This window comes from Pipistrellus kuhlii, unplaced genomic scaffold, assembly GCF_014108245.1.
Source record: "Pipistrellus kuhlii isolate mPipKuh1 unplaced genomic scaffold, mPipKuh1.p scaffold_m20_p_3, whole genome shotgun sequence".
NCBI classification, from domain to species: domain Eukaryota; kingdom Metazoa; phylum Chordata; class Mammalia; order Chiroptera; family Vespertilionidae; genus Pipistrellus; species Pipistrellus kuhlii.
The window spans coordinates 162,287,542-162,575,899 of NW_023425529.1; the positions used below are offsets into that span (position 1 = coordinate 162,287,542).

The window sequence follows — 288,358 nt, forward strand, 5'->3', positions numbered from 1 at the left end:
GCACTTACTGAACTTTTCACAGTGAGCATGTATTACTATAACTAGTAGAGTTTACAAATACCAACGAAGCCCTCTGGGGGTGAGCATTCACTTTTGCATAAAGAGAAACTTTTATAGAAACTTAGAGGCTTTTGAAACTCCTAGGGATTCCCTGAGTCTTGTTTTTTAAGACTGTCCATGATTTTATTTATTAATAGATAAACATTAAATGACAAAGCAGACATAAGGGCTGGCTGGGCATGCTAACTCTTCCACCATTCTCCCCAGTTTCAACCCATCAAAGGCCCAGGGTGGGCCATGGCCCCTCCAAGGCAGGGGGCAGAGCAGGCGCCCCACTTTCCCTGAGAGACCCTAACCATCACCTGCTCCTTTATGCCGCCAGGCTTGGGCTCAGCAGGACCACTCAGTGCCTTCTCCAGAAAAACTGGAATCACCTCCTAATTCTTGTTGTCAAAATTAAGGGAGCCGCCTCTGTGACAGAGGCACACGATATGTGAGGCCTGGGACTTTCCACCCAGACAAGACCCACGCTCAGCTGGAAGCGTCTTTCCTGAGTTGTCTCTCTGACGTTCCGAGGCCAGCTGTGAGGCCAGCTGTGTGCACGACGTGCATGCGACATGCCGACATGCGAGGTGGCTCAGGCTAAAGCAACCTAATTGCAGGGTCATTAGGATTGCTTGGTTTGTTGGGGTGAATTACCTGATTACTCACTTGACAGCTGCCTCCTCTTATCTGTAACAGTCATCAAGGATCTTTGAAAAGTCATATAACTTAGTTTGTTCACTTGGAAAATTACACCGATAACCATCTTCCCTGGCAAATGGTCTCTGAAGACAGAGGCAGCTCGCTTTGTTTTGACAACAAGAATTAGGAGGTGATTCCAGTTTTTCTGGAGAAGACGCTGATTGGTCCTGCTGAGCCCAAGCCTGGCAGCATAAAGGAGCAGGTGATGGTTAGGGTCTCTCAGGGGAAGTGGGGCGCCTGTTCTGCCCCCTGCCTTGGAGGGGCCATGGCCCACCCTGGACCCTTGATGGGTTGAAACTGGGGAGAATGGTGAAAGAGTTAGCATGCCCAGCCAGCCCTTATGTCTGCTTTGTCATTTAATGTTTATCTAAATGAAATCATAGACAGTCTTAAAAACAAGACTTAGGGAATCCCTAGGAGTTTCAAAAGACTCCCCTCTTCAAGGGGGGAATGGGGAAGAGTTTTTAGGGAAACCAAGTAAAGGCGTAGAAAAGAAGTTTAGTACTCATCTCTCCCTTTGAGTCTAGGAAGGAAGTGTGGTTGCATGATCTGGTAAAATCAAAACTGGGCTTCAGCATGGATGTCAGCTCCCCACTTTTTCTCTCATAGGTGTGTCCCAGATGCCCCTTTCTCCAGGAGAGGAAGGATTTAAATGCAGCTCAGTACCGTCAGCCATCAGCCGTGGGGATGGCAGAGGAGTATTTTGGTCGGATCCGCCTTCAGGGCTGGCTGGAAGCCGAGGAAAACGTGATGGAAGGAGGTCTTGGGAGGAACGGAGTCATGCTGTGAGCTCAGTGGGAACACACCCACCAGTGCCGACAGAAACGGAATCCTGGACATGAATGCTGGTGACACGTAAACAAAGTTATTAAAAAAACAACAACACACAAACCTGTGGCACACATCTCCTCACGGGTGCTAATGTTTGCTGAGCCCTGCAAGTTTCAAACAAAATGATGAGCTCTGCCTTAATTAATCTAAAAAGAGGAACTGTTTTCACGTGGAGCTTGAAGAGGTCTAGAAATGTTTGGAGAGTATCCAAAATATTTATAGCAGCTTTCCGAGCCTTTAGGATTGACTCAGCTATTTGAACACATGAAGAGTCAGTTTTTAACCTTCACGCTCAAGGCACAGTGGTGGAGCTGCCACGCCCCTCTCAGCACAGCCAGCCGTACTCAGTCCTCAGGAAGGCTGTGCATGTTGGGTGTCAGTGTCCTGGCCACCAAACAAGGACCACGATCGTGGTGTTAGAGGCCCCACGCCCCTGGAGGCTTCAGGGGAGGATCCTTCCCGCCTCTCCCAGCGCCTGGAGTTTGCCAGCAGACCTTGGCTGGTGGACGTGTAACTTTAATCTCTGCCCTTACACAATCTTCTCTCCGTGTCTCTTCTCTTCTTACAAAGACGCCAATCATATTGGACAAGGACCTCATCTTAACTAGTTACATCTGTAAGGACCCTATTTCCAAAGACGGTCCCATTCTGAAGTACTGTGGAGTTGGGACTTTAGCACATGCATTTGGGGTGACACCTTTCACCCATTACATTAGGTGATGATGGCAATGCCGGGAGAGCTTCGCAGGGACTTGTCTGCCCCCCTGCATGCTTCAAAGGGGAGATCGTGGCTCTTCGTTTCCCTAGCACAGCAGAGCCACATGGACCCATCTTCTGGGTACTCCTGCCTGAGCTGCTTTCAGGCAGTGGTTTGTTCTTCTGGCTTATGGGTATGGCATCATTTCAAAGCCTGACTCTTACTCAAATATAGAATGAAGAAGTGTCAAAGAGTTAGTAACTTGTCCTAGCCTGTGCTGCTTAGTGGTTAGAGTGTTGGCCCACACAGAAAGGGTCAAGGGTTCGATTCCCAGTCAAGGGTACATACCTGGATTGCAGGTTCAGTCTCTAGTTCCAGTCAGGGCTTGTGCTGGAGGCAACCAATCAATGTGTCTCTCTCGCATTGATGTTTCTCTCTCTCTCTTTGTCCCTTCTATTCTCTCTAAAAAATCAATGGAAAAATATTCTTGGGTGAGGGTTAATAGAAAAAAAAAAAGAGATTAATTAACTTATTAACAAGGGAACCAGGAGGTTGATAAAGCTTGTTCAAAGAGTATTTAAGGAGCAGGGCATTCACAGATGTTAAAGGAGGAAGGTGAGAGCAAGCAGACAGGGTCAGATACAAAACTGGTAAATATCTTTCAAGGCCATTTATATATAGTGAATGTATCTTTTCCTGTGGGCAGAAATTATTGGCCTCTTTACCAGAAAAGATCAGAGTCCTCATGTAACTGACAGAGTCTGAATCTGTAATTCATAGTAAACAGCCATGTGAGGCCAAGCGTTTTGCTGCGATGATGAAACAGCCTGGTGGGGCCTGGGAAAGAACATCCCAGTGTGACAGTGGAGAGACTCAGCACCTGCTCTCTGACCTTATTTCCAAGCCTGGAGATAAGCACTTACCACAGATGATGGTATGGCCTCTGTGGAGAGGCCATCGTGTGCATCAGAAAGTATCTCGGAAAACTCTTCACCACGTAGGGCAGTGGTTCTCAACCTTTCTAATGCCGCGACTCTTTGATACAGTTCCTCATGCTGTGGTGACCCCCAACCATAAAATTATTATAACTGTAATTTTGCTACTGTTAATGAATCATAATGTAAATATTTGTGTTTTCTGATGGTCTTAGGCTCTACAGCCCACAGGTTGAGAACCGCTAGCAGGGTCACCTTACACCATAGGAAAACACAGATATTTACATTATGATTCATTAACAGTAGCAACATTACAGTTATGAAGTAGCAACAAAAATAATTTTATGGTTGGAGACACTACAACATGGGGAACTGCATGAAAGGGTCATGGCATTAGAAAGGTGGAGAACCACTACTGTAGGGTGTTATCAATCAGCCTTTCATCCGCTCTGTACTCATGCTACGGCCATGATTCTAGATAATCAGAAAGACTGCACTTGGGCTAAATTCCTTTACAAAGAAATGCTCAGTGGATACATGCCAGCACTCGGTTGGTAGACCACTGAGTGGATTTGGGCAATGTGAGCCTGGAGATGACTCCCCTGGGACCACTCATGTTCACAAAAGGTCAGTTTGTTGGGCAATTCGCATTTTGGTATTTATCGGAGGAGGGAATTCTTATTGAAATTTCTTTTGGGGAGCCAAGAATAGGCATTTGGACTGTGGCATTTATGAAACAAATTCTAGGTACAACCAATAAATTTGGTCAAGTTCTTAGAATTTATAGTGAGAATCAACCCGCCTCTGTTATGCTGCCCTTTGGGATGTGCTGATGGGACGTGGTTATATTTCATACACTGGGCACCCCAGGCCTCAAGGTGGGGCTTTCCCTGAGTCAGGCAAATAGATGCAGGTCATGGAGGTGGGATGTGAATGCAGGCCCCCTTCCTTCTAGTTCCTACAGGCTAATCCTTTGAGTCTGCCAACACACCACATGATCTGTCTAAAGGTGGAAGGTAAAGCACAAGCTCTCTCGGGATCTGTTCCCTGCTGGAAATCTGTTACTAGAGTTTTGGGGCTCAAAAGTGGAACCAGCTTCATAGCAATTAGTGTGCGGGCTCCTGATAAAGTCCACCTGTCCTCTCATCCCTGGTACTTTCCTTTGTTGAAGATCCTCTGGTATTTAGTCACTCCTCATCCTCCTGCAACTCACAAAACCCAAGGTTAGAATTGCCTGTCTGCATGACATTGGACATCTCCAAGGAACTGGGCAGAGAGTAAACCTGGTCAGTACTTGACATTGCTTCAAGCAGTATTGGTTTACTGGCCTTTACACAACCAGTGTCCAGTTAACCGTCCCAGGAGGAGCGAGAAGCAGCTCTTGGAACTTTGCGACGATCTGTGTGTGTTCGCGGTGTGGCAAATGGTGTGCACGTACTGAAGATGGACACGTAAGGAGAAGGCCTGTGTCAGAATGCTGAAGCCTTCCTCCCATTCCAGGTTTGTAGGGTTTGGAACAGGCATGATTTACACATCACACAAAAATGGATTTTCTTTTACTGGCTTTTTATTCCAAGAGGCAAGGGGAACACAACCAATTAGTTATGGTCGGTCAGAGTTGCCAAATCCTATATGATCACAGAGGAGAGAGAGCTAAGTAGGGCTTAGGAAAGCACATTTCATTGGCCCCAAAGGCAAGGAGATCAGTATATTCTGGTGCCGAGAATGAGCTAATGATGTCCAGGGATTTAACAAAATAAATGGCTTGTTGAAGTTATACCCGCTAAAGTCACGGTTTGCCAAGTGTGATGCAGGCAGCCCTGGAAGCTGCTACATTTTGGAGGGAGGATGCAGAGGCCGGAGCCAAGGAGACAGAAATGCCTGCCTGCTCCTCTCCAGGCTGCAGAGGAGTCCGGCCTCCCCTCCCACCGCCTGAGAGGGTTCATGTCAGGGGGCTGACACCCCTATTTACTGCGTGCTTGTTAAGGATCATAGACATGTAAAGGGATTTAGATTTGATTTCATGCACCTGCATGTGAGTCGATTCATGTTGGAAATGCAGAAGGAAAGCGGTAGCACTACCCTCCTTGTGTGTATTTGTAAACTAGAACTCCTGGTTGAGCAGAAAGCTTTAATTTTTATGAAACTCAGGAGGAAAACACTGTCCAGTGTTACTGTCACTGTCATTTACATGTAAGATCCCTGTCTTGATGCATTTCTGAGTGTGTAGGTTCAGAGAAAAAGAAGTTATTTTACAGAAGAAACATGTTGAGTGCTTACTAAGGGCCAAGCATTGTGCTAAGTGCTGGGAACCCAAGATCTGTGGGCATCTGAGAATCATGAGGTGCTGTTGGCTGAGGGAGGGCCTGGTACACAGCTACCTTTTGAATGTCGGTTGCATTGTTTAAATTACTTCGCTTTGTTGCATTATGCAAGTGAGGGATGCCAGGCTCAGTGAAGGTATTTTGCCTAGTGTTCGAAGCAGAAGTGGTTGAATTGAGTTTGGATCCAGTTCCATGGGCTCCAGAGTCTCTCCAGTCCTCTTGCAACGACCCTTCCTGTGACCCATGGGGTGATGGGGAGGTGCTCTCATCTTTTACATGAAGAGAAACCTCCATGTCATGTCACTGCTAGGTCATGTTACTGACTGGTCCATATCGTTGGGACCACCTTCAGAGGGCCCAGCATTCATCACGCAGCAGAACCAGGCCTAGGCCAAGAGTGTGCAGAGGGCACCCCCAACCTCAGCTGCTCTGAGGACATAGTCACATAGCCAGGAAATCATGGAGCAGCAGGAGTGGAGGGGCCTGGGTCCACGTGCTGCCTCATGAAGCTGTTACCCCAACAACTTTGATCTACCATGAACAAGAAATGGACTTCCTAGTTCACTGATAGTCATTGTGACTTTGGGGCTCTTTGCTGGAGCAGCTTAGCCTTGACCCCCAACCTGGTACAGGGTGGAGGTGGTGTGTGAGTCCAGGTATCTTTGACATAGCAGTTGCTTTTTTTTCTTTTTCTTTTTTCTTTTTAAAAAAAAATATATTTTATTGATTGTTTACAGAGAGGAAGGGAGAGGAGAGAGATAGAGAGCTAGAAACATTGATGAGAGAGAGACATCGACAAGCTGCCTCCTGAAACACATCCCACACTAAGGATATGCCCGCAACCAATGTACATGCCCTTGACCGGAATCGAACCTGGGACCTTTCAGTCCGCAGACCGACGCTCTACCACTGAGCCAAACCGGTTTCGGCTACACACACAGCAGTTGCTTTCAGGATGCTGCAGGGACTTCCCTTGCAGGTGCTCGGGGTCGCGGGGACCACCAAACTGCTCCAGCAAAGAGCCCCTCACAGGCATGTGGCCTCTGCCAGTGTCAGCAGGCCCAGTCCCTGTCTGCCACATCTCCCGCAACCGTGGCACTTTTGTGGGTCCCTCCTCCGTTCCCCTGTGCTCTGGGCTTCCCGCCAGCATCACCCCGGTACTGACATCACAGCTGAGAGACTCTCTCTGGGAGGCTGCTGTGGGAGAGTTTATTTCAGGTCGTGCCTGTCTCCCAGGGCTACAGAAATCAGGGTCATGTCCTGATCCAAGGCTCTATTTGACACTTCTGGTTTCTGTTTCTAAGCGATGGATAAAATGCAATCGAGTGAGAGTAAATAAAGGGACATTTGACCTTTGCCAACACTTGGGAGGGAGGGAGGCGGGAGAGGAAGAGCCGCAATAGTGTGTAAAGTGAGAACAAGGGCTGTAAAGACTTTACAGCTTGTTTGACATTGTGGGCTTGGCCTTTACAACTCCCGGGGCCGGCCTCAGGCACAGCTGTGTTTCCTCTGAGGGTGACTCCGAAGAATGCAGTCCACCGAGTCACAGAGCACAGAGTCCCCGGTCAGTGTAGCACCCTGGAAACATCGAGAAGGTCACCTAGGTTCTCTTAAGATTTCCAAAAGGAGACCAGACTCTCAGGCCAAGCAAAAAAAAATAGGGAGTGCAGGCCAAAGAAACGTTTTGTCCAACTCCATTTATCTGATTTTACCAGCATGTAGCGCTGTCTTATCAAAACAAGTCGTTTCCGCCCTGTGAAACGAGGCACAAGTCTTGATAAATGTGGTGGGTGCTGGATTTAGCAAAAGACTGGTGTTGCTTTCCCTTGCCTTGGGTTGGTCAGTCTGCGGAAGGTGACCTTTTCTGTCCTTGGTTGGGGTGGGTGGGTGGGATGTGTGGCTTGGGGTTTGGACTGTGAAGATGGAGGTGACACAGGCAAGCACAGACTTCCATGATCACTGGGACTTTCGCTTTTGTCCACCCTTTCTGTGCTTAAGGTCTTTTGAAGCATTGTGTATTTTATACGTTTGCTCCTAGACTCCTCTAAAAAAAATGGAAGGTGTGCCTGAAAAAAGTTGATGACTTTTATTTTATAGAAGAGGAAAATGAAGGCAAACATTATACAGGTAGACATGGAGATGGTCCTTTAAAAAACATGTCCCGCTATGGCCTGAGGTTTAGACAGACAGCAATTTAGACAAATTGTTGAAGGTGAAGTCTTTTCTGTGAGCTCCTCCTTTTCACTATGAAGAATGGGCACCGAACACTGTGCGGTCACCTCCTGAAGTTAAGAGCTGGGATCAGAGATGTCCCACCTCTTGGCTCAGGCAGTTAGCTGTTAAAAGACAATACAGGGGAAATGAATTCACAAAACCTTTTGGAATTCACACATTTGTGATGTTTATTATTCAAACTTTCAAGCATACACAAAGCAGGCTACCAATGTCCGGAGCCCTATGAGCTAGTACCATGGCCATAATGCCAGCCCATGACCTGCCTTGTTTAGTCTGCACCACACCCACTTCCTCCCTGGGTTATTTTAAGCCAGTCCTGGATGCCGTGTTATTTTATCTATAAACATATCAGAAAGTATTTCTAATAGATAAGAACTTAAAAACCCACACACAGCCACAAATCCATATTGGCAACTAAGATAATTGGAAGACTCCTTAAAGTAATCAGACAACAGTGATCAGAAGTCCCTGCTTGTTTCACAATATTTTTAAGTTGCTAGTTTGTTCCTCTTCCCCTTATTAGGATCTTGTAATCGTTTCATCTCTGGGCCAGGCCATGGGCTGGACACAGCGAGGGGATATCAGGAAAGAAGGACAGATGGTACCTAGTAGCTGGTCAGTGCTGTGGGAGTCACATCTATGAACAGGGGCATGCTGTGACCAAACACAGACCCTTAGGGAATGTGGTCACCCTCCAAGTGTGGTGGCGTTTGACAAAGAAAAATGCAGTCCACCTGGAGGCATCCATGCACAGAAACGCAAAGTCGACCATGTGTGCTGGAAACTAAAAGGCTCATCGGCCTGAGAGGAGGATGTGGAGGCTGGAAGGGTGGGCTGGGACCCCCTCATTGGGTCCTAAAAGTCCTGCTAGAATTTATACTGGAGACTGTGGGGATGTTGAAGTGTTCCAATAGGAAACTTGCTAGATGGAAGCATTTCTTCCCAAGGGTCTGCATGTTTCTGGTTTTGTGAGCCTCAACACCTGCCCTCCCCCACCCCCCCCACCCCACCGAGACACACACACACACACACACACACCACCACCACCACCACTACCACCACCACCACCACCATCAGTGTGGTACCTCTGCCCAGTCTTCTGTCTACACCCACCCAGCCCCATAACTGAACTTGCCCTCTGTTTGGCCTTGGGTTAGCCCAGGGACTGAATCCCATAGTGTAGTGTCTTATTTGAATAGAAAGGAGACACATGGAAAATTCTAAATATCTATGTGCAACTATGATCTGTATTCTGGCTTGTAGGGATCTCTGGTTTATAGCCCCATCCCTAGCATTGTCCTGGAACATCATTGACATCCAATAAGTATGGAATGAAAAAATTAATTTTGGGGTGTGGGTGGGGTCTTAAAACAACACAAATTCATTATCTTACCGTTCTGGAGATCAGAGTCTGAAATGAAAGTGTCACAAGACTGCTTTCTTCTGGGGGCTTCAGGGAGAATCCACTTCTTGCCTTTTCCAGCTTTTGGAGGTGCCCATGTCCCTGGGCAAGTGGTGCCTTCTCCATCTTCAAACCAGTAGTACATTTCGCAGTCTCTCTCTTGCCTCCTGGCTCCTTCTTTCTCTTATAAGGACCCTTGAGAGTTCATTTGACCACCATAATAATCAGGATCATCTCCCATCTCCAAATCCTCAACTTAATCTCACCTGAAGAGTCCCTTTTGCATGCAGGGTAACATAGTCACCAGTTCTGGGTATTTGGATGTGGATGCCTTAGGAGAGTATTATGCTGTGATCACACAAAATACATAGTAAAACTTGGTACTATGTGGATCAGAAACACATTCCCAGGGTAGGTCCAGGTACTTCAAGCCACACTCTTTCTTCAGATGGTTTGTTAGAATTCTGTTTTAGTGTTGTAATATACATTTCAAAGTAAAGTTCAGATAAACCATTCAATGTCAACAATTATAGAGGGTGTAAAGTAACAACACCTATATGTTTACATAGGAAGTGGCTTTTTAGAACATAAACATCGGAGGCTGAGGATTGCTCTGCTGGCTGTGGTCTGTCTCTGCTCAGGGCTGCACCAGCCAGAAATAGATCTTCGTGTTAGCTCCAAAGTTCTGAGCCTGAGAATCTGCCCATGCCTCCAAAGTGGGGTGGGAGAGGGATTTGGGGGCTCAGGGTCACAAATATGGCTGCCATCACTTCCCCCTGAGCACAGATTTTAGAAACCTGAGGCTGCCAGCTATGCAGACAGCCACCAGTGCTCATCTCTGGATGACAGTTCACTAGGCCCCTCCATGACCTGGGCTTAGAGCTGCCTAATTGGAGACATTGTTTTTATAGGAATGTGTGGCACTAAGATAGCTAAACTCCTTTGGGTGATCCAAGACATCTTAATCTACAGCAACAGAGGCTTCATGTCGCATTCACAGGTCCTGTTGTTAACTCCAGAATCATATATTCCTATTGGAGATGCACTGATTAGATCGGGGGGGGGGGGGGGGGAGGTGGGGAAGAGGGAGGAGAGAATGGGGGGGAGGGGAGTTGGAAGAAATAAGACTTCTGCATCAGAAAAAGGAGAGAGGGAGTTGGTTGGTGGCTGGTGCATTTTCCCCCTTACACCTCACTCTGTGGTAGGAAAAAGGATGCTTTGCTGAGAGGTGAGAAGGAGGAAAAGGAGTGGTTCTTCACCATGGAGACCTGTAGGGAAGGCCTGCTCCTCTCATTACCCATCACATTCCGCAGTAGGAAGGCATGACATCATGTCAGTTCTATGAGTAGCTGGACAATTCTGTGGTTCCTGACCCAGGCGAAAAGCATGATCGCCAAATGGGAAAGTACAGTTGTTACAATGCAAGATCCCTGAAATCCAGGCTCCTCTTCGCACTGCTTCTTCTTACAACAACTCAGGGAAGCACATACTCGAACACTTACTAAGTACCAGAGGCTATGATGGGCCTCTGGACTCAGGAGTCTACAGTTAGTAGGATTAATGGTAGGAGCACATGTGGGTTAAGTAGAATGCAGTGTGGGATTAGAGGCAGAGACTAAAAATGATGAGAAAGTGGCAAAGCATTCACTGGAGTTTTTGGGACTTCTAAGGTCTTAGAGGTTGGATCTGGCCCAACCTCATGTCCGGTAGCAGAGGGAGCCACGGAAGGTCTCAGAATTTGGACATAAAGGATAAACATATACGCATCCCAGTGCAGGATGAGTTAGGACAGGTTGGAGTGGTTGAGGCAGCTGAGCTGAGAGGTGGTTGAAAAAGGCTACCCTGAAACTAACAACCATCCATTCTGTGATGGTGACATGGCAAATGTAAGAGAATTGAGAAAGAAGATGAATGAGACTTGCTGACACAGAATGATAAGCCTTGGTAAACCATTCAATGGCTCCCCATTACCCTTGGGATAATAAGACTAGCTCCTCAATGTTGCTTGCAGGTATGTTCCCTGTTCTTCTCTCCTGTCTCACCTCTCTCTACCTCTTCTCATGTGTGTGCCTAATGCCTGAGAAGTTGGATGACTCACCGTTTTCTCATGTGCCTCATAATACCTGGACCCAAGTTCTTAGACATATGATTGCCTTGGCCTGGACAGTTGCATTCCCCCTCAGCCCTGACTGTCTGTCCCCCATTCCATCATTCTTACCTCAGCGTAGAGTTCCACCCACTGGGACCCTCTCTTGAACCCAAACCTACGGCTGATGCATGGGGCCCTTCCCTGGGCTGTGATCACTTTTTGTGTAGATTTTGATAGGCCACACTCCTGAAGGTATATCCCTGGCATTGTGGGTACTCAGCAAAAGAGTCTGAATGTCTAAAGGATGGAATGAATGTGAAAAGTGGGGGGCAGGGAGTTAATACAGACCAAGATTTAAGCCTGGGCCACTGGAGAAGTCATCAAAATAGGTAAGTATTCAAAGTTCTGTTCTGCAAAGACCCCATTAGGAGAATGAAAGGCCTTGCTATAGGCTGAGATAGGATACTGCTAATCACACCCCTAACAAAGGACTTGCATCCAAAAATATAACAAATGTTCTAAATTCAGCTGCTGAAAAATACTACTCAAATAGAAAATGAATAAGAGATTGAACAATAGTTCACCACATCAGAAGTCACGAGGGAAATGCAAAGTAAAACCATAAGGAGCTATCACTCCACGCCCATCAAAATAGCTAAAATAAAAACAGTGACAACACCCAGTGCTGGTGAGGTTGCTGAGAAACGACCTCTCACAGACGCCTGGTGAGAGTGTGAGATGGCACAGCCACCCTGGAGACATCTGGGCAGTTTCCTATGAAGTTGAACATGCTCACCATGCCACTCAGCAATCACACTCCTTGGGATTTATTCTAGAAAAATTAAGACCGATGTTGACACAAAAGTTTGGAGCAGCTTTATTTGTGACAGCCAAAGACTAGAAAACAGCTCAGATGTCCTGCAGCCACAGATATTTGTGAGGTGGGAGGTGCCGACACTGCCCTCTTATATGAGTCTCAGGAACATTGGGCTGAGGGAGAAAACTGGTCTCGAGGCACATACCCAACATCCCACTTGTGTAACATTCAAATGGAGAGAGGCCAGCTGTCAGGGTGGGGCGGTGACCATTCAGGGGTGGCAGTTAATTCATTATGACTTCACCAGGTGGCAGGTACAGAAGTCTGAGAGGAGGCTGCTTCTAGGCAAAGTGAGTTCCTTTGTTGGCTTGTGTAGCTCAAAGCCCAGAGGCAGCGTGAGCTGATGCCTGGCCCCAGCTCCTGTCCCTTTCTGTGGATCCTCAGGGACAGCTCCACTCTCAGGCAGGCTCTGTTGGGTAGCCAGACAGGAGCTCCAAGACTTGGGAGGGGCAGCCTCGGTCCTGGAGGCTCCCGGATGCCTGGGGGCCTCTGGATCCCTATTCAGACCACTCAGACCAGGTGGACTCCCAAAAGAAAGCCTTGTCAAGGGTACAGGTGAACCAACTTTGAGTATCATTCACTAATGTCTCACTCGCTGCTGGCCAGTATAGGGAGCAGTGCTCAGAACAGCACCCCACCCATGGTCAACTCAGGAATGGCAGAGTCGTTATGCAAAATGAATCTCTGACCAATTAGCGAAGAACCGACAAAGATAACACATGGGGGTTGTGCTGTTTTGGAAGGTGAGCCTCCCGTTCGGTGGAGATGAGGCCTGACGATGGAGGAGGCTGCTGCTGCGGCCTCAGCACTGACACACTCCGTTAGGATGGCAACAGCCGTGGCTAACGAAGAGCCAAATCACCGCAGAACACACACGTCGCTCCAGCTCCCCTCCGGCCTCTGTGCCGTTGAGAGGTGTTTGTTTCAAACAATCAAACAAAATCAATGGAAGGTGTAGAGACTGACTCACTTGGAAAGTTATTTGGGAGGTGATTGTATAGCAGGGGTTCAATGGAAGTGGAGAAAATGAGGAAGAAAGTGGTGTGCAAGGCAATTGTTTCCAAAGAATAATTCTGGCAGCGTAGAGCTTTTAGTAGAATTTAGTTTTGAATGAGAAAAGCCAACTAAGAGAAGAGAATCCTGGCATTTCAAAGCAGGACCTGCTTTTGGACATTTCGGTCAAGCCCAGTCATGATCCCCACCCCTGGAGCGCCTGTCCTCACTGATATGGGGGTTTGGGGAGGTAAAGTTACGTTTAACGAGTTGTACAGCTTGATAAATTGATCATCCTGTGTAATTCTCACCCCTGATAAAATACAGGCTATCTCCTTCATTTCACTCCCAGCCTGCTAGAAGCAGCCAGTCTCCTGATGTTCTCATCATCATCATACGTAAATCCGATCTAGTTTTTGTTGTTGTTAATTCTCACCTGAGGATATTTTTTCCATTGATTATTATTATTATTATTATTATTTTAAGAGAAAAGGAAGGGAAGGGGAAAGATACACAGAGAGAAACATCAACATGAGAGAGACACACCCATTGGTTGCCTCCTGCACGTCCAGGTACGTTTCCGAAATCGAACCCACAACCCTTCAGTCCACAGGCTGTCTAACCACTGAACCAACTGGCCAAGGCTGATCTGGTTTTGAACTTAGACACGGAGGCCCGCAGTTTGCATTCTGTGCTGCTGTCCCTCAACATAATACCAGTGAGATGTATTCTCATTGCTCTCGGAAAGTTTTGGGTCGTAGGAGGAAGTGTGGCGGTGCCAGGATCTTGTGTCATTTTCCTCCCACGACAGGGCGAGGGGAAGGAGATGCTGCCTCCGTGTAGACGAATCCCCAATTCCCTGGGGAGAGGGAAGCTCATGTCGTGGGTGAGGGGCCCCAATTTTGTGACCACTTTCAAGACCTCTAGTAACTGTGTCCGAAACCCCAGCAGTGCCTGCACGAAAGGCCTCACCCGGGAGGTTTAGAATAAATGTAACGTGAAGAATGAATGAAATGCAGGAAGCTGACGTTTGAGGCTTCTGGGGGCCATTACTGCTAGCTCACGTGGTCCTCCAGCAGCTGGAGTGAGAAAGTGGTCAGTTATCTTAATAGGAAGGCTGGCCCTCAGATGAAGGACTGGTGGTGAAACACAAAATCAAAGAGTAGAATATGCAGAATTCTCTCGCTCGTCCGTCTAGAACTTGTTTCTTGTTGCCGAGATTCTGTTTTTCCTTACAACAAAGCAGGAATTTAGATGCTCTGAAATGTCAACACACCAAAGGTTGTAGGCTCACGGGGGGCCTTGGGGTTCTTATTTCCAACTTGAAAGGGCCTGGAATAAGAATATATCATCACTAATTAGACCTCGGGCTCCAACAAGGCAAAAAGAAGCTTTATCATAACCACCCACAGGCTGGAGGGAGATAAAAGCCGATCCTCTGAGACCGGGGACCACAGGCAGAGCCGCACCTCGCCTCCAGACAGGGGGTTCCAGCCAGCTGGAGGCCAGCCCTGAACATCACAGGCTCTCAAACTGGATGGGAGCAGAAGGGTCATCTCATCATCTGTGTGTGCAAGGAAGCCTCCACCAGCCCCGTTACACCCTCCCATCCTCATCTGGGCTCCAACAACTCCCTCCCCTCTCCTTTCTCCTACTCTGTGGAAACTGGGTGTTTCAGGAAACAATGTACATTAATCTGTACAACCTGAATGTAATGAATAACCAAAACTTAGAATCAAGCTTCCAGGAAAAAAAAAATGCAAAACACCCAAAACACCATCAGGCCCCTTGCAAGTCCTTTGTTTTCTGGGGTGGAGTTCGAACTCTCTATTGTTCCGCTGCAGTGGAGGTAAGCATGCTCTGAGCTGTTCTTGCACTGGGACTTCTGGTTTACAAAGTCCCTCTCTCCTCCCCACCTCACTGAGTGATGTCTGACTAGGCAGGTGCCTCAGTAACTTTAAGATGCTCTTCCGGAATGTACTGTCTACCTCACCCTCACTCACAGGGCCAGAACTTTTTGCCCACTGAGAATTTGGATCCCCACTTTATATCCTTCCTAACACCCAGTACATTGGGTGCAAATAGTAGGTGCTCCATAAATACAGGAAAAAATTATAACCCTCTTAGTAGACTCTTCTTGAATACCAACCTATGCAATATTTATCGGTCCCCCCCGCCCCCCAACAACTCTTTGAAGCAAAAGACCAAACTCCTTCCCAAAGCACTCCAACAAAATACAAATGATTCAATATTTGAATGTACTTTCTTTAACAGCACTGACTTGGTGTAAGGTCAGCCAAGTAATATGCATCGAGTCTTAAAGACATTCATATCCTGTGTTCTAATATTCTACTTCTGGGAATTCATCCAAAGGAAAGAGTTCAAAATATTGGAGGTGGGGGGGAAATCCTTATGTCCCAAAATATTCATTATAGGATAGCATTATTTGTAATAGTGAAAAGTATCAATGCACCAAATGTCCCATAGGGAGATTATTAAACGAACTGTAGTAAATTCTATTAATGGATGATGAAAAAGCTGTAACACTTATCAAGAGTTAACAACACTTATTCATCCATCTATGAGTCATGGCAGTGTTCTGTGAGATAGCCCTGTTCCAAAGAAAGAAGATTAGGTGCATGATAGATGAGAACAACTTTTCTGCTCTTCAACTACATATAAAACTCCTCAAAGAAAGTGTGGCCAAAATGCTCACCATGGTTTTCTCTGGGTGATGGAACTTTAAGTGATTTCTTCTTTTTAAAATTTTTTCCAAATGTCCTATAATGAGCATTTTATCATAGAAACCTCTCAATAAGATGTTGGCTTCCCTTTGTATGCGTTTCCTACTCGTGTATATGCTGATTTCCGTTGTTCTGACACCACCCCCTGTGTGTGTCACCTTCTTCAACGCACTGGAAATTCCTTGAGCAAACCAATGACACCCTGGAGACCTGGAATCCATGTGCAGTGCAGGGATCTGCATGCAATGGGTCCCATACATGCCTACAGAGCAGTACGAATGCCTCCCCTGCGTATTTCCCCTGCTGTGCGAATGAGGAAACAGAGAGGGGGACCTCAGCCTGCCAGAAGACACAGCGCTGGCAGTGCTGGATCCTCACTACACACAGCCAATACACTTCAGTGAGGGAATTAATATTTTTAGTCTATTAATGTTATTCCGGAAACCGTGTGAATCATTTCCAAACACCTCCATTGTTTCAGTGCATACTTTCCTTATGAGGCTGCCTTCGGTGGCCAAGGAATTTGCATGCTATAGCGAAGTCCTCATAAATCTCCAAACAATAGCCCCCCATTGTCTGCTTCTCTGGCAGGAGGACAGACATTGCAGCTTTGGACTTGCTTTCTTTCAAATATGCACACTGCCAAAGACAGAGGACCCGGCGGTGACTTCAGTAATCAAGGTCTTATTGGAGCACCCACTGTTGTAGCAGTGAAGGAAGAAACAGGCTTCCAGGAAGATGGTCAAAAGGATAGCTTTCCCCGGGCTAAATATTCTTCAAAGTGAGAGTCGTACCCAAAATAAAGGACAGCTAACAAAAGCTCAGCAAGGAAATCTCTAAAAATAATGAGGAAATTTAGAGAAAAGGCCATGCCTGGTCCAGTTAGCAATAACTCAGTTGCTCCATGGGATGGGGGAAGGGAAGTAGGAAACAATAGAGGGGACAGACCCATTGGGCTGAGGTAGAAACACCCTTTTAAAAGCTGTTACTCTAGCACACCTGAATTTACACTATTTTTGAAAGTGAAAAATGTAAATATCTGTAAAGGTGAAATAGGTTAGAGGTATTTCAATACTAAACTTGTAATCATAATAGATATTTTGAAAGACCAGCCAAAGATGCAATGTTGATCAGACTCCAAAAGCATTGGCCAAGTCCGTAAAGATGACAACACAAAGGACCTGGTAGAATGAAAAAAAATCAACAATGAATCACAGAGGTTTTACTTGCAAATATTAGGGATGATAGTGGAGGTGGCAGTAGTAACAAAGAGAATTATCGTGATAATAGTAACAACCCCATTTATTGGGTGCGTGATGCATTGCCTTGTTTAATCTCACAGCAACCCAATAGGGCAGGCAGTCTTGTATCAAGTGTACAAATAAAGAAACTGGGAAGATGACATAATTAATAAGCAAGCAGGACCAGGTTGCAGCTCAGATATAACTTTCAGTCTTATACCCTCAATGTGGAAATGAATAATTCAAAGATTAGTTCTAGGCCCCGCAGGTGCCGCTCAGGGGCTAAGCATCCAGCCATGAAGCAGATCATGGGTCGATTCCCGACCAGGGCACATGCCCGGGTTAAGGGCTGGATCTCCAGTGGGGAGTGTGCAGGAGGCATTCGATCAATGATGCTCATCATTGGTGTTTCTATCCCTTTCTCTCTCTTTCTTCCTCTCTCTGAAATCAATTAAAAAAATTAATTCCAGAAACTTTCCTGACTGAAAGTGCATCTTGGCATTGACATTACAGGCAGCAAAACTTGCACCAAAGCAAGTTTAAAAGTAAAACTCCATCCCAATCTCCAACCCCAGGCACCTACTTGCCAAGGTTTTAAATTAAGAAAAAGAAGAAAAGATCATATAAACACCCATGAAGAAAAGAGAGATAGTAGCTGAATATTTGGGAATGCATCCCTTAGACTTAAAAAAAAATTATATATATATATCTTCATTGTTCAGATTACAGTTGTTACTCTTTTTCCCCCCATAGCTCTCCTCCACCCGGTTCCCACCCCATCCTTTGCCCTCCTTCTGCCCCTCCCCACTGTCCTCATCAATAGGTGTATAATTTTAGACTTTTGAAATGAGAAAAGTTTGGATGAAATGTCACATAAATAAAATTTCAGTATATCACCTCTTTACTACGCATCCCCAATAGGAGCTTCAAATTAGGCGTATCTAACACATCACTCTTGGTTTTCACCTGGAAACCTGCCCTGGCCCCTTATTTGTGTTAAACAGAGGCCCTACGCCCAGGTTTCTACCACATCTTCTCCAAGTCTTCTGTAAGGGAGGAGAACTAGGCGCCCAGTTTCTCCAATCTCTCTGAATAGTTAGTGAAATGTATACCGACTCATCAGGAACTTCTGGAATGGTTGCCGATATCCTGGAAGTCCAAGGGTCATCCCCAACCATACGCAGCCAACATGAAGCATCTCCAGCAGGTGGCATCAAATTTCAGGAGGATCTGGACAGGTGTGGCCCGCGAATTATCCAAGCTTGCCTGGGTCACTGACCTCGCAGTAATGTAATCCTACAGCCTACCCATTTGGATTTTTTTGGACCCCACTTGAGGTGGGGTTTTATTCTATTTCCAAATTGTAATAATTAGAAGAAGGTGATTATAATTGAATCTAAGAAGCAAAGATGCATTTAACAAATTCCACAAAACTTAAGTATGTCATATTGCAAAAATGTGTAAACCAACTAAGAAAAAGAAACTTGAACATACTTAAGCAGAGGGAAATTAAGACTATCTTCTTAAATAAAACAGAAATGGTGTATATGTAGAAAGCACAGTGAAAGGTATTTAAAGGCAATCAAAACATGGATAAGACATAATGTATTTATAACATGGAGAACAAACATTATTTCATATGGCAATGTTTCCCAAATTTTAGGCCTCTGCATGCTAATTTTAAAGTTTTGCCTTTTCCCCTCCACACTTTGGGATTTAGTCACTTCCATCTTCCCCCATGAAAACACAGCACAATAAATAAAGAATATAAATAGATGGACAATGGCAGTCAAAACAGAGAAAACAGCACAACTTTCAACCCTCCCCCACCACCAAAAGGGCGCTTGATATATGTAAAAACAACAACAAAACATTCTGAAATATCACCAGGTCGGTATGTGTGGCTTCTCATTTTATTAGGGAAATCCTAAAAAATATTATATATAGGCAAGCCCCACTTAAAATCTAGGGTAATTTCCTTCCCCAAGTAAATTCTTACTATACTGGTAATAGGACTTTTTCTCACAGAGCAGATCTAATTTATCTTATGGAAAGGTGGCACCAGAATGTGTATTAAGACAGAAAAATGTAAGAATAGCATAAATATCTGAACAGTTACCAAGATGGCACTCTAAAAATCAAATTTTTTTTTACAATTAATTTTTTCTAATTATAAAAGGAATCTATGTATATGACAGATCACTTGAAAAATACAAGAAAACAGAAATAAGGAATAAAATTTATCCAGAGATAACCATTGTGAAGATGTTTACACATTTTCTTGATATCTGAATACATAGGTAAATGTATAAAAGTGTTTTATCAGTATAGATATACTATATTTTCACATAAATGTGTTCCTGTGGTATCTATGGTTCTGTAACATACCTTTTCTTCTTACCAATACTATTAGCACTTTTCAAGTATACTAAAAATGCTTCTCAAGTGCCATTTTAGAGTCTCCATGGTATTTCATAATTGGAAATTATTATAATTTATCTGACTATACTTTGACATAACACCTAGACACAGGCACCCTTACACATTAGCTCTAAAGGGCATTCAGTTAAAATAAGACAATTGAAATATATTAGCACTATTACAATTCCCTCCTTTAACCAATTTTTTCACTTATCTGACCAAATATTTCAACAAGTAAAAGGACTCCTCAGAGGGCAGTGTGTTTCTCCATTTGGTTACACCCTTTTTTATGACCGTAGGTGGAAGCTTGTGTTTTTCTCTGTTTTACAAATGTGTGCATGGTGCGTTTTATAGTTTTCATATGTTTTATATTTTTTATGCATTCAGATCTATCAGTCCTCTCATCTCCTGTTTCTGCTCTTGATATTAAGTTTATGTCTCTCAATTTAGTAAAGTTTTCCTTATAATCCCTTACAAAATTTCTACACATTTCTTAACCTAACTAATGCTAGATCTTTAACAGATTGGGTTACTATTTTGAATAGGTTCTCTGACCTCACTACTATTTGGCAATTGGTTATTGCCAGCATCTGGAAATACTCCTGGATTTGTCTATTAATTTTATTATCCATCATTGTCATGTCCTTTCTTAGTTTTACTAATTTTAAGTTCATTTTTTTTTTAAGTGTTTGAGGAAGTTTAGCGGCTTAAAGCTTTGATTCTGGAATCAACCAGACATGTTTGCCTTCTAGATATGCCATTTGCTAGATCTAGGCCTTGGGCATGTCATGACGTTGGTTGGGATGAAGCCAGGGCTATCTCTAGGCTTTTTCATAATAGCTCTTCTAAAAGCTTTGAGGCAACATCTTGTGGTTTTGCTTAGCATTTCCCTGGTAATTAGTGATGTTGAGCATCTTTTCATGTACCTGTTGGCCATCTATAAGTCTTACTTGGGAAAGTGGTTTCTAGGGCCAACTGGACTCAGGGTCTGGAACACCTGTCAGGTTCCTATGTACCAGTGGCCACTGCTGGTGCTCTCTGCCTGAGGGTCGACTCCAGCAGGAGAATTAGATATGGAGAATTGGCCCAATACACAATAAAAGCTACCTCCTCCTCTCCAACCTTTCCCCCCACCCCCCTTGCTTATCTCTAACTCTAAAGGGATGTTGAAATGTGTTGGACAAAAGCATCTGGGTAGCTTCCAGGTAGCAGCAGGCTTGCCTTCATGGAGAGGATTTATGACTTTAGATGTACAACTATGAAAGCAGTACAAAAGCTGGGATGTAGAACTATTCAGGAGAGTTTCTACCAAGTAAAAAAAGTAAAAACATTTTTAGGATGTTTCCTTTTATTTCTAGTTATCAACATTTTTTAAATCAGATAATGTTGCAAAAATATATCAATGTCTTATCAGCCTAGGTGGGGGGAAAAAACAATTTTTTTTGTTGATCTATTTCCTTTTTGTTGCCTTAATTTTGTCTTTCCAAAAGGAAAAGTTTTGAATTTTTATAAAGTCAACTTTATCAAGTTTTTCATTTATGGTTCATGCCTTTTGTATCCTATCCAACAAATCGTTGCCTATCCAAAGAGTGCAAAGATTTTTCTCCAAGAAGTTATGTAATTTTTTATTTTACATTTAGGGCTCTGATACATTTTGAAGTTACTTTTTTGGGGTATAATGTGTGTTAAGGGTCAATGTTGATTTTTTTTTCTAGATGATTATCTAGTTGTCTTAGCACCATTTGTGAAAAGACATTTCTTCATTCATTGAATTATTTTGACATTATTATTAAAAATTACTTAACCATGTACACAAACATGTAGGTATATTTTTATTAATGTGTAAAGATACAATTGAGTTTTTACAATTCACTTAAATCTTACAATACTACCAAATTCATGTAATGTTTCTGGTAGTTGTCTTATGCATGAATAGGTATTGATTTTGGTTAATGTTTTTATCTACTCAATCAAAATAATTGTGTATATATTTTTTTCTTTGGTCCATTAATATGGTGTATTACACTGATTTTCAAATGTTGAATCAGCTTGCATTCCTGGAATAAACTCTACTAGGGGCCTGGTGCATGAAATTTGTGCATGGGTGGGGGGTGTCCTTCAGCCTGGCCTGCACCCTTTCCAATCTGGGACTCCTCAGGGGATGTTTGACTGCCAGTTTAGGCCTGAACCCATACTGCTGGCTCCTAACCACTTACTTGCCTACCTACCTGATCACCCTTAACCACTCTTCCTGTCTGCCTGATCACCCCTAACTGCCTCTGCCTGTTGGCTTGATCACCCTAACCACTCTCCCCTGCCGGCCTGATTGCCCCTAACCACTCTGCTTGCCTGACCACCCCTAATTGCTTCTGCCTCAGTTCCTGCCACTGTGGCTTGTCCTGAAGGACGTCAGGTCTATCAGGTCTAATGAGCATATTACCCTTTTATAGATAATTTTCTTTTTGTTGTTCAGATCGGGTGATTTTCATTGTTTTAGCTTTTAGTTTATTCTGTTCTCTCCACTTTTCATTAAGGTTTATATTTTAGTTCCTCCTGCCAGAAGGGCCACCTGCTGGCTGGTCCGAATGGCCTGCTGGGTGTCACAGGTCTGATAACAACCTAGAGCTCCTGGAGATTGTCTTGTATGGTCACAGGAATCAAGGAACATAGTTAGTTTACAGGAGGGCAGGATTGGAATCCAGTGCAGCTCAGTGCAGGCCAGTCTGGCCAACAGATCCAAGTGGACATTCAGATAGAAATGGAGAAATGCAAACTTGAAGAAGGTTCTGGACACCCCTTCTGTGGTCTGGCCCTTGGTTACCAATGAGGACCTCAGATCTGTTGCAAAGCTCTAGGAGTCCGCCCACAAACTCATCCCCTCCTCCATTTGGGCCACTTCCCAAAGTGCATACAGGCCATCCATCGGGGCCAGCATTGGGGGTTGCTGTTAGGCTGACTGGTGATAAATATTTCATAGGGTCACGGTGACAGTTTATATTGTACTGTCATTTTTTTAAAAAAATTATTTTTATTGATTTTTCACAGAGAGGAAGAGAGAGGGATAGAGAGTTAGAAACATCGATGAGAGAGAATCATCGATCAGCTGCCTCTTGCACACCCCCTACTGGGGATGCGCCCGCAACCAAGGTACATGCCCTTGACCGGAATCGAACCCGGGACCTTTCAGTCCCCAGGCCGACGCTCTATCCACTGAGCCAAACCGGTCCCGGCTGTACTGTAATTTTTTAATTAGCAAAAGATATCCCTGGGGGTGGCAATGGAGGGATGAGGACAATTATGTGATTCCATAATCAATAATAATAATAATAATAATAATTAATAATAATAATAAAAGATCTTCCTGCAATGGTCATAACACGCACAGTGGCACAGATAACAATTTTGCATCATGCTAACAGGGGATGTTTGACTGCCATGGACAATCCATCTCATCATTCCACCCAAGTACACAGTGAGTTATTTCCTTTTTCTATGGACACAGAGATGTTGGGTGCTTTCCTGGAGGGGACCGGTCAGCAATGCGGGTGTGGGGACCTGCACAGGACACCCACCTCCGCAGGCGGCTGAGCCTCGCGGTGAAGAAGGCCTTCCGGCTGCTGTTTACCCACCAGCCGCTTGCAAGTGGTGTGGCCCGTTTATCCTTTTTACCTGCCAGCCATCTTGGCACATCAAAGAGTTAACGGTGTCCGCAAAGCAAACACAGCATAGTTTCTTAATTCCTCCGCCACGTTTTCAGTGCTAATTGTGTTTAATGGAAGAAGAATTCATGCTTGGTTCAAACAAAGCCCTAAGTTGGAAAGAATGTTCTCTCCTGTGGTGGGAGAAGAATGCAGAGTGAGCTGGGAGCGCAGAGGGTCGGGGATGGAGCGGACAGTGGACGGCGCACCCGCTGGTGGAGACCGAGGACCGACCTGCGGTCCTGGCGCCCGGCAGTGCTAGCAGCATCTGGTCTGCATTAGACAGAAGCATTAAGGGCATTGACTTCTTGGCTGATCACAAAGCAGTTACTTCACTGTGGTTGCATTTAAAGAGCTGCCCACGTTTCCCTCTTGGTCGGAGTCCCTGCTCCCTTGAAAGCACAGCGCAGACAATCTCTAGCTCAAAGGGCATCCAGCGAGGGCCCTAATTACCCGTTCAGTCAGGATGCCTTTCCTTAGCCTTGGAACACCCAAGCTGCTGGTGGCTCCAGGCGACAGGGAATGAAGTCCTCGCCAGCGCTGTCTCTTCCAGACTGTCTGGATGGCTGAAGATTCTTTGGCCCGTGCTTCGGTTGTAGAAAACTACAAGAAGATTTTAGAAGAGCAGCGTGTCCTTGGCAAGCACATTAGATAATCCTCCTGTATTCTGTGACTTTCCTCTTTGCAATTGTGGTTTCCTAGGAAGTAAATATCAATAGCAAGGAGATGGAAGAACACGGGCTGGCCAGTGGGGTGGCAGGGGGTGGACAGGCACCATCTGAGAGGTGCCCCATACATCTCTCGATGTCCATGCCAATGTCACCGAGCCAAACGCATTGATGTGTGCTTACTGGAGCCCCTACAGCAACCACAAGCCTTTGGAAAATAATGCCAATTCTTTCAACATCTTATTTACCGTATGGAGAGAGTGCTTGTAAAATCTGGAAACTTCACAGTAGAGCTTACAAAAGTCTTGGTAATACTCAGCAAAATTTCTAGTGAACAAGGGCCAGGCTAACAGCAGGATTCAATTACCCAATGGAGGACTTAAGGACAGTTTCACCAGCCGGGGTCAGCTGAGCTAGGGTAGATTATACAAATGGAGTTTCCATATTCGGCCTTCATTTTTCTGCTCCTCCTGCATCCAGTAGTCAAAACTCATCTCAGCTAGCACTTCATATTTACACAGTGGGCTGAGGACCTGCCATTTCTGACGGGGAATACCAAAAAAGGCTACTCTCCTCCGACTTTAGGGAAAGGGAGAGAACTCCTTAATTTTGCTGCCAGTGAAATCAACCAGAAGTGTAGGAATGAAAAAGAAAAGCAGGCAGCATGGAGACTAGTGACAGGAGGGACATGATCCGGGGCCAGGACTCCGGGCCTGGTTGGGTGTTATCCTGCCACCTAGACAGAGGGTGAGCAGTATCTACAGGAGGGTGTGTGGGTCACACCTGAGATCACCGCACCCAAACCCTGCCGGGGGAGGGAAATTCTCACACAGGAAGCACCTCAACCCACTGACAGAGCTGCTCATGATCTTTGCACAACCCACCTGAAAGGACACTCGGAATGTATTATTTTATTTTATTTTGTTATCACTTTTTAAAATCATTCCTCTTTAAAATATATATATTATTGATTTTTTACAGAGAGGAAGAGAGGGATAGAGTTAGAAACGTAGATGAGAGAGAATCATCAATCAGCTGCTTCTTGCACACCTCCTACTGGGGATGTGCCCGCAACCAAGGTACATGCCCTTGACCGGAATCGAACCCGGGACCCTTCAGTCCTCAGGCTGACGCTCTATCCACTGAGCCAAACCGGTTTCAGCAGGACACTCGGAATTTAATGACCTGGACAACCCTGCAGGACGGGGGTTGGACTGCAGGCCCTTTTGACAGCTTACTATGTGGGATTCAAGCACAAAATGGGCTCTGTGAAAGCAGAAGGGTTCTGAGACCACAGGGATAATAAACATGTAGCTTGGGATGAGCTGTTGGAGTGAGAGGCAATGCTGGGAGAGGCCCTGCAGTGGCAGCCAGCGTCCAGGCAGGCCCTTTAGCAAATGCTGGCTCACAAACACCTCAACAGTTCTGCAAGGTGAGCCCTTTTCAGCTGGGGAAACCAACTTGGGAATATTGCTGAAACAGGTCCCATTAAACAATAGGATGGTTGGTTTATAGTTCAAAGGACTCAGTACCTCTTCGTTTGACTGCATGTCTTGCTTTAGCCCATGAAATGTGAGTTATGTCTGAGCAGAAGCTTTGTGGACCATGGCGTGGCCCCATCAGGCCCCCTTCTTCTGGGCAAGGAGATTTCCATTTCCCAGAGGTGCTCTTTCAGTCCGGGTCCCACATGGAGCTGAGCCCTCGCTGACCCTCCACATGCAGATAGCATGAGCAAGAAACTCTTGTTTATTGTTGGAGGCCCATGAGATGTTGTGGTTGTTTGCTACTGAGCTTAACTTAGCTTAAGCTGACTGATTATCAAACCAGGATTGGTGTGACCAGCTCCAGAGCTGACCTCTGTGTGGCAGGAAATATGACTACCTACTAGGAAGCTGTGCCTTGGGGATACCAGGCCTAGAAGTTCTCAGTAACAAGATGGGACTCGCTCTGGTTCTCTGACTCTTAATGTCACAACTTCACCCCAGAGAAACCCCAGGGCTGCTGTGCTGAACAGCTCCAGGACACAATTCTCTTGCAGTTGCAAAGCGCCCCAGCCTCTGGGGACATACTCTTTGGAAGACTTCATGTAGTGGGCATATTTGTCATGCATTCTACTTTTATTTCCTTCCCCCTCTCCCCTCCTTTTTTTTTCTGGTTTCAGAAGTCCCTTTTTAGGTGAGAAGCCTTTCTTTATGGTTCAAGCGAAATTAACCCCTCCTTTCCATCTTTTGCCATAGAAGTGGACACATGACCTAGGGTTAGCCATTCAGAGAGCCCCACTCATCTGTCCACAGTGGTTGGTTGAGGGGTGTGCATATGAGTGAGCTGGGCCAATCAGAACCTACTCTGGGACTTCTGCACGAATTCTGAGAAAGAAGCTCTCTGCTTAGATGGACATTGCTTGCTTTCAATATAAGCCATGTTCCCATCACATGAGAAGTTTCCCTGAGAATAAAACCAATTCAGAAAAAGGCACAGACCCAAGATGAGTAGATTGAACAAGAGATAGTCAAAATGATTTTGATATAGCCATGCTTGAAGCAAGTAAAATCTACTTTTATATTTTATTTGACAAATGACTTCTTTTTGTCATTGGTGTTCAAGGTAGCTTGATCAGGGTCTCTGTCAGTTGCACCCCAGAAAGACCTAACATCATATGAAATGGCACTGCTGAAACATTTGATGTACTTGTAGACATGATGGGTACCTTTCACCATTCATTCATTTTCATTACAGGTAGAACCTAACCAGGCAACAATTTAAGCTCCATTTTACTGCAAATCTGGAGGACACTTATGAGACACCATTTCCACGCATACTTTGAAGATAGAATGTATTTACTGGTATTGAACATGGTCCTGCATGGTAAAGCTATCACAGCATAATTCATGCATGCACCCACAGACACACAAACATACACACACACACACGTGTATACAACTACATAATGAAACTATTGGACAGCAAGAGGCAGAGGGACGGCGCCCTGGGAATAGTCACAGACGACCCTGACAGTGACCATCAGACACAGCTATTTTGGCCCAAGCTTCTCTGTGGAGAGAAACTGAGCCACTCCCAAGGCCTGGCTCGAGGGGAGGACAAGCAGGTTCAGTAGCTGTGGAAATAAGAACTACTGGTAGTGAGAACTAGCTCACGAGAACAGTAGATTGACAGAACTGTCCTGCTTGATAGAAGCTCTGCAGAAATCTACCCTGGCAAAAATGCCCAGATGTCTAGTTCTTGGCAGAGGAGGTGGAACAAGTGTGGATGCTAACTTAGCTTTCGAGGTACAGCTGCCCGCTGGGGCCTCAGCATGTAGCAGGCCAGGGGTGTGGCATCTGGCCTCATCATCAGTCAGTGGGACAGGCACTTTCCCCAAAGTGTGTACCTGGGCACCCAGATGCCCAAAGGCTCCAGTTAGTGGTCACTGACTTTATGCAGTGTGTGTCCTCACTTAAACCGTGAGAGCCCCTTTGAGGAACGAGTGCCTTGTTCACCTCTCTGTCTGGGCTGATCTCCCCCTCACCCCTTGGTGGGTAACCTAAGAATGTTAAGAGATGATGTCCAGAAAGCCACCTTGGCCAGCATCCCCATGTCCCCCAGGTATCATGGCCATCTGACCAACACTGCTCCCTCCTGCAGCCCTGCCCCAGGGCCACTCAGCAGTGCCTTAGGGAGTGGGGCCCTGGGAGAGGCTGCTGGGCTCTTAGCTTACTCTTTCATGATCTGGGTGGATTGGGGGGAAATGAATGAACTTCTGAGTGTTCAATGGTGGTAGCTCAGCAAGGATATAGAGGGGCCTAATGGAGTGAACATGCATGCAAAAGTGCTTATTTAGTTCCTGGCACATAGCTAGTGCTCAATAAATTTCTAAGAACTTCCCAAATATTTCCATCCCTGTTGAGACTAAACATTTAAAAATGCAGCTGGCTCATCTTAGGGCATCTTCCACAAAACTTTTGGTTTTAAACTCCATCCTAGGAGCCGGCCCACTGCGGGTTCTCCTGCAGGGTAAAGTGTGAATCGGTTCTCCAGTCCGGTAATAGGTGGAGGCCTCAGCGTCTTCTGGCAGGAGCTACGGGGCCTGGCCAGGAGCTCCAGTGCTAACTCAGAGGGCCCCCCGAGGCCGGCAGCCCAAAGTTGGTGGGTTACTGCCTAGACTGAAGCCACTAGTGAGCACTGCCATCCAAGACTCTTGATTAAGGCGATCCCTGTGCCAGAAAAGCAAGCATGACTGTGTTCTCTTGCCAGGAAAATCATTTTAAATACTCTATGTCGCAATATGCCTCACTTCTTCTTTGCCCTCCAGTCTCCCCCCCCCCTCCCCCCAATTAGCTTCAAGTAGATCGTTATGAGGCTGGTTAGGGGCTTGTGCTTTCGTTCATTATGAAAGTTGACGCTCCTGGCAAGGCCCTAATCTCTGAGCTCCCTCTCATCAGAATTCCCAATTCTCCTAACTTAACCCAACAGATAGTTACTGACTGCTAGGTCCTAGGAAGGTGCTGGGAATTCCCTGCATTCCTGACTGCCCCTGAGTTCATAAAGGGCTAAGTTATCCAGCAAGGCAGCTTAGGAAAAGGCAATGTCTGCTTCAACTTTAAAATGAGGATGCAGCTAAAACCGGTTTGGCTCAGTGGATAGAGCGTCGGTATGCGGACTGAAAGGTCCCAGGTTAGATTCTGGTCAAGTGCTGATGTTTCTCTCTCATTGATGTTTCTAGCTCTCTATCCCTCTCCCTTCCTCTCTGTGGAAAATCAATAAAATATATATTTTAAAAAATATATAAAATAAATAAATAAATAAATAAATAAAATGAGGATGCAAGCGATTTCCTCCTTTAGGCTTTTATTTATTTTAAAAATTGATTTCAGAGAGAGTAAGGGGGCGGGGTGGGGGGCAAAGAGAAAGAGAAACATCACTCATGAGAGAGAATCATCCATTGGCTGCACGCCCCCTGCTGGGGATTGAGCCTGCAACCCAGGCATGCGCCCTGACTGGGAATCGAACCGTGACTTCGTGGTTCATGGGTTGATGTTCAACCACTGAACCGCCACTGGCCAGGCAGGTTTTCTTCTTTTTGAAAACACACATTATATTCCAAATGGAATGTGTGCCCCTCTCCTCTCACCTCACCGAGGGAGCCTGGCCAGCCCCTCCTGCAGCATCAGCACCGAATCCTCTGCGGCCCCACTGTGGACAGCCTGCCACTCAGGTTCTGATTTGGCTATGTTTGTGTGATGGTCACTGCTCGGGCCGGTGGTCGGCTGGCCTGCAGATGGAGTTTACCGAGAGAAGACATGCTTGGATGGAAAATCCACTAGAAATTTTGTTGTTGTCTTTATTCTTGGGTGGATGTGGCACTTAACCCAACAGATATTTACTGACTGCTAGATCCTAGGAAGGTGCTGCATTTATCTCCACTGCGAGGGAGCCATGGGTGATGCAGGGGTCCCGAGGAGACAGAAGAAGGAGCAGTGACAGATGGCTGGAGGTGGCTGCCCCCATCCATGCCCTGTCCGTCCCCTGCCCACCTCCCTGTTCTCGGGGTGTGACCCCACATGCAGAAGGAGCAGGTCTCCACCACACGCCAGGTTTTTTATTCTTTCCTTCTCTTCCCTGGAGGATGGCTCAGAAGGTCGGTCTTTGCTGCAGATGCAACATTTTATGACAATCCTTAGGGGTGAGGCTTTAATGAACAGACATCAGGCTCCAGAGGCAGAGGCCAGGTCTCATTGGAGGAGTCTGGAGATGATTGTGCTTTTCTGAGCTTGGCAGGCGTTGAGTTACAACTTGGGATTCTTACTCTGGCTTATTCACTTGTGGTCTGAGCCACAAGTTTCCTTTTCTAAAAAAGGAGGTATTGGCTAGATCATATGAAATGTCAGCTGTCACATCGTTGAATCCAATAAACAGGATAATTTCATTTATTATTAAAATATTGAAGACACAAAAGTTGCTCATTTAAAAAAATATTTAAAAAAATATTTTTATTGATTTTTTTACAAAGAGGAAGGGAGAGGGATAGAGAGTTAGAAACATCGATGAGAGAAAAACATCCACCAGCTGCCTCCTGCACACCCCCTACCAGGGGTGTGTCCGCAACCAAGGTACAGGAGTTAAACTTGGGACCTTTCAGTCCACAGGCTGACACTCTATCCACTGAGCAAACCAGTTTTGGCTCACTTTTTAAAAAATCCATCTCACATATTTTGAGTTTTCCTTTTACCATTAGGTCAGGTAGCCCACTAATCCTCCCCTGCTCCCCGACCCAACGATCAGTCCTTCCGATTCCAGCTATCATTCTGGTCCAATCAGAACTATTTGCTTTCTAGACCTGATGCACAGTTGTCATTTTAGGACTAACCCTCATAATTTTTCTGAGTTTGATACAGGAAGGAAGGGCTGGCTGGGCATCCTAGTATTTTATGGATCCTGGATCTTCCTCTTTTTTATTTTCTCCATTTTGTTGAACAGCATACTCAAGTAATTTTCCCAAAAAAGTATGGGAGAGATAAATTGAACATAGAAAATATCTTTATTATATCTTCATAATTTTGGGGAACCAATTTCAAAGTTGAAAGTAATTTTTCAGGAGCTAGAAGTAGAACCTAATCTCCCTGGTTCAAAAACCAAGGTTCTTTTCACTTGATATAGTCTCTGTCTGAGAAAGCAAGTCCACTGTCATTATTGTCATCAGCAAGTAAATTGAAAGAAATTCTGTGAAATGTAGTCTTAGATTCACAACCAGAACAGAGGTTTTCTTCTCCTTCTTCTGAGCAAATTGCTTCCTCTTATGATGTTGTAAATTTTCCATCTGTCAAATGAAGATCCTCTCTCCATTGTTTGTTTTCTCTTTGGCACTTTTGGAAAGCTGCAAGTGAATTTTGGCTGTGAACTGTGTGTGTGATGGATCATTTTACCAAGAACCCTTTATCCAGAGGTGAAGCACTGGTCCTGTCTTAGGGTTTTCTCAATGCATTTGGCTTAGTCTGATTCCATTTGTGTTGGGAAAGGAAATTACCATAATCCTCTGAGAGCAATGACACCACAAATATTGACTCTGGGGGTCAACAAATATCTCAGCCAGCCCCAGATGTCATAATAAAATTCCATACACTGGGCAGCTTAAACAATAGCAATTTATTTCTCACAGTCTGGAGGCTGGGGAGTCTGAGATCAAGGTGTTGGCAGATTTGGTTCCCTGGTGAGGGCCTTCTTGCTGGCTAACAGGTGGCCGCCATCTTCCTGTGTCCTCACACGATAAAGACAGAGGGAGCTCTGGTGTCCTTTTCTTAGGACACTCCTCCCACCATGGGGTCTCCATCCTCATGATCTCCTCTAATGATCTCCCAAAGGCCCCACCTCCTAATAACATCATATTGTGGGCTAGGGCTTCAATAAATGAATTTGGGAGTGGAGGGGAGAGGGCACAATTCAGACCACAGCAGCAAGCTTTCAAAAGTGGTTGTTGTGCTTTCCTTTATTTATTCCTGTTAAGGTACTAGGTCCTTAACTCACAACTGGTCTGAGTACGAGTGTCACCCTGAGTCTTTCATTCATATAAGCATTCATTGCTCATGTACTGTGCGCCAGCACAGTTCTGGCCCTGGGGACAAATCAGTGAGAAGAACAGACACAGATCCTTACACTCATGATGCATGTACCCAAGCTCTGCGGGCCCCAGACCCTATGGGGAAGCGTCCCATGCCTGTTTGAGTTGAGTTACTTGTTACCCCACTTGGCCTTTGTATATAGTGGTAGGTCCAATAAATTCCCTTCTTCAAAATAGGTTTAGAGATATTTTCTGAAAGTTTTTCACAAAATAAGTATGTAATTCTTATGGTCACATTCTCTGGTCAAGTTCAGAACAAGTTCTAACTTGCCCTGATGATCATTAACTAGAGTCTCCAAAGGCAAGGTATTAATCTTTGGAAAACAAATTCTTTCTTGGTGTCACTCCATGCACTGATTTCCTAAGTGGATTCTGGCAGGATTAGCTCACCTAATTCCTCCATGAATACTGAGCCCCTTGTTTAAGGGGACTCCGTCCTGCTGTCATTAGTCACACACCCCTGTCTCTAAGTAACTCTGCAGTTTAATCTTTCATTTGTCAGAGTGCACACTACCATTCATACATTAGAGTAGGTACTCTAATGATGAGTCATGCCCAGGGTCGGGACTTGGAGACACGTGACTTTCTGCTCTTTTCTTTTCTGGGAGCCAGTTAGAAAGCTCCCCAAAGCTGGTGGTGCCGCCCCATAGACCCAGTTCTGAAACAAGGAAATCTGGGGAGCAAAGGAAGCAGAAAGTAGGTAGTACATCAAGGGATGATGGAAAGGGACTAAGAATTAGTTGATAATTTATCAGATGCTACCAGTGCCAGTTTGACTTGTACTCAGGATACTGTCTGACTATAGCAGTCCTGCTTCACATTGATGCACCCACCTTCGCCTCCCCATTGCCTGAGTGGACAGCAGAGGGCTGTGCTACCAGAGAAGCTGCTGTCATCAGGAAGCCTGCAGCACCGTCTTCTTAAAATGTTTCTGGGGTCTTCTTTTCCTCCTGCCCCAGGACAGATCTAATGCATGTGCACTGACTAATTAGCCGAGGGCAAATGAGAGCAGTGAAGGGCTTTGGCCAAGCTTTTTGTCCTCATCTCTGCATTCCTTCAATTGTGCAGCTAGCCAGAAAGGTTTTCCTTTCACATCTCACAGGCTGGTCTCCCAGCACCGGTGTTAAACTGTCCTCGGAAGTCAATACAGACCCCTTCATCCTAAGCGCCAGGGCATTTCTCAGCCTGTTACTGGTCCCCACTGAAAAATGCTCCCCCTGTTCCATTTGAAATGTTTCATCCCCTTGTTCACCTGCTCTGCCTGCTCTGCTCTGCCTCCCTCCTACCACTCTGAGGTCTCCTCCTCTCACTCCTCTTTCTACACCCTGGTGAAGCTATCTCCCAGGCTGTTTTTGTTTGTTTGTTTGTGTTTGTTTTTGCCTTGGTCTCTTCTTCTCCAATGACAAACCCATCTACTTGGACAAATTCACAAGACTTGGTCGAGGGCAACTATCTCATCATTGGTCTCACTTCTCTAGGCTTTCTTGAGTGATTCCAAATAAGCAATTGTTCTCTCAATAAGTCATATGCTCACCATGGCCCTTTACTGAAAAACACTTGCCAGGGCCTCCATTCCAGAATAAATGACATGACCCAGCCATCAAATCTCTCCACTCTGCTTCCCTTAAGCTTGACCTCGGGTCTCTCACTCCCCCTTCTCCTCCCTTTTTGATTCAACACAGGCCAAAACTAGTCAAGTGTCATTTATTGGGCTTTGGCCTTTGTTTCTGTTCCTTCTGCCTGGAATTTAAGGTCAACTTTTTGTATGAAGTTCAGAAAATTTATTCAACACAAGTTATCTGTGCCTCTCTTATAACTCTTAGGTTCCTGTGCTTTGTTGTATCGTTACTGGTAGACAGGTCTTCTTTCCCCTACTAACTTGTGCAATAGATCACTTATTTTTATATTTTACTAGTGGCCAGTGCACAAATTTGTGCACATTGAAAAGAAATTAATTAGAAGAAATATTTTAATATCACTATTTGCCCTTTCTCAATAATAGAAGTGTCAACCAAATTCACGATGCACAATGACAGATCAAAACACATGTGTGCAATTGGCGCCAGAGAGATTTATATGTATCATGCATGTGCAAGCCAACTTAGCCTTTTATACATAGAGAATAAATTTCTTAATTAGACCTGTTTCTGATTTATTTAAACTTTTTCCAGTCCAGTGAAGCACCCCAACTTCTCTTTTAGGTAATTGTTAGCAACACAGCAGTAAATGTCAACATGAAGCAGATTATTATTGTAGATCATGCAGGAAGAACAAAAGGTAAAATATTTAATTGCAGGAGTGTTTGAGTATATTCTGTGCAGTCAGAAAACCTGAAGTCATTTTTAAGGTTCACTATTTCTTATTTTTTTCAGTCAGGTCAAGTTTCTAAACTTTCTAACACTCTGTTTTCCTGCTAATGAAAAGAAAATAGGATTCCACTGAGTTTCCTATCTATCTACTCCCAGGACTTGTGAGGATCAAGTCTGATGAGGCACAGGAAAATGCTTCATAGACATTTGGTTAAAGTGTGAAATGTTTCCATCTGTCTATAAAGCAAATTGTGTTCCTGGGCTAAAGAAACTGCAAGGAGGCTAGTTGCTAGGTAGAGGAAGCTGGGTGTTGCTATGTGATGTCATTCCTGGTGCCCACAGGGACCATTTCCGGGTGGGACTGGGCTATGGGCTACATTTTGTGCCATGGGGTCTCTGCAGCATTGGCTGCAATTTGGTGGGCTGTCACTCCAGGGTGGTGGCAGGGCCTGTGTCCCACTTGGGGTAGGCTGAGCATTGCTTTGTGGGTGCCAGGACTACGGTGCTGTTTCTCTGTAAATGGCCAGTACATATTACAGCAGTTTTTGCATTGAGCATCTGCTCCCTGGTGGTCAGTGCACATTATAGCGACTGGTTGGATGGTTGGACACTTAACATATTTTATATATATATATATATATATATATATATATATATATATATATATATATATATATAATACATTGTGGGTAGAACAGATGTTATTACATAAATAAATAAATAATTGGTCCTGGCCTGTGTGGCTCAGCAGTTGGAACATCGGCCTGCACACCTAAGAGTTCGGGTGGGGTTCATTGCTGGTCAAGGGCATGTACCTCAGTTGTGGGTTTATCCCTGGCCCCAGTTGGGATGCTTGTGGGAAGCAACCAATCAATGTGTCTCTCTCACACTGATATCTCCCTCTCCTTCTGCACCCTGGCTCTGTTCCACTCTCTCTCTCTCTCTAAGACACACACACACACACACAAAAAAAAAAAAAAAAAAAAAATTCCTAGCTGGTTTGGCTCAGTGGATAGAGCATCAGATTGCGGACTGAAGGGTCCTAGGTTTGAATCCAGTCAAGGTCACATGCCTGGGTTGCAGGCTCGATCCCCAGTTGGGGCATGCAGGAGGCAGCTGATCAATGATTCTCTCATCATTGATGTTTCTATCTCTCACCCTCTCCCTTCCTCTGAAGTCAATAAAAATATATATATTTTAAAAATCAATGGAAAAATATCCTTGGGTAAGGATTAACAAACAATAGCAGCAATAACAAAAAATAAATAATTGGTCTCTGGATATCCAGCATTGACCATACATGTAACTCTTGAATTAATTCATTGGGCAGTTAAATGTATGATAAGCAACATTTGTTAGATGAAAAAGAGTATTATTCCTTCACATTCAATAACAGACTGAACACCTATAAAAGACCAAGAAGGAAATAAAGAACTTGAACAACACTGTAACCAATTACATCAGACATATAAAGAATAGTCTAACCAACAGTAGCAGAGTACACATTCCTCTCAAGTGCACATTAACTATTCTCCACAGTAGGCCACACATTAGGCTAAACAATATTCTCAGTAATTTTTTAAAAATTGGTATCATACACACTATTTTCTCTGATCACAATGGAATAAAGCTAGATATCAATAACAAGGAAAATAGGAGTATTTGTAAATATGTAGAAGTTAAATAATATACTCTTAAACAACCAATGGAACAAAAAAATAAATCACTACAGAAATTAGAAATTACTTAGAAAAGACTAAAAATGAAAACACAAGGTAGGAAAACTTATATGATGCAGTAAAATCAGTGCTCAGAGGGAAATTTCTATATATACAAAAGCCCAAAAATTGGGATGGCAGAATGACTGAAACGATCGGTAGTTATGACGTGCACTGTGGCAGCCAACCGCCTGATCACTCCCCCCCCCCCCCCCCCCCGCCTGCACCCTGTTCAGCCCAGCCCCTAACTCTAATACCCCGATCAGGGGTGGGCAGCCCCTAACTTTAATACCCCGATCAGGGGTGGGGATGGCTGGCCAACCATCAGCAGCCCCTCCCCGTGGCTGCCCCCCCCCCCCATTGGCTTTTCCCACCCCATTTGGGGTGGCCAGCTAATCTCCCATGGATCCTCCCTCCCGCTGGCTTGGCCTAATGGGCCCCCACTGGGGCAGGCCAGATGGACCCACAGATTCGTGCATCAGGCCTATAGTATAATTATAAACACCTACATTTAAAAAATCTCAGATCAACAACCTAACACTATACCTTAAGGAACAAGAAAAAAGACAACAAGCTAAATCCAAAGCACCAGATAGAAAATAATAATAAAGATTTGAGCAGAGATAAATGAAATAGAGAATACAAATAATAGAGAGAATCAATAAAACCAAAAGTTGGTTCTTTGAAAAGATCAACAAAATTGACAATCCTTAACAAAGATCAGAAATTAACTGTACTGAGATAAAGGAGAGAAGGCATAACTAAAAACATAAATGAGAGTGGAGACATTACTACTACCAACCTTATACAAAGTAAAAGGATTAAAGGAGAATACTATGAACAATAGTATGCCAACAAATTTGATAATCTGGATGAAATAGACAAATTCCTAGAAACACACAAATTGCCAAAATTGACTAAAGAAGAAATAGAGAACCTCAGCAGACATATTTGAAGTAGATTGAATCAGTAATCTAAAACCTCCCAACAAAGAAAAGCTCAGGATCTGATGACTCCATGACAAATTCTATCAAATAATTTTTAAAGAGTCAACACCAGCTCTTCTAAACTCTTACAAAAAAATACAAGAGAAAACACTTTCTAACACATTCTATGAGGCTTTTATTACCCTGACAACAAAGTCAGACAAAGATACGACAAGGAAACCACAGACCAACATCGCTTATGAATACAAAGGCAAAAACCCTTGACAAGATATTATCAAACCTTGACAAAATATTATCCAATAGTACATAAAAAAGATTATATCTTAAGACCATTTAGAATTTATTTTAGGAATTCAGGGTGTTTCAACATAAGAAAACCAATCAATGTCATACACCATATTAGTATAATGAAGGGAATAAATAACACAGCCATCTCAATGCAGAAAAGGAATCTGACAAAATTTTAAGATAAAAGCACTCAATCATGAACAGAAGGCATCTTTAAAAAAGTAGAGTATTTACAAGAAAGCCTCAGCCAAATTCATACTCAATGGTGAAAGACTGAACGTTTTCTTCCTTAGAGCAGAAACAAGATGGCCATAGATAAATAACCAATAAGCACATGAAAAGATTTTCAATATCATTAGTCATTAAGGAAATGTAAATAGAAACTACAGAGATACCACTTCACACCCATGAGAATGGCTATAGTTTTGTTGTTGTTGTTGTTTTTTTCAAGATAGAAATGTGGAGAAATAAGAACCCTCATACATTACAGGTAAGAAAGTAAAATATGCAGCTCCTGTGGGAAATAGTTTGGTGATTCCTCATAAAAGTTACACATAGCATTATCACATGAGCTGAAAAATTCAACTCCCAGGTGTATATACAGGAGAAACAAATACATATATCCACACAAACACTTGTACATGAATGTTCATGGCAACATTATGCATAATAGCCAAAAGGTGGAGACAACCCAAATGTCCATCAACAGAAAAAGGGACATCCAATTGTGATATAACCATACAGTGGAATATTATTTATCTCTAAAAAGGAACCAAGGCCCACATTGGTTTGACTCAGTGGCTAGAGCATCAGCCTTCAGAATGAATTGTCCAGGGTTCGATTCCAGTCAGGGGCTCATGCCCAGGAGGCAGCCAATCAATGATTCTCTCTCATCATTGATGTTTATGTCTCTCTCTCCCTCTCCCCTCCTCTCTAAAATCAATTAAAAATATATATATATATTTTTAAAAGGAATGAAGTACTGACATATGCTAAAACCCGCATGAACCTCAAAAACATTATGCTCAGTGAAAGAAGTTAGACACAGAAGTTCACATGTTGCATGCTTCCTTTTTACGAATTGTCCAGAATAGGCAAATCCATAGAGACAGAATACAGATTGGTCATTGCCAGTGGCTGGGGGGAGGGAAGTGAGAAATTATTGCTTAATGGTTATTGGGTGTTTTTCTGGGATGCGTGTTTTGAAAATGTTTTAAAACTGGAGAGAGTTGGTGGTTGCACAATATTGTGAATGCACCAAATGCCCCTGCATTGTATACTTTAAAACAGTTATTTATTAGTGAATTCTACCTCAATAAAATATATGAAAAAAGAAATGAGTTATGAGTGAACCTTTACATTTGCAATGGCAAGTTATTGAGATCATTTTTGTTTATAGAGCAAACCATTTACGCTCATTCTGGTCAAGGTTTAGCTTCCACATCAGGGCCTTCAGGGACCAGATCAGCCCTAGGGGCTGAGGGCTGTTGAAAACCCCACCCCACCTTTTGATCTGTCGCAGGAACTCTGAAGAGCTCCTGACCATCCCTACCGTGCCTTCAACCTCCAGGTGCGGTGAGAGCTTGGATCTTGAGGTCACAGTGAACACTGGCTCTTTGAGGTCTGCAAAGTCCTGTCTGACAAATACCATCCCATTTACTAGTACCTATGGAGGAAATCATTGCCCCTATGGTCCTTGTTCAATGAGGAGGACATCAGTTCCTTGGCTGAAGCCCACAGAGGCTGCCTGCTGTGGAGGCTGGAGCTCTGGAGGGGCTCTGGCCAGCAAAACCCCTTACCAAGGGCTCATGGGATGGGCACCACTGGGTGTGGGGTAAACGGCTGCTGGTGCTTCTCTTCCCTGGCTCCCGTCGCCAGAGTAGACCTGCGAGGCCTCTGGGGCGGGGAAGGGAGGCCTCTGAAGTTATGCTTGCTCGACTGTGCGTTATCTCCAGACCATCCGTCCCTCGGCCCCACCCTGTCTTCCCCCTCCTTCCCTTCCCCAGTTCTGGATTCTTTAAATCTGGACTTAACCTTCAAAGGGCAAGTACTGGGCCTTCTCTCTCTTTTCCTCCCTTTTTTCTCCTGTCCCTTGAGGGCCGTGAGATGTTTGCTTGCAAGGGAGACCTCCACCCCATCCCTCACCTTCTGCAGGCCACCCTTCCGTGCATGGTCGTCCACCCTATGGCAGGGAGCAGAGCTCCGGGCAGGGCATGCATGCCCAGCCATCATTCTTGCTTCAGTAAGACCAAACAAAAGTAATAAGCAGTGATGACTAAGTTCGAAGATTTGATCATGTCTGAGTTTGCCAGAGTTTCCAGTTCCCGAGGCCAAGGGCAGCATCACACACACAGACACCAGCCAAACAGCCCGCGTGGGCGCCCTGGGTCTAGGTGGTTATTCCATGGCAGGCAGTTGCTTAGCCAGCCTTGGATGGTCCAACCGCTTTCTATGTCCAACTCTGTCAATATCCCAGGACAATTCCCCAGCAAGTCTCCTGGAAATGTGCACGGCCCAGGACTTCGTGAGAAGAGAGGTCCATGGTCATGCTCATCTCAGGCCCACTTTCCCGATGAAAGTATGTGCACCGACACCGTGCGGTAACCCACAAACCTCTGCAGAGGTTCTTGGAAGAAAAACCGCCGTGTTCCTCCAGAGGTTTTGAAACATTAACTCTAAGCATGGCCCCGAGTAGTTAAAAGGGAATGGAATTTCTGTTTATCCCTGTAACTGGCGACTGTTTATCCTGTCTTCCCAGCCAGGAGCCACGCTCAGCACTATTCCAGGGGTCCTGGCCTTGACCACAGCCGAGTCGGAGAATGTACCATCGGAGAAGGTGCCCGCATTCCTGACCTGTGAGGCTGGGGATATTTGTTTTCAGGCGCTCGTTATGGGCACTGAACCAGGGAAGGACGTTGGTGCAGATAGAGTGGGCGGTGGAGGATGTTTCTCCATCTGCAGGGGAGGATGGGGATGAGCGGGCCTGAATGTAGGATGGGGAGCCCAGGCATAGCAGGGAGACTCTGGCCCCCACATTCCTCTCCCACATTCCTGTCCTTGCAGACGGGAGCCAGAGCTTCCCGGCAAACTGACGCAGTGGGGCCAGACGGACAGAGGTGAGGACGTGTCACTTGAGAGGTGAAGAAGGAAGCAGAGCCGAACCAGTTTGGCTCAGTGGATAGAGTGTCGGCCTGCGGACTGAAGGGTCTCAGGTTCTATTCCGGTCAAGGGCATGTACCTTGTTTGTGGGCATATACCCAGTAGGGGGTGTGCAAGAGGCAGCCGATCGATGATTCTCTCTCATCGATGTTTCTAACTTTCTATCCCTCTCTCTTTCTCTCAGTAAAAAATCAATAAAATACATTAAAAAAGAAAGAAAGAAAAAGAAAAGAAGTAAACAGAAACAGAAGATGGGTGCGAGCCTCCAAGGGGTCAGCTCCAAGGAGGCTGAGCTCACTGGGTGGTTTATCTGCCCGCAGCAGGAGGCAGGCCATTGGACTGCTCTCGACCTCAGTTTCCTCATCTATAAAATGGAAACAAGAAGCCTACCCACTCCATCCGTGGTCGCAATCACGTGGCACACAGAAAGGTTTCCAGCCTCATTATCTGTGTTATCTTGCCTGTGGGTAGAAGGCTGCGCCCTACAAGAGCCCTAATGCCCCCAGCTTCCCGCAAAGGCCTGTTTCTCATCTTGCTCTGGGGGCATTTCTCTCAGTGGCCTCGGATGCTGACCCTGAATGTCATATTCCCTGGGTCACCATGCCCCACTGTTCGGTCCAGGTTGGGAAAGGGCAGGACGCCAAAGAGAGTCTCTGTTTGGGCAGGGAGGCTGGGATGTAGGCCAAGGTCAGAGGAAGCTAAGCCCTGGCCGTCTTGGCCAGAATCGATGGGCTGCAACAGCCTGATGCAAGATAAAGTCACGCCACAGCCCAGGAAAAAGGCTCGGGGAAGAGTCCCCCGGGCCCAAGGACTCCTCTCCTCCCTTCCAACCTCTGGCTCTCTGCCACCACTCTCTGCCCTTGGTCCCTTCCCTCCACTCCGGGACTCTCCCCCACAGATCCGGAGATTCCAGCAGCCGCGTTAAGAAGACAGAAGGCAGAAGCGGCGCTCTAGGACTATCCGTGCCCTCTGCCTGCAGACGGTTCAGGAGAGAGGGTATCCGTGTCCTCAGTCTGCAGCCTGCCCTTCTTCTCGGCTTCCTGCCTGGGGCCAGCACAGCTCCCAACCGAGGGCAGGCCTCCAGCTGACAGCACGCACCTCTCTCTCCAGAGTTTGAAGGATGACAGACATGTTCACCTGTCCCCTCCCTGTCCCCTCCTCTGTCTGCACACAGCTCGCGCCCCTCCAGTGGGAAGCCAGGCTCAGTCCTGCCTGACTGTCCCCCTGAGGCACGGTGGAGGTAGGCTCTTCCGGCCAGGCTGGGTGGCAGTGTCAGCCAAGTGGACTTACGTAACAGATTATCAGCCAAAAAGAAATCTAGTGGTCTCACATCACATTCATCCATACAGCCATCCCACCCAGCTGCCCCGTGCTGGGCTGTGTGCCTCCCGCCCCACCACGGCATTGGATTGACTCCTCTCACCCAGGAAAAGCTGGAGTTACCTAGAAAGAACCTCACTCTACCTGGCCTGGGGCCCACATGATTGATCCATCATTGATCAGTTTGCCTCTATATACAGTAGTAAATTTCTCTCTGCTCCTCGCCACAAAGGGAGCCTGAAAATAAGACTATAGACCAGGACCTGTGCACCTGAACTGTGCCCCTAAGACGGAGGCGATGAAGGTGACCGCTGGGCCCCACCTGGGATCATCCCAGGGAGGTGATGCCCAGGTGGGCCTTGAGAACTGGCCAGTGGCCTGGAAGAGCTGATGCCCAGATGGGCTGACCAGGCCCAGGGGGAGATGGTTAAGGGGAAGGGAATGGGTGGTCATAGCCAGCCTCCCAGGCCAGGCTGGGGACTGTGACCACCCCTGAAAATCATTAAAGGGATTATTCAAAGCTGATGGGTACGTTGAGAGGTCACCCAGTAAGAGGGGTAGAACATAGAGGGAGACCAGTGAGGCAGCTTATACATGTTTGTTGTGTATTTATTGGCCAAACATTTATGTTGAAATGTACGGCATGCCCAACTGATTGAGACTCAGGACCCCCCAGCACTTCCAAGGTTCCCTCTCACTCCACCAAAAGGTGACCAGGACCCCAAGTTTGTCAGGCAAGACTCCTTTCACCTGTCCTAGCCTTCATACAGGAATGGAACTGTGCCTGTTTAGAGTTGAGCTCCTTCCCCTCAATGCGACATCTGTGAGGTTGCTTTGGCAGTTACTGTGTCTTTGTTGGACAGAATTTCGCTGTGCACGTGTCACACAGTTTGTGCCTCCTTTCTCCAGTCCGTACCCTCTGCAACTGTCCAGGCCAGAGAGGGTGAGGATGAATTAAAGGGCAATGAGGGTGCGGAGAAACAGCACGCAGGAGGGAAACACCCTCCCTGCTGTGGGGAGTCCCTCAGCTGATGGGTATGAACAGGCTCTTTGAGTGCAGGGTGTCCCAAAATCAGGAGCTGTGACTGTTCCATTATTATTTCAATGTCAATGCCCCATAGTGATGTGGAAGTGACTATGGGTCACTAGCATAATTAGTGTCCACTCCTTGTCCTTAAATGTCATCTTCACCCATGCAGCGCTGAACTTGTCAGTCTTTTCCCAACAGACCCCTTTCCTCTGCTAAAGCATTTTTCATCCTACTTACCTAAATCCTTTTCATTACAATTGGATGTCATTCGTTGTGGGTTTTTGTGTCAAACTGTCAGCTTTATGGAGTTATATTTAAAATACAATAAAATGCATGTATTTGAGATGTACAGTTTGGTAAGTTTTGATAGTTACACAATAAAGTCATGACCATAATCAAAGCTTTCACCTGTCCTCTCCCTGCTCTTCATATCCACAGAACGTATGGATGCTTTTTAAAAATATATGTATTTTATTGATTTTTTTATAGAGAGGAAGGGAGAGGGATAGCGAGTTAGAAACATTGATGAGGGAGAAACATCTACCAGCTGCCTCTTGTACACCCCCTTACTGGGGATGTGCCTGTAACCAAGGTACATGCCCTTGACCGGAATTAAACCTGAGACTTTTCAGTCTGCAGACCGATGCATCTATACGGTTTCGGCACAGTATAGATGCTTTTATTGCCTGACCTTGTTCACACTTTTCAGGTTCATCCAATAATTCATTCTTTTTAAATGCTGAGTAGTATTCCATTATGTGGATATATATAAAAATCTTTGGTTTGCCCTTCACCTGCTGGTGGATATTTGGGTTGCTTCCAGGTTTTTGGCTGTTAATGGTAAAGCTGTTAAGAAGAATAAAGTTGGAGACATTTCGCTACCTTGCATCAAACTATACTACGAAGACAGAGTAATCAAAACAGCATGATACTGGCATATAGATAAATGAAACAGAATAGAGAGGGCAGAAATAAATCCATGCATTTATGGTAAATTAATATTTGACAAAGGAGGCAATAACATACAATGGGATAAAGATAGTCTATTCAATAAATGGTGCTGGGAAATTGGACAAATAATAGTACATGTGAAAAAGTGAAACTAGACCACTCTCTTACACTACACACAAGAATAAACTCAAAATGAATTAAGGACTTAAATATTAGACTTGAAACCATAAAATTCCTAGAAGAAAACATAGGCAGTAAAATCTCAGACATTTCTTGTAGCAATATTTTCTCTGATACACCTCCTCAGGCAAGGAAAACAAAATGAAAAGATAAACTAATGGGACTACATCAAACTAAAAAGGTTTTGCATAGTAAAGAAAACCATCAACAAAATGAAAAGACAACCCACTAAATGGGAGAACATATTTGCCAATGATATATCTGATGTGGGATTGATATCCAAAATTTGTAAACAATTTATACAACTCAACACCAAACACCCTCCCCCCCCCAAAAAAAAAAATCCAATTAATAAATGGGCAAAGGAGAAGATGGCAGCATAGGTAAACACCTGTACTGGTCACCTCCCACAACCACATCAAAATTACAACTAAAATACATAACAACCATCATCCAGAACCACCAGAAAGCTGACTGAATGGAAGTCCTACAACTAGAGAAGTAAAGAAGAAAGCACACTGAGTGTGGTAGGAGGTGTGGAGGCACGGAATGGGCTGGGCCAGCACCCCTGTGTGCTTCTTTTTTAATCAGGAGGGAGATGGTCTCTACCAAGGGGTCCCAGCCCCACACCAGACCCCCACCTGGAGGAGCAAGGGGTCCCAGCCCCACACCAGACCCCCATCCCAGGGTACCAGAGCTGGGAAAAGAAGTCCCTATGGGCAATAAGATTCACTAGCTATAAAAACCAGTGTGGATTGGAGCTCAGTGATACAGAGGTTGCTGGAGATCCAGCTGTTTCTCTTAAAAGGCCAGCACCATGAACTGAACTTACAAGGTACTGCTTCCTCTAAGCTCCAGCATCAGGGTGAGGCTCTGGGGGACACATTTGTCCTGGCATTGGGGCAGGAACTTGGGAGCAGCTTTCTCCCAGATGGAGGTACCTGCATGGATCATTGTTCTCATGCTGGGACCTCCCCTGTTGCAGAGCTTTCTGGCAGCCATTTCTGTTTGCTCCACTCTGCCCTGGAGATTCCCTAAGACAGTGGTCGGTAAACTGCGGTTTGCCGCTCTGTTGACTAATGAGTTTACTGACCACTGCCCTTCATCCAATTTACAACCTGCCTGCAGCAACTTTTGCAAATGAATGGCCTGTCCTTAAAAATCTCAAATAATCTACAGCTGGGTTAGGGAGCCCCAAAACTATCAATAAAAGGCCTACGACCTGACACCAGCACCAGCTGGGCCTCATCTAGATACTTCCAAACCTGATACAAAGAGGAGAAATCTGCAGCTCTGTAGCTCCTGCTGGGTAGCCTCAGCCAGTGGCTGACTTTGCACCTTCCTGTAGACCCAAGAGCCAGTGTACCCAGTGGTCAGTGTCAGATCATACCAGATTACAACTCTACACATCCATGCCAACACTAGGCTGGTCAGACTCAGTGAGCACCAAAGCCCCAGTGAAGCAAGTGCTGCTCTATAGGGGTGTTCCTACATAACTGCTCTCCCTCTGTAGACTCAGCTGGTCCTCACAGCCAATTGGCCTTGAGGTCAATTCCTCCTAATGACACCAACAGCAATCAAGACTCAACCATAATACTGTGCTCACAGCCCACAAAGGGATGCACCTAGAGTTCCCAGCTCAGGTGACTGGGGAGGCTGAGCCACTGGGTCCTATAGGACATCTACTACACAAGGCCACTCTACCAACTCAAGGAGACATAGCAGTTCTACTTAATACATAGAAACAAACAAGGAAGCAGCCAAAATGTGGAGACAAAGAAACATGTCACAAATTAGAGAAATAGAAAAAAATTAATGAATATATAGTTCAAACTCATAGTTATAAGGTTACTCAAGAATCTTCTAGAAACCTGCAAGGGACTTAGTGAGACTCAAGGATTTTAGTGAAAATGACAAAAAAGAAAAAAGAAAAAAAGAAAAGGACCAGCCAGAAATTAAGCATTCACTGACTAAAATAAAGAATAATATACAGGGATTCAACGGTAGAGGATTATGAGAATCAAATCAACAATTTGAAATATAAGGAAGCAAAAAACACCCAACCAGAGAGCAAAAAGAAATAAGAATCCAAAACTATGAAAATAGTGTAAGGAGTCTCTGGGACAACATCAAGCATACCAACATTTGCATTGTAGGGGTGACAAAAGGAGAGACAGAGCAAGATATTGAAAACCTTTTGAAGAAATAATGACAGAAAACTTCCCCTACCTGTGGAAAGAAATAGACTTACAAGTCCAGGAAACACAGAGAGTCTCAAACAAGAGGAACCAAAGAGGACCACACCAAGATACATCATAATTAAAATGCCAAGGGCAAAAGACAAAGAGAGAATATTAAAAGCAGCAAGAGAAAAACATCTCAATAGAAATGATGCAGGCAGGAGGAGAGTGGCAAGAAATATTCAAAGTGATGAATAGCAGGGACCTACAACCAAGATTACCCTATCCAGCAAAGCTATCATTTAGAATTGAAGATCAGTTAAAAAGCTTCACAGACAAGAAAAAGCTAAAGGAGTTCATCACCACCAAACCAGTATTATATGAAATTTTGAGGGTATTCTTTAAGAAGAGGAAGAAGAAAAAGATAAAAAATATGAACATCAAAATGACAACAAATACATACCTATCAACAATTGAATCTGAGAATCAAAATAAACAAATAAGAAATCTAATGAACAGAATAAACTGAATAAAATAAAATCAGAGGCATGGAAATGGAACAGACTGATGATTCTCAGAGAGAAGGGGTGGGATGTGGGAAGAGATTAAACATGTATGACTTACATGCATGTATGCATTACCTATGGACACAGACAATAGGGAGGCGAAGGCCTGGGGTGGGGTGGGAACCAGGTGAAGGAGGAATGGGAGGGGGGGAAAGAGGGACATCTGTAATAATCTCAGCAATAAAGAATTTTTTTAAATGGACAAAGGACCTGAATATATACTTCTTCAAAGAGGACATATAGTTGGCCAATAGACCTATGAAAAGATTCTCAATGTCACTAATCATCAGAGAAATGCAAATTAAATCACCATAAGATATCACCTTGCATTTGTTAGAATAGCTGTCATCAATAAATTAACAAACAGCAAGTGCTGGAGAGGATGTGGAGAAAAAGGAAACATTGTGCACTGTTGGTGGGAATGAAGATTGGTGCAGCCATTATGAAAAGCAGTATGGAGTTTCCTCAAAAAATTAAAAGTAGAACTGCCTTATGACCCAATGATTCCACTTCTGGGAATATATCCAAAGAAACCCAAAACATTAATTAGAAAGAATATATGCAACCTTATGTTCATTGCAGCATTATTTATAATAGCCAAGATTTGGAAGCAGCCCAAGAGCCCATCAATAGACGAGTGGGTAAAAAGGCTGTGATACATGTACATGATGGAATACTACTTGGCTGTAAAAAAATAATAATAATAAAATAAAAACCTTACCCTTGAAACAGCATTGATGGGCCTGAAAAGCATTATGCTAAATGAAATAAACCAGTCAGAGAAAAGCAAGTACCATACCATTTCACTCATATGTGGAATCTAAAGAGCAAAATCAACTAACAAAGTAGAAACAGACTCTTTGATACAAAGAATAGACTGATAGCTGTCAGAGGGGGAGGAGGGTTGGGAAGCTGAGTGAAAAAGATGAAGGGATTAAACAAACAAGCAAACAAACAAACAAACAAAAACCAACACAAGAAATAGATAGACATAGACAACATTGTGGTTATTATCAGAGGGAAGAGGGTGGAGGGAGGTAGAAGAGGACAAAGGGGGGGATAAGTGATGATGGAAGATTTGACTTGGGGTGGTGAAGACACAATATAATATACAGATGATGTATTATAGAATTATACACCTGAAACCTATATAATTTTATTAACCAATGTCACCCCAATAAATTAAATTTTACAAAAAATGATATAAAAACAGTAAAGCTGTAAGAAATGTTCATGTAGCAGTCCTTGTGAGGACATACCTATAAATGGAATGTCTGAGTTATATGGTCATATGTTTAATATTTTAGGAAACTGCCAAAGTATTTTCCAAGGTGGTTTTGTTATTTTACAGTACTGCTAGTGGCCTATAAGAGTTCCTTTGGCTCCACATTCTCGCCAACATGAGGCTGGCCAGTCTTTTTAATTTTAGTCATTCTAGTGGGTTTGTGGTAGTATCTCCTTCTGGTTTTAATTTGTATTTTCCCGATGACTAATGATGTTCAGGATCCTTTTGTGTGCTCCTTGGCTATCCATATGTCTTCTTTGGTGACATGGCCTTTCAAATCTTTTGCCTATTTTTAGGTCTGTCTTGTTATTGTTGAATCTTAAGACTTCTTTATATATTCTAGATAAAGTCTCTTGTTGGATACATGTTTTGCAAATATTTCCTCCCACTCTGTTGCTTGCCTTTTCCTTTCCTTTTGTGTCTTTTGAAGGGCTCAAGTTTAAGATTATGGAACTTAATTTATTGATCTTTCCCAATCTAACGGTCACCAGGATTTTATCTTATATTTCTTCTGGAAGTTTTAGATTTATGATTTTTTTCAAGTTAATATTTGTATGTGGTGTGAGGTGAGGGTTTTGAGCACCTTTCCTTTTTTGTTTTGTTGTACATGAATGTCCAAATGTCCTTGTTGAAAGATTATTCTTTCCCATTGAACGGTCTTGGCCATCTGTCTAAAACCAATTGGCCATATCTGAGTAGGTCTGTTTCTGGGACCTCTGTTCTGTCCCATTGATCTGTCTGTCTATTGTAATGGTGATATCACAGTGACTAGATGGTCCAGGGTCAGATCCTCCTGGCCATGCTCCAGTGCTCCATGGTCAGTCCAGGAAGACCCCCCCCCCTCCGCCCTGGAGCTGTCCAGTGTAGAGTCCTTGAAGTTCAACAGGCTTTGCCTTCAGATTTCCTCATGGCATCCTCCTCCTCCATAACTCTCCCTGGCTCCCATCTTGGTCAGAGTTCCTCCTTCTTATCTGTCATTCAAGGCCCTCAGTAGGCTGTGCCTATCTCGACATTTCAATCTGATCTCAGTCTGCTCCCAGGTGGCCCCCCAACATCTGGGGTGTCCTCCCTGTGGGCCTCTGGCTGCAGTGCCTGTGTCTGGATCCACTTCCTGCACATCACCCCTGGCCCAGCCTTCCCTGGAACCCCACTGGAGTCTCCCCTGTTTAGCACCCCAGACTCGGATGACCAGCCAGGCTCATGGGTCCTGATGGATTCATGCACAAACTAACTCAGAACTAACTCGTTGGTAGTGCCACTTGCTAGGTGCCTTACCTGAAGGTTTCTAGAAACCAGCTTGGAGGTAACGTAATAGGAAGGAAAATCCACATCCTAAAATTGAACCCAGACCACCACAGCCCTGGAAAGGTCATTCCTGCCCCCAGAGTGAGGACACGGTATGGCCCTTTGGGGATCTGACCAGGCGGCAGGGACTCATTTTTGAGGCAAGTCTGGCTTTCAGCTTTTCCTGCCACCAACTCAAAGGAGCCTGTGCACTCTTCCCTCCAATAATCAAACTATCTCCTTTGATGCTGATGGCATAAGTGATCTCAAAAAGCCTCCCCTCAGCCCTGCCCCATGTGCTGGCACTGAGAGAGGGCCTGATCTCCTGCTTCCCTGGGGTCTTGCCTCCTGGGTCGGCCCTGGTCCCTCCTGCGTCAGGCTTCCCGCAAAGTCTCGGCCCTGAGGACCTTCAGCTGCTTGGAGGAAAAGGGGAAAACAGCTCCGAAAAGCCTTCTTCGGCCCTGGGCCATTGTTTTTTCTCCTAGCAAACTTGGCCCCCATGTGCTATTTAACCAATAAAAGCTTGGCCTCCGTCCTCCTGCTGTGAAATAGGGCCTGGCTGAGGCCAGGACAAACAGCGCCTTGGGGTGGCTAGCCTTTGGGACTGAACGGCCCTCCTGATTCCACCAGCCCTTGCTTTTATTGGATTTCAAAGTGTCCTCTCAAATCTCCCTCAGAAAATCAAGCTTTCCCTTCTCTAATGAGGAACAGAATCGGTAGAATGGGTCCCCTGACATCAGGCTCTCAACAGCCAAACTGGTGGCTGCTGGCAATCTGACCTTCAAACATGCTTGTTCCCATGGCAACCACTGTTTGGGGATAAACTGTCTCCATGCCCTCCAGAGTTCCTGGTGAAGCTGCTGGCCTCTGGGAATGTGTGTTCATTTTCCTGTCTTCTTCCTTCTCCCTGCTCAGCGCACCGGCCCCTGGCAAAGCGCCCACATAGATAAGGCTGCAGCAGCGCTTTCTGGAGGAGCAGCAAGGAGTTCGTGCCTCCCCCTTGTCACACTCTGTGCCAAGGGCAGGTGGCTGAAAACCAACACCCTCATAAATCGTGATCACAGCAAAAATAGCCTTGTGCCTTTAAAAATACACACAATTGACTATTGTCTTAGCATCCAGATGAGTTGTGCAGGGCTGAACTGGTGAAAGAATGCAGGCGTCCTTAGTACTGGGCAGAAACACCATTCACACACATTGGGTTTTCATCAAGCCCAAAGGTCCTTTCAAAGTTCCAGTTTAGAAGAGACAGACACAACTAGAGAACCAAATAAACGCCAAGTTCGCCAGGGAACAGCCCAGAAACCGTGCCTGGTTTCTAAGCAGAAAGAGCCACCCTAGGGCTCCTGGGCTCACTGGTCCTGGGCTCCAAGGCCCCCTGCTAACTCCTGAGCAGCGGCCCAGTGGGGTTCCAGGTACATCTCAAGGTCACGGCTGAAATCCAGTCCACTTCAGGGCCAGCCTGCAGACAGGTTGTGGTTTCCGAGTCAGCACCTTCGGAGGTCCCCAATTCTAGACTGGCCCAACCTCCTCTCACCAACAGGAGTGACTGAGATAACTGCACCTCAATAGTGAGTGTGCGTGTCCCGTGGCTGCTGTAACAAATGACCACGGACTCAGCAGATTGAGACATTACTGCGTTATCATCTTACAGTTCTGGAGTTTGGAGGTCAGACCTGGGTCTCGCCAGGTTCTAGGCGGCGTGCTGCAGGGCTGGTTCCTTCTGGAGGCCCCACGAGAGAGCGTGTGCCTCACCTTTCTCAGCCCAGAGAGGCACCTGCATTCCTTGGCTCACGGCCCCATTCTTGGTCCTCAAATCCAGCAGAGCAGCCCCTTCCAATCTCTCTCTGCAGCTCCCCCTCCTATCTCCATTTTACAAGGACCCTGTGTTCACAGTGGACCCACCAGGACCATCTAGGACGATCTCTATATCACTACTTAATCCCACCTGCAAAGTCCTGGTTAGCAGTGAGGGGACATAGCTGCAGGTACTGGTGATTCAGACATGGAGGTCTTGGGGTGAGAGCTGTCATCCTTCTACAGGCCACCACTGTGAGTCGGCCTTCCATTCCTTGAACTTGATATTCCAGGAAACACAAAGTGCTCTCCTGCCTCTGAGTCTTGGCTCAGTGGTTCCCACTGCCCAGCACCCCTTCCAATAGCCTTCACCGGGCTCATCCCTATTCTCCTTGGAAATTGAGCTCTCATTGTAGCTGAGTCCCAGGCCTGTGATGCCCAGGAGAGATGACCTCCCAGAATAGGTGTGTGTGTGTGTGTGTGTGTGTGTGTGTGTGTGTGTGTAATCTCCCAAAATAGGGTTCAGGAGACAGGCCTGATGGACACTGGGCTAGTGTCTCCCTAGACTCTGGTTGTGAGGCCTGAGGCTGTCTCAGTTTCTTTAGCTGTGAAACAGGTACAAACATAAGTCCTATCCTCAACAGGGAGACAGTGATCAGCTTCTTATTGACTTCCTTATGTGCTGTGTGTCCTGGGCTACTGGAATGACCTCTCTGTGCTCCAGGCTGTCATCTGCAAAATAGACCTCATGACAATACTTATTGCAAAGTTTTACATGAGGACCAAATGAGTCATAGTCTGAAGAGCTTGTGAATGTTAAACGTGATTCGTTGTGAAAGGAATTAGCCTCAGTCACAAAGATGCCAGGTGTTGAGCAGGAGAGGATGGAAGAAAAGGCAGACGCCGCTGTGAGCAATAACCAGTAGTGGATCTGAAGCACGTGATGAGGATGGGGCCAGCGAGGGCGGTCGAGCAGGCTCAGACACCCCAAAATGTGCCTGCCACGGCTGGTCTTACCCATACCCCACCCCCAAAACCACCTCAGGGGCTGAGCGGGAGCCAGAGCCTCAGAGGCACTGCAACTTTCCACAAGTCAGCACCTCCTGGTTGCAGTTATGACTATAAAAGGTTGTAAAGTGTGTGAGATGGGGAAGGGGCGGTGTTAACCAAGGAGGCACCGAGGAAGCAAGTTGAGCAGGGAGGGAGGGAGAGAATGGGAGGGAAAGTCTAGCCAGTCCAGGACCAGCAGCACGGTTGCCACGGAGACAAAAACGCAGACCTAGCAGCCAGGGCCTGTCTCCGGCCTCTCCAGCTTGCACCTCACAGGGAGACCTTGAGAACCGTCCACAGGTGGGCTTGCTGGTGTCTGTGATTAAGAAGTTTGACTCAATGGATAGAGCATCAGCCTGCGGACTGAGGGGTCCCAGATTGGATTCCGGTCAAGGGCATGTACCTTGGTTGCGGGCACATCCCCGGTGGGGGGCGTAGCAGGAGGCAACTGATAGATGTTTCTCTCTCATTGATGTTTCTAACTCTCTATCTCTCTCCCTTCTTCTCTGTAAAAAATCAACAAAATATATTAAAAACAAACAAAAAAAGAAGTTTGACTACCTCCTCTTCCCACCTTCAGCTGCAGTGCCTAAAACCTCCCCCGCAGACCTCTGCGTGGGCCCTGCCCCAGGCCCCCAGGCCCTCAAGGTCTCCCGCCCTGGCCCAGCAGCTGCAGGGCCCCTGGCCTGGTGAACTCGCAGAAGCTCTCAGGAGAGAGGTGTGCCCTTTGGCTCTAACTACCCAGTCGATGTTCCACCGAGAGTGTTCTTTTGGCATTTTCTCTTCCGCTTTTGAATCTCCTCTTTGTCTTTGGGTTTTGAACGGGCTCCAGGTCCTTGGGGAAGCGGTGGACTCACCACTCCACTGGGGCAGGGGAGGTACACGATGAGCCTGGAGCATCCTGTGGGGCCAGACAGCCTGGAAATGCTTCCAGATTTAATGAACCAGAAAGGTTAAGAGCTTTCAGAGCACCCGGGCGCAGCCTGAAGGCGCTGCCAGTGGCCACAGAGGGGTCGCGTGATCAGCAAAATGCGGGAAGGCGGCCCTGGGTTCTAACCCAAGAAGAACACACATGGGCACGAGTTTGTGCCGATGGAAACCCCTGACTGGACAAGCCCCTGGAAACGAGGGCCGGAGCTCTGTGCTTGGAGAAAGGCACGTGCGAGCCCCTGTCACTTTGTGCCACGGATGGCTTCCATCCTCAGCTCCGGGCGGGCGCAGGCAGGACTGCTGGTAGAGCTGTGGCCGGAGGGCCGGGAGCACCCACCTGGACTTAAATGCGGGCTCCCTCCTGGGCCCGTCAGGGGAGCAGCCACACGGGGACCCGCCCATCCCAGAACCCCAGCCGGAGAGGACTGGGGCTGCTGCTGCCCTTGGTGGCTGGAGGACTGGCGACAGCAATTTTATCCCTGCTTCCCCTACAACAGTGTTTCCCAAACTTTTGACATATGTGTACCCCTTCTATAATTTTCCGTAACGCTGAGTACCCCTCGTACTCATGAGGATGTAGAATTAGGCGCAGCTAAGCACGGTGCAGTGCATATCCCCACCAAACTCCGGTGCAACGCGTACCCCCACCAAGCTCTTCCCGTACCCCTGGGGGTACACGTACCACACTTTGGGAAATACTGCCCTGCAACAAGTGTCCAGCAGATGGCTCCTCAGAAGCCTGGAGCTCAGGGTCTGAAGGGCTTGTATATTCACCTACTATGATGGCATCCAGCATGAGTAAGAGCCTGGACAGATTCAAGGAGTGGCTGACTTGGAGGTGGGGGGAGGGTGGGACAGAGGCCAGGACTCCGGAAGGGCTTGCTGAGAGGACCAGGCGTTCTCCTGGCCCGCGCACCAGCACGTGTGGGCCAGAGGACGTTCTGTGCTCCACTGCGGGCTGCGGCCCCCAGGGACCATGTCTGATTCTCAACTCCCACCTGCATGAGCTCCCAGAGGATGGTTTTGGCCAACACGGGTAGGTCCCTGGACACAGTCAAGCAGATGAGCAGGCAGTGAGAGTGTGGGAGACCCAGAGGCCTGGCTGCTTTAACTATCTCCTCTGTCACCGTGGGGCGATCCCAGTCCCTCTCCTTCCCCCGCAGACTGCCTCTCAGGGATCAGCCCGCCACATGCCCTCTGCCTGGCGAGGGCTGATGGGATACCCGGGGGCTGGGATGATGTGTGCTTTTCTGGCTCCCTTCCTGCTTCCCTCCCCTTAACCCTGGACTGTCAGCACGGTGTGCTCAGCCTGCCCTTTGTAAGAACCCACATGCAGCCTTGCCTAGGACACCAGAAGCCCCAGAGGGCGGGGCCCAGGCTGTCCTCCCAACTTCCTCAGCTTGGAACCTGGGGGCCTCTCTCATCTCGTCCAAGGCGGGTGTGACATTCCCAAACACCTGCCCACACACAGCTCCGCAGCTTGAAAGCCACCCGGCAATGTTAATCACAGTCCGACCATTGGGTGGATCACACACAGGGTGTTGCTGGGAGGACCCACCATTAAAAATGTTAAACACTGGGCTCTGATAGGTGTGGCTCAGTGGATAGAGCTTCAGCCTGCGCACTGAAAGGTCCCAGGTTCGATTCCGGTCAAGGACATGTACTTTGGTTGCGGGCACATCCCCAGTGGGGAGTGTGCAGGAGGCAGCTGATTGATGTTTCTCTTTCATCGATGTTTCTAACTCTCTGTCCCTCTCCCTTCCTCTCTGTATAAAAATCAATAAAATATATTTTAAAAAATGTTAAACACTGAAGGATAGGCTTGACAAAAGGAGTGTGAGGCCAGTGGATAGAGCGTCAGCCTATCCAGAGAAGCATCTGCAGGGTGACACTTTATCCATTTGGGTTTGGGTGCTGGGAGGTGGCACAGCAGAGGAGGGCATGGGAGCTCGGCCAGGAGAGTGTGGATGCCCTGGGCACTCCATGCAGGTGGCTTCCGCTGCGGGGGCAGCTCTCTGGGCTGAGCCCCTAACCTGTGGGGTCTGCACTGATCCTTGGGGCAGTTGGTGTCAGAGTGGGGTTGCTGGACACCCAGCTGGTGTCGAGGAGTCGGGAGGTGGCATTGGACCTGCCTTCCTCTGGTTCCCACAGGAAAGACAAGGGGCATGTGAGAGAGGGAGTTCTTAGCACAGGAAAGGGACCTGTACAGCCCCCCAGCCCAGTCCTTCACATAAAGGACCAAGGCAAGCAAAGGGCTGAGTCAGCACCAGCCTTCTTCCCCTGGGACATCCCCTTCTCTGGAAGTGAGAGGACTGGTGCCCGCAGGCTTTGGACCTGAGGGTGTAATCCATCTTAACCCCCAAGTCACATGTTGGCTCTGCTCATCATGCACCTCTCCTCCCAACTTGCCCCCCCCTCCCCCACCGCAGCACTCCCACCCCAGGTGACAGCCACCATGTCAGTGGCTTCCCTTCTACCCTCCACCCCTCTCCCCGGTACACCTCTCCTTAATTGCCCACTAACCAACTCTTGCCCAGGGTGGGAGTGGGGCTGAGGGGCCTCTGACGGGGGCATTTATGGAGGGCACAGGGGGAACTTGGCCTCAGAAAGCCTAAGTGGCCCAAAGGCGGTCACGTGTCTGAACTGAATATTGGTTTGCATTTGGCAAACAAAAGCAGCTGCTGAAACAGACATGTGGGCATCTAACAAACCAGAGAAATCACATCTATTTCCCAATTATTTATTTAGAAAAACCGTGCCAAGCAGAGCCCGGAGCCCCGACTGTAACAGGATCATCTGGGCGCCAAGGGGCAGGTCTGGCTGCTGGAAGGCTGTGTCCCGCAGCCCATAATGGGACAGAGGGTGAGGAAAACAGAGTGTTATGAAATGTCACGACCCTGCCTGGCGGCGGACAGGCCTCTTGGTGCCCGCGTCCTCCCTCCCCTGCCTCCCTGGGACTTCGGGGTCGGCATTCCCAGGACGGCCGTGGAGAGTAAACAGCACCAGGACACATCGCGCAGACTTCCCCGGGTCAGTCCTCGGAGGCCCCAGCAGGGGAGGCGGCCCACAACCAAGCGGAGGAGCCAGGCATTCTTGGCGGGCGGACGGGCACACGTGGTGTGTTCTGACTCGCCGCTGGGGTTTGTGGTCTGGCCTGGGGGTGTTCCAGTGGCTCCTCCTCTGGGCACTGTGTGTGGCTGGCCTGACCAAGCCAGTTCCTTCCTGGGCCACTGAGAGTTGCAGGGTTGGGGGGTCTTCCCAGCAGGAATTCTGCTCTCAGCTTGCCCAGACTCTCGGGGTGTCGACGGAGGAGCCCCCTTCATGAGGTGGCAGAGGCTGGGGTTTGAGGACATCAAGGCAAGAGCACACACCCCTCCTTCTCTCCCCCTCCCTCCCACAGGTCAGCGTGGACGGTCCCCCACACGCAGGGCTGCTGGCATCCTGGTCCTTCACAACAGGAGAACCGCAGGACAGAGACCCATCTCCTGACGGCCGGCCAGCTGTGACGTTGCTTCGCAGTAAATAAGACGGTGACCTGACAGGGTCCAGGGGGCCGTCTTAGATGGGGGTTTTCTGCAGCTGGAATGGGAGGGCAGCTGGCATCCTGGAGGACAGAATGGTTCCTGTGGGAGGGGTGGAGGACTGTGACCAGCCACCCTTGACACCTGGCGTGTGCTGAGATGACCGGGAAGGCACTCGGAATGACAGCTGGTTTCCCAGAGGTCCATGGGGTGGCTTCGGGGCGGAGGGAGCACTGAAGATGAAGAAAAGGGAATAGGGTATTTTTTATGGATGGCAGGTGGGGACAGAGTCCTACAGGAGCCTGCCTAGGTCAGGTCCCCACTGGCAAGGATGGGGGATTGGAGGCCAGCGGGGGAAGGTCCTGCAATGTGGGCCGGGAATCCCAGCACCCTGGGAGCAGAGTAGAGGCTGTGACCAGGCACCCTCGGTACCTGGACTCTCTGCCTCTGTGCACCTTAGTTTTCTCGTCTGTAGAATGGGTCCATCCATTCTCTGCCTAAGTCTCAAGGCTTTGTCAGCTACATCCTGCTCTACAGAGTGCCAGGCCCTGATCCTGGAGGAGGGCCCTGATCTACACAGTCAGGTTTGTCAGGAAGGAAATAACTTTGCCCTCAGACCGCACAACCTGGCTGGCTCCTGGGCATGACTGAATCCTGCATGACCCAAAAGGGGTTGACAGGAGGCAACCGTCCAGCTTTAGTGTCTGTCACACTTGCCTGAAAACCTGTCACAAGTCAATGAAGTCAGATGGCAGGTCCTGGGTGAGTCTAGCCCCGGGGCCAACAAACTGCGGCCCTTGAGCCACATGCGGCTCTTTGGCCCCTTGAGTGTGGCTTTTCCACAAAATACCACGGCCTGGGCGAGTCTTCTTTAAAGAAGTGGTGTTAGAAGAAGTTTAAGTTTAAAAAATTTGGCTCTGAAAAGAAATTTCAATGGTTGTACTGTTGATATTTGGCTCTGTTGACTAATAAGTTTGCCAACCACTGGGCTAGCCAGTCCTAATTAAGGTTCCTGCAGCCCAGCCCACATACCTGTCTTATTGGCTTTCAAATACTGGAGAAGTCAAGACCTGGAAGAACTCCCCAATTAGCACAGGGGTTTCCCCTCTCTCCTGCCCCCTGGTTGCCCTCCTCGTCCCTTCTCCCAGGGCAGCTGGGTGGAATACTCAGGCAGGCTGCATCTGGGAAGGGACAATGGGTCTCCCAGGGTAGGGGGAGAAAAGGCAAGACAAAGGAGTACCTTCCTTCCTGCCCAGGCCTGGGCTGGTCCCAGACACTCTCAGTGTGAACCGCTATTGGAGGCCCATCAGCTCTGACCACAGCGGCCCCAGAATGGAATCCACTTCGTGCCCTGGGCAGGCCATCCTTACTCAGCCACTCGGTCCTTCTCCAGGGCATGCCCTCTGTGCCCCATCGTCACTGGGGGCCGGGACCATCTGTGACACCAGGCACACAGCGGCCTTAGGATGCCAGCAGTTCAAGGGAGTGTTTGTCTTGTGGAGTGAAATGTCTCAGGTCCTAGTGGGAGGGATCTATTTGGAGAGTGAGTTCACACCCAAGCCAAGCTCCATCCAGCCTCAGGAGGTACCCAGGACTCTCTGGATAGAGATGCCAGGGAGATGCCTGCTCTACAGAGTTCCTGGGGTCACAAGGTCATGGTTCAGGGAAAGCCATCTTCCGGGGTACTTGACCTCTAGGCTGCAAGTGTAAGTTCTGAATCCTGAACTGGTCGGGCTGGGGCACCGGGTGCACCCAGAACCTGGGTCAAGTCCCCCAACCCTGCCCACCAACTAGTCTAGCCTCATAGTTAGGTGAGAGTTAAAATTCTGTCAGAGGGATGAAGCCTCGTGCTGCCTCCTCTTGGTTAAAGATTTCAGATGGTCAATTCCAGAAGAGATCGTGAGGGTGCTGCCCTGCACCCACCACCAGGGGGCGCAGGTGGGCAAGTGCTGCTGTCTGTCTCTGCAGGGTTTCCAGAAAGAGGCTTGCTGCTTTCCCTTTTATAATACATCGCTTTCCTTGGAAGCTGCAGGAAGACTAGAACTAAGCAGCAGTAGCAGCAGTAGCAGCAACAGCATGTGTAGGTCGGCGCTCTGGGACAGCGGCCTCTGAAGACAGCGGCCAGTGAGGTGCCCTGCTATTGAGCAGCGTCCCCTAGAGCCCCTCACGCCACTCTCTCAACACTCAGAAGCCCTGTCCACTTGCTACGCACCCCCACTCTCTGCACCACAAAATAGGTATGATAGTAGGACCCACCTTAGTAGGCTGTAGAATGAATGACTTAACACACACAAAACGCTCTACGCATTTGCCATGGGCACAGTTCTCCTGGCTGCTGGTGTTTCATTCTTCCTGCACGGCCCCCACATCACCTGGGCCCACGGTGCAACATGTTCTTTTCCTTTTTTGTGAAAATTGTTGACACTGTCACAGGTGTCTATCACCCCACTTCCCCCCCGTTTTCCCTCCTCCACTCAGCCCCGCCCACTGTGCAACACTTCCACATCTCTCGGATCCGCCTGCTGTGGTGCTCTGGACCCTGAGGTGGGGCAGCCACTGAGCGTCACTTTTCAAAGCGATGTCGTTAACTCTGAGGGCACTGCGTGTAGATGAATTCAGAGGCGCTGGGTGTCCAGGACCTGTCTTTCCCCGGAGAATGGCAGTTCCAAGAGGCCAGGCGTTTGCTTCCATCTCTGCGGTGTGCCCAGAGTTTAGAACAGCGCCTGGCCCATGGTTGGCGTTCAGTCGACATTCATGGGTGACAGTGGGGAATATGCTTGTGACATAGTTTTAAAAAAAAGTGTGGTACTATAGGATGCCAATTTTGTAAAAAAAAAAAAAAAAAAAAAGGCCATATTTCCTTATATAGCTCTCTCCATATGTATCTAGAGAGAGAGAACACTGCAGTGAAATATATGAAAATTCTTACTGATAAACTGAAGGTCATGCGATGATAAATAACGTTTGTTATTTCCCACGTGATGCACAATGAAAATGCATATTGGATTTTGGGGAGAAGGTTAACTTTGGGAAGAATAAGATGGAGGCATGGCCATGGGTGTTTGGGCCCCTGGGAAGGGACACACCCAGGTGTCACTGGTGTTGCTCCATCAGGTATGTCCAGGCTGAAGTGGCTGAGGGCTGCCTGGGGCCTGCCCTGCCCCTGCCCCTGCCCCTGGAGGACTATGTTGCCCTCCCTCGTTTACTGGTATTTGAGTAGGTGTGGGGACAACAGGGACAGAGGAGACTGGGTCAGGCCTGGGTCTACAGGGAGCCACCACCGGGTACCACCGGCCATTTCTATCACAAATGTCACTTTTATGATAGAAAATGTCACTGAGTGAGCCACTTGCATCAGCCACACATCCCCTCTCCATCCCCGAAGGTGATTCTCTGGGGGGCCCCAATGAGCAGGAAGTCCAGGAGAATGACTTTCAGGCAGCCTGGGCAATTTGGCTTCACCCCTCCCTAAATTTCAGTGGCCATCTGGCTGGCCGACCTGGCCAAGCAGGAGGCGTGGGTTCCACCCTCGCCCCCTGCCTGGGCCACTCTGCTGGCCGAGCCTCCGGCTGAGACAGGGCAGAAGCAGCTCGATGGCCACCGGGGGCCTGCAGGTGGCATGGACGAGGCCCAGTGAACAGTGAGACCTGCTTCTGATTGGGGAGGATTTATATGTGAAGTAGCAACAATTAACTGCCAAACCAGCCACGCTGTGCAAGCATAAGCTGCACGTGGCTCAGAATGAGGCCAGCCATGCACAACAGCAAGGGATGGATGATGGACCAACGAAAAAGGCTGGCCCGGCACGGTGCCAGGGGCAGAGGAACCAGAGAAAGGCCTCGGCCAGTGCTGCTCGGTGGTGAGAGCTCACAGAGCCCTGCTTAGCGCCCACCCCTCCTTCCCGCCCGAATCTCCTCCTCCCACCCCAGCCAGGGGGCAAACAATGTGATGAGCACTCAGCACAGTGGCCCTTTCTGTCATCTGCGCATTTGACAGGGCACCCCCTCTCCCCCTCCACTGCCCAGGAAAGCTCATTTCCTGGGCAGCTTCTCAGCTCCCTGATTCAGGCCATCTCCGAGCACCCAGGTAACCTGGGGCTGACTTTGCGGGCCATCCCAAATAGCAGGGCCCACCCCAGGTCTGAGGGTCTGACTTTGTTTATGAGGTTTCCGAGGATCTGAAGGGGTGTGTGTCCGTGGCCTGGGAAGCCCAGGCTTCATGCCATCTCCCTGGGCCCAGCCTCAGGCAAGCTCCCCGGGCCCGCCTCCCTCCCCCATTTCCATTTCATGGGACAAGATGCACAGAAGGAAGGGGGGTCCGCTGAGGGCAGTGGAAGAAGGAGAGCGTCTTTGTTCATTCTTTATTGCGTCTTTCTAAAAGATGGCGTCATGGCTCACCCAGTGGGTCAGTGATTCATTCTCGGGTCACTGGTGCCCTTTGAACAGGTCCCTGTGGTGGTTTTCAGGGCGGCTTGGCTGCATCCCTCTGCATCTCCTGGCCGACCCCAGGAGATAGAAGTGGAGACCCTCGGTTACGGGCCAGAAAGGAGGAGAGGGTGCTGAGGGGAACCGAGGAAGCTGGGGGGAGGTCAGGCAGGCAAATGGCCCCCTCTGTTCTACTTCCTGTCACCCCAGGATCCACGCCCCCCGCCCCGTTCACCTCTGTCACCATGTGCAAATTACCTTCTCCAGGGCTGGGTGCTACACGTTCTCCCTCACCTTCTTCCTGGTGGAGTATGGAATGCAGCACACCCAGCTGGTCCTGGTCCTGGCGGCCAAGAGGAGGGGAGGGGCTGAGAGAGAGGCAGGCCCCGGGCCACAGGTGCCTGGAGTGTGGAGCCCAGGCCCCAGGCAACACCCCTTCAATCCCACATGCACGCCTCAGGGTCTCCACTCCGACCTCTGCTGCACCCCACTACTCATGTCCCGGGGAGCCAAGGTCTTGTCTCTGTGGCTTCTGAGCCCCTGTGCATGAAAGCGGATTCCAATGTAGAGCCAGGCCTTCCTTTCCTCCATATGCCTGAGGGTTACCCCTGTCTGCTGTCCTCTGTCCTGGAAAGCCTGGGCCAGAAGGAACCCATGGACATGAGAGATCCTTCGAGACTAGCTGAGTCAGGTGCCACAGGGTGCCAGGTGTGGAGCCAGCCCAGCACGCTTCAAGAGCACCTCAGCCTGTGCTTGCCTCCCTGTGGGGTGGCTGCTGGGCTTTTCCACTTCCAGCCAAGGCTGCCTCAGTATGAGATGGCAGCCCCCCTCCTTGGCAGGGACCACCATGGTTTGGTGCCCATATGTCCCACTGGTTGCTATGGGCTACTGGCCTATGGGTGCCTGGCCCCACCCTCTGAGTGGGTTTGGAGGCAAGCTGGGCAGAGAAGCCTTTGCTCTGAGGGAAACTGAGCTGGCAGGTGAGGAGGGCAGCAGAACAAACAGGCGACTCCCCAAGAGAATGTCCAAACCTAGCCCTCCACTGCGGACCCCCTTCCCGCTGGCCTGGAGGCCTCCAGTGGCCACCTCTTGCTTTTTGAGTGCCGGCCTGTCTCACAGGTTTCCTGGGGCAGCTGGGTCCTGGGAGTGATAGGCCGAGACCCAGAGACCAGGAGGATGGACCTGGGATTGTCCGACCGTTGGGGCAGAAAATAAAGCTGCCAGGCTGCACTGAATGTGGCTGAACCCAGCACTGTGTCCATGAAGTAGCGGAGAGAAGAACAAAGGCCTGCTTAGGTAAAGACTGCTTATTTCAGGCCTAGATTTGAGAGCGTGAAAAGACCATCCCAAAACCTCTCAGATTGCCCTAACTGGTTTGGCTCAGTGGGTAGAGTGTCGGCCTGCGGACTCAAGGGTCCCAGGTTCGATTCTGGTCAAAGACATGTACCTTGGTTGCGGGCACATACCCAGTAGGGAGTGTGCATGAGGCAGCTGACCAATGTTTCTAACTCTCTATCCCTCTCCCCTCCTCTCTGTAAAAAAGAAAAAAAAATGTATTTCTTAAAAAACTCAAAATCTTTCACGTCATAAAAACTAACGTGACCAGCTGTGTAAGCTGAGATCAGAAGAGAGGTGGGTCTTCTGAGTGAAGATGGAACAAAAATTCTCTCCTGGGCCGAAACCGGTTTGGCTCAGTGGATAAAGCGTCAGTTTGCGGACTGCAAGGTCCCAGATTTGATTCTGATCAAGGGCATGTACTTTGGTTGCGGGCACATCCCCAGTGGAGGGTTTGCAAGAGGTAGCTGATCCATGATTCTCTCTCATTGATGTTTCTAACTCTCTATCCCTCTCTCTTCCTCTCTGTAAAAAATCAATGAAATACATTTTTTAAAAAATCTCTCTCCTGGAATACACACACATCGGGGTGGAAAGAAGCAATAATGACAACAGCCAATTAAGTGAAGGGCCCTAATGCTATAAAGCTTCAGAGCTGGCGATCCTGCTGGCACTGATGGAGGAGCCTGCCTGTGCGTCCGAATCTACACCTCAAAACCATGTGCTCCTGTGTGGTCCTCACCGCTCCTGAGAGGAACTTGGGTAATTTCCAGCTTCTCCTCTTTGTTGTGCTATTCCACCTTATTTAAGTTATTTTAAATGCCTGTGTTCAGTTTTATAAAGCTAATGGAAAAAATTTTTAAGTATGCAAGCAATTAAACCAAGATAATTAATATAGGTGGCCATTCTGAGTGGTAGAAGTTGAATAAATTGCTCTTTTCTTCCTTGTGTTTTTCTCTGTATTGTTTAAAATAAAATAGGTCCCTGGGCCCTTGGGTGGCCTAGAAGTAAGTACCCCGTCTTCTCCCAGCACCCTTTACGGCCCAGGAAGTGGTGGGGCTTTAATGGCCCTACATAATCTTCACCCCCAATAAAGTGTGGGTGGTCAGGACACATGTGAGGGATCATAGCAGGACCAAGGTGTGTGACCTTTTCAGCCCATGAGATGATACCCTACTCTCATCTTCCCTTCTTCCCTTTTTTCTCCTTCCCCTGGGGTTCTCTGCCCATGTTGTTTGCTGGATGGGATGGGAAGAGAGAGTCTGACTATGCAGTCAGGTGGGACTCACAGCAAAGGCTGTGCCAGACCCCTTAGGAGGTTAGATGCCCTGTCGCCTACTCTTAGCCCCTCCAGCCTCCGTAAATGCTTAGGTCACTGCATTCATCTAGACCACATGTGTCAAACACAAGGCCCATGGGCCAAATCCGTCCCGCCAGGCCTTGCAATGTGGCCCGCACCTCGCTGTCATCACTGCACTCCGCTGTGTTTCCATCACAATGACAGTTTATGACTGTTCAGTAAACCATTCGGCCCGCGATTTAGGCTGGATTTTAGATTTTGGCCCCTTCTCTGATTGAGTTCCACACCCCTAATCTAGACTCTAGATTCTGAAGAAAGAGGGAAGGCACAGTGGACCCACTAGAAACGGGGGTGGAGGAACAGTCTCCCCCCCTCCCCAGGCATGAATCCTTTACTCACTCATCTTCTGACAAATCCCCCATGTCCATTTGGGACCGCTTCTCTTCTCTCATGGCACATGTGACCACCTGCGAGAAGCAGCAAAAGCATTTTAGGGAGTGGGGTAGGGGAGGGAGCCAACCACAGGCACCAGGCCGGACATGCTGGGACTGCCCCAGGATCATATGGAGACGTGAAGACTGCGCTGGCCCTGAGCACGAGACTGGGACCCATCAAGTGGGAATTTCTAATTAGGGGACCCTGACCAAGGAACTGTGGCCTGGACACGGGCCACCATGACCTCTATGATTGTAGATCAGGAGACGTGGGCCCTTAGTCTCAACTCTGCCTCCTTGAGTCCTTAGAACATGTGGTGCCCCATGGTAGCCTTGTCAGGAACCAATAATCAGCTCTCTTCACTGGACAGAATGTTCTGAAGGAAGAGAGATAAAAGGTGCAATTTTGGGGGGGAAAATAACCCTCAGCCTGGAGCCTAAATTGGGCAAGACAAAAAATGCCTACAAATGTGACTGCTCACTACAGCAGAAAAATGGAAAAGACATCCCAGAGAGACCTTTGAGTCAAACACTTCTCTTTACAGAAAATGATGATGATAATGGTGATGACGGTGATGATGGGATGATGATGGTGATGCTGCTGCTGAACATGATGGTGATATTGGTGATAGTATAATGATGGTGATGATAATGGTGGTGATGATGGTGATGGTGCCAATGATGGTGATGATGATGGTGATGGTAATGGTGATGATGATGGTGGTGGAATAAGGTGGGACTCAAAACAAAGGTTGTGCCAGATTCCTTAGGTGGTTAGATAATGATACCTAATACTGAGGCTTTCTGGGTACTAGACACTGTTTGAGAGCTTTATAGAACAAACCTGGGGTGTGGGTACTACTAAGATACCCATTTTACATAAGAGACAACTGAGGTCCGGAGAGGTATAGTGACTTGTTTGAGCATTTACTGGTAGAGCTGTAGGTAGAGGCCAGGTCTCCTAATTCCTAAGCTTGTGCCCTTTCTAATACCCCAGCATGACCCCACACGAGGTTCTCAGGGCCCCTGGACACCCTAATGGTTGACCCAGGCCCTAGAGTGTTGGAATGCATGCAAGTTAGACTGAGGGAGGATGCCGTTTTCCCTATCTTTGCCTAAGCCTCCAACACCCATGTGCACGGGGCAAGTTCCCCAGAAAAGCTTTGCGGGCCTGAGCACAGGCATTTCCTGGTGGGTGGATTGGCTTTGCTGTGTGAAGGGTTTTTACCTCTTCAGCATGGTCTCCCAAGTCAATCTCCACAAACATAGATGGTTTCTGTGAACGAAAACCAAAGAGACGTGGATGAAAGATTTGCGTGAGCGAGGGAGGTAAGTAGACTTTCTGGGCGGTAGAGTGGACTCTTGACCCCCAGTCAGGGTCTGGGCAGTTACCACCGGGACCACCAGAACTGGCAGTGCTTGGGGGGGAGCCTCCTGAGAAGATGGGGAGAGAGCTGCTGGCAGTGTGGATGGCAAGGTGTCCATCTCTGGCAGAGGAGGGAGAGGGAGGGAAATGGTCTTCCCACATCTCCCTACTCACCTCCCATTGGGGCCCTGAGCTCCAGAGGGCTTCTCCCACCTTCACCCTCTGAGAACCAGGGCCTCCAGGAGACAGGCGATGTCCAGGTCTGGAGCAGCTCCTCCAAGCCCACTTCAGACCTGCTCACCTGGGAAGCACCTTTCATTCTGCCTCCAGAAACCTACCTGGGGCCCCACGTTACCAGGTCGTAAAGGCTCGCACTGAGGTGTGAGAAGCCCAGGCAGCTCAGGTGTTGCTGCCCCTTATTAGCACCTTGGCTCAGTCCAGAATGTGCCTACAACGGTATCACTTCAATCAACACCAAGGGAAGTATTTGGGGTGGGGGAAGGACTCCCCAGAGCCCCTGGAATCGCACCAAGGACCATCTGTTGTAAATCCTGGTAAAACACATCCAACTACCTCTCCATTCCCTGCCACACAGATTAGGAAGGAGAATGACAACCATCTTCCCTCAGAAAGTGCCCCATGCCAATTGCTACTGTAGCACTGACATGTCTCTGGCCAAGGCATCAGGGCCTGGGACTCGGGGATGTTTCCCTGGGCCAAGGTCAAGATGAGTGCTGTCTCCTGTCAAGGACCCACATGCCTTTAGCCACTGCACTCTTTGGAATTGGGATGCCCCAGCATAAGGCCAAGAGCACAGAGCTTGGCTTGGAAGGCTCTTGGGGGTCAGGACAAGGCTTGGTCCAGCCTGTGCCATGGTCCTATCTGGATGACTTGGGACCACACATCCCCAGTGTGCTCTTGGTCCAGCAGGACTATGCTGGATAGACCTCTCCATCGGATGTCTGTCACCAAATTAAAAAGCTCTTGCCTCTTTTTCCAGAAGGTCTTCCAGCTTTATGGACTCCAACTCCTGTTTCTGTAAGAAGACATCAGACAGGTGACTAAGGGCAGGACGCCGACCCGAGGGGACAGCAGCACATGGATGTTCAGGGACCACGGCCTGACCTTGGCCTCCTGGGAGCGTTTGTGGTCTTCTTCGTGCTCCTCTTGGTCGCTGGCCTCTGAGTCACTCTTCTCAGCCTCTGGCTCCGGCTTTCCACGCTCATGGTCCAATTTTTCAAAGGCGTCCTGCTCCTTCTCCTGCTGGTCTTCCTCGAGGTTTGCCTGACTGTAGGAGTGGAAATAAGGTTTGGGATCAGTGTCATGGAGACAGCTTCCCGGTGACACCTTTCTCCCTCTTGGGTGTCGGCAGCTCTTGGAGCAGCTCCAGCCTGGGTACGGAGGCAGAGAGGGGCCTGAGTGTGCAGGGCCTGCCTCCTTCCTGGGGTCAGAGGGGGCAGAGAGGGCAGAGGGTGGGTGGGCAGACACGTCAGAGCAGGAGGGGAGGGGCCGTGTGCAGAGGATGAGCAGTGATGCTCAAGTTGCGCCTGTCCACTCTCCTGCACACCCAGGTCTTCCCCAGCGTGAGCCTCCACAGGCCCCATCATGTGGGATGACACCACCCCTTTTGGGGGACAGGTGCCAGCTCCAGGACTCTGGGGCCACCACACAGCTGTCTTTGGAAGGCCAAGTGGGGTGGAGGGGGGCGGAGGGACTTTCAGCCCTGAGAACCACCCTGGTTCCCCCGGCCTCAGACCCTCCCATCTGAACCCCCGGGGTCCTCTCAGAGTACCCAGGGCTCCTTCAGGTCCCCCAAGTCTTCACCTAGGTGCTGGCCCCACTTCCCGCCCCGTGGTGAAAACCACCCCTGCCGGACAAAGCCCACCTACCAGACGGTGTCTTCGGCGTTGCTCTTTAGGTCCTTTCCCTGATCTTCAGACTCTGAGGAGGAAGGAGAAGGTGGTCAGAACGCTTCCCCGAGGCCTGCAGCTCAGCCCTGCGAGGACGGGTGGGGCCAGCCCACAGGGTGCCGGGCTCCCCGCAGCCCCAGGCACACTGCGTGCTCCGTGTCGGCCTGATCACTAATGGTTATGCCTAAAGCCAGCCTCGGTTTTTATCCTGACAGGTTGTCTCCTGCCCTGAGACTCCCACTCTGCACAAGGCCCCACCCCACACCACCTCTGCCTCTCTAGGCACTGACTTTACAGGGGCAGCCCAGACACCCGCCTGGAGCCACAGAAGGGGAGGGCCGGGGCGGGGACCCACTGGGCCAGCCTGTCCGACAGGGGAGGGCGATGCAGTCCCAGGAGGTGGCACTTGAGACACATACGGCTTGTCCAGGAACCTCCTGGCCTTGTTCCTCCTCAGAAGGGCGTGGCCAGGGGCCTTTACTAAGGGAAGCGCTGCCCGAGTTCCAGCGAGTCGGGATCTTTGTCCAGTGCACTCAGTAGTCTGAGAACCTGCCTGGCATCCAGGGAGCTGTTCCTCCAGCCACAGCCTTCCATACCCAGCGAGGGTCAGGAAATAATTGAGGTAAAGCTGCATTTTGGTGACTTTGGCAGGATCAGAGCATGAGCTGCGTGAGCTATTTTCACCAGGACACTGACCTCTCACTTCCAGGCTTGTCAGCGGGGAGAGCTTCGGAGGAGTTGTGCAGGGGGGGTTCCCTAACCCTCTTTAGGAGCTGAGGGGCCTCCAAGGGCACGCAAGGTCATGACATTGAAAGTTCTGTTTCTGTGCAGTCCACCTGAGCCGGGAAGGATGGAGATGTTCGGCTCCCTGCAGGAGTGGCTCCTCCCACAATTAGCTTGGTCCCCCACACCGAGGGCCCGATGCAAGCACAGCCTGGGGCGGGGGGGTGAAGGGGGTTCCCCAAAGCTTTAAGTGCTGCCTTTGATGGAAGACATAGCCAGGACACCTCCGAGCAGCTCCCATCTTGGAGAATCGCTTTATGGAAGCTGGTTGTCGGATCCGCTGCTCCAGGCCTTGGGTTCAGGGTTGTTAGTCATCAGTTGTCACAGGCCTCAGGGCTGGGACGACTGCCCGAGAGAGGAGGTGACGGCCTGGTTCCCAGTGGGTGCCCTGCACCCCGCTCCTGCCGTTCTAAGGAGTCTGACTGTCTGGTTGGTCCTCGCCTTCTCTCATGCTGGTTGCCCCCTGACACCTCTCTCCGACCCCTGCCATCTTCCAAGGCCATCCTTCACGGGACCTGGGAGCCCCTGCCCAGCGCTCAGCGATCCGCTTTACAGGGAGCTTTTCATCACGGCCTGACCTTCCTCGTGCTCAGCGCAGGTGGCTTCGGGCTGTGCCATCTGGGCATTGTGTCCCACTGCTCCTGAGTTCCCTGTGGATGCTAACCAGGTGTTCCTCCTCCTCCTGGTTCTTCATGCCCGCACAGGCTCGGGGGGGGGGGGGGGGGGAGGGAGGTCCTGATCTGTGGCCATGCTGCTCACAGGCAGACACTGGCCATGCCGGGGACAGACAGCCATGAAGGCCAAGGGCAGGGATTTGAGAGGGGGCACAGTTGTGTCCTCAGAGAATATTTTAGGGCTTGGGACAGTCGTCCCACTTACACGCAGTTTCTGAGGTCGCCTGCAGTCTGAAAATTTTAAATGGGAAATGCCAGAAAAAAACAATTGACACGTGTTCGTTGTGTGCCATTCTGAGTTGCATGAGGAAACCCCTCACTGACCCGCCCCATCCTGCCCGGGATGGGAATCGGCCTTTTGTCCAGCGCACCCACGCTGTGCACGCTCTCCGCCCGTTAGTCACGGGGCAGCCACCTGGTTGTCAGATCCACTGTGTGGTATCCCCATGCTTGTGTTCGAGTAACTCTTATCTTATTCATAATAGCCCCAAAGCACAAGAGAGGTGGTCCTGGCCATTCTGCTAGGCCAGTGGTCGGCAAACTACGGCTCGCGAGCCACATGCAGCTCTTCCACAGAATACCACATGTGGGCGCACACATACAGTGCGACTGAAACTTCGTGGCCCATGCGCAGAAGTCGGTTTTCAGCTCTCAAATTCCAGTCATTGTACTGTTGATATTTGGCTCTGTTGACTAACGAGTTTGCTGACCACAGTGCTAGGCCAAAGAGGAGCTGCCGAGTGCTTCCTTTCAGGGACAAGGTATGTGTATGTAGGAGAAAACACAGCACATATAGTGTCCATTACTACCCGTGGTTTCAGGCGTCCTCTGGGGGTCTTGACACGTATCTCCATGGATAAGGGGAACCAGGGTAGCTCTCGAGACGTCCCTCGGGGAGAAAAGGAGCAGTGCGGCCTCCGCCTCAGATAAGAGGGCTGACTCATGGTCAGTAGCCTTGAAGCAGGGATTTAAAAACTGACTTCTTTTGGAAAATCATTAGCAGCCCATGGGCCTGTGCACGAGCATGTGTGCGCTTGTGCATGTGCTTTGTATGTGCTTGTGTTAGAAGACATGGGGCTGCCCTACCAGTGTGGCCTAATGGTTGAGAATTAACCCATGAACCAGGAGGTCACGGTTCAATTCCCAGTCAGGGCACATGCCTAGGTTACAGGTTTGATCCCTGTTAGGGGGCATGCAGGAGATAGCGCTCAATGATGTTTTTCTCTGGTTGATGTTTCTAATTCTCCATCCCTCTACCTTCCTCTCTTCCTCTCAAAAAAAAAAAAAAAAAAATCAGTAGAAGACATGGGGCTATCCCAGACAGATTGAATATTTTTTCTTCCTATTATGTATCCAGCAAAAAGAGTAATGCCCTAGACAGTTTGGCTCAATGGATAGAAGGGTCCCGGGTTTGATTCCAGTGAAGGGCACTTGCCCAGGTTACAGGTTCGGTCCCCAGTGGGGGATTGCCAGTGGCTGCCAATCAATCATTCTCTTTCATTATTGATATTTCTGTCTCTCTCTGCCTCTCCCGTCCTCTCTGAAATAAATAAAAATATATTAAAAAAATAAAAGAATCAGTAGAGACATGATTTCTCTTTCCCCATGTTGAGATATGGACAAGGCCTGGGGCAGCCTGGTTGGTGTGTGGCTGGTGAGGCTCCTGCTCTGCACCCTCAGGCTCGGGCTCCGGGAAGCTGAGACCCAGTGCAGCCTGGGACCCTGGGGCCTGGGTGGTGGGACCACAAGCCCCGCAGAAGCCTTTTTACTGCCTCTCCATGGCCGGCGTTATTGGCACACGCCCTCTGTGTCCACTTGCAACATTTCCCACGCAGACCCAGATTGATCTCCTCTTCTGGGAACTTTGATCTTTGTGAGCAAAGTGTGGCCGTGCTCAGAGCCCGAGCGGGAGGGAGACGGAGGACCAGCAGCTCCTCTCTCCTCAAACAACACACCTTCGGACTTTGACACTAGAGAGGAAGAGACATGCTCATAACCTCTGAGAGTCGCCCCTAGAGCGTGAACAAACACGCTGTATTTCCCTTTTACAGTTCCATTTCTTCGGCCTCATCAAAGGCCACCTGCTGGCGACAGGTTCCCAGAACCAGCAGGACTCTCAGTCACTGCCATCCTCCCGCCAGCTCAGGTCCTGTTGCTCTGGGGAAAGTGCCATGAGGAGCCAGCGGGTGAGGGTGGGGGGGAAAGGAGGGGTAGGGGGACGAGTCTGGGTGAGCTAACGTTCAGGATGCAGGTCCACATAAGAACCATTATGGGACCCAGCCCACTTCCACCACACCATGGCATGTTTAAAAATGTCCTGGCGTGGCAAACACAGCTAGCATAAGGTATAAACCTACAGACTTTATCATTTAAGGGCCACCTTAGTGCCAAGCCTGACGGGCAGTACCCTCCCCCACAGGGTCATGGCCAATCCCAGGCCCCAGGAGGCACTGTGGTTCCCTGAATGAGGTGGAGGCTAGACTCAGATACCAGAGCACAACCCGAGACACTGCCTCTGCCGGCCCTCCCGAGGCCGTGGTATTCTCCACGTGTGGACAGCTTTGCAGGCCCACAGTCCGCTCAGTCCTCACCCACTTCATCCAGTTGGCCACCCACCCTGGGGGCCAACATTCCAGCAGGCCTGACCCAAGCCCCAGTGGGTCGTGTCGCCTGAAAGCCTCAGTGTGCCTCGGCCCTCAGGGCTGGGGCAGGGGCAGTGGGGGCGGGTGGGAGGTGCCCTGCACTGGCTGTGGCCCCTACCTAGCTCCTTGGACGGCTTCTGGATGCCGATCGGGGGGTCACCTTTCTGGTGTAAGCTGCCCATGCTCTGGCTCCTCTGCAGTTCAGCCCCCTCGCTGGTCCCCTTGGGGTGCCCAGTGGCCACCCCCAGAGGAGGAGCCCCAGCGCCTGGCCGATGCCTCCTGTACATGGTGGTGGCCTCCTTCTCCATCCTTCTCCTCCCTTCAGGTCTCAGGAAAGAAAAGGGACCCGGCCTCAGGCGGAGGGCATGGCCTCCAACCTCTTCCGAGGCGAGCAGCCCAAGTGTGCCCAGTGGGCCCCTGTTGCTAAGTGTCCCCTGTGACATCACGCAAGGTCAGAGGTCAGAGGTCATCCAGAGCAGCCCTTCCCTCAGAATGCTGGGTTCCCTTCCTTCCAGGCCTTCCTGGCTTGTCCTCCAGAAAAGCAGAGGAAGAGGGGCCAGGGGGCCTGAGGGGGCAGAGGGGACAGAGGGGGCACAGAACAAAGCTGGGCAGGACGAAGGACTCAGAAGTGGTGGGACTGCGGGCATCTCAGGGGCGGGGCAGAGGTGTTTTCTCCACATCCTGCGTGACGAGAGGTGCCCAGGGCTGTCAGGCTTGAGCTGCACTGACCAAGAAACCCCACCTAACTCCACGTCTCAGCTGGAGGCTGCTGGCACTGGCATCACAAAGCACCACGGCCTGCGCGCCTTAACCATTTTCCTTCTGGATTGGAGGCCTCTCTCCTTGGCGTGCGGATGGCTGTCCCGTCCTCCCATGGTCGTCCCTCTGAGCACGTCTGCGTGTCTGTGTCCTGATCTCCTCTTCTCACAAGGACCCCAGTTGCACGGGATTAGGGCCACACTAATGATTTCACATAACCCTAACGCCTCTCATTCATTCATTCATTCATTCATTAATTCATTCAAAAACCAATTTTATTTATTTTTAAATGTACTTTTTTTTATTGATTTCACAGAGGAAGGGAAAGGGGAGAGATAGAAACATTAATGATGAGAGGGAATTATTGATCGGTTGTCTCTGGCACACACCACACAAGGGATGGAGCCCATAACGTGGGCATGTGCCCTGGCTGGAAATCACACCATGACCTCCTGGTTTTTAGGATGACACTCAACCACTGAGCCATGCCAGCCAGACTTTAACTGCCTCTTTAAAGACCCAACCTCCAAATATAGTCACAAGTCTGAGGCACTAGGGGTCAGGGCTTGGCCACTTGATTTTGGGGGGACACAATGAGCCCATAACAGAGCCTAACAGAACATTTCTGATACCCCAACCCCGTGGTCAGCAAACTGTGGCTCTAGTGCCACATGCGGCTCTTTTGCCCCTTGAGTGTGGCTCTTCCACAAAAAAACACGGCATGGTCGAGTCTATTTTGAAGAAGTGGCGTTAGAAGAAGTTTAAGTTTAAAAAAATTTGGCTCCCAAAAAAATTTCAATCGTTGTACTGTTGATATTTGGCTCTGTTGACTAATGAGTTTGCCGACCACTGCCCTAACCGAGCACACGGTTTTCCTTCCTCCAATCATCCAAGATCTTGGGGACAACCAGACGATTGCACTTGGGGTGCCATGACTATTCAGAATGAAGCGGAAGTGGCTCCCTAATTCCACCTGCTCGCTGTCTTCTCCAACAAATTGTAGTATCTTAGCTCACGGGGGCCCTTGGTCACCAAGCCAAGCACCGGTGCAGGGGCAGACGTGGTGCCCACCTTCCCGAGACCTTCCTCAGCGGCACCTGACCTTGGAGGCCACTGATGAGTCACGGCGGTGGGCGCTGAGGGACAGCTCTTGCCTTCAGGCAAACAGGTTTTCTGGAGAAAGAACAGGTGAAAACAGAGCCAACTGTGACCTGCCACTGGGGTCCAGGGAGAGGGCCATCTGTTCCCGTCCCCCAGCCTCCCATGGGGCAGAACTTAGCCCTCCTGGCTCCCTCTGCTGTAGGCCTGTAGGGAACTGAAGTCACTCTGGCCCCTGAATACTCCCCTGTGGTCCTGCTGGATGCTCACGTCTGGGCAGGCGCTTCCCCTCTCCCCCGTGGCAGCCCTGCAGCCCCCACCAGCCCTTGCCCATAGCAGACGGGAGGGGGGCTGGAAAAAAGCAGCAACAGCCGGGCCCTCCTCAAGTCCCTGCCCCCACTGTCACCCTAAGTCCCGCGGCTGCAGCACCCCCAGAAACAGCTGATTCTTCTCAGAACAGCCGACCCAGGCTGGAATTTTAAAAACTATCGAATGAAAACCAAATGGAGAAAAGAAAGGAGTCAGGACATGAGAATGTGCATTCTTCTCCCCAGAGGTGGGTGGCATCCGAGAGGCCCGGTCATGCATCCAGCTCCTCCCTCGCCCCCTCCAGGAGGGACACCACCTCTGCTCGGTGGCATGGGAGGCCTGGAGCCTCTTGCTGCTCCTCTCCCGGGAGGCGGGTTGGCTGGTCCTGGAGCTGGCAGCCACTAGGTGTCAGAGAGAAACACCTCCTCCATCCACACTGAAGAGTCCTAGCGGGACGCCTTCCGACGGCCCTCAGAGTGCCAGCCCCATGCCTTCCCATCCCAGAGCATCATGGCTCCCAGCTCATCCGAAGCCCCACCCTGGACCTCACCTGTGATCACAGGTGCGCCATCTATTTCCCCACCTGCCCACTCCTCCCCGCCTCTCCCACGTGTGCAGTTACCGGGGGCACTCCTGGGAAACCAAGCCAGTCCTCAGCAAGAATAAAAGGTCTGTTTTAATTGGAAGGTAAAATACTTCACAAATCATTAGTATCTTATAAACGGAAACATTCAGTTACAAATCCATGTTAAAAATCGCAGTTCGGTGCAGCCAAAGTTTGCTTTTTTGCAAGGTTGTTCTCCCCCCCCCCCCTTTTTTTTTTTGCGACAAGTTGTGTTCTTATCTGTCATCAGATGGAGCTTGAAGGACAGAACTTGCAAACGGAACGGAGATGGCACGAGGGCACGTGGTCCTGTGTGTTTGAACAGTGCTTTCCAAAGCCGCCACTGTCTGGGAAAAGTCAGCAAGCAGCTCCCTGGCTTCCAACCCTACACCCGCCAATGGAAAGCTGACCCCACTGCTGTTTCTACTGGCTTCTCAGAAACACCCTGCAATACCACCCCCGGGGCCCAGGGGGCGTCTGCACAGACCAGTGCCTCCCATCTCAAGTTCAGGATTTCTCCCCTTGCTGGGTTTCTTGTGGAGGACCTGTAACTAGCTTCCCTTCCCTTCTTGGCTTTGCTGTGGCACCCTCCCCTCCAATGAGTCCAGGTTTGGATGATCCGGGTTATTTCATATCAAAGAGCGAATTAAAAACGTTAAGAAAATCAGTTTGAAAATAACGCACGTTTCTATTTTTTTAAAATATTCCCCAAACTTCTACGTTTAAGCCCCACGGACAGCACAACAACACAACTGGTGCTTGAGGTGGGGCCTGGCGGACACAGCTCCGCTGCTCAGCAGCCCGGGGGCGTCTGCAGGCTGTGGGCTGTGGGCTGTCTCGGCTGTCTCAGCGGACAGCAGAGAGGGACTCTGACCTCCAGGAGAGAAGTCTGGAGCCCCTCCCCCCAGGAACTCTCTGCAGAAGAACCCTGTATCCCCAAAATATCAAGAGCATCCTCAAATTGGGATCTCCGTGCAGTTCTGCACATCCTGGCCACAAAACTGACCCTCTAGCCGGGGGCATCGCCAACATCGAAAGCTGAAACCAGGAGCTGCCTGCCGCGGCGCTGGGACAGCAGGCTCACAGGAGAGGAATAATGCTTGAACCTCCGGCTGCGGGAGGCGGGCTCGGGGCAGGCACCGCAGAGGCCGGCCAGGCAGCAGTGCAGGGGAGTGGCAGCGCTCCCGCAGGCACAAGGCATCCCGCACCCGGTCCAGAAAGGCCAGCTCAGGGCACCTGCCCAGCAGCGTGAATGAAGTGGGTGGCGAGCACGGCAACAGCCCCGGAGAGGCTCGGGGGTCCCGTGAGCTTGGGGCTTGTCCTCTACGCGAGCAAGGAGTGTGTGGATCCCTTGACTTCCTCCCTCTTCCTTCTCGTCTGTGGCCTCCCTCCTTCGCAAAGACGGTGGGGTTCCTGGTGCAGCTCACAGCGCCCTCCTGGGGCAGGACGTTCTCCAGGCTTTAAATGGAATGGGTGGAGACCTCGGACTGCTGCCGGATGTAGCTTTGAAAACTCTTATCTCCGATGGGGTGTTCCCTGCGAAGGGGAGATGGGGGAGAGGAGAACATGAGGCACAGCCCTCCGTTGCCCGTGCTCATCTGCACTGTTTAAGAATCTCTTTTCTTGCCAGGACCGGTTTGGCTCAGTGGATGAAAGGTCCCAGGTTCGATTCCGGTCAAGGACATGTGCCTTGGTTGAGGGCACATCCCCAGTAAAGAGGTTGTGCAAGAGGCAGCTGATTGATGTTTCTCTCTCATCGATGTTTCTAACTCTCTATCCCTTTCTCTTCCTCTCTCTCTGAAAAATCAATAAAATATAGTGTGTTTTTGTTTTTTTTTAAAGTCTCTTTTCTAGCCCTAGCTGGTTTGGCTCATTGGATAGAGCGTCGGCCTGCAGACCGAAGGGTCTCAGGTTCAATTCCGGTCAAAAGCAGGTAGGTACCTCAGTTGCAGGCTCCTCCCCATCCTGGGCCCTGGTCGGGGCACGTGCAGGAGGCAACCAATTGATGTGTTTCTCTCACACCCATATTTCTTTCTGTCTTTCCCTCTCTCTTCCAACTCTCTAAAAATCAATGGAAAAATATTCTCGGATGAGGATTAAAAAAATAAAATAAATAAGACTTTCCCCCCTCTATTTATATATGTAATGTGTATTCTTTGTAATTAATATGAAAAATATAGACAAGCAAAAGAAGACTTAGCCCAAAGCCGCCTGTGGAGGCACCCACTGTGACCCGTCAGTGTGTAGGTCTAGTGCGCACACATGATCATGTGCACAGAGCGTGTGCCGTGCGCCCACACGTGTGTGGGAACCCTGTGCTCCACGGGGGCACGGTGCTGTCTGCTGAATGCCTGGCCCCGGGTCGCAGGCGGCTCGGGCCTGAGCTGCCCGAGCACTGGCACAGCTGCTGCCACAGGGCACAGGGCGTAGGGTGCGCTCCAGGCTTAACCGCGTGGTCCGCGCAGCTGTCTGACAGAGGGCGTAAAGGGAAGCTGGGGTATGCTCTGAATGTCCATGGGGCCAGGATGACTCCTCTGGGAGCAAAGCAGAATCAGCCACCCTGGGAGGTGCTCGCTGGTGCTGGGCTCTTGTGAGCAACTGGTCCAAGGAGGCTTGCCCCTTGCAGTACCCTTTACTCCCCTCCCCAGAGCAAATCCGCCCCCCCACCACCACCACCAGGAAAGGAGGAAGGAAGGGAAGTAGGAAGAGAGGGGGGAGTGGTGGGAGAGAGGAAGAGAGAGAGGGACAAGACAAGATGGGGGCTAGTCCACCAGAACTTGGCTTCAAGAGAGAGGGGGAAAAGGCCGGTTTGCTGGCCCAGGAAAGCCTAATGGTGAAAGTGAATGAGTTGGGAAGGCAGGAGGGAAGATGGGAGGGAGCACTGCTCCCAGGACGCTGCCCAGAGGGCCCGGAGGAGAGGTGAGCCCTGCCCTGAAAGAGCTGGGAAGCCTGCACACGGGTGGCTCTGGGCAGGCAGCACCCCCACCTCCGCTGGAGCTCCCTGCTGTCCCTCCTCCGGGCCCCCACACCATTGCTGGGACTTCCCATACTCACTGGCTCCCATACTTGGTCTTCTTGAACTTGTCCCTTTTATACTGCGCGTGCTCCTGCTCCAGGGCCCCGACCCTGGCGATGACCTGCTTCAGGGTCTTGTAGGTCTCCTGGGGGTCGTCGATGACGAAGGTCAGGTACTCCTCTTGCTCCGGGCCGTCGTACACAGATCTGCTCCCACAGGCCTCTGCAGCGTTGGGGACAGGCTGGAGGTCAGTGCTTGGGGAAGCACCCGGGCTCCTCAGGCAAAGGCTGACCGTTCACAGGCAAATGCCCCAGGAGTCCTCGAGCTCATCACCCAGCCTGGCCGATGCTGGGTGCTGGGCCAGAAAGCCAGGGCCCGGGAACCGAGGCCTCTGATGGTCCAATGCCCCCACGCCAGGGCCCCAGCCCCTCTGACAGCCCTGATCCTGGGTGACCTGTGTCCATCCATGCCCCAAGGCTCATCTAGCCAGGATCAGCAGACATCTGTCTGCTCCGGGACACCAGACCAGGCTGGCTGGAGGGCCTGTGGGATCGGACACGATCAGGCTGGGAGATGAGCTCGAGGACGCCCCCTCTCCGCCCGTCTGTGTGGACGGCTTCCTCAGACCTCCCCACCTGCTCAGCAGGCAGCTTTCTCCTTGGACACCTCACTCCCGCTGAAGACCATGCTGCCCGCAGCCTTCAGAGATCCACAGGAGGCATCCAGATACCTGACCTGGAGCAGCCCCACTCCTGTGCCCTCGCACCAGGTCCCAGCCCCTCCATCTGTCCCACAGCTACGCTGGGCCCCGCGCTCCAGGGCCACAGAGAGACCGGGTGGGGCGACGTGTGCTCCGCAGGGCGCCTGGCCCGGGAGCCAGCGTCGGGAGGGCCCCGCGCCTCTTCGTACTCTGTCCATTATCACAGAAAGCTCTGGGGCCCAGACAGTGAAGTCTGCTTCTGCTCGGGGGAAACCTCTAGATTCTAATTGAAAAATCACGAGTCTGCGCAAAGGAAAATGGAAAAGGCGTAAAGTTTCAAGAAAAAGGGGGTGTGACACAAGAAAGATAAGGGGCTCTACACGGGAGGGACAACAGAGGGGAGAGGAGGAGCCCCAGGCCCCCAAGCTCCAGTGTGAGCTCAGCGCCTTCCTTGTAAGTGAAGCAGGTCAGGTCTGCAGTCACACGGCCTGTGTGTCCTCCCCCGACCCAGCCACTGCTTGTCTCCGCGTGGCTTTGGGCAAGTTACGTAAGCGCCAGAGCCTCAGTTTTGCCCGAGTCTCCTGAGCCCGGGGCAGTGGGAGTGTGAGCTGTGGTGGCCGCAGAGGGAGGGATAGGTGCAAAGGACCCACTGCCGCATGGACAGGTCAAGAGAGCTAAGACCTGAATTAGCAAACGTCTGTGAAGCGTGTTAAAGAGCAGAAACAAAAGGCAGTCCTCACTGCCAGGACAGGGGTCTGCGGCTTAGATGCGGAGGAGAGTCACCGAAGGCCAGCAGGACGGGCGATGGGGACAGGGAGAAGGGCGCAGGCACCGAGCCTCAGCCCTCTGCAGCCCCAGGTGCTGTGCTCACTGCTCCTCGGAATTCGTTCCACTCAGTCCTCGAATTAAGACAACAGGCTGGTGGCGGTGCTGCCCCATTTCCCAGGAGAGGAAGCCAGGGCCTGCCCGGTGAGCCATTTGCCCGGTGAGTGGCTGCCCACTGTGTCTCAGAGCAGATGCCAAAGCTGGCTCTGAATCGAGGCCTCTAAGTCCGGGGAGAACTCCGTCCCTGGCACCACGGAGCGAGGTCTGTGGAGTGCTGGGAGGAACCTGAGAGAGGCCAGGCCCCGAGGACATCCAGCACTAAGAGGGGTGGAGGGGTTTAACTGCCAAAACCACAAAGAAAGAGGAGCCGTAAGCCACACACCTATCAGATGCAACATTCTTGAATGGATTAGTAAATAGATTATGAGCTAAGCTCAGGAAGGGGGAAATAAAACCAACATCAACTAGAACAGATCATGGTAAGCACACTACTTCCTCTTTAAGAGGGTTAGGGAAACGCCTAGCGTGGGAGCATGTTGGTTTCAGTGAAGCAACTGACACACTTTCAGCAAGTAGCCGGGAACGGGGCACAGCGCCCGACGACACGGGACAGGTGCTGGCCACCCTCGGCCCCGGGCCCGAACCTGTCTCCCTAGATGCCTAACCTGTAGACCACATGTGTCAAGCACAAGGCCTGCGGGCCAAATCCGTCCCGCCAGGCCTTGCAATGTGGCCCGCACCGCGCTGTCATCACTGCACTCCGCTGTGTTTCCATCACAATGACAGTTTATGACTGTTCAGTAAACCATTCGGCCCGCGATTTAGGCTGGATTTTAGATTTTGGCCCCTTCTCTGATTGAGTTCGACACCCCTTACTGTAGACGGTGCCAACGACGGCACCGGGGAGGCTCAGAGGGGTTCACAGGCACACCTGGGAGAGACTGCGGCTCCGGCTCCAGACCACCCCCATAAAGCGAATATTGCAATGAAGTCACGCTAATTTCCTGGTTTCCCAGTGCATACAAAGGTGGTTTCACTGCACTGTGGCCTACTGCGTGCGCAATAGCGTATGTCTAGAAACACCAATGTATAAGCCTTAATTGAAATTATTTCATAACTAAAACACGCTGTCACGTGTGCCTTCAGCAAGGGGTGATTTTTCTGCTGCTGGTGGAGGGCCTTCCCTGCTGTTGATGAAAACACAGTCCCTGGGAATCACAATACAGTGAAGCACAACAAGACGAGGTCTGCCTGCACCTCCCCGTGTCACTCTGCAGAACGGTCCACGTGTCGCCCGGGCCAGGCTCCCCCCCCCCCCCCCGCCCCCCCCGTGCTGCTGCACTCGGGGTGAGAGGCTGGCCCCGTCCTCACCTTGCATCTTCTCCAGTTTGCTCATGTACAAGTTGAACAGGGAGTAGATGCGCTCCGTCTCTCGGTCCCCGTCGATGTCCAGCTGGATGTTTGCGGGGAGGCCGCTGCTCGGACACAGTGAGGACGGAAAGCACAGTGCTTTAATCATGGTACTAACTTTTTAAAAAATATATTTTATTGATTTTTTTTACAGAGAGGAAGAGAGAGGGATAGAGAGTTAGAAACATCGATGAGAGAGAATCATCGATCAGCTGCCTCTTGCACACCCCGTTCTGGGGATGTGCCCACAACCAAGGTACATGCCCTTGACCGGAATCGAACCCGGGACCTTTTAGTCCACAGGCCGACGCTCTATCCATTGAGCCAAACCGGTTTCGGCCATGGTATTGACTTTTTAAAAGACCACTGAAGACGACAGAGTGACCCAACTCTGAACTTATTCCCGATGGGCATCTGTGTGTGGTTTGTGAAATAATTCACCGGCACTGAGCAGTGACCCTCTGCCAGGACAGCAAGCAAACAAGGCAGACTTCTTTTGCTGTGAAATGACCCAGGATGAAAACATGCACTTGGGCCGCGTGCCCTGAAGGGTCGGTGGGCTGCCCCAGGTAGGGACAAGTGGGTCCCTCCCCTTCCCAAGGCTCCATGTGCTCCTGCTCCTGCTCCTGCCTGAGGGTACAACAGCGGCCCCTCCCAGACACAGCACCCAGCCTCTCTGGGGAGACAGGGTGCGGGCCGGGGCGCAGACTCCTGGGCAGCAGGGACTTATCCCTTATCCTGAGCCTCAGCACCTTTGCCTGGGAAGCCGCATTTCCTGTTTCTGCCTCTGAGAGCTTTGGGGCATGCACCACATCCACAACCACAGCAAACAGCAGTTGTCACTTTCCTCACAAGTCACATGGGGCATTGGGACTGGCCGTGTGTGAGCCACCAGGCCTCCCTCCCGGACCGCAGAGAGGAGCCTCATGACCGTCAGGGGGCCCAGCTAATGGAGGGGCCGGAAACGAGGAGCTGTCTCGGTTCCCAAAGGTGGGGAGGGTCGACTGGAGAAATCGAACGGGGTGCATCTATAGGGCAGAACGCTTGCAGTGTCTTAGAAGAAACAGGCAGAAAAGGGGTCTTCTCTCTGCCTGGAGCCCCCTCCTCACTGCCACCCGCTCTGCAAGGAGGGCACGCACCCCCGGGGGGGCAAGAGAACCCAGGCGGGCCCGGAGCTCCTGCCAGTCTACATAGTCTGCAAGGGCTCCCTCGGTGGAGGCTCTGGATGACTAGAGAGCAGCCTGGGAGGCTCAGCCTGCGGGTGTGCAGTTGGCTGAGTGGGTGGGGCCTGCATCTTAGCCCCGACTTGACTCCTTGAGGAAACTTCCGTGTAGGGTGCATAACCCGGGTAACCATGCTGGAACCCCGCAGACCTACCCGGTGCACGGGGAGCAGCCGGGGGCCGTGTCCGAGGAGGCCCTGCAGCACAGCCAGTGGCCGTTGAGGTAGGCGGAGGGGTGGTAGACGGTGAGGCGCTTCTGGTTGCACTGGCTCACTTTGGTGAGGATGTCGATCCAGGCCTTGGCCTCCACGCAGTTGTTGGCCTGGATGTACAGCGCCCGCTCTGGCTGGATGACCTGGAACATCTGGAGAGATGGAGAGTGGGCTCGGGGGCCGCCCAGCAAGGACCAGGGGTCATCATCGTCGATGCCTACACACCCAGGGGCTGCAGTGAGAGGATCTGAAGCCGACCCAGAGGCAGACAAGTGCAGTGGCTGCAGTGGGTGCAAAGGGCTTTCTGCTGCCTTTGAACTTGAAAACAGAGCTGGAGCTGCCGCCTGGAGGAGGCAGGTGCAGCAGGGGTCACAGTCAGCCTGGCCAAGGCACTTCCTTCCTGGGGCGTCGGGGTCTCCATTCGAAAGACGGGAGTAGCACCACGTGCCTCGCCCACGGGGCCTCCTGGGGCTGACGGGGGCCTTTACACAGAAGGACTGGTTTCCTTAGGTCCCCTTAGTTTGTAAGCTGGGGGGGGGGTTCCCTGCAAGGCACCTCAGAGCGCATGCTGCCCACCCTCCCGTCCTCACCCCAGCTCTGCCTCCATCCGAAAGGCCTCTCGCTCGCCCACTGGCCACCCTGGGGACTCCTCTTCCTCATTCAGGCAGGTGCTGCCTCCTCCCGGAGGCTTCTCAGAGCCTCCCCTCCTTTCCTATTCATTATTCACTCAACAAACTGTCCTCGGTCCTGGGGACACAGTGAGGGCAGAGAGCGTCCGCCCTCGTGAGCTTCCAGCCAGCAGGATAAAATGAACACAAAGTGCGGGGCAGAGTGAGGGCAGCCCAATGGGCATGTAAGTGTAAATGCTCAGAATAAACACTCCTCCAGAGGAGAGCAGCGCGGTTAGGAGTTAGTTAAACTGAGTGGGGAAGGCAGGGACGGACAGTGTCTGGGGCGGCAGGGACAGCAGGTGCACAGGTCCTGGGGCAGCAGAGACAATAGGTGCAAGGTCCTGAGCATCAGGCAGGGCCGGGCGCTCCCGCAGGAGCAGGCCAGCTGCACAGGAGGGGGACATGGGGAGGTGAGCAGGCTGAGCCCTGGAGGCTCTCACACTGACTTGTCAGAGGGCGTGAGGGAAGGCCGGGAGTCAGGATGCCACAGAAGGGGACAGTGACCTTTCCCAAGGGCTGGCGATGAGCGCCGGGAGGAGGAAGGAACAGGAGTCGGTGGATCTGGGAAAGGGCTTTGTGAGTCCACGTTCCTGAGTGAATAGTCAGGCTCCCTGCCAGAGACCAGGTCCCCCGTCCTGCCTGGCACACGGGCACCGCTGCCCAGGCCTCAGACGCCCGCATTTGTGTACGGCTCCAGTCCCCAGTGGAAGGACGGCCACTAGAAGGAGTGATTTTGTCCTGACTGTCCTCAAAGACTGGCCCCTGCAACAGGGCTCGGAACATGGCAAACCTTCAAAAACATCTCTCCCATGGAACAGGACGTGAGCCTAGGAGTCCGCACCCTGGGAAGCTGGCCGTGAGGAAGGCAACAGGAAAAAGCAGGCTGGTGAGTAAACAGTGCTAAAGTGAGGGAGTTATTCTAAACCTAAATGCAGGGCCTGACGAAAGAAACAGCTCCCAGTTGCTCCGGGATGTTTCCACACCCGTGTCTGCTGTGGATGTCTGGGAATGCCTCTGGCTGAGGGCGGTGCTCCCAGCCCCCATTTCGGAGAGGGTGAGGCACAGACAGGGAGCTGCCTGCAGAGGAGGCAGCCCTTCTAGCTCCCGGAGCAGGCGCACTAGTGTGAGCATCCTGCAGGTCCAGAGAAAACCCATGTCTGCCCCGGGGCCATCTGCTCGCCAATTGAGTGGCTTCAAATAGTCTGGGGAAGCACCAGGAACAGGGCAGGCCCTGACCGGTGCAGTTCAGTTGGTTGGAGCATTTTCCTAACACCGAGAGGTCATGGGTTCGATTCCCAGTCGGCGTACATACCCAGGTTTCGGGTTCGATCCCTGGTTGGGAGGCTACCGATCTATGTTTCTCTCTCAGATCGATGCTTCTCTCTCTCTCTCCCCCTCTCCCTTCTTCCTCTATAAAATCAATAAAACATATCCTCTGGTGAGGATTCTTAAAAATAAAATAAAGAAAACAGAGCAGGGCGAGCAGGAGTTGCTGTCTGAGCATCCAGAGTATGCAGGGTGTAACTACTCAGCCCCGGCCCAGGCAAAACAGACCCAGTGCGGCCTCAGGCACCTACTGAATGCCGGAGCATTGAGCTCTGCCAGTGAGCGAGGCAGGCAGACATAGGAGAGGGATGAGGAGGGTCAGCTCCTTGGCAGCTCCGGGAGCAGGGCCTGGCGGTGCCCGTGAGCCTGGCATCTGTTGCAGAGTTGGCTGAGTGAAGAAATGCTGCTGGATGCAGAGGCAGCGAGCAATGGGCTGAGCTGCTGAGCAAGGAGCCCCCCCCTTCCAGGGCAACGGGACCCCAGCCTCTGATTAAAATGGGGCCCTGGGAGTCCTCACAGTCCCAACTAACAAAAGCCAGCCTCCTTGGGGGAGAAGGAAGAGCTATGCACGGTAGAGAGCCAATGAGAAGTAGCGAGGGAATGACAGAGAGCCATCGCGGAGGGCGAGGACTTGAGGAGAAACAGGACGCTGACAGCCCAGTGTGTCTCCCACGAGCTGGGCCTCCTGAGAGGATGCACCAGCGACCAGAGCCTCCAGGATTCCTGACAGAACCCATGGCCCGACCGTGTCCGGCGACCACCTGACACACCCAAACCGAGGGATGTCCACAAAAATGGTCTGCATGCTTCAAAAATGCCAAGGCCACGGAACAGGGTAAGGACTGAGGGATGTTCCAGAGACACCAGAGAAATAACAGATCCTGTGGCTCTGCCCTGTGTGCCAGCCTGGGGGGAAAACAGCTATAAAAAACATTACTGGGACAACTGGCGGAATTTAAATATGGACTGTGGGTTAGTGGTGCTAGTACATCAGCTTGGGCATCCTGGCTTGGCTACTGTATGAAATGATAGAAATGGCCTCGTGTTTAGAAAATAACATGGACGTATTTCCATGGTGCAGGGGGGAAAAAAATGTACATCCTACATGGAGAGAGGAGGAGGGAGAATGAAGGAATATGCTCAGCAAACGGGACAAACCCAGTAACTCTGGGTGAGGGGACATGGAAAGTCTTTTTGTTCTAGTCTTACTTTTCTGGAAGTTCAAACTAGATCAAAATAAGACATTTCAAAGAAATTCCTCAGGGTCCCAGAGCCTGCCCCTGCGTGTCCTTTGACAGAGGGCCCCTGGGCCCCTGGGGACACCAGGGAGGCCATCGTCCTGCAGGTTCTCCTGCCCCAGCCGACAGGCAGGGCCGGCCAGGCTGCTGGGCTGCAAGGTCAGGCGCAAAGTCACGGCGCCTTGTAAACACTCAGGCAGGGCCTCGCGAGGAAAGGCAGGGGCGGCGGGTGTGAGTGGGAGAGGAGAGCGTGCCTGGAAGAGCATCTACAAAGGCTGCACTCACGTTCTTCATCTTGAAGGACTCCTCCTCCAGCTTCTCCACGGCCAGGATGTTCTCGATGGGAATGCTGTAGAGGGGCTGGTCTCCTGCAGCGGGAGGGGCTCATGAGCGGCAGGCCCAGAGGGGGTGCTGGGTGAGGAGGGGGCGGCCTCCCTCGTTAGGGGAGCAGGCTGAGAAACGGACAGGCCATAGGCACAGGGGGCCGGGGGCCGGGGGCCGGGGGCAGAGGAGGCCTGGAACTGGGTCCTCCGCGTCCACAGAACAACAGAGCCTCGTGCGCTCGCTCCCAGCAACACCCAGGACCGTCTCCAGGGGCCACGTTCCCACATTTTTATGGGGAAAGATGACTCTCTCACCCATTCCCTGACCTAAATCAGAGCCATTTCAGATGCAGAGAACACAGCCCAAAGTGGGTAAGACCCGTGAGACCCTGACTCTTAAACCTGGTGGCATGGTGCCTGCCTGTGCCCTCCCGCTCCCCACCGGGCCACCCCCCTGAGCATCGCCTCTCTCTCCTCTTTAAAGAAACGCCTCACTATGGGGAACACACTCTCTCTGCTTTCAGTTTCACCCCAGAAAAGCAGAGGGGAACCCCAAGTGGGACTTACACAAGGCCTGGTCCCTCTGAATAAAGGCAAGTGAAAAGAAGGAAAAGGCGAGTTTTTCTCGTTACCTTTGCTTTTCTGGTAGGTAAATTCGTGATTTGTCAAGCGGAACCACCTTTTCTTAAAATTCTTCATCCCGAAGCGTTTCCGTCCCTGCGCCCTCTTAATCATGAACCTGTTGTGAACAGGACGGTGGGTGGGGGCAAGTCCCGGGGTCGGGGTCAGGTTCCAAGGGCCCTCCCCATCCTGCAGCCCAGCGTCATGTCTGCAACATCAACATAACTCGCCGCCTTCGTATCTGAGATACCCAATGCAGACTTTGGATTTTCAGTATTTCCAAGTGATAGAATTAAAAAATCAAAAGGCCAGGGTCTCTACTTTAGAGAAGTTTAGCGCCCCCTGCTGGCGATAACTGTAAATTCCAAGTTGGTGAGGGCTCTGGGCTCCTCGGCCCTCCAGCAAAGCAGCCACCCCTCCCCACCTCGCACACTGAAATATTGGCAGAAGCTTCCAGAGAGCGGGGGCTGGTGGCAGCCTCGGAGGCAGGAAGGTGTGCTCTGGGGAGCAAAGCCGCAGGAGTGGAGGTGGGGGGAGCAGCACCTGCTTAGGTGCGATACTTTCATCTTCCCACAGACGCTTCAGGAATGAGGGGCTTGGGAGGGGCGAGTAAGGCCTGGAACTCGGGTGTGCATGAGCCAGGTGTGCATGAACCCCTGACTAGTTCGGGGTCATTCTGCCTCTCATTCCCCTCTCCTCCCAGGACGGGCATTTCTCCGCTGCACATTCCGTGGAGAACAGGCAAAATGAAAGTAAACGCCACGTTTAGACCTGCCCTGGGCTGGGGAGTTTCAAAGGGGGGGGACAATGGCCCCAAAGGAACCTCCAGCGCCGAGAGCAGATTTGCCCCACTTCACGGCTGAGGCAGAGGGGGAGCGCCTGCCCCCAGCATCCCTCCCTCCGCCAGCCTTACCCTTCCTTGAGCAGGATGGGCTGCTCCACGCTCTTGGGGTCCCTTCTCCCGGAGGAGGAGATCAAATCTAAGAACTGAAGTGGGAAAGAAACCGGGTTATGCACAGGGGAAACGGCGTGCCTGAACACATTCATTCTCACGTGTAAGTGATGTCACGGAGGCTTTGTGTCCCCTTCTGACAGCAGGAGAGGGAGCAGAACCTGGGGGGCAGGTGCAAGGGCAGCGGGCCCTTCATGGAGAATCGTGGGCACACCGTGCTTGTCTCCACTGTGGCTAAGAAGCTCTCAGCCCCCACCTGGACTTCCCACCGGCCCCTCCCAGGAAGGTCTCACTGGACTTCAAGTAACACCTGGAGGTCTACCTGCCTTGTCATCTCTCCTGGAGTCTGAAGCATTGCAGGCCCTCCTCCCTGGCCATCGTCATCCCCTTGTGGTTTGGCTCGGGCTGGGGCTCCCTGATCACTTCCACCGTCCCATGGCCTGTCTGGAGTCCTCCCATCCATGGGGCTCCTCTCCCTCCCTTTCCTTCTGGGTGATGGTTCTTATGATTTCTGAGCAGTAAATGTGTCTAACTGCTTAGGATCTGGAAGGAAAGGACCGTGCCCTGCCCGGTCCCCCAAGCATGCTACCCGTAACTCTGGGCCTGGGGTCCCGGGCCTCCATGACTGGCAGGCACCAGGAGCAGGTGGTGGGGACCGGGCAGGGCATGGGAGTCCGTGGACCAAGAGGAGGAGAGAGTCTAGGAAGGTGTAAAGCTCAGTCTCTTAGAGATAGAATGTAGACGTAAAGATGATGAGGGCCCCACACATCAGGTCCCAAAGGAGAGCAGTGGGGGTCGGAGTTGTTTACGGCAGCCCTGCGCTGAGGATGGATGGGCACACGAGACCGCGAATGGACCAAACCGTCCGAAACGTTTCAAACGGCGAATGGTCGCTTCTAGGTTATGCAAATTTAAACTCAATTTTTTAAAAAAGAGCAATATGTTGTTTAATTAGAAACAACGTAGAATCGGGGTGGGGTAAGTCTATGTTAATGGACGTTGGTACTTACGTTTTTTACAGCATCAGCATATTTCTGCTCATTGAAGAATTCGTAAAAGGCAGCCATGTAGGATTCCTTAAAGCTGGCCTGAAAGGAAGCAAGTCACTTAACAAAGGCCTGCAGGTCTCCTGGCTCATGGCCCAGCTCTGAAGACTCTAGAGCACATGTGTCAAACACACGGCCCGCGGGCCAAATCCGTCCCGCCAGGCCTTGCAATGTGGCCCGCACCGCGCTGTCATCACTGCACTCCGCTGTGTTTCCATCACAATGACAGTTTATGACTGTTCAGTAAACCATTCGGCCCGCGATTTAGGCTGGATTTTAGATTTTGGCCCCTTCTCTGATTGAGTTCGACACCCCTACTCTAGAGGCACAGACTGCAGCAAGCCTGTTGCGGTAACTAAACGGAGGGAAGATGCTAGGACCGCTGGGGTGGGGGTCGGGGGAGGTAGGTGCTGCCCTGGAAGTTTAGCCCAGGTACTTAAATCAGACCTTAAGTCACAGATGCATGTTAAAACGTTCCCAAGAGACAAATTCCAGTTAAGTGGAGTTTTAAGAGCTAACTCTACGGCTCAACCCCCTGTGACGTGTGGCCACTGGCATCTGGGTTCCAGGTCTGGGAGGTGCACCCAGGCATGGTCGCTGGGATGGAGCCTCGCCTGTGACCGAGGGGCACAAACGGGAGTCGGGGCAAAGCATAGTCGCTCAGAAGGGGCCTGCAGACACCCGTTCCCGTGCCCCGCCCCACTTAGCACTGCTCTCAGAGGTAGGTCGCATGGCTATTTCTGGTTGTGAAAAGAAGGTGGGTTATATACAGACCCTGACCGGCAGGCGCCTATTTATCTGCACTTCCAGCCAACAGCAGCTGGGGCTGGGGATGGAGGGGAGCGATCGGTGCACCTTTTACTTTGCTCTGATTCAGAGAGAGCTGAGCCTTGGCCCCAAAGCTGAGGAGACTCGGTCTCGGAACCCGTACACAGGAGCGGGCCTGCTGGCCGTCCCGCAGGTGAAAGTAACGTACCGCCTGCCGTCCCGATTTCCCCTCAGAAAGCCACGTTTCACAGCCCCGCAGTGCGAAGGCGCTTGGCCGGGGCTGGAATTCTACCTCCTGAGCTGGGGTGGGGGAGGATGCCTGGCTGGTTCTGTTGTTCTTTATCCTTATAAATGCATTAAACACACACACTTTTGTGTTTATAAAAAAAAAAAAAAAAAAGATGATCAAAAGACATCACTTACAGACTTCGACTTGGATAAGCTGCCAAGAGTCTGAATAGTCTTTGAGATAAGAGTCAGCGTCCTAGACGTCTGTGGGTCCTGCCAGACGGGGGAGAGAAGTGCGAGTTTCGCTTCAGTGTTACAGAAATGTTTGTGGCTGAGCCCAGAATTGCACAATGAGTGACATCCCTATAAGCTACACGTTGTCTGTGAGTGAACAGTAAACACACCAACACTGGATACGGGGAAGTTCACCTGGACCCTTCTGCTCTGTGTGTGGTCTGGGAGCTGCTAAAAATGCAGGCTCCCCAGACCCAGACCCCGGCACTTCCACAAAGCATGACGGCTCTCCCTACGGCACACTGAGCCGGGAGCATCTTGAACTCAGCGGCGTCCCTGTCCGGTTACCGTGCCCAGTTCTGTGGTTCCCAGGTCACTCTCTTACCTTCCCGTGGTTTGTACGTTTAACTTAGAACCAACGAAACCAGGAAGGGGCCCATCACCCTGGACTTTCCACCAAAGACCGCCCACGCCTGGCACTTCCTTTGCTGATGCAACACTAACACCAGCTCCGTGAGAGCCCAGAGCCTGGCACATACGGGTGCTCAATTAATGTCTGGTGCTGGATTGAATAAATGGCTGCATGGACACAAGATGACAAATACTCAGTTTTTCCCATGGGGAGAGGAGAGCGTAACAGCAGTCAGCAGCTAAAACCTGGTCACAGCATCCATGTTTTAACCAATGCAACTTAGGACACAACTAAAGTCCTTGTAGATGAAGGAGGCAAGGGCATGTGGCAAGTTCACAACCCCACTGCCATGGGACCGTGGTCTCTCCCACCTCCCCATGCTTGGCCAAGCGTCTGGCCTGGGCCCACGGCACCTGCTGGTGCGGGAGGGCTGGGTCCCAGCTCGCAGGGCTGCTGCTCACTTACTGTGTGGTGAGGCGTGAGCTGGAAGAGGTTGGGGGACAGGATGGCAGGCGCAAAGAACCTCAGGAAAATGAAGCTGCTCACCGCCGTGTACCTCACGTCCAGGTCATCTGTAGCCGGGACACAGAGAGCCAGCTCAGAGGGCTTTCTGCAGATCACAGCAGTGGACCGGGGCCAGGGCTGCACCGAGCCCCTGCTCCACCCAGGTGCTGGCCCGCAGCTCTCCTGGACCCACCGCCTCTCTCCTTCCCTGTCTCTCTCCCTCTCTATCTCTGCCTCTCCCTCTCTTTCTCTCCCCCTACTCACTGTTATTAATAACACCGTCTGGCAGTTGGCCTGTAAGACAGGACCCGTCACCAGGCCCTAGTGGCCTTACAGGGAGATGGCTCATTATTGGGCAGGTTACTCACATCGGGGATGGGAGGATATGGTCTATTCATTATTCATTTACTTCCTTCCATCTTGTCTCAGAGAGGACCAGATACTTGGTGTGCCTGGTACAGGATGCGTTTTGGCCCTAGAAGGAGCCCGAGCTCTGAGAGCAGGAGGTGCTGGCCGGCTATGGAAGCTGAGCTGCCCCAGCAGGTGGAGGGAAGGGACTGGGTTCACCGAGGGACCTTCTCTCTGGGCACAGGGACTGCTCTGGGGGCGTGGAGGCTGAGGTTTCAGCGGTCCCCAAGGCAACAGGTCATGCCTGAGCTGACTCACGGATTCTCAGGGATGGATGAAGTGAGTTAGGGATGGTGCTCATGGGACCAGGCCGGGGCCAGGTACCACCCTCAGCCTCCTAAGACTGGTCTGGCTGGCGAGTGCCCTGCACCCAGGTCCTCGGTTAACGTGACCCCTCCCACAGGGCTGGATGCCATGGTACCCCTGGGTGCCTCCTCCAGGAATCAGCATGATTAAAAAGAGGGGGCTCACCCCTGGGGTCCTTCCAGGCCCAATTCCCCAAAGGGCTCATCCTGTCTTTCCTAGAGTTAGGTGGCGACACGGTGGACTGAATTAAGAAACTGCCCGAGGACCCGGACGGGCGGCTTTCTGGCTGCATAAACCAGACCCAGGCAAGTAGACACTGTCCCACTGGGCGAAATAAACCACTGGACGAAACTCGGCCTACTGCCTAGGGTGGGGCCGGAGCCCAGCTCACCCAGGGACAGGCGCGGGGGGGACCAGGAGCTCTGCCCGCACACATACTGGGAAGGGATGCGTGCTGACATCTGAGCTGGCCCAGCGGCTCTGATAGAGCCCTCTTTATGGGGCTCCGCAGCGCCCCTCCTGTGCTTTGAGGTGTCTGGCACAGAGGAAGGGAGCCCCCTAGGGAGGGCTGTAGATGTTTCCTGCTGGCTTAGCGGCTCCAGAGCACTCACCCTGGAAGCGCTTGGCGGCCGCCTCTCGGAGGGAAAAGAAAATGTCACACATGACGGTCGGGCAGCTCACCCCCGACTTGGTGATGACGTTGAAGATGCGGTCGACGTACTGCCGCAGGTTCTCCTGCAATGAGAGGTGGGGGGGACACCCCAAGTTCACACAAGTGCTCATGTGAACCCAGCTCTTTCCCAGGCTGCATGGAGCCCCTCAACCACATGGGGAGGGAGCGTGTCCAGAGGTCGGGGACCAGCCCAGAGCAGCCTCGGGGAGCTGCGGCAGCAAAAGATGCAATTCTCATCATGGTTGTTTTTTTGTTTGTTTGTTTTTTTAAAAAAACCTCTTAAACTACTTACTGACTAGTTATAATAATTCATATAGTGCAAATAATAGGGGTTCTGGGGTGCAGGGAAAGCCACACTGCGTCCCATCCTCCGCGCCTGACCTCATTAACTAAACACGGAGTCAAATTCACTGAAGTGCAGTTCCCGAAGGCGAGTACCCTGTCTCTCATTTTTTAAAGGCACAACAAAGACATGGCCTGATCTGGATGAAGAAATCATAAAAGACTAAAGCATTTAGGGTGAAATGTCAAAATTAGGGAGTTTTGCTGTTTTAAGAAACAGCTCTGGGAACAGCCTGGGGTGGTAGGTTTGGGACCTGTGTTTGTTAAGGGCTGGGGAGACTGAGGCTGGTGAGGCCACCCCATGCGGGGGTGCAGGGGGCGGGGCAGGGGGAGGGCTTCTGGCTATCCCAGGAAGAGGAGGAGCAGGAGCTGAGTGGAAGGCCACAGAGTGGTGCTCCTCGGCAGGAAGGAACTCAAGAGCAAAGACAGTGGCCAACAGTGTCGCCCAGGACTGGTCACCTCACAGCAGGTGAAGTCAGCATCTGCCCTCAGGCTCCAGTGTGTGTGCCCTTGCAAAGCACGCCCTGCCCCACCCGACAGGGAGTGTCCGAGGTGGCCACACGCCCAACATCCTCAAGAAAGACGACTGGCTCCGGGAAGTGTTGGTGAACAAGCCAGAGCCCCTTACCATGTTGTTTTCAAGGTTTTCACCATCTTTCAGCTTCACGGGGTCGATTTCGCAGGGCTTGTGGCTCTGGCATATCTGGAAAGAGCATGTGCAACCAGGAGTGAGCGAGACAGACCCCAGGAGCTCAGGGAGGTGGGGGTCAGCAGTATCAGCTCAGAGACGGATGCCATGAGCCTTGTGCAGAGCACAGATGCCCACAGCGAGCCTCACACCGGCCCCGGGAGGGGAACAGTGGCCGAAGACTGGACAGCGTGCGAGGCCGGAGTCCCAGGGGGATGGGACTTCCTTGAAGATGGTTCTGCATTATCTCCCATGGAATCTGGCGCCATAAAGCTTCACAACGTTTCACTTCAAAGTGCTGCCGGGAAACCACACAGAGGCTCAGCCAGAGTGTGATCTTAATGTGTCTCGCACGGCCCAGGGCCTGCTTTTTAGGAGCCTGCCCAGGTGCCCGTGAAGGGCTCAGGTAGGAAACGCCAAGTCATCCGGAAAGGAAGCCTGTGGCTCCTTTAAGGTGTTGGACAGCTATCAATACAAAGCCGGGGCAGGGCCGCCCCCGCTGCAGAGGGCTCCAGAGAAAACCCTGGCCCTGCGAGTTCCGGGAGCCAGCACCTGTGGGGAGAGGTGCCCTCCTCTGCAGGGCCTTCTGTCTTCAGAATCATGGGTTTTCTTAAGTAGTTTTTGAATTTGAGAAAATGAGGACGATTCTGAAATACATGTGGTGAGGCTGGGAGCGGAGCTGACATGAAAGTGACAGCTGTTTGTTCACATTGCATCCCCTGTGTGTCTGTCTGTCTTTCACACAGACATGTGGGTTCCTGGGGAAATCTTTCACATGCACACACACCCCACCCCACCCCCGCCCCGGCAGAGCACTGGGCCCTTGGGGGCCCCGACCCACCTCCTCGATGGTGGGCTTCAGGGTGACGTGCAGGTAGTGCATCCCGGCCAGCTTCATCGTCTCGTCAATGCACTTGGATGTCAACGAGTTTCCTCGGAAAATGGTGTTGGGGTCCCTGGAAAACAGCATGAGGGTGACTTTGCCTCCTCAGTGAGCGCGGTGGAGGAGAAGGAGAACTATTCTGGAGTGCCCGTCCGCAGAGGCAGGCACATGCTTGCCCTGCTGGGGAGTCTGCTATGGGGGTTTTAGAAGGAGCCCGAGACCAGACGGGATATTTCACAGCAGGAGGTCCTGGCCGTCCAGCCTGTGTAATAAGTCAGCAGCAGGCCTCCTGCCATCAACCCACCCAAAGGAACAGGAGCTGGCACTGCTTCCCACCAGCCCCCTCCTCCCCCCCTGCCCTCCACCCCGCTCTCCCCCATACCCCCCGAGGCTTGTTTATACAGAGGAACCAACGAATGCTTCTAAGGACCAAACCCGGGTCAGCACAGGAGATCTGGCAGGGAAGGGGCGGGGTAGGCTGCGCTTTCTCTCGCCTCTTTCAACCAGGACGTCTGGATGTTTCTGCACTGAGGGACCTGGAGCATGTAGAACCCTCTCCACTAGGGGGAGCAGGAACCGGAGGATACAGCGACCCAGGCCTCGTAGGTAGGCTTAGCTGGACTGAGCCCGTTCCTGAGGCAACCGGTGTCAAGGTCACCCCCTTCTTGCATAAGCACCTCAAGATCTCCAGGAGAAGAGGTGCATGTTTAAAGACAGCAAGTGTCTCTCTGGGAGAAAACTGGAATCTGTATGGTTTCCTTATCTGCCCCATCCTGTGCTGTGACATGTTTTGAAGGAAACTTCTGCTACCCGGCCCCCTAGCTTTGCCCAGCCCCAGCCCCAGCCCCAGCCCATCACCAGGCCAGACCCCTGGGCAGTGAGGGGTCCCGGGCAGAGGCGCAGTGGCACTCACTGCGTCCTCCGGACCTCGGCGTTGGCGATGGCGCTGATGAAGGGCACCACCCGGCCATAGTGCAGGAAGAGTCGCACCAGCGGGATGGCCGCCTCCTGCTTCTCTCTGCACACCTCGCCCAGGATGTGAGCCGTGGACGCCGAGACAGGCTGCACAGGGACACACAGTGACCCCAGGCAGCTTCTGGGCCCCTCACAGCCCCCCTCACCCAGCAAAGGGAGACTCATGTTCCTGCGCACGAAACAGGCCCAGAGGGGCCAGGCTGCAGGGGAGTCACCAACAGAGGCCAGGCAGCCCAGGTGTGGGCCTCAGGCGGTCAGGCCTGGCAGGGGGAGGGGGCTGCTGACAGGTGTATGGGGCGGCCGGGGAACCAGGGAGTGAAAAGTGGATTCGGGGACTGGTCTGGGCAGGTGAGGAGGCAGAGCTGGGCAGGGACCAGAGAGGGAGTGGGTCTGGGTAGGAAGGCCAGGCAGTGGCTGCAGCGGATTAGGGAGGGGGGGGAAGCGGGGGACTGAAGTTGCAGGTGCACCGGCGCAGGAGTACCTCCACGTCCGCAGACTTCAGCAGCAGGTCCCGCAGCGGGCTGTAGTAGTCGGAGGAGAAGACGTGGTCTTCCGTGTAAACCACGTTCAGCCGCAGGGACCCCAGGTCCCCAGGCTTGAGGCTCTTGCTGCCGTTGTCTCGGGGCTGCAGGAAGTACCTGGGCGCGGACACGGGACAGGTGGCGTGACGCCGCAGCACCCCCCAGGCTGGTCCCCCGTCAAGGCAGGAGGGGCTCAGGGGGATTCTGCAGGACGCCCCCTGCAGGGTCCCTGCACCCGGGGCATCCCCCTAGGGATGTTTCCTATCAGGGCTGACGACACAGAGCCGCAGACAGAGATCACGATGGGAAAGGGGAAGGGTGGGAAGAAAGGAGAAGATGAGGGGGAGGGAGAGTAGTGGTTAAGGGAAATTCTGCAGTAAAATAATTATCTGTGAAGACGAACACGACAGTGGCTAGCAATAGCAGAGAAAACCTGAAAGGATTCTAAGAAACGTGGTGGAGCTCTCAACATGGGGGAGGTGGGGTGGTGAGCTCATGCTGGCGGGCCGGGCAGGCCACTGCACACACCCCCACTTTAGCAGTGCTTTCTGACAGGCCATTCTTCTCCTGGGTCCTACCCTGAGCAGCCCTGCGGGAACCTGCCTGCTCTGAGCTTCCAGGCCTGGCAGTGAGAGATGCAATGTGGGGTCCCACTGGGCGCCAGGCGAATGCCACATCCGTGGTTACAGGATGGGGATGCTCAGCTACGCATGCCTCCTGGCAGAAGCCAGAGCCCAGCTGGGGCTGTGCTGGTGCTGTCCTCATGGAACTAAAGACAGAAACTCCTGGCCAGCGAGGCTCAGTGGTTGAGCACTGACCTATGAACCAGGAGGTCACAGTTGGATTCCCAGTCAGGCACATGCTTGGGTTGCAGGCTCGATCCCCATTAGGGGGCATGCAGGAGGCAGCTGATCAATGATTCTAATCACTGATGTTTTTATATCTCCCTCACTCATATATATATATATATCATATATATATATATATATATATATATATATATATATATATATATATATATATATATATATGAGACCTGATGCACGGAATTTGTGCATAGGGGGTGTGTGTGTCCTTCAGCTCAGCCTGCACCCTCTCCAATCTGGGAACCCTCGAGGGATGTCCAACTGCCCGTTTAGGTCTGATTACACTGGGCAGTCGAACATCCCTCTCACAATCCAGAACTGCTGGCTCCCAACTGCTTGCCTGCCTGCCAGCCTGATCACCCCCTAACTACTCCCCTGTGAGCCTGATCGACATCTAACTGCCCTCTCCTGCCAGCCAAGTAGCCCCCGACTGCCCTTCCCTGCAGTCCTGGTCCCCTCCAAGTATCCTCACCTGCAGGACTGGTCCCCCCCCCCCCCCCCCCCCAATGCTCTCCCCTACAGGCCTGCTCCTTTCCAACTGCCCTCCCCTGCAGGCCTGGTCCCCCCCAACTGCCCTCCTCTGCTGGCCCAGTCACCCCTAACTGCCATCCCTTGCTGGCCTGATCATCCCCTCCTGCCCTCCCCTGCTAGCCTAATCGCCCACAACTGCCCTCCCCTGCCAGCTATCTTGTGGCGGCTACCTTGTGTCCACATGGGGGCAGCCGTCTTGTGTGTTGGAATGATGGTCAATTTGCATATTACTCTTTTCTTAGATAGGATATATATTTAAATACAGGAATTCCACAGTCTCCTGATGATAAGAAACTGCCACTGGGCACAACACAAAAATCCACCCACCCGATGCATCTAGACATGCAGGACGATGGTGCAGTGTGCAGCATGTCGTGTGACGTGTGGCTAGTGGTGTGAGATGTGTGGCATATGACATGATATGTGCTGCGTGATCCACACCTCCTCCCCATCTTGTGTGTCTGTTCAAGATGTGTGAAACGAGAGCCTTAGTGTCTGCGGCTTCACCGTGATGATGTCATCATCGTGATAGGATATGATTTACGAACCAAACATGGAATAAAACAAAGGCACGTTCCTTCTGCCAAAGTACAAAACAGCCCAGAGAAATGAGAAATAAAGAGACGGGAAGTGAAATCTCAGTCTTCTGGGTGACAGGAGTGTGGGCTGAGGCCAAGCAGGGACCCTCGCTTAGACGCGCAGACTGCAGTGGAGATTCACCTGAACCCGCAGCGCCTTGCACACCTTCCTCGCCCTGGGACACTCTGACGACGGGCAGGGGTCATGACTGCTGCCACGGGGCAGAGCCAGGCACGGTGGCGCTCCCAGGCGTGCCTGTCTCCTGCTCGCAGTGAACAGGCCCAAAAGGCCTGGTGCCCCGCCCGCCGTGTTAGGCTCTCAGCCACTCGTGGTGGTGTCAGCGTGATCCCTGCAGTTTCCCCCCTGAGCCTGTCACAGTGCCAGAGCTAGTTAGGGCTTGGCAGAAGGAGAGCAGGTGGCCAGAGAGGAAGCTGACGTGAGCATTTCGTTTGGGCTGTAAACACGCAGCTCTGTGCCCCTTTGACTTGTTAGCTCTGTCCCTCCGCCCGCAGCTCCGGACGGCGAGCAGGCACGCACCACCTTACCACGCTTCGTAGGAGCTGGACTGCCGCAGCACTTTCAGCGGAATCCTTAGTTCTCCCAGAAACTCGTCCCCAAATTTCAAGTTGCTGGCGTTCCAGAGGTCAACCCTGAAAAACAACGGTCGGTCGGCATACAGATGCTCCTGGAGAACGGCCCGGGGACGCACAGAGGCTGTCTCGAGCATCCTTTCTCTCCCCGCAGGAGGGTGGGGGCACGAAGGAGCCTTCGGTTCCACCAAGTCAGCCTCTGTGGGATCTACACCGACTGAGGACATTGAAGATGTGAGGACATACAGGACCCCGATGTGCCTTTCCCGGCTGCCAGGACCGAGGGGGACGTAGAGGCAGAGCCTCAGGCAGGTCGGGTGAGCTGCCTCCTGTCCTTGTGAGAGGAGGGAACTGCTGTGTCCAGAAGCCAGGAGCATCCCCTGCCTTTACCTGGGAGAGGTCCCAGTGTGGCAGGACCTGCCCTCCAGGCTGGGCAGTGTCTCGGACACAGCAGGAGCAGCAGCAGGTGGCCTCGGTCTGCGGGCTCAGCACAGAAGAGGGGATAAATGAAATCTAGCTCTGATGGGGCTACTGCAGAGAATGGTGCCCCGGGGGACTGGCCAGGCTGCCCAATCAGCAGCCAGGATGCCCCCTACCCTCCAGCGCATGAAAGTATACCTGGAAAGGAAAGCTGGGTCTGATTCCTCCTTCTCTACTCGCACTCAGAACCCTGCACTCACCATCCCTCCGACCTACTGGTGAGACTCATGCCCGAGGGCCCCGTCACTGCCGCTGCCAGCTCAGCACAAGGTACCATCTTTGAGAAACATCCACACTCACCCCGCTAAAGAGTCTGTCACCCATGAGCCTCTTCCCTCCAGAGACTTCTGTTCCCTCCTATTTGGGGACGTGAGGATTGCACACCAGTGACAGATGGAGGCGGACGACGCTCCCCATGGTGCTAACTAGCGAGCATGGCAAACACCCACAGCAAACAGCTTACTCAGAGGATACCTATGAGCTGAAATTTAAGACCGGGGGGAGGGGGAAAATTCTAGAAGACTGTAGAAGCCCTTCTGTTGCCCCTGCAAGTCCGAGCAGGGGCCGTGGACATCACAGCAGGCAAAGGGCAAAGGATGTTCCACAGGAACACGCCTGTCAGGACACGGACATGAACACTGTCCCGTGCAGACACTTAGAATTACGAGCAGAAGACTCTTCCATCTGCCCAGCAACACTTCAACAAAATACGAACAAGTCGCCGGGCAGACTTGTTAATAGGAGAAGCATTTAAAAGCATCGTTGGTTTGTATGCTTAGTGAAGAACTAGGACTTCACTCTTGAACTCAAAGCCTAGTCTTTCTCTCAACAAGAAAGCGGAGCTGTCTGTCTGAAGGAGGCAGTGTGCAGTCAAACCTCAAGTAAGGCCTGGGACCTCCAGTGGGGACCTTCTCGACTTGGGGTTCCTTCGCCGTGGCTTCAGTATTGTGAAATGTAAGATTTAAACTGCCTGCAAACACTTAACGCTGGGCTGCGTGGAGCCCACAACCCTTCAGGACTTGAGCCCAGGAGAGGGCCACGCAGAGCCCCGGGTCCTTGCACTTGGGAGAGGGAAGAGCCTGGCCCGTACCCTGTACCCCCAAGGTCAGCCCCCACCTGGCCTGGAGCCCTCCACAGCTTGTTTATTGCTCAGAAGCCCAGAAAGCCGCTGCAGGTTCAAAGGAGGGATACCAGAGTAACCCACAAATGTACACCTTGGAAAACCCTGGCCTAAAAGAAAGTAGATTTTAAATCATGTCAAATCAGGGCATTTCTACAAATCAGGGCTTCTCCTGAATGGGTTACTCAGACCCAAGGGTGGTCACCTGACCCCAGGGCCAGGAGAAGCACACCTGGCTGGTGATGCTCTCCCAGGCACCTCACCCCTGGGGCGGGCGCTGCAGGCGGGCTTCCTACAGGCGGAGCAGGTGGAAGAAGGCCCCTGAGGGGATCCTAAAACTGATGCCAGGAACTCATGCTAGGATCTCCCAGGGCAGGGGTGGGGAACCTTTTTTCTGTCAGGGGCCATTTGGATATTCACAGGCCATATGAAACTATCAATTTAAAAATTAGCCTGCTATATTTGGTCAAACATTTCATTAATTCATTCCTAATGCGGATCAAATGACTTCTCAGGCCTTATACCACCCTTGGCAGGGCCTTCCCCGCCCCTGTTCTAGGGTGACAAGTACCAACTGCACCCCAAGGCTGTGTCAGGGGAGTCCCCAAGCAGCCGGACTATAAAGCCGAGTTTGCCCCTTGGGAAAGAAAGTGTCCTTTCAGCCACAACCACCCAAACACATGGGGGTGATTATGACTGATTTCAACTTCCAACATCCTCGTGTTAAAACCATCAAGAACGTTAAAATCCCTCCTCTCCCCCCCCCATTCATCACCCTATTTTTTTTTGCTCAGTGCTTAGAACTTTGGCCTGCACACTGAAGAGTCTCAGATTTGATTCCCAGTCAAGGGCACATATCTGGTTGTAGGTTCCATCCCCAGTCCCCAACCCTGATCAGGGGGTGTGTGGAAGGCAACCAATCGATATGTCTCTCTCACATCGATATTTCTCTCTCTCCTCTTTCTCCCTCCCTTCCACACTCTCTGAAAAAGCAATGGAAAAATATCCTCAGGTGAGGATTAACCAAAAAACAAAGCAAAACAAAAACAAAATCAGACAGAAGAGGTGAGTTCAGACGGCAGCCACCAACCAGGCATCTCGAAACCCTGATTCTTGCTCACCGGATTTCAAGTTTGTCCACATCCTCCTCCTCAAAGTCGAAGTGGGACTTCCGGCTGTAGCTGCAGGGCCTGGTCACCTAGTGGTGCAGAGGGAGGGAGAGCGAGTTAGACTGAGCGCCTGCCCTGGACTGTTCAGCTCAGGGAGGAGGCTATGCCCCACTTACCATGAATGAGCAGAGGCTGGACTGTGGCCCAATTCCTGGGAGTGGGGGTGCAGGTGTAGGGCTACTCCGGGCAGATCACTCTAACTTCCTCCCAGCACCCATGAGCATCCAGCCAGTTCCCTCCTTCCTTCAGATATCCACTCCCCTGCTGACCACCTCCCCCTCCTGACATACACTCCCTCAAGCCTCCAATCGGCTCCTCCCCAGCTTTCCCACCTACTGCTTCCACCTTGTTGGCAGCCAGTCCTTGTACCACCTGAGCCCAGCTCCCACCAGCCACAGCCCAGATGGCTCTGGCCTAATCTCCTTTGGCTAAAATGTCTGAAGGCCCCCCAGGGTCCCACTTGTCTTCCTCACCCAGCACATGGGACATTTTTACAGCCTGTGCTCCCTGCCCAGCTCACTACCGAGGCCATTCCTCACTCTGCTCCCCGCTGGGAAGCCGGCATGTGTCTCTGAACCTCCTCCAGGGAGCCCCCTGGGCCTCCTGCCTAGTATGATCCCCAATACTATGGTGAGGTATCTGGCTTCCAGTGGGATGGCACAGAGGCTAGCATGTTTCCTCTCTGCCTTATCCCTGCCCGTCACCTACCATCTCTCTCCAGTGAATTTTAAATCATTTCATTTAGATATTTAAGGGCTTTTAGGTAAGTCTGGCTTTTATCCTGGAATGAGCTGGACTGGAGATTACCTCCTGTTGAAACTCCTGCAGGAGGCCGCCTGCCAGCCCCTCGCTCCCCGCCAGACACAGGGCTGGGCCTCGGGCTGCTTGCCAGCCAAGGCGGAAAGGAGATGAGGAGAGCCTGACAAGAGGGAGCGTGCGGCTAAGCAGGGCTGAGCCTCTGAGTCAAAGGACATAAACTCCACACAAAAGCATGTCCCAAAGGTCCTCGGTCGGAGGCCGAGAGCGAGGCCCTAACCAGCAGCACCGAGAGCCCAGGTCAAGGCCTTCTCTGGGATCCTGAGGCTCGGCCCCTACTCCTACATTCCACCCTCTGGGGCCGTTAAACTCATCTAGGTCAGCGGTTAGCAAACTCATTAGTCAACAGAGCGGCAAACTGTGGCTCGCGAGCTGCATGTGGCTCGCAAGCCGCAGTTTGCCGACCACCGATCTAGTGAGTTGAGACCCACAATTTTAGACAAATACGCCATAGCAATCGTGCAGCGCTCCTCTGTGAGTGGGAACCTCACAGGAGTGGATGCAGCTGTTGGCGGGGAGTGTATCACGGTGTGAAGTCCATGACTCACTGCGCGTTGCAGTAAAATCAAAGGTTGGGAAAGTGCCGGTGTGAGCCATTGTAGGCAGTCTAGATATGGAAGGCTGCTGCACCTTTAATGCACATTCATATTAAAGACGTTCCTACAGTTTTTGTTCCAAATGCCATCCCTGCCTTTGGAACACAGCATGAGTCCCTGGAGGTGAGGATGATGGCATGGGCGTCCTGGCTGATCTTCAGTCTGATAAGAACCATTTCCTCACCCAACTACAAAGCCAGACTGCCCAGCCTGGACAGAGAGGGGCCCTTCACCTACGCCCTCAGCTTCCCGGCTCCATCGCCCTCCCAAGGGCGGCCACCGACTTCCATTAGGAAACGTGTGAGCTTCTAGAGACCAGTGGAGAAGGCCAGGCCCTCTGCCCATGAGCGCTTGGTTCTGACTCATCTCTCCAACTTCATTTTCCAAAATTCCTTGTTTTCACCCCAACCTAGCTCTGCATTCCAGATACAGTTTCCTGCATCCTCCCGACCTCCACACCTGTGCATGCCCCCTTCCCAGACTGCTCAAATGTCCCCACTCTGGGAGCCTCGCCCCACACCCCCGGCAGCACTGCTGGCTGCTACTTCTGTCTCTGGGGCCACTAACTTAACCGTCCCTGTAGCAAGTGGGATGACCCCTCCTGCTGGGCAGCAGGATCATGAGGAGGACAGGAGCGAAGGCTGCAGTCATCCTCACCTACCATGACCTGGTGTAGAGTAAGCATTCAAGAAACCTTTGAAGACGGAAAGAACGCCCACCTAAGTACATTCCATATGGTAAGGTGATCAGATGTCCCGCTTTTGGCGGGACAGTCCGATTTTTAACAAATTGTTCCGCATCCCGGGGCGTTTAAAAAGAAGTCCAAAAGATTTAAAAGAATCTTTCCAAAAATCGGGACTTTTTTAAAAGCGGGTCGTCTGGTCACCTTACATATGGGCCGTCTTATCACTAAACTGACTTATCACTCTGGTTCCGGTCTGGTCTTCAGCCCTCTCACCCTCCAGCTTACTAATCTTGGTGGTTCACATTCGGAGAGGCAGCTTAGGGAATCGGTGTGTCCAAACACACTTCCTCTTTGCTTCAAAACCCTCACCATTTCTGGTGAAACTAGCCTCCCTTCACTGCTTAGGAGAGAGAGGGTGGAACGGGCAAAAAAAAAAAAAAAAAAAAAAAAAAAAAAAAAATCAAGTAAAAACAAAACAAGGAAACCCAAAGTTCTGATGACTTGGAAAGAATGAATTGGTAAATACGCAACTCAAAGCTGAGTCATTCTGGGAGCAGAGGCTGCGGGGTGGGGGGGTGGGGGGATCACTGGTGGGGGGCCATCACCCAGAGAACTTTCAGAGGAAGCAACTGGCTGAGAGCCTTCAGATCTAGACTTTTTGCCAAAGGATCTCCGGGGGCAGGGTTTCAACTTAACATCGAAACCACGGAGATACCGACCTCAAAATAAAACACCTCGTCAAACTGAGGGTTGTTGGTCTTCTTTTTCACTTTCGTCTTCTTTGCTTCCGATCTGTAAGCAAGGGAGGAAGGATCGGGATCAAAAATAACACTTGGCGATGCCAAATCTCTCCGCCTTGAGGCTGAGCTATCAAGTGCACAAGGAACTTGCTGCCTCTATTTATCTTATAAATATTTCTGTTTGTCTCCAACCCCAGATGGTATGCAAATCAGGGACCTTTACGGAGCCAAAAATATGCAGCATGAAAAACATCAAGTCTTCCTTTTTTTTTCACAAAACCATGTGAGGGCAATAAAGGAAACAAAAGGAAGTCAAGATTATACTTCTACCTGCAGCGCATCCTCCCCTCTGACTGAGGAACGCCCACCATCCTTCAGGGGCCTGTGCCCCGCCCTGCAGGCCCGGAGGCCCTGGCAGGTGCCGGGTAGCAGCTACTTGCCTGTATGGTCCTGCTAGTGTCACAGTGGCATAAGGGTCGCACTGCCCATTCACGATGGGGAGGCCTTGGCACTCGAGGATGCTGTGGAGAGAAGCGTGAGGAGTGGTCAGGAAGCGGGAGATGAAGGGCCCGCAGGCTACAGCTCAAGCCGCCCTGGGGTCCAAGAGCAGCCGTCACACAGCTCAAGGTCAAGGGCCCTGAGCCACGGTGTGGGGGTGGCTGCCCACTGCTGGGAGCTCCCACCCACTGATTAGCGAACAGAAAACATCTGGGGTGGGAGAGCGTGTGCGCTGCTTTTAGTCCGTGGAGAGAGAGTTTGCAGGGAATTTTCAGAACACATCACTGCTTTCTCTCCTAGGAGCCAGAGCTATTCCAGAGCTGTCAACCACACATGCACTGCCCTCTCCATAACCTTACGGAGCGCACTGTTGTGAAGTCCATGGTAGACGTGGAGGATTGAGGCCCGGGCTAACAGCTACCGCCTGTGCCTCACCTCCACGCCACACGCGCCATGTGACCCTGGAAGATGCCCCAGTCTCAAGCTACACTCACGCCTGATCACACCTGTAGGCCCGGGGCCAGCTGTCCTGGCTCATGTCAGGGAGTGAGTCAGACCAGCTTCCTAAGCGTCCTGTCACTCATCCCATCGCATCTTCACGCCCCGGCCTGCTCTTGGCTGCTCCTCCAGGCGGCAGGTCAGTGCAGAGTGGACGCTGGGTGCTGCTGCTGCCCTGACTCTGCTGTCGTCCGTGAAGGACACAGCCGCTGGGCCTGGTGCTGATCGGTGGTTAAGAGTCTCTTGCTTTGGGCCGATTGTGGCAATTTTGGGCTGAAGCTTTGTCCGGGAGGGGCCTGCAGCCGCTGCTGATTTGGCCCCACTTCACAGGTGTGGTGTCCTCTCTTCACAGGTGGAGCCTGTGTGGGGTGTCCCGATGATCACAGGGCGCTCCACTGGGTTGGGGATTCAAATAAGTCCCAGCCCCACAAAGGGAGTCCTCAGCCCACAGCCCAACCCTGGCTCTTTGTCTGGTGGTCGCACTGGCTGGGGAGCACCGAGAAGTCCTCCTTCTCCCAAACGTGCCCACAGTGGCCTCGCCCACCTCCGAGCTCTGCCTGGGACACCTCCCCGCCCCATGTCACAGCACACAAAAGCTGGGCACTCGAGCTCACCTCGTCTGCTTCCCTTACTAGGGGGTCACAAAGCTAAGCTGTAGGTTGCCCGAGTCCTGAGCTGGTCCACTCCTAGGGCGCCCAGCACTTCAGATGTTTGTGGTGGGAGAGGGGACCCGGTTTCCACTATTTCAGTGTGGCCAGAAGCCAAAGTCCTAATCCTACGTCTGTATGTCAGGTTGGCTAGATACGGACGCATGATCAGTTCCCCTCAGTCATCTGAGTGCTCCATCTCCTCTCCTCCCTGCTGCCGGAAAGCTGGGAGGCAGCCCCGCTTTTCATTCCTTCCCCCGTCAGCTGCACTGAGCTGCTCTGTCCCTCCCGGGGAGGCTTCAGCTTCTCCATTTTACCAGAATATTTCTTTCTGGAAGAGGGGTTTGCTTCCTCCACTCTATAGCACTGTGGTCCTCAGAACTGGTGCCACCCTGTCCTGGCCATGGAGTTTTCCAGAAATTTCTTCTCTTCATTTCTGCATCACTTTTCTTCTGGAACTTCTGTTAGTGAAGGTGGGGCCTCATGGCTCAGCCCATGACTTCAATGAGTGTTATTTAATACTAGTGGCCTGGTGCATGAATTTTATGCACATTAAAAGGGGATTAATTAGAGGAAATATTTAATATTGCTATTTGCCCATATAACAGAAGTGTCAGAGATGAAAGAATATTGGTAAAATGTATATGAAAATCTTCCTCCTGTCAGAGTCTGAGGCATGCTGCAGGACCCAGAGTCAAGTCCCCCCACCAGTGGCGCAAGATCCAGACCCAGGCGGCCCCACCCCAATTGGGCAAGATCCAAACCAGCCGGCCCCACCCTTGTCAAGCCCTTCCAGGTGGGGGGCACAGCCTCAGCTCCCCCATCAAGCCCCACATGGTGGAGGGGGGCAACCTCAGTTCCCCCAACCTGGCACCTGGCAAGGGGCACAGCCTCAGGTCCCTGCTGATTGCTCGTTAAGGATCATTACAGGAAATCAGCCTCCGCTGTGGGTGCAGCCATCTTGTGTTACAGAAACCCCGTCTCCACTATGGGTGCGGCCAACTTTGTGACACGTGATGGCCAATTTGCATATTCCCTTTATTAGATAGGATTTTTCAACTCTTTCTCTTTTCACTCTACTTCCTGGGATACATCTGCATTTCCCTCCCAGATTACTGACTTGGTTGTTGGTTACCTTCCTCCCTTCATTAACTCATTATAAAAACTCCACTCATCCCTTCATTCATCCCTAAACTAGGACTTGTTCATCCATTAACTCGTCATTACACAAATATTTGTTGAGCTCTCATGTTTCAGACATGTTTCCAGGACTGAGAGCGGAGCTGTGAGAGAACAAAAACTCGTGTGTGGAGAGCGTGCCCATGAAGCTCGAATCTGCCTGGCTGACACAGCCACAAACAGTGCAACAGTAAATAGGTAACATGTAGTTTCCGTGTATGACAGCAGGGGAGGAAATAAACTACCTAAAATTCAGGGTGGTCGACTGCTCAGGTGGCTGGTGACCTCGGGGGGATGTGGCCTTCAGGTTGAGGTCTTAAGGGACAGGATTCACCCATCCTAAGTTGGGGGAGAGAGGGGTCCCCAAAGGGCAGCAGCTCTGAGAGGGGAAGCAAAGGTAGGAGAACTTGTTCAAGGGGTGAGGGGAGGCCCCCACTCCCTCCTGTGGATATGGTACCCACTGGATGCATTTTTATTACATTCAGTTGTTGATCTAGAAGTTCCAGACCACCCCTATTTGGGATCCTCAGCGATAACGGTTTCTCACAGCCAGCAAAGCATCTAACAGGACAGACTCTTTACCCTTATGTCTCAGAGAAGCGCTGCAGGTGCAGGCAGCAGCCACCTGGGGCACATCCAGCCTCCGCGTAGATGGCACTTTCACGCCTTCTTTTAAAGACCGATTTGAGAGATGCTCTATTCTCTGTCTCAGAACAAAGCCTGGCTCCTGACTGCAGTTACCCCAAGACATCTCCGAGAAAAAAGGAAAATCAATACCCCTCCATCTGGCATGCAGCATGCACACCCGGGAATGAAGAGGGTGTTAGCCTCCCTCACACCCTCCTCCCGGCGTCACTTCGTTAGCGCCCGAACAGCTTTAGCTGGAGTGCAGCTCAGCTGCACCGTCCTGGGCTGGGGGTGTGATGCTCCGCTGAGCGGCTTGGAGCACATGAAGCCAAAGCTGGCTTCGCTTGAAAAGATATGTACACACACAAGGTGCATCTGTCCAGGCCTAGTCTCCACAAGACAAACCTCACGAATGCTTAGGTGTTGCAGGTAAATAAAGGGGGGAAATATAATATTTACTGCACTGGGCATTATTATATCCTAGAAAGGGCACTTTGAAACATGCCAAGTGATAAAAACAGTCAACTAATCTTGAATCTCAAGTATCAGAGTACAATATTCTGTGTCTTTTTTTTTTTTTTTTTTAACATTTATAGGATTCTATTGTCAACCTGACCCTGAAAACAGTTATGTTTCACAGCTGAGGAAGAGCCTGCAGCTGTACAAAATGGAAAATGATTTTTATTTTCTTCCTTCCCTCGATGTGGGCATGTCCTGGTGCCCGACTTCCTACCCTTCCCCTTCCCCCTCAGGAGAAACCAATCTGCCTGCTGACCAGGCCCGGGTGCAGCATGAGGGCTGCGGACGCCCCATTCCTGGGTGACCAGTGCCATCCGTGGTCACCAGCAGAGGGCCCCTGCTGCCTGGCCAGCCTCCACTCCTACCCAGGGCTTTGGAAGGCTTCCAGTCCCTACAAGGAGCTACAAATCAAGAGCCTGTCAGCTGTCTTTGCTTTCTGTAATTCCTTAATAATAGAAGATGAGACCTTTATTGGAGTTGACATTTGGAAGCCTGAAAGCAGGTAATTTCTCGGTTGGGTGCTCCCGGAGGCGGAGCCGCAGGCAGACTGTGCCGCCTTCTCTGACAATCAGGGTCTCGGAGTCCGGCCACCGAGCAGGGCCCTTGGGCCAGGCAGGAGGGGCGGCTCAGCGAGCATTGGCCCGGTTGTCAATAGAACCTTTGTCTGCAAAGTGACGGAGCCTGCAAGTGGGAAAACTCAAGAACCCTCACTCTCAGACGAAGTGGCAGGCTCAGGATGCCCAAAGAAAGACCATCTACAGGGGCAAGAAGGAAGGACTGCGAGAGCGGGCGAGCAATGCTCAATCTCAGGAGAGCAGAGCCAGGAACGGCGCCGGGTCTTCTTCCCATCGCCCTGCACAAGCGACGGCTGCGTTTCTCCCGGACGCACCGCTGCTCTAAAGGAAGAGACTCGGGGTTGATTGTCCCACGAACAATCAGTTCATCTTCAGTCCACGCAGCATGATTCCTGCTGACCCCAGGGATTCTGCCATGGCCCCAGCACACCTCCGGGTCACACAGGTCAAACTAAACTCACTCCACACGTGGCCCCAGAACCCCCACGCTGTGCGCAGCCGCCGGCCGACAGGCTCCCATCCTCCAGGCTTTCCTCAGTGAGATGAAACGTTACATGTGATGAATGTATGCGCTAGCATGCCCCCCCCCCCCCCCCCCCACCTCTGGAACATATGCTCCAGAAGGCTGAGGATAGTGGCTGGCACTTGGTAGGGGCTCACTGAATAGTTTTGAATGAATGATTAAAAGATGTTGTGTTTATCTTTGTTGGAAATAACAAAAGGGTTAGGAGATAGGATCCCTGAGTCCCCGCTTGAAATCTAGTTGGAAAGACCAGCCGCTCATACAGGACCAGGTACCTGTCCGAGGATGGGGAGTGTCCAGTCCTTGCACAGACACTAGGAGTATTCAGGAAGGCGGGTCACCAAACGGCCCGGGCCTCCGCCAGGCATCCAGGCCCGCAGACTGGACGTTGGAGAGTAAAACGAGACAGAAGGGTGAGTGATGGCCAGGAGGAGCTGCAGTGCGGAGGAGGGTGAGATTTCTACGGGCACATCAGAGGGTTCTCCCTCCGCAGCCCACAAGGCTTGGCACTGGCGGCTCAGCCTGGGCGGAAAGCCTTCTGTCACTACTTAGTTTGTAAACATTTCCCGTTTCTTAAGGCTTTCCAGGGAGGGAAGGAACTGGTGATGTGCTTCCTGCGGGGCAGCTGGGAAGGACCTCAGGATATAGCCCTTATCAGGGGCAGGAAGAAGGAGTGAGGGCACAAGCCTCCAGCCTCCTGGACTTGGGGGGCTTTTGCAAGAAACGAGTACCCTCAGAAAAGAAACTTCAAGCACTCACAGGGCAACCTGCAGTTTGTTCTTCAGGTAAGGTGACCAGATGTCCCGCTTTTGGTGGGACGATTCTTAACAATTTTGTCCCGCGGCATTTTAAAAAAAGTCCCGATTTTTGGAAAGGAAAATCGGGACTTTTTAAAAACGCCGCGGGACGCGGGACAAATTGTTCAAAATCGGGACTGTCTGGTCACCTTATCTTCAGGCCAGAGGGGAAGAATGAGCCTGGCAGCAGAGAGGTGTGAGCTGAACATGGGGAGAGAGAAGGCCTGGAAAGAGAACTCAGCCCCGCCCGGACACCCCAAGGGACCCCACGCGAGACCGTGAGGGCCAGGTGAGAGGCGAGGGCAGCCCAGGGAGGGCTGTCTGCCTCAGCAGGAATCACCTGCTGGGTGGTAGTCCCCACGTCTTAGTTCTGGAAACGGTGAATGGGACCTCATTTGGGAAAGCATCTTTGCAGACGTTCAAGCAAGGATCTTGACATGAGATTATCTTGGATTTAGGGTGGGTCTCAAACCCAAGGCTAAGTGGCCACAAGCCTAATATAAGGGAGATTCACGGACACAGCCGTGTGAAGACAGAGGCAAAGATTAAAGTGATGCAGCCACAAGCCCAGGAACGTGTCCAGCCCCAGAAGCTGGGAGAGGAAGGAAGGGACACTCCCCTAGAGCCTGTGGAGGGACCTTGGCCCAGCCTTCTGGCCTCCAGATCTATGAGAGAATAAAGATTGTGGTACTTTGCTAAGGCGGCCTCAGGAAACGAGCACACCAGTGATAGGGAATGACGCATCAGGGAGGCCAAGAGCGCTTGCCCTGCCACATCGCCGTCACTTCCCAATGAGTAACGTGGGAACAAGTCAGAGGGCTGCGGGGCCGAAGAGAGGATGTGAGGGGATTCTCAGTCAAGGAGACAAGACTATTTATTGGAATGAACTTGCCTTTTTCCAGTTGGCTTCTCTTTAGTGGTTCATCAACCCAACTCTTAATTTTGCTGAGTCCATAGCACACCACAGATTGGCCCAAGGGGGGGGACCCCCATCCTGGGGAGATGCCAGCATAGATGCTTTCACTCTCATTCTACACAGCAGGATGACATGCAGAGTGTAGGGAGTGTGTCCAGTGTTACACAGTTAGGGAAGATTCTGGTAACCTTGGATACCAGGATCTTGGGTTCAAAGGCTTTTGTACCTGGCTACAGCTGGGTGCCCATTGCTTCCTGTTCCATCCTGATTCAGAGCTGTTTGTGGAAAATCTCAGGCATGCAGAACAGTCTTAGAAAACCCTAAGAAAGAAAGCTATAAAATATAAAAACTACAATGGTGTTATTGAGGAATGTGTATAGCTAAAAACACCCACATTAAAAAAGAAAGATCTCAATTGGTACCCTAAACTTCCACCTTAAGAAACCAGATGAAGAATAAACTTTACCCAACAAAGGGCAGAAAAAGGAAATAATCTAGATTAGAGCAGAGATCATGATTAGAGAATAGAAAAACAATAGAGAAAAAACAACAAAACCAGAAATGGGGCCTTTGAAAAGATCAACAAACTTGACAAATCTTTAGCTAAATTGACCAAGAAAAATAGGAAACTCAAATTATTAAAATTACTAATAAAAGAGGGGACATTACTAATGATCTTACAAAAACAAAAGTTTTAAATAAATTACAGAAAACCTAGCTAAATGGAAAGAAATTATGTTCAGAGGTTGGACAATTCAGTGCAATCCCTATCAAATGCCAGCTGTTATTTTTGCAGAAATTAAAATGCTAAATAAAAGAAACTCAGAATAGCCATATGGCAATAAAAGAAGCTCAGAATAGCCAAAGAATCAGAAAAAGAAGGACCAAGTTGAAGACTCACTGTGTGGTGCTAACACAGGGATACAGGTCAATGAAATAAAACAGATTCCATGATAAGCTCACACATTTATAGCTAGTTATTGTCAACAAAATGCCAAGATACTTTGATGGGACAGAATGGTCTTTTCAACTAATGATGCTGGGACAACTAGATATTCAAATGCAAAATAATAACAACAATAATAATGCTAACTCCTACCTCACACCGTATATAAAAATTAACTCCAAATGTATCGAAGACCCAAAGTTAAGAGTTAAAAATATAAAAAAATGTTAGAAGGAAAACGTAAGTGTAAATTTCTATGATCTTGAGTTAGGAAATGCTATCTTAAATAGGTACTAAAACCACAGGCAACTAAAGAAAAAGTAAGTAAATTGGATTTAAATTTAAAACTTTTGTATTACAAAGAATATTATCAAGAAAGTGAAGAAAACTAACAGAATATAACAGAATATATTTGTAAATTATATATTTGACAAGAGTCTGGTATCTAGAATATATGAAAAACTCTTAAAACTTAATAATAAAAATGCTAATAACCCAATTAAAAAAATAAGTAAAGGACTTGCATAAACATTTCTTCAGAGAAAATACATAAATTTTAAAGGCCAACAAAGACAAGAAAGGATGGTCAATATCATCAAATGTAATGACATTTGAGAAAATGTAAATCAAAACTACTTTACACCCTCCAGGATGGCTGCAATAAAAATGTCCGCCAACAATAACAGTGCTAGCAAGGATGTGGAGATGTTAGAGCCCTCACATTCAGCAGGGTGTAAAATACGGCAGCCACTATGACAAACAGTCTGGGAGTTTCTCAAAAAGTTAAACATAGAGTTACAATATGACCCAGAAAGTCTACCCTTACGTATACACCCAAGAGAAATACAAAACATAAAATTGTACAAAAACTCATACAAGAATGTTCTTTGCAGCATTACTCACAATAGCCAAATGTCCACCAATGGGTGATAAAATGTGGCATGTCCACAGAGGAATATTATTCATCCTTTAAAGGAAGGAGGTACTGACGCACACTACAACCTGCATAAACCTTGAATACGTTATGCGAAGTGACAGAAGCCATCACAGAGGACCACATGCTGTATGGTTCCATTCGTACTAAACGTCCTGAACAGGCAAGTCCTCAGGCAGGAAGTCGGTTAGCGGTGCCAGGGACTGGCGGAGGGGCTGGGTGTGACCGCTCACGGGGATGAGGTTAGACAGTCGTGAGTGGTGACGGTTTATCACCCTGGGAGTGTACTATAATTATGCACTTTAAAATACTGAATCTCATAGTATGTATATTTTTTAGTTTAAAAAAAAAATAGCTACAGGAGGAGGGGAGGGGAGGGAAGAAAAGCCACTGGTCCCACACAAACTTCTGGTTTCCTTGGTTAGAGAACATGAGCCCCTGTGGGACTCCCCACTCTTTCCCCCTCATCACACCCTTATGGTGGACCTTCTGCCCCAGGACTCTGAACAAAGTGTGAGTACACAAGTATACTACTACTGTGTACTAGCATGTGTACTAGCATATGTGTGAGTGTGAATATACTTGTGTGTGATGGTGTGTACTAGTACAAGTACATAGATATGCCAGTGTACTGGCACATGTGCTCGCTTGTGTACCAGCATGTGTGTGAATGTGGATATGTGTGTGTGTGCTAGAGTGTACTAGCATGTATACACATGCATGCCAGTATACACATTCTGCCACGTGCACTTGAATGTGTATTAGTGTGCACCAGCATGTGTATTAGTGTGTGATAGTGTGTGTAGTAAGCATACTAGTTGTGTAATTAGTGTGTGCTAGTACGTGTACTAATGGATGTGACAGGCCCGATTCCCACGTGTGAAAGAGGCCCAAGCGGTGCTCAGCATTCCCAGGAAAGTCAGCGAGGAGAGGAGGCCTCATCTTGTTTCCTCTCTGGGGCTCCTTCCTGCTCCGCTGGTCAGGACGGGCCTATAAAATGGCCCAGGGGTTTGCTGAGCACCTGCAATGTGCCAGGCCCTGCCCCGGGTGTTGAGGATACGGCAATGAACAAAAAAATTCACGTTCTGCCGAGACTGGTTTGGCTCAGTGGATAGAGCGTCGGCTTGGAGACTGAAGGGTCCCGGGTTCAATTCCGGTCAAGGGCATGTACCTTGGCTGCGGGCATATCCCCAGTAGGGGGTGTGCAAGAGGCAGCAGATCAATGACTCTCATCGATGTTTCTAACTCTCTATCTCTCTCTCTTCCTCTCTGTACAAAATCAATAAAATATATTTTTAAAAAAAATTCACGTTCTGGGGAAGTGCACAAAATACAGCCGTCACCAGCCACACGCACGCTGTAGGCGGAGGGCCATGGGGTGGGACACAGAGGCCTGGCTGTGCTCTCTCTAGAAGAGGGCGGCTCCTTGGGGGCATCTGAGTAGAGACCTGAATTAGGGGGATTTGGAAGAGGGGTGCTCCAGGCAGAGGGTCACAGAAGCAAAGGCCGAGGCAGGGCGGTGTCTGAAAGCCTCCAGGAGGCCGTGGCTGGGGTAGCGTGGGCAGAGAGGCCCTGACCCGCTGACATTAGTTCTTGTCCCTCCTGTGCACACGGGGAGGGAATCAAACGTCGGCCTCAGCGCTCACAAAAACGTGTGCAGTTGATTGCTGGGGGACAGAACCCAGAACTTGGGGAGGCAGGTGGTGAGCACCCTCCTGACATTCAAGCAGACATCTGAGCAGGAAAACTGACAACAGAGCCACATGGAGACACAGATTTAAAAAAGCACTTTCAGGGCAAATACAGTTCATGTCCTTGCATGAATTGGAACTCAGTTAGAAAACGTGCTGGCCAGGCTCCAGTCCTAACAAGGCATGCTCCAGTTAGCAGAGTCTGCAAGGACCAAGACAGCCTGTGCGGCCTGAGGCCCACGGTTCCAGATCCGTCTGAGTGGCTGGAGGCCTTTCCTCCCAGAAACTCCGGGACGCACAGAACCTCCCTGACTCCCACCCTTGCCTCTTCTCTAAACCAAAGCTCCTTTAAAAAACAAACAAACCAAAACAGGGGGCCATGTGCACAGCACGTGCCTGTGTTTCAAAACAGGACTCCAAGCCCTCGGCTCTGGGGTTTCCTGTGCCCGCAGTGGGTGTCTGGAAGGAGCTGCACACTCACGCATGCGCGGGTGGCTGCTGCCACTGCTGCCAGACCGTCCTGACTTTATTTTATTTTTTTTTAAATATATTTTATTGATTTTCTATAGAGAGGAAGAGAGAGAGATAGAGAGTGAGAAACATTGATGAGAGAGAATTATTGATCAGCTGCCTCTTGCACACCCCCTAATGGGGATATGCCCGCAACCAAGGCACATACCCTTGACCGGAATCGAACCCGGGACCTTTCAGTCTGCAGGCCGACGCTCTATCCACTGAGCCAAACCAGTTTCGGTGGTCCTGACTTTAGACACTTGTGTTCCTGAAAACCACAGCCTGACGTGCACCCTGATAAGACGCAGAGACGGGTGGCTGCAGTTCTGGTGCGTCACACGTGGACTCTGAGGGGAACGGACACTTCCACCCCCATCTCGGAGTCCTGGAGCCAAATGGGGCTGCTCTCAGGACAGGGCTCCGGGCCCACATCTGCCCAAACTGGTCTATTCTGTCTCCCCGCCCCTTCCAACCAACTCACACTTTCTGGTTCCATGTGAGGCTTGTGTTGAACAGCGTTGAGTCCTTTTTGAACAAGGAATAAACTGATAGGTAAATAAATAAGAAAATAGGCAACTCTGTCTTCACAGCTACAAATTCTGAGAGCACAGCAGCTATTCTTTAAGAATGGAAGGAATGAGAGCGTTAAGGATAACACTCGCTGAACTTTCTCCCATGTATAGGAAGGGCCTATAAAATGAGCTGGAACAGGCCGGCGCCCAGATGTTTGCTGAGCACCCACAATGTGCCAGGCCCAAGTTTCAGTTACTAGGGAGTTCTTGCCTTCTACCCATCTTATATGTGTCTTACACCCTGTCCTCTGCCATGTGCTATATATGTTCCTGCACCTCATGCTACCCTGTGCCCCTAGGGCCTACACCATCTCCTTCACCATGTCCTACACCGTGTCCGCCCACGTGTTCTTCAGTGACGGCCCTGCAGCCAGAGCTGAATACCGGATGATGAGTGTGGACCGGGCAGCCAGAGCAGGGCCCGCTTGGACAGTACACAGTGGGGGACACTCCTTACCACCTTCCTCCAGACCCTGCCAGTGGGCCAGAGAGTGGAATCCGCTCCCTTGTGTGTAACGCCAGGTGCGACACCAACCTCTTTGCCTGAATGTCGCACACAGTAACGGATCGGTGCCTCAAGGACGAGCATTGGCTTTCTGGGTCCATTGAAGTAAATACTCTTTAGTGTATTGGAACCTCCACGGATGACGTCACGAGGGGGACTCACCAAGTGGGGGAATTCTGATTCATTTGTTTGAAAAACAACACCCGCCCCACGGCTGGGGGTGAGAGTTACTATTCCCGGGCAGATCCGCGCCTTACCGCGCGGCCAGCTTGTGGCAGACGACACCCGTGTCGGTGATGACTTCACTCAGCCTCAGCTCCAGGTGGACCTTGCCCTGCAACGCACAAAGACAGAGGGTCATGGGGACGGCCACGCAAGGTGGGAGGTGCAGAGCGTCTGTTCACAAATGATGGTCAGGTCTGGCCCCACGTGGCCTCCACCATACTCCCACCGGCCTCGCTCAGATCTCGAGGGCCAGGTTGGGTGTGACTCCCCCAGAGGATTATGGTTCCAACCCATCAGGCACACTGGGCTCCCAGTTCTGCTCCCAGACTGACAACAAGGGAGACGGGCACGGAAAAGCCCAGACTCAGCCAGGACATCCATGGCAGCAAACGCCCACACACCGCCCAGCTGTGGGCAGGGCCTGGTCCTGTCCTTTCAGGCCCTTTTCTCACCTGCAGGACAGAGAGGCCACAGGGAGGGCAGCAGTGATGGTCAGGCAGGATGCCCGGCGGTAAGGCCTGAACACAGGTCCAGGCCATTAGCATCACCTCCATGGGAGCACAGGTCTGGGCCCAGCCCTCCTGGCTGACCTCCTTAGACAGGAGTACACCCTCGTGGCCAGTGAGGGAGGAGGGGGCCTCAGCACCATGCCGGCTGTGCCGGGGCTGGACAAAGGCCGAGGGTGACAGCAGTGGTGCTAACAAAGCTCATCTCCCGTGGCTCCCTTTCACTCGGCTTTTGAATCATCCCGGAATCTCAGCACAGCCCATGAAGCGGCCACGGCCGTCCTCGGTTCAGATGAGAACATTGAGGCTTACAGAAACCCACAGTCTGTCCTCCACACTAAGCCAGGACAGGAGCATGCGATACAGCGGAGTGAGGACGTCTCCACAGCAGCCTCGCGCTCTGTGTCACACGTCTGGGTCCTCACCGCCTTCCCATTCAGACCGGCATTTCACTAATTCATTCCCAATGGGCTTCTAAGAAGCGAAAGACGGTGTCTGGGGTGAGGAGGAGCCCGCTCGGATGCTGGGCTCACCGTCCTGTTTCCTGTTTTTCCCGAAAGAGTCCGCAGCAGCAGACCCCGTGGCTGCGCCCGTTTCCTCTCGGGGGCACACACTTCCTCACCGAGGTGGCAGACAAGACGGCGTCAGCTAATGCGTGCTGTCACCGTTTTGTGGGGATTCGGGAGAGGGTGGTAGGAGGTAACACAAAACAACACAAACACTGTCCATGACTGAAAGGACTTCCTCCCTTTCAGAGGGTAACGCGCAGATCTGCAGTTCAGAAGTTCACGTCTGTTGTTACGCAGGGTCACTGACGGTTCGGCCGCACCTCGTGCGGTGTGGGCATCCCCCCTCCTCCCGCACAAACAACCCAGCCGCGGATGCCGACGCCCTGCGGGGCTGAGGGCCACACCTCACACCTCAGCGCAGGCAGGAAGTGGGGGTTTTGAGCCGCAGCCTCTGCACAGCTGGCGTCTGAGCTCGCAGAGCACTGGGCGCAGATGCCAGTCTGAGCGGCAACCTGCTCGGCTGCATACGTCAAGATGAGTCGGGGGAGGACGGAGCCTGGCCCTGCCCTTTCCTTCCTGCCATTCCGTAAACCCTCAGAAAGGTCCGAGCTGGGTCCTGGTGTGCGGACGGCTGCGGACCCCGACTGTGTGGGGAATCCTTCGAGTAGGATTATCTGACACGAGTCACATTCTGGGAGATGATCTGGATGTGGCTCCGGGGGTTTGCTGGGTTGGCTCAGCTGAGCTCTTCTTTGGATATCTACTTTCATAACTGTTCACTAGAGATCAACCGAAGGACTTGTGTGCATGCATATAAGCATAACCAATGGATGCAAAACTATGGGGAGAGAGGGCATGTATGGGAATGGGGGGGAGGGAGATTGGTAAGATATGTACACATATAATACCTTAATTAAAAAAATGAAAAAAATAAAACAGCACAAAGCAAAGCTCAGTGGCTGCTAGGCATCCCTGGAAGAGTCCGGGAGGACTCGCTTGCGGCCCCGTGGGGGGCCAGCTCAGATGGATGCGTGGGGGACCTCCCTCGGGGTAGAAGTGGCACAGGGAAAAGGGAGCCTTCCAGGTAAAGTGTACGTTTTGGCAGGTGTGATTGGCTGTGCAGCACAGACCACAGTCAAGGCCATTCCTGCCAGTCGCCTCGTTCTGTTACCCACGAAGGGTCAGGGAAGGAACAGAAGCGACTGATTCTTTTTAATAAAGTGATCTATCAGAGACCTTTAAAAGCATAAATTCCAGAGGGAGCAAGTCATTCTTTAAATCGTCCTTTCCCCCATTCTGCGACTCACTGATCTCTTGTTGGCCCGTTTTGTGATTCTCTCGGACACATGCCTTTTGTTTTATTACTACAAGCCTGATGCACAAAATTCGTGCAAGGGTAGGCCTCCGCAGCCCCGGCTTTGGGGCGGGTAGTCCGGACTGTCATTCCGCTGCTCGGCCATTGGTCGATTTACATATTATGCTTTTATTATTATAGATTTTTAAATATATATTTTTATTGTTTTCAGAGAGGAAGGGAGAAAGAGAGAGAGCTAGAAACAGGCTGCAACCCGGACATGTGCCCAGCTTGGGAATCAAACCGTGCCCTCCTGGTTCATAGTCTACTCTCAACCCCTGACCCACCCCAGCCGGGGGCTGAACACATGTATTTTACTATGAATTATACAACGGATGGATTCAAGAAAATATACGCCATCCTGTGCCCCTCTAAAGTCCGTAACTGTGACATTTCAAAACAAAACTGCGGCTGCAGGAAAAGGTCGCACTTGCACCTTGAAAGGCCAGTTTGAATGTGGGGGAGTTCTTTGAATGCGTGGGCACTCTAAGAACTAACTACCCTAAGCCAAGTGCTCAGCTCCTCGCCTGGAACTCAGCAAACAACCAATAAACACTGCCCTTCCTCCTTCTTTTCAGAGTTATGATGATAATGCATTTTCCATTCATAATTCACAAAGTCCGAGGAGCCTGGCCCAGCGAGGGTCAGTATCCCATCTCATGCAATGTAAGGACCAGGCTCAGAAGGACGAGGGACTTGGCCACGGGCATGCAGAGGACATCCGTTATGGAACAGTGAAAATATTTTACACACCCATGTTTACTTACAAGATTTGTGCTGACGGAGCAGTTTTGGATATTAATTGTGGTGGTGATTACACAACTTTATCCACGTGATAAACGGCACAGGATAAACATGTGCACACGTGCAAGCACACACACATGACAAGCTGCACACAATATCCACATGCACTTGTGCACGCTCCCAAGCACGCACGTGCACACAACTGGCACACATGCAGACAAGTGGAACTGGTGAGATCCTAGCGAAGGCTGCAGCGTGGGAATGTCAGTGTCCTGGCTGTGGTCTCCCACAGGTACACAGCATGTACATGGGGGAATGGGGAAGGAACATGGGCCTCCTCACTATTTTCAGTCTTTAAGTATAAGCAGGAGAGCACACAGTTTGCTAATCATCATTCCTTGTGCACTTTTTTGTGACTTCCTGTGACTCTGTCACCATTTCAAAATTAAAAGAAACAAAAAGAAAGGCAAGATAAAAAGAAAAACCACACTTGCCAATAAAATCCAACTTAAATCTGGGTGACAGCCATTTTGATTACGGCGCCACAGGCTGTGTGATTTCAGAATGAAAGTGACGGGGTAAAAAATCAACATAAAGAAGCGGGAATGGTTCCATTTCGGAGCAGCACGTGGCTTCTGGAACCTCCTGTCTAAAGACGGACCTGCCCAGGCACCTGAGCGGCATGGTGGGCCGGCTACCCCGGATGTCATCCGTCTTCACTGCTGGAACTCTGCTTCCAACGCCGGGCAGTCACTGGTTCTGCAGTAATTACAGCGTTTTCTAATTTACTCGGCACGATCGGGCCCCTGGGTCAGAATTAATTAGGCGTGAAGCACCATTACGATGCTTCCCTTTGGCTCCGCTCCTTAACCTTCCCTCCGGCTGCCTCTTTGTTCAAGTGCGTGGCTCCTTCCCAATGGGCACAAGGCCAGGGTGCCCCACAGCCTCACCAGGCAGCAACCCTGAACCCTGCTGCCTTCCCCCTCAGAGTTCAGCTGAGGCCGAGGTGTTAGGAGGAAGCATGAGGACCCGAAGGCCAGCCGGCTCCAGATGCTGGGCGAGAAGCCCAGGAATGCTGCATGCCAGGCGGGCCAGGGGAAGGCCTAGGGCAACGTGTCAGACACTGCCCAGCTGTTCACAACACTGCGCTTCACAGAGGAGAAGACTGAGGCTTGGAGAGGACGCTGCTGGCATACCTCACTGGTGGTTCGGGGCACAGAGCTCTGAGCCAAGCCTGCCTGTGCCAGAGACCCTGTGCTTGGTCAGGCACCCCGGCCACACCCCGGTGTCTCACAGACCCACTGATAAAAACACCGGTGCGTCTCAGCATCAGGGTGCTGTGCTGTCCGGCCGTGGCTCCCAGTCTTGGAATTCTGGATACTGGCATGGAACCGGCTTGACTGGAAGCCACACAAGCCAGTCTCACAAGAGAAGATGCGGCCACCCTCCTGACAGGCATTCGATGGGCTCCTGGACACTCAGCAGTGGGCAAGTCCAAGGGCAGCCTAAAGGGGATGGTTGGGATCCTGGAACCACGCAGTCTCCCCTGCTAGGGGGTCCGCTCCTTCCACTGGACAGGGATGTCAGTCCCAGTTAACACATCGCCCTGGTGAGCCACGGTGAGCCCAGGACCCTCAGAGGGTGGGAACCTGCTCAGAGTGGCCTCTTCTTTTAGCTCTAGATGCTTCTTTGCTGAGTGCAGGGAGCTTGACAACACATGCGGTGACCTTCAAAAGGTACAGGGACTTGCCGGGGGAGGCTCTGTGTGCTGTTCTCACCTACAGCTTCATTTTTCTCACCCATATTTTCTCTTCACCTTCTTTATATTATTGCTCTTTCACATTTTTTTGTTTGTTTTGTTTTTAAGGTGCTTCAATCATGCATGACAAAGTGTGACAATCACCAACTGAATAAACAAAATTAGCAAGCCTATATTTACTATAAATAGAAGGACACATTTACTAAACATTGCTCCCTGTTAGGACCAAAACCCTGTCTCTATTCCTTTAACCACAATCAAGTCTTCCTTTCCCCAAGACCTCCAGCGTTCCACGGGCTCGGCCGAGGGTCTCACCTGAACTTCTGAGTCCGCGTCGACATGCTGCAGCTGGAACCAGGTGTCCCTGTTATGGTACTTCTGCAGGTCTTCCTTCTGAATGGCCACCTTCCCTAAAACAGAGCAGAGGGAAAGTGGTCACAGGAGAGAACAAAGCCGCCAGGCCCAGCAAGGTTCATATGTTACTGCCAATTATCTCAGATGGTGCAATCCAAAACAAATAACGGGGTAAATAGATAATGCCATGCTGTCTTCCTTTATGTAAGATCAGTGTCTGCAACATTTCACCTTGAGGGTGTCCGCGCCCCACCCCACCAGCAGAACAAGTATTATATGTCACTTCCACGGTGGCCACAGGCCTGCCTGCTCTCACACTGGGAGCACAGCCTGGGTGTGGCCAGGGCCGCCTTGTATGAGCACTTTACTACTTGCATGTTACCCAGGTGGTTTGAGCAAGGTGGGGCACTAGGTGGAGGTTATTTCCTACAGAGGAGAAAACAGCTCTGTCAGGCATCTACACAGTGAACTGCTCAGGACTTGGTAGAATGTAGGAGAGGGTGAAGGAGTGGGTACTAGAGGCAGTCGCTGGGCCACACTGGCAGTGAGACCAGGCCGTGCCACATCACCATCACCTCCTCTCTCAAATCCATGCTCCAAAGTGGATCCAGGGCAGTGCTCGTTCATAAGACTGTGATGAGGATTTCATGGAAATGTGTGTGTGCGTGTGTGTGTACCTGTATGAGCTGTAGCTTAGAATACAAATCTGTGCATATTTAGCATATATAGTGTGTACACAAGTGTGTGTGTGTGTGTGTGAATTCCACTTAAATAATGTGTGTACATGTGTATATTAAGCCTACATAGTGTGTGCATGCTGTGTACACAATGTACAGTCAGCTTGTATAACACATGTATATGTGTGTGTGTGATGTGTGTGTGTGTGTGTGTGTGTGTGTGTGTGTGTGTGGCCTGCAGTCACAGTGGCACACATGTATATGCAGGTTAGTTCACGGCAAATGAGAACCAACAGATGCAGAAAGATGTCCTCCTGGAGCTTCCCTTAGCTGACTACAAGCAGACCCCGCTGAGAAATGGCTGCCCCAGTCCCTCTCCCGGAAGTTCCATGGCCGTGAGGAAGTGGAAAGTTGGCACCAAGATGGTCCTGCACACAAAAAACCTACTCCATTCATTTTTCCATATATTTACCGTCCCTGGCCTGCCACCCTTGGAGGCCTAAAACCATTTTCCTTTGCCTTGAGCCTCTCTGAAGTGTGTTATTCCTCTGCTAAGATGCTATGCCAATCCAAGTCTAACACTCTGAGTTACTCGGTGTTGATGTTCCCCACACAGTGTGTGCTGCAGGCATTAATGAACTGTGTGCTTCTCTCTGTGAATCTGTATTCTGTCCGCCCAATTTACGGAGCCCCAGCTGAAGAACTTCACGGGGCAGAGGACAAGATTTCCCCTCCCATGGTCCTCACACCTTGTTCCAAGAACTCGCCAACTGGACTCTGCTCTGGACTCCAGACCCCAAGGACTCACCCACCAGTACAGATGATGCATTTGAAAGGCAAAACAAACATGAAAAAGTGGGTCTAAGTGCCAGAGGGTGAAGGCGTCCAGAGAGTTGGGACCATTCACTCCCACCAATGCCTGCCTTCAATTCCAATCTGTCCATCATTGTGCCATTTGTTACGTCAGCAAATGTTCATCATCTCATGTTCTCAGAAGGAAGGTAACTGCCTCACACTCCCCACACTCAAAAGAGACTTGGGAAAGACCCCAGAATCATTCAGCCAGGGCTCCTTGAGTCCAGGCCAGTTAATTCCACACAACCAGCACTTTTGCCCACCTGTGAAGTGGGCACAGCAGGTGAGCATTCCAAGGGTCAACACCATTGCCCACATCCAACCTCAATGGCCCAGCTCTGACCAAGCCACCTGGAGCCGAATCCTGTCCAGCCACACACTACAGAATGGTTTAAGCCACTGCACACAGTCAAAGTCTGCAGGTGGGAGAGGAAGAGCGACAGATGCAGAAAACACACAGCAGATACAGGCTGCAGAAAGGGTATGTTTCACAGAAATTCAGAGAGACCCAAATTACAGGCCCCGTGGAACATCCTCCAACAAGCATCACGTTATAAGGGCAGAATGGCCACCTCAGGGTTCATCCCAGGCCCCTCCCTAAGCCTCGGTCCTCCCCTTCCATCACTCATCCATGTGGTGGGTGTCCTGCTGAGGTCCTGGCAGTGGGTCCTGCCACCTCTGATGGGTCCTGCCACCTCTGGGCGTCTGTCCTTCCGCACATCTGATCACCAGGAAGAACAGCCCCCAAGAGAAGACTCCTCCCTCTCTACTTGGCTCCAGTAAAACTCTTTCCTCCCATGGGAATATGACTTTGAGTTTTGCAAGAATAAAGCCACATGGATCGAAACATTTCTTGGAACTGAGTTGAGCAACATATTTCATTGAAAAAAAATTTTTTTTAAATATTCCGATTCCATGATTAGTTCAGCTGGGTAAGAGGATTACATTTGCAGTTTGAAATGTTATGCAATTGCAATGCTTTTGAGCTTTAACTGTCCTAGGGAGGAGTTATGTATCTGATGCTTATATGAATCCTACAATTTACACATCATTACTCTACTTCTGGAAGTACTTAGTATAATATTAAGTCGGCAAAACAGGAAGATAGTACAAAATATGAAACATTAAAAATATATATAAAATACCTTCCTCTTTCCCCTGCTACGTAGCTCCTGACTCAAGGATCACCTTGGTCACCAGCTTCCAGTCTGTCCTTCAAGAGCTCATTCTCAATCAAGTCTCTACAAATGTGTACGTTTTAAAACATGTGTATTAGTGTTTCTAAGTGCTCTTCTGAGAGAACACCTGATCCACAAACACAGTGTTGACTTAAATGCCTTAATCTGCAGGCCTGTCCCAATCTATCAGCATGAAATTAACAGTTCGCCAAACAACTTTCTCATTTAGACAGAGAGGTGTTACCTGCCTTTCACCACTAAAATCCCCATGGATGATTTCCTCTGGGGGTGCTGTACCTGTCAGGGTCTGTTCAGAAGACAGAGCACACCAGTAGCTCATCAGAGGGCAGGTGATGTGGGAAACCAGGTACAGAGGCGGCAGAGCACCTGGGGAAAGGCTAATCTCGGGGTGAAACCTGCAGGAAGCCGACTAAGAGCAGACTCAATGAGGCACAGCCCAACACTTCCCTGAGATTGAGCCAGCGGAAGAGAAGTTTGTCCTCATCTCTCCTGTTCAACCTGGTATCCTAGCCAGTGCATGAAAGCAAGAGAAAGAAACAAGGGCATGTAGACTGGAAAGGAAGAAATGAGTCTTCACTCACAGAATCTACAGGAAAATCTACAAGGCAAGCTGGTAGAATAGTTGTGTTTAGTAAGATCGCAGACTACAAAGTCAATGCATAAAAACCAATTGTGTTTATACATGAAGCAATGACAATAAAAATTGAAAATTGAAAATCAATGACAGTATCTTTCACAAAATGATGTATTTATGGCTTGTGATTTTAGTATACTACCTAAAAAAATCTTTGTCAACTCTATCAAAAACAAAATATATAAGGGTAAATAAATGTGTGTGTGTGTGTGTGTGTGTGTGTAATGTCTGCAAGATGTGTATGCTGAAAACACATTGCAAACACTGATGAAATAAATTAAAGAAGGCCCAAGTACATGGAAAGATATACTGGAAATCTGAAGACAGAAATTTTGTTAAGACATTAATTCTCCCCAAATTAACCTATAGATCAAAGCAATCTCATTCATTTAGAAAATTAAGTTAGTAAAACATCAAAGAAATCAAAACCAAAATGAGATACAACTTCCCACCTGTAAGAATGGCTATCGTCAATAAATGAACAACAAGTGTTGGCAGGGATGTCGAGCACTGTTGGTGGGAATGTAGACTGGTGCAATCACTAAGAAAACAATGTAGAGTTTCCTCAAAAAATTAAAAATGGAACTGCCTTCATGCCAAGCAATTTCACTTCTGGGAATATATACGAAGAAATATATTTCAAAACACTAATTTGAAAGAATATATGCACCCTATGTTCAATGCAGCATTATTTACAAAAGTCACGATATGGGAGCAATCCAAGTGTCCATCAGTAGATGAGTGGATAAAAAAGCTGTGATACATTTACACAATGTAAAAGAGAAGGAAATCTTACCTTTTGTTACAGTATGTATGGGCCTAGAGAGCATTATGCTAAGTGAAATAAGCCACTCAGAGAAAAACAAATACCATGTGATTTCACTTATATGTGGAATGGAATGAACAAAATAAACAGAGAAACAAGATAGAAACAGACTCATTAAGAACAGACTGCCAGCTGTCAGAAGGGAGGGGTAGAAGAGAATGGGTAAAAAAGCAGTACAAATTGGTTGCTGCAGAATAGTCACAGAGATGCGGATTGCAGCATGGAGAATATAGTCAATACTATTGAGATAACTGGGTATGGGGCCAGGTGGGTACTTGGGCAGTGGGGGACCTCTGTAGAGTACATGGTTTTTCAGCCACTTTGCTATACATCTGAAACTAGTGCAGAATGGTATGAATATAAGCGGCGGTAGAAAAACAAAAATTTTTTTTAAAAAAGAAGCTGATTCAAATATGTAAATGTCAATTCAAAGGCCTAGAATAGCAACAAGAGTTTGGAAAAGAACAAAGTTGGTGGCCCCCTCACTGGATACATCCCTCCCTCCTGGACTCGACCCTCAGAGGCGCACACATGCAGCTGCACCAGGAAAACCTGAAGGTGATTGTGGGCTCCTGCTGGTGCGCGGCCAGCGGATCAGACACAGGAGACCGTGAGAAGCCGATGACACCATGCTCATTTCCGTGATGCAAATTTATACCCTAGAACTTGGCTTCTCATACTGTAACAACATAATTACTAGTCATAACTTTAAATTATTCCTGGAGATTCAGACAGCCACTTATTTTTACAGCTGTAAAAACGACCGTGAAAACATCTAAGTCCAATTGCAACTGACACACCATAATTTTAAAGCCACCAAGAATGGCTAAGCCGTGATTTTGGTGGTTATCTTCAAAACTTGCAGGTACCTTAAATAGAATGATTAATAAAGAACTTATTTGATTATTTTAAGGGGAAATAACCCCAGAACCAATGTAACCAGGTTCTCTGATTAAAATGTACAAAAATATTTAAACATATTTTTTCCACTCAAAAAAGTTTTCCTATGCCTCTAAGGATGAATGGATATTCTCTTCATTCTAGTATAATCTGAGCCAATTACTAAGGCCAAAACTCTGTCTCCATATTCACTTTCACCTATCACACTGGTGTATCCACAGTGTCACTGGGTAAAATCTCAACTTCTAACCCGGCAGCTTAAGATTCTACACTCTGCTCTTCCCTCTCCTGCTTCTTTCTATCCCTGCTTGAACAAACCTTGGCCCACCCAGTATGTGTTGGATAGAGAAAAACTCTCAAGGAGCTCCAAGCCATAGGAAATATAGTCCAATGAGCACGTGACAAAGAGCAAAAGAAATGCTTCAGCAGGTGAAGCCACAGAGAACACACACATGGAAGCGCAGCTTGCTCAGGTCTCTGGCTAACCAGGATCTCAGATGGGCAGCAGTAGTCAGGTGGGCATGGGGCTGAGGTGAAGGACCAGACATGGGCGCCATGCAGAGGGGGCAGTATGAGCCAAGGCAGGGGGCACCAGGAGAGAGACTGGAAGAAATCAGGAGGACCTGGGCCCACGTCTGGGATCGAGGAGGTCAGGAAAGAGGAAGCCCTTGGCAAGCCAATCACAAAGGGCTTGAACGTCCAGCTAAGGGTTTGGGAGTCATCTTGAGGCAAAGGGAGACCTGCAGGATCTAAGCAGTGGAGTCCCATGGTCATATTTGAATTCCAGGCCCATCACACCAACAGAGATCCCTCAAGAGCTGGAAAGTGTGCACTGTCTGCTTGAAAACCCTTCTTTATCAGTTTCTTCAGCATTAAGGATTCCCTTGGGAAGCTCCTATCACAGTTCCATATTAAAATGAAGTCAGATGTGAATTATCTGAGTTCCTAGGAGATCCATGCCAAGTATTTCCTGAACAAACTCCAGGTGTTTCTACTTAAATCACAGCAGTTTCCAAGAATGTTATCCGTTGGAAATGCAGGCTCTCAGGTCCTTCCCAGACCCATGCATCAGCACCTGCATTTTAACAAGCGTGTGAAGCTCTGGACTGGACTGCCTGAAACAACACCAGAGGCCTGGATCATTCCGCCATAAGCACCACTTTATGCTACCACAGCACCGAAGCTGCCTTTAGAGGTTTTGAATTTGAATTTCTTGTTATCTGTCAAGTGGAAGCCCACCACTCATGCGCCTTCTCTGGACTGGGAAAGCAGAGGGCGGGTGCACTCACGGTAGCTCACACCAGAAGAAGCACAAATTGAAAGAAGCTTTTGGTGGAAGAGGATGAGTATCCACTTTCTACCAACAGGGTTGGCAGCAGTAGGCCTCCCTGGCCTTCGGCCCACATCTGCCACATATTATCCTCTGCCTGCAGAGAGCTACCCTCTTCAGGGGAAAGTAAATCTACTGCGAGGCTCTGATGTTTATATGTAGACACCTAAAAAGGAAGTATTCCACAATCATATGGCCCCATTCCAATAAAGAGGAGATGTATGTCAGGGGCTGAGACAGATATAAATGGGGCTGGGGAATTCCAGGATGACTCCTGGGTTATGGGTTTTCTCCAAATGAGATTTTGGTAGCAGGATACAGATGAAAAATTGTAGACAGTGGTAGTGGGAAAGGAATGGTGGGTCAAGGGATAGGAGGCGGGCTTGAGGATGGTGGGTGGTAAGCAATGGTGGATAAGAATTGATTGGTGGGTCGTAGGTGATGGGTAAAAGGTGGTGGAGAGATGATTGGTGGGTCGTAGGTGGTGGGTAAAAGGTGGTGGGTAATGGATGGTGGATAGTGGGTGATGGTAGAAGGTGGCCAGTATAGATGAGTAGGAGTGGTGAACAGTAATGGTAGATGATGGAAGAGGGTGAATGCTGATGGTGGGTGGTGGATGGTGCATGGCGATGGGGGGGGGGGGGGAAGAGTGGTGGTAGTGATGATAAGTGGTAGATAATGGATGGTTATAGATATAGCTAGTAAGTCACAGCTGGAGAGGTAGAAGATAGACAAATGATCGATGGCAGGTGGTGGGTAATACATGATGGGTAAAGAGTGATGGATGGTGATGGTGGAATATAGTACATGATGGATGAATGGTGATGGTGGATGATGGGTGGCAGTGGATTGTAGATGGTAGGTGATGAGCGAAAGGTGATGGAATGGTGATGGTGGATGGCAAATGGTAGGTGGTGAGGACAGAGGATGAATGATGAATGTTGGGTAGTTGGTACATAATGAGAGGAGGATGGAGGATGGTGATAGCAAACTATAGCTCACTGGAGGGGATGGTAGTAGTGGGTCATGGAGGAGGATATTTTGTTCTGATATGAAGAACTCATTCTTCTGCCATCACCATCACCATCTCCCACCCACCTTCACCACCACCACCACCATCCACCATTTCAGCTCCATCTATGTCCCACCACCCACCATCCACCTGGTGTTGTAAACCCATAAGCAGAAGCCACCTTGGACTTCTCTTGCCCCCCATCAGGCTCCATATTCAATCAACTATTGCCTCTAAAAACAGGCAATAAAGCATAATCTGAAATAAGGTCAAGAGCTCAGTAGCACAGACTTGGGAACCTGGCTGCCATGGTCTGAACACCACCCAAAAGCCGTGTGACTTGTCTGTACCAGTTTCCTCATCTGTAAAATGCACCTACTTCACAGGATTATGAATATGAAATGAGTCAATATTTGCAAAGCACCTAGAACAATACCTGCACATAGTAAATGCTAAGTATTTTTTAGATACATGATTAGAACAGATATGCACCAGATACTTCACTTTACATGTCTCCTCCTTTCCTACAACATGAATTCCTGCCAGATAGTCGCAAAAAAAACAACACAAAAAAAAAACAAAACCAGGCAGCACTTACCATTCTTCCAGAGTGAGAATATGGAAGATGGAAGAAATGACAACAAAAGTGCAGCTCACTGACACACCAGATGGCTCATTAATATCGGATAGCTGGGTTTAACTTCCTAGGATCAGACACTAATCTCTCATGTATGCAACACGTTTTTAGTATAAGTAACAGAGTTCACTTAAGTCTCAACACTTGAATGCTTGGTAAAACTTCCATAAAGTTTTATTATCCTTCAACTAAGCCACCCTAGCCTATTAATAAGTAAAGCAAGCATCAACACGCCCTGCTTCTGCAGAAAGGCTCCTCGCTGCCCCACCTGTTTCTTTGCTAAGCCCTAGGTTTCTACTGTCTTGGAAGCCTAATTTGCCAAACTTTAACAGATCAAGTAAGAGGCGTTGTGATGGCTCATGGAGATGACTCAGGGTAGGAAAGAAGCCATGCGCATGGACTGAAGGAGAAATTCACATGTGGACCAAGATCCTAAAAAGGAAAACAGGGTGAAGGAGAGAAGGAAATGATGGAGCATGAGATGGAAAGGAAGGAAAGGGAGGGGATGGAGGTGGGTGTGGGAGAGGGGAGGGTAGAGGAGAGGGTATTAAGGCACATCCCCTCTCTGCCGGTCATGGAACAACTGGAGAGTAGAGCAGCAGGATGTGTTTGTCATTCTCTCCAGCCCCCCATCTGCTGTAGACCCCGCAGATCTGGTGATTCTGGCAGAGAAGGTGACTGCTGCTTTCCCTTCCTCTCATCAGTCCAAATCACTTAGGATTAGGAACGCTCTCACACTCACGCATCGTCAGAGTCCCAGAGAAAGCATAAATCTAAATGCTTTCCAAATGCTTGAATAAAATATAAAAGGTTCAGCGCCCTAGCTGGCTTGGCTCAGTGGCTAGAGCGTTGGCCTTTGGACTGAAGGGTCCCAGGTTCGAATCTGGCCAGGGGCACATGCCAGGGTTGCGGGCTCAATCTCCAGTGGGGGGCATGCGGGAGGCAGCCAATCAATGGTTCTCTCTTATCATTGATGTTTTTATCTCTCTCTTCTTCTCCCTTCCTCTCTGAAATCAATAAAAAAAAATATTTAAATATATATATATATAAAAGGTTGAGATTGAATTCTGGGAAGCCACCTCTCTCACACAAGGCAGGATGAACATTAGATTCAGAGTGAGAGCAAGTTCTGGGATAGGCAGCACCCACTGAGGAGTCTTCAGGGAGGGAGCTGACTTCATGAGATGACTAAGCAGATGTAGACACCTTTCTCCTCCCAAGTCTCTACAAATATGACAGGAAATGTCTGACTTGTTGGCTCACCACCTGCTAGCTAGGCATCTTCAGACAAGTGTCTTATCTTCTCTGAGCCTCGGTTTCTTCTTGATATAGCAAATAGAGGGGATATCTACTTCTTGGGGTCAATACCAAGGATTAATAAGCATTCAGCACATGTTAGTTTCCTTCTAACTGTAAATATCACCCTGAGAAACTTAATAAAACTGTGGAATCCTAGGTTCAGCCCCTGGACCATCTGGACCCACCAGCATGGGTGGAAGCTCGGGTACCTGGATTTTAACATACTCCCCAGTAGCAAAGGAGGAGCATGCTGCTTGAAGATAGACAGTATCTGAGCTCATCACTGTGGGACTAGTCAGGTTTCAGAAAACAGATATATTTAAAAAGTTTCTAGTATTAAGAGGGTAGAGGCCTGCACAGGGGTCCAAGTGGGGTGCTATACATGTGTGTGAATGGACATGTATGTTTATGTTGAGAAGGCTAGAAAGGCCATTGAGAAGCTAAGCCCAGAGGACAATGTGGTCTGATTATGAAATCAAGCAGTGTGTCCTTAAACTTGGCAATATTTTTATTTTATTTTAATATATTTTATTGATTTTTTACAGAGAGGTAGGGTGAGGGACAGAGAGTTAGAAACATCGATGAGAGAGAAACATCAATAAGCTGCCTCCTGCACACTCCTTACTGGGTAGGTACTCGCAACCAAGATACACGCCTTTGATGGGAATCTAACCTGTGACCCTTGAGTCCACAGGCCGATGCTCTATCCACCGAGCCAAACCAGCTAGGGCTTGGCAATATTTTTAAAAATAAATCAGGTCCTAAAACAAAAGCATGAACTTCCAGAAGAGAGTTTCTTCAGATGAGAAACTATCTATAAAACAGATTGAATTTCTAAAATGGGATAAATGGAATGCGTAGAGGTATTTTCAAAAATCGTCCATTCTTTTCACAAATGTTTATAGTGACTGCCTCCTAAGCCAAAGCCAGATGTTGGGGACAGACACGATGGAGCCACTTCTGGGTCCTCGCCATGTTTTGAGCTTTTTTGGAAGTACAATGGGATGTCAGTCATCAGCTTTAACTGGGAGGAGATGCTTAAGGCCCACACAAAGAAAAGGCCGTGGAGTGAAGGAAGGAGCGTCTTATCTTCTTGTGGGGCAAACTTGGAGGCCATGCAGGCTACAGTCCAAGCAAGCGAAAGCTCGGTGTAGGGCAAGCATGTCAAACTCGCGGTCTGTGAGCTACATGTCTCGTTTATTTGGCTTGTGTTAGCCTTTGAGTTTGACATGTTTGGTGTAGCGTGATGTGGCAGCACCTGTAGGAACTGAGCTCCTAGACTTGGCAGGGCAGCTTGGAGGGTGAGGAAGCATTAGGTACAGAGTTTACTCAGCATGAGGAACCTTTGGTGGCCACTCTGAGTTCAGCATGATGCATCCGAGATGCCTCAAGACACCCCAGGGATCCTGCAGGGAAGCTGGGCCCACAGGCTGAGAACTAAGGAGGCAGCATAGAAGCTCAGCAGGCTGGGAGTGAATGCCAGAGGGGGGAGGAGGCCAGAGGCTGAGCAAGAGCTGCAGGGAAGGCAGCCAACTGTACTGTGTGCTGCTGGGCGGCCGAGGCGGCCTGATGACACACCCCTGCTGGCTGTGTGGGTGACTGCTCAAGAGGTCTGGGCAGTGAGTAGGAGCCGTTCGGAGCCCCAAGCCTGGTCCAGAGGAAAGATGAGCAACTGTCTGCGTGACTCAAGTGCACTTCAAACGCCAAGTGTTCTACCCAAGAGCCTCCCTCCCAGGAAAGGCCAAGGCCACCACACGGACGTTCCATGGTGCTTGGATTCCAGCAACTACCATCGTGCTCATGTGTGACTTCTCGGTTCTATTTTTGGGGCCACAGTAAACATGAATAGGAACACAGGTGCACTACTGAGCTCGGGAAGCTTCTATGCTATTCCACACCTGACCTCCACATTCAGCTTGGGCCTAGCAGTACCCCACGAAAACGTTAGTGCCTCTGAGTATACCCCAATACCTCTGAGAGTACCCCAATATTGCTGATACCCCACGTTCCTGAGAGCACCCCAATGCTTCTGAGCATACCCCAATATCTGAGAACACCCCCCAATACTGAGAGCACCCTAATACCTCTGAAAACACTCCGGTACCTCTAAGAGGAACTCAGAACCTCCGAGAGCCCCAATTGTGGTCTGAGGACACCACAATACTTCTGAAAATATCCCAATACCTCTGAAAGCACCCTAATGCCTCTGTGAAGGTCCCCAATACCTATAAGATCACCCTCATGCCTCAGAGAGCATCTAATACTCTGATGGCCTATGGAGGGTGTTGGAGTCAGGAACAGGGGTGGCCTGGGAATGGGGGAAGGGGTTCTCCCCTGCACACAGCCCCCTGAAGGAGCCCTCGGGGGTCATTTGCAGAAGATTTGAGGTGGTTGTATCCTCGTCTTAAAGGACAGCTCTCGAGGCTTTGCTGACGTGTGCTGGTCTCTCCCACGTGATCTTATGCTGTGAAGCCCCTCCGCAGGCTGCCAGGCCTGGGCTCAGCAGCCTCTGCCAGCCCCGGGGGATGCCACTGCCAGGCTAGCAGGCTGCCCAGGCTGCTTCCTGCAGCTGCTGAGCACAGCCAGAAAGGCCAGGCTGAAAACGCCACTCACCTCTGCTGCCTCAGACAGGATGCCTGGAAGAGACATCCGCTCGCACCAGAATGCGACACCCACCGAAGTACCTACCTATGATGGAGTCCCTGCGGAAGACGTCTCTATCGAAGATGTAGAAGGACAGGTGGCGAAAACTCCGTGGGATTTCACAGTAGAAGTCTTCTCCATAGAAGGGGCTGGACAGAGAAACAGAATGAGCACCGTTAGTTCCACGAGGTGATGGAGTCGCGGTGGGGGCGCAGACTGAGCACCCACCTGGGGCACACACGTGCACTCATTTTTAAGCACCACAAACACGCCATTCCACGTCTCGCTTATAAGACACGAAATTGCAGCTTCTTAACTAGAAGGTGAATGAACTTAAGAGTGAACAGGCTGTAAAAATCTTCAAAGATGTGGCCCCAGCACTGAAGGCATGCCATGTTAAATCAGCGATTTTCAACCTTTTTCATCTTGTCGCCCGAGTAAACTAATTAGTACTAAAATTCTGCGGAATACCGAAAAACATAGTTTTTGCTGATCTGACAAAAATATATATATAATTTTGATTCATTCATACCTGACAGCTATTGTTATGTTGACTGTTATCTCTTTTTTAATTTGACAACGTAAGGAAAAAGAGGTCAGTGCCCTAACAGTCAGGTACTGCATGTTTTAAAAATTCCTGTGGCACCTGGTTAAAAATCGCTGCATCAAATGAAGGAATTGCTGTGCGGGTTTGGTGACAGCTCAGGGAAACCAGAGAGTCGACACCAGAGAGATCGTGGCATTAACAAAGCCATGTCTACTGCATGTGTCCAGCTTTAGCACAAATGCTCCAGGGCTGCCAACCACCTTGAGGGTCTGGGTGGCAGGTGGCAGGCCTCACCCAGCATGCAGAGGGTACAGAGCGCTCCCCTTTCTCCAGGAGTCGAGGTTAAATCTGACCAGGCCACCATCGCACCTCTCGTCAGGGAGAGGAGCCTTACCCACCACAGCCAACTGTCTACACAGACCCTGAGGCTCATTCACCCACAGGTGGAGACTCAAAATAAACTAAAAATTCTGCTGAGACCGGTTTAGCTCAATGGATAGAGCGTCGGCTTGGGGACTGAAGGGTCCCAGGTTCCATTCTGGTCAAGGGCATGTACCTTGGTTGCGGGCATATCCCCGGTAGGGGGTGTGCAAGAGGCAGCTGATCGATGACTCTCTCATCGATGTTTCTAACTCTCTGTCTCTCTCCCTTCCTCTATGTACAAAATCAATAAAATATATTTTTAAAAAATAAAATAAAATAAAATAAAAATTCTAATTGAGGGGCTGTAACCCCTGGGCCATCCTAGCTGGGTAGGGGCTGAGGTTAGCAGGAAGCCCCGTTCATGGAAGCCACGGTGAATGTGCACAGAACACGGCCCCCCGCCATACCTGCATCCACCAGGGAGGAAATGGAACAGTTACTTCAGCACATACACCTCCAACTACCTTGGAATTTGGCATGATTCCACTTCCACACATGCTCATGGCTGTAGTCCAGCATAGGAAACATGGAATAGATCAAGTAAAAACTAAAACAGTGTGCTTCATTTTGTTAGGAGAAAGAGGGATGTAGGCTGCTGACCAAATATGAAAAGACAGATGGAAAGAATTGATACCATGAGTGTCTCCTAGTGAAAGTTTACTCTGAGTGACACAGACATAACAATAGGAAAGAAAGGGCGGGGGGGGGGGGGGGGTGGACGGGAGAGAATTATTTCCCAATTAAGAGAGCTCCAGGGCCGTATTTTCTCAAGTTTAGCACCTCTGAAATCAGAATGTGTCCTACAATCAATGTCAGAAGAAAACTGTTTCACAGATTAATTAGAATTGTTTGTTTGTTTGTTTGTTTTTTGGTGTACATAAAATAATGGTACACCCATAATTGACAAATGTCACAGATTCCATAAAATACAGAATTTTTGATGGCATGACACACCGTTATTTGAAAGTCATAAGCACAAAGAGCTGGAGCCTTGAGGAGCTCCAGAGTCATCGCCGGGAGAAGGGGTAGAAGCAAATAAGCCATCACAGAAGTAAGGCATGATGGGAAATGAAACCTGGTTCAGAAGGGATGGGGCACAGAGTGCAGGAGAGGAAAGCAGTAGGCAAGGAGAGAGAAGGGCAAGTCTGGGGTCCAGAATGGGCCTACAGTAGGCACTGCCCATGCCTGGACCCAAACATACTGAGTCAGGGCAAGAGAATCAGTGAGGAGGAAAGGCTGAGAGAGGCAGGGAAACCAGCAGGTCTGACTGCCCATGTCAGACATCAACCAGTGTACCAATCCTTCCAGCTAGAAAGACAAAGGACCCATGTCAGCCAGCACATGCTTGAGAAAGAAGAGCAAAGGTGGAGGACTCACAGATCCAGGTTTCAAAATTTATTGCAAAGTGACAGTAATCAAGACAGTGTGGTGAATAACATTTTCTTTAATCCGATATATCCAAAATATCACTTCAAAATGTAATCAATATGAAAATTATTAATGAGCTACTTCACATTCTTTTTCTCATAGTAGGTCACTGGAATCCCTTGTGTGCTTTATACTTGGAGCACATCTCAACGTGGACTTGCCACATTTCACATGCTCCACTGATCCCTACCTCACACCATACACAAAAAATTAACTCAGAGTAATCACACACCTAGATGTAAGGGCTAAAACGGCAACAACTAAAACTATAACTATACAGAAATAAATCTTTGTAACCTAGATTAATTAGCATTGTAGGTTTTTTTTTTAGTGTACATAAAATAATGGTGAGTCCATAACTGACAGTGTCACAGATTCAATAATATACAGAATTTTTGATGACATGATACATCGTTACTTGAAGATCATGAGCACAAAGAGCTGGAGCCTTGTCTATTGGCTCCAACAACATATTTAGATATGACATCAAAACAATTTCTAAAGGAAAAAATATCAGAAAGCCAAACTTCATCAAAATTAAAAATATTGTGCTTTAAAATACACTATTATGAAACTTCCAAGAAAGATAAGAGAAAATCTTTGCAAATCATGTATCTGATATAAAACTTGTATCCAGAATACATGAAAAAAGACACTTTTACAGCACAATAAGAAGCAAGTAAGTAGTTCAATTGAAAAACGGGCAAAAGATTTGAGCAGATATATCGCCAAAGCAGACAAATGATCCACAAGCATATAAAAAAAAAAGTTCATTAGCCAACAGGAAAATGCAAATTAATTGAAAAAATACCACTCCCCCCTACTAAGATGGCGATAATAAAAAAGATGGCAACAAGTGTTAGGAAGGATGTGGAGAAATTGGAACCCTCTTACATTGCTGGTGGAAATGCAAACTAGTACAGCCACTTTGGGAAACAGTTTGGCAGGGTATTAAAAAATTAAACACAAAGTGATGACAGGGTCTAGCAATTCCTCTCCTGGCAATACCCAAGAGAAATGAAAATGTACCTATACAAAAACGAATATATCAATGTGCACAGCAACATTATTCACAACAGCCCAAAGGTGGAAACAACCCAAATGTCAAGTGACAAATGGAAAAACAAAATCTGGTAAATCCATACAAGAAACAAAGTGCTAAGAAATGCCACAACAAAGAATCTCAGAAGCATGCTAAGTGAAAGAATACAGATGCAAATTTTAAAAATCCAACCCCATTTTTAATATTCCATTTATGAGAAATGTCTAGAAAAAGCCGATGTGTACAAAGTAGGTCAGTGGATGCGGGAGGCTGGAGACGGGAGGGAGGTAACTGCAATGGGCTCTTCTTGAGTGTTCTCAAGAAGAATATAGTAATAACACACTCTGTAAATTTACTAAAAATTGCTCAATTTTACACTTTAAAATTTTTCTACAGCCCTGGCCAGGTGGTGCACTCAGTTGGAGCGCTATCCAGTGTACCAGAGGGTTGTGGGTTTGATTCACAGTCAGGGCATGTGTGTGTGGGTTTGGGGGCAAAGTACCAATTGATATCTCTCTCTCTCTCTCTCTCTCTCTCTCTCTCTCTCTCTCTCTCTCTCTCTCATCAATATTCTCAGGTGAGGATTAAAAAGACTTTTTTTAAATTCCTAAGCATGAAGAGGACTCTGCTCCTCTCCTCCTTACAGCTCACCCTCAGAAGAGGAGCCAAAATAATTCCTGCATTTTGGGCCTGGACCAGCCTCCTGGGAACCTATGCCCCAGTGGGATGGCAGCTTCCCCTGAGCACCCATGACATCCCAGGTTCTGTTCTGAGCCCCAACAGGTAGCAAACAGAGTTGACCCTTGGACAACATGGGTTTTAAAATTCACGGACAAGTGGAGCCCAACAGTTCGTTGTTCGAGACTCAACTGTATTTAGCCCTCACAAGGTGGGGAAACTGAGGCACCGGCCAGTCTCTCTAGTGTAGGTTTAGAGGCAAAGAAATAGAGTGTGGCTTTGAATCCCACTATGTCCAGGTCCTAATCCCCAGGGCCTGTGAATATGTTACCTCACAGGGCAAATGGGACTTTGTAGACGGGGTTTAGTTAAGGATCTTCAGTTTGAAGTCAGCCTGGACTATCCAGTGAGCCCAATGGAGCTCAGGGCAGAAGAGGGGTCGGAGCCAGAGAAGGACACAACAACAGAGGCTGTGTTGAAGCAGGGCCTTCAGACAGGCCGGATGAGCCAGAAGATGTGGTCTGCCCTGGGCTCCAGATGGCACCTGCCCAGCCGAAACAGACTGTAGTGATTTTGGTGTTTATTCTCCCGGCCCATCACACAGCAACTCACTAGGAGCGAGGATCAGGGGCATCTGTCAGACAGATGCTCTCCTGACAAAGTGGAGCGTGGATCTCCAGACCTGGGCTGACCCAGGGACTGGCTGCTGCTGTGCTAAGGACATTAGAAGGGAGAGAAGGGAGAAAGGTGACAGCCATGCCCATCCCCGCCCCCACCCCCAGGAGGGAGCTGCGGGACCAAGGCGGAGAGAACAGGCTACACTCACCTCTTCTCACTTAGACCCATACCTTGATGACGATACAACTTTCATTTGCATTTAACTGATTTCATCATTTTTAAAAATTTGTCCAGAGACTGGGTGAAGTTGACTTAGAAAACCATTTCTTTGTAATGAAAACAAAATCTTCAGAGGGAGATCTCAAATAATTAAATTGTTCTGAGTGTTTCAGAGAAGTAGCCATCTAAAAACAAGAACTATCCTTCCATCTTTCAAGGAAAACAGATGCCTGAGACTTCCATCGAGTGAAGGTCCACAGCTTAACAAATGCTCATTCACACCCCCATCTAAGCATGTTCTCCAGCGGAGTTTTTTGCCTCGATGCCCTTCCTGTGACTTGTCCGCATTAGTGAGGCTCTGTCTGATGTCAACAGACCCCACAGGAGTGTGATGCACTGGGTTAACTTCCAGTTCCACAGCCCACTCCTCCTGTGAGTGCCAGCTCTCTTAGTTCCCACATATTCAACCTGTGACTAAGAGCCTAAAACATCATGAAGATTAATGACATAGTCTACAGGAAATCCTCTGACACTCAGGAGGAAAGACACTCCAGAAAGTAAGTAGGTCAGTGTAAGTATGTGTGTGTGCGTGTGTGTGCATGTATGCATAAATTGTGTGTATGTATGTGCATGGGTGTGTGCAAGGGTGCAGATGTGTGTGGGTGTGCCTGTGCACATGGAGGTATGTGTGGGGATGCATGTGCACACACATGCGTGTGCCTATGAGTGTGTGTGTGTGTGTGTGTGTACAAAAAGATTCAAAGACACACAAATGAAGGGTATGTCAGTGACTTAAACGGGGGATGGGCGCTGACCTGGAAGGTCTTGGGGCCATTTATTGTGGAGGCTTGGTCTACAGGCACCATAGCCTATAAACTATGCCTAATCCTTCCCCCACAGTTGGCATATGTATCCCAGGAAGACATTATTTTTCACAGTAAGCTGATTTATAATTAGACTTATGTGTAAATTTTTAGAATTTCTCCATGTTCTTTTTTTACTCCTTTATGATCTGAACTTCGTTTGCTTTCAAAAGAATGTTTCCTTTCATTTTAATTAAAACAAAAAAATATTTTTTTTTCTTTTTAAGAATGACAGTCTATTGAGGATTTTGGACCCACCAGAATGACTAGAAATAAAAGAGACATAATAACAAGTGTTGGTGAGGATGTGGAGAAATTCGAACCTGCATTCACTGCTTTAGAGAAATGTAAAATGGTGTGGCCACTTTGGAAAATCATGGCAGTTCCTCAAAATGGTAAATGCAGAGTAACCACATGGCCCAACAACCCCACTCCTGGGTATATACCCGGAGAGATGAAACCACATGTCCACACAAAACCTCATACATGCAAGTAAACAGCATAACTCACAGCAGCCAAGAGTGGAAACAACCCAAATGTCCATCAACAGATGAATGGATAAACAAAATGTGGTCCAACCAAACACTAGGCTATCATCAGCCACAGAAAGAAACGAACCCCTGACGCATGCTGCAAAGTGAATGAGCCTGGAAAAAGTGAGACCCACAGGCCACATAGTGTAGGATTCCGTTTACATGAAAACCCAGAATAGGCAAATCTGTCTGTAGACAGAAAGTGGTAGTGGCTGCCAGGGGCTGGGTAGCAGGGTGTTGGCAGGAAATGGAGACAGTTAAAGGGAACGGGTTTCTTTTTAGGGAGATGAAAATGTTCTAAAATTGATTGTGGTGATGGCTGCACAACTCTAAATATACTGAAAACCACAGAGTTGTACACTTTAAATGGGTAAATTATGTAGTATGTGAATTATATCTCGATAAAGCTATTTTAAAAATATAAAGATGTCACAAAGCAAAAAACAGAATTAACATTGTAGTGTATTCCTCCTAGAGTTATTTTTTCTCTAAAGATATATGTACATAGAACAGAAATAGAGGTAGACAGAGGCACATATTTTTAAAATAAAAGTGGGATTGCTTGGCTGGTGGCTCAGTGATTGAGCATCAGTCCAAGAACCAGGAGGTCAGGGTTCAATTCCCAGTCAAGGCACATGCCTGGCTTGATTTGGGGGAGGTTCAGGAGACAGCTGATGTTTCTCTCTCTTCCTCTCTCTGAAATAAATAAAAAATATACTAAAATAAAATCAAAGTGGGATTATATTATATATTCTGATATGTAGTCACCTTTTTCCTTTCACATCATGCCACAGACAGCTTTCCAAATAAGAACATAAAATGCTTGCCCAGCAGGTGTGGCTCAGCCTATAAACAAGGAGGTCACAGTTTGGTCAGGGCACATATGCAGATTGCAGGCTCAATTCCCAGTGTGTGGCATGCAGGAGGCAGCCAATCAATGATTCTCTCTCATCATTGATGTTTCTATCTCTCTCCTTTCCTCTCTGAAATCTATCATCTATCATCTATCTATCTATCTATCTATCTATCTATCAAATGTAAGCAGCCACACAGTACTTGAGGTCTGAGGACACCTGCTCAATTAACCATTCCAACACTGATGGACAGCTGGGTCCTCCCCAACTTTTATCATTAGGAGCAGCACAGAATGAGACTCTAGGGTAGGAGGTCTTTGCACAGCTGTCCAATTGTTTCCTTAAGATAAATTCCGCTCGGCAGGAGAGTATTCACTGTTTTAATGCATAATGTTATATAACCCTCCAGAAGGGGGAACCGATTTACCCCTAACGCCCATCAACCCAGAGTCTTCCCAGTATCTACAAACTTTGCTGAAGTAACGGCAAAACAAACGAACAAACAAAACAAGAAACCACAACACTGCTCTCATTTGAAAAGTTTAAATTACTGTTGAGGTTGAATATCTTTCATGTGCCTATGAGCATTTTGGCCCATCTCCTATTAAATGCCCATCTTTCATATCATTTCCATGCTCAGAATATTAATCCACCGAGAACTTGTAAACTTACGCTGCACATTAAAAGACAAATAACTAAGGCACAACAAATAAGAAATGTATTTTTAAACTAGAAACACCACAGCTTTGCTAACACTAGCCGCCATCCATGGGCAAGTCCGGGCATGCGATCCTGCCATTTCTGACACATGAACCACCAGAAGAGCAAGGGGGTCCCTGGGCAAGGAGCGGACACTGCCCGCAGGAGCCCTGTGTGGCATCTCTCGGGACATCCCAGCCCTCCCAGCTTCAAGGACCCTCATGGGGTATAAGGGGGGTGGGCCGCACAGCCGGCCTTCCCTTCCTCTTGCCCTGAGGACAGAGGACAGAAGTGGGATGAAGGCCCCCCAAACCTCAGGTGCCAACAACTTCAACCACCACAGTGGTCACCTGGACAACCCACCCCTCCTGCCTAGTGAACGAGAAAGTCGGTTCATGGGCAGCAGGGTGGGAAGCTCATGCCCAAAGAAAAAGGAGACGGCCGATGACTGGGAGCAGGGTGAGTTCTCACACCCCCACCCTCTCCATGTGCCTGGCAAGACAATACATTCTTTCTGGTGGACTCAAAGGGGCCACACAGCCTTGGGCTTCCCCTTCCCATTAGAGGCTTAACCTGGGGTACCCCTCCCCACAGGCCCGGCTTTGTCCAAGGTCAGCCCAGTCGGAGGCGTGATTGATGTCCCTGTGCTGTCGGCTCCCACTTACAGCCTTAGGGCTCCAGAGCCCTCTTTCCAAATAAAGAGAAAAGCGCAGCCCAAAGGACTTGGCTTGCCATAAATACCACGGTCTGACAGAGGGAAATGAAAGCGTGCAGCGGCATCCACCTCCGAGGCCCGCCCCAGTGACAAGCTCCTGCCCCCAGTAATCACAGAGAGGAGGGCAAATGAGGTTTCACAGAACCAAGCAGACTCTCCTGAGGAAAGGAGAGGAAAACCTGCAGAAAACCAGGTTGGTCTTTAAGGAACGCTCGGGCCAGGGGAACCCTGCATTCCTCTCCCTCCTCCCACAGCCCAGATGTGCGGCCAGAGGTGGAGACGGGGCTGCACTAGGGGCCCGACAGAGAAAACTCCTCCGTGAGTCATTTCCCAGCATCTGTGGGGCTGGCATGCCTCATCCCACACCAAGGCTGCTCGCCACTGCTCAAGAGAAAACAGCCGGGAGCCTGGTTTTCCCCGGCTTCGTGTTATTTCGCAAATGCCTGCATCTCTTTCCCAACCTCTGGGGTCAGGGGCAGCGGAGGGCGGGGTGAGGAGCCGCTCCAGGGTCTGGGCAGATGGAGAAAGGCTGCGTGCTGAAGAACAGGGAGCCCGCGCTGCGTCCCTTTGGGAGAGGGCTGTTCTTAAGATGGTCTTTGTGCCTCGAAGCCCGAGCTATGGAGACACCACAGAGAAGGCCGCCGTCGAGGGCTGAGCGTCCAGAAGCAGTGGGTCGGTGGCCCCCAGGGGGAACCCAGGGCTCGCTTCCTTCCCGGCCCAGCGTGAACTGAAGCCAAGAAAGCAAGGCCGGGTTTCCCCAAAAGGGCACCAGCCTATCTCTGAACAGCTCCGTGCTCAGCTAATAAATGTGCATATGGTTAAATCATTAGCTAACAGCTGGATTAAGATGCCATGGAACCAGAGGTCCGGGCATGGGCAGGAAGTCACGCAGCCCGCACCCCACATGGATGGTTGGGTGCAATATCTGCAGCAGGCAGTGCTGCGCCTGGCATGGGACGTTCCAGAAAGGGGCCTCCTGTGATCCTGCAGGCGCTCCGAGGCAGGAGGAGAGCCATTTTGGTTTCTGCTCAGCCCACCTCTCATTTCCTGTAGATGGAGACTAACAAACCCCTGTGCACACGGACCCTCGGCATCTTTCATTGCAAACGATTGTGTGTGCGCGTGCGTGCGTGCGTGCATGTGTGTGTGTGTGTGTGTGTGTGTGTGTGTGTGTGTGTGTTTTTCCCTGAGGTTTCCAAAAAGATATTGCATCTTACTGAAAGGCAGGATGCTCAGTCCCATACTGAACTCTAATCCTCACCCCTACGTCACCGCCTGCACTCCTCACAGCAGCCTCCCCGCGGGGAGGCAGCTCCCGGAGAGAAAGCCACTCTGTCACTTTCCGGGACAGGGCGGAGACATGCACCGAGTGCTGCACAGCGACTTGCAGATTTTAAGTGGGGACTGGAATTAACACCCCCCACCCCCGCCCCAGGGAAGGAGGGAATCTGAGGTCAGAGCAGTTTTTGTCCAAAAGCTGGGGCAGAAGTGTCCCGGCTGGACTCACCCACGGGTTCTGTCACCTGGGCCCATCACAGCCTGCGCTGCAGGGACGCAGCCCGAGCACCGGGGCTGCGGACACTTTCCGTGAAGCGCTGAAGGGCCCATGGTGGCCGCTGCCGGGTCACAGGGACACCCAGAACAGCTGGCAGCCGGGCCTTGCAGGCCGGGCCAGAGGAACAGGAAGTCCACATTGGGCCGGTACAGGGACGGGGCTGGGAAACACTCACAGGAAGTTGTTCCTGCTCTTCCTGAGGGCCAGGGGCCAAGCTGGACATCTGTGTGTCAGAGCCAGAGTCCACTGGCCAGGACCAACCCCTCAGTGGGCGATTGGCAGCGTGTATTTTTTCCTGGCCTGACCCAGCTCCAAGGGACCCGAGCAAGTTATCTCACCTCTCCAAGACTCAGTTTCCCCTTCTGCGAGACTCCTATCCATAGGAGTATGGAGGGCCGAATGGATGCTGTGCACGGCTCAACCACTGCCCACAGCTCCCAAAGTGCCAAGTCCTGTCGTCCACAAAGCTTCTCTCCTCCCGCTCCCCGTGTCTCCCAGGCGGAAAGCACATGTTTTTAACAAGTTTCAATCAGACCATCTCTACTGAGGCCTGACTGCGCTTTTTACAGCGACTGAGACAACAGCTTTTAGAAGCCTGAGTCACAGGCTGGCCAGTTGTGACAGTGGAACTGTTTCAAACTAAAAAAATAAATAAATAAATAAATAAATAAATAAATAAATAAATAAATAAATAAAAAGAGGAGAAAAGTATCCGAAAGGAGCCCAGAGGAGAGAGCGGTGGGCATCCTGTGGGGGAAGCTTTTAGGGTCTCCTGCAAAAGGTTCTAACTTGCGCAGGGTAACTCCAGCATCCGGCCAGCCCAGAAACTGCCCAGCCCACAGCTCAGAAAGGAGAAAGGAAGGGAGGTACCCTAATGCTCCACTCAGGGAGGGCAGACAGGGCAGGAGGGGTGTGAGGTCAGACCTGGCTCCTTCCCCATGCAAACCCACCCAGCTGTGAGCACACCCAGAGTCTCCCCTACAGGGGCCGTCACACCTGGCACACGCTGCCAATAAGCCCCGACCCGGCCTGGGCCTGGGCCTTGGTGTGCAGGAGGCGCTCAGTGTGCAAAGAAAGCAAACCAGCGCTCGCCAGCAGCTGAGCTTTCCTGTGAAGCTCAGAGAATCCTCACATTCGGACACGAGTCGGCACCCTGTGACTTAGGAGAAACAGAAGGAGACATTGAAGCTGGATGTCAGGAAGAGGATGCTCAGGACGCTGCAGGCTCACCCTGGACTCAGAGGGTCCCTGGTGCCGTTATAAACGCCAGGGACCCACCACCCATCCCACAGAGATCCTGGAACTCCCAAGGCCCACTCCGCCAATGTCAATGTGAGGAGTCCCCAAGGCCATGACAACCGAGACTACTGGGACCTTGATATTGATGGTCATCGCCCGCCTCTCGAGTTGAGGAGAAAGTCCTTGCTTAGAAACTGCACATCTAAACCGCTCCTAAACGTGGAACTAACACAGATGGCTCCTTGACCATGGAATCGCCCCAGATGCAAATATCTCGGAAGGCTGGGAGAAAAACAGGAGAGAGAGGATGGCATGGTGGTAGAGAGATGTTCGCACCGACCTCACCCGCCTCTGCCCTTGCTCCTGCACTGAAGCATGGCACCCAGCCTGGGACCCTGTGGTCCGGTGTGAGACACTGTACCCAGGTCAGAGCCATGCAACCAGCCCGCTGCCAGGAACCACCACAGAGGATAAAAATAAATGCTGTGACAGGAAGCACACAAGGTCTTCAGAAAATGTGATTTACATAAAGCTTTCCAGGAAAATTCTTTTCACAAGACTCACTCATAAAAACAGCATCTCAAAGGTTATGCTGACCAAAAATCAGGCCTTTCCAGGAAAACCCATTGAGGATGTGATTATCACTAACAACATCCTGGTGCACTGGATCCCTGATCCTCTCAGTCATGCAAAGACACTTCAAAGGATGTGTCTCCCTGCTGGAGCACCCCAGGATTGTGGGGGACATGGTTTCCTACCTGAAGTACCCCAGAATCATGGAGGGATGGGTCTCACCATCTGGTGTACCCCAGGATTGTGGGGGGATGGGTCCATCTGTTCTAACTGGTGTGGAATATCTGGGCCAGAGGTCTACATTTATATCAGAAAGAATTTTTAAAGCTTTAACTTGAGCCCAGCCAGTGTTGCTCAGTGGGTAGAGCACTGTCCCATGCACCTAGAGGTTGCTGGTTCCATTCCTGGTCAGGGCTGCAGGCTCGATCCCCAGTAGGAGGTAGGCAGGACGCAGCCGTTTGATGTATCTCTCCCTGTAACTTTCCTCTCTCTCTAAAATCAATAAAGACATTTAAAAAAAAATTTTTTTTATATTTTATTGATTTTTTACAGAGAGGAAGGGAAAGGGAGAGTTAGAAACATTGATGAGAGAGAAACATTGATCAGCTGCCTCCTGCACACCCCGCACTGGGGACGTGCCCGCAACCAAGGTACACGTCCCTGTCCGAAATTGACAGTCTGCAGGCAGATGCTTCATCCATTGAGCAAAACCAGTCAGGGCAATAAAAACATTTTTTTAAAAAGCTTTACCTTGAGAAATTAGGTAGAAAAGTAAGTGTCAGCAGAGAAAATGTTATCTATGTACTCTCTTAATTTCAAAGTCAGTGTTTTTTAATTAACAACAGGGTTTTTAAAAAAATAAAAAATAAAAAAATAACAGAAAATGAAGTCTGTCTCCCAAACCACATTCCTCCTATCCTTTCGAATTCTAGCCTCAAATAGCTTCTCCCCTCCTAAAAAGTGTGGGGCTGCTGAGGTCTTCTGGGTTTAGTCATATCTACCACAAACAATGCTATTTCCTATGTGATTTGCATTTTCCAGTCCGAGCAGGACAGCCTCAAGTCACTGACCCACACGCTCCTTCTCAATTAGAAGTGCATACCACCCACTGTGAACAGTCTCTCTCTGGGTAAGTTCTCAGCCAGCATGACAAGATTAGAGAGTCTATAATTATGGCCCTGTCAATAAATGAGGCAATGAGTTATCTCCTCCTCACTTTGCTTTAGAAAGCCATCATTTTACTAATTTCTAATTTAAAAAAAAAAAAAAAAAAGAACAAAACTACCCACCGTAATCTGACTACTCTGAGAAAATAACCACAATGATTTTTATGTTCATACTAGAGGCCAGGTGCATGAAATTCATGCACTGGGGGTACCAGGTGTGTCCCTCAGCCTGGCCTGCACCTTCTTGCATCCGGGACTCCTCAGGGGATGTCTGACTGCAGCATGTCTGACTGGCCTGCGGGGGTTGGGCCTAAACTGGCAGTCAGACATCCCCTGAGGGATGTAGCAGTGCGCCAAGTGGCAGGCGGCCGGGAAGGAGCCAGAAGCAGGGCAGGGTGCTGCACCGCTCATGCTCATCCCAGTCTCGGCAGTGCTGCCGCAGAGTCACGAGAGGCTCCCACTGCCACAGCTGCACTCACCAGCTGTGAGCCCGGCTTCTGGCTGAACAACTGAATACCAGGGGCAGCTCCTGCCTTGAGTGTCTCCCCCGTGGTGGTCAGTGTGCATCATAGTGACTGGTCGACCAGTCGACCTGTCATAACGGCCACTTAGGCTTTTATATATATAGATATTCAAGACCATTTTTGGAGCAATCCCAATTTTTTAAACAAAAAGGCATCTTACTATGAACACAGCCTTATTATCTGCCTTCATCACTTAGCAGAGATAACCAAGCTCCCAGAAGGAGCAGTGAGGGGAGAAAAGAGAAGGGCAGCAAGTGCCATGCCTTGGTGTCTCGGGCCAAGACCATGTGGTACCCCTTCCCTTCCAGATGGCAACCCAAATGGAAACAGGTGGGAGAAAGCAAGAGGGCAGGGGCTTCGGGGCTGGACTTGGGGCAGAGGTCCAGGGTGGGCTGTGGGGTGGAGGCTCAGCCCAGCCTCAATCAGAACTGCCACTGGGGGAGGTGAGGGTCGGATCGGAAACCTTGAGACAGCACTTCACTGAGCCAGGAGCTGGGGTTTGTTTGTTTTGTTTTTCGATATATTTTGTGGGGATTTCCTGGGGGAAAGTAGGCAATATCTTCCTCACAGGAATCACTTACGAGGAGAAAAGGAAATGAAAACATTGATACTTTATGGAATATTCTTGCAAATGACTGTTTAACCCAGTACTTAAGAGCTCTTATTTTTAACTCTTTTGTTCGTATAATATCAACATACTCTTTTCACTGGATAAAAGGGTGATTTCCTCCAAGATATAACCTCCCCTGCCCTGTTTTTGAAGCAGAAGGTGGCCCCATCCAGTGCAGTCCTTGGATGCTCTTGCAACACACTGGGCAGCCCAGCCGTGCCAACAGAGCTGTTTAGTTTAAACAAACAATACACAAATAACGTTACCATTTAAATGATTAAAAAATAGTTCCCTCTCAACATCAGGAAGATATTTTTCCTAGTAGGACAGAACCCCAAATCACTTTCCTGGAAAAGGCATGAGGCCAGGGAGAAAGGGCTTGTTCTCCCAAATGTGTCAAAGCCAGTGAGTTCTAACAAATAAATCTGCAACAGATGCTCTCTCTCAACCTCCAGTCCCCCATGTCAAAAATAAAGGGAAAGGCCTTAACTGGTTTGGCTCAGTGAGTAGAGCATCAGCCTGCAGACTGAAGGGTCCCAGGTTCGATTCCGGTCAAGGGCAGGTGCCTGCATGGTGGGCTTGATTCTCAGTGGGGGACGTGCAGGAGGCAGCTAATCAATGATTCTCTCTCATCATTGATGTTTCTATGTATTTCCCTTTCCCTTCCTCTCTGAAATAAATAAAGATATACACTGAGTGGACAGATTATTATGATTTCTGAATGCATAATAATCTGGCCACTCAGTGTATATCCTATATAATAAAAGGCTAATACGCAAATTGTCCCCTTAACCAGGAGTTCGACCAGCAGGCAGGCCAGCCAACCACACATGTCCCCTCCCCTGGCCAGGCTGGCCGGACCCCATCCATGCACAAATTCATGCACCAGGCCTCTAATATATATATATATATATATATATACATACACACACACACACACACACACACACACACACACACTGAGTAGCCAGATTATTATGCATTCAGAGATCATAATAATCTGACCACTCAGTGCATTTTTTAAATAAATAAATAAATAAATAAATAAAGGGAAAACAAGTGTTTGCAGCACTTTCTTCAGATGCCCGCTCAGAAATAGGTGGTGATGCTATAGACCAGTCATGATTGCTGGAGAACACTCGGCACAACATGGTTGGGCCTGGTCTGATCCCTGGAGGCAACCTGGCAACCTTCTGCTGGTGAAAAGGAGGCAAAGTAGAGATGTGCTTTTCCTCTTCTCACACTCCATCTGCGCTTAATGCTGAGTCAGAAGACAGACAATCCTGAGCAGCCTCTGAGCTCAAGGCTACCCTTCCTCCCCCCCCCCCCCCCCCCCCCGCCCCCCGAGGCTGCTGGGAGGCTCCTGCTGAAATACTACATCCCACACCTGGACAGAGTGCAAGGCCCTGCCTGCTCTGACCAGCGATCTGCCAGGAAGCCAAGCCCTGAGGCTCTTTGGAGTTCAGAAAGCAGAGATGTGGGCTTTCTGTTTTCTGCAGTGGCTTTGCCAAAAGGATGATCAGATCTCAAAGGTGATGCTGAGCCTGAGGGAGGCATGCTGGGGAGCTGCAAGAAGTGGGTGCAGCCACCTCCTTGAAGGCAACAACTGAACTGTGGGGTGTGGTGGCTGTCAGCGGCTTGCATAGGTGGCCTAGTCCAGACAGCATTGCCCAACCTTGGCTCTCAGGTTTGTCCACTTCATTCCACTCCATCAGCCACCACTGGGTCTGCCTCTGAACTCTGCTCCTCTAATGAAGGCCACTCAAGAATGTAAGTGAGTCCTCCTGCAATCTTCACCTACAGCCTTCCCACCAGCTCTCCCCTCTCACCTTTGGAGTTCCTGTGAGGCATGTTTAGACATCATTCTCTCTCTATGTCTCCTCTAAACCTATCTTATACTTTCCATGTCTTTGTGACTCTGGGGTGCATTTCAAATTTACCTCCAAGTTTACCAATTTTCCTTTCAGCTATGTCTAATCAGCTATTTAATTCATCCACTGAGTTTTTCATTGAAATTCTTGTGTTCTTTGTTTCTGAAAATTCTATTTTGTTCTTTTTCAAATTGGTTCAGTCATTCTTTATTGTTTCTTTTCCTGATCATGTTTTGAATGTTGTCTTTACTTCAAACTCATTGTTGTTTCTCTTAGCAATGAACAGGAATCTTTATTTCCTTGTTCTTTGTGTATTTTCTCCTCTGAGCTCATGTTCTGTGGAACATTATATAGGAGAATTCTTTGGGACTTGGCTTGAAACAAATGATTGGATTAGCTTTTGACTGGTATGTTGCTGTCTCACTGGATCTTGCAAACTACTGATCTAAGATTACATTAATCAATATGCATGGATTGAGATTTTTCTACCAGGAATGTGGTGGGGATTCAGGCTGCAAACTCACAAGAGACAGTTTTTGGTTTCAACTATTCAGGACCACGTGGCACCAGCAATTTTCCTTGCTAACTACTTCTTTTTTTAAAAAATCTTTATTCTTGAGAGTATTACCGATGTCCCCCTTTTTTTTGCACCACATTTGCCACATCCTCCTGGTTCCTGCCACACCCTAAGCCTTCACTACCTTACTGTCTATGTCCATAGGTAATGTATATCCTATATATAATAATAAAAGCCTAATATGCAAATTATTCGACGAGGAGTTCAACCGCTCACTATGACGTGTGCTGACCACTAGGGGGGCAGTGCAGAACATGGCAGGCATCAGTGACGTGGCCCTGGCAGCAGGTGGCAGTGGAGAGCTACAGGCCCCTATGGCCCCAATGAGAGGGGGGTCACAGCGGGATGGTGGAGCGGGTGAACAGGTGGCACCGGGCCAAGGCTGTTGTGAGCGGGGCCCGATCGCCCTGCAGAAGGTGACCTGCAGTGCCAGCAGGAGGTGGGGCTGTAACCGGTTCCCAGGTGCTGAGGGAACCAGGCGGGGGGCCAGGCCCCAATCAATGGCCCTGCAGGCGGGATGATGGAGCAGGTGAGGGAGCAGCACCAGGCCACAGCAGGGTGCCAGATGGGGCTGCAAGGCTGAGGGCACAAGCTGGGGCTGCAAGGCTGAGGGCATGAGCAGAGGCCCGATATCCACAGGTCCCCGCAAGGAATCCCACCTGTGCACGAATTTGTGCACCAGGCCTCTAATATGAATATAAATTCTTTGGTTACTCTCTTCCTGGTCACTCCTCCCGCCTTCCCTCAGATTCATCAATCTGTTCCACGTTTCCATGCCTCAGGATCTATTTTATTCATCAGTTTATTTTGTTCATTAGATTCTTGTTCATTTATTTTGATTTTTAGATTCAATTGTTGATAAGTATGTATTTACTGCCATTTTATTGTTCATATCTTTTTGTTTGTTTGTTCCCTCCTCCTCCTCCTCTTCTTTCTCCTCCTCCTCCTCCTCCTTTTTCCTAGCTGCTTTTCTCTTCCTGCTTTTAAGATTCTTTCTTTGTCTTTAACTTTTGGCATTTTATGATGTGTCTTGGTGTGGGCCTTTTTGGGTTCCTCTTGTTTGGGATTTGTAAGTCCATTTCTTTCACCAGATAGGGGAAGTTTTCTGTCATTATTTCTTCAAATAGGTTTTTAATATCTTTCTTCTCCTCCTGGCATCCCATAATGCAAATTCTGGCCCACTTGAAATTGCCCCAGAGACTCCTAACAGTATATTCATATTTTTGGATTCTTTTTCTTTTTGCTCTTCTGATTGGGTGTTTTTTGCTTGCTCATATTCCAAATTGTTGATTTGATTCTCAAAATGGCTCTACTCTACTGTTGAATGCCATTAAGTTATTCTTTATTTCAGTTAGTATATGCTTAATTTCTGACTGGTCCTTTGTCATGTCTTTGAAATTCCCATTAGGATCCTTGAAAGTCTCTCTAAGTCCCTTGAAACTCTCATTAAGATCCTTGAGCAAACTTATAACCATTGTTTTGAACTCTGTATCTAGTTTTGTTGTTTCCATTTCATTTAATTTAATTCTTTTTCTGGAGATTTCTTCTGGTCTTTCATTCATGACATGTTTCTTTGTCTCCCCATTTTGGCTACTTCCCTGGGTTTATTTCTATGTATTAGGTAGAGCTGATATGTCTCCTGGAGTTGGTAGAGTATCCTTCTATAGTAGGTGTCCTATAGGGCCCAGTGGCTTAACCTCTGCAGTCACCTGAGCTGGGCACTCTAGGTGCACCCCTGTGTGGGCTGTGTGCACAGTCTTATTTAGTTGAGCCTTGATTGCTGTTGGCATCACTGGGAGGAATTGATCTCCAGGCCAATTGGCTGTGAAGACCAGATGTGACTACAGTGGGAGAGCAGCTGTGTTTCAATGGGGCTTCAGTTAAGCTGTCTACCAGGTGCACTGGCCCTGGGCCTCCTGGGAGGTGCAAAGTCAGTCACTGCCTGGGGCCACCTGGCAGGACCTGGAGGGCAATCTGCAGACTGCTGCTACTTGTGGTGGGCTTGGACATGCCCAGGCAAGGCCAACCTATTTTATGCCTCTTATTGATAGGTATGAGGCACGCTGATGCCAACTGCTACTTATTTGAGAGATTTCAGGAAACTCTGAAGCCTGATCCAGGACAGGCCATTCATATGAAAAAGATGCTGCAAAATGCTTAGGTGGGGCTTTAAATTGGATGGGGTGGGGTCTCAGGGAATCACCAGGGCAGGGCAAACAGTGTGAGCCACACTGATGGAAACTCAGATATGGCTGATAGCCAGCTCTGCAACAGGGGAGGTCTCAGCATAGAAACAATGACTCCTGCAAGCTTCCCTGTCTGGGAGAAAGCCACCCCAATTGGGTGGGGTATCTTGGCTGCAGAGGCCCCGTATGGGAGTGGGACCAGCCCATTCAGCACTCCACCCCTCCTACCAGTTTCTGTGTGCTTTATTTTTTACTTCTTTAATTGTAGCACTTCTACTTAGTCAGCTTTCAGGCGATTCTGAATGACGGCTGTTCTGTATTTTAGTTGTAATTTTGATGTGGTTGTGGGAGGCTGCAAGTACTGGTGTTTACCTAAGCCACCATCTTATTGTAGTTCTCAGCCCCTTGCTAATTTCTTTTATAAAGTGGGCTCATTTGTCTTTTTTCTTATTCTGTAGAGTAGAGTTTTGGGGCTACTAGTTTGCAAGCTTGCAAAGTCTATCAATGGGAATAGGTTTTTTGCTTCAATACTAAGTGGCCACATATATTAATATTTTTTAAACTATGTAATTATTTTGTGTAGGTTTATCTCTTTCTTTGCTGTCAGTTTTAACTTTCTGCTAATAGTACCTCTCTCCTTACCTGGTATATTAGATAAACATTCAATAAATATTCATTAAGCTAATGAATAAATTAATAAACAAAGATAACTTAGTTTTAACTATCTATAAGAAAAGTGTGAATAGTCTGTGGAGGGATTAGAAGCTCTGCTGAGTTCGGGGTATTATCTCATGCACTCACTATAGTTAGCTAGCTTCTTATGGCAGCATTTTAGGGGCTCACACACGATTCTGGCTGTATTACAGCTGGTTTCCCAGAAAGGTAAATCATTGTCATTATTTAACTCTCATCCTCCCTTTTCAGCTCCATAAAAACATTTTCTAGTGCCACCAGAACCAGAAACCATGATTTCTACTTCTAAATTTGTCTGAAATATTTTGAAGACAATGGTCCCCATTTCTCAACCTCCCCTAAAAGAGAGGTTCCCAAGTCTATTCCCTTCCCAGAGACCCTCATTCAGCAGGCCTATGGAGAGAAGAGCTTTACAGAGACTGAGAGTAATCCTCCAAGTCTATGATCCACAGGCCTCTACCATTGGCTAAACATGGAAAGGATTTTTCTCACAGTAGGCAAATGCAAATAACCCTTGAAGATTCAGTAACATCACCACCCCCAGTGTCATCTTTTCATCAACCCAAAGCCAGACTTTACCCCTGACAAATTCCACAGACTTTTCATTTTCCTTCAGGAAAGTATTCCAGAGAATCTGGTGTGTGCATTAAACTAGCACAACTGTAATAGCTGGGAGCCTTGCCAGTGTTGATGGCAACGGTGCAGATGGAGAAGGAAATGTCTCCATGTTTCGGGGGCAGGAGATCCTTAGCAGTTTTCAAAAAATTAAATTCACTAAGTCACTGGAATGTGTTGTTTGTTCCCACTTAGAAGCAGCAATATGCAAGGATATAATTCATCTGCCAAAAATGTTCTCAAACTCAGAATAGCTGTTTGGATGGACCCACACAACCCATAAACCCATAATTCGAAACCCGAAGGTGGAGTCACTGGCTGCACAGGGATTCTTCTTCACTTCGTATAAACAACACACTGAGGGCCCCACTGCCGGCTCTGGTGTGCTTCCCCCACACAGCAAACCATTCCCCTCTCCCCCCACCTGCTAACACATATGTTCTGCCGTCTCACTGTTCACATTTCTGGTTTCTCACTTCCCACCCCCTGTAACTGCTGTGACTTTTAGTTGCCATCACTTCCTATCCCCTGGGTGTGGTCCGGGGCCAGCAGCAGAAGCTCCTGGAAGTTGTTAGATATGCAAATCACAGCCCCACCCCAGACATCCTGGGGCAGACATCTGTTTTTAATAAACCTTCCAAGTGATTCTTAGGCAAGCTAACGTTGAGAAACAAGAATGTTTTTAATTCTACAGCAAACATCTCAGTCTTAAGAACTGTTTGATGTTGCTCTTTCTGACCTGAACCCTGTCTTCCTCCAATTCTATCAATAAATGTTTTCTAGGTCTCCTACCTCAGTGAATAGTTACTTCCATGATCACCTTGGGCATGCCTCTCTAAATAAATTTAAAGGGAGGTGGTTAAAAAAAAAAGTGCTTTCCAAATATTTACCCACTCAAAATCCTTGATTTGTACTCTTCTGGTGCAATATACACTTTCCAGTCCATCTCTTATAAGAAATTGTCTCGGAGGCAAACAAGCAGTCACGTGTGTGTGCTTTGTTCCCAGTGCTGTCCAGCCCTGGGCACCGTGAGCATCTGGGCAATATCAGTTTGCCACTGAGGATAATGCTCTGGCTATAACTGCCCCGTAAGCCAGAGCCCAAGTGAACATTTCCCAATTCTCACTCAAACTAAGCAACACAGACGACGGCAAGATGCCATATGTGTTCAGGATCGTTTCCATACAGAATAAAACAGCAAGAGCAGACATTACCAGAGGGATTTCTCCACGATTTTGGTCCTGAAAACCTCCTCTTGGTCCAGGTTCACGGTGCAATAGCAGTCTCGCATCTTGTTTGGCCCCGGGTAAGTGGGAAGGTTTTTGGCTTCACCTGAAAAGCAAGTGTAAATATGTCGTCAACATAGCATATAATTATTTGGTCCCCTTGCCAATCACAGACACGTTTCCAAATAATGGATTTATTTCATAGCAAGGCACCTGCTTTCACTTTTCTACATTAGGTCTTCATAAGGTCATGGTTTTCATGCTACCACAAGTCCAAATATTGATGAACACACCATCTGTGGTGCTAAAAATGCAACATTGCATTCACAGTAACCTCTAAAACAAATTGATTAAAGTAGGAATCCATCAACCTAGGAATTAAGGATTTTTGTTTTGTTTGACTCGCATTAGTCTCTTTAATTTTTTTAATGTTTAAATTATGGTAACATATATATATATATATATATATATATATATATATTAAAATTAATCATCTTAAACATCTTTAAGTGTACACTTCAGTAGAGTTAAGTATATTCACATTGTTGTGCAACCAATCTCTAGAACTTTTTCTGCAAAACAAAACTATGTACCCACTAAACAACTCCCCATTTCCTCCTCCTCCCACCTCCTGTAAACACCCTTCTACTTTCTGTTTTTCTGAATCTGACTGTTCTAGAAACCTCATGGCAGTGGAATCATACAGTATCTGTCCTTCTCTCTCTGACTTTTTTTACTTACTGCCCTCAAAGTCCAGCCATGCTACAGCTTTTCAAGGCTAAATAATATTCCATTGTGTTTGCACCACAATTCACTTAACCATTCAACCCCCAGGTTCCTTTTTTTTTTTTTTTTAATATATTTTATTGATTTTTTACAGCGAGGAAGAGAGAAGGATAGAGAGTTAGAAATGTCAATGAGAGAGAATCATCGATCAGCTGCCTCTTGCACACACCCTACTGGGATGTGCCCGCAACCAAGATACATGCCCTTTGACCGGAATCAAACCCCGGACCTTTCAGTCCGCAGGCTGATGCTCTATCCACTGAGCAAAACCGGCTTCGGCCCCAGGTTCCTTTTTATTTTGAATTTAATTTGAAAATATCCGTCAAAGTTGGGGCAATAATTAAGGAGAAAGACTCTTTATTGATGAGGGTAAACTATAAACGACAGCTGTTTAAAATACAGAGTGATTAATCAGTTAGGGAAAAAAATCAAGAAAGAGAGAGCTGCTCTAGGTTGAGTGTCTCCTCCCACAAGCCCCTTCCTTCGCACACAAGCACGTTTGAGAAAAGGGAGGAACCTTCAAGGTAGCCAGCTTGCCCGGCCCGCTTTGCAGAAAATGTCCACAATGTCACAACCCCCTATTTGACCCTGGGTCTATCTAGAGATCGTTATCAAAACCACAATGGCGAGCATCCTCTGCTAGAAGCTCAGATTAAGCATGAGGGCTTGTCCAAGCAGCGCTGTTTACTTGTGAACGGAGAGCGAGCAGGAATGAATGAGAGGTAGCTCTCAAACGGGACAGCTGATGCCCAGGTGAAGACCCCTGCGTGGAAGAAATGCCTCAAATATGCTTTCACCTTTTCCAGGGTCTTCCTTGTCACCAATCATTTCAGCTCTAGAGATGCCCGGCTCTGGGAGTGCGCAGGCACCACACTCAGCACTAGGAAGAGGACAGGTGCGTGAGCACATAGCACCATGCCAACAACAGTTCAGGTAGATGCTGATGATTTATTTCTGTGCCGAGAAATCTTATTTCTGATACACAAAGGTGTTTTTTAGGATTTCCAAAAGTTCCGGTGGTAATCTATGCCTGTGGACATTTCCGGCAGGAGACCTACCTTCTTCTCTGGGCCTCAGCTTTCCCAACGCTAAAAGGAAGAGCTCTCCAAGGCCCCTCTAGCTTTGAGACTTTTCTAATCCAATTGGTTCCAGAAAGTTTTCTTTCACATCAAGGAAACACCAATGGCAATCCGTTGGTAAAGAAAAAAAATAAATAACAAATAACTGTCTTTTTATAGCCACTATTATCCTTAAAACACCTTCACATCACAAGGCTTCCTTCCAGAACGTGCCATTTTTACATGAGCTGAGCAAATGAAAACATGGCCAATCTGGGAAGAGGCATTTGAATCCGAGCCAAGCTTCGAGTCAGTTGTTAAATGTCAAAAGACAGATTCTCTGAAGGCTTCTGGCAGATGTGAAAGGTCATATGCGCACATGCATATGCATGCGGAGTGAGTGATGAACCCACCATCAGAAAAGGGTAGGACGTGACTCCATGGGCATCTGTAGATAGGGAGGCGGAGAGAGAGGTACAAGGAGCAGCAGACACAGGTTCCTAGTGACTGTTCCTTCCGCTGAGCGGACCTGAATAGGCAGCCATAGCACACACACCAAGCTCACCATGGGGCCTGTCAGTCTTCTATTTCTGTTTCTGGAACTGATCATTTTTGCAGTGTTCACAAATCTTTAACCTCAAACCAGCCTGAGTTTATTTCCTACTATCACCTTTATGATGTGAATTGGGGCTTACCATATTTTCCTTTGAAAATTATTTATGGCCCTGCCAGTGTGGTTCAGTGGTTGAGCTTCAACCTATGACCCTGGAGGTCACAGTTTGATTCTCTGTCAGGGCACATACCTGGGTTGCAGGCTCAATCCCCAGTAGGGGGCGAGCAGGAGGCAGCGATCAATGATTCTCTCTCATCATTGATATTTCTCTCTCTCTCCCTCTCTCTCTCAAGGTGGTGACTGGCAGGATAAAAGAAAGAAGAGCCTTCTCTGAACAACATATACTTAAAAACGTGGAAATGCCAAATTATATTATTCTGATATGAATGCAGTCTCATCCACATTCCTCCCACCCTACAGGCTCCCAATCTGGACTGTTATAGAAACATCCTTGTTGCTATGACAATGGCAACACTAGAGAGCCAGCTAGTGGACTTGTGCCAACATTAACAAACCACTCAGACCAGGAGGGATGGGAGCAGCAGCCAGCACCCGCCCTGGGCCATGGAATCTGCCCAGGATCCTTACAGTTGGGAACCCTTAAAGCCCCACAGCAGAGCAAGGATGGATGTCCCAGCTCTTAGGGCTTACTTCACCTCAACCATACTTACAACAGATTTGTTTCTTCCATGCTGATTATTTATGCCAAAGGCTAGAGGTTGCATCACTTCCTAACTACACGTTACGGGTCTTTTTTTCCTCTCTCTGAGAAAAAGCATTTTTCCCTCTAGGACACATGTGTCAAACACAAGGCCCTCGGGCCAAATCCGTCCCGCCAGGCCTTGCAATGTGGCCCGCACCGCGCTGTCATCACTGATATGAATGCACTCCGCTGCGTTTCCATCACAATGACAGTTTATGAGTGTTCAGTAAACCATTCGGCCCGCGATTTAGGCTGGATTTTAGATTTTGGCCCCTTCTCTGATTGAGTTCGACACCCCTACTCTAGGATGTAGAGACATTTACATAAGAATATAAAGCTGGTCCTGTTACACAGGAAATGCTAAACTGTTTAATGAATGGATGAATAAATGACTACAAAAGAAAAGTTAACTCTGGCTTCATTCTAAGAAGCAAATAAGTAATCATTTTCGTATGATTCTTCCTATGAACCACATCTCCAAAATTTAGTGTTCACCGACCAGAACTGTTCATGGGTAGATTTGCTAACGACAGCAAATTTGGTGTGTGATGTCATCTCTGAACACCTAATCTCCTAGCAGAAGTAAAAGGCAGCACTTAAAACACGGTAACATAAACAGTGCCGAAACAGCAATCTCTGATTCCTAATTACAGGAATCAGGCAATGGGTAAGGAAAACACAGGTTAGGCTCTGAAGGCGGTCATCATCCCTGACCGATGATAATTCCTGTGTAAGCTCTCAATGAACAGCCAGAAAGACCCAAGCCTGCAGGCAGCTGGGGAGAGGGGAGAGCCATGGGTGAATAAATGCCTGTGCCTCACTGGAGGGGCTGGGGGAGGTCTCGGTGCCACACCCGGGTTCAGCTCTAATAAAGATCCCCCTTGCCTGTCTGCAGGGCTGGCTTCCCCGGAGGGCACTCAGGAACATGGCCCTCTATGCCCAGAGAGGGGATGTCAGACACCAGGCACTCCGGGAGGTAGTAGCGAGAGCTCAAACCCATGTCAGCGCTAAGGGTGGTCTGATCTTGTTTGCTGCCCTCCAGCACTAGCACGGAGGCCACAGTGCTCTCACCACACTCACAGAAGAGAAGGATGGAGGCAGGGATGAAGGAGGCATTGGGAGGGAAGAGCGAGGGTCTAGGGCACATGTGTCAAACACAAGGCCCGCGGGCCAAATCCGTCCCGCCAGGCCTTGCAATGTGGCCCGCACCGCGCTGTCATCACTGCACTCCGCTGCGTTTCCATCACAATGACAGTTTATGACTGTTCAGTAAACCATTCGGCCCGTGATTTAGGCTGGATTTTAGATTTTGGCCCCTTCTCTGATTGAGTTCGACACCCCTAGTCTAGGGCTTTAACTGACAAAGCACCATTCTTCCAGCTGTGAGCCGGGGGCCAACACCAACACAACCGTCTGGGAGCAGACTTCCCAGATGTGCTTGAATCCACCAGACGTCCACACAACTCTGGCACTTTCAGCTCGATTACAGATCAACCTCGTTAAATACTACTTATAGCTGAAACCGGTTTGGCTCAGTGGATAGAACGTCGGTCTGCGGACTGAAAAGTCCCACTTTCGATTCCGGTCAAGGGCATGTACCTTGCTTGCGGGCACATCCCCAGTAGGGGGTATGCAAGAAGCGGCTGATCGGTGATTCTCTCTCATCGATGTTTCTAACTCTATCCCTCTCCCTCTCTGTAAAAAAAATCAATAAAATATATTTAAAAAATAAAATAAAATAAATACTGCATATGGGTCTGTGAGCCAAGGGCACTAGTCCCATAACAGCAACCCCCTCCCAACCCAGAGGCCTGCATGTTGGAAGCAGACGAGAGGAAGAATGGCCGTTCCTAATGCTCCCCATCTTCAGGCAGGCCTTCCTGATTTAGAACGCAAATGGCTCTACAGATTCTGGTAGCCAACGCAGCTTCTTATAACAAAATAAAAGCTCATTTCCCCAAAGAGATCAGTTTCATGATTAAAAATTCTATTTCCTTGAATATATTTTTGGCTGCCTTGCTATTTTAGCACTTGATATTAAATAGAACAAAACCCCATAAAATCAGAGGAGATTGGATTTTAAATCAAATTATAAACAGCCTCCTCGACTGCATACTGATTTAGAGGTCTGGAAAACTCCATGCCGAGCTGCCCGGATGCCCACAGAGCATCATCCAACGGCCATTACAGCATCCATCTGCTCTCTGGAGGAGACCCTACATGAACAGTGACTTACATCTGTTTCGGATTTCCTCCAATTTCCAAAATGGGTAGGCAGTACACTACGATATGAAAGGCAAGTATACTATAAGGCTGTTAAACTTGAAATTAAAAGTTTAAAATATGGTAAAAGGAAGGAAAATTACATCTATCCATCCTCAAAGTGGGTGACTCAGTGACTGAGTGCCGAGCTTCCTAGTAGCTACGGTACAAGTGGGAATACGGTGGAGCACATCATTCCCATAATGTATTTTAAAACAAAACACACCAGTTCTCCAGGAGAAAGCATCTTTCTACAGCAAGTCCATGGCTGGCATTAAGTGATAGACTGCGCATATAAAAGATGCAGCAATGTGCTCCACATACTTCTTCTGTCCATCAGGAGACGTGGGCGCACAATATGAATTGCAAATCCTGTGAAGAGTTCTCAGCAGAGGAGATGGGTGATAACCGAGGAGGGGCTGCTTTGGGCTGCCCCATCTGATCCAAGGCAAGATCTCCACACTCTGGACAAATTCCGGCCGGCATTTCCACTCCCAACACCTCTCCCAGCCATGCCTGACCTTGTCTGCCCTGCGCCTCAGCTCCTCAGAGTGCTGGTCTGTATGCCAAGATGCAACCGTCCCTAGAAGTTCCCATCTCCTCCCACAGTGGCATCTGGGGTCACCTTGAGTAATGGGAACCTTGAGTAATAAGAACTTCCTGACTGGATGCACAGCCCAGGGGCAGCCTGCAAGTGGGGGAGGAGGTACTTCAGGGCAAAAATCTGCGGCAAGTCTGCAATTACAGACTGCAGGGCTGGCACCCTCCCATCTGGCTCCCCAGGACCCTAGACCCCCCTCACTCTTACAGCCTTGGAACTGTGCTCCCCTCCCTGAATACCCCTGAAGTGTCTCCTGCTCCTTCTCCCTCCTCTTCCCTCCTCCACTCTTCCTGCTCCACTCTAGGCTGTCCTGTTGTCATTAATGCAAGTCCACGGCTGGGACAGTCATTAAGATTTGGTGGGGCACTTTCAATGTCTCTCTGCTTTCACAGGATGATCAGAATTGCTATGACAGGAGTGGGCGTGGGGGAAGGAGACCTCAGAGTGCATTTTAGGCTTCCAGACAAGAAATAAAAGCCCAGGATACTAAGAATGGCAGATGAGAAATCGTCCACTTCTCCATTTTCAGATTAATTTTATAGACAAGAGCACGTCTCCAGAATTAGATTTTCAGTTTTGAACTGAATTCAATCTATTCAGCACCTAAAAACACACAAAGCATTAGCTAACTTTGCTCTTTCACTTAAAATCTGGTATTTTCCCAATAGGGAAAAAGAAAGCATGCTCTATTCTCCTGTGGTTTTCCAAATATGCTAGATATGAAAATAGTGTTCTTGACATTAACTCAATCCTGAAATGAAAACTGTAAAATTATGTCAAGAAAAGAAATAAAGAAACCACTAGTTTCCTTTTAATTTTAAAATGTTGTATTGTATGGGTATTTTTTACTCCTTGGAAACGAAAATTTTATGTCTCCGTTTACAAAATAATTTTTCTCATCTAATGCTCTATTTTCTATCTAGTGGCTATTAAGACCAGAAAACAGCAAGCAGACCATCAACAATTTAGACACTTATTGCTAAGGTGGAGATATTATGGAAACTTCTGGAAGGTGACGACCGAGGGAAACTACAGGCTCTCCCCCAGGCAAGTCCGGGGCCTTCACCAGAGCAAGACTCAGGGCAGGGAGGCCACCTCCGCATCGATCCCTGTGCAGCTGGACAGTGAACAAGAGGTGCCAATGACACAGCCCACGCAGAACAGAAAGCATGGGCTATGGGATGCCGCCAGTGCTATAGGGAACTGCAGACTGGGAATGCATTTCACTGGACGTCCCCCCACCCCCACCCCCACAAGAGGACTGATCATGTGACCCAACGAAGAAAAGGGAAGAATGCCTGGTGAACATCTGAGTGAATACCTTGGAAACTGGCTAACACCTGGGCTAACGCGTGGTACACGCCCGGGAGTGGACACCAGGCCCACATGGCCACAACGGTCATTTTCTGCTATAGAGGTGCCTCTGTATTATACATCTGCTGGTGTGTGCGCGTGTCTGTGTACATGTGTGTGTGTTGACTGCTGCTTTTTAAAATAGCTTTATTAAGGCAGGCTCAGCATACACTTGAAGTATATAGTCCAATGATGTTTAGTATATTCACCACCATCAATGTTAGAACATGTTTGTCCCCATACTGGAAAAGGGAACCTATTTACTGTCATGTCCTCTTTCTTCTCCTCTTCCCACCTCCCCAACCCCACCCCCGCCCCAGGCCCTGGCAACTACTAACCTACTTTCTATCTTTACAGATTTGCCAATTCTCGGTATTTCATACAAAAAGAGTCATAGACTATGCGACCTTTTGAGTATAACCCCTTTCAGTCAGCATGTTTTCAAGGTCCCTACACTCCACAGCCTGTGTCAGACTCGGTCCCTTGCACAGCTGGGTAACATTCTATGGTGTGAAGGTAGCATGGTCTCTTCATCAATGTTCATCCATTCCTCAGGTGATGGGCATTTGGGATGTTTCCAACTTTGGGCTACTGTGAAGAATGCGGCTCCAGGATCTCTGTACAAGTGTTTGTGTGAATATGTTTTGAATTCTCTTGGTTATATATATGTGAGAGTGGATATGCAGGGTCACGTGGTAACTGCATTCACTTGTTTGAGGAACTTCCACACTAACTTCCATAGCAGCTGCACCATTTTACATTCCCACCAGCATTGTACCAAGGTTTCAATTTCTCCACATCCTCACTGACACTCTTGTCCGACTTTACTTTGAATCAAACAAATAGCAGTTTTCTTTCTTTTTTTTTAAGTATATTTTAATTGATTTCAGAGAGGAAAGGAGAAAGACACAGAGAGAGGAACATCAATGATGAGAGAGAATCCTTGATCGGCTGCCTCCTGCATGCACTAGGGACAGAGCCTATAACCCGGACATGTGCCCTAACCAAGAATCGAACTGTGACCTATTGGTTCATAGGTCGACACTCAACCACTGAGCCACGCTGGCCAGGCTGGTTTTCATTTATTTTATGATGGCAAAATGGGGGTTGGCAACTATGGCAACAGTTTTATCAAGATTAAATATTTTGGGCACATATCCAGGCAGATAATGAAACTGTCTCCGAAGAGCACAGATGAAGTTCCTTCCGCATGGCAGCACGTCCAGGATGCATCACTGTGGGTTTCGTGTCCCATTTCTGACCAGAGGATTGACCTCCCCGGCCCCCAATCCCAGCATGAGAGACTCTGGGTTTACATACACTGCACACGGCCTAGCACTGGCTTTGAAAACACAGAGAAAAACATGTCACGCAAGAGAGCCAGACTTGACAAGCAGGCATGCGTGTCTGCAAGGGCATCTCTGCTGGAAGCGCGGGTACTAACCACACAAAAATGAAATCCATCTGCTTCCGCTCAGCTCACCAGAGCTGGCCCCGAGTCGTGGGTACAGAAAACAAAGCCAGTTCCCTTTTCTAGAGAAAACTGGAGAGGTTCCAGAGGCCTGGTTATGACTCCGGTTCGGAGTTTTTGATTGTTACTTATATACATGTTTTTGTTGTTTAGTTATTGTTCAGCAGTACCAGGAATGCAGGGTAGGAAACTTCCAGATGTAGGAGTCCAAGATTAAACATTAAGAGTCTGTCGGTAGCCCATGCTCTCTAGAAATAGCCTTGTTTAGTAACCTGTGTCTTAGTCCTTTGAGCAAGCAAGATAAATATAAATAACAGCATCACTAATAGTTCCTGGTTTATTCATTTAAACTCCTCTGTCAACTCCCTGCTATGAAAAACAAAGACCCACCCCCAACTCCCAATTTCTGTTGTTAGACTGTTCTTACATTGTCTTATCTATTTTATTTACAAGTTGATTCTAAATCTGGTAAACCCACAAGATCAGTAGGCATTCTGAGCACCAGGGTTCAGTGGAAAGACACCTGACCTGGCCAAAGACAACCACTCCCCATTGTGGTGGCTGCTCCCCCCTAAAGCATTCTGGCCTCTTTCATGTCAGACACTACTTCTTCTCACCCTCTGCCACCCTGTTTTGTTCCTTTTTCATTTGGCTGGAGCACCTCCTCCAGGCACTTGGTTCTGGGGTGCAGGAGGATGCATCGTTGCAATCCAAGTGTCCTTATAATTTGACAAAGTATATAGTCATAGTCAGGTTCGAGTTAACAGGAAGGCACTGTTCTATGTGTAAGAGCTCTTTAGAGCATTAAATGGTCCAAACATAAGTTCATCCTGCAGCCTCCTTGCAGGCAACAATGTCACGTGTTCCTTGTTCCTCCAGGAGACTTTGGGAGCACATACAAGCTGGTCAATGACATAAATGGCAGCACATGCTTCTTAGCATGGTTATTAACAAGACGTCTGGGAAGATTATCAGTACATTAAGAATTCCCTCGCCTCTTTAGGGCTGCACCTTTATTCATTAAGTGAACACATTTAACCCTCCCTCAAGGATGCGCACTTCGGTTATCTTCGGCCTTTGGCTAGTACCAGGATTGCAGCAACAAATAACCATGCACAGAATCCATTTCTGTAGGTTAAACAATAAACGCCTGACCTCAGAATCTCTGACACAAAGGATAATTTGTAATTTTCATACAATTTTATCATAGTGCCAACAGTTCTCTGTATAGTAGCAATTTACATTCCCACTACCGTGTTTGAAAAATGCCATTTTTTCTATATCATTGCTAGTAATGAGTTATCAAAACTGTGGGTCTTTGCTAATCAGATTTGAGGGAAATGGTGTGTGTGTGTGTGTGTGTGTGTGTGTGTATGTGTTGCACTTTTTATCACAGAGGATTCCTTTTTTAAAGAATCGAATTGTATTCCATTTATTCAGAAGTTAAAGCCCAAGACACCTGCACACCTTTTCCCTCCTCTGTTCTCCATAAGCAAGGCCCCCACAGGCCAGCCCTGGCAGAGGCTGGGCACACGCCACTCCGATGGGATCCATGGAAACAATGTTTAGGGAAACGCAAATCATCTTTGCTGTCAAATCCTGATTTTTCTGATTATGCCTGGACCCACTACTTCTAGCTCTGTAGCCAGCGGAACCAGATGCCCCGGGCCTGGGCAGCCCGGATGCTGTGGGCCTCTCCCTGCCCTCGAACCAGACCTGCTGGTGAAGGGCCAAGGACCAGTTTAACAACTAGCTGTCACCGCGGCAGTGCAGGTTCCTGGATTCTGACAGTAAAACATTCCTCATGGTCTACATTAAGTGCTTCTTGAAGTTAAGGGAGGAAGACAATCTGGGAAATACCAAATCTGTGGAAAGGCAGTGTGCGTACTGCTACCATAAGCCCACGGGCTTGTCTTGATGCGGAAAGCAGGACGCCTGACCTGGCCAGAGACGACCGCTCCCAGTTAGTGGTGAAACGAGAACCGAGTTTATTTTTTTTTCAACATTCAAGATCCGAGTTTATTTTTTGGAAATAATCAACATTCGGTTTCCCCGTGCTCTTTTCCGCCCTGTATATTTTGGTACTACTTTTGCTTTCCTCTCTTTTCCCCCACATCATTCTGTAAAAGAGTCCTGGCTTGAACTTGAGAAAGAAAATGTCTTAGATGTTAACAAATTCAGTCTTCCATTAATCCATGCAGTGCAAAACACAAGTTCTAGAAAGAATTTTAAACAGACGGCATTCCTTTGTTCATTCACGTCTAACCTGAAAGGGAAACCACCTATATAAATACGTCCGGACACACTGTGGAATATTCCAGGTCCATGACTAACACGAGACTTCACATGGAATGACCTGTCTTTCGTCTATTACTCTGGGGCCACAGAGGACTCGGGGAGGCCCTCCTGACCGAAAGCTTGACATTTTCACAGGTGATTTATGATCTTTGCAGTTGGCCAAATACACAACAGGCTCAGTTTCTCCAGGAGTTCTGATTTTGTAGTCCAGGCTGTCTTTGACTCTTCCTGGGGGGACAACGAGGTTCCCCCAAGAGTGAAGGCAGTAATGCCCCGGCCAGCTCAAAGCAAAGCTATTTGCTCATCCAACTTCACACGTAAGAGTAACATCTGTGAAGATGCTTGCATGTAATAAGCCTGTTACTGTGCATGTGTGGCATCTATTAGGATGCATGTGGTTAACATGCCTGTTACTATTCCCATGTGGGCAAGTGTAATCTCTGTGGGGATCATGTGTGTAACATGCCGGTGATTGCTCCTCAGTAAGAAGGCGGCATTTACGGAAACCCTGGCAATATCGAACTTGCATTTGCAGAAAGCAGAGAGGTTGCTTCCTCATAACAAATCAATAAAATCCCTCCTTTCTTTTTCTTGCTCTCAGCAGCACAATGAGATACTATCATACCACGAAGACAGCTAGAATGTCTTTTTAGGGAAAATAAAAAGTATTGGTGCCAATGTAGATAAATGGGACGCCAGTGGGAATGTAAACCAGTGCAGCTATTGCGGGAAACAGTTTAGTGGTTCCACAAAGAGTTAATCAGTTACCACATGACCCAGCAATTCCACTCCTATTTTGATATACTCAAAATAACTAAAAATAGGCGTCCAAACAAAACCGTGTACATGAACGCTCATAAGAGCTTCGCCGCCAGGAGTAACCACCTGAAGATGGAAAAAACTGTCAGAAAGAACAAAGAAATTGCAGAAAGAACAGAGGCCAGGTGGGTATCTGTGTCCTGCACTAGCCCAGGGGCCAGCATGGCTGGGGTCAAGGGGCTGGAAGAATTATAGGAGCCCATGGCCCCTGCCCTGAGGAGCCCCAGGTTAACTCTGAAGTGCCAGGTGGAAACTGCCCTTGGAGACTGCAGACTGGGCACAGCAAGGTGTGGTAAGAGCACATTCTGGCTGGGGAGTCCAAGGCTTCAGAGAAAATGTGACCCACTGCGGGCCACAAGAGAGATGAAGGAAGGGCAGGTGAGGGGGAAGCTGACTTAGATCCAGAGGAGACATGAAACCCCATGAAATGTTGTAGAATGTAGGCTTTCTCCTTACTGAGCAAGGGGAGAGGCAACTGGAAGGCAACACGGGGCAGAGGCAGAACCTTGGGAGGGCTATCAAGAATAAGGTAGCCCTAATTGGTTTTGCTCAGTGGATAGAGCATCGGCCTGTGGACTCAAGGATCCCAGGTTCGATTCCAGTCAAGGGCATGTACCTTGGTTGCAGGCACATCCCCAATAGGGGGTGTGCAGGAGGCAGCTGATCGATGATGTTTCTCTCTCATCGATGTTTCTAACTCTCCCTTCCTCTTTGTAAAAAATCAATAAAATATATTTAGAAAAAAACAACAACAAGGTAACAAAAGTTTTAAAATTATTTAACGGACTGGCCAGTGTGGCTCAGTCAGCCCATGCACCAAGAGGTCATTGTTTCTGTTCCCAGTCAGGGCACATGCCCAGGTTGCAAGAGACTGTTGATTGATGTTTCTCTTTCTTTGGTGTTTCTTTTCTTTTCTTTTCTTTTCTTTTCTTTTCTTTTTAAATATTTTTATTGATTTTTTACAGAGAGGAAGAGAGAGAAAAAGTTAGAAACATTGATGAGAGAGAAACATCAATCAGCTGCCTCTTGCATCCCCCCCCCACCACCACCACACACACACACACACACTGGGACTATGCCCGCAACCAGGGTACATGCCTTTGACCGGAATCGAACCCGGGACCTTTCAGTCCGCAGGCCGACGCTCTATCCACTGAGCCAAACCGGTTTCGGCTCCTTTGGTGTTTCTATCTCTCCTTCCTTTTCCTTCCTCTCTGTAAACATCAATAAAAACATTTTTAAAATAAGTTATTTCTGATGGGATACTGGCTGTTCTTTTAGCTGTGACTCAGCTGCACAAGAGGAGAAAAGCTCAACCCAGTCTCCTGGCCCACAAGGAGACACCATGAGCCTGACCCACCGGCACATTTGGATGGAGAGTCCCGGGCATGAGTCATGCTCAGACCAGCATCCCATGCTGAGTGACCCTCCCTTCCTTTGCAACCTAAATAAGGCTGCTTCAAGCCTGGCATCAACTGCTGTCACACACACACACACACACACACACACACACACACAGAGCAGCCCCTTGGCACTCCAACATCTCACACAGGAAGTCAGAGTTCTCTTCGCTAAGCTCAAGAGCTGTTTGAAACTCCAGAATTATTTTTAACATCACTGTTGGTCTAATTAAGCAAGAAACACTGCCAAGTGTACAAGCCGGCTGCATTTGAAGGACATGGGCCATTACGGATGAGACCTAAGCTCAGGATATTTTTCTTTTTTTTTTACTTTGTTGAAATAAGGAAGAAACTAAACGGCGGATAAAAGAACGTGTAGGAGACTCAACTCTAACTTTATCTCCCCATTCGGATCACCCTTTCGGAGAGGGAGCACACCTGCCAGATCACTTGTATGGAACTCCTGTGCCTCCTGTCCTCCCCCTCCTCCTCCTCTCCCTGCCCCCGCCCCTCCTAATCCTGTCCCTCTTCCCCTTCTCTCCCTCTCCCTACCTACTCACTCCTCCCTTCCTTCTTGCCCTTTTTCACTGCCTCTCTTCCTCCTCCTTGTCTCCCCTCTCCCCTCACCCCTTTTAGAGATGTGCCCAGCCACCTTATATTTAAAAACAGAGAGTGATGGAGAATTCCTACTCCAGCATATGCAAAAGAAGTAGGAATCCAGCACTGATCAGATGCACCAACAACAGTGCTGCTGGCTTCGCAGACCTCACTAGGCAGAGGCTCCGCTTTAGGCCCTCCCACTCCACCCATTCCATCTGTGAAACTGCCCTGAGGCCCACAGCCTTTACCCTGGGGTGGTCTGGGCTCCTCACCACACTAGATGGCATCTGTTGGTGTGTGTTTCTGAGACACAGGCTATTCTGCCTTTCCTGCTCTGGGCGCCGTTCTGAGATAAACCTGAGCCTCGGAGGGCCCTTCGGGGACAAAGGCGCTAACTTCCTTAAGGAAGTGGACTGCATTCCCAGTGGCTTCCTGACACAGTGTCTGCTTCCTCTGAAAAAGCCCTGTTTTCCGGCTGGTGGAGGATGCCCCCGAGGTAGCGCCCCAGGGACTCAGACGCAGGGTGCTGGGATGCTGGCAATTAGGAGGTGCCCACTGCCGAGAATGGAGTCAAGTGATAGTCCCGAGCCCTGACTGTAATTCAGGGCACAGTCTTGCAGACTGGCCTGGCTTGGTGGGCCTTCATACCTGGACGTGGGTCTTCCGAGGTCGGGCTCCTGATCTAAACCATTCCTGCTCACAGGGTCTCCAGGACTGAGGGCCAGATGGATCCCTGTGCTGGCCTGCGGGGACCATGCCCACAGGCAGCATCCTGCACGGTGGGTCATGGCCACCTGGGTGAAGCTGGTCTTGGAGCACCAAGCAGTGAGCTGACTCCTCTCCTTACCGGGGAGCTGCCGTCATCATTGTGGTGGCATTTACCAGCTCTCTGATGTGACAATACTTAGGGGTCCCTCAAGATGCTTTGAGGGATGTGTGCATATCTGTCTGGCACCTACTGGACTGTGGGTCCAAGTGAATGCTCTTGGGCGGCTGGTGCAGGGGCGTGTCTCAGAAGAACCCAGCATAGTCCTTTGTCCAATCAAAGCACAAGGGACTTAAAGGCTCAAAGGCACCAACAAATGCACCAAGAATCCCAGAAGTATGTTGCATCTATTCCAGAGACTTCTGTTCTCCAAAGAGACCTGCAAGTTGGTCACACACATGGGGCCTTGTCTTAGGGCGAGCTCCTGCCACAGAGGCAGGTCCACAACCTGGGCTAACTGCTGAATGCAGCCTGATTTTAAGATGAGCCCACGTTGCCCACGGTCACCTAACACACACACCAGCAGAGCGCCCCACCCTTGAGGTGCTGCTGGAATGAACAAGCCCAGCACAGGCCACAAAACAACACAGGAAGAAGGCCTTTGCTCTGGTTTGTTTTCATGTACATGAACCTTTAGCCACCAGAAACAGGCCTCTCTACCTGACCCTGGTCCTCAGGGGATCACAACCAAGGGCACCGCCTCCAGCCCCATCCATCATGGTGTGAGCAGCTGGCCCTACTTCAGTGAACCCAGCCACAAAGACAGTCTCTAATTTACTGTCCTCTGTGGAGAACCACAAGCCAAAGCCCGTCTGGCCACTGGATGTGAGTCTCAATGGTAATTTTTAGAATAGAGGAAACCTGCAATATTAAATCTTTGGTTTTTCCCTTCTTATTTGTTACTGTAAAAGACTGCCCGGAGAAAGATCAGATTCTCAGTGCAAAGAGACTGTCCTGTGCTGGTTGGTTCTGGGCAGTGTTCCTTCTTCCGCACTCCTGATGTCACAAACACTAGCAAACACAGAAATGCATCCAAGTCACCAGCATCCTCTCCAACTCAGAGGCCACTGCACCGATAAGCCATTGCCTGTCCCCGTTACCCAAATCCCAGACCCCAGGCTTTCTATCCCATCCAGGGCAGGCAGCTCCCGCCTTGCAGACCTCATAGAAGGGGCCCTCCCAGCCCAAGATGAAGAAAGTCAGAAAGCTGGAGTGGGCTCCCCTGGGCAGAGGGAATGGGAGAGCTGCCCCCACGAGAGGTCAAAGCCCTCTAGTGGGCTCCCAGCTGTATCCCCAGCAGGCCACGCCTGTGCTATGCTCTGTCGTCCCCCCACCCAGGTGAGCTCATCTTTTGCGGCTGCATAGCCAGCAAGTGGCAGGTTTATTTATAACATCAGCGGAGGCTCTCAGAGCACAGAGAACAGGTGCTGGTGAGGCAGCACCTCCAACCTGGGGGAGTGGGGCCCGGGGCAAGCGGCTGGAAGTAGGGGGAAGAGGCTCACCTGCCCCTCAGACAAGAGTGGAGCACCCACTCCCCCCAGCCGTCCCCAGCTTCCCACAGGGGGACAAAGACCCCTCCCCTCCCCACCTGCCTCCCACCTCTCTGAAAAGACACACCACACCAAGGAAGGGGTAAAGGCTGACAAAACAGAGATTCCCCTTCCACACCTGCAGCTGGCGGTGTGGCGCCTGGCAGTACATTTTGTTACCAGTCACACCCGTACAAGAAAAATGAAGGACACACCCGCCTCCCTCCTCACTGCTCTTCTGTCCTCCCCTTATGCCTGCCTGTGATTTCCAAAGATGCCACTGCTCCATCTTTTAAAAATACTTGTTTAAAAAGCCACGAATAAGTCAATACCTAGGTCTCTTAGGGAAGTAGTCCACAAAACAAAGATTTGTGAAGATCAACGTTTATTAGAACAATACTTATGTTAACCAAAAAAGAGAAAACAATTAAATTTTCAACAATAAGAGATTCTAACAGAGAGAGCCTTTGGCAACACTGAGCCAGGACGTGGGAGTCCAAGCTGTGACACACTGTGCTATGCACTGTAGTCCCCTCACCCAGGTGGGCTCACCTTTCCCCATTTCTGGGCACACGGTAGGTATATACTGGCAATCCATAGTAACTGAACGATATGCACGGCCCCTTTTAGAAATCTCTATGTGTAAAATTAGGAGTTGTATAAAGAAACTCTATTTGTTCCTTTATCCATTTTTAAATGTTTTTAATTTCCAAAGAAATACCAGTAACGCTCTTTAAGTGTGGTATACAGAAAAGGTTATCTGTCCCTCCCTTCAACCAGCCCCACACCTGTAAGCTATAACCTACACTAGGGGTGTCGAACTCAATCAGAGAAGGGGCCAAAATCTAAAATCCAGCCTAAATCGCGGGCCGAATGGTTTACTGAACAGTCATAAACTGTCATTGTGATGAAAACGCAGCGGAGTGCAGTGATGACAGCGCGGTGCGGGCCACATTGCAAGGCCTGGCGGGACGGATTTGGCCCGCGGGCCTTGTGTTTGACACATGTGACCTACACTGACCTTTCTATGATTTTTACAGCCCACAGGGAATAAATGTATTGATATTAAACAATATCAATTAGCCAAAACCAGTTTGGCTCAGTGGATAGAGCGTCGGTCTGCAGACTGAAAGGTCCCAGGTTCGATTCCGGTCAAGGGCATGTATGTTGGTTGCGGGCACATCCCCAATGGGGGGTGTGCAGGAGGCAGTTGGTCGATGTTTCTCTCTCATCAATGTTTCTAACTCTCTATCCCTCTCCCTTCCTCTCTGTGAAAACTCAATAAAATATATTTTTAAAAAAAACAACACACAATATCAATTAAATTTGGGAGGGGGAGTTCTAACTTGTTTACTAAACTAGGATCATCCTGTGTGTGACTCCAATTAGCTTTTCTCTCTTTACCGTATGATCAATGGGTTACTCCTGTGGATTTATCTGTCCTCTTTAGGAATCGCAGTATTCCGAAGGATGGCAGCACCAACACGGATGTATTCACCCAACTGCTGTCTGAAAACTCAACCTGCAGGCACCAAGTCCAAGCGGCTGGTGCCACCTGGCAGCCCGCGCACTCAGACTCCTCCACACCTTGGCTGCTTGCCTCTGCTGGGGACCCCCAGGGGTGAAGGGGCACACCCCACCACCAGAGAAATGTCACTGCTGGGGGCCCACACTGTCCTGCCCTTGTTCACGGTGCAGGCCTTGGGCATGACCTGCATTTTCTCTTCCGTCATTTCCCAGTCCGTGTGTCTCTGGATCGCAGACCTGTCCCAGCGTGTGAGTGCCCAGGTCTGCTGTGAGCAGATGGGTCATGAGTGGCTGTCACAGACATTTCCTTCAGGTGGGCCATTTGTCATTCGGTGTCTTTTCCATACAGAGATTTTAAATTCTTATGTAACCAACTCTGTCGTCTTTTCCTCTTCAGCTTTTCAGCTTATTAATCACTTAGGAAGTTCTCCCCTGTTCCAGATGTTATTCACAATTTTCTCCAAAATGGTCCTGTTATTTTTGTTTTATTTTTTTCACACTGTAACCTTAACTCTGTATGCGTTTGTTTTATAAGGTGTGAGTTTGGATGTAATTTTTTTCAAGGCAGTCAATGAAGACAACTCCGTTTATCAAATGTACCACCCTTTCCCCCAGGGAACTAAAATAAAATGCCATCTTTATAACAAATTAGGTTCCAATATATATATTTTTATTTACTTCTGTATTCTCTATTGTATAGTTTGCCTATTAGAAATCTAAGTATATCCTGCTTAATGTTTTTAAAAGTTGGCCACATGTATTAAAATATTACAAATATAGATATATACTAAACACCTATTTAACAATTCTATCACTTTTGTTAGTCTCCAAGTTATGATCATACGTCCACCCAATAACATATATACAAAGCATGCACCTAGCCCTTTTTCCTTCTGAATAATTTTTTCAGGCTTACAGTCTAGCTACAGCTAATAAACGTGGAAAATTCCACATTTATTCTTTAATGTATTGCCATTTCAATGTAAACTGTCCACACCCCTCTCAAAGTACACCATGGCTGCGTGACTAAAACTCAGAACTAAGGAAAGCGCTAGCTAGCCCTGAGCTGCCCTGCACCCGGCCAGCTGTTGGGGTTGGGAGCCACCATATTACCTGTGGCAACTTGCTCCCTTCGGCTCCAGGAAGGCGTTCCCTTTCTCTACCACTTCTATTTTTAGCTCCCGGAATCTGAGCCACTGGCTGGTCTAGATGGCTGGTACTGAATCAAGGGCCAATTCACAGTTTTCCATGAATTAAAATAAACGGAGTTCATAGGAAATCTCCAATCCTGTTTTCTACCATGATGTCTGAGACACGTAAAGTACCCTGTGCCACCGAAACCTCCTGGCGGCCCCGCCCCGCCAGAACCCTGATGAAGTGGGCGGGCCCTGTGTGGCCTGAGACAAGTGGACCAGGAGGCAGAGAGATGGAGGTCAAGGAGCCAGGGACAAAGTGGGCAAGGGGCAGGGAAGATGAAGGCACAAGGGCAGAGGGAATGTTCCAGATGTTTTGCACGGTGGCATGAGTTAGAAACACAGGAAATAGCTAGAAACACACTGGTGTGTGTGTGTGTGTGTGTGTGTGTGTGTGTGTGTGTGTTTCTGTATGTGTGCCATACAATGACTGCTTAGAACATGTGAAATTCAAAATAAGGAGGAAAGATCACACGTAAGCCTGTGGCCCTAGCACAGCCCCTCGTGGCCTGTGTGCTTTTGTGATCCCTTTTACACACTGGTGGTCAGTAGGCATGTTTGGATCCTGCCTCCATAGAACATGATTCCATGGGTTTAACTTTCCACCCTCATGACCTGCTGCTCTTTCAATGTAAGCATCTCACGTCAAGACAAGGTGTGCAACCCTGTTTCTTTGCATAACCACGTTTGTGCCCCCCAGGCCTGAGCTCCTTCTCCCCCAGGAGCTGGGGCTGCGCCACTCACGTGGACATCACCATGACCCGGGCAGGCGGCCGAGCTCCTCCAGGAGGTTCGTGTGGCAGCTCCACTCCCATTTGAAAGGGCGACCTAGCCCACCACCACCCACATCCCAATCCTCCCGGGAAGCTCAGAGCCACCAGGATGAGAGCAGGGCCCAGCAACGGGAGGCCGGCTGAGAGGAGCTCAAATTACGGCAGAGCCTTCCAGAATGGAGCCAAGCATGGTTCTCTCCAACTAGAGGCTCACGCCGATGGCCAGCACTCAGCCGAGCTGCCCTCCCCATCGTTAGCTCAGATCAGGCATGAGACTCCCACTAAGCCTCCGTTTCCCCATCAGTAAAATAGGGATAATACTGCCACTGACATTCTTAGCATGGGCCCTGGCACACTCACAGAGTAGCAGCCAACACCCCCCACCATTCCACACACATTTAAAACACTGATGTCACTGAGGTTAGCTTCAGGGACCAGTGGCGGTCTTCACGGCATAACTTTCTTGGAGCTAGAACACAACAGGGAGTAAGACCTGCTGACTACACATGACCCATGTGACTTTAGAGGCCAGAGATCCAGCCCAGCTTGGGGGAGCTGGGATCCGAGGAGAGGCGTGTCAGTGATTCCCCCAATCACAACAACAGCTATTCAGCCAGTTATTCTGCACTGTCCCCAAATGTCTCCATAGTAAATCCTTGTCTTTCCTCAAGTTTCAGGTCCCACTAAATTATCATAGTGAAAATTCAATTTAACACAGAGAAGGTAATCAGAATACCAGAGCAGGCAGCAGAAGCAGACGTCACCTCATTCAATTAAGAGCAGAGGTCGGCAACCTCATTGGTCAACAGAGCCCAATATCAACAGTACAACGACCGAAATTCCTTTTGAGAGCCAAATTTTTTAAACTTAAACTTCTTCTAAAGCCACTTCTTCAAAATAGACTCGCCCAGGCCGTGGTATTTTGTGGAAGAGCCACACCCAAGGGGCCAAAGAGCCGCGTGTGGCTAGCTAGCCACAGTTTGCCAACCACGGATTTAGAGCAAAGGAGAAGGAGGCCATCAGGGCTGCAACGGGCAAGGGGCTCCGTGGCGGGTTCGGGCAAAGCCGCCCAGAGGCAGAAGCAGTGCCCACCTCCGCTGGCTTACAGCCTTCACGGGATCCAGAGCCCAAGAGTTTCCCAAGGGAAACTCCTCTGAGAAACTGTGGATCCTTCTGGTCAGACAAGAGGCAGCACAGAGCCACGCCTGACAAGCACGTTCTCAGAGCCTCATCTCGGTCATGGGACATCCATCTGGCCTTGTTTCAGGCCAGAACACTGGCACTGTGGTCTCATCTTGAGAAAAGCATAAACAGCACGAATCATCTTTTCCTTCATCCCCTTCACGTGTCTAACTTGGTCACCGCTTTGTGCAGTTCCTCCCCATCCACAGCAGAGCCCCACCCAAGCATGTGGGGCCTGTTCGCAGTCTCCTCTCATCCCCAAGGTCAGCCCCAACATCAGTTCCGAAGCTCGACTCCAGCGTACCATCCAGTCCCATGTAGATAATCCCAAACCAGTGGCAGTTCACGAATGTGAGGATAAAATCCATCAGCATTTATGTGACACATGCCATGGGCATGTGACGCCCACAATTCTGTTCAATCTCCTCCCAAGGAGATTAGCTGTGTGAACATCAGGCTGAAGGGCGGTGTCACTGTTCTCTCAAAGCACACAATGAGTTAAGGACAAAGCTAAGAGTGAACCCAGAACCAACTGACCTTCAACTTGTCCTCGTAACATTGCACGAAGGTCTCGCACCGTCACGTATGAAGCTGGGGCCAGGCCCTCAAATCTCTAAACACCGCCATCAGTCCTCTGGCTCCCGCTTCCAAAGCAGAGTCTGAGAAGGGCAGGTGCCAGGGAGAGAGAGGGGGCCCTCCTCGTTGACAAAGGGGAGGATCCCTAAGCTTAAGTATAGGACTGGCCACTCTGGACCCACATGGGATGTTAGCACTCACAGCTTCCTTGCAGGAGGTGCCCCATCCATGTGCCATGCGTCAGCCACTCACAGACATATTGACAGTCCAGGCTCCTGCAGAAAGGCTGTGTCTGATGTGCAAACGGCATCGGTGTGGAATTACACATTTTCATAGACTAACTTTTGCTTTTCTGTATTCCACAAATACCTTCCTCAGTGAAAATATTTACACTTATAAACACACACACACAGACACACACACACACACACAGACACACACACGGCATCGGAAAGACTCGAAGCCAACAGCTGCTGGCAGCGCTTAGAGGACGAGAGCGAAGAGCATGTGGGCCAGATACGCTTACAGCAGAAATGTGAAGGAAGAGAAGGAGTGGGCGACACAAGCAGGAGACCCTCCACTCCACCGCATGCCTTACTGATCTTGCTCCTCTTCTTCTCAGTCCCGGCAAACATTAAGTTCCCCCGCCCCGAGCTGTGAGGGTGGGCACTGAAAGTCTGTGAGCGCTGGGTCCAGACCCACGGAGTCAGGTCCTCAGTGGGCGGACCGGGCACTGGTGTGGTTTTAAAGCTCCCAGCGGACGATGACGTGCACCCAGTTTGAGGGCTTTCCCTCGGGGCTAAGGGGTTCTGCCACACACTTTGCACATGAACACCCCACGTGTCGGTGTGAATCTCACTACAAGGCAGGCAGCCGGGCTGTCAGGGCCGGCGGCAGCATTAGCCTTCGCCTGGCACAGTGTGTGGCACATGCACTCAGTCATTTAGCCCCACGTGCCCCTGAGGGGGGGCCGGGAGAGGGCCTCACTGCACAGGGACACACGCCTCTGAGAGTAACACGCGGACCCCTGGCTGGTGCTTGTCTGGGAACCGTGAATCACCCTAAAAACCGGACGAGCCGCTCAGGCGGATGGGAGGGATGCTGGCTCTGAGAGCCCGAAGGCGGGACCGTGCCAACGCTTCCACGGTGAGATCCTGCAAAAGAGGTCAGGCTGACACGCATCCTCCCCCCGGGCTGCTCGGGCAAAACAATTAAAACTGCCACGTGGAACGGCAAGTTGCTGATGCCACAAGTGAGCCCGAGACGGGCTCCGAGGGGGTGGTGTCTCTAGGACAGAAGCCTCCTTTCCCACGCCCCACGCGCCCACGCAGAGCCCCGCCTCTCCTCGGTGTTTTCGACGACACGGGTGACAATCTTCCTTTCCAAAATAGCCTCTAACCACGCGGGCTGCTCAAGAAAACCTCAGATGTAATAACAGAGCGTCAAACCTCCCTCCAAGTAATTAAGGTTCTCCCTGACTGCAATTTATGCAAACCGGGGACTTCTGGGGGCGCGTCAGATCCTAAGTTGTGGTTGGGGTAACAAGGCAATGGCAGCAGCAATCTCAGCTAGGACACGATCAGCTTAAAATATCTCCCCTTTATGCCGTTGGTACGGATCGCACCCTAACCTTTCATCCCAAAGGCTAGGCGGGCGAGTGGGCGCCTGCGTGGATGAGAGAAACGTGGAGAAGCCCCTTGTGGCACCGCGTCCCGCCCTGTCCTGTTAACTCCGGGCCCCACGTGCCGCACCGGCACCTGAGGCTGGGCGCATCGGACAGTCTGTGTGGGAAATGCTGGTGGATAATCAAACCAATTTGGTGACGGCAAATAGAGGTAGGGAAACAAAACCCTCCGTGGACTGCGCGTGGGTGTTGGCACGGCACCCAGAGGGGGTTCCCGGTGAGGGGCTCCTCCCCGGAGCAGCCGGAGATGGGCTGGGCCAGCTCCTCACATGTCCCCCGGGAGCTGGAACCTGGCAGCAGAAGGATTTTGCCCAGAAACGTCAGATGAGGAGCACCTTCCACTGGTGACGAGGCACAAAGAGCTGCTGGAGTCTCAGCTCAGCTGTGAGGGAACAGCGGCTGCATTGGGAACCCCTGCAACAAGGACTGCCAGGCCCTGCCCAGTGTTACCGCTTCCGTAGGTCTGGCGGGGAGAGGGGCCTGGGCATTTGCACACCAAGTAAGTGCCCAGTTGTTGGTGTGAGGACCACACTTGAGGAGAAGAATTCCAGGAAGGGACGGTGGGCATGCCAGCTTTTTCTATCCCCTGCTAGCCCACCTCCAGGGGGACCCAGCAGCCTCCTCTCCCGAAGGCAGCCCAGCCTCAGGCTGAGCTCTCAGAGCAAAGGGCCTCAAAGAGAAACCTCAGATGGGGAATGGGGTGGAGGGAAGGGGACATGCAAAGGTACAGGAAGGGGGTGGCTAGGCAATGTGTAGGGCAGGGAGCTGGGGGCACAGAAGAGGGGGCACTGAGAGGGGGGCCGGGCCGGGCCAGGGGCATTAAGATCAGAGGGGAGAGCTAGGCACTCCTGGAGGAGGCTGACCAGGATCTGAGAGAGGAAGGTGCTGGGAGACCTCTCCTGACTAGGGAAGGGGCAGGGAATGGACCTGAGACAGTCTGGACATGAGCAATCTGGGTCGGTCAGGAGCCACAATTCCAGGCACCCTTTCCCTGCTCCCCTGCTATTCACTGGTCCAGCTCATTCATGGACATCACCTCCTTCCTAGGACAGGCCCAGTCGGGGCACCAGGGCCTTCAGAGACCCAGCCCCACGCCCTGGGCCAGGCCCCAGCCCAGCAGGCACCCTGATCCAGCAGTGGTGGCTTGGGTCTTCCCTGCACAGCCCCTGCATCCTCCGAGCGTTCAGCGACAGCAACCTGACATGTCACTTTGACAGACAGTGCATTCGTTACCTGTGACTGCAGAACGGTGACAAGGAACAAAAGAAACGTCAAAGAAGCAGCTTTGAAATAGAATGCAGAGTCCTGCTAAGCCCACCAGGAATTACCAAGTAGCTTGTAACAAACTTCTAAAAAGAGAGAGAAACGTGCTAATGAGAAAACTACATTGGAAGCCTTTGCTACCTAAATTTCATGATTGTGAAACAGTTTATACTACAGGTTTGTTAGTTTGCGCGATGTCCACTATTTTATTCCACAAATCATTTTATATCGCCTACAATGCAAGCAGACACTGTGCCTGCCCTCCAAGCGCTGAGTTCGCTGCGATATTAGAAAGCCAAACCACAAATTTATCTGCAGAGCTCAAAATGAATTTCCTCTCGTCATGTGCTAACTTTCTATTCTGGATTTCCTGGGGTTTCCTTTATTAACTTGAGTCCAAAACTGTCTTGGAAAAGGCTCTGGGCCATCTTGGCAGTGCACATGGAAGGGGCGTGCGGGTGGGAGGAAGGCAAGGCGACGTGGTCAGCAATCGCTCCTGACAGAAGGGGCCAGAGAAGTGGGCATTTCCGAGCGCTGGCAGGCGTGTGGCCAGCCACGAAACCTAGCTGTTCACTTGCTAAATGGTGCCAAATGGGCCCGGACCCTCATTCTAACCTTTAACAACAACAACAAGAACAACAACAACAACACACCTTATTCTTGGCTGATCTTTAAGCTGCACAGGCCAAGTGCAGTGTTATTATGTGTTTCATTTTTCCCGGTAAAAGCAACTTGGTTTTCTTCATCGTCCCCTAATCTCTGTTCACTCTTATCTGTTAATAAAATGTGGGCAAGTTTTTCGAATAAACCTGAGAGTAGATGAAACATACTCCCTCCACAGCTTGTTTGGTGTTGATTTCTCAGCAGCCCCATTTCCACGTGTAGGGAGAAGGCAACTCTCTAATTCATGAAAAAGAAATGATCCAGAACTCCCAGTGAACCCCGCAGATGAATGAACCCCGCAGATGAATGATGGGAGTCTACAGCTCGGATGACACCTTGTGCAGAAAGCACCTCAGGCCGCAGCCCCGCCCAATGGCGCCGTCGTTGCTGCAGGGGGCACAGGGCGAGGCTAACCCACCTACACAAACCCCTGAGGGCTTCCCACGCTGTGGATAATCTGCAATTCAAACTTGCATCCAGAGACACAGTAGTAACAGCCTCGTCCCACTGTGAGAGAAGTGCCAGCTTCCTCTCGTATCTCTTGGGCACAGTTGGCACATGAATGCAGTGCCTCCATAGCCAGGCCCACAGGATCCGGGAGCAGTAGCCAGGGGTCAGAGCAAGCATCCCCCCACCCGGCTCACAAAAGCAACACTTGTGCTTTGGTGCCGGTGTTTGGGTGGCGCCTGCAAGCGCTAAGTGCAGGCTCGTCACAAGATAACTTCCTACAGTTTTTAAAATAGTTAATTGATTCACTGATACCCACTTCCTGTCATGAGAGCCTTGTGCCACAGAGATAAAAACCATAGAACGATCCAGAAAAAAAAAAAAGTTACAGAATTCAAAACAACATGCTAAGTAACTTTTCAATTGTCACCTGAAGTCTGTAGAATCAAATGGAGTGGCGTGGCCCACGGTTTTCCAGTGTTTTTTTTTTTTTCATAACACATGCAGCCTTGTATGAATTTTTTAAACTGGACTAAATGCTTTCTAACTGGCCCAGAAGTGAGAAACACCTCCTACTCCCTACTTCTACTGCATTTTGAGGGAAAACACAGTATCCTAGTTAGCATGTCGCTACAAACAATATTTATTTCTACAAAACTACATTTGTATGTGCGACTATGCTTCTTGGTTAACATTTCCCTTTTAAGTCATAACCAGTGTGCTTAAAGAAGATGACGCTCTCTAAGAAGAGAACACACAATCAGAAGCATCCCACAGTCAAGTTGGCCACATCCCGGGTCCCCCTGAGAGGGCAACCTGATGGACCAAGTGTGCCAGGCCTGACCCAGCCCCCCCACTCCCACCCCGATTTCATGTCCAATGGGCCCTATTTTACCTGAATGTGGTTTGCAACTCTGAAACACATGCATTCTATATAATAAAAGCCTAATATGCAAATCGACCAAACAGTATAATGACCAACTGAACAACTGGTTGCCATGATGCACACTGACCACCAGGGATGCACAATCAGGAGCTGCCCCCAGCCCGCAGGCCCCAGGCTGGCTAAGGCAGGTGCCAGCGGGGACCCTCCGATCACCCCACTGGTCACCCCACAGATTGGCCCTGACCACAGGCCAGGCCTAGGGGCTCTACCTGTGCACAAATTTTGTGCACCAGGCCTCTAGTATAAACATAAACATACAAAATGGTGAAAATAATAGCCTGTCCTACATGCCTGTTAATCTCTATGTCCCATTCCTAGTCTTCCCTACTTCTGCTTTCCAAGGAAAATGGCAAATTTCAAAGAACCTAAGAAGCCTCTGTTGCAAGACAGACCATTGTTATCTCTCTCTAAGAAAATGGGAAATACTGACACTCACCTGGCCAGTGTGGCTCAGCTGGTTCAGTATAGTCCCGTTCACCAAAAGGTTGCTGGCTCAATTCTCCATCAGGACACACGCCTGAGTTGCAGGCTCAAACCCTGGTAGAGGGCATGCAGAAGGCAGCTGATCCACGTTTCGCTCTCACATTAATGTTTCTCTCCCTCTCCCTTCCCTTTTCCTCTCTCTAAAAAAAAATCAATTAAAAACATTAAAAAAAAAAAAAAAAACTACATCCTTATATTCACAAAACTGATGGATTCTAGTGCAGTTACCAATAGGAAGGCTGACTGGGGCAGAGGAGACAGCAGGGCACAGAAGGGCAGGGGTGGGCAGTTCCACCTCTCCAGTGTCCCGAGAGACAAAAGGAAAAATATAGAGCTAAGTTATTAGTGCTCTAATACAGCATGAAAACGAAATAAACGACCAACCTAATTTGAGGGACCAGACACCCAGCCTGCTCCCTCCTCTTGCTTCCTGACCACTCCCCTCGGCTCCTGGACTAAATAGTCTGCTTGCCCTGGAAGGGCACAAGGCAGAGAGAGAAAGGCTCCCCTGAAGAGAACACTGGAATATCCGTTAGTGAAGAAAATCAACAGAAAAACAAGGTGCTGAGCAAAGACATAATGACAAGTGGTTTCTTTCTTCCCACGCGACCCTGTATTTCCAGGCAGGACGTGCACAGACACATTCTTGGGTCCAAATGCTGAAACCCTTTCTCCAAATACTTGCCGCAGAGCTGAACGGAGCAGGAAATGATGAACAGAGAAAGGAATGCCGCAGATTCCAGATGGACGGAGCCAGCTGGGGGGGGGGCGCGGGAGGCTGTCTTCTGACCATCACCTCCCGGGATCTGTTAGGCAGTCACCGCCGTGCGAGGAATGGCAAGGGGACAATCGAGCCATTTGTAGCCCACCCAGGTCCCAGGGAGTCCCACCAGGCCAGGCCATCCCCCTTTCAGGGAGGGGGTTGGCTTGGGCTGCCAAGCTAGGGACTCTCACAGGAGCAAGCTGGTTAGTCCTTGTGGTTTGTACCTGGTATGAAGCAAGAGCTGGAGACAAACACCCTCTGACTCTGCCCCGAGTTAACAAGTGGACAGAACTTCTCATAAAAAAAAAAAAAACTACAGAGTCATCCAGGGATTGCCTTCCCTTTACTAACGCCAAACACACTCCTGTTCCCCTGCAGGGAGCAGACTTCCACGAGGCGAAGTGGGCCACCGCTCACTTCTGATGACAGCTCAAGTACCAGTGTTTGCAGTGGTTTCTGTCTCCTGTGTCCCCTAGACTAACATCTCTGTCACTTGAATTCCAGTATATCCTCCTGAGTGGCAGAGCCCAGCCCAGGGACCTCGGAGCTGGTGGAAGACTGGGAGCTCCCACCTGACTACAGTCAACTGAGACAACAGACCAGACACAGGGGGGAACTATAAGAAAACCCCCAGGTGGTGGGCCTAAAGAGCTAAAGGTTTCTGATACAAATTTAAAATATTAAAAAAAAAAATTGTAGAAAAAGCTCTCAAGCCATAGAAAGTGGAAAGGTGGGTGTCCCAGCAGTGAGGCCCCAAGGCAGGCGGTGGGGGCCTCACCAAGCAGCCCTCGGGGCTCTCAGATTGCGGGTGTCCCCAAACACACGCCCACAGAGCCCCTGGGGATCAGCCTGCAGGAGTCACATGACCACTGCAGTCTCTGCAGCCTCCGCCGCGTCCTGAAGACAAAACAAGATTAAGGCTTGCTTGAGAAACAGGATCCATTGTATGTGAGTGTGTGTGTGTGTGTGTGTGTGTGTGTGTGTGTGTATATATATATATATATATGTGTGTGTGTGTGTGTGTGTCTATACACACACACATTTATTTCAGAGAAGAGGGAAGAGGGAGAGAGAAATAGAAACATCAACAATGACAGAGAATCATTGATCGGCTGCCTCCTGCATTCCTGCATGCCCCACACTGGGGACTGAGCCCTCAACCTGGGCATGTGCCCTGACCGGGAACTGAACCGTGACCTGCTGGTTCATAGGTTGATGCTAAACCACTGAGCCACACTGGCTGGGCAGGACCCATGTTTATACTCCACACTCCTTATGCCGGCACACAAGGCCGGTTCCCTGGTGCCATGGATCTTGGCTACAAGGAAACAGTCTGCAGAAGCTGCTGTGAGCCTTCCTTATACCTCCATCCCACCACCACATGGGGCACACAGCACTATGTACCTCTACCCCTGAAACAGACCCCAGAGCCTGTGTGTGTGTGTGTGTGTCCGTGTCCGTGTGTGTGTGTCCGTGTGTGTGTGTGTTGTATGCATGTTTGTCTGTGTCACATGTTTATATGTACACATAGTTGCCTGTGTGCGCACATGTGCCTGTGTGTTGTGCCCATAAGCTTCCATGTTTATGTCCAGAAGTTGCTCAGGGCTTAGGGAGTGTGGTGTATGTTTTCCAAGTGAGCATGATATACGCAGAATTTACCACACTTGAAATTCACCCCCATGAAGTAGATAAAATACACAATTGTTTTCTGATCCTAAGTTAAAAACCATTTATGGCTACCCGACAGGCCGGCATGGCCTCCGGAAAAGGCTCAGCTTGCCAGCCCAGTCGCTAGCAATCTGGAATTCCCCATCCCAGCCCCCACCCCAGAGGCCATGGGAAAGCCAGGCCGTCACAGCATCCTACACAGACATCTAACAAGAAGCCCGCTTGGTCAGGTCCCCTGGGGTCTGCTCGCTGATGGAGTTTCCGGAACAGTTCTTATTCCTGGATCTCTGCTGATACCTCTGTACCACAGTCTGACCCCAGCCTTGGAAAGCCCCAGTTTAGCTGGGCCAACATAAACAGATGCCCAGAGGTTTGGGGGCCTGCGGCTGAACTTCCCTCTTGTATGCCCAAGTTTAACTGCCCCACTCCCCCCGCCGCCCCCCTGCCCTCCCTTGCCCCTGAGCCTCCAACTGAAGGTCTCAGAAGTGGCTCAGGCATTTCAGGCAACTCAACACACTCAGCTGGGAAGTGGGTCAGCAGGCTGTAAGCCCCCAGCTGTCGTGGCCTCTGGAGGATCTCAGGTTCATGAGAAAGTGTTGCTCTGCTCAGTGAGTCCCATGAATGCTCATCTGAAGATTCACGGAGAAGGAGAAGGCCCCGGTGGGGAGTCAAGCTATCTGTTTGAGGAAGTGATTTGATACACACCCAACAGGCTGTGCCTTTCTAACCACAGAAGCACCTGGGTAATTGCAAGTTCGTCACAGGGCAGCTCAGGCAGTCGTAAACTCTCCTGCTGTGTGAGCTTGGGAGCCTCCCTGCACAGAATCAGTACAACGTCCTACAGGAGCCGTCTTGGCATCACTGGGCGGGTCCGTGGGTCCCGGAGCCAGGCCTGATCTGTGAAAACGGACAGCGTACACAACATCAAACAGCCTGGCTGTTCTGGTAACTCCCAGCAATGGACTTAGAACCAAAAGGAGAAACTACAAGGACTGAAAAGAAAATGAAACCTTTTCCTCAAAAGAGAAAACAACAACACAAAACAAAGCTAAAGAAGATTTGGGGGCAAGTGTGTAGCATCCTCAACCATTTCACGGGCTTGGCTATGTGAGGATCACTGGAGATCACTCTGTGTGGCTTTTTATAACAAGAAGAAGAAACTGACCCTGACTCAAGTGGCCCACACACAGGTCACACCTAACTGGACCTGTGTGGCGCCTCACGAAACTATGAGTCCAACAACAAGGCTCCCGAAAGAAATACACGAGTAATAAGCTCCCTTAACTCTGTTCAGTTAGGGGAGTAATTCACCCAAGAATAAGGTGACCAGACGTCCCGCTTTTGGTGGGACAGTTCCGATTTTTAACAATCTGTCCCACATCCCGCGGCGTTTTAAAGAAGTCCCCAAAACGCCACAGGACGCGGGACAAATTGTTAAGAATTGGGGTTGTCCCGCCAAAAGCGGGACGTCTGGTCACCTTACCCAAGAAGCCAGAAGCCAGAGCCCAATCCCAGAATCCTGTCTGTCCCAGAGGCGGGCACAGGGGAAGAGGGTTCTCAAGAAAGGCCTGGTGACTTGGTGCTGGTCCCGGTGCACTCGGCTGCTGAGCAGGAAGCACTGGCACTGCGGCAGCCGGTGCCCAGGGGGATGCACTCACCTGGTTAGGAGAGCACCGCCGCCCGACAGGAGGACTTGACCTTTGGGTTCTATCCTGTTGGCAACGGGGGGCCAAGACAGAACAATTCTCTACATTTGGGAGGTTTTCAGGTAACAGATACAGAAGCGATGTGAGAGGAAAACACATTCCTCGGCTGACTCGGAGAGAAGGGCACTGTGCTCTGTGTCTGCAAAAGGTCCCGATGTCGTGCGTGACCCTGAGCGTGGCTCCCAGCCTCCCTCCTAGGAGACAGTGACCCTAACAACATGTGTTACATGAGATGCAGCATGTACCAACCATGGGCTTATCCCGGGAGGCTAACTGTCCCCAATGTGGGACTCAAACTTATTCGAACACTGAAACTAACAAGGCCAAATTTCAGGACAGAGGGAGGGAGCTGTGGCCCGGGGAATCCAGCCCTGCAAGCAGAAACAGGCCTAGCATTTGCAGACACTCAGAGAGCGAGGATTCACTATCTCTGATCCCACGGTCATCTTGAGAATCCATCATTTCCAGCAGGGATTTAAAAACACACATACACACTCAAACCAAAAGCTCCCCAGACGCTCTGATCCCTGGGTAGGTTCCCACACGCGAGAACCACTTCCTGGGATCCAGCCCACGGAGCTCAGGAGCCAAGAGCTGGGAGACACTCGTCTCCTTATTTCTACGGATGATCACAGGACATGCATTTATACCGAAGTTTGAATGTGTTAACTGTTAATTTTGGAAGCTGCCTCACACTTAAAGAAAAGCACCGGGTCATCTGCTGGGGATGACATGACTTTAAGTTCTTTTTCACCCGTGTCCGAGTTTTGTGAACACAGCAGCTGGAGCGCCAAACCCGCTCGGTGTGTTGGAGCTGGTTCGAGGCCCCTCTCTCTCGAGCCACTCCTGGCCCCTCCGCTCCAGCAACTTCCACTGGGCTCCAGCTTGCTATTCACTCATTTCTGGACTCCGGCGGCAGCCCTGCTCCGTCTCTCCCACACTTTCCCGTCTATAATCCAGGTAAATCGTTTTCTCTTCTGGGCCTTGGTTCCTCTGCAGAACGTTGTTCTATCCATTTTTAAAGTGGTTGTGTTTTTAAAGTCTCCATTTGCCTATCTAGATGCAAAATTTCACATCCGTGCATGAGAGTCTTGCCCTTGCTTTCTCAAAACAGACCTCTGATTTCTTACTTGCTTCCCTCTTCCTTCCGAAGCCTTTCCACACCCCCCACCACGGGAAGTCCAACTGGCGGCCTTGTGCAGGTCTTCGTTTCCACGTCTGCACATGTTTGCCTGGCTTTTACTGCTCTTTAAGGGGATGACCTGAGATAGACTTGCTGTATTTTGCTTTTCTTTCTAGTCATATCCCATGGAACTTCCTGCACGTCATGTGGCCTGGGTTGGCCTGGCTCTAACTCATTCCTCTGAAAGCTGCATAATATTCCACGCTGTGGCAGCACCCTTCCGACTGGCATATACTTTGTTTTCACTTTTGCTACTTAATCATGTAACCCTGACGATAGTACTGCTGCCATGAACATTCCTATGCATCTCTACCTACCAGCCAAAGTTAGAACATTCCACCATGCTGTGAGCTCCTCCTCTCCTTTGCTGAGTAGAGACCCCCATCCTGACATCAGGAGGCAGAAAACTAGACAGCCGGTGAGGATGCGCCCTCACTGCCCTCACCTCCCCCACTCGACCCTGCCCACACCATGACCTCACATCTGCTCTCTCACCTTGGACTCTCCAGGAGTGACCAGCATCTGCAGGACTCGACATGCAAGTCCCCGCAAGGCCCATCGGCGTGCCCCACTCTACCCACCCAGAGGCCAGAAGCCTAACCACTCGCCTCACTGGCCACTCCAGCCAGCCACTGCTGTCCCCCAAAGCTGTGCCCACTGCCCAGCTCTATGTCACACACTGACCCCTCCTTCTCCAAACTCTTCTTGGTAGGTTCAAGGCTGCTTTCCCTCTCATGCCTGGCCTCGCCCACCTGCTATCGAGCACAAAGTGCAGCTGTCCTACCCGTTTAGTGGGAACTCTGATTTGCCGCAAGATGAACATAACAAATGGCTTCACATTGGAGCTTCCAGTCACACTAGCAACACCTGTCAATAAAGAGCAGAGCAGCGCCAAGTATCACAAACTCATTAAGCTCCCCCAAAAGGTCTTACTCCCCTCTTTCACAAAGACACTGAGGCAGAGAGAACCTGGGTTTGTCTGCAGACACAGAATTAGCAAGAAAACATAGCCGTGACTCAGGCTTTGTGGTTAGCTGCACCCTCCACTGCTCCAGCGCTGGCTCCCAGGGTCTCTGGTCCCCACAGCGGCCTGCAAGCTCCTCCACCCGTGAACACAGAAGCCCGACCGTCTTCACTCACTTTGGCGCGACTTGCAAACCCCTCGCCATCTCAGGCCTTGGCAGCTACCACTTCCGGTTGTTCCCAGCGAATACATCCATCTCCTTCCTAAACACGTGCTCGTCTCAAGACTAAGACAGTGTTCTCACTCCCCGAGTGCCTTCTGGAAGGCGGGAGTGTTTATACACTCAGATGCCTCACTAGCTTCAGAGAAACAAATCTGAACGTTTTCTACCAAATGCAATATTGCAGCCCGGTGATCTATCTTCAAGGCTGTTGCAAGCTCACCTGCCCAGTGCCTTTTCTTAACGTGCCCGGGGATGTATGAGTTGCCAGGGGGGGCTTCTTGAAAAACCATCTCTGCATTCTGGTCAAGATGGCATCTTCACAATTTCTCTCCTCTCGGATGGACTCCTACCCCCGGCTCCCCTGGTCAGTGGCTCGGAGCAACTGGGCCAGGACTGGGCGCAGTTTCCCAGCCCTTCACCATCCCCACCCCAACCACCACCACCACCACCGCCATTCAAACCCAAGATCATGGACAAAGAAAAGACAGACAGTATTAAGTGGTGAGGAGAACAAGAACGTTGGCACAACACAAAAGTGGGTTCAAATCCCAGTTCCGCTCTCTCAGGCTGGGTGACTTGGGATGCGTTATTTAAGTCCTAGAAGCCCCCCTTCCTCGGAGCAAGTGTCCTGGGGTTGTGAGAATTTAAATTACAGGGAGATGACACACACGAGTAAAGACACTTATGTCTGTGTCCCTCTCCACCCCCCAAGCAGGCCCAGAAAACCAACCCCCTACCCAGGCAGAACCTGGAGCCACAGGCTGAAATCACCCTTGGCCCCGAGCCCAGCTGCTCCCCAGGCACAGTCCCGTTCTGCACATGAGTCCTTCCTCAGGGGTTAAAAATAGCACCGGCAGCTAGCTGATCTCGGTTAATAGAATATCCAGGTTAATTTTAGCATCAAAAAGCTCCAGAGAATATAAAATCCCTGGTGCCGAGAACCACGTGTGGCCAGCACGGCCTCTTTTTACACTGCCACACACACACACACACGCACACACACACACACTGTCACTGACATCACTCCCTTAAGTTCACAAAAAGTTTTCTCTAAAAGAACAGGATTTTTCTTCAGCCCTGTGAAGCCACTATGACTAACAATAACTGTTTTAACTTAGTAAGCAGGACCACCACCTCCTCTGATCCTTACAGGCCCCTCTGAGGCTCACAGTACTGCTTCCCACGGAGGAAACGGGGTTCCGTATCACCCTCAGCGCAGCGCACCTAGAACCCCGAGGTCCCACCCCTGCAGCCTGAGGCTTTGCGCCATCTCCGCTCCTCACAGCTGAACAGCCAAGCGAGGTGCAGACTAGGGACCTCGCCACGATTCCCCGCTCTCCTCTCACTCAGCTCCCTGCCCTGCCCTGCCTAAGGGACCCCTGCTCCTGGTGAGATTATGTTTGCCGCTCAGTGGAAGGAAGGCTGAAGCAGGCCGCAAGCAGGGCCACGTTTTGCTGAACGGGAGGAACGGTCAGTTCCGACGTGCTTGTGCTGGACCCAGACGGCCATCGAATCCCTTCGCGGACAAGCCCTGATCTACGGAGAAGGAACAGGAGAGCTTGCTCTGAGCCCAGTGAGCACTAGAGGAGCGGCTGCACCGGATCCAAGAAGAAGGAGGGGAGACGCAGGGTCAGAGGAAGGCCTGCCCCCAGGAACCAGGCGGCGCTCTGCCTCCCATGGGGCACAGCCGTTAACACACCGAACAGATCCAAACGGCACCCTCGGACGGAAGAGGAAAACCGTTGACGGAGCAGGAGGGCTTTCCTCACTCTGAAGTGCAAGGCTCTGCTTTTTTACTTTTGGGGGCTTGAGAGAAACACCTTTGTATGTAGTTCTTAAGGGAACACATTTATTAAGATAAAATGACACTTCAAAATGAATAGTGACTATTATGGAAAACGAATATATCCCTGCGAAGTGAGGTTATCGAGCAAAATGCTTAACGGAAGGAGCACTGGGTCGCACACAGCGCTGCCCGGCAGAAGTGATCTCCTTGTGGGCTCTTCCCCAATCAGCGCCTAGAAATCTAGCTGCTTCCCTTCCAGCGCTGAAGTCCTGACTCATGGAAAGTCAGAACACACTTCCTCAAAGCGGTCGGCTCATAGGAAGTGCGTCCAGTTTACGAGACAGGAGAGGCTGGTGTAAAAACAGTTAACAACCGGCACCAAACACAGGCAGTGTTTGAGATTTGTAAGTGTCTTGAAGAGCTATCCAAGAGAACACTGCAGGACTTACTGGAGCATGGGGAAGACAGCAGGCTCAAGAAAAGGACTCAAAATAGTTACAATAAAAACATCTCGCTTTTATTTGGTACTTTTTTATGTATTATCTCCTTCGCAAAAGGTGGAAGGAAAAAGAAAGGGGAAGAGGGGGAAAAAACAAACTTTTTCCATTTCCCCCAATTTTAGCCTTTCCACAAGACCAAGTTACCATCACGCTTTCCAAAAAACGATCTAAGGAATCAAGGCCAAAGCTCTTACACATAAAACAAACAAACAAACAACAACAACAAACAATAAAAGCACCTCTTCATCCCCTCCAAAGTGTTCTGCCTTTTTTTCTTAGCAACAGTCGTGATATTGCTCTTACTGGCATAACTTTAGGGGGAATTTTTCATTTTGTCTTTCTCTGGGAGTGAGACAGGCAGGCACAACGCCGTCTTGTAAGCTCCCACCGGATGCAGTAGACAATAAGAGCCTGCATTTTGCAAACGGAAAAATAAGGCTATGAAAGGGGAGGACACTTGCCCCGGGTCATCTAGCGAGCCAGCAGCAGCCACGGGCGTGCGGCCAGCTAGCCTGGAAACGAGGCTCGGAGATGAATGGACAGCCCGGCCAGCGTCTCTCCGAAGAAGGAGAGGCCGGCATGCATGTGACGGTGTGTGTGCTGTCTCTTGCACAGCTAACTGCCCCTCCTCCAAATCAAAGTGACCCTCATCATGCAGGCGAATCAGAGCCAAGACTGGCCACAAAGGGAGGATGAGGGAAAGAAATCAGCACACCACCCACCTCGAGATCATCATCATCATCATCATCATCATCATCATCATCATCCTGCTCTGCTAACGGCTTTCCCACAAGTTAAAGAAGATTCTGCCCCAAACCAGCCCACACACACTCCACCTTCCTGGTCTCCAGCCCAGCCCAGCCCAGGCTCTCACTCAGCCGCACAGCCTCGTTGTCCATGCCTGTGCCCAGACACAGGAGGAGGTCCTGCCTGGTCTTTGCAGAGGCCCTGACTCTCTGCATGCCCCCAGCTACAAAGGTGAGACACGGATGTCACACTCCTGTATCCCGGCACTATCGGCAAGGACCCTCCAAAAGAAAGAGAGGATACGGGGGCTTCTCAGAGCTGGAACCATGTGCAGGGAGCTGGATGGCGGCTGCACAGGCATGTCTACCTACCTCACAGCTATAGCTCCCGAACAGGCGGGTGGGGGATCCAAAGGCTCTCGCAATACCCATTCCCCATGTGGCGTGAGAGGTGGCAGATGTTCCAGTCACCGCACTGATCCTCAGCTCAGCGGGGTGTTTCTCTCGCTTGTTTAAAGGGCAGTACACAAGAGAGACCACCTAACCAAACAGTGTCATCTAAGCCCCTTCGTCCACACCAGGCCCCTCCCAGGAGTGTGCACTCGACAGGCAGCGGGGCGGCCTCCCCCGGACCTTAGAGCGTCTCCCTGTCCTCTTGCTTCACGCACTAAGCCATCCTGGAAAGAAATCAATGCTCTCCGCTGAATAAACCGCCATTCCAGAACTCTCCCCGAGCAGAGGCTGAGGCTGGCTTGCTGTGCTGGGCCTGGACCACACAGTCCCCATTCCTGTCTGCTGCACGCAGAACTTGGCACGCTCCCCACCGCCACACTCCCATGCCACTTTCTCCTTTCCGCCTCGATTTCCCAAGGAAGCACCTCAAATCCTCGGGGGTCCACCAGGAAATTCACTGGACCCAGGCAATGAGTGAGGGCTCTTGGCTGAGGGAACCCTAAGGGAGGCCCTTTCCCCTGCCCCCACTTTTTTGGGGGGAGGGAGGGGGGCGCTCAGTGTTGAATCTCTCAGTGTGAGAGTGCAGCTGACTTCCACCAAGTAAACAAGAGCAGCCCTCTCCCGGCTGACTCCCCGGGCTGAAGCGCTGCCACATGCTCTCTGCAGTGCCTCTGAGCCAGAAACCAACAGCGTCTCAGCAATGATCCGTAAACCAAAATAAAGCAGACAGGAAACAACATGCTGATTTGGGGTAGCTGGAATTCCTTCGGGCGGCATCAGATGTCATCAACAACTGACACTTCAGCAGTCACTAGGTGCCTGGCTGGGTTCCCAGCGGCCCTTTTCCACTGGGGGGGAATAAACGGGAATGTGGGGCACTCCGGGAACAGGGGGGTCAGTAGGCAAGAAGGACCCTGAGCATGATGACACCCTGGGTCCTCAGAAGCCCTCTCCGGCACGTTTATGGCATTCATGTCTAAGTCATTCCAGGCATAGATTTTGGTTGTTGTTGCTGTGGGGGTTTGTGTGTGTGTGTGTGTGTGTGTGTGTTTGTGTGTGTGTGTTGTTGTTTTTTTGGTGGAGGTGGGGGGTGGATGACTTGCACATCACCCTCCCAAGATAAAACAGAACTAGAAAAAAAAAATATCTCCAGATAAACCCAGGAAATCCGGATCTAGCCCTCCAGCCCACTCCAGAACCTGCATGTCATTTCCCTCCCCCAGCTCTTGAGTCCAGTGAGCAAGGCAGAATCCTCCCGGGTGACAGACAGGGCCTGGCCAACAAGCTCCCTCCGCCAGTTCTCAATGGAAGGTGGGGGAGGGGTGGCTCCCTGCCCTGAGGGAGCCCTGGGCCAGAGATTGCTCCACACATTCACAGGCAGGCAAATGCGCACACGGAACACGCAGTCACACCGGCACAGATGTGTGCACACAGACACATGTGCGCACAAAAACACACACCCACACAGAGGTGTGCACACACACAGGTACCAGCCAACAGCCCAGCCCGGCGGCCCCTTGCCCCCCTCGGGGGGACATGAGGAAGAGCTAACCCGTTCACAAAAAAGGAAGTTTCTGGGTGCAGCAGCTTGAGGAGATGCTGAACCCTGAGATGGGTGGATTTGACACCTGAAATGCACGCATCCGGAGTCCCCAAACGCGCGCACGCAGGTAAGCACACACACAGTTACACACACTTAGAGGGAATGGACCCGCGTCCTACAGGCGACCCCACGCCCGGCACTGCCCCTCCAGGGACTTGGGGCGGCACAGGGTGGGGGGCTCCAGGAGCTGAGTCCCCCGAAGCCGCGGGGCCTGGCTCGGCCCAGTCACCGTCCTCCGGGAGAGGTGGGAGGGGGCCGCGGCTGGCGGGCCGGCCGTCCTGGAGGAGGTGGAGGGGGCACAGCCAACTGGCCGCGGGTGCCCACTAGGTGGAAGGGGCGCGGCCCGCGGACCAGCAGTCCCCGGCGGGGAGGGGGTGGGGGGAGACAGGGGGCCGAGGATGGGGGCCTTCGGGGAACGCGCATCTCCAGGAGCGGATCAGGGACGAGGGGGGCGCCGGCCGCGAGACCCGCGAAGACCCCGCAGCTCCCGCGGGCTCCCGGACGCTCACCGATCTTGATCTTGACGCTCTGGAAGACCCGGAGCCCCTCTTCCTCCACCGCCATGCTGGCCGTATTCGCGCGCGTTGTGCCGCGGAATAGCCGAGCCGAGCGGCCGCACAGTCCCGGCTCTGCGCCCTCCCCAGCGCCCGCCGGGTCGGGGGCGCCCTGGCCTCCCAGCCCCGCCCACCCGCCCGCCCATGGGTCCTGCCCGGCTCCCCATTGGCCGAGGGCAGGCAGAGGGGCGGGGACGGGACGGCTCCGCCCACAACGCGGCCCCAACTGCCCATTGGCCGAGGCCAGGGGAGGGGCGGGGTCTGTTTCAGCGGTGGGATCCCGAGGGACCCGGAGCGACTGGGGGACGGAGAATGGGGGGAGCTAAGAGGGCCGCGGAGAAGGGCATGGCGGGAGGCCGCGAGAGGGGCGGGGAAGGAACCTAAAAGGATAGCGGGGAGGCTGCAGAGGGGGGGCACCAGACGGGGTTGGGGGTGGGAAGGTGCACAGCCAGAACTGGGCTATTAGGGGAGGCGGGGGGAACGGGCAAAGCACTACTGTGTGCTCTCTGCCTCCGGCATCTGCAGGGTCCCCTCCACACTTCCTTTACTTCTCTGTCTCCAGGTCCCCTACTGCCTTCCTCTCCACTTCCCTCCTCTCTTTCATCTTCATGGGGGCCTATACCACACACACACACACACACACACACACACACACACACTGCATATACCAGAATAACAGCTTCATGAAGAGAGGGGTCTGTTCTTTTCACTGCTTTATCCTCATTGCCTTAAAAAAATTTAAAAAAAAAATGCTTGCGTATGTGTTTAAAGCATTAAGAATCATTCTTTACCCTAACTACCCTCAATCATCTTGCTTGAGTTTATCCTCTCCAGACCTTCACTTATGGGAGTTAGGGAAAGCAGCTTCTTGGTTCAGACCTCAGTGTTGCTGCCTCTAATTCTGGGACCTGGGAGATTTCTGTAGTGCATGCTGTGTTGTGCCGCCCAGATTTCCCTCTTAAGACCAAAGCTCTGCCTCCAGCTGGATGATTGAATAGCTCCCCCAGCTCCCGAGCCTCTCAGAGGATTGTGGTTAAGCTGCTTCTCTGCCCATCCTTCTTGCCTCTCACGCTCCCGGGACTTTTTTTTTTTTTTTTTTTTTTTTTTTTTTTTGAGAACACTCCTGATAAAATCCTGCACACAGATCTCTGCCTCTGAGTCTGTTTCCAGGGGAACTGAGCATAAGGCAGTTGGGCCAGGAGTGTCTAGGAGCAGCCTCTGTGAGAGAATCTGAGAGCTGGACTCCCACTGGCACGTCGCTGGAGGCCCGCAGCCCTGCACTGCTGTAGCTGTGGTGGCGAGCTGAAAACGCAAGGTGGGTGCAGTGCCGCAGGCATTGCAGAGGTTGGGGGAAGCAGTGATTATTTGGACTATGGGATCAGGTTGCTCTTGCTGAGGGCAGGCAATGGGGGAAAATCACTAATCTGAAGAAAAATATGACAGAAAGAGGGCTTTCCTGGTACCATGTAAAGACACTCTCATCTCCTGCAGCCAGAGAACAACAACAGCAAGCTGTGGGTCAGAGCCAGGACTTAATCATGAAGATTGAGAGAATGCTCAATCCAAGGAAAGTTGCTCTACTGAGGTCAGGACCCTGGTTGGGGAGAAGGGAGACCCTAAGGTTTGGGGGAAGAACCTCTGCATGAATGCACTCAGAAATCTTAAACACGAGGGCACCCTCCTGATGGGTTTGTCGGGGTGTGCGGGGCCCAGGATGCACTTTCTGCGGGTGGCAGCTTGTCTCACACCATTTTGCTGGTACAGCCTACCAAGAGACCAGAAGGCAGAACTTAACGCTGATCATGAATCAGTGAATGAGTGCATGGAAGGTGTTTGTAAAATGTATGAAGAACATCTGAAGAGAATGAATCCCAACAGCCCCTCTATCACATATGATATCAGCCAGTTGTTTGATTTTATCGAAGATCTGGCGGACCTCAGCTGTCTTGTTTACCGAGCTGATACCCAGACATACTAGCCTTCTAACAAAGATTGGATTAAAGAGAAGATCTACGTGCTCTTTCATCGACAGGCCCAACAGGCCGGGAAATAGTTGTGTTGGAAGCATTTGGGGGCTGGGGGTGAACTTGGGACACAGGTGTGTACAGCAATCTGTAGTGAAGTTTTGTATTATAGTAATCCTGATTCCATTATGGTACACTCTAGCCAGGACTGATTGTGTTAGATGATATGTGAGAATCTTGTTCAATCTGAACTCCCATCACCCCCCCCCCTTTTCTCTTTTTTTACTTAAACATTGTTATGATGATCTAGAAGGAAGTTTTTCTTTGTCAGTTAATGTTGACTCCAATCCTTCATATCTGCTTTATAACATTCACTGTACTAACCCTTCTTCAAGTTGGGGTGGGGGTAGTGACACAGTTTAATTATGTGCTAAGATAAAGTCTTAGTGAAAAACAAATAAATGTTCTTTAGTTATAATAAAAAAAAAATCTTGAACCCCAGATTTTCTGAATCTTTTGGGCCTGGAGAGGTGTCCCATTTCTCCCTGTTAAGGCACGTGCTCTCCATGCGTAAAAACGATACAGAGGCTTCTGCAAAGCAATCCATGCACCCCAATGTTCTCCCTCCAATTCGCTCTTCCACAACATTCACATCACCCAGCTGGAAATGTGCTGGGCCTGGCCAGGGAGCATCAGGGTCTATGAAACCGATGCCAGAGGGAGTTAGAAAGTTAATGCAAAGCCACATCCAGGGAAAGATGGACCCAGGGGAGGCATAACATAAAGTTAGATCAGTTTATTGATATGGGATTATTTAACCATGGTACTGAATTTGGCAACCTGGCAAGTGCCATGTGGAAGCTTGTGGAAAATGATGCCCCACGCTAAATAAAGTGGAAATGCCAAATGGGCACAGCACACAGCAGAGGAAGGCATCCAAATGCTCTGAGAAGTGACACAGAGAAGTAAATATAAAATCAGGAAACCTGTCGCTGACCAGGAAAATCCATAGGACACTCTGTTTACAAAAGTGATGATGAATGTGCTGGTGAGATTCTCAGCAGTGGCTGGCCGCTGTAGGGCAGGGCTGGGGGGGTAGCGGTGCTATTATAGGGTATGCTGGCCACCCTAATAGCAAAGAGGATGTCAGACAGGGACATAATAGAGGCAAGGTGGTAACAATTTAGCCATCAGAAGCAAGGCAGGCGCAATTACTATGGTGAGCAGCAAGACTGGAATGGCAGCCTGGGCTCCCTGAACTGCACAGAATCATGGACATGGTCAGCCGAACACAGCATCCAGGGCAGGACAAATAGCCAGCCAACCAGAATTTTGTTCAAGGTATACAATCAAAGAAAACCAATGACAGGTAGCAGGAGACTGAAGAAAGTTGCCCCAATATAATGTCACGGTCTCTTGTCCAATTTCCAGACTTAAGCCAGTTCTCATCCCCAGAACTCACTGACTGAAGGAGAGGACCTAACTACAAGTCTAAGTGGTCAGGACTCCCCTAGGACTACCTCCAGGTAGAAAAGGAAAGCACCTAGATATTTTGAGGGCTTTTGGGCTCAGGGTCTGAGTCACCAGGGACTTGAAGAGTCCTGTGCTCCTATTAGAGTGGGATTTGTGGGGTCCAGAAGATAAATGAAGTCCTGGCCCAGAGGTGGCTCACAGTGGAATTACTGGATCCACTGACCCACCAAGTGCTCATTTCCCCTGGCATTTAAGGTAAAATGGGTATGGCTTATATGACAGTTGTCAGAACACCCACATTTGCTTCTTTGCGTGTGGGTTCAGAGCGATCACAGCAGGGAAAGCCAAGTGGGGTGGCCAAGATGGAAAATCAAAAACAATAACACATCCTGGGGGAAAGACAGAGATGAAGACTATCCTGAAAGGTGCTTTCATTCACCAGTTCCACCTCTGGTACCAGAGAGGTCCTAGAGGATCATGGTGGGCCACCACAAGTTAAACCAAACCTTAGCCCCAATGGTAGCTGCAGTACCAGCTGTGGGCCACTGCCAGGCCACATCAGCACAGCCTCTGGTCCATGTTAAGTGGCCGTGCAGCTGACAAAGGCACTCTTCTCCAGCTCTAAAAAGAAGGAGAATCTAAAGCAGTTTACATCACATAGCATAGACTCTAGCATGTACAATCTTGCCCCGTCAGGCTTTCCTGCCCTTTGTTAGAACATACCCTAGAGACCTGGACCATCCGGGCAGTTTGCAGAACATCAATTTGGATAGCTATATTGATGATACATTATCCAGGCAGATGAGCTAGAAGTTGGCAATTCATGAGAGGCTTTGATAAGGCATGTGCTCAAAGAGTAGGAAGTAAATGTATAAAGATGCAGGAGATCCCCACATGAGTGGGGCAAGATAAGATGTTCATGAGCCTGGGCTTCTCTTCCCCTTTAAAAAGAGAGGCCTGCGCAGCATACTTCTGGGATTCCTTCCTTAACAAAACCCAACTCCACAGAACTATGCAAACACCGTGTCTTCTCAAATCTGTGCTCTGTACAAAGGAATTGAGCATTAGCTTTCTAAATTAGGATCTGTTCCCTAAGAGGTGTGGTAATAAGAGACAGGAAAACATTGAGAGATGAAAGGAAAAGGGAATGACTTCATAGAAAGTACCTGTAATCTCTTTTGTTTATAACTCAGTTGCATTTTTCTCTCTTTGATAGAATCCTCTTCTGTATGCCCCCAATATATTTCTTGAGTAGTGCCAATCTATCAACAAGTGGATATTTATTTTTAAGATGGCATCATTTAGATCATTCATTATGAATATCAGATCATCCTACTTTCAAAGGATTTGAAGTGACATAAAAATAAGTGACCAGTATTTAATAAAATAATTTTGAAAGAGTACAACAAAAGTATTGAAGGAAGACATTTTTGTATCAAAAATCTATGGTAAAAACAGCAATTGCAATGAATATTTGAGCTCAGCTTTGAGTTTCCTAATAGTCAAGGTGAAAAGAGAAAGATGGAAATATGGTATCTTACACACATTATATTATCTCATAAAAGTAAGTGTAACAGTTCAGAAAAGACAATATTTGGCCTACTACGCAATATGAGAAATGTTTAGATAATATTTTCATTAAAGATATTCAACAATTTAGGGAAGGATGTATTCAATCTCAAATGACTAACCTTTGCTGATATGTTCCCTACGGTACCTGACACATAGTAAAAGCTCAACTTTTAAAAATTCAAAATTATGCTAAATCATAATTCTGATAAAATTTATTCAGGCACGTAGGAGTCAAAGAATGTAGCTTCTAAGTAACCTGATAGGCTTGAGAGAAAACATTTAGAGAATATATAAAATGAGTAAAAACCCACCTTTGAATAATATTTCTCAAATATTCATTTTTGGGGGCCACACAGAGAAAAGGAGCCAAAAAAGTGAACATGTCTGCACTTAGGTTCTGTTTGGGTGCTAGAAGCCCGGATGTTCTGTACTGCTGGGAGAAAGGAGACCCAGCACACCAGCAGCAAATGGGCCCACAATATCCACAGCAGTAAGAAGTCGGTAGATCTTGTTAGAGTGCGCTATGGAGGGTCACTCTGCCTACCCTCCGGACAGATCAGGGATGAACTAGTGCCTGGAATGTAAATTAAGTGGCCTCACATCTGACTGGAAGCTGAGAAAAGCCACTGTGGTCTTCTCCAGTGTCTCTCTTCTACTGTGACAATTGAGAGGCCTCATTTTGAAACTGAGAGGTAAGATAGAAGTAGCTAAACCCCTGAGTCACTACATGAGGGCAGCTACTCTGGAGAGCAGCTGGAATCTGCAGCTGTCTTTGCAAAAGGAAGAAATAAATTTTTGTTGTATAAAGCCAGTAAGACTTGGGGATCATCGGCATGGCTAAAGCCTATCCTATCTTCATTAATAAAAACAATAATAGAGTTTAAATGGGATGCAAGTTGATAACTGTCAAAGCACTTGTCGGTTTGAGTTGATAGTAAAATGTAATTTCAGATATCTAATGGATTTGCCCGTTGAATAGATTTGTATACCAGTAATGCCTTGATAGCTTATTATGAAGAACATTTGCTCAAAATGACTGTTTGTTCTTATCATAATAGAGTTTAACTTGTTGTTTTTACCCTAATTAGCCATATATCATGGTGACTTTTTTAAGATACCCCTGAAATCAGCAATCAACTAGACTTCAAATCCTGTCTTCTTAGCTATGGCAGGAAGGTAAAAATCTCCCCCTCTCCCCGCCCTAAAATCGTCATCAAATTATTCAGGAGGCCTTGCCATCAAGACTCTCTGACACTCAATTCTCAAAGCAGAATCCCAACATGGGCCCTAAAAAAACTGCATCTGACTCACAGATGCTTCCTGTCCCAGGAACCAGACACTGGAGACCCAGCGGTAAATGCAGCAACAAGTCCCAAGCTGCACAACTGGGCAAACAAATTTTATCAATGACCAGTAAGAGTTGCTTTTTTTGTAAAACATTAGCTTGAGAGACCCAACACAATGGTAAAGAAACTTTAAAAGGAAAAAAATGCACTTGTGTGCCAGTGTGCCCACGGTTCTAACACAAAGATTTTGATTTCTCTTTGTTTCCTTCCAGGTTCATACAGTTTTGCACAGTGGCCACACAATTTGTTTGAATGAGTGTTTACTCTATTTAGCCATTCATTTCTTTAGCAAACCTTTACTGGGTACCAAGCATATATCCAGAACCTGCCAGTTCCTATGGTAACACAGGGAAATACAACACACTCCCCTAAGCTCAGGACACTTCAATAACTGAAGACTTGCCTTCTCCACAGGTTCCCTCAATTGATTCAGTTTGGAGTAATACAGCAAAAATAAAATCAAATAGCCGAGACCGGTTTGGCTCAGTGGATAGAACATAGGCCTGCAGACTGAAGAGTCCCGGGTTTGATTCTGGTCAAGGGCATGTATTGTACTTTGGTTGTGGGCACATCCCCAGTGGGGGGTGTGTAGGAGGCAGCTGATTGAGCATTCTCTCTCATCGATGTTTCTAACTCTCTATCCCTCTCTCTTCCTCACTGTAAAATATCAATAAAATATATTTAAAAATAAAATAAACAGAAGACAATCCCAGAAGCAGACATGGTCTCTGAGGTATAGATATCACTGCATGAAAAACTAAAAGCCTGTTTCTAATAATATGGTGGCTCTGGGGGACTGCAGAGCCCCCTGTTATGGCCCTCAGCCCTTCACAAAGTTTGGTTGCCATTACTCCCAGTTTCAGGGATGATGGTAGCTGGCTGAGGGGGACAGCTGCCAGACTGTACATCCTGGGGGGGCCCCATGACCACAGAGAGGCAGGAAGGTAAAGCTGGGGCTCAGGAGCCAACACAGCATCTGTCCGTGCACATGAATGAATTTCATTTAACTTTGAGTCTGATAAATAGTTACATGGCACTGCTTTTCTTATATTTCTGGTCTGATACACCACTTAAACTCCTTTCTATTCCTTTCAAATGATTTTATGTTAACTTAACTCTTCCCTCCAGATTATCTCTAAGTGCCTTTGTCAGTAAAATGGGATGAACAGTAGTGCCTTGATACAGGATTGGGTGGGGACCATAAGTTGGCTTGTGACTTATGGCACAGCAATGAGGCCCGTGTCAAGCAAATAAGAAAAGTCAGTTCTCAGTGGCCTTCTCATCAGTCCTCCCCAAGGCAAGGGCGGGGCTCTTTCCTCTCTCACCCTCCAGACATATGCCCTGCTGAGTACCTTGCCAGCTCTCCTGAGACATAAGCACCAGGGCCTGGTCAAGTCAGTGCAGCACAGACACCAGCTCTGGCTCTGGATCTCCTGTTAGTCATGGGTCCACACCAGTTCCCTCACCAGGAAGTCAGCTACCTCCAGGTTCTAGCTGCTCCCAAGCATGAGAATGACTAGGTTGAAGGAGGCCTCTGGTGATCTATGGTAATATTAGGTCCATGTTTATCCGAAGATCCTTGCTCCTCTCTGTGGGAAGAAAATGTCCTTAAGAGACATTATGCACACAAAACCACCAATGTTCATTGCAGCTTTATTTGTGATTTCCAAAACCCAGAAACAACCTTCAACTTGCCCGTTGAGAGGTAGATGGTTAAACTTTACAAGGCAACAAAAAGGTCTACTGATGTACAACAAACTGATGGGTCTCACAGCTGAGTGAGGAATCCTTATTACACATACAGTACGATTCCATTTACACAACATTCTTGAAATGACAGACGGTAGAGGTCAGGAAAGGGGAAGGAGGTGCCTGTGGCTTTAACAAAGTAGCAGCAGGGAGTCTGTGGGACGGAAATGTTCTATGTCCCGACAGTGATGATGGCCACCGAACTTTGCACGTGTAAAGGAATAGCATGGATCTAGGCGCATACACACACACACATACACACACACACACACACACACACACACACACACACACGAATGCATGTAAAATTGGTACAATCTAGGGTAAGGTCAGTGTATTGCATCAGTGCAATCTCCTAGCTGTGATCTTGTACCATAGTCACCACAGTCATGCAAGATGTCTCTGTTGGAGAAAACTGGGTGAAGGGACCTCTATTGTTTCCTATAATTGCTTGTGTATCTATATACAATGATCTCCAATTTAAAAATTTTTTAAAAGTAGATACCAACTCATTGACTATCTCCTACCCCGCCCCACAAGGGCCCACATCCTCTCCTGTGGGGAGACTGAAATCTGGCTTCACACAGGAAGGGTGTGACCTCGTGTTTATTCACTTTACCATACCAGGAAAACGTCCCCTTGTTGTCATGAGAGGAAGACTGAGGGCAGAAGAAACCTCAGAGTCCTCACTTGCAAACACCCTGTCAACCCTGTTTGACCTCAGGAGACCAGGCCACATCTGAAGACTGCAATTTTCTCCTGCAACTTCAAGGAGCCCAAGGGCAAACCTGGCTCCTGCTGCATTCCTTTCTCTCAAGGGTCTCCTTTTCCAGAATCTTCTCAACCTCTCTGGGCCTCATCTAATCTCCATTTCTCTCAGGAAGCAAGCAAGCTTTCAGTAGCCCAATTGTTTCCTTTTTTAAAATTTAGTTTTTTTATTTATTGATTTGAGAGAGAGAAAGAGGAAGGGATAGAGGGAGAGAGAGAAACATTGACTTACCACCCCACCCACCTATGCATTCATTGGCTGCTTTCTGCATGTGCCTTGACCTGAGATAGAGCCCACAACCCTGGCACATCAGGACTGCACTCCAACCAACTAGAGTCCAATTGTTCTTTTAACTCTGAGATTTGGGCTCTATTAATGGCCGTCGAGGCACTCCTGACAGTCACTCTCAAATTAACATTGGATAGAAAAGCAGCTGGAGGTCCTGATTCCAGAATTGTTCAACTTATTTAAAAAAAATTACAAAACTAACTACATTCTAGGCCATGACCTGATACACTCAGGGTGCTACACAAATTTTATGAAATAATACTTACCCAGACTGTACATAATGTATTCTAAAATTTTATTTTCTATTCTAGTTTCATGTAAGCTAATCTGGTTCATTTAATTTTAAAAATTGATTTCAGGACCCTCCATTAGATAGGTACTAGCTCATGAGATCCAACAATTAAATTTTCTGGAGTTTTGTCATCTGATTGTTTAAAAGAACCATCATTAAAAATTATATTATATATGCTTACAACATTTATAAAATTATATAAGCCTATGCTCTTGATATTATCCATATCTAATATATGGTGGAAATACTATATAATGGAATGCCCTTTGCATATCTTCCCAACTTGGGAGTGTTTACACCATGGACGTTGGCAAGTGCTACACACTGCCCCCACCTCTTTTTTCCCACTTGGTTGTTAAGCATTTACCAGCACATCCTTGCCCCTTCTAAACTTAATTATGCCATGTTAGTTAGGAGGCAGGAGAAGAAAACAGAGGGTGACTAAAATCATTAACCCTTAGAACTGTTTCTCCAAGTTGCCCATAAATTGGAAAGAGTGTCTGATGGCGAAGTTGTGTGTAGTTTTGTTACCGTCGTAACCAGCTAGTTTTTAATATTAATAGTGAGGGAAGGCCAGACTTTGTAAGCATGGTGAGCTGGGCAGCTTCACCGGGAAGCTGCAATTTCACACTCCCCACAGGGAACCGCTGGGTCCATTCCCAAAGGTCACTGAGGAAGGGGAGGGGAGGGGTCCACCAGAGGGGAAGATGGGCGCATGTGCAGGGAAGTCAGGATGATGTAGGGAAGGTGCTTGCCTGTCAGTCTAACCTGAGAAAAAGATCATTGGCCAGAGGAGTGGCGCCACTGCAAGCATGTGAAATTCTGAAGGATTCATTGGTTAAGCTCCCAGCGATAATCCCCAAAACGAAGAATTCTCTCTCTCTTGTCCCTTTTGCCACTTGCAAATTCTGTTTCTCATTTACATTGTGACCCTCCACGCACCTCCATAGCCATGTGGCCTTAAGCAGTTGCATGGCCCCAGCCCTATGGACCCCACGCACAATGGACTATAGCTGGTAACACAGCTAAGCTGGCCAGGTGCTGGACTGCACTGTGCTTCAGTATGGAGAGTAGAATCCACGCAGTGGTTTTAGTCTTAGCTCTGCTGAAGACAAAATGGGACTTTTTTCATGGTGGAAGGAGGGAGATGGGACCTTGGAAGGGAAATGCCTTAATATTGCATCATCAATAAAGCTTCCCATAATATCTTAGCTTCCCCTGGGGCCCTCAGAAAGTTTTTATTCCTGTGGCACCCCCAGAGCTCCACTTTCACCAACAATAAGTGGGGACACAGAGGATACCTCACTGATAACAGTTTGTGTTGCTAGACATGAATGGCCCTTGCTGCTCTTACAGAATATGTTTAATTGGAATATTCCAAAGTCTTTTTTTCCTGATATCATCAATTTTAATTGCTATAAAAGCAACAATTAGGGAAACTTAAAAGAACGCATTCATAATTCTACCCTCTTTATAGGAAATCTATGTTTATGTTTCCATACTCATCACCAGCAGCCTGTTCCTCACATTTGATTTTCATAAGGTTGTAATGAAGATCCTGGACAACTAGAGTCCTACATTTCCCATCTGAAACTATTGAATATCTCACAGGCGTCTTCAAACTACGGCCCGCGGGCCACATGCGGCCCGCCAGGTTTTTTGGGCAGTGAGCGCAGCCGAGGTGTTACAGTAGGAATTAGTAGTTCATATAGTCCGGTCCTCCAGCTCTCTGAGGGACCGTGATCTGGCCCCCACTTTAAAAAGTTTGAGGACCCCTGAAACTGAATGGGCATTGAGGCTCTGGGCCTTGAGACCAATAAACAAGCCTCTGCAAAACTCCTTTGCATATTTGACAGGGATGAGGTGTGATGCCACAGATCTCTCTCTGTCTCCTATCGCAACTCTCTCCCTGCAATTTTCAGGTTTAAATAAGAACAGACGCAATTAGCAAGGCCTCTTTTCCTCTAGAGGAAAAATGAGCTGCAAATTGCAATGTGCCTCTAATGAGGTAATGGCCCCAGACAATATCATTAAGGAACCTGAGGCACAAGCTTCCTGGCCTTCATTGTCTCCACCTCTCCAACCCCAAATGCTGTAGAGAGAGCAGCTTCTGGAAGTCTGGGCAGAAGAAAGGAAAGGCAGCTGGAGGGCCCCATAGGACAGACTGGGGGCCTCCTGCGCTGACACACTGTGTTTGGGAGCTGGGATAGCAGGAAGCCACGAAGCTCCGGCTGGATTATCTCCTGTAATACTAGCTCAATACTGGCTCACACAGTCCAGGGACTCAGATATAAATTTATGGTGATCAATTAACTAAGTCCTGGGATGGTATCTGATCCTGTAATCACTCTGAAGTTACCTTAAAAATAAATATGTGCAGTGGAGAGCATTTACTGTGACCCTCCCAGTACAGGAATAAACATATATCCCTAAAAAAAATTACTGTCTTATTATATTAATAATAAAGCTTAGATACTTTATTTTTTAATTTTACATTTACAAAACTTATAAAGCGATCATTTACAGCATTTTAAAAAATGTTTTTTTAAATTAATGTTAGAGATAGAGTGAGAGAGAAAGAGACAGAGACAGAGAGAAAGAGAGACATCATTTTGATCAGTCAGCCAGGGATTCCCACAACTTGGGCATGTGCCCTGACAAGGAATCATATTGGACAATGCTTAACCAACTGATCCATACCAGCCACGGCTGCAGCATTTTTTATAATAGCCAAGTTATTGATACATCGATAGATAAATAGATAAAGTAGATGTGGCAAATATATGTGAGATACACACACACACACACACACACACACACACACACACACACACACACAATAGACTATTACTCAGCTATATTAAAAAAAAATGAAGTCTTGCCATTTGCAATAACATGGATGGAGCTATTATGCTCAGTGAAATAAGTCAGACAAAGAAAGACAAATACCATATGACTTCACTTATAGGTGGGATCTAAAAAAACAAACAAAATAAAAGAATAAAGAAACAAAAACAAGTGCATAAATAAAGAGAACATATTGATGGTCACCAGAAGGGAGGGGAGTTGGGAAGAAGGGTGAAAAAGATGAAGGGATTAAAAAGTACAATTGCCAGTTCTAAAAATAGTCCTGGGGATGTAAAGTACACTATGGGGAATGTAGTCAACAATGAACATTTATTCGTTATTTCTCAGTGAGAAGAATCCTCTGGAAAGTTGATTGAGGCCATGTCAGTCCTCTGCTCAAACCCTGTGCTGGCCTCTCACCTAAAATCTTGAACCCCTACCATGCAAACAAGACTGGATGTGATCTGGCCACACTCATCCCCTGCCCTCCCTTCCCACAGCTCCTTCTCTCACTGTGCCAGGCCACTGGCCTCCTTGCTGCTCCTTAAACTCTCCTGCCTCAGGACCATGAACCTACTGTTCCCTCTACTGGGGCCCTCTGTCCCTCCGTAGCCACCTGTTGCCCTCTCTTCTTTCCTTTGGGACTTTGCTCAAAGGATACCTGTCAGAGATTTCCCTGATGACCTTATATCAAATAACTACCGTCCTCCCCACCCCCATTCAGTCTCTATCCCTTCTCTCTGCTTTATTTTTCTTCCTAACATTTATCCCTACCTGACCTAGTACAGATGTAATTGGTTGCTTATTTTCTGTCTCTCCCAGACTGAGTGGGGTGAAAATATCTAATTTAGAACTCACTTTGTAATAATAAACAAAACACTAATCTGCATTCAGACTGATGATGCTTTTATAGTTTGAGAACCAGCTTCACGGGTAAGTTGAACGTCACTGCATTGCAGTTTTTCAACCATGGAATATACAAATCTGAAGACAGAAAGGACTGAAACTCAGGGATGCTTGGGTACTGGTTCCAGCTTCCAGAGTTACCCTGTGTTCTCATGCTTTCTATGCCATCCCTGAAGGGATTCTGAGCTTGATGACTCATGCTGCCCAGCCAGTCACTTCCTTCCTGCTCTCCCCAGGAGCACTTTCCGCAGGGGAGACAAGATTGCCACTCCAGCCTCCTCGATGCAGCTCCAGGAGCCAGCCTGCAAGTCTTATGTTTGTGTGCATGGCCTGACCTCCCTTTATACAGGTTACTTTCACATCCATTCAAATGAGCAACTTAAAAAGAAACCAGGAAAAAAAGAAAAAAAGAAAAAAAAAAGGGAAAGAAAAAGAAAAGTGATTAGACTCAAATGGAAATTAAAAAGTGGGTCAAAATGAGAATTTAGAACCGTGGCATTATAATGGTTGTAATCAAGGGTTGTTTTTTTTTCTAATCTAGCAGCTCTTCTGAACCGATGACCAATATCTATTTCAAGTAATGAGTCAAGGATCTCAGAGTTAAAGTTTGGTGGGTTTTGTCGAGTGGCGAAGAGATGGAAGCCACCAGCACAACTTCTGACCCACGAATCCAATGGCAACACTTGGTTGGTGAATTTCCTCACACGCCTTCCCAGCCCTCAGTGCTGAATTGAAAAGGCAATTGAGCAGGCCCAGGACAGGAGACACACACGGATTGTTTTCTTTCACTTGTAAGTGGGTTTAAGAAAGAGTTGGGGGAAAGTGAGCAGGAACGACTGCTGCAGCTCAAAATGAGAATCTAAGGTTGCCGTTTCATTCCGAGCTCTATCCTCACTTGACAATTATATATTAGCATCATCTGTGTCTTCATTTCCCCATGAAATAATCAGAAATACAAAAAAAATGGTATATAGTATCTTGAAGTTTATATTCAAAAGGACAGTATTAGGTTCTTCTTCTTCTTCTTCTTCTTCTTCTTTTTTGAGAGGATCTTATACTTCTGTTTCATGGTTTGTTGCTGTTGTTCTCTAAACTAAATGCCAGCATTTAAAACTATATATAGATAGGCACAATTGTGCAATTGTCAACATGAGACTTTCTTAAGATAGACCAAAATAGTCAAAGGCCTTTTCACGAAGGATTTTTGAAGACTCCCAACCATGTTCACAACGCCCTTGGAAGCGTGACTTTTCTCTGAGACTTTCCGTGCCCATTGGCAAGGCCCGGCTCAGCCCAGAGCCCTGGCAGGCCTACTGGCTATATTTAACTTCCGTGTGCTATATTGAAAGGCTTGATTTTTGGCTAAGTTACTGGGACGAGTTACAAGGCCATCTATTCAAACTTCTGAAAGGCCTATGTCCCTGCTAATCCCAATGCTAACTTTTCTCCCAAATGCTGGGAAGTCGTGATAGCAGCCAACACTTCTGAGGTGCCGTGCACAGCAGGCACCATGGGAGGAGCGCTGAGAGCACCTGTTATTGAATTTCTCAGCAATGCTGACTGGGAGGTGTGGGCCAGCATGTGCTGGGACCTGCCATGGTTCCGTGGTTGGCCCATGGTAGATCTGGGTGTTCAGGGCCTACCTTTCATCAGCTTGCTGTCCGCAGCTCACAGTCATACCCAGAGTGGCCCCATAACCACTGTTCTCTACTGTTTTCACAAAAGACACCAATCCCCAGACTATAGGCAATCACACTGGAAGTTGATATCACATAGGGCAGTTTCTCAGGTAACTGTACTGTGGGCTTTTTATTTTAAGGCATCTGTGAACATTTATAGGACCAGTGTCTTTACTTTGCCTCAAATTTTCTCCTTAAAAAAAAGAAAAAAAGAAAAGAAAAGATTGCATTTTTTGTCGCACACACATCACTAAATCATCTTATTTTTCTTCTTTGTCCAAAGCATTTCATAGATTTTTACCAGGCCTGGGCAACATTAACTTATATCCTACAAAGCACAGTACATTTCAAAAATTGAATAAGTAAACAGGTGCTGAATATTAGAAGATCATTCTTATTTTTGTCCCTCTAAAAATCTGTGCCTACCTGTCTCAGTGTTAATGGAGCCAAAGGAAAAAAACATTTAATGACACATTTCTGCATTCAAGTACTAATTATGCCAATTACAAGTTTCTCTTCATCGCTGCTGATGGCATAATTTGACTGCTAGTGCTTTGCAAATACACCTGGTATTTCAGTAACTCAAAGGATGGATTTTCTCAGATTTCTAAGGGTGGGAGTGTGGGGGGCAATTAGCATGTGCCACCTGCTGGAAATGATGACAATGTCCCCAAGTGAAAAGAGAGGCCTGGAAGGTGGCCCCAGTGCAACCCTGTCAAACTCAGGCCCCTAAATCTCGCCATATCTGGGGCTGAGTGGGGACCCCTCCTTTTAGTCAGGCCACGGTTCCAGTCAGGCCACGGTTCCAAGTGGCCAGCAATCCCAGTCAGCCAGGGACTAAGGAGGAATTCTCAGGACATGGACTTCAGTTACAAAACTGGAGCAGACCCTGGGACCAAGGTGGCCCAAGATGCTCACTTGGGGACCTCACGTTGAGAACCCCACTCTGATGAAGCTATACTTCCAATATTAATTGTTCAAAACTTTGTGCTTTTCTTCTAGACTTCCTTCTTTGAGATGTAAGTGCACAAGAAAGATAACAGAGTCAGTCTCTAAGACCTAATCTGAATTCATTTACAAGAAATGGTATCTTATAAAGAGGAACTTTGAAAGAGGTAGCCATTCAAACAAACAAAAAACCACAAAATTAAAAAAACACTTGAGGAGATGATTGTGCATTTGAGCTACATGAGAACTTTATATGCTCCACTTCTTTGCTTTTAGCCCTAAATTTCAGAAAATGTTCTGTTCATTTCCACACCTTGATTCATGCACTAAACAGCTTTAGCTTCATTCATTAACTTTTAAACAAAAATCTCTCAATCAGTTATATAACGGACCCCCACATGCCTAGTGGCTTAGAGGAGCCAGCATCATTCTCCTGATTCTGAAGGCTGATGGGATGGTTCAGAGAGCTGAGGTTGGGGGTTCAGGAGGGCCTCGCTCATTAGGGTAAGTGGAGTGGCAGGGGCAGGGGCAGGGGCAGGGGCAGAGGCAAGGACAGTTAAGGGGGGGGGGGTGGCTCTGGTCACTTGCTCACATGTTCTCAGGCAAGCAAACTGGGCTCGTTTATGTTGTGATAAAAAGGGTTCCTCACTGCAAGAGTAGCACACCTCAAGATCCACACACTTTTCAAGTGTCTGCTGCTGTCCCATTGGTCAAAACAAGTCATGTGGCTGAGCCAGAGGCAGTGTGGAAGGGGATCACACAGGCTCAGAGGCATGGCCATTGTACAGGATGCCACAACCTCCTTGTTTCTTTGAACAAAAAACTTCATTGTTTCTGAATTGTCTTGACAAGCAACTTGGGAAAGGCTAACTGGTAGAGCACCCACCAAACTTGATGCTGACAAGGCTTCTCTAATTCTAGATTTTAGGGGGCCAACTAACCAAGTTACACAGGACTAGCTTCCAAATAAACCCTCAGTCCTGGGCAAACCAATACACTTGGTCACCCTGGGTTCACCCCATGAGATTCGAACTCTTGTCTCTCCATTTCATAGATGAGGAAATCGTGGTTTGGAGAAACGAAGTGATTATCCCAGATGTTTTTGTGAGTAAGCAGCAGGGCTAAGGTTTGAATCTGGGCAGTCCAATGTCAGGGCTATAACTGCCTCACTGCATTGCTTCAACAACTAAGAGGCACAGTTAACATTTGGGTAAGTGCTATTGGCCTGTCTTAATAACTCCATTTAAATAATGATTCCAGATTACTTTGGTCTGTGTTGAAAAATAATATTCAAATTCATTTCCAAAGACAAAGATTTCTCATATTTAAGAATAATCAGAAGAATGGCTCTGAAGAACTATAAAAATGCTTTGAAGAATAGCATCTTCATTGCATAAGCATGTAATCTTATAATTAACTATTAGTGCAGCATTAGCAAAAAAACAGTCATGCTGTCTGTCTCCCCTTTATCAAGGCCCAACGCTGTACTTCGTTTGATAATTGCTGACTATATATGCTGCCACTGTATTTGGTAGTTAGTGTGCAGTAGGTCACTCAATTCTTCTATAATCCCATGAAATAGATGTTTTTGCTAGCATAGTCACTTAGCAGCAGAACCATGATTTGAACCTGTCCCCAGTCCCAGGTTCATGCTTAATCACAACACACAGGGCTTCCTTTGCTTACACATAAAGGTGCAAAATTGGTCCCAGAACCCTGTGCACAAGCTCTTTCCACGAGGCTACAGTAAACCCCATGCTTAGAAGAATCACCCACCCTCATTTGGCTGAATAAAGTTCTCATTGGTTGGTTCAAAATCAAGTGACACACCACTTCCCACTGGGTATTCTTTGGGTGGAGATATGACAGTTTAATGGCCAGCTCTGGTCCCCACCCAAGAAAAGGTATTCTTTGGGTGGAGATATGACAGTTTAATGGCCAGCTCTGGTCCCCACCCAAGGAAAGGGTGGAGGAAACAGATTCATGATTCAAAGGCCTAACCCTGGAAATAGCACACGTCTCTTCCACATCCATTTCTCTGGCTAGGAGTTAACGAATGGCCACTGCCAACGGCAAGGAGAGATGCAAATGCATTTAGCCATATGTCCGAGAAGAAAGGGGGAATGAATTTTGGTGGACATTGTGCAGACTCCACCACAGAGCTCCATGTAATGTGAATTTGCATTTCTTAGCATCATGCCTCCTTTCATAATTGAAGGCCAATTTCTTTCTTTTGCTGTGAAATATCTATTCATCTTTATTCCTCATTTTTCTGCTATGTCTTTGTATTAATTTGTTGATATTCCTTATTTAGTAAAGAAATTTAACTTTGTCTATGATTAAAGCTTGCAAATATTGACCGCAGTTTGGTTATTTTGAATTGTTATTATTATTATTGTGTGTTTTGTTTTTGTGTTTTTTTTTTGTTGTTGAGAAGATATTCTGTTTTTATGTAATAAAATGAATTAATATTTTATTTTTAAATTGTTTTTATTAATCTTTTATTTTATCACCTGAATTTTGTGTTATGCTTAGAAAGACCTTCCCCTCTCATTAATTTTAAAATCACTCATAGTCCCTGGCTGGTGTTGCTCAGTGGTTGATTGTTGATCCATGAACCAGAAGGTCCTAGTTCAATTCCCAGTCAGGGCACATGCCCAGGTTACAGGCTCAATCCCCTGTAGAGAGTGTGCACGAAGCAATCAATCAATTATTCTCTCTTATCATTGGTGTTTCTATCCCTCTCCTCCTCTCCCTTACTCTCTCTGAAGTCAATAAAAACATATTAATAAAAAAGAAGGTAAATTATTTTTAAAAATAAAATAAAATAATTCCTATTTTCTTTACTACTCTCATGCTTTTATTTTTTCCAGTTAAATGCTGATTGATCAAGAATTTATTTTGGCATAAGATGTAAGTTATGAATTGAAGTTAGTTTTTCAGGTGCCTATATAGTTTTTTCAAGATTACATGTGTATCAATCCTTTCCATGATAATTTGAAATGTAATTTTTATCAATAGACTAGAGGCCCCGGGCACAAAATTCGTGCACGGAGGTGGTAAGTATTTTCATAGTATATCATTCTTTTTCTTTAACAGCATCTTAGAGTGATGCAATGTGGTTTTCATTCTTGCATCTGATTTTTTTCTTCTTGCTCTTGTAATAGCAAAGCTTATCCCATTTACATTTGCCCTCCAAGGGCTTATATTTGGTTCAGTTTCTAGTTGGCTCCCTGTGTTGTTGTTTTTTTTTAAGCAATAAATTTGGGTTGTGATAGTAAGCCTCACTTGTAATCAAGCCTGTAGGCCTCCCTATCTGAGTATTTCTATAATACCTATTACTTTAGCATACCAGAGATTGTGTTCATTTATAGAAAATAACAATAAATGCCACCTGATCATTTGATCTTCTAGTAATATTTTATAGCAAGATGTAATATTCTAGTATTTTAACTATTACAAAACTGAGGCGTACAGAAATAAATCACATTGAACAATAAAGAATGACTCAAATATCAAAGCATAGTACACTTAGGGCCTCCCTTGTCCTGTGCCTCAGATATCGTAGCATAATACATAGTTCACATGGTACTAAGCTTCCTTTAAAATAGGAAGGGATGCCATACTCATGAAGCAGCTACTTCCACACATTTTTTAAATTTAATTCACAGCACATACTCTTCATACTAATTATTGGATAATCATCCTAGCAATTGCCTCTGTTCCTCTCTGTATTGTTGCCTTACATTCTGATGTTATTACTGTGCTTTTATCATCCACTCGCTCTAATAAGATTGTGAATTTTTAAGGACAGAGATCATAATTTGAGCTTGTGTTTCTCTGTCATGGTGCCTACATAAATACTCAAATGCCATTCAGTCCAAATGACTGTGATGAGAGAGGCCCACCGTTGCTGGAGACCTCTGATTTTTATTTAAGGGGCCTCACTTGTTCTGCACCTTTACAGAGGGGTGAATAGGAGCTGAGGGAATTTGAGGAAACCCAGACAGAATTCTCCTCCTAAGATTTTGCTAAGCTGGACTCCAGGCATTTGTCCAATTAAAATCCAGACACACAGCAATAACAAAGGCACTGGTTTCCTACTGCTAATGTGTGGGCATCAAACCCCAGCCTGCAGGAACTCACCCCCACAGTCAGGACCAGGCCATTGGGTAGCCCTGGGCTGGTGCTCCTAACTCTGGGGAAAGGGAGACTTCTCATGGCTGCAGGCTAGAGGCCCCAAACTCCTTGCCACGTGCCCAAACAGGTCCCTAGAAGGTTGGTCAGCGAAATGGCTTATTCACCTGGGATTGTGGGGCAGCTTGACCAGACTGGGCCTGGCCTGTTCACGAAGGGCTGCTCGGCCTGGGGTCTTCGCCCTGTGATGGTCGCCATGGCAACCCAGCACTGACTTGCAGTTGGTCAGCCTTTGGTAGTGATGGGTCATTACAAGTTACAACTCCTCATTCAGATGTTCTGAGTCCCTCCAGCTAGTCTCCATGTGCTCACTGCACCCGACAGCCTCAGCCCTCGACGGGATTGTCTCATGAGTCACGTCTTCCGTTCTGGGAAATTCTCCTGTTGTGTCTTAGTGGTTACTCATCCTTCTTTTTTTCTAGAACTCATAGTGGTCAGACATTTTACTCCCCAGTTGATTACCTATATCTCTTCTCTCTCCTTGTGAAGTTCTCCATTTTTTTGGCGTTTGGTTCTAAAGATACATTTGGCTCCAGCCTCCATCTCTCCTGTGGGAGTTTAAGTTCAGCAATCATATTTTTAATATCTTTCTTGTTCTCTGCCTATTTGTAAATATCTTCCTATTCTTAACTTATGGGTATGCAATAGTTTCTTTGATCTTTCTGAGGAAAATAATTAGACTTTTCATTTATTTTTGTGTTTGTTTTCTAACTTAGGTGTTTCCTATGTTGCTAATTTTTCTTGTGCAAGTCTGGGGGTACTTGGAAGTCTGAGAATGTAAAGAATCCGTGGTTCACTCTGATGAGTTATTGTGGGTTTGCCATGGGCTCCTCTGGATGGAAAGGGAAGCTGCAAATCCTGTGTCCGCAGATGGGGTTTGTTGGCTGTGCTTTATTTAGGATGGATAAATATACCTTGACACATCCCATCACAAGCCCAAATAGGGGAGGTTTTTACTCTGGGGCCTCATACCCATGCTAGGAGCTGTAGCCCAACCCAGGCTATTGATTCAAGGTGTTTGAAGAAGCGCCCTCTGGTGTCTGCCTGCTGGGAACCTGTCTGCTATGTGTGTGCAGGGGGTGGGGGCCGTTGCTGGAAGCTTGTTCACAATTACACCCCCATTACTGTTACACCCCACATCTCAGTGTCTCTCTAGGGTTCCTTCAGCAAGATGACACCAGCCTTCACTGTCACCCTCGTCTGCCCTTCCCACACACCCACACCTTCCATCCCCTTTCCAACTTCAGAGATCATTTGTCATCCTATGTTCCATTCTCTTTGCCATTACAGGTTAATTCTCCTTGCCTGCTTTTCTGCAGTGGGGCCTAGGGAGGAAGGAGGATGTGTGTGCTCCGTGCACTCAGCAGCCCACTCCATCCATCACATTCAGCTCACGTTTAGGACAGTGCCCAAACCTTCAGGGCATTCGGCCCCTTTAAGACATCCCCCTACATCTTTGAGTTTGACAGTGATCAAGTAAGATTTTAGAAATCTTCATCAGTGTTGTGTCTGTAAAGACTCGAGGTCAGGAACATGATTAGAAAGAGTCCAGTGAGTGTTAGTTGTCAGGAAGCTCACACAGAGGTAGAAAAAGTTCACGGCAACCGATGAATCAGAGGAAGGAACGAAGGACATCATAGCCCGGGGCCAGCCCTGTCCCTCCCCTCACCTTCCCAGGCCCGATGTGTTAGTGACTCAGTAATTAAAACCTTTTGCCTGTAATCTTATTATTTTAAGGAAAGCAACAGCTTGTTCTCAAGTAAAGATCTGGTCGTACTTTCTAACTTTTATGTCCTTGAAACCAAAATATGTATCCTGTTGTCTGCAGAAGGAGGTAAATTACCACCACCAAAACACCTCAGGCCAATTTCATCAAGACATCTCAAACACAAAGAAAGGTCTAATCAGGGGGAAATGTCACTGGGACAGGAATCAGAACACTTGATCTCCTGCTCTGGCTCCACCCATGTTGGGACTGCCTTGTAAGATTGAAACGATCATTATTATTTATCGGATCTGGGTACCATTTTGACAATAATCACTTCTATTTAAAATACATTTTTTTAATTGGTTCCAGAGAGAAAGAAAGAGGGAGAGAGAGACATAAACATTAATGATGAGAGAGAATCATTGATCGGCTGCCTCCCACACATCCCACACTGAAGATTAAGCCTGCAACCTGGGGTATGTGCCCCAACTGGGAATTGAATTGTGACCTCCTGGTTCATAGGTTGACGCTCAACCATAGAGCCATGCTAGTTGGGCAAACACTTCTATTTTTTTTTTTTTTTTTAATAAATAGCCTGAGAGTATCTCTGCCCCAAGGATAGCATGACTACAAAATGCTTTTCTGACATTTAAAATTCAACTTTGTCCTGAGAAAAATAAGCTTTAAGAACTCATAAACTTACTATTATTGAAGTGATATCTAGTAGGGAAGAGTGTAAAAGGTCCTCAAAGGGAGACTAGTGTCCTATTTTTAAAATAAACATAACTATTTAAGCCAATATAATTACATAACTATAAACCAATATAATTGGGTTTCTGTCTGAGGGACTCACTATGTTTTCCAGACTTTAACTAAGTGATGACTGTTCTGTTAGCAAGGGCTAACAGAACATCCTTGTTCCAGAAATTTCAAAGCACTTAAAAATTCTTCAAGCCCAGCCCATGTGGCTCAGTGGCTGTGTCAACCTATAAACCAGGAGGTCATGGTTTGATTTTTGGTCAGGGCATGTGCCTGAGTTGTGGGCCCAATCCCCAGTAGAGTGCATATAGGAGGCAGTTAATCAATGATTCTTTCTCATCACTGATGTTTCTCTCTTTCTCTCCCTCTTCATTCCTCTCAAAAATCAATAAAAATTTATATTTTTAAAATTCTTCAAGTAGCAATATGAACCTAAAGATCTTGCAAAATAGTTCTTAGTTTTTCTAGTGGTGAAATAAAATAAAAAAGGCCAGTCAATTAGAAATCTGAGATTTTTCTATTGAGGAAAATGGATCACCTCTCTATATTTTTCTGGGAAGACAACTATCACCAATGCATAAAACTAGGTAGAGCCCTGGTCGGTTTGGCTCAGTGGATAGAGTGTTGGCCTGCAGACCGAAGGGTCCTGGGTTTCATTCCAGTCAAGGGTACATATCTTGATCACAGGCCCTGGTTGGGAGGTGTGCATGATGCAACTAATCAATGTGTCTCTCTCACATCGATATTTCTCTCTGTCTTTCCCTCTCATGGAAAAATATTCTTGGGTGAGGATTAAAAATAAAACTAGTTAAAAACAGGGATTACTTTACCTTATGGTCTTAGATTCTCCAAGTTGGTCTCTGTCTACTCTAGACAGCTCAAGACAGAAGAGGAATTTATCAGAAGATTCTAGAGTCTGTCACAAACCCAAAGGAAATGAGACTTCTTACAGATGTAAACGTGTGCTCCAGCAGGAGCCCTTTCTCTGCCCCTTCTTCACGCTTTTTAGTCTTCTCTCTGCTGAAGGCTGTTTCTCCCTGTTTCTGTGTTGACTGGATGAAAATAACTCCCTTGCCCTGGCCGGTTTTGCTCTGTGGTTAGAGCATTGATCCTTGGGCCAAAGGGTCTTGGGTTTGATTCCCTGTCAAGTTGCAGGTCCCCAGTCCTGGTAGGGTCAAGTACAGGAAGCAACCAACCCAAGTGTCTTTTTCATGTTGATGTTTCTCTCTCTTTCTCTCCCCCTTCTCCCTCCCTTCCACTCTCTCTGGGAATCAATGGAAAAAAATATCCTCAGGTGAGGATTAAAGAAAAAAAAATCACTCTCTCATCTCCCAAAAATGTGTGGGTGTCTCAGTACCAGCACAAGCCCAGCCAGACTAACTGAATTCAAATGCTAATTACAGTTTCTAAAGAGATCATTTTATTGATCCAATCAGCTGGGGCCCAAGCCAAGGGCAGGGGTGAGGGCATCATATGGTAAGAACATGACAGCTGAGGGCAGGTCTAGAAAATTGGTGGGGCATGGGAGCTGGCCAAACACCACAAAAGATATCTGCAACACCCATCCTATCTAATAAAGAGGGAATATACTAATTGACTGCCACGCCCTCAAAGATGGCAGCACCCACAGCCACAAGATGGCGGTTGCCAGGCCCTTCAGCTCTGCCAGGGCAGCAGCTTGCTGCACAGCCAGGCCTGCCTCCAGGTGGGATTGGCCCCTCTGTACACCTGCCTCTGGAGTCCCCCAGTCCCTTTAGCCCCCTAGCCACCTAGGGCCAGTCAGAGGCACAGGCAAGCATCAGATGGCAGCTATGCAGCTGCCCAGGGCTGCTGGAGGCTCAGGTAACCAGGGCCGGTCAATGCTTGTGCTGCCAGTAGTGGCAGCAAGAGGTGTGATGGGGGCATTGCCTTCCCCTGATCACTGCGTTGCCTCACGCCCCTGAGGGCTCCCAGACTGTGAGAGGAGGCAGGCTGGGCTGAGGGACTTCCCCTCCAGTGCATGAATTTTCATGCACCAGGTTCTAGTTTATAGTAAGAATGTAATTGAAAGAGAACAGAGATGTAAGCTTTTACCACAGATTTGGGAAAGGTATAAGAATAGAAGTTACGAAGCCCATATCCTAATAATATTGGGACTGGGGGCACCTAGCCTAGGGCTTCTGCCACTTGCCTTGCTTCTAGAAAAAAGTTCTTGCCCTAGCTGGTTTGGCTTAGTGGATAGCGTGTCTGCACAAAGACTGTAAGGTCCTGGGTTCGATTCCAGTCAAGGATGTGTACCTGGGCTGCAGGTTCAATCCCCAGTCTCTCTCACATCAATGTTGGTCTCTCTCGGTCTCTCCCCCTCCATTCCACTCTAAGACTCAATGGGCCCTAACTGGTTTGGCTTAATGGATAGAGCATCGGCCTGCAGACTGAATGGTCCCAGGTTTGATTCCAGTCAAGGGCATGTACCTTGGTTGAGGGCACATCCCCAGTAAGCAGGAGGCAGCTGATCGATGTTTCTCTCTCATTGATATTTCCAGCTCTTAATCCCTCTCCCTTCCTCTCTGTGAAAAATAAATAATAATTTTATATATATATATATATGTGTGTGTGTGTGTGTGTGTGTGTGTGTGTGTGTATATACACACACACACACACACACACACATATATATATATATATATATATATATATATATATATATATATATATATGAAAATAAAAATCAATGGAAAAATATCCTCAGATGAGGATTGACAAAAAAACAAAGAAGTCTTTAACTGCCATCAGAGGTGTGTGCACTCCGTAGCACACACTGCTTTCATACATAACCTACTGATAGAAAGGATGCTGACACCAAGAAGAAAATTACTTGTTATTTGAGTTCCTGATCTATCTTTCTCATCAGTTTTGGTAAACTTGGCCCAAACTTCTAAAACCACCATTTGTGCCAGTTATTACCTTTTCCATGATTACCGTGACCTTCCAATCTTCCTCCTCCAGGGCCTCTCATCTCGGCTGCAGGTCCATAAGTGCTTCCTCAGGTTGGTCTTGAACCTGCGGGCACACACTATAATTCCCACAAGGAAACCCACTTACAATTTGGTTTTGAGAGCTTAGTAACATTACTGGGGTCTTGATAGTTGTGGGGAGAAATTACACTGCAAACCACCCAACGGTCCACCAGCTTCCTGGCTCACACCCCAGGTTCTCCATCATCCTTAACCCCACCCATCCTCATGGTCCCTTCACATGCACAGACCCTTCTGAAGGGCAGACAGCCTTTCATCAAACTACCCTTCACATGAGTACAGACTCTTTAGGCCAATCTGGGCTTCCTGCTTGCCTTGACTTAATAACAATAAATAACAGTCTCCCTGTTATCAGTCGTGAAAGACAACTATTTGTTCTGACCTCACAAATCTCCCTCAAAATTAACCTAGTTACCGAGCCTGAAGCTTCACAGATGAGACCTATTAATGGTTTGCAACTGACACCAAAAATGTTGCCAGATGTTGATAACTGTACTCCCTTCCCCCTGCCCCTTCCAGCTCTACTTAGGGTATAGCTGGCAACATCTGGAGACATTTTTGGTGTCACTCTGGGAGAGAGAGGTTTCTGCTGGCATTGAGAATTATTCAGCCACAAAGACCCAAAATGCGAATGGTGCTTAGCTTAAGAAACCCTGAATTAGACAATTTTTCTAGTTGCCTTGTTTGAAGTTCTTCCAATTAGGCAATAAGCAGTTTTAGTAAAGCATAGGAAGGGGTGGGGAGACTGTTTTCCACCCATAGCACCAAGTGGAAATCACTGTCTGTCATGGGAATTGCGGTAGGCAATTCTGGAGAAGGAGGAGCAGAAGAGGGGAAGGAGATTGTGGTGGGCATGGGGTATTTTAAGATGGGACAGGCTGAAGAGCTACCTTGACTAGCTTTGCCAGAGAGAAGACTCCACAGTCATTGAACTGGACTGAGATGAAGCTTCCCATTCACAGCCTCCTCCTGGTCACTTAAACATGTGTCAGGAGAGCAGCACCCCACCGTCAGGAGTCACAGGTGAGACCCAAGACCATGGTAGCAATTCCTTGTCCAGAACTGCTGTCCCACTAGGGGTCAAGGTGCTTCATCCCTCCCTGTTCAGGTGAATATTATTCTCTTCTCACATCTCATTTTCCTTGTACATTGGAGGAGAGAGTGTCCTTCGTTTTTCAGTTTCATTTTTCTCCTTTTTCTTGAAGGGAAGGCCATGCTGCCAAAAATACTCATGAACTGTTTCCTTGTTTGGATGATGGAGAAAACGGTTTATTTATTTTTCAGTCACATCCACATTAAATGACAGCAGAGCCGGTGGGGTTGAGGGCCTGGGGCCCTGTTCCCTCTCCGGTTCCGAAGTGCTCACGGGCATCTGGAGTGTCTCCCAGATACCGCCCCACTCCTCCCCCAAGGGGCTCAGAACACACACACACACATCCTGTGTAGTTTGTGCCCCCTGCAGAGTCCAGACTTCAAGAGCTATTGAGATGGTGTCCACAGCAGTGGGCAATCCAAGGCGGCTCCCAGCAGCCTTACTGGCAGGCAGGGCCTGTGGGTTCTCCTCCAGGGACTGGCTGCCTTTCCGACTCCTCTGATCCAGCCAGTACTGCTTCCCCGCCCCCTCACATACACCCTCAGCCCCCCCCCCCCCCCCCCCCCCCCCCCCCCCCCCCCCCCCCCCCCGCCCCCGAGCCACCTTCCCTGTGTTGATGGCTTGAGCTTCACCAAAGGCCAGACTTGAGGACCAATAACTAGGGACACACACAAAAAAATAGCTCCTTTAAAAGAGCACAGAAGCTCTAAAAGTCTCACTGCCTTCTATAGGCAGAGTAAAAAGTAAATTGGGTGGAGGCCCTGGGAAAGATCATGGTGGGTCTGTGCCTCTGCTTCTCTACATGGGGAGCTGGAAGCGCTTGGCAAGACTGCCAAAGGGGTCAGCTCTGCCCGGGTTTCCCAGTAAAAGGAGACTGAAAATTCAAATCAGCTCTTCACTCAGGCCGGCTTGGGAGAGGAGGGAAAAGGAAGGACTAGTGCCCTTAGACATTCTTCCCGGAAACAGTCACAGTGTTCAGTGCTTTCCTGATATGTGGGCTCCCCTCTGCACATGCCCTAAGACAGCCAGACGCCATGAAAACAGTGTGGGGTTGATTAAGCAAAGACGCATTCACTGACCACATGACCCGAAAATGTGAGGACCCAGGAATGCACTGTTTAGACATCAGAAGCCAAGGAGATTCTTGTTTGCTTTGAAAGAGACTCTGTCTTGTGAAGGGGTAAGTGAGGATTGGGGAAAGGAGAGCATTATGTATTAGTTGAATTCTCAAAGCTTATTGGATAAGAAAAGTGTCATCAGGGAGAAGAGAGTGGGCTGGAAATGGTGTGATCGAGGCCTAATTTGCACATCAAATAAATAGATTTTTTAAAAAGAAACAACATAGAAATAATGAACAACATAAACTGATGAACAAAAACAGACCCAGAGACAGGGAAGCATCGATCAGACTGTCAAACCTCAGAGGGAAGGTAGGGGAGGGTGGGGGAAAAGGGGAGAGATCAACCAAAGGACTTGTATGCATGCATATATGCCTAACCAGTGGTCACAGACAACAGAGGGCGGGGAGGGGTTTGGGATGGGAATGGGGGGACGAGGACAAATATGTGATACCATAATCAATAGGAAATTTTAAAAAATCAACCACACAAATATGATAAAATCCACTTTCAAAATTAAAAATGTTTTTATCTCCACCTATGACAAATTAACTTTCTTAGGATGTCTTCTAGGTTCTGTGAACACACTTGATTCTTACATATTATAGGAGGAACAATTTGGTACTTGGTTTATTGGGTTTACAATCTTTCCGATTATAATAGTATCAGTTGTACTATATCCCATCGTGTTAATATGCACCAGTGTCCCACAGTGGACATCTCAGGCGCAGCTCTTCACTAGTGGTAAGTAAATAACATTGAAATCCACTGTGTGTGCACTAAGCTTTTCCTCTCTCATAGGAGTAATAGACCTCAGTGAATCTTTGCAGGACTAACATTCTTGAGAAGTGGTAGCATAACTAAGATTACAGTTAACAGCACCATTACTAATTACTGGCAACTAGAACTCCTTAGGATCAATTGGATCTATCCAATGAGTCAAACACTCAATTTAGTATAAATTGGATCTATCCATTGAGTGTTTGACTCAATGGATAGATCCAATTTATACTAAAAGCACTTCTTGAAGGTCACAAGTCATTTTTTTTTTAACCTTAAAGCTGCATTGCCTTAGCTTAGCCCATGCCAGAGTGGTTCAGTTGGCTGAGCATAGTCCTATGCACCTAAACGTTGGTGGTTGGATTCCATGTCATACCTGTGTTTTGGGTTCAATCTCTGGTTGGGGCACATATAAAAGGCAACTGAGTGATCTCTCTCTCTCTCTCTCTCTCTCTCTCTCTCTCTCTCTCTCTCTTTCTCTTCTGTTCTGAGGAATAAGAATAAAAACAAAGCCTGTTGCTTTGTTTTTTATCTCATTGCTCTTGTGGGAGGGTAAAGGAACATAAAAACCGAAGCTTGAACATAAAGTTATAGTCATTGGACACAGGAAGAATTATGAATATTAAGGATTTAATGGATATATAGTATATCACAAAGGCTTTGTACCATATACTATAAACAATACAACAGTTCTATGTAATGGTCTTTACACATTCAGGATACCTCTCACTTGGTAATATTTCAGGGAATTTCTAATAAATTCAATATTCAAGTCAATGTTGGGCAAAAACACTGATAAAGGCTGAAACCAAACACACAATTATTACCTAAATAATCAAATGAAAAATAGGCTTTGTTATTTATTTTCTGCAGGGTATGAGTAGAAACTATGTGATATTAAACATTCAACCCAGTTCAATATAAAAAATTCACAAAATCCAAAGTGGTATCATGGATTGGATCTTGGAGTAAGGAAAAGAACATTAGTAGAAATTAACATGGACACTATTAAACTCCAGACTTTTCCATTTTCCACTTTTCTGAGTAATTACTTGATGTATATGGATCCTTATCAGTATTTCAGTTTATTTCCTCAGGGTAGATTCCAAAGAGATACTAGTTAACTGATTTTTCTGGCCTGTCCTTGTTAAGAACACAGTTAAGGACCAAAACTTAGTTTGAACCTGTGAAGTTCAGTTCATTGAAACCCAGGCCATAAAACCCAGATGATGATGGTCTTTCTGGTTCATGGGGGGGCATGTTGAATTTTTCCAGATCCTTTATTTGGGGCCCTAACATCAAGTTTAATCAAATAGCAAATGTTAATTGAGTTAGTCAGTTAATAATAAATATAGATGAGTCAGACTCTTACTTGAGGTCACTTCTTTAACAGAGGCCATTGAAAACAATGTGTGCATCAACCCATTATGAGTGCTCCCATTAGTTAAAAGAACCCTCCAGTTCCTATTTTGCCCTCAATCCCTGGTCTGCCCACATGAATGTGAGCACTGGACAGACCACTGCTTCCACTCTTTAGTTGACTGGCAGCAACTCTGAGCATTGTCAGAAATTTCTCAGCACATGTGGCAAAGAGGCTTCAGGAAATGGAAAGATAAGAATCATATAGAACAAGCTCCAGTCTGAACCAAAAACATCTCAGTTGGGGAATTATTCATTAACCTTATAATTGTTTCCATCATCATTAAAATAGCAGATAATTATTGAACATCTACTTAATATTGGACTTGACCAATCACAATAATTAAGTAAAGGAAATTATTTTAATGGAATTCCTCTGAATATGACATATCAATTTTATAGGCTAAGAAATCTTAATGAAATCTTATGTCTCAAAGTGTTGGTTGTATTTTCTGGTAGTAATTTGTGCATCTATCTTCTATACATGCATAGTTTTATAAAGTTAATACTTGCAAGAAATTCTGAACTAAAATAAATTAGTTCTTTGAAAAACTCAAACTGCTTTGTAACTGTCAAAATATTAACCACTTTACTAGCCTGCAAAGGTTTTTGTCAAAGTGCAGGGTAACTCAGCTGCCTAAAGCAGAAAAAGGGACAATCATATTCTGTTCATTCACATCTTATTTTTCCCAAGTCTGATTCAATTTAAGCTTGGTTAATTCTCTTTAAGACTGGCAGGCACTGAATCATGCTAATAGGCGGAACATCATTTCTCATAAAATGCCCTTTATCTTTATTTACATACAACTGAACAATGAGTTCCCATTCACTAATTCTGCACTACGACATTTTCTGTAATGGATACTGTAATGTCATGAAGATTAGAATTCTGAAATGAAAATAATATTGCTACTTTGTTGTTAACCAATTCTTCTATTATGTCATTTCCAAAATGATGCATATGATTTCAACAAAGCTGCATGACTCAACAGATATGCCAGCATGACTTTTACTTCAGTTGTCTCATAGAAAACCCATCCCAACCAGATAAAAGCCACTCAGCAAGGAAGAGTTTCAAGTGGCTAAAACTTTCTATAACTAATCCTCAAATCAACTGGGGGGGAAATTAATGAAGATCTGCCACCTAAATTGCAAATAAAAGTATTTGGAATTGTCCAAATTATTATAAATTATTAAAAGATTAGAGAGAGTAGGAATAAGGAAGGGTGGAAAGAAGGGAGGAAGGAGAAAACATGAGAAAGAAGGGAAAGAAAAGACAAGGGGAGAGAGGTGGAAGAAAGCAAGGAAAGAAGGCAGGATGGGAAGGAGAAAAGTTAGTTGGAGGAGAAATAGTTCTTTGACCTATTATGGGAGAGGCAAGGGTATTCATCAAAATGGCATCACTAAGCCAGTCAAGATCTCTTGAGAAAACATTCATTGGAGTGGAAGAATACCAGAATTCAATTCTCTGTTAAGCATGCTTAGGCGATCCTCTTGTCCTCTTTCCTTTCTCCTTAGCCCAGATGCCTTGGCAACTGTCATGTGAGCCAGCAAACACAGCCCTTTCCAGGGCTGCACCTAGGCCTGAACCAGTCTCTCTGCAGGACCTGGTTGGTGTTGCTGTTTGCGATGCGCAGGGCACCCCGGCTGACACTTCCCTGCAGAAGTGAGTACCTGCAGAGCACATGGGAGAAAGCCTACCAGGATCACAGGAAGAAGGTAGGAATGGTGGGTGCCAGGCCTTGGTGGCTCAAGGGAAGGCCCCCAAAACAGTAACCATGAAATGCCAGGGCTTTTCCTGAAAACCAAAAGCTAATTTTCTTTTCAGAGATGGAATGGTTGAAATGATATTTCCTTAAAAAGTCGGTCACATATGTTGCCATACAATAAAAATTCTAATAAATAGATCACGGTTTTTATGTGTCATGATTTAGGACCATTCCCTTCTCAACGCATATGTTTATAAAGTACTTAGTTTTTCATAATTCACTCAAAAGTATCTTAAGACAAAAAGATCTGAGAGACCTGCTGAAAGGTTGCAGGTTTGATTCCTGATCAGGGCACATAACCAGGTTGTGGGAGCATATGGGAGGCAACTGATTGATGTTCTCTCTCACATCAATGTTTCTCTCTCTCTCTTTCTCTCTCTCTCTCTCTCTCTCTCTCTCTCTCTCTCTCTCAAATCAATAAGCATATTCTCGGATGAAGATTTTTTTTTTAAATCAGCACTCTCCAGTGGAGACAAAAAGTCATTTTTATCTCCATTAGAAGATTCATTTTATTTCCATTTAATTTAATGCAAATGTGAACGTCTTTTTGAGAAGGTCACCATGAGATTTCCAAATGGCCTGCCGTGGTCTTCTGCCTATGAGACCTCAGGAGAGCCATCCAACTGCTCAGTGATGGCTTGGTCGTGTCTCCACATCAGTGTTTATCCAGGTTGAGAAATGCTCTGAGGGAATGTTCTGGAACAGACTGCTGCTCTGTAATCACTCTGTAGTGAACCCCTCCCCTGCACCACCCCACCTAGGGCAGTGGAACCAAGGTTTCTGCAGGATAATGAGACCCAGGCAATCCCTTCTTCTCCTTCAGGGTTCTGCCCAGCTGGGTAGTGGTGTGACATGGTGGCCTCAGGGAGGCCCAGGTGGCACTTACTGCAAGGCTGGCCGGGTGCCCATATGCACATCTGGGCCCTGAACCCGTTGTGCTCCTTGAGAGTCCCACTGAGCACTCCTCCCAGCTGTTCCAGGGCTCACCCTCATTTCCTAGACCTCTGATCTTCCTAGAAGTCTTGTCTGTGCCCTAAGAAGCACATCTCCACGTAGCTCTGTAGTCTCTTGTTCTGCTGTCTCATGTCACTTCATGACTGATGTAACAGATATATTATTTTGTTTGTTTCCCCCAGCCTATAAGGGGGTGGCTGAGTCCTGTCACCATGATATTCTCAGCACCTAGAGCACACAGTACCCGCTTAGTACATAGTTATTGCCAGAGAAAGATTGAAAAGGGTATTCATGCCCGGCTGGGGTGGCTCAGTGGTTGAGTGTCGGCCTATGAATCAGGAGGTCGTGGTTCAATTCTGGTCAAGGGCACATGCCCATCGATGATTCTCTCTCATCATTGACATTCCTATCTCTCTCCCTCTCCTTTCTGAAATCATTAAAATATATATTTTAAAAAATAGAAAAGGGTATGCATTTCAGTAACAAGTATAAACCAATTAGCATCACCTCTTTGACTAATGGACAAGAATGTAATCACCATGGGTGTTGTGTTGTTCGTTTTTGTATCCCAGGGACTAGAATCATCCCCGATAAGAGGTGGTTGATAAACACCCCCAGTAAAAATGAGTAACCAGGCTCTGTGCTAAGAAACTGTAAGGTGAGGGAGATTCAAAAGAGTCATTGTGGGAAGTGGAGCGCTGACTGAATGGAGAGTGTGTTGACAGTTGGCATGGGCCCCAGGTGTGGCTGGGCAGCATAAACTCACATAACACCCACGCATGCAGTTCAACACACGGTTGCTGGGGCTAACAATGGAGTGCTGGCACACCCCAATACAGCTTGTGGTCAGCAGCAGGGCCTGGGGCCAAGGAACCAGTGATCCTGGCATGAGGAGTTAAAGGGAGGGCCACAGATCTTACCAGGAAGGGGATGAGGTAAAGAGAGGGAGCCAGTCAAGGAGAGATGCCGGGAGCCACACAAGGTCAGGGAGTCACTCTTGAGCACAGTCAGCTAAGAAATCTGGAAAGACAGGGACTGTGGGTGAAGAATGGGACAACGGAAGCACAGCTTCCCAGAGGGGTGGTTCCTGTGAGGACGATGCCTAGAGACCTGGCACCGCTGTCCCCATGAGGTAGAACTCATTTAGGGGAAGACAAAACTGTGGCCCAGATGCAGAAGGCCCCATTGAATGAGAGGAAACATGGGTATTCATGCCCGGCTGGTGTGGCTCAGTGGTTGAGTGTTGACCTATGAATCAGGAGGTCGCAGAATAAGGGTGAGAAGGAATGAGGGCTGTGGGGGTTGGAGCCACTCTGCTCTACCTGGAGGCAGCAGGGAAGAACCAGCAAAACCCTTTTTTATGGCATTAAAGCTTGGCTAGACCAGCTAGAGTGGCTCAGTTGGTTGAGTGTTGTCCTGTGCACCAAAAGGTTGCTGGTTCGATTCCCTGTCAGGACATATACCTGGGTTGTGGGTTTGATACCCAGCTGGGGAGCATATGGAAGGCAACTGATCAATGTTTCTTTCTCACATCAATTTTTTTTCTTCCCTCCCTCTTCTCTCCCTCCCTCCCTCCGACTCTTCCTTTATTCCTCCTTCCCTCTCCCTCAGTCAAAGCATGTTCTTAGGTGAGGATTGTTTTTGTTGTTGTTGTTGTTTGTTTTTTGTTTTTACTTAGAACAAATTCTTCCATATTAAGAATGGGGTGAGTCAGTTCTTTAAAGTAACTTTGTTTCTTACTGCTTGGCTGAGAAACCTGGAAATATTAATATAAGGGACTTTGATGCATTATGGGGGAGAAAATAGACTTGAAGGAGACCACCATGCCCAAAACTATCTCTAAAATCTAGAACATGTCTCATCCTGGCATCTCAACAGAGCCTTCTACCTTCCACCCGATTACACACTTATACTAAAATAAAATCAAAATAACCTTAATAAAATACAAATTGTATTTGTCTAATGTAATAAAATATAAATATCTCATCCCTAAGCCACTATCTTAATTAACAGAAAAACACTAAAAGTGCTCCCTATAAAGTAAGAAATAAGACAAGTATGCCTACTATCTTTTATATATTCAATATTTTTTTAATTGTATTGGAGTTATTAGCCATACAAGTAGACAAGACAAATCCTTTAGTTAAGAAAATAGGTAGTGGGTTTGTTTTTTGTTTTTTTTCTATTTGTGGATAAAATTATTAAATAACTAATGAATCAAAAAAAAATCAATGAAAAAATAAAAATAAATTGGGGGAAGTATTTACACATTAAATCACAAAGGGTTAATATCCTTATGTATGGCCCAGCTGGTATGGCTCAGTGTTTGAGCATTGACCCATTAACCTTGAAGTCGCTGGTGTGATATTGGGTCAGGGCACATGCCTGGGTTGCAGGCTCGATCCCTAGTAGGGGGCATGCAGGAAGCAACTGATTGATAATTCTCTCTCATTATTAATGTTTCTATCTCTCACTCTCCCTCTCCCTTCCTCTCTGAAATGAATAAAACTGTATTTTAAAAAACATATTAAAATATCCTTATGTATAAAGGACTTCTAAAAAGAAGAAGAAAAATGCACACAACCCCATATGAAAATGGACAAGTGAAATGAACAAAAGTTCACAGAAAAAAAAACGCAAATAGCTCTTAAACTATAAAAAGATTATCAACTTCACTTATAATAGAGAAATACAAATTAAACTTGCACTCTAATGCCATTTCTTAACTATCAGATTGGCATAAGTCCCCAAACTTGTTGGCAGTGCTCTGGTGGCAAAGGGGCACAGCCCTGTGTGTGTAGTCGGGGGAGAGGTTAAGGGGTAATTTAGCAATGTCTAACGAAATAATACATACATTTTTCCTTTACCCAGCAGTCTCATTTCTAAGTATCCATTCCAGAGGTACACTGGCAAAGATACATGAAGAAATTGCAAAAGATTCTAATTGCAGCATTATTTGTAATAGCAAAATTAGAACTAACCAAAATGCCCATCAAAAGTGAGCTGGGCTGGAACAGGTTTGGCTCAGTGGATAGAGCGTTGGCCTGCGGACTGAAAGGTCCCAGATTCGATTCTGGTCAAGGGCATGTACATTGGTTGCGGGCACATCCCCAGTGAGGGGTGTGCAGGAGGCAGCTGGTCAATGTATCTCTGTCATCGATGTTTCTAGCTCTCTATCTCTCTCCCTTCCTCTCTGTGAAAAATCAATTTTATATATATATATATATATATATATAGTGAGCTGGGTGAAAAATTAGGATGCTTTCACACAGGGAAGTATTATGCAGCTATACAAATGGATGGAAAACAGCTGTATATATTACTATAAAGTTATCTCTAGAATGTATTTTGAAAAAAAATGGATGAAAATGTGCTCTTTATATATATATATAAAAAAAGAGGGGATGCAGAAGGAAGGCAGAGGAGGGTGGGTGGGAAGAAATCAACCAATGAACTTGTACGCTTATATGTATAACACATGGGCACAGACAATGGAGTGGTGGGGAAATGGATGGGGGATGGGAGCAGGCTGGGAGAGGTTAATAGGGGGGAAAGGAGGGCCTATGTAATACTTTCAACAATAAAGATTTAAATAATAATTAAAAAGAAAAAGAAAAAAGAGAGGATGAAAATGTGTGTAATATATGTACTAGTATGGATATTTTCAGAAATGAAAGGAATCACTGTCAAGTTAGAATATTTGTCAACAGGGAATAGGGTGAAGGTGGAAGGGCTCAGACCACAAAAAGGAGCTGTTTGACAGATTTTACTTTGGAGCCGTGTAAACATGTTACATGTTATAAAACAAAATGAAATGTTAAAAGCATTCCAAAACGAGTGTGTGACTCAAACCCTCCCGCCATCCAGTCCTTTCACCATCTCCCGGGTCTCCACACACGGCTCTGTTCCATCTCCGGGGGTTTGACTCCCAGAGGGCATGGTGCTCATGTTATCATTTCAGCAGGCGCTTCCCAATGCTGTCACTCAGGTTATCAGCTAATAGGTCCTGGAGGTTAGTGATAACTATAAGCAAGTATCTGTATAGAATCTGCGGGGATTCCTTTTTATGGCAAATGGTAAATAGCCCTCGTGCATTTAGTCCATCATATTTTAAAACATATATCTCTTCTCTTGCTTGTACGTTTTCTGAAAGGAAACTCTGCAGGGATCATTTTGCAGTTAATCAATGTTGAAGGAGCTCATATTGCTGGAGGCTCAGAGATTAGAGTGAAGTGGATACAGGGACATAATTCACTGTCTTAAAGGCCTTGGCAACAGAGTGCAGAACAGAAATGTCAGCTGATGGGTACGGTCAATGAAACCGCATTCTGCACCCATTTAATTCTCTACTTGAAAATGACACAAGAGGCTCATTTTTTAGGGCTGCCTGGTTCCTCCCGGGGATATTTTTTGGATCCTGAATCAGGTCCTGAGCCTCATTGAGAACATTCTACCACAGCTGACTTAGAAGCTTTAATGCCAGAAATACTGATCTATATACACTGAGTTGCCAGATTATTATGATCTCTGAACACATAATAATCTGGCCACTCAGTGTATATCCTATATAATAAAAGGCTAATATGCAAATTGTCCCCTCGACCAGGAGGACGACCAGCCGGCAGGCCGGCCAACCAACCATGTCCCCTACCCCTGGCCAGGCTGGCCGGACCCCACCCATGCACGAATTCATGCACCAGGTCTCTAAAAAAATATATGTATCCTGAGTGGCCAGATTATTATGCATTCAGAGATCATAATAATCTTGTTACTCAGTGTATGTTCCCAATGCTAGCAACCCAGAAGCTGTGTGGTCTAAGCTCACATTAATTATCTACAAGTGTGCCTGAGGTCACATCACCCTCTCTGTGCCGCAGGTCCGGGATGCCCAGCCACTCGTGGACACCCACGCCCCACTGTTTCTCAGCCACTTCCACCTGAACCTCAAGAAGCTGAAGGTATCTTTCCATTTTACCTCTCAGCTACCATCATAGTTAACTAGAAAATGTCAGCTTCAAAACCCAGGAAAACAGAAAAGGCAGGCTCAGTGAGGAATAAACAAGTCAAGTCACTATCAAAAACAGAATTCTGTCCAGCCAATTAATCAACCTTGTCACGCTCCAAATGGAACTAATGGGTAATTGCACCAGAAATCTTTCTCTAGTCTTCATGTTAACCCATCATGCTTTGAGGAAAAGGGTGAGGGAGAGGGGAGAAAATTCACAGTGGTGATTTATTCAGTAATTAAGTAATTAGCATCATTTCTTTATACCAGGCCATTTCATGGCCACCTCAGAATATATATTTCTTGATGCTTAAGCCGTCAAGTGAAATTAAGAATCACATAAGTTATGCTGATAATAATGCCCCCAAAGCAAACTACCATGTGCTTTTTATGTGCCTGTTAAGTAATACTATCCTAAATTAGCAGAACAAAAACTAAGTAACCCCTTCCTAGCAAATGAGCAGATCAACCAATGTAAAAACTTAAAACAAGAGAATTGTTGATTAACCTGAGCTTAAATCTTTTCTTCTTCTGAGCAGTATAAAATACCTTTCTTAAAATATAAAGTGATTTCCTCGGTAGCATCACTGTCACAGGTCAGAATTGTAGAGGATGACATAATCTCACAAAGAATCATATCATCCTTTCTGTTACTTTTACTCAGAGCATCTGAGATTTGGCTCCACCCTAACAGTTTCCAATTCAGAGACCAAAGAGCCTGCACATGTCACACTCATTGCTGAAGTTTGGGGGCAATGGGAAACCCACAGGGTGCCCAAGTCAAAGGGGTTGAGGGATCCTCTGGATAAATCTGTGCACAGTAATGTCACAGATGCAGCTGATGCTTATAGAGGCTCCTGTGTCTGTCCCTAGCTGGAGGAGGACAGGCTCTCCGTCATTGACAGAGACAACCGCCTGCTGCTAGAGAAGGTGGCCTGCATCATGAGGACCAGAGGACAGACCGACAGCAGAGACGACTACACACATCGGAGGTAACTGGGGCCCAGAACCACCTGGAAGGACCTGGAGAGCTTGGCTCCAGAGCCTGAGCAGAAGAGTTGCCCATGAGACAGAGTGAGGCATTTCCGTCCTCCCTGGACCACATTCCAATGAATGGCCTTTTTCTCTGTGGTCCACGTTTTGAGACTTGACTTCACTCAGGAAGGTTTGGGCAGATAGGGTCAGCCTGGGTGTCAGGAACATCCTGGGCCTCCTAGTTGTACCCACTATCTAGTCGCTGTCATTGAAATCTGGAGCTACGGGTCAATCTCCACTTTCCTTGGATAGTTTATGTTAGATGTAGCATCACTTTCCACTTCAAAGACAGATATTTAATCTGAGGGGAAAATCACTGTTCAGTATTGATTACCTTAAAGCTGCAATGAAGGGGCCTAGTCTGTCAGTTAATCCCTGGTGTCACTCAGAGAGAAGCTTACCATTGTCCCCACGTCAGCTCCAGTGCTCTGAGATTTTACCCAGGGGGAGAAGCACATCAGACCACAGGGAACTCCTGATTTCTCCCCAAAGCGAACTGACTTCATTTGCAGCCTAGTATGGGGAAGTCCAAGCCTTATTGGACATGAAATAAAAAGCATTCCAATTGGGAAGAAAGAAATTAAGCTACCATATCTCTATTCACAGATTATATGATCTTACATATAGAAAATCATAAGAAAACCACTAAAAAAAAATAAGCTATTAGGCCCAACACACAAGTTCAACAAGGTAACATGATACAAGATCAATATACAAAAGTCTCTTGCATTTTTATATACTTGTAATGAACAATCTGAAAATGAAATTACTATAATTCTACTCATAAAAGTTTCAAACAGAATAAAATACTTGTGAATAAATTTAACAAAGGAAGTGCAAAATAAGAAAGGAAGTGAAAAACTACAAAATATTGTTGAAATAAATTAAAGAAGATCTAAATAAGGGGCGGGGGGAATCACACCTTCATGGTTCAGAAGGCTAAATATTAAGATAGCAATAGTCTCCAAACTGGCCTACAGATTCAGTGCGGAATCCCAGTTTACTTCTTTGTAGAAATTGACAAGCTGGTTCTAATCAGATGGAACTGTAAGGGACACCAAATAATCACAACACTCCTGAAAAAGAAGAATAAAGCAGAATTCCAAACTTACTATAAAGCAATGGTAATCAAAACAATGTGGTACTTGCATAAATGCAGACATTTAGAATATAACTAACTGGAGGCCTAGTGCATGAAATTCAGGCCTCTCTTCCCCAGCCTGGTCTGTGCCCTATCACAGTTCAGGAGACCCTCGATCCATTGCCCTAAAGCAGTAGGCCAGAGCCAGGGGTTTCCACCTTTGCATCTCACATAGCCAGGAGGCAGGACCCCTAGAACCCCCAGGCCGACCCCCCACACAAAGCTGGGACCCCCAGGCAGGCCTCACAGAGCAGAGCTGGGGACCCTTAGGCAGGCCTCACTGGGCCCTCAGCAGGCTTTGCGATGCAGAGCCAGGGGACCTGCCTCCTCCTGGCTCCACACGCCACGGAGCCAGGAGGAGGCAGGACTCCCAGGCAGGCTCCGTGTGGCATATGCAACGTCCAGCCCAGTCCTGCCTACCAGCGTACGCCCACTGTGCATGCAGCCATCTTGTGATGGCTTGATGACTACTTAGGTTTTTATTAGTAAGGACAGAATCGTATAATATTAAGAGTCCAGAAATAAGGCTATGTGTCTGTAGTCAATTTATTTTCAACAAAGATGCCATGACCCCTCAAGGGAGAAAAATAGTACTATCAATAAAAGAATATGTAAAAGAATAAAGTTGGATTCTTACCTCATACCATATATAGATCAACATCTAAATGTAAGAACTGAAACTGTTCAACTCTTAGAAGGAAACATAGAGCTGAATCTTCCTGACCTCATATTTGGCAATGATATTAGATAGGACACCAAAAGCACGAACAACAAAGGAGAAAATAGATAAGCTTAATGAAAATTAAAAACGTTTGTGCTTTGCCCTAGTCCATTTGGCTCAGTGGATAGAGCATCGGCCTGCAGACTAAAGAGTCCCTGGTTTGATTCTAGTCAAGTGCATATGCCTGGCTTATGGCCTCGATCCCCCAAAGAGGGCATGCAGTAAGTAGCCAATCAATTATTCTCTCTCATCTTTGATGTTTCTATCTCTCTTTCCCTCTTCCTTCCTCTCTGAAATTAATAAAAGTATATTTAAAAATTTAAAAATAGTAAAAAACTGTTTGTGTTTCAAAGAACACTATTTTTTTAAATTTATTTTTATTTATTTATTTATTTTTTAATATCAAAGAACACTATTAAGACAGTGAAAAGACAACCCACAAAATGGGCGAAAATATTTGCAAATCATATATATGACAAGGGAATTGTACCTAGAATATATGAAGAATTCTTAGACTAATGATAAAAAGACAACCCACTTTTAAAAATGGGTAAAGGACCCGAATAGTTATTTCTTCAAGGAAGGTATACAAAAGACCAAAAAAAAAAAAAAAAAGCTCAATATCATTAGTCACCAGGGAAATGCAAGTCAAAACCACAATGTGATACCACTTTACACTCATTAGTTTGGCCAAAATAAAAAAGGCAGATAATATCAAGTGTTGGTTAGGATGTGGAGAAATTAGAACCCTCATTCACTGCTGGAGGGAATGTAAAATGGTGTGGTTACTTTGGAAAGAAGTCTAGCTGTTCTTTAAATAATTGAACATAGAGTTGCCATATGATTCAATAATTCCACTCCCAGGTACATACACAAGAGAAATGAAACATGTCCACAAGTAAAATGTGTACATAAATGTTTACAACAGCCTTATTCATAATAGCCCAAAAGTGGAAACAATCCAAATGCCCATCAACTGAAGAATAAATAAATAAAATCTCATAATGTTGGAACCTTGGTTTGTAACTCCAAATATTGCTTTCTACATAATTTAGGAGACTAACTCATTTAAAAGACTTATCATTTTATGTTTTGGAGCACATGAACTATAAAAGTTCATGTGCTCCAAAAAGACGAAGAGATCAATAACCAAAAAGATGAAAACAGTTATAAAGGAACAGTGTTTGCATATCATGGAAGTTAAGCTGGTATAAATTCAATCAAGAGTGTTATAACTTTAGGAGGTTAAGCACAAAATTCTCATGATTAAGCACAAATCAAACAGCTATTGACTATACTGGTACACAAAAGGAAATGAGAAAGGAATTTAAATGTTTCACTGCAAAAAGACAAAAATCCAACACAATGGGAAATGAAGCACACAAAAATGTACAGCATATGGAAAACAAATAGAAAGATGGCGAAAGTTCCTCCTTATCAGTAAGTGCCAGTGCCTCTCCTGTACCACTTCCTTCATTTCAACATGCTCTGATGCTGCCGATTTCTTCACACATCACACATCCACGTCTTTAGCCCTGTTGTCACCCGAGCATCAGCTGAACGGGTGACTTCACAACCCACCCTAGACCATGCGCTTAAGTTCTAGCTCCACCACTGATTCATTCCGTGGCTTTGGGCAAGTTTTACCTCTAAGGATTAAGTGAGATAATCCTGTTTCCTAGATTCTGATGTACTCCCCTTCACACACACACACACACACACACACACACACACACACACACCACATTTTAATGGCTTTGATGTGCAAATGCATCCTACAGTGCATGGCGTAGCGTGGTTTCCCTAGTAGCAATTTTTCTTTCCTGGTGGCATATGCAACAATGGAGAGCAATCTGCCACCAATGAAACAAAGTGTGTATAAAGTGTCCAGAACAGTGCTCAATTAATTTTCTGATAGCAGATAATGCTCCACTCTGATTCCCTATTTCCACAACTCTCCGCATATTCACTCAGTCACTGGATCCTAAAACCTGTGCTTCATTCCTCTCTCCTTTTGCCCCCAGCTGATGGGGAGACAGCTGCTCTTGGATCTTCCTTTCTGACAGTTCCCTTCCCCATTCAGATGCAGCCACCTGACTCAGGCTTTCTTCACCTCTCACCTGGACCACTGCAGAGGACTCCCAATCAGTGCCCCCTCCAGTCTCATTCCCTCCAATCCATTTCCCACCTTTTCTCCATTGTGACCTACAATGCACATTTGACTGTGGTTTGAAGCCATTCGATGACTCTACATTGCCTTCAAGATAGGTCAGAACTCCTAGAGCTACACACGAGCCTCTGTCAGCCTCCCACTGCACTCTTGCCAGATGTGCCATGCCAGCTGGATTGTCCTTCCTCTCCTTGCTTGCCTGGTGACTCCCACTTTTCTTCCAAGCCTCTGTCCCAGCATTACCTCTGATTACACCTCTTCCCACCACAGTGAGGAAGTCCTGAGCCTTCCTACCTCTGAGTCCTTACCTGAATCTACAGCATTGCTTTCCATGTTCTCCCCTACATCGAATCTCCCTTAACTGGGCCATGAGGCCCCTGAGTTCAGAGCTCTGTTAGTTCACCTCCGAAACCCAGCAGCTCCCAATCCAGGCCCCTGGAGAAGGACCGGCTACTAAGTGTTTGCAACACTCCCTCTCTGAGAGCCCTTCCTGCCCTGTTGCAGGCTTCCCTCATGAATGCAGAATGAGAAACTCCGTCACTGGTTCTAACTCTCTCACTGCGCCAGGAAATAATCTATGGTGTTTTTGTTGTTGCTGCTGTTTTTAGCCTTAACAGGGGGAAAAGAGAGCAGAAACTTCGCCGAGTTCAAGGGAAAGCAATGTGCTGCACAGAGAAAACAAAATCAGTCTGGGAAGGATCACAAACTCGGAGCCATTGTATGGAGCTAAAAAATGGCAAGAAGACGGGGCAAGGACTGAGAAGTACCAGCATGCCCTCGAGAAGTATCCTGGGAGTGGGCAGACAGGCAAGGGAAAAGGTAACTGTACAGGTTTCTTTTTCATTTTAAATACATCGCTACCATATTTCAAATCTCCATTTACTTCCTCAGATTTATCAAACATATGGACTTACTGATTCTTTGCTTGTTTAGGGCATTTCATTTTGTTGTCAACAAGCATATGCCAAATGGTTATACCCCAATAATAGAAGACACAGAACAATGACTCAACTGATGAATTCCTCCACACATACAAAAATGATGAGGAGATAAAAATGAGCTCAGTTAATTGATTATAGGCTGTGGGAGAAAGATTTAGTGAAAAATAATAACTTAGCAGGAGAGTATGCATAAAACCTCATTAAGAAATCATATGACAATTCTGAATTAGCTGCCACACACTGCCAATCCAGAAAAGCAAAGAAAACCAGTAATTTGAAAGAGTTTGCCAGATAATTTAAACTCTAAACTCTCCCTCTTCATCTTATCCTTTCTGCTGACACAACCATAATTCTGAATGGAAAACAAGAAGGAATTTTAATTTTGTCACTAGTTATCCTGCTCATGAATCTCCCAATAAATCAAATGAAAGGGTTGTAAAATCTTCACTCACTCCCCACCTGGATATACAGCCATTATGCAGTGGAACATTCCAGCACATTGCTTTCCCTTGAAATACGCATTGCTATCTCTGCTGCCCTCCGATGCAGGATATCAAAGTTTAAATAAGCATTCCTAGTCCCAACCCCTTACCCCCTGAACATGCGCCATTTCCCACAGGCTCCCATCTCCCAAAGGGTCCTCCTCCCTTTAGGTCCTTGCTGTCCCCACAGGCATTGAAGTTGCTGTTGACTCCACCAGCACTCTTTTCCTTGCATGGTAGAGACGCAGAAAAGCCCAATCCTTCCTGCCTGCTTGCCTTGGGCATTTCTTATAAAGTCTGGAGGCACAGAGAAAACAAATATCTTTTGCAAAGAAGCTTAACTAATAAGTAAGTGTGATTACTAAGGCATTCGGACAATTAAGTTCGTTTTGCAATTTACATTGAAAACTCGAACATGTTTCAAATCTTTATTTTTAATTTCATTAGTTGCTTGTTTAAACAAAAAGAGGCCATACTCTATGGGTTTTCTGTAACGTGCTCATTTTATCTAATAACACAGTGATTTTCAACCTTTTTCATCTCATGGCACCTATAAGCCAATTACTAAAATTATCCGGCACACCAAAAATATATATACATGTTTTTGCTGATCTAACAAAAAAAAATGGTATAATTTTTATTCATTCACACCAGTTGGCTATTGTTGTGTTGGCTACTGTCATTTTTCATTTGACATCTAAGGGAAAAGAGGTCAGTGCCCCTGACTAAATAATCAGGTATTGTTCCCTTCCATTCTCTAAAAATCAATGGAGCCTTCTTAACAAGATGGCTATGTAGATAAACTCGGTACTTGCCACCTCCCACAACCACATCAGAATTACAATTAAAATACGGAACAACCATTATTCAGAACCACCTGAAATCTATCTAGTTGAAGGAAGTCTACAACTAGAGTAGGGGTGTCGAACTCAATCAGAGAAGGGGCCAAAATCTAAAATCCAGCCTAAATCGCGGGCCGAATGGTTTACTGAACAGTCATAAACTGTCATTGTGATGGAAACACAGCGGAGTGCAGTGATGACAGCACGGTGCGGGCCACATTGCAAGGCCTGGCGGGATGGATTTGGCCCGCGGGACTTGTGTTTGACACATGTGAACTAGAGAATTAAAGAAGCACATTGAGACTGGTAGGAGGGGCAGAGATGCTGGGTGGAAACTCAGGAACGGCCTGTTTCCACACCCATGTGCTGTGGTTTAAAATTTGGAGGGATACCTTGGCTGTGGAGGTTTCCTTGAGGAGCAAAGGGTCCCAGCCCCACACAAAGCACCCCAGCCCTGGGTTCCAGTGTCTGAAAGAGAAATCTCTGAAAGTTCAGGTTGTAAAAACTGGGAGGGGTGGGGGGGATTGTGGCTGAGTGAGGCTGCTGGAGCCCAGGCAGTTCCTCTTAAAGGGCCAGCACACAAACTTACTGAGCCTCACTCCCTCTGAGCTTCAGCACTGGGATAGCAGTTTGAAAGGAACCTGGGACATTCAGGGAGGAACTAATTTGTCTAGAATCAAGGCAAGGGTTGAGGGGCAGTTTTCTCCAAGACAGAGTGCTGGCAAAGGCCAGTGTTCCTTTGCTAATCTCTCCCCACCACAGAGCCAACAGGCAGGAACCATATCTGAATCTCCATCAACCTGGCTCACATTCCTGCCAACCCCCATTCCCTAGACCCCACTCCTCCCTATTTGCAGGCTCATCCAAGCCATTTCCAGTGGCTTTCCCATACAACTGGCCTTTGTTTCCTCATTCTTCAGACTTTCCTAAAATCTCTCAAACAAGCAGCAGCTGGCCTCAGCATGCCCCTTATCTTTCTCAAGCTAAGATTGGAAAAATATTCTCCTAACGGTTTTACAGTTTTCTTAATTTACTTTAAGTAACATAATTTAATAAATATGGAATTTTTATACATTGTGTAAGTTAGAGATCAAAGTTCATTTCCACCACAAATTTATTGCAAGTTAAATTTAAAAAAAAAAAAGTTTGCATTGTCAGAAACTTTTCATATTCTTCATACTTCCTGCAAACTAGTTTCCAGAGGTTTACAGGAGCTTATGTGCCCCAGCAGTTCACAGGACATTCCTAGATGCGAGCTAGCACAGATGCAGGAATTGCCTCCATGATAGCCACTGAAGTTGTCTGGTCAAGTGAACTCTCTGTGTCCTGGGGCCCTTCTCCACTGAGATCTTGTTATTTGCATTGCTATCTCTGCTGCCCTCCTTCAGTTTATATCTGTTGAATTTGTTTTTTGACATTTTAAAAATACATATATATTAATTGATTTCAGAGAGGAAGGGAGAGGGAGAGAGATAGAAACATCAATGATGAGAGAGAATCATAGATTGGCTTCATCCTGCACACACCCAACATGGGATTGATTTTACAATCTGGGTATGTGCCCTGACTGATATCAACCACTGGGCCATTCAACAACTGAGCCACACCAGTTGGGTGACATTTTATTTTTTAATATTTTTTGGCATGTTAATGTTAAAAACAAACAAACATTCAAACCTGTAAAGAATTTTTGGGAGTCTATTTGAGCCAATTTGTTGACAACTGCTGGGAAGCAGAATCTCAATGAATTGAGATAATGCTCTGGAGAATGGCAGGTTACATCTGTATTTATATATTGTAATCAAAGGAGGGACGAAGGTGGGTTATATGAAATCCATTGGTGATAGACTAGAGAGGCAAGAGAAACTCCTGGGTTTGGATAAAAGGTAAAATGATAGACACATACTTAGGTGGGTGCAGAACCAATTAGCATGATAACAATTAAGGAATTTGTGGTACTTGTCCTGGTGCCCAGGCACATTAGATTGTGCCCCAAGGGGTCTAGAAAAAGGGAAATTACAAGTTATCCAGACATTTCAAAAGTATCCTATCTAATAAAAGAGAAATACCCAAATTGACTATCATTCCAATACACAAGATGGCTGCCCCCATGTGGTGAAAGATGGTTGCACCCATGAGGACACAAGATGCCCATCACAAGATGGCCAGCAGGGGAGGGCAGTTGGGAGAGACCAGGTCTGTAAGGGAGTGCAGTTTTGGGCAATTAGGCCAGCAGGGGAGAGCAGTTAGGGGTGACCAGGCTGGCAGAGGAGGGAAGTTGGAGGCGACCAGGCCTGCAGGGAAGGGCAATTGGGGAAGGACCCAGACCTGCAGGGGAGAGCAGTTGGGGGGGATCATGCCTGCAGGAGATGGCAGTTGGGGGGGACCAAGCCTGCAGAGGAGGACAGTTAAGGGTGACCAGGACTTCAGGGGAAGGCAGTTATGGGCAAGCAGGCTGGCAGTGGAGCAGTTAGGCATCAATCAGGCTGGCATGGGAGTGGTTAGGGGGTGATCAGGCTGGCAGGCAGGTGAGCAGTTGGGAGCCAGCAGTCCTGGATTGTGAGAGGGATGTCCCAGATTGGAGTATGTGCAGGCTGGGCTGATGGACACACCCCCCATGCACGAATTTCATGCACTGGGCCTCTAGTCCTATATAATAAAAGCCTAATATGCAAATCAACTGAACAGAGGAAGGACTGGTCACTATGAAGCACACTGACCACTAGGGGGCAAATGCTCAATGCAGGAGCTGCCCTAGGTGGTCAATGTGCTCCCACATAGGGAGTCCCACTCAGCCAGAAGTCGGCTCACAGTTGATGAGCACAGCAGTGGTGGGTGGCCAGGCAGTGAGCCTAGTGGTAAGGAGCAGCAAGCAGGAAGGCAGGAAGGAACGAGGAGTCCCAGACTGCTAGAGGGTGCAGGCTGGGCTGAGAGGATACTCCCCCTCTCCCCCCCGCCCCCCGCCTGCCGCCAGTGCATGAATTTCATGCACTGGGCCTCTAGTGTTATTATAGACATAAAAAGACAGATAGGCTCAATTAAGGTAAAGGTTGACCTTCTCAGTGAAGACACTAGCCTAGGGCCATGGTCAGCAAACTATGGCTCTTTGGCCCTAGAGTGTGGCTTTTCCACAAAATACTATGGCCTGGGCTAGTCTATTTTGAAGAAGTAGCATTAGAAGAAGTTTAAGTTTAAAAAATTTGGCTCTCAAAAGAAATTTCAATTGTTGTACTGTTGATATTTGGTTCTGTTGACTAATGAGTTTGCCAACCACTGGCCTAGGATATAGCTAACCCACCATAACTGCTTATAGTTAAAGTTTAATTTCAGAACATCCTTTGTGGTTACTTTAGGTCTCTGCGTTTGCAAGACCATCATGCAGGCCTTCCCTGAGCTGGTCAGGTTAGCATGTGGCCCCTTTCATCCACAGACATAAGTATTATGTTTGTGCTCATTTCTGATTTTTTGTTTTGTTTTGTTTTCATTTCCATATTTATTTCCCATTTATATTATTTTCTCTAAGATATATATATATATTTTAAAGTAAATATGTTCCAAGCCTATGCTTCAAATCCATCCTTCATTCATTTACTTTGACTCTCTTGAAAGTCTCCTTTTACATAACAGGAAACAGATAAAGCCCAAGAGATGTTAAGATAAAGCAAAACAAAGAAAGGGAAAACAGGTCTCTAGAAACGGGGTTTCCTGCAGCTGCAGCCCAGAAACTGCATTTATTTGCAGTGTCACCAGCTTGCTGAGTGTTGCAGGCTTGGTCCCTGTGATGATGCCCTGAGGAATGGTGCCTGGACAAAGAGACCTTGAGAAGCAGTCAGTTCTGACAAAGACCGGAGGCAACCAGCCAGGGTGGCAGGCATCCCAGCACTGGGCCTCCTGGTGAGATTATCGCTGCTCTGTGCTTTCCTTCTTCGTCAAAAGATGAGCATGGAAAGCATAAAGAAACAACTGCCAACTCATTGCCTCCCAAGTCGGAATTGTGCTCTGAGTGCCCCAAATCAACAGGCAGCTCTGTCACGAGTGACGTCACACCCTGTTTATAAGATTCCAGGGCCTTCTGCTTCAGGGTGTCCCTGAGGGAGGGAGGTAGTGACAAACACTGGGGCAGAGAGCCGGGCTATGGAATTCCTCAGTAGAAAACCCCCTTCCCTGCTGTCAGGTCTGAGGGCTTTGAACTAGCCCTGCCTCCCAGCCTTGCAAACCTCAGAGACTCAGCATGAGATGGGAACAGGGTAGGAGAAAATTTTTTATGTAGGGCTCTTCCCTTTAAAAAGAAAAACAAAATCAGCTACCTGAAATTGCAGGTTAAGGGAGGAATGAATTGTTTTATAGGACAAGAAAGTTGGAAAATGGCCTAAAGAAACCCCAGTAGCCGCCCTTTCCCAGTCGTCTGAAGACCAGATGCCACCTCCCAGGTATCGGTCAGCTGGGTTGGGGACTTGGCTGGTCCAGAATAGGCAGGATATACACAGTTTACCTTTAAGTTTTCAGAAAACATGCCCTCTCTCATTGATTTGCCCTTTTTCCTTTTAGAGCCTAGATTCCTTCTCTACCCACAGCATCTCGAGAGAACGCTGTATGTTCCTTCATTTGTAGAATAAAGCACTTTTAATTTTTCTCTTGAAATTATGTTTTCTTTGGATTATAAAATAACAGTTAATTATAACCAGTTAATAGGTAATCCACATTATTAACCAGTTAATAGGTAGTCCGCATTATTAACCAGTTAATAATTAATCCACATTATTAACCAGTTAATAGTTAATCCATATTATTAACTGGTTAATAGTTAGTTATTAACCAGTTAATAATCACATTTTTGTTTTATTATTTTCAAAATATATTTTATTGATTTTTTTTTTTTTACAGAGAGAAAGGGACAGGGATAGAGTTAGAAACATCAAAGAGAGTAACTGATCAGCTGCTTCCTGCACACCCCCCACTGAGGATGTGCCTGCAACCAAGGTAGGTACATGCCCTCGACTGGAATCGAACCTAGGACCCTTCAGTCCACAGGCCGACGCTCTAGCCACTGGGCCAAACCAGTCAGGGCTAATTGGCATTTTTAACCAGATAATAATTAATTTGCATTTTAACTGGTTAATAGGTAATCCATGTTATTAACCAGTTAATATCAATAGTTAATCTGCACTGTTAACCAGTTAATAATTTTCATTTTTAATCGGTTAATGGGTAATCTGCATTATTAACCAGTTAATAATTAATCCGCATTATTAACCATAATGTGGATTTTCGTAATAAAAGAAAACACAATAATTTCAAGAGAAACATCAAAAATGCTTTATTCAAAATAATATCTATCGCCAGCTACACATTTTCCCTGTCTTTCAGGTAATTTGTGGATACCATCCCAATAGAACTTTTCTTGTTTTGAGGCAGACCTTTATCACTTCTTCATACGTTTTGAAGTGCTGCTCAGAAAGTGTGTGTGCCATTGATTGGAACAAATGGTAATCTGAAGGAGCAATACAACAAAATAGTATACATATCAAATAGAATACATATCAACATATGTGTAACTCCATCTATTGAAAAAAAATCCGCATTATTAACCGGTACACCTAGCATGTATTACTCTAATCTAGTGCCTCAACCCCAAATAACCCACATACCTGAGAAGGAAACAAAAATAAAACACAAACACAAGTGATCTCAAGAAATAACAGTTTACTAATCAGTGCAGAGTGGCATGATGAGAGGCAGGGGACATGAGGCTGCTCCAAGCGCACTCAGCCCCTCGAACCTCCATTTCTAGTTTGTAAAGAGAAGATACAAACCCTGTCTCAGAACTCAAATCAGGTTAAAATAAGTAGTGCTTGCAAAAATGACTGTAAAAGTGCCTGGCATTTACTTGGGAAGCAATCTTTTTTCCCCTTCTTTACTGTATGCATCTGCCACACAAAATAAAAACACGAATAAAAAAAGTAACTAAAAAAGATATCTGCACCCCATGTTCATTGTAGCACTGTGGATAATAGTCAAGACATGGAAACAACCTAACTCTCCACAGATGGATAAATGGATAAAGAAATTGTGGGGTATATATATAAAATTCAGCCATAAAAAACAGTGAAGTCTTGCCATTTGAGACAATATGAATGGGCCACAAGGGCCTTATGCTAAGTGAAACAAGTCAGATAGAGAAAGACAAATAACAGCCTGACCTTTCCTGTATGTTGAATTTTGAAAAAACAAAACAAGTTCATAGATACAAAAACAAACAAACAAACAAACAAAAAACAATTAGTGGTTGCCAGAGGCAGGAGATAGATGAGAGAAATAGGTGGAGGAGTTCAAAAGGTTAAAATAAAAAAGTGATGACAGAGCCTTTAACATTTAAGCAAGCCCTAAATTCAGTTTATAAAAGATCATTTATTAAGAAGATGTGGGTACAATGGCTAAGATTTGAAAACAACCTAAGTGCCCATCATCAGAAAAGTGGATTAAAAAAAAAATGTGGTAAATCTACACAATGGAATACTACAACACTATAAAAAAGAAGGAAAGTCTACCATTTGCAACAGCATGGATGGAATTGGAGAATATTATGCTAAGCGAAGTAAGCCAGTCCGAGAAAGATAAATATCAAATGATCTCTCACATGTGGGATATAATGATTAACATAATTTGATGAACAAGAATAGATCCAGAGACAAATGGCAGGGGAGAGAGGGGCCATTCGAGAGCAACCAAAGGACTTGTATGCATGCATATCAGCATAATCAATGGACACTGGGGCGGTGGGGACTTGCCCGGGGTGGCCTATTGGGAACAAGGAGATATATGTAAAACTTTAGACAATAAATAAATAAATAAATAAATAAATAAATAAATAAATAAAAGATGTGGGCAGGTAGTACCTTAAGACATTTACTAACTCAAGGATTTAGTATATATGGTGAGCATGTGCATGGGTGTGTGTGTGTTGAAGAAGTGGGTATGAAAATAAATGGAATAATGGAAAAGTAGAAATTGTTGTTAAAGTTATTTCAATTACTTTATGAGAGTATAGAACTAGCAATAGGTTGACATTTTTACATAGGTAGTTGGAATCAAGAATTTAATTATTAACATATTCCTGTGTCATCAGGCAACAAATGCTCATGGAGAGCCTACTTACTATATCTCAAAGACTCAGCATAGCTCCCAATAGAAACTTGTTGTTTTAGGCTTATAAAGTTGAAGATAATCTAATAGGTTCTATTTAAAGGTTTTAACCATTTAAGATCATAGAAAAAAATTTAATGTGGTTTATTTTAAGCCACAGGGGCCCATCATTGTGTTTATTGAGGTGGCTTTTCTATTTACCCCTTGAGCTATATATAAACTTGGGGAAATTTTTGTGATTATATTGGCCATGACTTGGTGGGTTGTTTGCCCAATAATATCTTACCTCTATTGTGCAAATAAATAAAACTCTAAGAATTCAACTAGCATTTTAGATGAAATACTGATATGTGCATTGTAGCTACATACACTATGGAAGGTCAGGGTAAATGACACTCTTCAGTGGAGGAAATGGCAGTAAATCTTAATTTCCCCTTTTCCAATTCCAAATGATTCCATAGCAGAGAAAGAGCCCCGTTCCACCTTTCTCCCTGAGAAACCTACACAACTAGGTCCCACTACTCCAGACTTCAGGGAGGGATGAGAAAAATAAAAGAAAGAAAAAACTCTGGGAGTTGGGTGACATCCTGAAGGCTCTGCATATCAAACGCCAACAAGCAGACAACATTCAAAGTGTAAGTGTAGATGTACCAGTTTAGTGTAAAAGTACTTTGATGCATTTTAGAAAGATTTTCAACAATATCCTATATAATAAAGATGTAATATGCAAATTGACCCTCATGTCCTCGCACAAGATGGCCTCCCCTATATGGTCAAAGATGGCTGCCACAAGATGGCCAGCAAAGGAGGGCAGTTGTGGGTGATCAGGCCAGCAGGGGAGGGCAGTTAGGGGTGACCAGGCCAGCAGGGGAGGGCAGTTGGGGGCAATCAGGCTGGCAGGTGAGGGCAGTTAGGCATTGATCAGGCTAACAGAGGAGTGGTTAGGGGGTGAGTAGGCTGGCAGGCAGGTGAGCAGTTGGGAGCCAGAAGTCCTGGATAGTGAGAATGATGTCCACCTGCCAGTGTAGGTCCAATCCCACAGGGGTTGGGCCTAAACCAGCAGTTGGATATCCCCTGAAGGGTTCCAGATTAGAGAGGGTGCAGGCTAGGCTAAGAGATTACCCCCTTCCCCCAGTGCACAAATTTTGTGCACTGGGCCTCTAGTTATTATTATAATAAAGGATTACCTGAATATTTAAATAGACACTTCTTCAAATAAGATGTATTGATGGCCAATAAGCCTAGGAGAAGATGCCCAATATTGATGGCCAATAAGCCTAGGAAAATATAACTCAAAACCACAAGACCTCACTTCACACCTACTAGTTGACTTGAATCAAAAGACCGAAAATTAAAAGTGTTAACAATGAATGTGAAGAAACTGGAACTCTCATCCTGTGCTGGTGGGAATATAAGATGGTACAGCCACTTTGTAAAATAGTCTACTCTTCCTCAAAAGATAGTTTCCATAAAACCTAATAATTCCAGTTCTAGGTATATACTCAAGAGAGTTGAAAGCATATGGCCACATAGAAACTTGTATAAAAATGTTTATAGCAGCAATATTTATAACAACCAAATGACTATCAACTGAGGAACAGGTAAACAAAATGTGATATAACCATACCATGATATATTATACAACCATATAAAGGAATAAAAATTCAGACACATGCTACATTGGGTAAGCTAAACCTTGAAGACATTATTCTGGGTGAAAGAAATCAAATGCAAAAGGCCACATATTGTATGATTCCATTTATATGAAATGCCCATATGACAAATCCTTGGAGACACAAAATAGATTACTGATTGCCAGAGTCTATGGGAAGGGGAATTGGGGCATGATAGCTAAGGAGTATGGGTTTTTGTGGGGAGGAGTGATAAAATTCTTCTCATATTGGATTTGCTGATAATTCACAATGCTGAATATACCAAAACCACTGACATAAGCACTTTAAAAGGATGAATTAGTACAGAATTATGTTTCAATTATGCTATTTTTTTAAAAAGATCATATGATTAATTCTAAATAGAGCAGAATTATCAATTATCATTTCCCAAGCATTCTAGTATAGTGATATTTTACTGTCCTTGCCTAAGGAAAGTATTTATTTCCAATGTGTATTTTTGATCCAGTAGGAAATTATACTAAACTTTAAGCAAGACTACATTCAAGCCTGGACCCAAAATGCGGAGCGGAAAGGAGGCCTCAGAACACAAATTGGGAGAAGAAGATAAGTATGAGAAGCAGTGATGAGGAAATGGCACAGCTGCCATAAGCTCCCCAATGCCCACGCCAGCGCTGGTCTGGAGGAAGCTGGCCAGGTCCTCTCCACTGTTATCACACCAAGAACAGCTGTAAATGTGCATGAGGCAGCACCCTACAACTGTATTTACACAATGTGCTTGACCAGATGATGCAGCAAAACTATTTTTTTGTGCTTCTTAGACTGATAACTGGAAAAAATTATGCACAGGATTATTGGGAGTTCAAAGGATTTTTCTGTGTGTGTTTTTTTACCCATTTTTTAAATTAGGGTATTATATGTGTATATACCTATCTTACCATTGCCCCCCACCCCACTCCCATTCATGCCCTCCCTCTCCAGAGTTATGCTTTTGTGTGTGTGTGTGTGTGTGTGTGTGTGTGTGTGTGGTTGTGCTGTTTTTTTTTGTTTGTTGGTTTGTTTTTTGAAGACATGCTTTTATTGATTTTTACTGAGAGAGGGAGGGAAAGAGAAACATCAATGTGAGAGAGCTTGCATGTACCCCAACTGGGGATGGAACCTGCAACCTGGGCATGTATCTCAACTAGGAATCAAGCACACAACCTTTCAGTACACGATACAACGCTCCAACCACCTAACCCGCACTTGGCCAAGGCAGTTCAAGGGTTTTGTATTATGTGTGTGTGTGTGTGTGTGTGTGTGTGTGTGTGTTTTGTTTTGTTTTTCTCTAGCTACTAATACTTACTCTGTTATGATTCCCAGGTGGATTTGTATACTTTACCTTGAAAACTTGTGACTGTTACTTTAACAAATATCTAAATAAATCAGATAAAAACTCCTCACCATGACCTGACCCTGAACTTGGGGGGGCCCACCTCTGTAACCCAGCCCCCAGTGCCATAATGCAGTGGTCACTCTCCCTTTTCTCAAGGGCAGCGAGATACGGGCCTGCCAGAAACTCCAAAGTCTATTTGGGGCCTATTTTGTCAAGTTTTACATTACTCACCCTCTTGCTTGCTACTAAATCAACCAAAGGTGCCTGAAAGGACCATATAAGGCTGCCCTGGGGCTCCTGTGTCTCCTGTCTCCCAAACAGAGAAGAAGGAGCTCATGATCAAGGGCAGTCTTATTTATTTATTTATTTATTTATTTATTTATTTATTTATTTATTTATTTTTGGCTTTGGAGTACAAGAAGACCCCTCTAGTTGCCAAGTAGATAGAGTCTTGAATGCGAGAGAATATTCTGGAAATGCAGGTGAGGGTGGCTCTTCCAGTGCTGAAGGTCTATAACATTTTACTTCCAGAAGTGGTGGTCTGGCCTGAAGATTAGACTTGCGCAGCAGAAAAGCAAACTCCTCTGAGCTAAAATGTGTTCCACAAACTGGGTTGTATTAAAAAAAAAAACAAAACAAAAAAACAGGGGTGAGTATAGAAACAGAAGTGAAACTGGATCTTGTGACACGAGCTTACTCCACCAGGAAACGAGAGCAGCTGAGTTTGAAGATAACTTGAAAGAAAGCAAATTACACTGTGTTTTTCAGGTCCATAGATGAGCCTGTTCTGGGCCACACTGAGTGTGAGCCATTCCAGTGAGGCTTGATTTTCCTCACCAAATTGCATAAGCTCCTAGTATTTATCAACTAGGGCTGCTGTGTAGCGTTTAATTGTCTTCTCCCCTCACTATATTATCCTAAAACACTGCAAACAATAATACATTGTTAAGGACCACATTAATTTTTATGCAACTCTTAGTCAATCAGGGAACACCACAGATAGAACCAACCTTCAAACTCCTATGCGTTTTGTGCTATTGAGTCGGCTTCAACTCCTGATGACCCTGAGACTATGTAATGTCCGCCGGGTCCTGTCCTCAACAGCCCGGCCCAGCTCCTGGAGACCCAATGGCTTCTGTTACAGTCAATCCATCTCACATTGGGTCTTCTTCTTTTTCTCTTGCCTTCTATTTTTCCCAAGATTGTTGTCTTTTCCAAAGAACCCTGCTTTCTCATAATGTGCTCAAAATAGGCCAGCTTCAGTCTTGTTATTTTTGCCTCCAGAGATGGTTCAGGCTTAATTTGCTCTAGGACCCACTTGTTCATCTTTTTGGTGGTCCAGGGTATCTGTAGCGCTCTCCTCCAACCCGGAATCTAAAATGCATCAGGTTTTTTGTTGTTGTTTTTTTTCCTACCAGCCTTCTTTACTGTCCAACTGTCACATCCATGCATAGGAATACGAGGGTGTGCATGATCTTAGCCTTGGTCTTATAATGACACTTCTTTACTCCTGTCAATCTTTCCAATTCTTCCATTGCTGCCTTTCTGAGTCTCAGCTTTCTTTCAATTTCTTAGCTGCAGTCTCCATTTAAATTGATGATTGCACCAAGGTCAGCAAAATCTTTAATAATTTTAATTCATTTAATTCAAAAGAAGCCTAGTGGTCCTTGTTGATTCTCAAGCTCTAACCTGGACCTCATGATAAACTTCCAACGTTCCTAGCCTAACCAAGCACCTGTCTGGCCAGGGACTTGCACAAAAATTAAATGTCCCCGGGCCAGCTGTGGTCCCCCTCAGAGCGTAGGGAAAAAGCCAATGGATGCATGGAGAAGGGGCACCCACTAGTGGTGTTTTCTGGAACTGCATATCCAACTTGAAGATGCTCTGATTGGTGGAGAGACAAACCACAAAGCATTTCCAAATCTCTTACGGACAATTTAAGGTTTTCTCTCTTCAAGTTTAATGAGGAATTTTAAGGAGCTCACACCCCAACTTCTCTAATTTGTCTTTGTTCTCACATGTCCCCCAATATCTTCATCAAGTTGTAAATTGTAGCAGCATAATCGGTTGTTCTCAACCATTATGTACCAAGTAACCCAGAAAACTGAGATGTAATCAAGAAGAATGCATCCAATCAACAAGTGCTGCTTTCATCAAAACCAGAAATTCCTCAGCACAGTTTATGGACTGTTGTTTTATAAGACTAGAGGCCCAATGCATGAAAATTCGTGCAAGAGTAGGCCTTCCTTCCCCAGCTTTCCTCCCACTGTCAAAAAAATGCCTCCAATGATGTGCCCAAACTTTGACAAATTGAATAAATCAATAGTACTTCATATCGGAAATATAATCAAAATAATATACCACGCTCACTCAACTGTGGGAGGACAGGCAAAACAAAGAAGTAATTTTTCAGTGTTCTAGTGAACATAGGGTCACAGAAGCAAACAGTCAGCAATACTCTGAAGATTTGGAGATAATCATTTACCCCCAAATACTTCACCCAGAACTTGCATTTGCCTTAAAACCCCACAGTTAGAGTTACCAATGAGTCAGACAACAGAGGACATTGTTGGTCAAACATCGGAGCTTCTGCTGTGTTTGGTACTGACTGACTCTATGACATTGCACAGGCAAGTTATCCTTAATGAGGCTCACTGTTCATCAAGTATCATAAGCTACACACTTATAAACCAACAGACAGCTCCCATTTAAATGAACACACATTTATTTCTCAAACATTATTTATCTGGATAGAGTTAATGCAGAGGACAGTTATTAATCGAGAAGATTTTGGGTTTTTCCTTAAGAGCCTTCATTCCTTGTGTCATCAGACAAAGTCTTTTTGTGGTGCTGGTGTTCAAACAGGTGGAAGGGCTTGCGCACTGAACTTCCACTGCCTGCCTGTGCCGGAGACACTGGCAGTCCATTGGAGCCAGATGGATCCAACTGGCCAGCTCTTAAGTAGGTGTTTGGTTCAGACCCTTCATTTCATGCCTGCAGCAAGCACATCAAGACATGGAGAAAAGCACAGTAAATCGAGATTTAATGTTTAGATAGAAGTTATTTCCAAATTTGTAGAACTGTCATTTTGCAAATCATTGACTTCTAAACAGTTATTTCAAAGCCTCAATGTCAGCCAACAGGAATCTACCAATTCTTAAATTACTCTCATGTGATAACAATATCACATCACTCCTCAATTCAGTGAGCAATAGTATTGCTCTCTCTTCATTTCAGAAATTCTTGAGAAACTACTTGATGTTTAATATTCTGGTCATAAATAAAAACTCATGCCTTTTCCCCCCTGATTGTATATCATGTACTAGTTTAAAGAAGGAATCTTTTTTTTTTTAACCAGTAAAACAGAAATTTATACATATGCAATTTCACAAAACTTAGTATTGGATAAGAATATAATCATGCAGCTGTTCTTCAGTATTCAGCTGACTTCAGACTAGTTAATACTTATAGTTTATTTCTTTTTGTAAATTTTCATTTATTGATTGGGGGGGCAGAGAGAGAGAGAGAGAGGTCAATTTGTTGTTTCACTCATTCATGCACCTATTGGTTGTTCATTGTATGTGTCAAACCAGCAACTTTGTGTATTAGGATGACACTAACCAACTGAACTACCTGACCAGGGTGACTAGTTAACACACCAGACAAATCATGAATTAAGAGTTTGAGACTCTTTGGATAAAAAATGTTTTATTGTGCAATATAAAATGTGACTTGATTGACATCAATGTCCTATTCTCTTTATTCTTTATAATGTCCCATTTTGAAGGCAGTGGAAATTTCTCCTGCAGAAAGACAGGCAATTTGAGGAGCACAAGGTAGGCCACTCTCCCCACTGCCCCATGTCATCCTGCTGGGCCTTGCAAGCAGTCTCTAGCAGACACCTGTGTGATGACAACTGATTGGTATATTCAGGTCATGGGTGTAGGTGGGAGGGAGCTGGTGAAGGGAATATTGTGCCCAACATACACATGTATCCGCCATGGCTGTACATCTTAAATTCCTGCTGCCTAAAAGATGCAACTATCCATGTACCTGGTGAATCTGATGAGCTCAATTGCTCAATTGCTATTGTTTACTTCACATCCTTGGTTAGAACCCTGAAGACAAATGTGGAGGTTACCAAGTCCACAGATGGTGATCTCACAAACTGTGAAAGGCAAGGAAAGCAAATTCAAATCCAGATTATATTGGTATCCCAGAGAGATAAATGTCTGCTGCTTCCATAATAGGAGTACACTGCAGTTAGCCAGCCATGCAATAGGGCCTTGGTACCAAGGGCCCAGGAAGGCTCAGGATTGGAGGCCTGGCTGCGAAGTAATGGAGCATCTGAGGTGAGGGAAAGTCATCCCACCATCTCCTGCCACCAGGGTCCCTGAGGAAGAAGAAGGGATGACTTTAGATAAGTGACAAGTCTGCTTTTTTTCCTGGCTGAGGCAGCCTGGAGTTGCTGGGCAAAAAACAGATCACCTCCTTAATTACAGGTCCAAAGCAGGCATTAGTAATATCTAATTCTTTATTAGATTTCAACATATAAATTTTGAGGCACACAAATGTTCAGTGTGTAGCAGCCATCTAATTTATTCTTGTGTTTTCCCCCTTCTATATCTATTGTACTATAATCTACTGCCACATTGTCATCACTAATCTTAGAATGATGCTCCTCAGGTTAAACCTCCAGCATCATACTTCTTCAACCACACTACTAACTCCTTAACGTAAACTGATATAACATTAATATTTTTAGCAACAAATCTGAAATAAGAAATGATCTTGGACTTATGTGCATACAAAAGAACCTAACCAGTGGTTGAGGACAATAGGGGGGAGGGGCATGAGTGTGTATGTGGGGGGATTGGAATGGGAGGTTGAGGGCAAATATGTGATACCTTAATCAATAAAGAAATTTTTTAAAATGATATTAACTAGAGCATTCTGGAATGCATTAATAGAAATTTTACTATAGGCAAGAGCCCTGCCTGCCCCCTCAGGGTGTGACCCAAAAAAGCACAAGATGCAGAACGAGTCAGCCTCCTGGTACTGTCCTGGCAAACGTCTGAGAGTCAGAGCCCACCCAGCACAACATGGCTGGCATCCACAAAACAGAAAGGTGCAAGGTGAAAGATATGCTACACAGGAAGGGACTTTGAAGAGGGGGAGTCTCATATGGATATTGGTTATTCCTTAAAGATGGTTAGGACTCTGAAATGAAATGTTCTAATGTTTGGATTCTTCAGGGAGTTGAATGTCTCTGCATTCGTGTTGATGTGAGTACCGTGGAGAGGATTCTGGAGCTGCCGTCAAGAGCGGAAAAGAACAAACTTGGGGGGGGGGGGGGGAAGAAGGGATGAATTGTGCCCTCAAAGGTATGTATTTACTTTATTAAATCTTTTGCAGCAAAGATTTTAAGACATGAAAACATTCTGAGATCTTGGCTGCCCAGAATGAAATAGAAGATGTATGAACTTCAAACACATCTGGGTAATATCAACATGATCAAGATATCAAAAGCTTGTAATTCAAACTGAATTCACTATTTTATTTTGTCTTTTTAAAAATTAGTTTGATGGAAAGAAAATTTAAGGGTATATTTGTGATTTTACTAATTACTCATCTCAGACTTAAGACTTTAACTAAAATGTTTAGGTTAATTTAAAAATATTCAGTAAAAACTCAAAGCAAGAAATCAGGTATGACAAATTGCCTGGCCACCCTTACTACAATGGAGAAACTCCAGGCCTATCTGAGGCCCCAGAAACTTTGTTTGGCAACCTGCTTTTTAGTCATTCCATAAAGTCAAGCAGGCCAGAAGGTAAATAAGAACTGTCTTGGCACAATGACCTCAAATGGAACTGGACAAACTGTCTAAATTTTTTGTGGTTAATCCTACCCCAGGATATTATTTCTATTATTATTATTATTATTTTTAGATAGAATGGAATGGGGAGGAGAAGTGGGAGAGGAGAGGAAGGAAGGGAGAGAGAGAGAGGAAAAAAATGTTCAGTGTGTTATTGAGAGGGACACATCAATTGGTTGCCTCCCACACATACCCAAATTGAGGCCAGGGATCAAACCAGCAACCCTGTGGTGCACAGGCCAAGGCTCTAACCACTTAGCAACCACTGGCCAGGGAAAATTCTTTAGTTTTGAAATTACCCTGAGAAATAGCTAGGACAGATTTTCATGCTGCTAATTTGTATCTCTCAGACTTATTAGCAAAACTTCTACTACTATTATCACTACTAATAAATGCAATTAATAATATAATGTAGGGGCTTCTGGTCAAGATGGTGAAGTAGGTAAATGTGGTATTCTCATCCTTCCAAAACCATATCAAAATTACAACTAAATCAGAATGACCATCAGTGGAAGTACTACAACCAGGGACTTAAAGAAGAAGCCACTAGCAGAAGATGTGGACATGTGGAAGGAGCTGGTCCCACACCCTGTGGATAAAAATCCAGAGGAATATCTCAGTTGTACCCCCTAAGGAGTGAGGGGTCCCTGCCCCATAACTTGCCCCTCAGCCCAGGGTTCCAGTACCAGGAAAAAAAGTCCCTAGCCGAAACCGGTTTGGCTTAGTGGATAGAGCATCAGCCTGTGGACTGAAGGATCCCAGGTTCAATTCTGGTCAAGGGCATATACCTTGGTTGTGGGTACATCCCCAGTAGGGAGTGTGCAGGAGGCAGCTGGTTGATCTTTCTCTCTCATTGATGTTTCAAGCTCTCTGTCCCTCTCCTTCCTCTCTGTAAAAAATCAATAAAATATATTTTTTTAAAAAGAAGTTCTCATAACTTCAGGCTGTAAAAACCATCAGAGATTGTGGCTAAGACAGCATGCTGCTGGAGTCCAAAGCAGTTCCTCTTAAAGGGCCTGGACACAAACTTACTTGTACCCACTCCCACTTGGACTGACTTCCTTTGAGCTCCATCACTAGGGCAGTAGCTTGAAAGGCACCAGGGACATATGGGGAGGAACTGAATTGTCTGGCATCAAGGTAAGAGCTGGGGAGGTGGGGGTAGCTTTCTGGCAGAGGCCATTGTTCCTTTTCTGAGTCTCCCCCACCCCCTTTCCCCCACAGAGCCAGCAGGAGGGCACCATATCTGAATTTCTATCAACCAGATTCACACTGTTCACCCCTGGTGATTCCCTGAGACTCAGCCCCACCCAACCTGGGAGTCCACCCAAGGTGTTTTCAGTGGCTTTTCCATATGAAAACTTATGTTGGCTCATGCTTCAGGCTCTTCTAAAATCTCTCAGACATGTAGCATCTGGCTTCAGCATGCCCTACATCTCACAATAAGTGGTCCCAGGTCCAGCACTATCAGCAGCCAACCTTGGCTCACAGCTATTATTTAAAATGAAAAGACAGACCTAACCAGTTTGGCACAGTTGATAGAGCTTCAGCCTGCAGACTGAAGGGTCCTAGGTTTAATTCTGGTCAAGGGCATGTACCTTGGTTGCAGGCACAACCCCAGTAGGGGGTGTGCAGGAGGTAGCTGATCCATGTTTCTCTCTCATTGATGTTTCTAACTCTCTATTCCTCTCCCTTTCTCTCTGTAAAAAATCAATAACATATATATATATATATATATATATATATATATATATATATATATATATATATATTTAAATAGTTAAGGCATCTTCCAAAGGGAGATCTCTTCCATTTATAAAAATAAAAAATAAAAAAATGGAAGGACATAGAAAAAGCTTCCCAGACAAGAAAAAAATAAAAGAGCTCATCACCACCAAACCAGTATTACATGAAATGTTAAAGGTTCTTCTTTAAGAAGAAGAAAAAACATTAAAAATATGAACAATAACATGACAATAAATACATTTCTATCAACAGCTGAGTCTAAAAAACAAAATAAACAGAACAGAAACGGACTCATAGATACAGAGAATATTTTGACAGTTGCTGGATATGAGGGGAGTTGGGAGGATAAATGAAAAAAGTGAAAGGATTAAGAAGTATAAATTGGTTGTTACAGAATAGTCATGGGGATGTAAAGTACAGCATAGGGAAGATAGTAAATAATATTCAAATAAATATCTGTTTGTGTCACATGGGTACACGATTCATTGGGATGATCACATAATAAGTTATATTATGTTCAATCCATTGGGTTGTACACCTGAAATGAACATAACAATGTATGCCAACTGTAATTTAAAAATTATTTAAATTAAAAATGTATAATGTAATGCAATTCAATATATACAGATATACATAGAATGTGGGGCAAAAGTAGGTTTATAGTTGTTCACATGGAAAATAATACAAATTAATAAATAATAGTATAAGAATAAACTCACATATTCACAACTGTAAACCTACTTTTGGCCCACCCTGCATTATTTGTAATTATAAGAAAATGTTTCTATATTATTCTAAGCACTTTGGATGAATTATCTTATTGACTCCTGGCGTACATCAGTTCTATAAGGCAGGGGTGGGGAACCTTTTGTCTGCCAAGGGCCATTTGGATATTTATTACATCATTCATGGGTCATACAAAATTGTCAACTTAAAAATTAGCCTACATTTGGTCTAACATTTAATTAACTCACCCCTAGTGCCTTGCCAGGGCCAGACCAAATGATTTCCCAGGACTTACATGGCCCACAGGCCAGATGTTCCCCACCCCTGGTATGGGTGTGAGCTATTATCATCCCCCTTTCACAGATGAGGAAAATGACACACAGAGAGGTTGAGAAACTTCCCCAAAACCTGAACCAAGGCAGTTTAGCTCCTCTGCCCCCTTTCTCACCAAACAACACACTTGCTGCATCCCCCATGGTGTGGCCCTGCAGGATGATTCTGTTTTTTCATATGTCTTCCTTGGCCTTCACTTTTACTACAAGTCTGCCTCTGGCTGCATTTAAGAGGTTTTCCTTCCCCACCCCACAGCAGTCCTCAAATAAGGAGTAGGTAAATCACTTGGCTACAGTGTTGGAAAGAAAAGATGGTCCTGGAAAAGGTTGTCCATGTACTTTGAGTTGGTTTCCAGTTGGAAGGGTGAATTTTCATTGTATATATCTCAATATATATCTCGTTGTAATAAAGGCATGCCTTTTGGTGGTTAGGTAATGTGGTGGGCAGAATAACATCCCCCAAGGTGCCCACGTCTAGTTCCTGAACTTGTGAATATATTACCTCAAATGGCAAAAAGGACTTTGCAGGTGTGATTAAGGATTTTAAATGAAGCAATCATTCTGGGTTATTTGGAGGAGTGCACTGTAATCACAAGGTCCTTGTAAGTGAAAGAGAGAGGCAGGAGGGAGGCTCAGAGTCAGAGAGAGATTGGAAGATACTACTCTGCTGGCAATGAAGTTGGAGGAAGAAGCCACGAATGAATGCTGATGGCCTCTAGACGCTGAAAAAGGTGAAGAACTGTATTCTCCACTAGAGCCTCTTGAAGGAAAACAGCCCTGTCCACACCTTGACATGAGCCTGGTAAGACCCATTAAAAAAAAAAAAAATTTTTTTTTATTGGTTTCAGAGAAAGGGAGAGGAAGAGAGAGAGAAACATCAATGATGAGAGAGCACCCCACACTGGGGATCCAGCCTGCAACCTGGCACGTGCCCTGACCAGCAATCAAATCATGACCTCCTGGCCCATAGGTTGATGCTCAACCACTGAGCCATACAGGCCAGGCCTGGTGAGACCCATTTTAGATAGCAATTGAAGATTAGGAAACAAAATTAGAACTCTGCCAAATGTTTACAAGCTCATGGGTGGTTTGACTAATGGAGGAAATTCTATTTATGTTCCTCTTCTCACATTCTCCCCCAGCATTTGCTCTCAGATTCTGTCTAAACTGATCTAACAGAATTCTTGCTGAAGGCAGGCCAGGGTGATCAGATATCATGTAGGGAATGGAAAGGGGTGAGGAATTTGTTGATGTATGGGAGGGGGATTCTGGCTAAACTTACAGAATTCTTAATAAAATTGGATGATGCATAAAAGCACATGCAAGTCCTAAAGTCAGGCCTAGTTGATAAAGAGTGTAGCCTTTTTCCTGATAAGGGAGCTTGAGTAAGGTTTTAGTAGGTGAGAGAATCTCTGTCCGTGGAATCATACATACGTGGCCGTTTGTGACTGGCTTCTTTCACTAAGCATACTGCATGGGTCAACACTTAATTCGTTTTTATTGCTGCATAACATTCCAATGTATGGATTCAAAGTTTGACTAGATCAAGGTTTTTCTAGTTTTTATTGTTTTTTTTATCAAAATGTTCTTTACCTTTTGGGTTTGTTTGCCAAAAGACTATCTGAAAGAGGCGCTCCAGTCGCAGAGAAAAAGGCACCCAGGTCTCCCACAAACCCCCGGCCACCCACGGCTAAGAGAGCCCCTCGGAACCAAGCAGCGCGGCGCTCCGTTTCTGGAGGGGACGCATTTGCAGAGAACTTCCGGCTAGAGGCCAGGCCCGGACCGGAAGAGGCTAGGCGGCTGCAGCGCGGAGTCTGTCAGTTCTGCCGGGATTAGGGGCTGGGATCCGGGTGTGCTCGGCGGGCAGCGGGAAGGCAGGTGTGCGGCGGAGGGCGCTGGTCCGGACTCCCCGCAGCGCGGCCATGAACCTGGAGCGGCTGCGGAAGCGTGTTCGGCAGTACCTGGACCAGGTGGGCGGACCGACTCGGGGAGCGCGGGCCGCGGGAGTCGTGAGGGGAGCTCGCCCCGGCCCTTTTCCTCCGGGGGAGCTGCGGTTTGGGGTTTGGTGGTGCAGGGTCCAGCCGGGCCTGGCTGTCTCTGCGGCCGAGAGGACGAGGAGCACTGAAAAGGAAAGCTCCCTAAACTCAGGGTGAGCCTTACAAGTACACGAGGTCCTGTCGGCTGCCGGCCTAACCCCTGGGCACACAGGAGGTGCTCAATGCACACTTAGGTTGAGTGGAAATTGAAGAATTATTTTTAGGAGGAAAGTTGCAGGGTGGCCTTTGAATTTAGCTAGCTAATAGAAAATTTGGGAGAAGTTGTCATTCATACTTGGCCGAATGTAAGCGAATAAAGATACCAACAAGCCTGTTGCCTCAAATCAGCAAGGTAAACTGTGTTCCCTGCATGGCCCTCCAGCGAACAGCAAGCTTCTGTGTTTGAGAAAGAAGTGTCTCCAGAATCAACAGCATCCGTTTAAAATAGGGTGTCACTTAAGTTTTAGTAAAATGAATGCTCTCCCAATAAATTGGAAGCCAAAGGAGAGGAAAGCATGTGCAATGAGAGATGTTGAGGATTGGTTGTGAAATGATGCTGCCAAATGTTCGCAGTGCTTTGGAGGGCTCTGTCTTGGTTCACGGTGAGTCAGTTGAACACATGCTTCCTGAGCACTTTTCTGTGGCGCTGGGGATGCTGTGAGAAATGAGACAGGCCTGCTTGCCACCCTTGGGGCACTTAACATTGAGCAGATTTGTCGCCATCTATTAGCATTCCTCCTCCCACTTGGGCAGTTGAGTTCCTAGTTTGAATCCTGGAGGACTGAGGCAAAGATTGTAGAAAAATTGAGAACCATTGCTAATGACTAGATACTACAAAATAATCACTTAAATTTCCTACTATTTTAGATACCTGCTCATAGTTTTTTGTTTTTGTTTTTCTGTTTTTAAAACTATTCTTTTCTTCCGAAACCGGTTTGGCTCAATGGATAGAGCGTAGGCTTGGGGACTGAAAGGTCCCAGGTTCGGTTCTGGTCAAGGGCATGTACCTTGGTTGCGGGCAAATCCCCAGTAGGGGGTGTGCAGGAGGCAGCTGATTGATGACTCTCTCTCATCGATGTTTCTAACTCTCTATCTCTCTCCCTTCCTCTCTGTACAAAATCAATAAAAAAAAAATATATTAAAAAAATAAAACTATTCTTTTCCATTCCCTTAGCCCCCTCCTTTGACAACTATCAGCTTGTTTTGTATATCTAAGGTCCTGTTTTTGTTTTTTAGATTCCATTTATTAGAAAAATCATACCATATTTGCCTTTCTCTGTCTGATTTATTTCACTTAATCCTCTAGGTCCATACATGTTGTTGCAAATTTTTTTGGGAAATCCTCTTCCCCCCTCTCCCTCCACCCCCCCCCCCCACCATATCTTCTTTGTGCTCTCATCTATCATACTGATATAAACGAGGTTACGTCCATATCTTGGCTGATGTGAGTATCCTGAAATGATCATAGGGATGCATGTAACTTTTTGAATTGTTTTGGTTTTCTTTAGATAAATACCCATGGTTTGGCCAGAAGCAGAATTGCTGGGTCATAAGATAGTTCTGTTTTTCATTTTTTAAGGAAACTCGATACAGTCCTCCCCCCCCCCCCCCCCCCCCCCCTATAGTTTTTCATAGTGGCTGCACCAATTTGTAATCCCACCAACAGTGTACAAGGCTTTCCTTCTTATCCATTTTCTCACCAGCGCTTATTTGTTGATCTATTGATGATATCCATTCTGACAGGAGTGAGGTGATATCTCATTTTTATTTTAATTTGCATTTCCCTAATGATTAAGCATCTTTTCATGTCTATTGGGCATCTGTATGTCCTCTTTGGAGAAATTTTTATTCAAGTTTTCTGCCCATTTTTAAAATTGGATTGTTTGTGTTTTGGGTGTTAAGTTGTGTGAGTTCCTTAGATTATTTTGGGTATTCACACCTTATTAGATGTACCACTTGTGAATACTTTTTCCCATTCAGTAGGTCATCTTTTTGTGTGTTTTTTTGTTGTTGTTTTTTGTGGGGTTTTTTTTTTGTGTGTGTAGTTGTTGGTTTCCTTCACTGCAAAAACTTTATTTTGATGTGGTTGGATTTTGTTTATTTTTCCTTTTGTTGCCCTTACCCAAGATATATCTAAAAAGATATTGCTAAGAGTGATGTCAGAGTTTACTGCTTAGGTTTTCTTCTAGAAATTTTATGGTTTTAGGTCTTCAAGTTTAAGTCTTGAATCTATTTTGAGTTTATTTTTGTGTGTGGTCCAGTGTGTGTGTATGTCTCTCTCTCTCTCTCTCTCTCTCTCTCTCTCTCTCTCTCTCTCTCTCTCTCTCTCTCTCTTTCTCTTTGTTTTTTCTAGTACCACTTATTAAAGAAACCATCTTTACCCCATTGTATATCCTTGCCTCCTTCGTCATAATTAATTGACCATATAAGTAAGGATTTATTTCTGGGATCTCCATTCTAGCCCATTGACCTATATCTCTGTTTTTATGCTAGTACCTGCTGATACATTTTTGCAGCGTATAAGTTTATTTTTTTAAAAACTGCCTTGTTGAACTGTATATGTAATGATCTTACAATAATTTTTTATTACATCATTGAAATGAAACTTACCTAGCTGAGATATAAGATAAAGATATGACAGGCTCCTACTACATGTAAAAAAATACTGCATTCTAATAATATTAGATATTTGTTTAAAAGTTGAAGTAACAGCCGAAACCGGTTTGGCTCAGCGGTAGAGCATCGGTCTGCGGACTGAGGGGTCCAGGGTTCGATTCCGGTCAAGGGCATGTACATTGGTTGCGGGCACGTCCCCGATAGGGGGTGTGCAAGAGGCAGCTGGTTGATGTTTTTCTCTCATCGACGTTTCTAGCTCTCTATCTCTCTCCCTTCCTCTCTGTAAAAAATCAATAAAATAAAATAAAATAAAAATAATAAAAGTTGAAGTAACAGGGAAATTCTCGTTTTTTTCTTATACAGCAACAATATCAAAGTGCTCTATTTTGGGCAGATAAAGTAGCTTCACTCTCTCACGGTAAGTAACAAACTCTAATTTTTTTAAATTTCTGTATATTTAAAAATATTTCTATTTTACCTTGTACCTCTGACCAATTCAGTGATTTTTTTCCTCCAGAGGAACCCCAGGACATTTATTGGTTGGCTCAGTGTCTTTACCTGACAGCACAGTATCATCGAGCAGCTCATGCACTTCGGTCACGAAAACTAGATAAAGTAAGTGATTGTATGAACGTTAAAGCTTTTCAGAGCTTTTTAAGACTGTCCTTAAATTAGTATTGTAGGTGTTTGTTTTATGTGAAAATTATTTAAAAGGATTTAATTTTGCTATTTCTAATCTCAGTCACTTTGCTTTTCCTTCCCACCTCTAATCACCAAGTTTTGAAAATTCTGTTTTCTAAAATAGCTCTGAAATTATGGATAGTTCTTTCTACCTTGTCACCACTCATACGTGTCAGGCCTTTAATTTGTCTGGTTTGTTGTTTTTTGTCTCTTCTCTTGTCTCTTTTCTCCAGTAACATCTTTCCCACTCCCCACCTTCGTTTTTTATTTTTTTTATTATTTTTTAATATATTTTATTGATTTTTTACAGAGAGGAAGGGAGAGGGATAGAGAGCTAGAAACATCGATGAGAGAGAAACATCGACCAGCTGCCTCCTGCACACCTCCTACTGGGGATGTGCCCGCAACCAATGTACATGCCCTTGACCAGAATCGAACCTGAGACCTTCCAGTCCACAGGCGGATGCTCTATCCACTGAGCCAAACCGGTTTAGGCTCCAGTTCATTTTTTAAATTCTCACAGGGATGGTCTTCCTAAAACACAGATCCAATGGTGCCACTGACAATATCGTTCAGTGATTTCCCATTTCCTATAGGATAAAATCACATGCATTAATAGACTCCTTTATGATTTCTCACCAGTCTGCTTCTAACTGCCTACCAACATCAGTACATGCAGCACGTGCTGAATACTTGTACTACCTTGTACTAGTGGCAAATATTCAGACTCAGTGCCTAGAATGCTGAGTAACTCCTCACTTACCTTCTCCCCTGCAGATGTTTTCTTCCTCAGGTGGCAAGAACTTTTTATGTCCTCTTTCCGTTGTGCAAGAAACTGCTATGTTTATGTCTCCCCTGCTTTAACTTCCCAGAGGACAGGCCCCTACTCCTTTTTGAATCCTCGGTGCCTAGTAAACAGTAGGTTTTATGATGGGTGTGGGTTAAAAAAGACTGGATTTTTTTTTCTTTTTTCTCTACAAGAGTAAAAGGAAAAATTATCAAACTAGCTTTATTTCATCCTCACAGTTTTCTTTTAGAGTGAAGATGCACAGTACCTTGACCACTATTTTAATAGATTAATTTCTTTTCTAGTTGTATGAATCTTGCCGCTACCTTGCAGCTAGATGCCATGTAAGTATCCTTTCCGTTTTCTTTTTATTTGGTAAAAGTTTAATTATGTGAATGTTATGCATCTCTCACATATGTGTAAGAATTCTAATGATGGAGTTTGGTGGATTAATATTTTGTGAGGAAATGTTCTTTAATATTATTTGCTATAAAATATTGATTCTCCACTTGCATGAAGAAAATTCCACTTAGACATTAATTTTTTAAAATATGTTTTTATTGATTTCAGAGAGGATGGGAGAGGGAGAGAGAATCATCGGTTGGCTGCCTCTTGTCCAAAACCTAGGCATGTAAATTGACCAGGAATCAAACTGTGACCTCCTGGTTCATGGGTCGATTCTCTGATGTCTGAGCACACTGTTTGGGTTAGACACTTTTCAATTTAAGCAATGAATGGGTATAATATTCGTAAACCTTTTAAAATCTATAGTATTGCCCTGGTCAAGTGTTCTGGTTGGTTGGAGTGTTATTCCATACACTAAAAGGTTGTGGGTTTGATTCCCAGTCAGGGCACATACCTAATTTGTAGGTTCCATCCCGGTCGGGGCACATAGAAGAGGCAGCAATCAGTGTTTCTCTCCCATAATCTCTTTCTTTAAAAAAATCCATGAAGTCTGCAGTATTTGTGTCTAAATCTAGTGTTTGAAATCATGGCTGACGAACAGTATTTCTGATTTTTACATAGTATGCTGCGAAAGAGCATCAGCAGGCTCTCGATATTCTTGATATGGAGGAGCCTATCAACAAACGATTATTTGAGAAGTATTTAAAGGATGACAGTGGTTTGAAAGACACCCCCAATGACTGGGAAATGTCACAGTCCTCAGTAAGTAATATTATAATAAGCATGTTTCAGTAACATGAGTAAGAAGTAACAAGAATAAATTATTTTATTTTACTTGAGTAAACCATGTTAAAATATGTTGGTTGCCTACTTAATTTGCCCTCCAAAATTCAAAACGATTTTGAGACATTTTTGAGCCATCAGTTGGAAGCGATAATTATCTTCTTAGATGCTTGAGTCTGAACTAGGCTGATTTGAGATCTTCCTTCCATTTGATGCCTAAAACTACTTCCCACAGGTGGCATAGCCTTTACCCTTACTAAGTTTCAACAGTGTTTATACCTGCTCCCAAGAAACTTTGATTACCATAGGTGGTTTCTATGGGGTGGTTTGGTGTTTTTATTTATGATATTTGTGTATTTCAGTTTGTATACTTTCTATCTGCATGAAATTGCTAATTCCTTGCTGGCAGAGATTATATAATATAGGTGACATCTACATTCAGATTACTAATCTGGACTGTTATTCTTTTTTCCTTTTTTCATTAACAGCTTTCTTGATAAATAATCCACATGTCATGCAATTCATTCATTTAAAATGTACAGTTGCTTGGCTTTTAGTATATTCACAGAGCTGTACAACCCTCACCTTAGCAACTGTAGAACATTGTTACTTCAGAAAGAAACCCTGGACTGTGTAGTCGTTATCATCACTTCCCCCATTTTTCTAGTTATTTTTTATAACTGTTAATAAAGAACTTGTAAGTCACCTAAAAAATATAGGAATACTAAACATTTTTAGGTGTTTCTCTCTCTTTTGTACTGTTTGTATATTTTATATACTAAGAAGTACACATTCATTTTTCTGCCAAGAAATGCATTTGTGAGGGAGCTTGGTATTATTATTATCTTTGGACTTCTTATCCATTAACTTACCTGCTAAGAAATACATGATTTCTTTGTAATGTATTATTAAAGTGCTTTTTAAAAAATAACTTATTGGATACTACATAGGTCTAAGATTCTCTCATAAGGTACTCCAGTGTTTTTTAAATTTTGATTTTATAATGAATATTCTTCAGCCCTGTACCAGTTTTAGCCTTTAAGCTCAGTTATGTGTTTCTTGAGATTCAGAGTCTGGAATATCAATTAGATTTTTACATTCTCTTGTTAATGATGATGGTGAGGTAACTACTGTGTAAGCACCATACCATGTGCTAGCTCTGCAGAGACTTATCACCTCTACTCCTCATAGAGCCCTGTAATTTAGGTGAGAAAAGGAAACTGAGGCCAAGAGCGGTTACATCACTTGTCCAAGGTCACTAAGTGTCAGAACTGGAATTTGAACTCAAGTCTGTTCAGTTCCAGAAAGCCACGCTCCTAACCACTATGCTACATTGCTGCCAGTTTTCTAATAGTTACTAAGATCCTTTCATAGAGACCTACCTATCAAACTGTTAAAGTTTGATTCAGTATATGTGTGCTGTGTACGATCTCAAAATCCTTACTCTATTTGAGAAAAAAAGGTAATGAAAAAAGTAGAGTGACATCTTCACTATAAAGAAGTACTGAAGTGAGGAGAGCCTAGGGAAGATAGATTAGAGAAGTTTTATCTGCCTTCATGTTTCTGTTTATACTATGTCTGACAGTGGGGTGGAAAAATCCTTTTAGAGTAAAAAAAAAAAGTCCTGGGCCTTCAGATTATATAAAATTTTTGATAAATTAAGTTTAATATTATTGGCTTAGTATGTGACTCATATTTTTCCAACAGATAAAGAGTTCTATTTGTCTTTTACGAGGGAAAATCTATGACGCTCTAGATAACCGAACCCTAGCTACCTATAGCTACAAAGAAGCTTTGAAGCTTGATGTCTATTGTTTTGAAGCATTTGATCTTTTGACGTCACACCACATGTTGACAGCCCAAGAAGGTTTGGAAACTCAGGTGTTTGTATGTTTAGCACAATTGATATTCTTTTTATGTGTTTTCCCCCTGAAATCTGTGAGTCAACAGCAGGCTCTGTACAGATTTAGATTTAAATAGACCTATTAACTTCCTTAGTGTCTTCAAATATGATGTGCATTACAGAGTACAATACTGGGCAGTTCCTGTTGCTGTTAGAATCCTTAGGGATTGTGATGTGATAAGACCATATTTTTGAGAAGTGATTTGAGGTAATATAAACAAGATTTCAGTATCTGATTACATGGCTCTCAACTTGACTGCATTTAAATTCCCAAGGAGCTTTAAAAACCTCAGTGTACAGGTTCCAGCTCTAGACCAGATGAATCAAAATCTCTGGTGGGGATGCTCTGGCATGATTTAAGGTTTCCAAATGATCCTATGGGACAATAAGGGCCAAGAACCATTGCCCTAGAGCAGCGATTTTCAACCAGTATGCCGTAAGAAAAATTCTAAAGTAATACCTATTTAGCCCTCTTCTCCCTTAGATTGTCAAATAAGAAAATGACAACAGCCAGCCCAGACTGTATCCTCTTCATTTTGGACATCCCTCTCATGATCTGGGACTGCTGGCTCCTAACCACTCACCTATCTGCCTGCCAAGTCACCCTTAACTGCCCTTTCTGGCTGACCTAGTCGCCCCTTAACCACCTCTGCCTCAGCTCCCCCCAGCAAACACAATAGCCATTTAGTGTAATGAATCAAAAGTTACCTATTTTTTTTTTGTTGTTGTCAGATCGGCAAAAAATATATTTTTTGGTGTGCCGCAGAATTTTAGTAGTTAGATTGTATGTGCCATGAGATGAAAAAGGTTGAAAATCACTGACCTAGAGCATCGGCAGTGATGTGAGGTGGATAAGCAAAGGAAACAGAAAATGGGGATGTTATATTAATGAGATTCAAACATACTTTAGTCTAGTGCAGTGGTTCTCAAACAGGGTGATTTTGCCTCCTAGGAGGCATTGAGCAGTATCTGGGGACATTTTTGATTGACATAATTTGGGGGTGGGGGGTGGGGAGGGAGGAGGGAGGTTGCTACTGATTGCTAGTGGGTTGAGACCAGAGATCCTGCTGAATCTCCTGTGGCGCACAGGACAGCCAACACCACAGAGAATTGTCCATGCAAAGTGCAGTGGTGCTGGGGCTGGGGAATGGCCTGGCAGTAGCATGGCCCTTCAGGTAGTCCTCATCACCTGGGCCTGAACCACTGTCCTAGATTTTTCTAGTATATTTTTATCTTGTTATTTTCTTTTTTGAGTTTGACTTATTTAGACAAGAACTATAGAAGAATATTTTTTATTACTGACTCCCCTGCCCCCATAAATATTGTGATGACATTATTTTTTTCTCAATGTTTTTAAGAAAAAGAACTCCTTGAATCACTACCTCTTAATAAGCTCTGTACTGAAGAACAGGAATTGCTACGTTTTCTATTTGAGAACAAATTAAAAAAGGTAAGTAAAAACACAGTATTTGCATTATGCGAGTATCTTATTTCTTTCATTCAATTTGGCCTCTATTTTTTTAGTAGTTAAATTTTTAGAAATTTTTATTAATCTAACACATTTGCAAGAATGGATTTAGATTTCTTAAAAAAAGCTTCAAAAAATATGTCTTCATCCCAGGGACTTATACTAAAAGATTGAACTATCAGATAAATGGAATCATGTTGCATGAAAATGAGGATTTTTTTTCTTATGCGTCCTGAACTACTTTGTCAAATACTTCCTGTATGGAATTCTGTGATAAAATTGAGCCCATTGGGAGGAGTACTGATGAGTCTTGCAGTTAAAAATGTTTCCAGAGGCTCTTATGTGTCCTTATGTAAATCCTTTAAACACTTGGGTCAGATTGAATCTGCCTTTTGACTTGGTATAGCTCATTGAGTTTACATTTCTTCCTCTGTTTCAGTATAACAAACCCAGTGAAACTATCATCCCCGAGTCTGTAGATGGTTTGCAAGAAAATCTGGATGTGGTAGTATCGTTAGCTGAAAGACATTATTATAACTGTGATTTTAAAATGTGCTACAAGCTTACTTCTGTGTAAGTATATCTGTTTATTTTTGTTTAGGAACATTTCATCTAAATATGCATGGGGCATGCTTTCTGAGTAATCTTGAATTAATTGATGGTAATTAAGTTGCCCTTACTACTCTGCAGAATACCATAGAGGGTTATTCCACTAACTGGGGAGTATACATGTCCCTCATTTCAGTCTTTGATAGTCTGCAAGTTTGAAAATACCATTTTGGCTAGTTTTATGAATCTCTTCTTTGTTAGAGATTAATAAAATCCAAGAGGTACTAGTGTTCAGTCAGGCACACCGACTAGCCAACCCATCTTTCAAGTTTTCCAGTGTACATAGTTCAAACTTGTTCTTTACTAAATCATACATACCATTTTTAATAGATCTTTAGGGTTGCATAAATTCTTAAATTCACAAAAATTTTAATTGATAAATACTTGTATCTATTTTATATTTTACATTGTTTTTGATCCTTCTAAATAATTGGACTACTTATTTAATGTTACAGTTCTAATGATTTAAAGTAAATGTATGTGATATATATTTTCATTCCATATCAGAATTTTCCTTTTCACTTATAACCTAACTAGAGGCCCTGTGCATGAAATTCATGCACCTCAGTCCAGCCTGCACCCACACCAATCTGGGACCCCTTGAGAGACGTCTGACTGCCGTTTTGGCCCGATCTCAGTGGGATCAGGGATAAATGGGCTGTCAGACATCTCTCTCACAATCCAGGACTGCTGATTCCCAACTGCTCATCTGCCTGCCTTCCTGATTGCCCCTAACTGCCCTCCCTTGCCAGCCTGATTACCCACTAACCACTCCCCTACCAGCCTAATTGATGCCTAACTGTTCCCTGCCAGCCAATTGCCCCCAACTGCCCTCCCCTGCAAGCTGGTCACTCCCAACGGTCCTCCCCTGCAGGCCAGTTGCCCCAAATTGCTCACCCCTACAGGCCTGATTGCTCCCAACTGCCCTCCCTTGCAGGCCCGGTCACCCCTAACTGCCCTCCCCTGTCAGCCTGGTCGCCCCCACCCTCTCCTACCGTCCTGGTCGCCCCTAACTTCTCTCCCCTGCTGGCCTGTTTGCCCCCAACTGCCCTCTTCTGCAGGCCTTATCCCACCCAACTGCCCCCCCTGTAGGCCTGGTCCCCCCCAGCTGCCCTCCCCTGTCTGCCCAGTCACTCTTAACTGCCTTCCCCTGCAGACCTGATCACCCACAACTGCCCTCCCCTGCTGGCCATCTTGTGGCAGCCATCTTATGTGTTGGAGTGATGGTCAATTTGCATATTACCTCTTTATTATATGGGATTATATAGGATAATGTGTTAAGAAATTAAAAAATTAATAAAATCCTCAATATTGTACATAATGCTGTAATGACTACTGAATCATAATTATAATGAGTATTGTGTTGTTTCTGGGATAGTAATGTGTTGCTTTAACTTTCAGAGTAATGGAAAAAGATCCTTTCCATGCAAATTGTTTACCTGTACATATAGGAACACTTGTGGAGCTGAATAAAGCAAATGGTAAGAATTTTTCTGTTAACTCCTGAAATTTTATCTCACAAGTCCTGGATAATTGAAGTCATAGGTTATAACATAATAAAAATAACAACTGGGATAAGAAATGCTTATCAAAGCAACCAATGGTCTATTCTGTTATCTCAACAGAACACTCTGTTTCTTTATCCCTGCTTCCTGCTCCCTCGTCTCAAATGTAATTTGTGGTTTAAGTGTTGAGTGGCAGTTCTGCCTTTTTTCTCTTTTCTGTAAAATTTTTAAGCAAACTGATACGGCAAAAGTCAATAACTTTTTTGAAGTTGGAAGCAGGCAGATTTTTTTTTTTTTTTGCTCAGGTTTTCCATATCTTAACATTTTGGAAATATTTAGTTGTGTTTGGCCTGTATTCGCCTTTAAATCTTTTAGGCTGAATAATGAGTCCTGTTGAAAGGAAAAGCCAGTCACGCTAACTCCAAATCCCTGCCGCTTCACGTGTGGCCTATGACCGACAGCATCATATCTCCTGGCAGCTTGTTGGAGATGCAGATGCTCCAGCTGCCCTGGCCTAATGAATTCAAGGCTGCATGTAGGAAACATAATCATGATGTGCCAAGGACTCACGTATTATTCAAGAGGAAATTATAAACTCGAAAGTTTGGTCAACTGAACTGGTTGTAGGTATTTAAGATGGTCCATGACAGGCCCTTGGAATAAGAGACATGAGTTGTTAAGATAGGTAAGGTACTTTGAAATAATCTCTTAAGGGCCATGAAGCACTTTACTATGTGTCATTCTAATTTTCTAGTCACTCTGCAAGTGCTCAGTGCCTACTTATAAGTTGGGCACCAGGTAAAGAATTGTAGAGAGAGAGAGTTTAAATAAAATAACCATAGTATCCACCCTTTGGAGTTTCTGTATTTTATTGGGTAAATGAGTTTTGATTCTAAAAAGAAAGAAAAAAAAAAGAATGAAATCATTGCTGTGAGAACAACATTTATATGATTGTAAAGAGTTATGCCTGGGGGAAAGTCATGTCTTAAAATTCATTTGATGTGAATAATTTTTTTCTTTTTTTTCCCTAATGTAGAACTTTTCTATCTTTCTCATAAATTGGTGGATTTATATCCTAGCAACCCTGTAAGTAAATATAAACAATTTATTTATTAAAGTGTTTTTTCTTACTTTAATTTAAAGAAAATGCTTAACTAGTATTTAGACAGCTTATATTTAAATGTAGCCAAATATGTTTTATTTTGAGGTATTGGAGCAGAATCTCCTAGTGCTTATGATAATAGAAGCTGCATTAACTTTCTCAATCCATGAAGGTATTTTTTTAGTGTATTGAAACATAACTTAAAACAAAGATCTTTATTTTTTTATTATAGAAATTATGTATGTTTATTATTAAAAATACTCAACATGCAGAAAAATAAAATATTGAAAGTCAAAATCACACTCCCACCTCTCATAAGTAATGCTAGCAAATGCTTGGTAGCTTTTTCATGTTGCATACATAAGGTACCTTACTGGATTGTGCACTGATTTAAATCATCATGTCTTCCAAACTGCTATGGATCAGAACTGTGAAACTGAAAGTGGAACCAGAAACTGTGTCCTTAAAAACAGAAGTCAAGAATCAGGGTCTAAGTGTCAGTTTGCACTCTTGACCAGTATGAAAATAACTTATTAAGAGGCAACACTAGTGCAAGAGATGTCAGCTAGCAATATGGAACCAGAGGCAGGGAAGATTCATAGAGCAGGTGAGAGGCCAGGACTGAGTGGATTTGAAATAGGAAGTATTCAGTAGCCTCGCCTTGTGTACAATGCTGCAGGGAAGTGATTGAAGGCCTCTTGAGGAAGGGCTGTGAAGATGTGATTCTCTTCTAACTTGAACTAGAATATGGGATGGAACGCCTAATCCACCCTCTGGCCTAATTTGCTAGATGTTTTTCGTTCAAAATCTTTGGTCATGGTAAATTTTGAACTTTGTAGGTTTCTTGGTTTGCAGTGGGATGCTATTATCTCATGGTTGGTCATAAGAATGAACATGCCAGAAGATATCTCAGGTACGAATTTATTGTCTTCCTTGCTCTGTAATGAACCTGTAGAGAGATTTTTTGCTCATCTGCTTAATGCAATAAATAGAAAGTATTTTAAAAGCAGTGTAAAAGGAAAAATGTTTTCTTTGGCAGATTTAGTTCAGTTGCATTAGTTATGTACCTTGATTTTATACGATGTCATGAGGGAGATCAAAGTAATCAGTGGTGTAGACCTTGTTTTCAAGGATCTTGTAACATATTTTTTTATTTATATATAAATGAGAAATGTGAAGTAGTAGAGAACATTATAAAATAGTTTGAAAGGTTCTGTTTTTCATTTACAGAGACACTATTAACTGCTTACTTTTAGAATGTCTTTTATTAATAGTTGTGAAGTTACATAAAACTTTACGTGGGATTAGGATCAGTAAAAGTGACTATAAAACAGAATTCTTGGTATAGGGAACTGGCTTATATAAGGACCTGCTGTGGTTTTAGATTAAGGAACTCCATGCAGCCCAATCAATCTACTTAACCTGTATTATTCAATTATTCAAGTACAGGAAAATATCTGTGAAGAATTAATTAATAAAGATTAAAAATGTAATGATACTTGTGATATCCTCCATGTAAATAAAATAGAAAGTGGATATAAAGGAAAACATGTGAACTTTGGACACTGTCTTGAATTCTCATCCAAGTTCCAACATTTGCTAGCCACAGCCCCTTGGGAAAGTTAATTTCTCTATTTTTTTTTTAATGGAAATGATATAATACTTGTATCCCAGGATTGCTGGGAAAATTAATAAGTTGACATGAAAGGATCCTGCACTGGGAAGAAAATAGGGAGAGCCCTCTGTTAGTTGTGTAAAGTATTTTAGAAAACCTTGCTTGTGCTGCTTCCTGGAATAAGAAGATGATGTGTATTGTAATTGTTCTTTGAGCTATGCTTCTTTGAATTAGTGTGCTAATTCAGTAATGGACTCTACATGAAACAGGGAACATTTGGGTGAAAGAAAATTTAGAAAATAAAATGCTAGGAAGTGTGAATCTCACCCTTTATATTTTCCATGTCTTATAATTTTTGCTTTATGTCCTGTTTTGGGTCACCAATGGGCCACTGATTGAAGACTGACCATTTAAGTCCAACTGGACTGACTATATCTAGTCCAGTTCTTGGAACCACGGTGAATCTCATAGCACCTTCTGTAGGATATCAGTCTTCCGGCCTCAGTATACTTATCTTTAAAATATAAATAATAGCCGAAACTGGTTTGGCTCAATGAATAGAGCGTCGGCTTGGGGACTGAAAGGTCCCGGGTTCGATTCTGGGCAAGGGCATGTACATTGGTTGCGGGCACATCCCCAGTAGGGGGTGTGCAAGAGGCAGCTGATCGATGACTCATTGATGTCTCTAACTCTCTATCTCTCTCCCTTCCTCTCTGTACAAAGTCAATAAAATATATTAAAAAAAAAAAAACACCAAAAATAAATAAATAAATAAATAAATCATAAATAATAATTTATCTTGCAAGTTATTAGGATTAGATGACTCATACAAGGCATCTATCATATTGCCTGGCACAAAACAGGCCCTAAATGGTTGCTGCTACCACCATTTACCTACTTGGTTGTGAAGTGAAGCTCCTGGATTAAGTAATATTTATAAATTCTATACAGAATGCTAATGAGTTCAACTATAGTACCTAAAAAGTGCGGACCTCTCCTAAAATTTCTTAAAATTTTACTTCTACCAGTAAGTATTCTTTTATCCTATATAATAAAAGGGTAATATGCAAATCTACCAGACAGCAGAACGACCAGTCACTGTGTTGTGCGCCAACCACCAGGGAGCAGATGCTCAGCATAAAGGGAGTGTGGCTCAGCCAGAATCCCAGAAGCTGGACTCAGGGCTGGCGAGTACAGTGGCAAGCCTCTCCCACCTCCATTAAGGATGTCTGGGAGTGGGCCTAAGCTGTCAGTTGGACATTCCAGACTGGACTGTGAGAGGGCACTAGCTGGGCTGAGGGACACCTTTTCCCCTCTATCCTCTCTTATCCCCTTCTCCCCCAATGCACGAATCTCATTCATCAGGCTCTAGTTTCAAGTAAATTGATACAAATATTACATTAGTGTTTCATGCATTGACAACCCATTTATTTAATTTGAATGTCCTTAAAACCATCAGCTTACATAAAATTAACAATTTAAGAATAAATATTATATTAATTGTATGAAGTTTCTTATTTTAGTAAAGCTACGACACTTGAGAAGACCTATGGGCCTGCGTGGATAGCATATGGACATTCATTTGCAGTTGAGAGTGAACATGACCAAGCAATGGCTGCTTACTTCACAGCAGCACAGCTGATGAAAGGGTATGGCAGAGAAAACTGATCAAACTGCATGAATGAATTTTTTTGCTAACAAAATGAAATTTATATTATTATTATCACTGTCATTTTGTAAACTAAAGAAAATATCTTACTTGCATGTAGCTACTGGCTTGTGATTATATAATAACTATGGAAATTGAGGGAGGAAGAAGCTGGTGTAGTGATTTTTGCCTAGCAGTTTTATCTTAACCAGAACAAAAGGGAACTATGAAATTAGGGTAAGGGAATAAATGAGGAAGGAAACTCTCTTTTACATGCTCATTCGAAAACGAAAGTATTCATAAGCAAAATTACTTATATCCTGTTTATGTCCAAAAGGTATTTGATGTGGCTTAATGGTAGTATAGGACTATATTTGCCAATGTTCTAGCTTGAACTTGACATTAAATATATTTTGCTTTACATGAGATTAGGGTCACTAATATAATAGATAAGTTAATGTAAGTGTACCCTAAGAGTATGATACTTTGGAGAGTAAAGTATTGCTATTTACTCCAGTTGGCTTTTTTTGGACTCAAAATTAGTCACACCTTGCAGTGTTCTTTCTGTGTTCGCTGTTTTCTGTCTCCATCTCTGTGGAGAGGTGGTGGGCTGGAATCACTCTGCTTGGTGATCTTGGCAAGTTATTTACCCTCTTGAAAAATAGTAACAGCAATACTCACTCTTAGGCTTACATTGAGGAGTAATTGAAATAATACCAGTTAAAGTTTTAGGACAGTGTCTACCATGTAGAAAGAACCCTGATAAAAGTTAGCTACTTTTATTTGTTTGCTTGTATTCAGGAGCAGGATCACATATTTATTTGTTTTGAATTTCATCTTGTTTAGGATTGATTGACCTTTTCAGATTATCAGACTCCTTTTGGTAACCAGTTTGCATCAAAATTATTTATGATCCTCAGGTGTGTGGGTTTTTTTAGTTATATTAAATTTGATATATGACTTTTAAATCTATTCATCCATGAAAACATTGTAAAGGAGATAGTTCCCTATCTACTAGTTTCCTTAGGCTACCATAACAAAATATCACAGACTGGGTGACTAAAACAACAGAAATTCATTTTCTCTCAGTTCTGAAGACTGGAAAGAATAATGTCCAGATGCTGATAAGTGTTCTCTTCCTGACTTGTAGATGGCTGCCTTCTCACTATGTCTTCACATAGTGGAGAGAGAGGTTTGGTGTCTCTTCATTTTATAAAGGCATTATGATCTGATGATCTTATTCAACCAATACAGTCACATTGGGTTGTTTGGTCTTAACAGATTAATTTTGGGAGGATAAATAATTTATTGGGTTGTTTCTCATATGCACATAATAGGGTCTGCTATTTATGTATTTTTTTTCCTATTCTAGGTTATCTAAAACCCAGAATAGTTATTATGAGTTGTTAGTTGCTAGCTAAGAATAAAAACCAGTGATAACTAATGATGTGATTAGTACTTTTAATGTTTCCCAATCTAGGCAATTTTTAATTAAATTTTCAAATCAGCTTCTCAAGATAAGCATCACTTTGTTTTACTTCCCTATCAGAATAGGGTTGCATTCTCTTAATATGCCCTGTGTTTTTTGGTAAATGAAATTGTGAAAATATTTTAAAATGTCCTTCATGATTTGTGTTAGATATTTTGTAATGTACCATTTTAATATCCTGTTTTCTTATAATTTTGAGGAACTTTTCTGTGTATGTGGTTATCTTGGGGACTATAAGTAACATTTTCATATAATCTTGTTTGGATTAATAACAACTAGGGTGCTTTCCAACACTAACAACCAATTCTCTGATTCTCCAGACACCAACTGGATCACCTCCAAGTCAATTCATTTCTCATACTGACTATCCAGAGTTAGTGCAGACCTCACAGATTAAGGGCTTAGTCCTACAAGACTGTCCCTCCCCACTTCAGGTGCCAATCACAAGTCCCAGTCCAATGGTACTTCTGACTGGCAGGCTATAAATCACACATATATCTCTGTGTGTTCCCTTACAGATAATCTCATTCCCTGATTTCCTTTTAAATTTTTGGCCAGCCTCTTGTTTGCCTCAACTGGTATGGCTGCCTCAGGTTAATATTAAACAGTTACTGATTGTTTTTGACAACTGCCCTGGGAAGAGAGCTTATCTCATTGAATTGGCTATGAGTCAGATCAAAGAATCAAACTATGAAAGTAGGTTTTCCAGGGAGCTGCCAGATGGGTCAATTACTGACAATTCTCTGCGGCACATCTCAGGATCTCCAAGCTCATTCTCCTCCAGTGGCTGCAAGGCTGCTGATTTTCTAGGCTAGTGTGGAGCTGAGAAAAGGGAGATAGGAGGGGGACCAGTTACAACACCTTAAAATCTGTTTTTCTTGCTGAGACTCAGCTGTATCTCTAGAATAAACACTCCTCACATTGTTGTAAGCCTTTGGTTAGCTTCCAAAGTTCTGAAAAGTTCATTTTGATCATTTTTGGCAATGCTCTTGTTGCTTTCATGGAGAAGTAGATTGTATTCTGCCATTTTAGAAATACTTCTTTCAGGTAAAAACTTTTAAAACATTCTTCCTCGACCTTCTTTAGAACATTGTCTTGAATCATGATTCTAGATTTGAACCAAAGCACATACCAACCATTCAGTCAGTATTATTGACATTCTTAGATCCACCTGCAAAGAAAAATTATGTTTTGCTTGCTTTAATGTAATCACTGTACTTTGTACCTAAAACTATATCAGAGGATATGAAAATGGACTAGACATGACATAATTCAGAACTCTTTGAAGTGGAACTGATAATAACTGATGTAAGTTAGAAAGTCAGAAGCAGCTTCATGAAGGGAAACAGAATTTTTAACACAGTCATGAAGGACACATGGTACTGAGTCCATAAAGGAGAACCAGGAGGACAGTCTAGAATAGGGCCATGACATTAGCATAATGTAGGAAAACAATCAGCATAGACCTGTTTTTCTGCTTTGGGGATTTCTGGAGTTTACTGTAGAATAATGAAATATAAAGGTTAAGTTGCTGAAAGGTTCCAGAGTGGCAGCTGATTAGTCTAAAAGTCCACTTGATATTTTTTAAATATTAGTAAACAAAGTTTTAGAAAAAAGTAAATGCTCTATTTTTGCCTTTATTTTGCAGACAGGTTTTGAAGTCAGTACATTAATTTCTACTGAATTATTGTTTTTGGTGTTGAATATATGAAAATTTTTAATATTTTTAGGTGTCATTTGCCAATGCTCTATATTGGATTAGAATATGGATTAACCAATAACTCAAAATTGGCTGAAAGATTCTTTGGCCAGGCTCTAAGCATTGCACCAGAAGATCCTTTTGTTATGCATGAAGTTGGCGTGGTTGCATTTCAAAATGGAGAGTAAGTATTGAAAGGCCAAAAGCTCTTCTGTTTCCTTTTTATTAGTATAAAAGAACCTCAGTCACTAGAGTTTAACTGCTCAAAGTGACACTCTTCGGTAGATTTTTAAAAATGTATTCTTTAGGAGAAGGGGGTTTACAGTTAAAAAAAAAAAAGTAGGAAGTGTTATCTTGGATTTCTTTAAAAATGCTAAAACTCCTCCGGTTTGGTCCCCTTTGATGTGGGCTGTTACAAGCTCCTACGTTCTAAGATTGGACAGTTGTCACTGTCAACTCACTCGAGCCCTGCTGAATGGTCTGGTCTGGGCATTGCAGATTCCTCAGTAATCTATCTCCTTGTTGATTAGGAGTTGGAGTCATGCATTTGAGAAACATTTTCTATAATTTTGAAATGAAAATGTTTTCTGTTTAGCTTCCTGTTAATCCAAAAATTAAGCTAATTAGAGTTTTCTGGTCAATTGAGGCATTAACTGTAGCCTTGAATATTTATAGAATAAGTAATTCAATGTCATTCTCAAAGAGAAAAATATCTATAGCCCTTTGCGTTAAATTATACATGAATTTAAAACAGTAAATTAGTACTACTGTAATGGTTTGTTGTGGCATGTGTGAATTCTAAAAATTGGATTGTCTAGTATTTATAAAAGAAAGTTTGCAGATTTTAAAATAATGTATAATAATATTTTAATATACAGTCAACTCATTTTAACACCAGAGTCAATGAAGGTGCTTTCACATTGTGTGCACATGTGCATGTTCCCAGCTAAGATCAAACAAATGTTTTGCCTTCTTATTTCCACTCCTACTGTAAACAAATGTTCTTTTTTACATTCAATTTTGTGACATGCTTTTGTGCTTTTTGTTGGTAATTTCACTGTTTAAAATGATCCCCCAGTGTAGTGCCAAAATCTGCCTAGTGTTCCTAAGCACAGGAAGGCTGTATTGTGAGTTGCAGACAATACATTAGTTAGATAAACTCTGTTAAGGCATAAGTTACAGTGCCTTCAGTTCAGTGTTAATGAAGCAACAACATATGTTCAATTAGGCATCACTAAACACAAGCATATATAAAACAGGTTATAGGTTGAACATTTGGTGGAAAATGTGAATAGAGGTTTGGGAACCTACGCCTTGTATTTCCATTGGGAGCAGCAGTTCTGACTGCACTAACGCAGTGTGCACAGTGACTAGAGAACACAGAGAATAATGAGAATTGACTATCTCCTAGCATCTTGAACTCCAGTGATATCAATGCCATAAGTTAATCATCTGTTATAATTACTATTACAAATAGTACGTTTAATGTACTTTTTATGGAGGTTTACCTCATTTCATTTTTATATTACTAAAAAGAGATTCAAATTTTTCTTAAATGTTTATTGTTTGCTAAGAGTCCATAAAGGAGATTTATGGACCATTAACTTCGAATAATCTATAATCTTTTTTCCTTCTATTTTAGATGGAAAACAGCAGAAAAATGGTTTCTTGATGCTTTGGAAAAAATTAAAGCAATTGGGAATGAGGTATTTTATGTCATATCTGTAAATAAACACATTCGTAAGTATGTTTACTATTGAATGAGGAAAATAATATAGACAATCTGTCTTGTCTAGAAAAAAGTAACCTAATACTTACCATATAATAACCTAATATTTATCATAACAATTGTCAGGCAATCAACTGTTATACCACATGGTACAAAGTGAATTTGTTTCTAATTGAGAGAGGGCAGGTGTTGGCTGTGTGCTCTAGTTTTGATATGTGGGAGTAATCACAATATATTTGATAATTACTTTGTACAAGAAATGTGTGATGATTACTGGAACTGGTGGGTACTGCAGCATGTAACATAATGTGTCCTTAGTACCCCAAAGGAGCCTCATCTTCGATTAATAGTTAAAGATAGCAGTTGATCCCACTGAAGTAGGGCTAAGTGTCATTCAAATTCAGACCTATTATGGTTTTTCCTTACCTTGTACTTAACATATATTTAGACTGTTAACTATTTGAAAAATTTTCTAGGTTCTGTTGTATGAAAGATGGACCCCATGAATTTGCACTTATTAATTAACCTTCCATCTTGCATGGATGTGTGTATACTATATTATTTTAAGATAATAATAGTTTTAGATATTGTAAACTTTTGTAGGTAAGGAATTTGCATGTTGCTACTCTCAGGTTCCTGGATCTTTTTACTTGTACCTATTTGGTTTTATTCTCTTCTGTTTCCATCTGCCAGTTACATTCTGTTTCTGTTTGGGCGTACTTGCCCACAGTCCACATCTTTGCTCATAGTTTCTCTTTGGTGAGACAGATACAGTGCCCTTGGGACCGAATCCACAACCTGGGCTTGTGCACTGATCAGGAATCAAACTGGCGACCTCTTGGTGCATGGAATGATGCTCTAACAACTGAGCAACACCAGATAGAGAGATAAATAAATATATAAGTAAAATAATTATGTCCTCGGGAAGTCTCATTAATAGTAAAGAAAGATGGAAAAAATAGCAAATACTTCTGCTTAGTGCTGTGCAAGCACCAGGAGAGTCCAACTCGCATAATGTGTAAAATAATGCAGCGCAAACAGGTCAGGCTGAAAAGTGATGTCTGTAAGTCATGGGTTTGATGTTGCTGTGTTTCAGGTAACTGTTGACAAGTGGGAACCTTTGTTGAACAACTTGGGGCATGTCTGCAGAAAACTTAAGTAAGTGAAGTTTTTTCAGAAATATTCTTGTGACTAAAAGTGCACTTAATTTTGTGTAGCCTTTTCCATATTTTTATTTTAGGAGATACTCCATCTTTCTTATACGTGGCTGCTCAAATATTTTAAGAGATACTCCATCTTTCTTATACGTGGCTGCTCAAATATAACAAGTATCAAATAGTTGTTTTTGTTATCACTAATTTATAGTAATATATATTTTTTAGTAATTTTATAATCGTTAGCAATATATCAATAATTATTATCACTTATTTTCTTAGATTAAATAAATTTTAATGTTCAGAATTAATTTAGAATTAGGATAGTATAAAGCTATGTCTATATTCCAAGTCACTGTTTCCTACTTGATTACAGTTTTGTGGTGTGAGAAACAGATGGCAGTTGAAAAAATAGATTCTTTGGTTAAATGAGTTTGGTAGACTCTAGGTTACTCAAAACTTAATGGGTTTTTCTATTTCAGGATTTTTTTGGAGTCTTTACTATGCATTATGAGCTGCAACATTTCCCAAACTTTATTGAGCACAAAAACTTTTTTTCAGAAAAGATTTTACAGGGAAAGTATTCCAGAGAACTTTTGAAAATGCTCTTCCAAGTAACTCCTTTTGACCCTAAAGCAAACCTCTTGAGGTGTCTTTCCTCACCTCTGGTGGAGTAGGTTTGATTCACATAAAGAGGCCTTGCTGTGTGACAGGGCACAGGCCCAAGGGTCAAAGGTTATGTGCTGGCTCCAGTCTCCTAAGCATCCGGAGGAATGTGGTACCCCTGCAGTGGTACCCCTGCAGGAGTACCCTCAGCTGACTGAGCAAGCAGGCAGGAAAGTACATGTCAAGGAGATGTTAAGACACAAAAGTGGATGTGAAGTACTGTTATCAGTTAACAGTCTAGACCACATGTGTCAAACACAAGGCCCGCGGGCCAAATCCGTCCCGCCAGGCCTTGCAATGTGGCCCGCACCGCGCTGTCATCACTGCACTCAGCTGCGTTTCCATCACAATGACAGTTTATGACTGTTCAGTAAACCATTCAGCCCGCGATTTAGGCTGGATTTTAGATTTTGGCCCCTTCTCTGATTGAGTTCGACACCCCTAGTCTAGACTGTTACTCTGGTGAAGGAGAAAGTGTTTCTTGTGTTTTTAATAGGTATTCTCATCTTAGACTTAAAATTTACTACTCTTACTGTACCCACTAATTGTTTTCTCTCTTTCTTCCCATTTTCTCCCCTCCGGACCCCCTCTCTCTTTTTCTCTCACAGAAAGTACGCTGAGGCATTGGATTATCACCGTCAGGCATTGGTGTTAATTCCGCAAAATGCTTCCACCTATTCTGCCATAGGATATATCCACAGTCTGATGGGCAACTTTGAAAATGCTGTGGACTATTTCCATACCGTATGTCTGTTTGTACCTAATTTTAAATCTGGTTAACATTTACCACTTTAAAAAAAAAAAAAAAGATCTTTTCTAGGCAATATTTTGTTACTTTGCCATTTTAAAATTCTTTAGGTGACTTTGTATTTTATTCTTTGCAGAGAAAAGTATGTTGTGCAATATTTAAATTAGAAATAAATGTGAGACTTGTCTTATGTGTGCAGTGAGATATACCCTGTTTCCCCGAAAATAAGACAGTGTCTTATATTAATTTTTGCTTCCAAAGATGCGCTAGGTCTTATTTTCAGGAGATATCTTATTTTTCCATGAAAAAGAATACGGTACACATTTATTGTTAAATGAAAATAAAGGAAATTTATTACCTTTATACGGTACGATAGTACGGTAGTTGTCAACACAAACCAGACAAACTGTGAACCCTACAGTATCAAGAATTTACTCATTTATTCAATGACAATCATGTCATCATCTTCTGGAACATCATCATAACCATCCAATTCCTGAATTTCCTGGTGAATTTCTTGTGACTCCATTTCTTTCAGAATCAGTGGACCAAATTTCTCATGTTTAGCTTAGGGGGGCCTTATTTTCAGGGGATGCCTTATATTTCACTCAGAAGGAAACCTGTAAGTAGGTCTTATTTTCGGAGGATGTCTTATTTTCGGGGAAACACCGTAGTACCCAGTGATGTCTGTCAGTCCATTCTGAGCTGGGCATTATTCTAGGCAGGAAGTTTGTGTTGTACAGTGAAAACCCTTTGGGAATTCTAGTGGGTTTTTTTAGTCCATTTATGACTTATAATTAATTTCCTTATCATGTGAACAAAACAATTTGCATTTATTACAAGGAAAGGATATCTCCTTAATCTATATGTTGTGTTTCATCAACTCTCAGATACCATCAATAAGCAAGTTGACCACAAAAATAAACACTGTCACCTAAACTTTAACATAATTATTTCCTGTCAGCGGTTTTTTATTTTTATTTTTTAAAATATATTTTATTGATTTTTTACAGAGAGGAAGGGAGAGGAATAGAGAGCTAGAAACATCGATTAGCTGCCTCTTGCACACCCCTACTGGGGATGTGCCCGCAACCAAGGTACATGCCCTTGACCAGAATCGAACCTAGGACCTTTCAGTCCATGGGCCAACGCTCTATCCACTGAGCCAAACCTGTTTCGGCATGTCAGCTGTTTTTTACTTAAAACATGCTTTATTGGATATATTAGGATATAGATTTTTTTTTCAGGGATCACTCAAGTACCTACATAAAAAGAAAATATAAGTGAAATAAATAGTTAAGATATTCAGTTCTTCACATTCATAGTCTGATTCTTCTAAATCACTTTTATACTGGGCGATACCCCTGTTTTCCCAAAGTAGTGTCTTGGTGCCAGCACACCCAGGTTCCTTCTCCAGGGATAGGGGACCTTTTTTCTGCCAAAGGCCATTTGAATATTTAAAACATCATTCGTGGGCCATATAGAACTATCCACTTAAAAATTATCCTGCTGTATTTAGTCAAACATTTAATTAACTCACCAAGAATGCTTTAGCAGGGCCAGATCATATTATTTTGCAGGCTGTATATGGCCTGCAGGCCAGATGTTTCCCACCTCTTTGGCCAGATGTTAGCCAAAGACATTGACTCTGCAAATTTTATGCTGCCATAAAGTATCAACAGAAAGTTTTAGGCAACAGCTACAAATCAGGTATCTTCTGTGTCTCCCCTCCCAAGGTTTGTGGTCTAGTGCCATTAACTTGGCCACCAAGTCACAGGATACCCTCATCACAGCTGCGTCCAGGTGGCAGCAGTGGTGAGAGACCACCAGTCACAGAGACTAGTGTAATGACCCTTCACGTACCCATAGCCCAACTTCCAACAGTCATTAACTCATGGCAACTCTTGTTTTAGCTAACAACCTCCCTCTACGAGATTCCCCGAGTATACTGAAATCAGTTTAGCAAGAATATTTTAAAATAAGAGAAGAAAATATTGTAATAACCATGCTGAATCTTTTCTGACAGGCCCTTGGTCTTAGGCGAGATGATACATTTTCTGTTACAATGCTTGGTCATTGCATTGAAATGTACATTGGTGATTCTGAAGCTTATATTGGTAAGATTACAATTATATTGATGTCATATTCCATTTTATAGATTGTTATATATCTCTGTTTAGGTTTCTCAAAATTTCATGTGAGATTCTAGATTTATTTTTCTCACCATTCTAATTACATTAATATTAAGAAACTTCCTTTTTTTGTTATTAGAACAATGCTGTGAGAATTAATGACTCATTAAATATTCACTGAGTTTAAAGTTGGGTATTTGCTATATGCAAAATACTATTACAGAATATGTGCAGAGCACTGTGATATATAAGAATTAATCTAATTGCATTATGGAAAAATCTTAGAGACATTTTTCTAATAAAGGACTCTGGCCTTAATATTTTATAATGCAGGATATAGCATATTTACATTTTAGTAGAATATTAAGTTGGTTTACATTCACATTACAGTGCTCATAATTCTTTAAATTATTTTTTAATAACAAGCAAATCATAAATTTGGATGGAATTGGTGTACTTGGACACTCATTTATTTATAAACTTTGCAAGGTAAAGATGGTGCAGTGAAGTTAAATCTTGAGATGTGGATTTTGGAGTAGGCAAATATTTCTTTAACAGAACATAAAATCATAGAGGGAAAAATGTTATATTGGGCTTCAGTACAATTAAGATCTATTAGTAAAAAAATGAATATTAAGAAAGTGAAAAGGCATGTGATTTACTGAGAGAAGTTATTCGTAACACATAGACTGGTCAAAGAACTTGTGTCTAGAACAAAAATATTCTACAAATCAGTAAGAAAATAATAAAAAATGAATTGAAAACAGGCAAAATACTTGAACAGGAGCTTCACCAAAGAGAATATCCTTTTAGTTACAAAATAAATGAAGATACTTAATATCTTACTAGGGAAATGAAATTATAACCATAATGAGACAACATTCCCCATCAGCCAGAATGGCTAAAAGTTAGAAAAACTCATAGTGCCTAGTGTTTGTTTAGTGTAGATACAGGGCAACTGGAATTCTTATATGTAATTTATTATCAGGAGGTTTATAAACAGATGAAACTGTTTAACATATCTATTATACTAAAGTTAAACAGGCTCTATTATATCTGTTATCTGTTTCTGCTTAACAAATCACTCCAATAAAAATGTATTATTTTTCAAAGTTCTTTGGGTTGATTGTTGGCTCTTGATAGTCTCATTCAGTTATGCATCTATGGTCAGCAGGCACTTGGCAGGGCTGATGATCTGAGATGGCTTCATACACAGGTGGGGGCCTCAGCTGACACCACTGGGCCTCCATGGTCTTTTATCCCACAGTTCTACATAGCATGGAGGTCTCAGGGTTCTAAAGGACAAGAGGTAAAAGTCTGCCCTCTTCAAAACCAGAAGTTATACAAAATCACTTCTATCACATTCTGTCAAAAGGAATCATGTGATTAAGTGCAGCATCAACCTGGGAGGGCGTTATTCAAGAGTGGCAAAGGTGTCAGGAGGTGTGACTTATTAGGCCACTGTTGACTTTATGATGTAGTGTTCTGTTCCCAAGTATATGCCCAACAGAAACAAGGGCTTCAGTAAGCCCAGGTTCACACACAAGATTGTTCTTAGCTTTATTCTTAATAGCATCTAACCGGAAATAACTGACTGTCTACCAATAGGAGAATGGAGAAATAAATTATGGTATACTCATACAAAAGAATGCTGCACAATTAAAATTAAAAGGACTAACTACTGAATCGTGTTGTAATATAGATGAATCTCACAGATTTTAACTAAAAAACCTGATTACCGTATTTTTCGGACCATAAAATGCACTTTCTTTCCCCCAGAAGTGGGGGGGGGGGGGGGGGGCGGGGGGGAAGTCCCTGCATCTTATGGTCCAAATATAGCCTACACATATACTTTAAAAAAAAAGTTTTTTTACTTGCCCGGCTCTGTGTGGTCCCTGTGTGCTTGCTCGGCTCTAAAATGGTTCTAAATGCTGCTGTTTACTTTACAGGGTTGATTACATGTGTTTATGACTGTGATGTTGGGTTTTAATGCACATAAAATATTTTAGGACACTATTTGTTTCAGAATCTTTTTTCTTCATTTCCCTTCTCTAAAAACTGGTGCGGCTTATGGTCCGGTGCGTCTTATGGTCCGAAAAATACGGTAATTTCATTTATATGAAGATTAGTAATAAGCAAAACTAATCAATGATGATGAAAACATCAGAACAGTGATTACTTTTGGCTTGGAAAGGGGAGTATTCACTTGAAGCAGCGTGAGGTGGTTTTCTTGGAGCGAGCAGTGTTCTGTTTGGTCTCATGGTGATTATGTGGGTTTATACATATATGAGTATTCATCCAGCTGTGCACACTTGGTGGTTTGTAGGTTATGGCTCAATTGTTTAAAGTTAAAAAAGAAAGAAAAATAGCTTGACCTCTGGCATCCTGAAGAACCTAGGTTGAAATTGCAGCTTTGCCATTCAATAGCCCTGTGGCTTTGGGGCACATCTGAGCATGTTTCTTCATTTGGCCAAGTTGTGAGGCTTCAATACAAAATTCCTATACAGCTAAGTGATGTCTGGAGATTCAATACTGTGTAAGACATATTTTGCCGGTCTTCACAAAGGTAATGATTTTACAGAGGAGATTTCCAAGTCTACCATTCACTACACTTAGAAGTCTCCTCTATGATTTATGTCCTATACTACTTTTTATCTTACGGATGTATAAGTGAAATGTAGCATATAAGTTTCAGCTATACAACATAATAATACAATACTTGTATGTATTGCAAAATGAGCACCACAATAAATCTAGTTAACATGACATTGTACATAGTTACATAATTTTTTTTCTTATGCTGAAATTTTTAAGATCTACTCTCTTAGCAACTTTCAAATATGTGATACAATATTATTAACTACTAGAGGCCTGGTGCACGAAATCGTGCACTCGGCAGTGCAGGAAGTCCCTCAGCCCAGCCTGTGCCCTCTTGCTGTCCAGGAGCTCTCAGGGGATGTCTGAATGATGGCATAGGCCTGCTCCCCTGAAGGAGCCATCAGTCAGACATCCTTAGTGCTGCCGTGGATGTGGGAGAGGCTCCTGCCACCACTGCTGCACTCGCTGGCCATGAACCTGGCGTCTGGCTGAGTGGCGCTCCCCTGTAGGAGCTCACTGACCACCAAGGGGCAGCTCCTGCATTGAGCGTCTGCCCCCCTGGTGGTCAGGGTACATCATAGCAAGCAGTTGAGTGTCCTTAGCATATTATTAGCATATTACACTTTGATTGATTGAACGGACGACCAGACACTTAGCATATTAGGCATTAATATTATATAGGATAATATACAAAATAGTACAAAATAAAAATACATTTTTTGAAGGCTTATATGTCATTATCAAAATGCCTGTTTAGTTTGTACTGTGTAAAATTGTTATGTTTTTATGTCAGAAATGATTGAACCTCATATATCTGTTGAAAGTCCTTTTTTCATTCTAAAGATTTTGAAATGTGGAAAATATATTTTCTTTCACTGTGGTTTTCATATGCGTAAGACTTGTGTCTATACCAATGCCAAAAACGCCAACAGGCAGTTCTTATTTATCAGCTGGGAAAAAAATTGCCTACGAGTCTTTCATTATGTAAGTGGTTTTGGGTATAGGAATGCTATTGAGCCATGCTGGAGCTTGAAACTGCATGTACCTCTTGAAGTCTTCCCAGTTGTCTCTCATGATAATAAAAAAAAGGAGGAAAATATTTTTTTCCTTCTGAGCTTGACTTGTACTCTTAAAAGTAACATTTGACTAAAATGATAAAGGCTGTGTTAAGTAATAATGGAAATGACAGTGAAATAATGGAATTTCTTATGGTTTTCTTTTTAGGAGCAGACATTAAAGACAAATTAAAATGTTATGACTTTGATGTGCATACAATGAAGACACTAAAAAACATTATTTCACCTCCATGGGATTTCAGGGAATTTGAAGTAGAAAAACAGACTACAGAAGAAACAGGGCTTACACCACTGGAAACCTCAAGGAAAACTCCAGATTCCAGACCTTCTTTGGAAGAAAATTTTGAAATTGAAATGAATGAAAGTGACATGATGCTAGAGACATCTATGTCAGACCACAGTACGTGATTCCCAATGGGTCCTGATTTTGTTTTGTCCTAGTGTGGAGTAGGTCAGTCAGTGTTCCTCACGTCCGTGTCATGTCTTAAGAATTTCCCATTTCTTAACATGAATACAGACTATTCGTCTACATTTAGGAACAGAGACCTGCCTTAAGAGACTGCATAGCACATGTATGCAGCAGATATTTTCTGATCCTACAGAACAGTTATACACAGTGGAATAAAAAAAGGTAAAGCATCTACTATGTCTTTTTTTTTCTTCTTTTCTTTTTCAATAAACTTTTATTTTGGACTGATTTTCCATTTAAAGAAAAACTGCAGATAGTACAGAGAACTATATACCCTTCACTAGTTTTCCAGTGTTAACATCTTACATTACCATGGAACCTTTGTCATAACTAAGAAATATTTTTACGTTTTTACATTTCTAGTAACTAAACTCCAGACTTTCTTCGTATTTCACCAGTTTTTGCATTAATGTCCTCTTTCTGTGCCAGCATCCCATCCAGGGGCCACTCTGTGCAGCTGTCCTGACTCTTTAGCTCTTCTTAACTCAGTCAATATCTCAGACAACTGTTGTCTTTCCTGACGTGGAGGGTTTTGAGGAGGACTGGTCAGATATTTGTAGAATGCCCCTCAATTTTAGTTTGTTTCATGTATTTCTTATGATTGGACTTGGGTTAATCAGTCTAAGCGACCCTCACTGGGACCAGGGGGTTTAAGCTCTACCCCTTGGAAGGGGGTATATCTGCACATATTACTTGGAATTCTTCTGTAATGAAAATTTGTTTCTTCTCATTCAGTCATTTACCAGTATGGACTAATTTAAGTGTATTTTATATTTTAGGTTATGATCCTATGTAGTATTTATTGTGTAGCTTTAATTATTTCAGATTTGGTCATTGGGAGGTTTTTCAGGTTGTCATGTCTCATCCAAACCCACAACCTTGGCAAATCAGGATGAACTACCTGGCCAGGGCTAAACACCAAAACTTTTTATCTCAACCTAAATGCATCCCAAATATTTCTATCTTCTCAATGTAGAAATACAATGGCTAAGGTTGAAAAAATATCCTATATAATAAAGGTGAGGGCAGTTGGGGGTGATCAGGCCAGCAGGGGAGCAGTTAGGCGTCGATTGGACTGGCAGGGAGTGGTTAGGGGGTGATCAGGCTTGCAGGCAGAAGTGGTTAGGGGCAATAAGGCAGGCAGGCAGGCAAACAGTTGGGATCCAGTAGTCTTGGATTGTGAGAGAGAGGTCCAACTGCCAGGATTGGGTCTAAACCAGCAGTTGAACATCCCCCAGGTGTCCCAGATTGGAGAGGGTGCAGCCTGGGTTCAGGGACACACCACCACC

General features: G+C 46.8%; 4 protein-coding genes and 1 pseudogene across 5 annotated transcripts; 3 read left to right on the plus strand and 2 right to left on the minus strand.

The window, feature by feature from the left end:
- Positions 1-60,697: 60,697 nt before the first annotated feature.
- On the minus strand, positions 60,698-71,202 carry CUNH13orf46 (chromosome unknown C13orf46 homolog). The gene is made up of 7 exons (XM_036456432.2): positions 71,013-71,202; positions 66,775-66,826; positions 66,011-66,173; positions 65,874-65,921; positions 64,748-64,795; positions 63,485-63,552; positions 60,698-60,793 (listed from the first exon to the last, which is right to left on the minus strand). The coding sequence occupies exons 1-7, from the start codon at positions 71,200-71,202 to the stop codon at positions 60,727-60,729; spliced, it is 636 nt and encodes a 211-aa protein (XP_036312325.1). The 3' UTR covers positions 60,698-60,726.
- Positions 71,203-73,718: 2,516 nt separating this feature from the next.
- RASA3 (RAS p21 protein activator 3) lies at positions 73,719-192,457 on the minus strand. The gene is made up of 24 exons (XM_036456430.2): positions 192,298-192,457; positions 153,186-153,303; positions 131,789-131,892; positions 119,693-119,787; positions 114,538-114,614; positions 102,781-102,861; positions 102,320-102,392; positions 99,456-99,532; positions 96,690-96,794; positions 94,129-94,285; positions 93,586-93,734; positions 92,631-92,745; positions 91,730-91,804; positions 90,698-90,821; positions 89,334-89,440; positions 88,418-88,495; positions 87,191-87,268; positions 86,142-86,215; positions 85,240-85,346; positions 84,570-84,652; positions 80,993-81,201; positions 79,577-79,680; positions 76,719-76,902; positions 73,719-75,200 (listed from the first exon to the last, which is right to left on the minus strand). The coding sequence occupies exons 1-24, from the start codon at positions 192,350-192,352 to the stop codon at positions 75,125-75,127; spliced, it is 2,505 nt and encodes an 834-aa protein (XP_036312323.1). The 5' UTR covers positions 192,353-192,457; the 3' UTR covers positions 73,719-75,124.
- A 1,423-nt stretch (positions 192,458-193,880) lies between these two features.
- On the plus strand, positions 193,881-194,784 carry LOC118729706 (annotated as a pseudogene).
- A 29,078-nt stretch (positions 194,785-223,862) lies between these two features.
- Positions 223,863-246,976, plus strand: CFAP97D2 (CFAP97 domain containing 2). Its single transcript, XM_036458873.2, has 5 exons — positions 223,863-223,982; positions 229,864-229,944; positions 230,865-230,983; positions 235,667-235,877; positions 246,606-246,976. Exons 1-5 carry the CDS (start codon positions 223,893-223,895, stop codon positions 246,606-246,608), a joined length of 504 nt encoding a protein of 167 aa, XP_036314766.2. The 5' UTR covers positions 223,863-223,892; the 3' UTR covers positions 246,609-246,976.
- Positions 246,977-257,935: 10,959 nt separating this feature from the next.
- On the plus strand, positions 257,936-287,293 carry CDC16 (cell division cycle 16). 2 transcript variants are annotated; one of them, XM_036454819.2, is made up of 18 exons: positions 257,936-258,121; positions 261,167-261,221; positions 261,321-261,418; positions 262,577-262,615; positions 263,298-263,438; positions 265,167-265,326; positions 266,721-266,812; positions 267,270-267,403; positions 268,841-268,920; positions 269,981-270,030; positions 270,886-270,959; positions 273,185-273,310; positions 276,529-276,681; positions 278,140-278,203; positions 279,323-279,384; positions 280,655-280,790; positions 282,821-282,911; positions 286,749-287,293. In XM_036454819.2, exons 1-18 carry the CDS (start codon positions 258,074-258,076, stop codon positions 287,006-287,008), a joined length of 1,863 nt encoding a protein of 620 aa, XP_036310712.1. In that variant the 5' UTR covers positions 257,936-258,073; the 3' UTR covers positions 287,009-287,293. The 2 variants fall into 2 exon arrangements, with proteins under 2 accessions (XP_036310712.1, XP_036310713.1); XM_036454820.2 differs by lacking the exon at positions 276,529-276,681.
- The last annotated feature ends 1,065 nt before the right edge of the window (positions 287,294-288,358 follow it).

Coding starts and splice junctions, on each gene's coding strand:
- CUNH13orf46 (XM_036456432.2), bottom strand. CDS start 71,202: ATGGAGAAGGAGGCCACCACCATGTACAGGAGGCATCGGCCAGGCGCT. Junction 66,827..71,012: donor GAAGCCGTCCAAGGAGCTAG/GTAGGGGCCACA, acceptor CTTCCTCCTCAG/AGTCTGAAGATCAGGGAAAG. Junction 64,796..65,873: donor AAGACCTTCTGGAAAAAGAG/GCAAGAGCTTTT, acceptor TTTCGTTCACAG/AAACCATCTATGTTTGTGGA.
- RASA3 (XM_036456430.2), bottom strand. CDS start 192,352: ATGGCGGTGGAGGAAGAGGGGCTCCGGGTCTTCCAGAGCGTCAAGATC. Junction 96,795..99,455: donor GTGGACAAACTTGAAATCCG/GTGAGCAAGAAT, acceptor GTTGTTTTTCAG/GGTTGACCTCTGGAACGCCA. Junction 85,347..86,141: donor CCCATCCTGCTCAAGGAAGG/GTAAGGCTGGCG, acceptor TGTTCACAACAG/GTTCATGATTAAGAGGGCGC.
- CFAP97D2 (XM_036458873.2), top strand. CDS start 223,893: ATGCGCAGGGCACCCCGGCTGACACTTCCCTGCAGAAGTGAGTACCTG. Junction 229,945..230,864: donor TGAACCTCAAGAAGCTGAAG/GTATCTTTCCAT, acceptor GTCTGTCCCTAG/CTGGAGGAGGACAGGCTCTC. Junction 230,984..235,666: donor GACGACTACACACATCGGAG/GTAACTGGGGCC, acceptor TGCTGTTTTTAG/CCTTAACAGGGGGAAAAGAG.
- CDC16 (XM_036454819.2), top strand. CDS start 258,074: ATGAACCTGGAGCGGCTGCGGAAGCGTGTTCGGCAGTACCTGGACCAG. Junction 267,404..268,840: donor TGCTACAAGCTTACTTCTGT/GTAAGTATATCT, acceptor TTTAACTTTCAG/AGTAATGGAAAAAGATCCTT. Junction 280,791..282,820: donor CTGTGGACTATTTCCATACC/GTATGTCTGTTT, acceptor CTTTTCTGACAG/GCCCTTGGTCTTAGGCGAGA.